The sequence below is a fragment of the Diadema antillarum genome, unplaced genomic scaffold (assembly GCF_040938485.1).
Source record: "Diadema antillarum isolate AM-2024a unplaced genomic scaffold, OU_Dant_1.0 scf00000017, whole genome shotgun sequence".
In the NCBI taxonomy this organism is placed as follows: Eukaryota; Metazoa; Echinodermata; class Echinoidea; order Diadematoida; family Diadematidae; genus Diadema; species Diadema antillarum.
This window is the reverse complement of record NW_027270906.1, coordinates 2,796,522-3,073,488: the sequence shown is the minus strand read 5'-3', so window position 1 is coordinate 3,073,488 and position 276,967 is coordinate 2,796,522. Positions and strand designations below refer to the sequence as shown.

Here is a 276,967-nt window from a genome sequence, read left to right as displayed (position 1 = left end):
ATCTTTCGAAATTGAAGATATATGGATTTCTTTTGCTTCTTTGAGTGGTCTAAAAATCAATCAAACATTGCTGTGCCTGTGCGTGGAATCCAGTGTTTGTCTGTTTGCTTGTTTGTTCTTTCCCTGAAAGTCAACCATCTATTTCATATTTTGCATTAATTCCACAGTTCTCGTCATACGTCTTGACACTTCGTTCGTACATTTATTTCTACTGTTTACATGGATTTGTCTTGTTTTCAGAGTGAAATACACTAAGCAAAGCTGTTGTGAAAGAATTGTTTGAACTATATAAATTTGTGTCATTTTTCATATTCAATAATGAAATGAAGTCATGGGGTTCTAAACTACATTCCCCTTAGACGGATATCGCTGAAAAACTTTACTGAGGGTTCATTTACAGCCCTATCCTTGTCATTGATTACTCGCAGCCTTAAATTGCTGACTCTAAATAAATTATTTGGTTCATCTCATCAACTTTGCAGGCTTTCCGACTGAATTGCTACAATTGCCCCCCCCCCCCAAAAAAAAAAAAAAAAAAATCACAAAACGTTTTATCTTAGTGTGCAGTTGGGCGATGTTCGTTATTCCGAATGTTCGTATTCGAAACAGTCGTTATTCCGAAATACACAAAGTCTCCACACGTTGACGGTTATAATTCGAAAACGAAAAGAAGGTGCTTACTGATGAATCTCCGGAATCACAAACCTACATTGGCTTTCGGATCAACGAACCTTCGGAATAATGAACCCTCGGAAGAACGAACCCTCGAAAAAACGAACCTTATTTCATTTTCGGATTAATGAACCTTCGGAATGACGGACCTTTTGGTTAACAAACTAATGTAGCCGTGCAGTCAACAGTATGCAGTAATTACGAGCGCATGAAAGGAAAATGTAGACGTAACTGAAAATTCTACCTTTACAGTATCACATACGTTTGAAATCTTTACCAATGTGTAGCTGTGTGGCAAAACCATGTTTTAAACATTACACTAAGATTATTTGAAACATTACAGTCATTGAAAAAGCTTAAGTTTTATAGGGATCATTCAGTTGTAAATCATACAAACCTTTCTGCGGACACAGTTGGCTAGAAAAAACAAACAAATGGCGCTTTATGAATATTATGTTGAAAAAAAAGAGGAGTACACAATGTATGCGTGGAAGCAGTATATACTATGATATTTTGTAAACACAAAACAAAACAAAACAAAAACAGACAACAGAATCCGTCAAAACAAAGTATGCCAGCGCACAAGCTTAACATGGAACATCTCAGTATGAGTTGCATTTGATAATATCTAAAATATATTTGGTGATTTTGTTTTAGTATTAGTATTGGCTGGGTCAAATTATCTCCAATAGGGTCCATTTTTTAATCAATTACGCAACAAGAGCAACATATGGGTTGCATGTTTCTTGGATATGTTTCGCAAATGATAATCCAGTGTAAGTTTGGGATTGCCAATACGTATAAGAGGTATGGAAAGGATGCGCCCCTTGAACGGCCTATTCCCTTTGTACAGTCAGAGAGAATATCGTGCGTCCTCTTAAGGACAGCTTGAAGACAGACACCAACTTCTCTACGTCATTACTGAAAACAGCCAACTTCCTACGACGTCATCACTTCCTGTTACCCGTCAATCTTCAGATCTAAGTTAAAGGTGGTATCTATCTGTTACGTGTCTCACCAATTAACCCGTTCCATACTGAATTCTGAAATCCCCATAAACTTAATACACAGGCCACCAGGTTCCTGTATGGAACGGGTTAACAATACAAAATGTAGTTTCAAACTTCTATATAGGAGAGATGACGTTTAAAGGTATTTACCTTTGGGAGCAGTGATTAAAAAAAATGAGTTATCACATTTGATGCATAATATATGTAGGTCAGTTGTATCAAAAAACATCCTACCATATAGAAAATTTCGCAAAAACCCTTAAACATAAAATATAAGGAGATATCACTATTTTTCTTACTAAACCATAACTGTAGACGGTTTAGTACAGAAACAATTTTATTATAACTATTGTTTACATTTTGTATATTTAACAATACTTAAATTATAATATTCAGAACTTTTACATTGGTTGTTTCTATCCCTTACTCACATTTTAGAAGTATTTTGAAGCACTAAAGCTGGGTTTTTGTTTCATCTGCAAATGGTAAATAATGCCTTTAATGTTAAGGGAACGTGTGTCATGTAATAGCTCATTACGATATGATCACCGTGCTAGGGAAGTGATAGATTAGACGGTGTCTTCGATGCGTCCAAGGATACTATAAAACAGATGTAATGAATATAGCGCTAGTGCGAAAGATGTCATGTGGCAGTATATTTTTCATCCTTTTCAGCTAAGTAACGTATTCTATTGAGAGTTTCTACTTAAAAAAAAAATGGCTCTAGCAAAGATTCGCTGTTTTCTCATCTACTTCATTACACTTTGCCTGTGGCAAATATCATATTCCAAAGATGTATATATTTCTGGTTTTTTTTTAAATTAAATTTTTTAACTACATTTAGGTACTGTTCGTGTAGTTTGAATGATTGCATTATATCTATATTCACATTTACTACAGTTCGCGTAGATATCTTCAAAGCTGGCAGACCTTTAATCGTAATGCTTACTCACGGTGTAATCAAGGTTTATAGACAGTTTGTGCGACAAAAGTATTCTGGCTTGATTTAGTCACACAACGCTCCTTAGCACACACGACTATAAGTCACTTGTGCGTCTTACTGGTTTAATGACTAGACGGATAATGCGCAGTGACGGTTATTTGTGAAGTTCTGGTGCCGATTCGACTCGATTCATTTGAGACAAAATCGCGACCTGTGGGAGGACCTCCAACTTGTACGCCCTCTGCCGCTTCAGTGTGATCTACCGGTGAATGACTGTTTGGCGGCGACGAAGGTCGTTTAGTAACAAAACGAATGATAGTTGTGGATACGATTAAACCCGACGGAACGCAGTGCTTTGGGGTTCGGCGGGAGTGCGCACTGAACGTCACGTTTGCGTCACACCCTGTGCTACCTACCCGTCTGCTGCAGTCTGCCGCTTTCTATCTTTTCAAACACATCTCTCAACGCGGTAGTCCCGGACCACATGGCTCTTAATGCCATGCCTCGTTAAGGAGAAGAAGAAAGAGGAGTATCTTAAAGTTAATTCAATTATCACGTGTACTTCTCATCTCCCACGGGGTCAAAGATTGCTTGACTACAAACTATGGGACACTGCGAATAGCAACCGGCATGATTAGGACAAACCAAATCGATAACTAAGAGCAAAAAGAGTCTTTTAAAAGTAGGTTCTTCCCATTGCTGCTGAAGACACCGCTGAAACCAGGTCGTCTGCTAACTGCGTTCACTGCGAGTCATCGTAAAGGCTCCTCTCTGCGGTAGTCGGTTCCGACAACGATCGTCGACAATCACCAGCACAGAGACCATGGCGGTTGATAAGAAATGGGTAATTTGCGTCGCCTTTACATCCGTGATAGTCGGTGAGTACATTTTAACTGCCACAATCTCGTCATTTTCTATGTATATTTCATATGCTTTAGTTTACAGAGATTAAAAAACCAGAGAAGTAATGCTTTTGTCATGTTTGCACAATGTTTTGTCTTAACCCTGTAATCATTTTTCCATCGAGGTCATTACATTTAGGAGGCAAAATTCACATCTTTGATGCATTTTGTTTCGAGAAACTGGCGTTGACCTTTTTTCTCCAAGAATACTAGTAAACAGTCACTAGCCTGGTGTGAACCAATTTTTTTAATTTATCCTAAATGAATGTGTGCCTCATAATCACATTTGGGGAATAACTCGATTAATAGGAAAGAGGTTGATGGGAAATTGAATCATCAAATAAGAGCTGAATAAAGATAAGTCATCAGCCATTGTCCTCGTCTTCCCTCCCCCCTCTTTTTTTTAATCGGCCACGTGTGGTCAGAGTCTGTCAACCTTTCAGCTCTCAAACCATGTAGAGGAGCACACTGTACTGTAGCTCTCCGAGACCAAAAATTCACCGTCAAGACACAGTATAAATTGAAGAGCGTAAAGGGGTGATACAACATGTATTGACATTACTTTGGTGTGTCATCCAAAATATTCGTCTATCGTGACCGATATCACTGCAATCGTAATGTCATCACCAGGGTTGTTACTGTTGTTATTGTTATGGTTGCCCTTGTCATGACAACCGCATCAGAAATACTTTCTAGCCCGTCTCGACACACACCCACAAACACACATACACTCACCTAGCGTCTCCATACGAGTGCAGTACGAGTTAATTGCTGTATAATCCCTCATTAACGCTTGTTTCCGCAAGACCGCAACTCAAACGGTATATCGTGTAGGAACCTTGAAGTGTTTGATTCACCGTTCACTGTACAAACTCTTAACAACATTAAGTTAAAGTTCCCTAGAAAAGCTTTCAACTTCTCAATGATGTTCTTGTAGCCCCTTCTCCACTTTACTCACTAACAATCATGATGTATCACGCTGGTAAACGCAAAGTTAGAAAAGTTTTTTAAAAAGGTTTACAAAAGTTCAAAGTTGCATTTTCAAGTTTCAACAAACCCATGGATAGGGATTTGTTTCGTTTGTCACCACCTTCATCTTATTGTTTAACAACCAACGGAGAATATAATTATATATATTGTGGAAATCCCGTCGATGCAATCAATAGGTGTGGCTATTTGAAAGCCAACTTATGGTGTTGATCTGCATTGCAATGAACGGTTAGTATTGTCCCGTATGTTTGAGTATTGCGTGTCTATATCCACAAATTTATGGACGTGTTGTCTATACTGAACTAGACACAGCGTACAATGTCGAGATAAAAGTAAGCTTGACTGTACAAGCATGTGGACAGTGTGCAGGTCCACTACCTATACGTGTTTTTTCCCCCTTTTACGTCAAAATATTAGATTTTGAATGAAATTGTGAAGATTGATTTGATCATTTGAATATTTCCTTCCTTTATCCTGTCCTCTTGTAATATCATGTGTTTATTAAGACATTATCATGAAAAAAGATATCTTCCACAAATATAAATATATATGTCTCAAGCTATAAAAAGGTTTCAACTCTGTTTCATTTTGAAGTAAAAGTACTCATTTACTCGCTTTAAATCTACGAGCAGTTGGCGATCGTCATTGGTCCTTTTCCAACAATCTTTCGTTGCCAAACTATACGTACTTATTTCAGCGCTGCCTACCTGATAAGTTTTGAGATTAGCCGTACCTCAGATTATTTTTAGTCGCTGCTTCTATACATGTATAAGTAAAGTAGTGCTAGGTTTAGTGGGCCTCTCAAACTTCTTCCCCTCTCAGGGAAAAAAATGGAGATCAGGTAAATGTCGATGACTCACTTATTTTTCAGCTCGTCTCGAATTAAAAGCACAGCAACGATGGGTGATGTTCGTTATTCGGAAACACACAAAATTCCGTACACCTAGATATTCATTGGTCCGAAAGTGAAAAGGGGTTCGTTAATCTATGGAGGTACAAAGAACATTTTGTGGCGTTATTCCGAATTAGTTATTCCGAAGGTTCGTAAAAAAATCAAAAGAATGTGCGTACTTCCGAACGTTCGGAATCACGAACCTTATTTCGTTTAAGGATTGACGAATCTTCAAAATAGGGAACTTTACTTCGTTCTCGGAATTACGAACCTACAGAATAACGAACCTTATCTCTTGGAGAACAATGAACCTTCTGAATAACGAACTGTAACCACATCATTCACCTTCTGTAATTGTTCAATGGAATGAAATGTGACGTCATCGTGTATTCTTATCAAATTCATGGGAAATACTTTTGTTGTAATTTCATTGGAAAGAAAAAATAGTCTTTGATTGAAAGTTTGCGTTTTGACCTCTCAAAAAAGAGATCTTTTTAGACAACCAGATACAGACTCTGGCTATACAAGAGAAATATTACCTGAATTCTCTATACACTTGATCAATTCTTAGTTTAATGTACACTAGACAATGTTAGATCAACGGTTGACCTAAAAAGTGTCAGGCATTAGGCGTGAAGCCTCATTGGGTTTCTAACAACCAAAAAGTCACATTTTGGTACAATCTTTGGTTTATCGGAAGAATTAAAAACATTACAATTAGTATTTATCAGATCTCATTATTCACAGCTTAAAGGCATAATTTACCATTTGCAGAAGAAACAAAAATCCAGCATTAGTGTTTTAAAATAGTTCTAAAATGTGAGTTAGAGATAGAAACAACCACTGTAAATATTTGAATCCGTATAATCGATGCTAAGTATTGTTAAATACACAAAATGTGAACGATAGTTACAATAAAAATGTTTCCAGACTAAACCGTCTACAGTTATGGTTTAATGAGAAAAATACTGATATCCCAAACATTTTATATGGTAGGATGTTATGTGAGTCAACAGACCTACAAATATGCATCAAGTGTGATACCTTGAACATTTTTTTCTTTAAATCACTGCTCCAAAAGGTAAACAGGACCTTTAAAATGTTAAAGTTCCTTAAAGTGGGAGGGAACATCACCTTGTTACATCCTCCCCGACGACACTTTCCCCTGTTAGGACGCTTCTCTTCCTCTGGAGGTGCAAATGTCACGCCTAGCTGGTCTCTGACATCGGAATCTTTGTTACTTTGACAACAGTTTCGGTTTTTTCAGGCGTTACTTTGCGTGAGTGTCTCACATGAAGGCGAAGATTCATAAAATATATTCATTATGGAACATTACTTTCACTTTTCTGGTGTTGGAATTTCTGCAAACGAAAAAAAACCGCAAAATATCTACTAACAAACAAAGGAAGAAAATACCCCCCCCCCCAACAAAACAAAAAAATAGAACAACAACATCAACAACGACGACGACAACAACAGCAACATCAAAGTATTATTACATTGTTACATTATTACAGATTAATTAATGTGTACAAAATTTGACTCTCAAAACAAGACATTAGACAAACATTAAATGGTATGAGCCATAATGAGGGAAGTCATTGCATGCAGTGGGTGTGAAAGGGGAGAGCCATGGTAATTGAAGAGTGAAATATATCAGATGTTGTGGTAACCCCCCCCCACACACACACACACACACACACACACAAAGTAGGACAGACAAGAAAGTATGGTCTGACGACAAATCTCTGTAGTGCAAAGACTTATGCTAGAAAGGAATATACAATCACCATATTGGCGTTACACATTAGGGCCTATCTGGTATATATGCAAACTCCAGTGATAATTGGGTCAACTTCACGTTACCATGACAACTGAATTTAAGTAACTTACTATTGCTATTGATATCAAGCAACTTCCATCCGCTCCATTTTCGTCGTAAGGTATTAATAAGAGAAATATCTGTCTAAAAATGTTTTAAGGTACAAGGCATACTTGCACGCCTTTGTGTCATCAGCAATTTTGCCAAGTATAGATTAGCGAAAAATGTGTCATTTAATCCCATTTCCCCCCTCTCCTTACCTTTCTGTCTTATTTTCCAGTTATGGCAGTGACTGTCCCACTCATTGTTATGACTGGCACGGCGCCACGGAACAGCGCCGCTAACGTCCAGAACGTCGAAGAGTCAGCACAGGGATCGAGACAAGGTTCATCCGGTGAGATTTAGAGTCACGTGATTGTTAATGAGCATTTTTGTAATCTGCAACAAATATGGTTGAATCAAGCAAAGAATACATCAAAAGTTTCCTTTAAAGCTAACGATGATGTCAAGAAATTTATAGTGAAAGTCATATGGTCTTCTTTATTGAGGGTAGCCTCTTCAGTGTTGCCACTGCTCTACCAGAGAGCCCTACCATTATCATTACCACAGCGTTGCCAGGTATTCATTTATACACCTGGGTTGAGAGGGACATCATGGGTAAAACATCCTGTCTAAGGACGTAAGCACTGGGCAGGATTCGAATTCGAGACCTCCGTTTCAAAGTCAAGAGTTTTATCCACTATATACCAGAGTATACCCTCATAACGGCATGCAAACATTCCATAATATATGTTTGAATGAAAGTGATTTTGGTCATGGTCACATTCGCTATCAGATGATGTGACGTCATCATCTCACAAACCTCTTCATAGCTTGAAAACAAACATGCTCGAAATTGATATTCTTACAACCTATTAACCAAGACGTATTGTATGAATTAAGGAACACATATGTTTCAGTTTTTTTCGGAGGACGCTCTTGGTATGATCACGTATATTCGCTTTGACAAGAAATTGAAGACACAACAAAACAAGCCAAACAAACAAAGGAAAGAAGAGAAAGGTTTTTGAAAATATGCATAAGAGAATTGAAAAAAAAATATGTTTCACTTTTTCCTCTTAGTTCCATGGCCTATATTGATATTTTTTTAATACTTTTGACAATGCCTGTAGGCAATTAAAGATTCATTGCAAAAAAAAAGAAGAAGTAAAAATTGCCTTGATGGTGGGGCTTGTGTGAGTCTCACAAAAGATGATTGATAATTTAAATGAGTATAAAAGTGCGTTGGAGGAATAAGCTAACAGTGTTGGGTCTAATGCGGGTATTTCAAAATCTGAAACTGTACGAGCTATGCTTCTAGTCGCCGGCATTCAAGTTTGAAGAGACCTAAAATTGTTCCCGTGTTTGTTTCATGTCGAGCTCAAATAATAAACCTCATCTCAAAGGTAATTCGAAGTTACGTGACAATACGTCTGAGGACTGTCATGTGAATTATAGAAATGTCATTGTTTACCGTCAGTCACTTCCCTAGCATTCTCAATCAAGCGCGGTAAGCGTTTTAGTGCTGCGTGACGTAACTATAGGTAACGTCTTCATCTGAACTGGATTCAAGGCTCTCCAGTTGTTCATGTCAATCACGTGAAAAGGGGAATAACCTTTTCAGTTGTCATCACACTTATCTCCCACTTTGTTTCATCGACTTCTTCAGATTTCTAGCGTCACATTATTTTATTTTTTAAACATGTGACTTGACTGCCGAGTTTGATCGGAAGATTAGCACCTCAACAAACAATAAATAGGGCAAATCATTCTTCTTTTCTAATGTTTTGTCATTACAGGAAAATGTCCCGTACATTTTTTTTTTTACTTTTTTTCCTCCTCCTCCTCCTCCTGTGTTTTTCCTTAAAACGTGGTGCTTGCCTTTTTTGGTTGCTAGTGAAGATGTGGATATATCTGCTTTGACATGGGTGAAGTGTAAGTAATACCATCAAGTCCATCAGGTGAATTCGTGTGTTCCCTTTTGTTTACATAATTTGATGTTAATGTTATTTTAACTCACGAGTCTCCGAATTTTAATCGAGAAACAATTGTGACCAGCACACAGAGGCAACGCTCACCAATATAAATGGCGTATCTTATACCTAAACTGACTTGTTACAAGTGAAAATATCTATGACAGCTGTTAAAGCAATATTTCAATCATGATAAGTATTAAACATGGCCTATGTCTTGAAGACCAAATGGGTTCAACTTTGAACCTTAACCAATGCCACATTGGGAGCACCTATACGGGTGCAACTTTGCACCTTTCAGACAGGTGTCACAGTGGGAGCACCTTTAGGTGCAGCTTTTTGGTATGAAAGGTGCAAAGTTGCACCCGTAAAGAAGGTGCTCACAGTGTGACATTGGTCTGCACCCTTAAAGGTGAAGACCAGTGTCATAATCGGGGCACCTGCAAGATACAACTTTCTGGTCTAAGGGTGCAAATTTGCACCCTTAGATAAGGTGCTCCCAGTGTGACATTGGTCTGCACCTTTAAAGGTGGAGACCAGTTGTTATGAATGGGAGCACCTTTACAGGTGCAGCTTTCTGGTCTGAAAGGTGCAAAGTTGCACCATTAGATAAGGTGCGCCCAGTGTTATGGGTATGCACCTTTAAGGGTGCAAAGTTGTGCTTATTTTTCTTAGTGTGAAGATTAAAGATCCCAAGACCTTTTTTCTATTTTTAACTCAGGTGTCCATGGTAACCCCATCCCCCTAAAAAAAGACTCACATCCTTTTGTTTCTTCCTACACGCATGAGGATGTCGATAATAAATCGTTCGAGATGCGGTGATACAGTGTACGGATGTACGTAAGGGCTGGACGCAAAAATACGCAAAGGGTTGCAATACTCGTCAAGAGAGGGAGCACTGGTTTTAGAGTTTCATTGACCCGACATTGAACTCTCCATGGCCGAGTTCATCCCAGCACGCCATGCCGGACCAAAAACGGGACTATGACTCAAGTCATCTTTCCAATATTGCCGGCTGCTAGTCTTTCCATAGTCACTTTAATACATCCCGGCTTTTAAAAACACGTTATGTGCCTTATTAAGTTGTCCTTCAAAGTATAAGTAGGCCTATCAAAACTGCATGAATTTCATAACGCAATAACGTCAGAACTGAACGAAAATTAATACGATTTCGTCAAGCAAAGGAATCATTGATCCTAAATTGTATATGTTTCGGGTTGTTTTGGGTTTTCTTTTGCAATAAAGTCACACACACACAGACACAACTAAACTAACGTCTTATCAAGTGAATGTATTGGTAGAAACAATCAGTTTTGAATTCATGTGTTTTTATAATTATTCTGTTTTACATATTATCAGAACATGAACAGAGGCCATTTTCATGGAAATGATATGTGATTGTAATTCAGCACTTGACTGAATATCAAACGAACTCAGTAATTACGAAGGACACAGAACCCCGATACTGTATATCATTGTCAAAATTCCCCTCTTTGGTTCGTTAATGTTGCAAAGACTTTTGATGATTAGAAACAAACTGGATTTTATAGTGAGGACCATGGGCTAGAGCCAAGAATACGGACACACCAACACCAAAGAATCCCATGCCATGAATAGTTCACCAGGAATTCAATGGTCACAAGCTTTCCTTCAAGTCCTATTCCTGGTTTCAAATCATGACAGGACGCCCCCTGGAGATGTTAGGCGCATTTCCTCGTCACCATGACAACCAGGGTGGTTGATACAGTTTGCGCGCATCCCTTGACGGACGTGCACGTGCTCGTCAGAAACTTTCAAACGCCAGTTTGTTGCTGTAGTTGCTGTATTTTCAGCAGATATCGCCATATTTGGCTTTGTATTTTGTTTTTATGGCATGTCCCGACAAAGTTCAAGCACATGATGTGTTTTTGTTTTTGTTTCTTATGTAACTGTTAAGTGTCGATATCAAGTGTGACTTTTACATTACAGTCAAACCCATTTGTTTTTATTTTCCTTGTCGCAATGTGTTGATTATATTCACACACGTCGACGTTACACTTTACAGTGATAGGCAAAAGTAATACAACTTTCCCTTTCAACGATGAAACTAATACTATAGAAAAAGAATCCTTTGTATCAAGAGTAGAACAAAGCAAACAACCACAAAATGAGAAATGCACACAAGACATACCAAATAAAGACCAAAACATAAAGCCATTAACATATCGTTCGTTTTTGCCTGCAGCTATTTGATAAGCAGACAACAGCATTCGTTTGTTTTGTTTCGATTTCGACTCGTTCTCGTTCTCGTTATCTGCAACTGATCGTAAGTCCAGCCTCAGTGCCAGGACAGAGAATGACATCAAACGTAAGATACTGCACGGTGACGAAAGATGATAATCCGAGTACTAGTTATCTTGTCATCAGAGCAGTCCATGCAGTCGTAGTTTTGTAAGTTGGACATGAAACTCGAACAATCAGTCGACACGGACAACCAAATTGAACTATATCCGCTTAACTCTCTCCGATCATTTCCAATCACGTGGAGCATTGTTTGACGTGCCCCACCTTCGTTCTCCGTTTCCATGGCTACAAAGGTATAACACTGTGACGTCAAGCCGTTGATTCGATCTCTTCCCCATCGGCTGATTTGGATCGCCTGGATCCGTAAAAGGAGGTTGCCTTTGTAAAGGTTATCACGCCCAAAATAATGTTAGCTGATCTTTCGCAATGACATCTCCGAGGTTAACGAAAAGCTGTCTGTCCACATCTTCCTATTCATAAAAAGAGAAAAAAGTGCGAGGCGTTGTCGTAGCCAAGAGTTCAATGTGAACATTCTATTAATAGTGAAAACATTAACACTTGCAAAAGAGACAAGCCTCTAAGTGCAGTGTGACTTGTACCGTAAGGCGAGGAAAGGCACATTATGAGTTCGTGTATGAAGATGATTTGTGATCGCAATGAAACATAAATTACCGCGAATCAATCTTAATCATGTTTACAACCCAAAGTTCTAGAAACTGGGTGCATTTCATGAAGCGCTTTGTCCGACAAGACAAATTTGCTCTAGCCAATTAGATGCACTGATTTCAGAAGCTTATGACTGTTTGCCAGAAAAAAAAATGACAAAACACTTCATGAAATCCCCCCCCCCCCTATCTCAAGTATAGGTATCTAACTATACAAAAGTGATTACATTTTAAAGAAGAGTTTATTCCGTATCTTGACGCTGTTGACAACCTCCGGCAGCCTCACGTGAGCAAGGATGTGTTCATTGTGTTCAACAGGTGTCTTGTGCAAGAAATGAATTGAAAAGGGGTCCCCAAAGCAGTGGTACTTGTATATCATGTGAACATACACTATCGTCAGTCACAGCGTACACGGATCATGCGGATTCAGCTCTGTCCTGCAAAATACATTTCGACTTTCGACGTCTAGTAGATGATGTTCGATGATAAAAGCCTTTCAGGGGACGACAACAAACGATAAATGTACTAGTTTCTGTTCTTGAAAAGAACTTTCTCAAACTCAACAAGACAATTAAGACAAGGAAATATTTCAAATTATTCCCAAAGGACCTGAACGTGCACAGACCTTCTAAGTGTTGCTTCTGGCAATCATTGACTGCCAGCTCGTAAACGTCTGGTTGAATGAGAGAACGTTAATTATTATGTCGTCATGGAATCACAAAGAATACCACTCCTACTGCAAAGAGCCTTACTTAATACATTGATCACCACATGCTCAAAAGACGACATAAACAAATGTTCTGGTATTTGCACCTCGACATTTTTAATTAAACTGGTTGATTATTATCATCAAAGTCTGATATTTTCATAATCATTTTTATAATTAGATTGTCCTGTACTCTTCTATCATTAATATCCGTTAAAACTGCCCCTGACATCGAAAGTGATCACGTGGATTCATTTCTTTCTCTTGTAACTTTTCGCTGTCTGCAGGACACGCCCAAATGGTAGCCGAGCATGGGAGAGGAGGCGGAGTCGAGGCAGCAGTGGCCGCCGGACCGGACGGGGGAGCCATGGCTCCCAGCAACATGGTGGTGCAATTTGGCGGCATGATTGACTGCTTGGTGAGGAGAGGGTCTCTGGCATACAACGGCTACGGCTGCTACTGTGGTCTGGGTGGTAGTGGGAAACCCTTGGACGCAACTGATAGGTACGTGTTTATACCCAAGACCTTCCTTTTTGGCGAAAATGGGCGTGGCCCCATGTTATATGACACTGAAGCAAACCATCTGAAGGTAACTTCCTGTACTGCTTTCAACAAAGAGTACTTTCTGAAAGCATAAAGATGATGAAGGCAACAATATTTATCAAGCCTTGTCTTGTATCTCCCGTTTAATGAGTAAGCCTATAACGGAAACTCACAAGCGGAGAAACTGTCAAGCATTACAGTATATATTTCCACCCTACAGCAGCTATGACCATTCAGCTCTTAAGATGTTGTCACGTTACCATGGCAATGGAATAATTATAACCCATTATTTGATTATCAGTTTCATCAAAAAATCAAAGAGATTACAGCTGATATGTTTCTTGGCAGTTTGATACTCTGTGAGTTTTCATAGGGTTGCTCATTAATCGGGAGATACAAGACAAGGCAAACGAGCTAATAGACATTGAACGAAATGATTCATTTACAGCATTATGGGTCCTATCTACACTGACCTACTGATTCATTTTGACATCGCAATATTACTGTTGAGATCAGAAGAATCAGTGCAATCACTAAAATACTATACTACCTACACTATATTGACGGATGCATTAGAGGTCGAGTATATACACATTGTCTTGCTAAATATCTCTGCCCATCATCAGTGTTTGCGTGTCGGCTACCTCCTGCCCAATATCTTGTGCAACGCAATAAATATATGTAGTTCAGGGTAACGTACCATGAAAGTTGTCAGCCTTGACAAGTTGTCAATCTCTGACAATAACCATAGTAAGTCAGTGATCAGAGCTTCTCAGTCAATCAAAACCAATGATTTTACTGAAATTGTCAGAGACTGACAACTTGTCAGGGCTGGCAACTTTCATGAAACGGCGCCCAGAGGTTTTCATCCTCTGTATGGGGAGTATAGTCTCACGGAAATTACATCTGGGGGGTGTTTCATCAATTAAGTCAGCGCTGCCAAGTTGTCAGCGCTGACAATTTCAGCAAAATCCTTGGTTTTGATTGGCTGGGATGCTCTGGTCACTGACTTTTACCATGGTCATTTTCAGAGACTGACAACTTGCCAGCGCTGACAACTTTCATGAAACGGTACCCAGATATGACTAAACCTTGTTCCTCAGCACGGAAGTAAGAAATGAATGAAATGGATAAAATATCTCCATAGATCTCCTCTTTCGTGTTGTGATCTCTCCGACTATAATAATCTGTATACTTTCATAAGAAGCCGGGTTGTGTACCGTCAAGCTGGTCCTGCACGGTCTTCTTTGGTCCATGTCTCAGATCCATTAACGAGTATAAAGCTTAATTCAACACCAGCTTAAAAAAGGCAAGTTTAATAGTCCTTGAAATATTTGACTGCTATAGATAGGATAAGGTCTGCAACATTGTATTCAAAGCTTGTGCTTTGCGAGTCAATAAAATCGCTAACATAATAAGACAAAAATAAATCGCTGTAAACAATGATCGATAGTCACCTGCTCGCCAAAATATCCATTTGCCGGCATTGATTAAAAATAACACACCAGCAACATCCGATAGGCACATAACTAGAACATTGACCTGCAAATGCACCAACACTAGAATCCCTGTAGTATACTGTGTCCTTAATTTGTCCTGCATACACGCTCGATTCCACGTGCAACGAATTACATGATTAATGTGTCGGAAGAGGAGGTTCAACATTCGACATGATAATTATCGTTTTAGCTGTCTGTAAAGTTTAAGCTGGGGAAAATGTCGAGGTATAGCTAGTATTACATGACTTGCTTGATACTGGTATGCAGCTCTCTCCGTGAGGACATTGACGTGAAGGGAATTCACTAAAATAAATTTGGGATGAGTTGTAACAATGGTCAAAATACTATTTTAGGACTTAGATAACATTTTAACCATGACGTCTTACTGCAACACATGTACGCATCACGCGCTATTTATGTCAAAGTCCGAAGAGTATCGTCATCGTTCAAAATGAAGCAGTTACGTTTTCGGACTGCTTGGAAATATACAACTAGTAGAAAAAGTGCTATAAAAGTATGTTTCTTTCATCTGCTGTTATAGATCTCTGTATGGTTGGTGTGTTTATTTTAGTCATAGCATGTATGACGCTAAGTTCGTGTCATGTCCAATGAGTGCCAAGTTAAAATTGAGTAATTATGGGTAGATCATCTTTGGCCTACCTGGCCAGGATTCAAATGAAAATGAAGGCCCTGTGGTGATATGGCTGCATAATCAAATTATGTTTCCAGTAGAAACAGAACGAACAATGTATTCCTGTTCCTATATCGTGTATATAACTAGGCAAGGCAAGGTTCCGCATGTAATAATATCAGAAGATTTAGGCAAATGGTTAGTCAATCATTTCTGAGTACGTCAACGAGTTATGTTATCCAGAGGGAATAGGGACATGATTTACTTTACTTATCAGGCATTCCATAATTCCCTTTATCTGACAATAATCGTCCATCGGTGAATTTTGCCTCACACGGCATGCCATAAATATACGAGTGTCATCCGAGAAACGCCATGCCTATCTTGGCATGAACGCTATACTTCGTCCTACATCTGAATCTCGTAATTAAGTTAAAACTATATTCGTTGGACCTTGGTCATTGGCTGAAGGAAGGGGAGAGGAAAGGGGGAGGGCTAGAGGGCAGGGAATTTTGTTAGTCCAATTAGGGTCTCATAGGACCAGATATAGGAAGGAAAATGAAGTCTCCATTGGCGCATGCGCGGGTCGAAATTGTTTCCGGATATTGGTCAATTAGATATTTTGCCTTACACTGCGTTTAGGAGACAAGGAGAGTGTTAAGACTCATTGGAACATCAGAAAGTGTTAACCCGTTCTGTGCCAATGAATCAAAAGTTTAATGTGCACAGATTTCACCTACAACCTTATGTGGACAGGAAATCAATGTTGCATGCAGAGAGTTACATTGAGAATCCATAACTCACTCAAAATGATCCAACCAATATTACTCGAGGGAATGAGGACATAGATTTCAACAGTGATGAATAGCATTAGAATAGAATAGAATAGAATAGAATAGAATAGAATAGAATAGAATAGAATAGAATGGATTAGAATAGAATAGAATAGAGTAGAATAGAATGGATTAGAATAGAATAGAATAGAATAAAGTAGAATAGAATGGATTGGAAGAGAATAGAATAGAATAGAATAGAATGGATTAGAATAGAATAAAATAGAATAAAATAGAATAGATTAGAATAGAATAGAATGGATTAGAATAGGATAGAATAGAATAGAATGGAATAGAATAGAATGGATTAGAATAGAATAGATAGAATAGAATAGAATAGAATAGAATGGATTAGAATAGAATAGAATAGAATAGAATAGAATAGAATAGAATGGATTAGATTAGAATAGAATAGAATAGAATAGAATAGAATAGAATAGAATAGATTAGAACAGAATAGAATAGAATAGAATAGGATGGATAAGAATAGAATAGAATAGAATAGAATGGATTAGAATAGAATAGAATAGAATGGACTAGAATAGAATAGAATAGAATGAATTAGAATAGAATAGAATAGAATAGCATAGAATGGATTAGAATAGAATAGAATGGAATAGAATAGAATAGAATAGATAGAATATAATCAATGTTTGTTTGTCAGTTTGTTTACACTGTTGCTGCTTTGAAGATTTCTTCCGATTAAAATCATAATCATTTTATTTTCACTAGTCAAACCTTCTTCAATGTGGGTTGGGCTATCAACTGCCTGTGTAACACAAGGCGGATTGTTGCCCAACCGATTACCAAAAATGGTAGTCCTGAGTTCTCTTCACGACCTTTCAGGGAGATCCCGAGGCAAAAGACATTTTTAGATGTCCCCTTCTGTCGCGAGGACTTTAGTGAAGTACGTCACGTGGACTTTCACGTGTAGCGAAGTGAGTTTAGCCTCAATTATCTTAACATCGTGTAGAAGACAGAGGTTCTCTTTCGACACCGCCCAAAGCAATTCCGCCGCAGTTTAACCCTTCAGCACCTTATAATGCTTTCTAGTGATGACAACCTCCGCTCACGGAATGAAGTATCGAATTTCTCACTGTAATGAATTAGTCAGACAAATCGATCATGTTATAACTGGTGGAGTTAAATTGCAGATTCGGGAGGAAATGAAGGTGGCCAAGAAAAAAAAAAACCAAGCAAAAACAAGCAAGCAAGCAAACAAACAAACAAACAAAAACCAAGAACAACAACAAACAAAAAACAAGACACATACACATTTTTTTTTTTTACACAGCGCTTCTTACACACCGATTGGCCATACCTTTTTTTTCAAATTTACGATACATGTATTCTTTTTATTTGAAATTCGTTCGACATCAGCATCGTATCCCAGTGAAACGGATATAAACAATACTAAGCAGCTATGATTATTCCTATATCGTGTGCTGCTAAATCACATCTTTTTTTACACACACACACACACACACACAACAATTCTTTTCGAGAGGAGTGGACAGTATAGAATTAAAATATCAACGATAATTGCAAGACCCATTGATGGAATTGCTATTCTATCAAAGAAACCCCTGCTAGATAATTCTAGTAAATATCAAACATGTTAAAGGTAGGGCATTTTATATTAACCATAGCATTATCATCATAATGATGCTACCAGTTACTCGTTACTGTTATAATCATCAATTTTATTTGGTACAATTAATATTGTAATCATAATTGTGACTTTTTTTACCATTTGTAGCGAAGATTGGCCAATTGAACATTGTTTAATGACGTCAAATGCTTTCCTGTTATTATCTGAACATCCATGGCTTCTCGTTTGTCTCCACAGATGTTGCCGGCAACACGACGAGTGTTACAGCAGACTGAAGCGCCAAGGAATCTGTAAGGGGGATAAGTCAGTCTACATCACGTGGTACAAGGTGGACATGACGCAGTGTGACACGCCCAACGCCAAGATTACCTGTTGTACGTATACCAAGAGCATTGACCAATAATAATGATAATGATAATAATAACAACAACAATAATAGTAATAATGATAATAATAATAATAATAATAATAATAATAATAATGATAATATAAAATGTTTATAGGGCCTATAGCGCTTAATACAAACATGTTTCGAAGCGCTTTACAATTGTCAAAAACAATGAAACAAACATATAAATCAACTACGAATACAAACAATCAACTATACATTATTGGGTCTTTTTTAAGCATTTTACTGTTACTATCAATAATCTGAAGAAAATCAAAGTGATTACAAAATTAGGACCTAATTTCAATGAAGGATAGAATCGAGTGAAAGTTGACAATCAGAGATGAATCCCAAAATGTGTTATCGAGAGTGCGTATTTGCAAAAGAATTATGACATTTTACTAATCCAGATCTTGCCTTGCCTCAAGGAAATATCAGGTCGGTTTTTGTTTGAGACAAGGCAACTTCAAAGTTAATCATCAATGCTTATGTAGTTCTGTGAGATCACTTTATAGGTCTTAAAGATACTTAAGAGTCATTTTATACTGAATAGCATTATGAACCCTGACCTTAAATGACAATCAGTGTATTACCAGTCATTCCATTCAGGAACCGAACTGTGCGCTGACGTTTGCAGACATAACACTGTCATTAGACGTGTTAGAAAGGAGTCTCTTCAAAATTGTCAACTTTGGCTGCACCCCGCACTTAAATAGTTGGATAGCTGCCAGATATATACAAAGAAGAAAGTCTAAAGTTAAGCTTCATAGTGCATTGAGATAAAAAAAAAATCGGTAATTGTAATAACGTTATCATCATATTTTATTCCAACCACAGCACACCACCATCAGTACTCGTTCTTCGACAGTCTTTTAGCGGGACGGCAGGCCCGATGTGCCATGGCCCTCTGCCACTGCGATCGAACGTCTGCTTTCTGTTTTGCCCGCCACAGTGCCTCATACAACCTCGACTATGCTGCTTACCAAGGGAAGAAATTGTGCTAGGAATCCAGAGTTTTCTGCTGGTTTCCTGAGGGAAGTTTGCATTAAATGCCCCATGAAGAGACTCGACTACCATTGAGGTAGCATTCTAACCGAGTGTGAATAACCGGGTCGTTTTCACGCAGCCCCGGAATGAGTACACGAGACCGTAAACAGCGTCAGTTGGGCTTCGAAAACTAAAAGTTTGTAAAGAGTTTAAAGAGTATCATCCACTCACGTCGCTTCCAAAGCACCGTCTCACGGGAAATCGTCTACCGTCTCTTCGTTTATGAACGATCAGTGAAGTAATGACATGGTTTAATCAGGGAGGTGTCTCTTCCCACCTCCCTGGTTTAATCAGGAATGTGGGAGCTTTCCCATCTCCCCTCCCTGGTTTAATAGTATTATGAGCAGTGCAATCTCATGCCCATAAGATGTGGCAATCATTGATGTGAACAAGGGGTGAAGTAACAGTGTGAGTAGGACAATTTGAAGTGAACCAGTTGCCAAAGTTGATATAGTCTTGTCTATACAGCCTGTAAACATGATGTTGACGAACTAGTATTACAGTCATGGTCGATAAACGAAGTGTTGGGAGGCTAGATGGTATTTCATCATTAATGAGAGAAGATGTAATAGAGGGTATTGAGTGGTTGGCTGAGATACTCTCACTATTCAATATGCAGCTGTCTTTTTGTCTTCCTTCTACCATTGTGACGTTTGATTGTATCATTGTGTACGTCACTGACTCGTAGACTTGTCACTAAGAGTGGTGCATCGGACAATAAGTTATAAACAGAACTTGACTCTATAGAGTTTTTATCTAGTGACCCATACGGGCCACTAAAATTGTTGAATTCTAAATATTGATGGCAAAAAAAAAAAGAGAGAGAAAAAAGTGAAGTGCCACTAAATGAAAAGAAACATAGCAATTTATTTTGAATCTTAGTTTTCCAGTCGGACCACCAAAAGCTGGTTAATATTTTGGTGGCCCGACATCAATTTATAGTGGCCCTAGGCCATCTGCAAGCAGGCCACCGCCAATGTCGAGCCCTGTTATAAGTCCTGTGTTATCATTCACTGAGCGCGCTTATCTCTTCACAACAGGTAATGGCCTGATTGTATTCATTACGTGTGACAGATTTATGTCGATGTCATTCCTGATGCCATGTTAATTAACTCTCTTATAAAAGTGAGAAGTCAATGTAAGTTTTTGAGGGATAGTTTTACTTTAAATCAATGCTTATAATGGAACCAACTTTGCCATAATTATTGTGTATAAAGCATTAGGATAGGATTACATCTTTCGTTGGCAAGGGGTCTTTTTGTATTCTATAGGCTTGGTATGTAGAAAGTCACCTTTCAAAGAATTGGCCTCAAACGTATTTCTGCTTATTTTACTGTCAGTTCAGAATCTGCGTACAACAATGCCCGTCCGTACGACTGCCACAATGTTATCCATCTTGTAAAGATGAAACATTCTGGTTTTGTTACTGGTTTGGTTCCACAAGATATTGTCACCCAAGTGGAATGAGCACCCAAGGTTGCCAACGTTACATTCCAGAACGCTTTGTAAATTAAAGGATTGGGTTCACGATGTATCGAAAATATTCTCTCATCGTGCAAGGACATTGATGTTGTTAAAGCTACTTTGGCGTCCGGCGTCCGGCGTCCGGCGTCCGGCGTCGACCTGGATATCCAGTAGGCATGAAACGTTATATTTTTTAAAGTAACATTGAGTTTTAACTGTGATTCACTTACAACTGTAAAATGATTGAGTTTACATCTTCTATGTTGAATGAATTAGAAATGAGGGAGATCATGGAAGTGAAAGAAACTTTTTTTTAAAGATTAAGATGATAGTAATATTGAATTTTCTTTCTGTTTAATGATGGAAAGAGAAAATGTGACAATTATGATTACCATCATATTTGTGATAACTAAACAGTTCGGAGAGAAATTTGCCAAATTATTGATCCTTTTATTTGCTGAGATATCCTCAATATTATATTTTGACACTCATTGAATACAGAGTAAATGATTGTTAAAATGCCCGCTGCTTGTTTTTGATGTCAAAATGTTTTAAAGTTCGAGTTTGTTGAAACGCTGTCCACCCAAGGATACCGATGTAATCGCATCCTTTGTAAATATCTACCGTCCATGAATGTTAGCATATATCTGTTGCTGAATAAAACTAAAGCAACAAGTCCGGGTATTCAATTGTTTCCCCGGCATTTGAGATGTACACAATTGTTCTGAAAGACAAATAATTGAATAAAAAATAAAATCTCCGAATATTTCTGGTTCACTGTCGTTTCTGCCTCACGACCTCCGTAGCCCAACTTTGATGAATGGCGCCATCTATTGACAAAGTATTGTAGTAAAGATTGTCATGTTGGCATCGTTTACAAGGGGCGGAATAATAACGAAATTGAATATTGATAAGCCATATGGAACGCCATTAAGGAAACAATACAAAATTCATTTCACTCCAGCCAATATTCATTTCACTTTTAACAAATACATTTCACTCACAAACATTGATTTTACTTTTTATAAAAATACATGTCACTTTTCACAATAATACATTTCACTTTTAAATTAAAATTCATTTCACTTTTCACAAAAATACATTTCACTTTTCAATTAAACTTCATCTCACTTTTCACAAAAATACATTTCACTTTTGAATTAAAATTCATTTCACTTTTCACAATAATACATTTCACTTTTACATAAAGATTCATTTCACTTTTCACAAAAATACATTTCACTTTTACATAAAGATTCATTTCACTTTTCACAAAAATACATTTCACTTTTAAATACACATTCATTTCACTCTTCACAAAAATACATTTCACTCTGGCGTACCATATCACTCAGACGAAACCATTTCACTGCGCTAAAACCATTTCACTCTGATAAATCCATTTCACTCCGATAAAAAAAAATACGTTCCTCTTTTTTCTCGGCCAAAAGGTGGCGCCAGTCTGAGAGGAGTCACAGTGCCATGGCACTTAGCACTGAACTGAGCTGAGGTGAGTGGCCGGCCAGCTGGCCGGCTGGCTATGCAGTACCTAGATTTAGCGCGCTACGCTGGCGCGGAAGCGACGCGAGGCGAGCTAGCAGTCGACGGTCCTCGTCTCGGCCTCACTCGTACTCACATGCACGCTCGTTCCGTTACATGCATACTACATCGAGAATTGAATCTACGCCTGACGACTTGCTGAATGATTAACGTGTGTTTTACAACGCTTTTCAACAGCGATGTTGTGGGGTAAGTTTGATGTCTGACTTCTTGTGATCGACATGCTATTTTTTCCGGTTCAAAATGAGTATTTTTTTGCCGTTTAAATAGTATCTCGAAGTTGACATAGTATTTTTCCTCTTTCAAAACATTCCCGTGTTTATAGCTGGCTGCTGACCCATCTAAAAAGGGGATTGATGTGACTTTTTGTTCATCAGGTCGGCAATACTTCGTGCTTTACGCAGATACCAAGATCGACGGTGCCCTAGAAGCATAACTTGTTAAAAATTAGGCCTGAAGATTGCATTCTTAGAGGCCAAATAATTTATTCTAGTCCTCCGGAAGGTCACGTGATCGCATCTAGTGCGGAAGGGGACTTTTTCGGACCGTAAATGCACCGTTAACGATCTCTGCGGAGGTGCAGGGTCAGTCCCATATATTGAAATTAGCGCTGTTCATTCGCTCAATTGGAACTTCGTGATATCGTGTGTTGTGTACACTTCTACTTCTACGAAGATACTCAGCAGGATCCATAAGTCAGGATGTAGTGCTAAGGAGTTGAACTTAGATGCTCATTTGCAGTGCATGCTTGTTGGTGCATTAAAAATATATGGTGCGAGTAAAAATCTAGTTCCTCAGTCTAGATGCTGAGTGGAAGAGCTCCCTTAAAGGCCTCCAATGAAGTGGCTTCAAGGGCGTTTTTAGGAAGCCCATTCCAAGCAGTTACTGTACGTGGAAAAAATGAGTTCCGATAGAGTTGGGTTCGGGTAGGAATTGCCAGCAACTTGTTTGGATGGTACTGTCGTGTGTTGCTAACAATCATGGGTGATGTGTAGTGCTGTGCATTGATGGCTGCCATGTTGTGCTGAATCTTGTACATGAGGAAGAGGCTAGCAGCATTTCTTCTCCTCTCCAGACTTTCCCATTTAAGTTGTTCAATCATGGCAGAGACACTGTCTGGACGGTAATACCTCTGGAGGGTGAATCTTGCTGCTCGCCTTTGGATGGCTTCTATTTGGGAAATGTGTTTGTTTGTATGTGGGTTCCAGACTGAGCTGCAGTATTCTAGGTGTGGTCTCACTAGGGAGAAGTATGCTTGTTGGCGGATCCTTTGCGAGGTCTTTCGTAGGTTTCTGCTGACTAGTCCTAGCATCCGATTGGCCCGGGATGTGATGTTGTTGATGTGACTTTGCCAGGATAGGTTGGATGAAAAAGTGAACCCTAGATACCGGAGATCTGATACAGATGCAAGGGGAGTGTCTCCCAGGGTGTATGTATTTCTGATGGCTTTGTGTCCAGTGTACAGTGAGTCAGTGTAGGCCGGTGGCGGTAGGCCTACAATTGTATGTGGCGATGGCAATTTGTAAATTTGAATTTACAACTTATTCACAAAAATTGTACAGTGTACAATGTGTATGCTGTCTATAATAAACAGGGTCTTAGTCTTCATCTCTTAGTAGTTAATTATTATATGATTTAGGCACCTACTCATCACTTAATACAAACAAGAACAGTATAGATTCAATATTATTATTATTATTAGTTTTTTTCTTTCGCATGGAGAAAGAAGGCACAAGAGCGATTCTAGTATTTGATGTAAACATAATTTTCATGACATGTTTAAGAGTTGACCCGGCTGCAATGTTAACACTAATAGAGTACCAGGCTATTTGTATTTTTCAAGTTGGTATACAGGTTGTCAGTAAATATAGAGATGTATTATTAGTCTTCCGCATCTACAATTTGTAACAATAAAGTTTACGAGGATGTCTGAATGAATGCAATTATTCTCAGAATAATATGAAGAGTTTGTTCGCAAAAACCGATAAGTCCATATTTGCCAAATGGAGATATTTGCGATTAAAGGTCAGGAAAAATAAAGAGAATACTAAGAAAATTTTTGCTTCTTTTGACCATAACTTCAAAAATGCCCTTTTATATTTAGTGACCAATATCTCATTTAAAAGGTGTTATTTTGTACTTTATGACAGAGACCGTACTTGAAAATCTTCAAAAATGGACTTATCGGTTTTTGCGAACAGACTCTTCATATGTTTACCATAGTACAGTGCATGTCTGTAGTTTCTCTCTGCTTGAATTGGGGTTTACTCCAACATAATGTTTTCGGACATGTTATTGTGAATAATGGTTTATAATATCATCTATGATTAATTTTCTCTATTTGTGTCACATTGTATATGTAGGTATCCCCAGTACCTGACATCACACCGATGGAACATGCATATTTAAGGTGATTCTCTTCTCTGTGGCCTCCAGGAAAATCTGCATGACATAAACGAGAAGATCTACACTGTCAGTTCTATAGTGTATTTTGTTTTCTTGGATGCACACGTACCATTCAATCTCTGACAGATTTTTATCAAGGAGAGCACTGCTGTTTTGCAAGCGCTGAGTGACTTCCTCACAAGAATAGAAACAACTGATTAGTACACTTGTCAACTTTTTCATTTCATTGAAAAACCTAGAGCAGTATGTGATCATGATAACCTACCTCAGAAAGGTGCTAGATATGTGATATGATACAATAGGAAGAATGAAGTTGATATACAATTGTAACATATTACAGTATGTTACTGTATATCAACTTCATTCATCTTTACGGTAACATTTTTAGTAAAGAGGATGTACATGTATATTCTTTGAAAAGCACGGTTGTTGTAGTAAATGTGAAGTTCGACCATTACAGATACATCAATGTGTGGAACTATGCAAGATAGTATATGTTAAATTATGTGCATTTAAATTACTTTGGAGTTTGTACAGATGGCAGAATTATGAGCCCTGATTAAACTAAATATTATCCTTCATGATATTCTTGATAAATGTTATGGAAGCAAGTACATTGTACAGTATGAAGTAGTATCTGGACGTACAGCCATTACTCGACAGGGGCATGTCTTGTTGCTGAAGGTATGAATTTAATTTGTACATCATCACTGAAGCACTATAAGAGGTTTAGTTAGTACATGTATGCATGTTTTATTGCTAATATTTTGGTTGTGACCCATTTCAGAAGAGGTTTCAAAGATATAAGAATTCTGTTCGATCAGGAAGATACACAAGGTATGTCACCAAAAGGAATTGAACGGTCAAGAAGGGATATTAAAAGGAAGATGAAGATTTTGACACAACAGTTAGATAGATGATACATTACATTAGTACTTCTTCCAAATCAACCAAAATTTTGAACATGTTCGCATTGAACGGGCATGCTCTTATTAGATACCTATAAAGAAAAATTGTGGACCTTGTGAAAGGTAAGATGAGCAGATTTTTATAACACCTGGGGGGTTTCATGTTGGCCTGTAGTCTACCCCAGGGTTGTCGAGTGTTGTTACTGGTAAGGGGTTCGAATACACATTTGTATCATTCACTCAGTCATAACCATGAAGAGAGTGACACACAGATATTTTAAATGTGTATGATACTGCTTGTGTACATGTACTGATACATGTGTATTCAGTTGACAGAGATGTTGGGATGATTAGTTTGCCTTTTGACATTTCAGATAAGATTATATACAGTCAATGCTAAAGTTGGGAATGAAAGATTTCTTCACATAGATGTTTTGCAAGATGCTATAAGGCCAAATCTAATCTGTCTGCTTCGATTTCCAGTAATATTGATGTTTTAAAGTTACTTTAAAGGTAGGGAATCCCATTTGCATGCCTTAAATGAAGAGTTGTATAAATACAGTGGTATGTTGAAGAGAGTATCATTTTAGAAACTCCCATAAAGTATTGGAAGTGGAAGGTAACATTTAGTACATTTTTATTGATCGTTAGATTTTGAATTGAATTCTTTTCGGGGCTCACCGTAAATTCCAGTACATTACTAGGCTACCTTTGCAGACCCATGCACTGCATGTGTGTCCATCATGTATATTTTGTGAAGAAAGTTCATCAAAACTTACAAACATTTGTATATATATACATTCTTGCCACACACTCTATATGCTATTACATCAGCTCTTATACTTTTAGATTTGTGTTTATAGATTAAAAAATACAGAAGACTGCAACAAAAAGGCTTAAGTGTGGCTGACACACAGAACTACTGAGTAGTTGAGTTTTGTGCATTATTCAAATTGTAGATAACTGTTGACTTCAAAATTTCTCAGCAGTTACCTAAACAAGTCCCCTGAGGTTCATATTTAATGTTTTGCTGCATTTTGGGAGGTCTGTAAAAGGTATCCCCTACCTTTAAATTTTTTATCTGTTTAGTTTCCAGTAAGTGTACTTCATACATTGGCGGATCCAGTTAGGACCGCAACTGGCGCACGCCCCCCTTTATTTTTTGTTTAAACAAAAGAAATTAAAAGAAAAAAATGGGGGGAGGGGTGCATGCACCCCCCTTTAATTTTGTAAATGCGTCCCCTCTTTACAGAATTCCTGGATCCGCCCCTGCTTCATATGTAGTATGTACACTTCTGAATTGTTGATGCAGCTGCCAGTTCATGTGTTTGAAACATTGGCAGTGTGACCAATAGATACATTGTACTTGCCTTCAAAGTATTTAAGGGCATATGTACACCTTCAAAACATTCTCTGCTGTTTGGACTGTCGATGAAGTTTATATATTTTGTACATGTTTCATTTTGTTTCCAGTAAGTACACTTCATATGTATACATGTACACCTTCAAATTGCTCATGCAGCTGCCAGTTTACTGTCACCCTCTATTCATGTGTGTGAAACCTTGGCGATGTGAATACTATAGTAGATACACGTATGTGTACCTGCCTTCAGAGTACTCAAGGGCATTTGTACACCCTCAAACATTCATGCAGTTTGAACTATTAATGAAGTTATCTCTGTACATGTATCATTTGAGTGAAACCTTGCCAAAAGTGTAGATGGCATGTAATTTACAGAGTATTGCCTCAAAACATTTGTGGTATTCTTGCTTGATTTTATTCACTTACATAACATTCAAGCCATATTCACAACTGTTTCATGTTTGTGCAACATCGGTATCAGTATAGTTTGTTTATTGCCAGTGTCAAAATTTGCCGGCATTTTATTTGTACAGATCTGCTCCATACAATGTAGCTCTGCAATTGTTCAAACTACCTGGTACATTCATTTGCTCTTGTCTTATTACTGAGCTTCACCAGAAGAATTTTTTTTTTGAAATGTTCACTGTACATCACTGTTGTAGTCAAGACAGACTGATCCTACTCGCGTTCCTACATGTACTCACAAGACCGCTGACAGTTGTACCTTTTGCAGGTCTCTTACATGCCACTTGGCTGGAGACTGAGTCCAATACCACCACCAAAAAATAAATTAAAAATAATTAATAAATGGATGAATAAATAAATGAGTTATAAATAAAAAAAATAAAATGATCTAAAACTGCATTTGACTATACTGCTAAAAAGTAGATAAAACCGTAGACTGCTTATGCAGCTCTTACTTTAGGTATTATTTTTTTTTTTTGTTATGTGTGTGATACATTGTCATGAAGATTGGTGGATACCTTGAAACTTAACTGCGATGTAGTTCTTTCAACACTTACATGTAATAAATATATATATATATATATATATATATATATATGGAGATGTATATACATTTATAAAGAAAAATAACTTGTGGATTGTGCTCCTTTCTCTGTTGTTATTAATGAAAAAAAAAAGGTATTTTATTAATTGATGAGAATGGCACGTGCAATAATGTATGTAAATTTCTCTGCCTAGTTAGGTAGGCCTATAGTAATAGAGTGAAGTAATGTAGTGAAGTCCTTGGGATCAACAGCTTTCTTTTGTTATATCAAAATGTTGTTAGAACCAAGCATGTAAAAAAAAAAAAAGTGGATAATGTAAGCGGAATTTCGATATAATGTAACTGTGTTCACTTTAGCGGAGTGAACGGTATAAGTAGTGGTTATAATGTATTTGAGTGGATGCTTAGGATGCTTTGAATTGAGAGAGAGTGATGTGAATGATTGATGGCAGAATGAAACTGAGAATCAGACACTTCCTGTTGACGAAATCAGAAGGGTGGACAAAAGCAAACAAAACAAACATACATTGTATTATGAATAACAAGAACAAGACATATAATCAAAAAAAGAGAGGGAGAGAGAGAGAGAGGGAGGCCCAGCAAGAGGCTGTAGACTATTAGTACGTAATGTCTAATGACAGACACAAGTACAGTGTATCACAGCTAGACGCTCGAAACTGACCACGTGTATTTACGCTGGGGTCGCTCATACAGTTAGACACACACGTACAAAGGCATCGAGGACACACGTCAATTTCTATATGTGGGACAGTACAGTACTTCGCGATTTCGTGCCGAGAAAAAAAGGAATGACATCCCTATGATATCAGCTGGCTGCTGACCCATCTACAAATCATCACATTACACTTTTAGGTATCATCTTAAAGCTGAATAAATTTCCTTTTACATGATATAACTTTTGTTGGTGCGCCACGATGAAAAAGAAGACTTTTAGGAGAATTTTAGAAGAATATCTGTATCCATTATTTCCGGAACATCTGCAATTAGTTAGCCACGAAGTTGATAATCTTTCATGTCGTTCTTGGAAAAATCAACAAGATAGCATCCAAGTTTTAACCTTTACCTATCAAATAAAAGAAAAATCATGTGAAAACGTAAGTCAGTGACCAAGATATGAGCATTTCAAAACGATTCTCCAATCGCGCTCTCTATGACTTGCGGGGTCAACTCGCGTGCGAGGACTTGGATATTCTAGACGGGTTTTTTCGGGCTTGCCGACTGACTGGCTACTCAGTAAATCTAGGTACTGCATGCATAGCCAGCCGGCCAGCTGGCCGGCTACTCACCTCAGCTCAGCGCTAACAAAGTGCCATGGCACTGTGACTCCTCTCAGACTGGCGCCACCTTTTGGCCGGGAAAAAAGAGGAACGTATTTTTTTTGTATCAGAGTGAAATGGTTTTATCAGAGTGAAATGGTTTTAGCGCAGTGAAATGGTTTCGTCTGAGTGATATGGTACGCCAAAGTGAAATGTATTTTTGTGAAGAGTGAAATGAATTTGTATCTAAAAGTGAAATGTATTTTTATGAAAAGTGAAATGAATCTTTATGTAAAAATGAAATGTATTTTTGTGAAAAGTGAAATGAATTTTAATTCAAAAGTGAAATGTATTTTTGTGAAAAGTGAGATGAAGTTTAATGCAAAAGTGAAATGTATTTTTGTGAAAAGTGAAATGAATTTTAATTTAAAAGTGAAATGTATTACTGTGAAAAGTGAAATGTATTTTTATAAAAAGTAAAATCAATGTTTGTGAGTGAAATGTATTTGTTAAAAGTGAAATGAATATTGGCTGGAGTGAAATGAATTTTGTATTGTTTCCTTAATGGCGTTCCATAAAGCCACATACATACGCACACATACACTCAAAGAGAGCGAGAAAGGGGAGGGGGAGAGCTGCTATGTGCCCCCAACAATGCACATGGAAAAAAAACCTTGCATTATTGTCCTCTCTGAATGGACATAGAGTAGTCATAAAGGTTTAATGCAGCATAAAAATCTGTCGAGTTTTTGTTACAAAATTATGAAATCATTTGTTAGGATATTCCTCTTGAAATCATTAAGTCAATTTTCCGCAGTAAAACAAGATGAAAACGAAAAAGATAGGCCTAATCATATTTTGTAGAGCGCTCGAATGGAGAGCACAGACAAAAATAATACCGGTATGCGGCTGAGTGACTCAGAACTCAGGGCATGAACGTCACTGTCTAAGGAACATAAACAGCGCCACCTCTTGTTACTATATCAACGTGATGCTTTTAGCCGCCATAGTTATAGCCGAGTACAGTGCACAGAACTCAGAGTTCTGTGGTACAGTGTACAATAAACTATTATTAGTACCCGTTGAAGAGGAGACAGGTCACAATGTTATGATATAATTATGTATGAATAGGCCATATGATGTGTATATATATATATATATATATATATATTTTTTTTTTTTTTTTTTTTTTTGGGGGGGGGGAGATGTCAACTCTAACTATCGAAAATGGGAAAGGAGGGGGTAACTGTAAGCAAAATCCGTCGACAGTGTACAGCTGCTTATGACACTATGAATTCGTTTTATGCACATAATACACATTGATAAGGATGCTTAGGAAACAAGAACACGATTCAATATTGAAGATAATGGTCTTATAACTCGAGCTTCCCGAAATCAGTGCTTCCAAGCACTAATTGACACCAAATTGGGTTGGCGAAGGACTCCCCTTCGGGGGCATCACTCGGCAAATTCCTAATGACAGTCACGCTCGCCCAAGAGGTGTTAAAAGCCTGTTAGCACAGAACAGACTCAATCTCACTTCAATCTGCGGACTTAAAGGGAAAATCCGGTCCAAATATAAGTTAGTCTGATAACAAAAGAATAAAATCTTACGAGTTCAACTGTAAAACTTTGACTGAAATCGGATGAAAAATAAGGAAGTTATGACATTTTTCGGTTGAAGTTTTGCTAATTTGTTGAAGTTTTGCTAATTTCTGCAAAACAGTTCTTGTACGGAGAATATGAATATGCAAATGAGTGAGCTACCCATGTCATAACCTCACAATTTTCCATTGATCGTGTACAAAAAATGACAAAAATTCAATGTTTCTGTCATTGAAGTCTGAAACATGATGTTATTCCTGGTTGAATAACTTCAGAATAGTGATCAGTTAGATATAACAGGATTTAAGCCTCGGACATAATTGCGTTTGAATGAAAAACTGGAAATTTCAAAATTTTATGTACAAACTATATGGCGAGTTGTGAGGGGATGACATGCTCACTTTGTCATTTGCATATTCATATCATTGACTGTTCAAGAACTGTTTCCTGAAAAATAGCGAAACTTCAAAATGTACGTCCTTATTTTTCACCCGATTTCAATCAAAATTCTAATGTTAAACTCGTAATATTTTACTCTTTCTTTTCAGACTAACTTATATTTGGACAGGATTTCCCCTTCAACGATGCAAGGGATTCGACAAAGTATTCCAAAACAACTCTTATACTCGGTAATGCTCCTCTACAAAAAAGAGACATTTAGACTTTAGTAAATTAAACAAATCAATCCCTTACAACGCTTGCAAAATTTGAGAGAAATTGAAAAGCTTTAGATAGAAAACCATAGCTAATGAAGTGTCTGCTCATACTGTGTCTAATACTATCATGGTAGATACAATAAGGGCATAGCTAGCTTTGATCATGTGATTGTGACGTTATTATGACCAATAATCCGCTCAAAATGTGTTCATGTAATTCTTAAATTCTTATATTGTTTCATTTCACATTTTCTCTGCGCAAACTCTCTGAATAAATTAGAGTTTCAGCGCAAAATGAGCTAAGTAAGTCCATTATCAGATGGAACAAAATAAAACTTTTCCAATGATACCTCACTTGTAACATAGCAAGGAATATCTTGAAGTTATGATTACCAATATCCCATATTTTTCTTATTATTTTCGTTGTTTTGTTAGCACCTTTGCTTGCAAGTATCTCAATTTGACGAGAATGGAGTTAAGTCGTTTTGCCATCAAACTCTTATATACTACGGTACATCAGGATCATCAAGGAAATGGCGGAACCTCTATAAAGAGTTCCACACAATGCGTTTGTGTGTGTGTGTGTGTGTGTGTGTGTGTGTCTTTCTATCTTTCTGTCTGTGTTTAGTTGCAGACAGGGGAGACGTCAAATTCAAGAGACCATGCAACACGACCATTTTGGGGAATGCCCAGGGGAGGTCACGTCAGGTGACTTACCGATGATCAAATTATTACAGCTTTCTAATTTTTTGACCGATCTCGCTTAGATTCTGCTGGTCGGTGCCCTCACTATTTTTTTTTCTCTTATCTCCACATATCCATCTCCTTATCTTTATGTATCTTTTTGCTGCCATGGTCATGCAATAATTCTGGCAAACCAGTGCAAAGGGCTGGTATCACATGTGAAGTATATGTGTCTTTTTCGGGGGGGGGGGGGTAAGTCATATCACAATTGACATGATTGATTGCAGCTGACTGACAAATTGCCCTACATGGACGTAAATAAGCACTGAATTGATCAGTGTTTTAGTAGTAGCCATGATAAAAGAAATCCATACTCGAGCAGGGTTCGAACCTACGACCTTCTGATCTCCGGACAGGCGTCATTTCAACTAGACCACCGAGCTTCCGCCTGACAGCAATTGTTGGTTGTTTACGTCGTTGTAGAACAATTTGTCAATCAGTTGTAATGAAAACACCTCGACGGAAGAATTTTATGAATTTGAATAACTTGATTGATGTCGCTTTGTGTAATACAATGTATTCCCGTTGTTATCACCGGCGACACAACTAATAGGTCAGTTTCATTTTCAGCGTTTTCCAGGGTGTGTGTTTGTAGTGTCTGTCCGTCTGTATGATAATAAATATGTACGTGTGAATGTATGTGAATATGTATGTATGCATGTATGTATGCATGTATGTATGTGCATCATGTGTGTGTGTGTGTGTCTGTCTGTGTGTGTGTGTGTCTGTCTCTGTGTGTGTGACTGATTACTTCATTAATTTTGTGTCATTTTCCTCAGGTGAAATAAAGCATGTGTATCTTTTACTTCCTTGGATTGTAACTCTCTCACGCAGGAGGCTAGACTTAAATCTTAATGTCTTTTCGCCTGGGTGAAGTTGTTTGCATCCTCACAGACAAATCGGTTAATGGGGTGATCAACATCACTCAATTGGCAATGACTGGATTCAGTACGATTCGAACCCGAAACCTTTTGATAAGATGGACACTCTACTGACTGCAGATCCAGCCATTTCAACGTCCCATCAGTAAGGCGCTGAGAAATCATAATCTTCTCGATGTTAGCAACTCTTCTCACAAATGATAATAACGATTAAAAAAAAAAAAATCCGTTCATCTTGGTAAATTCTCATGTACACTCGATTTAGTTATAAAGAAAATGAAATATGTTGACCAATTCGTCAGGTACCATGCTCCGTTTCGAAAGCAGCAAATACTCGGGGTAAAATTACTTCTTTTCAACGATCATATTGTCTTATGTCTTTAAAAAGAAATCTATCTATGACGTACTTAGCATCTTAAAACCTGTCACATAATGCGTCCCAAAAGCCACAGTCATACCGACCACTTTGAGTTAGGAGGTTTGAGGATGACCTGAATAATATTAATTGATGCAAACATCTATCAGGAAGACTGATGAAGTCTACACATTAATGAATGATAGAAGTCATTTTACAATGGTTGCAGAAAAAAAAACCCAAGCGATCTATAAGGGCAAACGTCCAGTGTTTATTTTGATACGCATTCAATATCATTTGTCGCTCTGAATTTCGAATGATTACACAATGCCATGTTGACGAACGTTAGTTTCTTGATGGACCCTGTAAATCAAGTATATACGGATTGATGTACATTACTGTAACACGAGGTAGTAAACAAGCATCAGGGGGATGAAGAGTCGTTCCTCGAAACGAATTTTCTCCGAAAGGAAATTGACGAGATTGGAAGAGAGCAAAACATACGAATCAAACATTCTAGTGACTAATGTAGGTTGAAATCCGCGCAGGGAAACATATCAAAGGGTTGTAATTGATCTCCCTCCTGATAAATTAAACTCGAATGTCTGCAGCCGGCTAACAAGAGTTTTCTGACCGTAATTGAGCGCGCTAAATGTCACGCGTGATTGAATACAGGCTACTTTATATACGAGGTGGAATCGTGCCTCGGTTCTGGATTAATTATCACAGCACTCCAATTGGTACTTCAGGAGCGGAGGGCTTGACGTTGGACGGTAGAGCGGCTGTTAATCTGACTCTTGGAAATCTCCGGAAGTGTGTCTTTGGAGTAAACATTCAGCCATCTTAATGACTGGTGTATTAGTTTATAACATCACTTTGTAATAACATTTACGCTCAATTTTCATCCGGTATCTCAGGATAAATTCAAAGTGAAGATCAGAAAGTGAGAACTCGGGGAAACAAAAAAAAAACACACGCAAAGTGATTGATGCTGATTATAATAGGTATGTGTGTGTTTGTGTGTGTGTGTGTGTGTGTGTGTGTGTGTGTGTGTGTGTTCGTGTGCGTGTGTGTTCATATTATAATGAATATGTCTGAGTGCTCTATACCAGAACATGGAGAATGTATAGATATAACAGTTCAGTTTGGATGATACCGCATTGATGAGGATATTATGACAACGTATACCGTACAGTAACCTATGCTTTATGGGACTGTACATTCAGTGTAGGGGCAGGACGTGTGTAATAGGAATGGCAGGTTCGGGAATTATGATTATAATGAAGGCGGCTGAGAATTGGAAGACGTGTCTCTGTGATTAAGGATAAAACCTCCAGGGTTCACATTAATGTGTCGGGTCTCGTTATCGTCTGCTAATGGTATCCAGCATCGCCATTACACCTTCCACCCTGCGCTCTAGGAAACTTGGGTTATTATGTTGAGCTGGTGGGTCTGGGAATTTGCAAAATTATCATTTGTACACCAGCAATCTGTGCATTAAGGTCGCTCAGCATAATTGATTCCACATACGATGACATGTATTACTTATATCCAACGGTAATGACAGCTAAAAAGACAGATCTTTAATAGTTCCGTTGATGTACACAGGACACCATTCACGAGGCTCTTTACAGCAGTAATTGTTTGTAAGTTACAATGATTCCATGCAGTTTCTATGGCACCATCCAGGCAGCAACCAATCAGATGTGAGTATTCGAGTCATTGCCATGGTAGCTACACTTACAGTAATTCTCAATCATATCGAACCCCTTTGTGACATGAGCAGCAGATGTATATCATCATGGATGTAGTGGCCCAGATATTCCTTTCTCCGCGCACTCTCCCTTTAAAATCTTCTCGCTGGACATGGAAACTTTAGTGCACTTGACCAACTAAGACCGTCTGCATACCTGGAATACCAAAAAAGTGACCTCTTCACAGATTGATTGACAAAAAGGTCATCCGGCCATTGCTTTATAGACCTGTCAATGCTGTGCTCAGTGTGCGATTTCTCATTTTATATTTCAGGGGCAATAACAACGTTTTTCCAGGTGTATAGGTTGTTTGCAAAAAAAAAAAAAAAAATGGTAGAGGGTTCTGACCATCACCAATTAATTGCATTCGGCAGCTAAGTCTAAGAACATAACGGTGCATAATTATAACATTCTATTTTTCATCATTGTTCCCAAATAATACGCTGCTTCGAAATCACAGCCCTAAAGAGTAATATGCCATTTATAAAGCATACTTATCGATAAACATACTTTACTCTATTACGTAAAAACTTAACGTGATTTAAAGTTTACGCTCGAAAAGTGATGAACACATTGTATTAATACAACAATTGGTAACCTAGTATCATGAAACAAAGCTATCAAGTATCTATACCGGAAGGCTCGGGAGGTGATTTGTAGGCAAGCACAGCAAAAAAGCTGTTCGCACGATGGCCCCGCGCTCTGTATTGACGACGCCAAAATGACGCCAAAAATACCTCACTTTAGTTTATACCTCAAAAAGTGGCGTAATTTGAGCTTTACACTCGTAGCGCGATGCGAAAGGAGCCGAGAGTAACTCTCTAAAAACAAGTTGTTAATGTTACATATTTATATCAAGCATCTACAGGAAGGCTTGGGGAGGTGTTTAATAGGTAGGGCCTAAAAGCAAAGAATATCTAAAAGCTGTTCTCAATGGTGTGACCCGGCGTTCTGCGTAGACGACGCCAAAACGGTAGCAAGCATACATCACTCTGGTTTACCTCAAAAGGTGGCGTGATTTAAAGTTTATGCTCTAAGCGCGGCGGGAAAGGAGACGGGAATAACTCTCTAATACAAGTTGACGATATTGATAAAGAAAAAAGAACAGGGTACGTCCTCTTTTGAGAGTGTTATCGTTAGAAAGGAGCTCCTGGAGATGAACTGTGCAAAGGTGTACTGTTGGAGGCGCAGAAGAGTCCTTGAAGGGGAAATCCAGTCCAAATATAAGTTAGTCTGATAAAAAAGAGTAAAATCCTACGAATTCTACGGTAAAAATTTGATCGAAATCGCATGAAAAATTAAGGAAGTTATGACATTTTGAAGTTTTGCTAATTTCTGCAAAACAGTTCTTGTAAAGTGGATATGAATATGCAAATGAGTGAGCCAACATATCATACCCTCACAATTTTCCATTGATCGTGTAAAAAAAAATGACGAAAATTTAATGTTTCTGTCATTGAAGTCTGAAACATGATGTTATTCCTGGTTGAATAACTTCAGAATAGTGATCAGTTAGATATACCAGGATTTAAGCCTCGGGCATAATTGCGTTTGAATGAAAAACTGAAATTTCAAAATTGTATGTACAAACTATATGGCAAGTTGTGAGGAAATGACATGGTCACTTTGCCATTTGCATATTCATATTGACTGTTCAAGAACTGTTTCCTGAAAAAAATGCGTAACTTCAAAATGTCTTAACTTCCTTATTTTTCATCCGATTTCGATCAAAATTGAACTCATAATATTTACTCTTTCTTATCAGACTTATTTACATTTGGACTGGATTTCTCCTTTACAAGGCATTTAGGAATAACAATTTCGGCGGAATGAAATACCGAGTGTGTTGTGGGGAAGAATTATTATAGTAAAAATTGGTTTCATGTTACTATACTTCACTTTCCATAACCTGATCCATTTACATTGATCCATAGACTGGCCGTATGGTTTTGATGAGTGCTTACATAATTCATGCACATCTATAACACAAACATAAATAAAACACCAACAATGATGTCCTCACGATGTTACAGTAAAACAATATACGTTATGGGAATAATAATGTCTATAAGCAACGCTTCATAACTTTTTGAACCTCATTCAAACAGCCTGCTGGTACCAACCGGTTCACTGTTCTCATTTAACGAGGATAAATCTTTTTCATTCAATAACAATCTCTCTCTTTTCGAGTGATATATCTGTTTTCAGCAAAAGTCATATTCATGCAAAATGCAAGCCCTTCCATAATAGAGTCGCAAACGGTTTCTGGTGGTATAAATTGAAGCGTCAGGAAGATTGGCAGATGGATTGCTCACAATGGACCGATTCCTTGCAATAAAAAACAGCTGGATGAAAATTGTGTTTCTTTTCGCGCGAAAATTCGTTGGGTAAGGCTTCATAGTCAGAGATAGTTAGAGAAAAGGAAAAAACACAAATACAATTGCAATACCACCTACATTATACATAAACACACTCACATCATACACATAATCATTCTCACACAGACACCTTTTCCTAGGATACACACACTCACACACACACATACACACACATACACGCACATACACACAAATATATACACACAGAAACACACAATGATATACATATACATACAAACATACATAGGCCCTACATAGACACACAAACACACACAAAATAGACGCAGTTGTTTACTACCCTTTTCTCTAATAAACACTGATTAAGAATTCATTGTAACAACTGCTTTAAAGCCTCCCCCCTCCCCCCCCCCCCCCCCCCCCTCGATAAAGGCCATGATAATGTCCTTCTTTTATACGGATTGTTTTTGTCATCAATAATATCGATATCATTTTTTTTTTAAGTCTGGACATCACTCATAAAAAATGTTAAGATGGACAGGCCTGAAGGTCACCTACAGCAGCCAATCGAGTGGTCACGTGGTCCGCCCACTCGGTGCGAATGCGATCGTCGACCCGCTGAATGATGTTGGGCACTGCGGCAATCGCTTGCCTGAATGACGATAACAAATACATCGACCGCGGTGTGTGCAGGGAGGTGGCGGTGGTGGTGTGTGTGTTTGTATGTGAGTAAGCCGGAGTGCTTTCAAGGTGCAATTTGGCGGACCGATTTCTTATACGTGCGACGCAGTTTATACGCTCCATTAACAGTGATTAGGGCCCCGGTTTTGTACAGACAACTTTACGACTTTCCATCGACAGTATACTAAGGCTGTGATATGCTGTGATTAATACTGCTTCGAACATTTTGAATTTTACATAGTTAAAAAACTAAAATATGAAATCATTGCTCAAATCAAGAATCCCGAGGCTCTTAGATTTTATATTTTGTTTGTTTGTTTGTTTGTAACCGTTTTCCAGTAGAATTGTATAGTATGATTTTTTTTTTCATCGTCATTATTGTGTCATTCATTTTCATGTGCATCTTACTTCATAACTCATTTTTCCTACTGCGCCTTGAGCACGTTATTTATGTGGAATTGGCGCATTATAAGTACCCTGTATTATTATTATAGGCTAATTCATTTTACCGCATCAAAGAAACGAGAAAGATCCATTGGGTCTTTAACAGGCGGTCGATGGGTGAAATATTATACTCTAGGTACCTAAATCCCTCAAGGCAAATCATTTTTATGTTTGTCCTTGTCTGGAAAAATGAGGCAATCTAGTGACAAAATTGTTGTTTTCGTTAAAGAGCAGGATATACAGTGTACGTTGATATGGATTCAGTGTGATAAAGTCTTTGGTTATCTCACAGTAGAATATGAAGTTTCTGAAAAGAAAAAAAATGATCTCGACGTAGAAACATGCCAGCTGACTACTGGTATAATATTTTAAAAAATGGCAACAACTTAGATAAAAGACAATTGAGCATTTATTTCAATTTGTAAAAAATGGACAGAATATAAAATGCCTGTCAGCTTTCCTCCGTATTTGGATAATCCGTCTGCGCCCCCTATCGCCCAGGGAGCAGACAGCCATTAAACTAGATTTTTTTTTTTTTTTTGTCGTGACAGAAATGTGAATCGTTATGATTGAGTGCATCAATACTTTTCGTTGGAATGGAAATCCCCGCCAGAAAATGACTTCAATTTTGAAGCGAGATTAAGGAATAGTAGTTCAATCTCTCTCTCTCTTACATCTTGATTCCTCCCCTTATAATGTTCTCTGGATTCATGGATACTATATCACTCTCGTCAATCTCTCTATATACTTTCTGCATCCATTTCAAGACTCCAATTATGATGCTTTTCTCAAAGACAGTATAATATTGATCCGGGTGTTCTCGTCTCCGCAGTGATCTATTTCTCCATTCGTGTTTTCAATCTTATTCTTATTATGGACAAAAAGGCATTAGCTATACTCGCACACACAAACACACACAGCCTCCACACACACACACACACACCCTCCATACACATACTCATACTTGTGTTGTTGGTTTTTTTTTGCACACACACACATAAACACTCACACATGCACACATGCACACACTCACGCTTCTATAAACAAAACATTGTACACATCGCACATTACCATTGAGAACGTTTGCCATACCTTCTCGTAATTATTCTGCCTTTCTCTCTCTCCTTCCCTCCCTTTCCAACACGCACACTCTCTCCTTCTCTCTCTTACACGCACACCACACACACACATACACACACACACATACACACTCTCTCTCTCTCCCTCTCCATCACATTTCTCTTTCTCACTCTCATCTCTACTGTGCGCTATGACCACACGTCACTCAAACTGGACATGACTACACGAGGCTAACTCCATCTCATATCTCACGCCACATCTCAGCGGTACGCCCACCAATTCTGATTTGAATCAATGGCATCCAGTCTGCATACCAATGTAACTTGAAGAAGACGGGTTGAATTATGCTATCTCTCCTAAGATATCATTCTCTTGAAGGTCTCTTCAAGGTATATAGGCCTACTCTCTGACAATGTCACGCCCTGCAGTAAGAATGATTCTTATCAGCTATAGCACCTTGCACTAAGTCGCCATCTCAATAGAGCTGAAGAGCGCCAAAATACATAATGTAGGAGAACAAAATTAAACAAATAGCCGGGATAGACTTTGATCTCTTGATTGTTGAAGAACAATGTCAACTTAGAATTGAAGTATTTACATTAAGATATACATAGAAACAGAATGAAAGGATGACAAACATATCAAATGATGAATTTGCCGCTCAGAGATGTTTAATTATCATTGTCTGATAGAAATCTTTTTACTGCTTAACTATATAGGATTGTAGTTATTTTCCTTTCCCTGATTCGGTATTTTCACCTTGAACGCAAATTAAGTTTCGAAGTCAGAGACGGGACTATTTTCGCAGTATAAACCAGGAAGGACGTTTGAAGCAAACAGTCACTCATAAAAAGTAACTGTGCATTGGATCAAAATATTCCCTCCCGACAAACGATTGAAAACGTGATGAATAAACCGACATGCAAAGTTAGACACGTTGTATAGAAAGAGGGCCTGTTTCCATCTTTTCCGGAAATCAGACCCATCTTGACATATTGTTTGGATCCGATTGTATAAACCCGGATCGTTTTACTCATCCGACAGCCTCCTACGTCATTTTCTGAGCTGGAATGGTTTTACAGGTGTCTCGTGCGAGATGCACACTGCAGCCCTCGGGGCACTGTATTGTGTGGTTTGACCTCAACATAGGGTGACACAGCTCACCCAGTCATGCGCTCATCTAGCGGCAAAGTTTATGCCAAGGCAGCTAAGATGTAGGTCAATTTTCTTCTTCTTTGCATCTCTGCTTCTCTTGCCATGCAAATGTAAAATCATAGTCATAATGATATGATGTTCATATTACTCTCATCTTTTCTATATAGAACGCAGCAGAGCATGATTTAATCATGACCAGTTAACTCTGTCAAAAAAGCCAAAGAAAGAAAAATACGATTGTTTAGTAATTTCGCCTTGAGTAGAATGACAGAAATAATCCTAACAGAAGACGAACGGGAGAAATGTACTATTTTCAGTTCAGTTCAGTTTGAGTAAGTTTTATTTCTCCACTTGTATAAAGCACAAATAAGAATGACAATATCAAACATAATAACTATACACAAATCATGGACATATAATCAGGAGTTCTCAGTACATAATCACGTGAATAATACATGTTATATTCCATGACAAATCTTTAAGGATACGGGTGGAGAAGACCGTTGTCAATAAGCAAACCGCTTGACTTGGACAACGACCACTAAATATTACGGCTTTGGAACAATCATATATAACTGTGCATTGACAATTACATTATAATGACATTTTACTATCAGCTGTCACTATAAATGTGTGTGTGTGTGTGTATGTGTGTGTGTGTGTGTTGTGTGTGTGTGTTTTTTTTTGTGTGTTTTGTGTGTGTGTGTGTGTGTGTGTGTGTGTGTGTGTGTGTGTGTGTGTGTGTGTGTGTGTGTGTGTGTGTTTGTCGGGTTTCAACCCTATATCAATTTCGGCATCGAATTCATTGTCCCCTTCTTCCTTTGCTAGGTTTCTTAATCGTTGTAGCATTGCTTGTGTCGTCTCTAAAGCTGGTGAGTGAAGGGGGGGGGGTGGAGAAGGAGAGAGAGGGGGAGGGAAGGGGGACAGGAGAAATGAGAGAGCGGGAGGCAGAGAGGGGATAGATAGAGTTAATGTGGTAATCGTTATCACACGTTTCCAGCCAGAGTGCTTGATCGTCTGTAGGCCGCATGACGATTTCCCGCCTTCTGAAAGGATTTATCACTACCCCTAATCATTAGTGATGAGAGGCCTTCTTCTCGGATCCATTAAGTACCGTCAATTTGATTTTTTTTTTTTAAACTTTGCTAACATTCCAAGCAAAACTTTGCCTATTTCCTGAACATTACTTGAATGGCAGAAGAATTATTGAACAATATATGATTTACTTACAATATCAATCTTGAGATATATTTGTATGATATGCATATGATTAGGCCTATGTATCCCTGGCAATGCTTGGGTGATGATATTGGAAATGCCTTCTGGAAGAACAATCGAATAATACAGGACTAAAGAGGTTATACCATGGGTAAAAAGACCATTATAATAATTATGTCTATGATGTCAATGCTGTTTTCTTATCGATATGAGGACACGTTATATAAGGATAATTTGGTTGTTATTTTTCTGTCTCATGCATATATTAATGTTTTATCTTTTACTTCTGGAAATGTCTACTGAATAACGTTTACAGTGACCAACTACAGAAATTATTAGTGTAGTCTGTAGTGTTAATAACCATCACGGAAATGTGTGTTCCTCTATGCAACCTTCATTCAACACGGTGAAGTGTCCCTGTACACTTAACACTCCGGACATTGCAAATAAAGATCGCATGTGACCATGAAAACGCATCATCGGGTCACGTGGGTAAGTCCATATCTTCAGCAGATGAGAGTTGTTGTTTCGTTTTCTGGCAGATCATAACTGTGATATGCTAACTGTGTGCCAACGCGATTCAATTTCAAGGTAACAATCCGTGTAAAATACCAATACAGGCCTAATGTATATTGATATTGTTGAAATCACTACGCCAGTAAGTCTCATGGGATGTGTTGGTTATTACGATAGAGGGCTCCCTTTAAATTACAAACCATGCACATGAAAACAACAACAACAGCCTCGAGCTATTTGCCTCAATCTTGCCACACGTTACCCCAGCGAGCAGTTCCCCATCTTAGGTAGAAGAAAAAAACATGTTGTGTCATTATGTGTCAACTTGTGATTACGATGGATTTTCCTCGTTCGTGTGGGGGTGTTGATGGCTTCGCCGAAAAACAGTGGCCCCCTCGCTGGCGTGCGCTTCTCGAAGGTGGCAGCTGTTTGTGCACAATCCTGTCAAAAGAGATACTAGTCTTTCTATGACTCGACTCTCGATTAATCATGCTCTGAATTTTGGATTCTATGACAAGATCTCAACAAAGGAGGGGGAAGGGTTAATATCTGATAATGGTGTATCATCTGTGCAGCTGCAGGTGCCCCTTTTGTAGCCTTGTAATTCTTTGAATGTGTGTGTGTGTGTGTGTGTGTGTGTGTGTGTGTGTGTGTGTGTGTGTGTGTGTGGAGACACATGCATTGTAACCATGGGGCTTCGTGAATGAAAAATGTTTACATTGTGCATCATAACTGTGTTGGTATTTTGTGAGAGTTCTCGAACAAGGTATCTGAACAGCACTTTTGAATTCCTGTGTGGAAGGGACATAGCTGATTTAAAAAAAAAACCATATATAATTATATAAAATTATATATATATATATATATATATATATATATAATTATAGTTCATGATTAATCAAGGAGTTGTTCTGTTTTTTGTTTTGTTTTCATAGGTAAGGTTTTGTTCTTGTGCTCAGTTATTATGGACATCAAGCCTTGTATTTATAAGCACTAAGATGTGAATAGCGATGATTTTGAATGAATCACACACTTATATAGAATCGGATGTGTATAGTTTTACTAAGTAAGATGTGAAGCATTATCTATTTTGTCAAATCGGACATTAATTCAGCCTTTGATACAAACCTGCACATGAACAGCATAAACCATCACGTTTTTGTTTTATTTTGTTTTGCTGTTTTTTTGGTTTTTTTTAATACTACGATTTTTTATGGCGGCCTGTCTACATGTCTACGGAATGTGAGCCTGGTAGCTTTACGGGCGGAACCGGAGGTACTACTCTGTATGGGGATCACCGTGCTCAGTTCACGTGGGCGACACATACATCGCAGGATTACACGCCCACTCGCTCGAGGTAAGCCAATAACACGGATGTCGTTTGGACAAATTAGTGGGAAGCGAGGCTGCGCTACAGAACTCGGCTGCGCTCGTAAACAGGAGGGAAGAAGAAGAGGGAGAAAACTATGTGCGTGTGTGTAAAAAGGAATTAGTTGAATTACTGTGTGTGTGTGTGTGTGTGTGTGTGTGTGTGAGGGTGTATGTGTGTATATGTTTGTGTGCGTCTACATTAAAGAGTTGAAATGCAAACAAAGCAATTTCCATCAATTTGAGATATTTTGGATTATACAAAGCTGCTGAGAGTAATTAGATTAGGGCCTATATCAATAATGAAAAAAAAAATGATGGCATCTTCAAAGAATCTCTTGTTAGGTATGTAGTGCAGCATCAATATTGGGATTTCTTTTTCTCACTTTTTGATACCCTTATTTTAATGAATTTGAAATCCGTTTTCGCTTTCAAAATCTTGTTTTTTTGCCAAATTGGGTCTGTTTATATCAGCAACCATAACATGTTCAAAAGATCACATTTGTTACAGATATCTTCGCAACTTCATACAACAAAGTGATACATGAACATATCTTTTTTCTTCGAATTAATATATCAAACGAATAGTGAAGTTTTCTGTGCACGTTAGAATGACACACGTTTGATAACTAACTGACTCTTTTATTCCGTTACTATTATTCTATTTTTCCTCTTTTGCCTTGATCATTATTTTTGTCTATCTAGTTGCAATTAGAGGGGACTAATTGTTACATCATTACTGTTTCTCATCTAAGCATGCAAAGCCGTCAGATGACATGACTGTCTTTTGCTTTGTATCTATAATATACATGGAATCTTCGCTGGATATTTTGATCTAATTTCGCTCAAATTAGACAGGGAGTATAGCCGGGTCGATGGATAGGTATAATTCCTCGATTTCATTGATTTCAAATTCCTCATCACAACCCCATTATTACGGTCAACTGCAAAGATAATTATCTTTGGGTGATGCAATACATGCTAAACGAGGTAGACTTAAACAGCGTATACACAGGTCAAGGACGAAGGTGTCTGCTTTAAGTTGCTAGGACCGTACAACACCTGGGCCCCATGCATTTCATAAAGAGTTGATATGATAGCAACTCTTGCTGAAATGACAATTGTCATGGTAACGACAAGAATCCAGCTTCCTGATTGGCTGTTGCTATTGGAAGTTGTCATTCCAGCAAGAGTTGCCATCCTAACTTCCTTTATGAGATGGGGCCCTGGTCCAATGGAGGAACCAACGTTGTATAGGGGAAATCCGCTATAACTTATCAATTATAGTTAGATTAAACAGCACACCGTGAAAGCATTTTATCACAATCGGGTCTCTCAAAAATATGTGATTTTTGTGGAATCCAAAATAAGTTTCACATGGTTTCCATAGAGCACTGATTTTCGTTAGGTCACAATCATAATATCTATTATGTTTGAAATAAGGTGATGATGTTACAGGCGAAGACAAGTCTTCACTAAATTCTTCATTTCCTTCCCGACACCTTGCCTGACATGACTTTACAGCATTTTAATACAGCATTTTTGTTATTCAAACACTGCGAGATTTGTATGCAGTCTGGTTTGTGCGATATCTATGTGGTTCATTAGTTTATTACTCATCTATTTTTTTTGTACTGGTGTAATTTTAGTTGGTCAAGACAAACATATCCGTTCTCCGTGTAAAATTATATGCCTATGAACTCGGAAACCTACAGTTTTACAAGCTTTAAAGCTTTTATGTAGGCCCCATCATATTTCTTATACTTACCAGTGACATTTTCATACGATGTGACCATGTACATTTGTGTCAAGTATATTTTCTTTTTCTTTTTCTTCTACAATCAAAAGACATGATTATATATATTTTGTACTCTTGTTTTGTTGTCAATAATTTTGTAATGTCATCATTGAGAATATGGAAATATGAAATAAATTTGAACTGAACTGAACTGAACTTTAAAAAGAAGAATAAGTAAAGTTCATCGAATCAAGTTTTATCGACTTGAAGAATTAGCAGTGATGTCTTGATAAAATGGGGTTGCTAGGGATTGTTACCTAATCAATATGATGATTTTAATGTTATTCTTATCCAAACTAATGAAAATGTTAGGTGGTTTTGTCATCGTCTCCTCATGTAATTTGCATATCGGAATACTACCGATATTAGAGATTCGAGAAAACATGTGAAATATGAAAATTTCCATGATATTTCCTATTATTATAGTAAAATTTTTACGAAGTTTTTTCCCTTTGCTAGACTCGATTCTCCTCACCTACGTAAACTTGAACTCTTTTGTTATACCCACTGCTTTAGTTTTTCGCGGAACCGCATCGCTTGTTTTTCCCGTTCATATCGAATGTTACTTCTCCTGGGAGCTACCATGGTATTAATAATATGCCCTGGGCAAGATGATTTTGACGCCCTTGCCCTTATACATTGTTCCCAGGGTGGGGTACAATGCCAATCTTGTATGTACGTGTATGTGTGTGTGTGTGTGTGTGTGTGTGTGTGTGTGTGTGCGTGCGTGCGTGCGTGTGTTTGTGTATTCGTTTTTGTGGGGTTTTTTTCACACATAGCAGCAGGTCGATTAGCATAATAGGAAACTGAAACGTTACCTGTACAGAGACTGACGAGAAAACCACGGATCAAGCCTTTGACCGAGGAAAAAGTAATAACAAACTCCAAAAACAAAACAGCTAAAAAAAAATGAATAAATAAATAACAAACAACCAACTAAACAAAAAACAAAACAAAACGAAACAAAACAAAATTATGTCACAGATGTATGTGTAATCAAAATTGTTGAAAATGTACAAACTAGCTATAATGAGTATCATATTTGTATATAATACTACGTTTGATTATATTGATGAAAAAGGTGAATGCCATACAGGGAATAAATAAATCAAATCAAATCAAATCAAATCAAATCAAAACGAACAATCCACAAGAAAACATATAACTTTCCCAGGGTTCCATCCCAAGATTCGGGGGGGGGGGGGGGGGGGGGGGGTTGGTGAGAGCTATGGGAATGGCCAATTGCCCTTTGACAGTAGTACGAGCACTACCCCTTATTTACACCCCCTCCACACACACACACACACACACACACACACACACACACACACACACACACACACACACACACACACACACACACACACACACACACACACACAAACACTAAAAGAGTTGCGGGGCTATGATAAAACGAGATTGTTGTAAATCATTGAATTGAAGACACTGCGTTCCTCCCCAAACGGCATTAAATCTGCACTGGCGCCCTCAATCACGCGAATGCAAAATAACCGCTTGTCGAGTGTCCACACGTAACAATGCAAACATTGATTGCCAACTTTTAGAAAGAAATACATCAAGAAAGAATTCGTCGTAAATGAATATGTTCATTTTTACCACATTATGATACCAACTCAACTGCCATTTTGTTTGTGGTTATCAATAAATCGAAATCCACATCCTGCGATACCGGCATTTATTCGCACTGTTCAAGTTCTTACACGTTGAGCTGCTTACTGCACTTAATCATTATAAGTGAAGTAATTATCAGCTCATTTTCTAAATTTCGTTTTGTGGTCTTGGGGCTTCTAAGTTGGCAGTGATTACTTTTAGTGGTGGAAACGTGTCTATACATAGCTTCATTTTCACTTTCATTTTTTTTTCTATACCATAAAAGAGTCATGACAATTTCTATTATAAATGCATAATAAATGTGTACTTACTTTGAATCGACACGTAGCCACCGAGGAAGGAAATATCTCATTCATGTTGAATGAGTTTTAACGATTCCAGAAGAACACTTTAATGTCACTATAGAATGGTTAGACTGAATGTAATATTGGAAAGTAGGACAAGTGCATTGAATGTACAAGTATTTTGAGTTTACGAGGAAAGTCGATAGCATTTCAAAAACCTTCAGGACAATTCAAAGTTGTAAATGTGAACCATTATCATAATGGTATTCATAATCATAGCACGTCATGCGTGGTGTGATATGCCTATCGTACGTAACTATACGACATTCATATTAGTGTATTAACGTAGTAATCTACACAATTTATAATATACCATTATGCACCTTTGTTTTGGTTTATGATATCATATATATATATATATATATATATATATATATATATATATATTGAAACAAGGAAGGAAAAACTGACCAGAAATAATTGTAATAATAAATAGCGAAAACTTTGAGCAAAGTTTTCGCTATATATATATATATATATATATATATAAACATACATTTATAATTATGCATATCATGTTTATATTGTGTACATATGTATATTCATAAATTTATGATATACTAGTACCATTATGCACGTTTAAGATATCCAAATCGTTATGTATAGTAAATATACTGTACATGCATTTTAGTTGTCCTTTATACCTTCCAATATTATATTCAATCTAACCATTCTATGGTGATTATAAGCGTTCTTCTGGAAGCGTTAAAACTCAATCAACATGCATGGATTTGATATTCATTCCACCCTAGACTTCAGAAATGGCTACGTGCGAATTGACTTGCCTACGCATATCTTTCATTATGCATAAAAAAGCAAGTTGTCATGACTCTTTTCTGGTTAAAAAAAAATGAAAGTGAAAATGAAGGTATGTAGACACGTTTCCGCCACTAACATGACTAAAAGTAATCACTGCCAACTATAAAGCCCCGAGACCACAAAACGAAATAAGAAACTGAGCTGACAATACTCCACTGGTGATTAAGTGGTAGTTAAGCAATTCAATGTAAAAGAGCTTGAACAGTACGAAATGATAGTATCGCAGGATGTGCATTCCGATTAATGACCACTAACAAAATGGCAATTGAGTTGGTATCATAATGCCGTAGTAATGGGCATAATTATCATCACATATTCCAGCCTTTCTGTAAAGGGCATATAGTTAAAATGACTATGACATAATGAGTATAATTATGATACATGCATACACGCTTATATATATATATATATATATATATATATATATATATATATTTATATATTATACTTACATGTATATTTTGTATTTCATCACTCCATTGCATAACATATTACATAATAATGTATATACAAATATATATAATTACAGATAGGTATATGATATATGGACATGTTATTATTTCTTATTTAGCAAAATAAACACATACATACATAATACATTGTACATTCATGAAAAAAAATTGCAATAACTTCTCACCTGAGACGGGGCTATTCCTTCTCCAATTCCGATAATAATGATAACATAAAAACAGATTATAGTCCTCTGTGAGGCCAAGGTATAAGACCGACTCTCTGAAATCAATGGTAAGCCGAGAAAGGGTACCGTGCACTTGTCTCTTGACATAAATCGCCAGCGAAAGGGACTGACTGTGAGGCTAAAAAAAGAAAAAGGAAAAGAGCAAGCAGTCAACCTTGAAATTCACTGTTCTATTCTTGCCATCTCGGGCGGCTGATTTTTCCAGCCTGAGCACGTACCACACGGAATGCACGTTTTGCTCGTGTGTATTGGGCTTGTTTTTGTTTTTGTTTTTCTTCCTTTTTTCTTAAGATGGGTGTTTTCCGTGGCTACTGTGGCGGATTTGATTTTATATTACGGTTTCATAGATGCTTTCGCCCGCGGTATATTAAGAGAGCTTTTTATGAATGACATAATTGAATACCGTAAATGACGCGAAATGCAAATTTATGCATCATAGAGGAACTGTTTTATGAAGCTATATAGATCTGATATTTCCCATCAAACTAATGTACAATTATAGACAGGATATTTGAGTGAAAGTACAATAAAGGTCTGTAGCCTATCCTTGAGGGTTTATTTTTATTCTTTCCTCGTGTGTTTGTGTCTTTTTTTTTTTATTTTCCTGAAGTTTTACAGCTTTACAGCTTCCTTTAACATTATGTTTTTCTTACCGTCTCAGAGACTGAGCAGTCTGAGTTGCCCTAATGACACACTAATCACCTATAATGCCGCTCAGACCGTGGCCAAATCGTGACTAATGATTATGACAAGTCAGTGCCACTGTGAAATGGATATGTCAGACGTGTACGACATTACCAAGGGACGAATGCTCTATGACTATAACATAATGGGTCACATTGCAAAATCTCATGTCTGTGCATGGCTCTTCTCAAACACGCTGCTATATATTTTTGTGTGCTATGTTCTCATGATATTGTGTACTTCGTTTCTGAGAGTGTTGGCATATTGGAGTAACCGCATTTACGGAGCTGCAGCCGAATTTAAGCAGCAGCCGAAATGCTCCGAGCTGATTAGCAATTGTGTTTTTTTAGGCTGCTGCGTGGTGATTGTGTTGCTGAATGCATGCAGTGGGGAGGGGCTAATTACAGTGTGCCGCCTTTGTCATTTTTATTTTGTCTGTTGGCCTCTTCCTCAGTAATCGTCTCTATGAATATCAGCGGAAAGTATAAAATACCCTCTATTTGATTTTATTTAGTTTATTCATTAATTTTATATTCATGTTATAATTTCTGATTTATTCTGTGCTATGTTTTGCTTAAAAAAAATGAAAATAAATCAATTGAATTGAATTTATTACTTATCTATTTGTTGTGTGTTCTTTTTTATACTGTGGAATATTACAAAGCTACACGAAATCGACGTTCATACAATAAACGTTTGACATCGTGAAGACAACAAATAACAACAGATAAACAAAAACAACATATAACAAAAAAAAGTAAATTGTATAAGAAACGCAAACACTATTTCCTATAATAATGATTATGTCATGATGAGGAAAAATACACCTGAAGATCTTCGCTTATAAAAACAACATATTCGTCACCGGAATCTAAAACATTCAGTAAAAATTGAGTTCTTTACTAAAAAAAGAGTCTTCCTCATAGAATATCCTGTGACCAATGAGGACATGATGGTATCGAAGTTGTAATAATATGCAAATGAAGAGTACTCCTAGGCCTATAGTAATTACCACATATATATTCTATGACAACCATCACGAATCTGATACCCACAAGAAGAGTTGAAATAAACTTAAAGCATTGTAACAATTTATAGAATTTTCAAACTTCTCATTATATGAAAGTTACTTAAATTATAGTATACATTATACCTTTGATGGAGGGGGTCATTCAATTTACAAGTTGGGAGATGTCTGTGTCAAAACATTAAAGGCATTATCCCATTTGCAGATTCATTTGCACACTCTTTGGGCCACATCACACACAGCACAGTATACTCACATTCATTAAATGTGTGAAACACACGCACTCAACACGCAGGAAAAAACACAGAACGTGTATCTACATCTCTTTTGCACACACTAATTCTTTCTTCTGCCTAACTTTCCCCCTCTCTCATCTCCCTTTCTTACCTTCCCGATTCACTCCCCCTTTCCTGGAGAAAATAAAAATACTGCTTACACACACTATCAAACGTGTATTTATATCTTATGAGTGTGTGTATGCTCACACAGAACATAAATACGTCTGTCCTCTCTCTTCCACCCTTTTCTCACACTCCCTCCCTTATCCCTCCTCTCTCTTTGAGACACACTCTTGCACGAATGCGCGTGGACACACTCACGCACTACACATGCATACACGAATGCCCGCTGATCTGAGAGCTCAAGAACTCTCTCCTCAAGTACTAGTAGTGTGTAGTAGTGGTAGAGATCAGTGGCAATGCCATCAAATAATCCCCCCCCCCCAATTCTCTCAGGATGATCGTGGTCTCTGAGTCAATACGCGTGATGATGCGTGGACCTTGAGTGTTTGATCATCCTAGATTACGTGAAACATCGCAGAGGAGAGCCGTTAATCCAAAATCCCCAGGGCAGCTATTCCTCACTTCTCATCCGTCCAGGGAACATTTTGATAATTTCGACACATTTCCTGATGGCGGTCCATCCGAAACCCATGTGACTTTTTCTTCCCTTATTTTCTTGTCGACTTGCCTCATTTCATACATGCTTCTCTGAAAAAGTCCAGTCGTTTTTCGTAATCGCAATTTCGACTTTCATGAAATACAATTCATTCTTTATAAAATATTGTCTAAATAGGGCAATTTGGGTAGATAGAAGCGGGTGAAAAAAAGTAAAAGATTGAATAAAACGCTAAAGCATTATAAATATGTCTAATAACTGACATGAACAACATGACTGATTAAAGAAGAGGAATGATAAAATGACGATGAAAAGTGAGAATGTTAACGTCCTCATAATAAATGATGATGAGGACATACAGGTTAGTATCAATAGTAATCGTAGTAATAACATCGGTGGTGTTGATGATATCAAATCGGATGATACGCGTAGATTATGTTTGAAAACTTGTAGGACTTATCTATAGATTAATTCGCATCGTTTTTGGCGTTGTTGCACATGCGATTAATGAGGATCAAAATATAGCAGTTTTTAATTGATTTTTCATGAATGCAAAGTCAATTGAACAAACTAACTGAGTGCAATATTATTTGAATTTAAAAGTTTTAAAATGTGATTAATTCAAATATACGACATCATTCAATGATCATGCAATTGAAATGCATCGAAATACAATGATTTTTTTTTAAAGATTGAAACCTCAAAACCATGCACATAGATGACTATTCTTCAAACTGAGCTAGAATGATGGACTTTTTATTGACTGAGGTAGAGTCCATCTATACCAAATGTATCATGCCCCTCCCGTTACGGTTTCAGGATCTTTTGATCAAATAGTATTGTTGTTGTTGTTTTTTTAAATTGTTAAACATTACTGGTTGGATGAAATTATATCAGGGAAATCGAGGTCATTATTAATACCAATAATAGGCCCCTCATTTTCCAGATACACTCTTTGCTTTTCCTTGAATCAGGCACTAAATACATTGTACTACTATACTTCAATTAAGTTTGTCGATCTGAAATAGACTCTTTAACTCAGAAATCATTGGACGACATAAATTACCGCAGGCAGAGTAATGTAAACTCTACTTGAGTACCTCTATCAACCGTTGTCATGTTACACATGCGTCTTGTTTAGAGCTCACTACTAAATATAAATGTAATTTACGATGAAAGGAAATATACGCCGCAATCACATCCCGGTGAAATGAATCCATCTCCTTCAACACTCGTGTGTGTGTGTGTGTGTGTGTGTGTGTGTGTGTGTGTGTGTGTGTGTGTGCGTGTGTGTATGTGTGTGTGTGAGTGTACGCATGGGGAATGACATTAATGAGAGTGTGTAAAGAATGACATGTATGCTCTTCCATTTCGTAGAATATTGGTTTCAGAATAAACACATACAGTAGAAAGCGCACCTAGCATGCTTTCAGGGCCTCATATTACTTGTAAATATATACAATGGGCATTCTCCAGACCCATCACTTTCTCACATCAAAGATACCAAAACATTAAATCGAGAAAATGCATAAAAAGACACTTTTCCTGTATGAGGAAAATTAAGTAGCTGTGGTTGATGTAAGGATGGATATCTTTCTACAGTATACACTTCTTGGAAACTCGACACCCTTTTGTTTAAATTCAGAATATTATTTTATGCTTTGGCGTGGATTCGGAAAACACGAATAATTGCTGAAGTAGCAGTCCTCGGTAGAAAAGTTCTCTTGAAGAAGTCTAAGGCGATAAACTTCCTTCGCAGATTTTCAGGGCTGAATTGAATCAAGACGGTTGACCTTATACGAAACAAATGTCGTGTCACCATTATTTTCATCAGGAGTTTTGTGCTGAAAGACATGATATTCTGCATATTTGACAATGTGCTTTATCATGCTAGAAGTGTTATGTGTCAAGATGATATGATTTTCCATTCCTTTCCTCCTCCTTTTCTTTCTCCATTCTTCCCTGCGTGCTCCTCTTTCCTCGTTCTTCGTTGTCCAGTAACTGATGTGTGTGTGCATTTTCTTCATTTCTGCTATTTCTGTGTTTTGATGTTGTTGTTATTGTTTTGTGTGGCCGCGTGTATATTTTCTCTTTCGGTCACATTTTCCTGGTATGCACGGCCAAATAGTGTCTGTGCCAAATTTTGCTATGATATTTGTTTTGTATTTGTTATGATGAATTTTCTATATATGCATTCTAAAATCAAAGTAAGTATTGTTTATAGTATGCTTGTATTATCACCATCAAATATCAATGAGCAAATGTACGACGGTATATGGAGGAATTTTATTGGTATATTGGTGCTGTCGTTGTTTTCATTTCAGTGTTCCACGTCTTACAAGCTTGGCTTTTTAGTGGAACACTCTTTTCCGTCGTTATGATTATTTACTTTTTTTTTGTTACCATGATAAAGTGTGCATTGTTTCTTCAAAAAAAAAAAATCATTCGTACATATACTTTATATTGTATTCAACGAACTGTCCTTATCAGATGAATGAAAGTCAACTTGACAACTTGTAGCCTACCGCTATGAATCATGTTTTCTTTTTCTTCCTTGATGGATATAAGCTATTGAATTGAATTGAATTGAGATGTTCGTACCATCCAGACACTAAAGGCATGTAAACGGTGTTTACACGAGGTCTTTCACTGAACATGAGAAATTGGTTTATTTCACAGAGAAAACGAGTACATTGTACGTACGTTCTTGACCTTGTTTTGAGGTCAGTAAACGTAGTCCTGTCTATCCGAATGGGTAAGCTCCAGCTGCATGTGTGAAGTGTATTGCTCCCGGGGTCTCTATAGACGCTTTCATGTGCACGTATGCTGTGAGTTGGCTTGATGCCAAGATGGCCGTCAAAACTTGACTGTTTGCTTGTCTGGGTCCTGGTGACTTCCTCGAACGAGATAAAAACCATTTATTGACATCCACGTGTCAAGCGCGAGATTCAATATCTTTGTTTACCCTTCCTTAGCTACTAGTATCCATATCGGAACTATCTTACTGCAAGAGTGCTCTGATTCCCATAGTGTCAAGGTCCCAGGCGTTATTTTACCTGGTTGAGGGCAACGTGCAAGAAGGCATGTTCAAAACATCGCAGGGGTCTTCGGGGAGCGCGTTTCATTCAATAGTGATTGACAGCTATTGTGAGGAACGATACTTTCATTAACCACTGCAACGTTAAACTGCTCGTTGCTGATGAGTGGTTGCCAAGCGCCGCTATGCCATGGTAACTGCAATTATTTAATTCTCCCTTTTTATGTATCCAATGTACCCAATTTTGATACATTGTAGCTCTTTATCATAATATACAACACGAGAGCTTCCGATAGCAATTACAATATACGTTTACCAAGAAAGCTAAACAATACTTTGAACACTAGCAGTTTTCACCTATGAGTGATTGCCAAATGTCAAAATGATGATAGAAGAAAATAAAAGCTACGTAAAAATAAGTAATTTCTAATTCTATACCAGGTTGTTTATTTATTTATTTATTTATTTATTTATTTATTTATTTATTTATTCATTTTTCTCAATTTCTTTTAACAGGGTAGCCCGTTTACCTCATTCACAGCTGCGCTAAGGGGCCCTGCAAGACAATTAACAAACTACAATTTGAGTTAAAAAAAAATGAACATGCTTTGATGCGGACATGGTGAAAACACAAAATAATATAATTCACATACAAAATCTATGATACAAGAGAACTAAACGGTCGTACACAAGCCACTTATTCTTGGATATGACACAATCTGGTCGTATTGCAGTGTTTGTCTAGACGGATTATTTCTCGAAGTAGGTGGGCTCATAAAAACTGGGGCAATCAACGTAACTGGCGTTTTGCCAAGATCCACGAACCGGTCAGAACAGGGGGCGCTGTACGAATCAGCTGCAAGCACGCCGTTGTTACACGTGCGCTCTCAAAAATAATTTTTAGTCACATTCGATGATATGATCCCCGTGACCCCGATCTTTGATGGGACGGGACGAACAGTATCCTATTCAGACATTGTAGAACATACATATGTTCCATATATATATATATATATATATATATATATATATATGTATATATAATATATATACATATGTATATATATATATGTATATATATATATAATATATATATATATCATACATTATGTTCCACATGTATATCATGATCTTACAATGTTGTATTGTTTAGACAATCATTTCTGAGGCCATTGTCCTCGTCAAGCGTTTGCTTATGATGATGGTCTCCTGAATTTTTGTACATCAAGGGTTGCCTAATTTGTCTTTGAACAATAGATATACTGTATAATGTTTGCATAAATGTATGCACAAAATAGTTTGTTTATTTTCATTTTGCATTATGTCAGGAAAAAAAGTTGGATATTTGAATTAATCATTTATTTGTTTGAACTGTCAGATTCAAATCATCCTGTGCTGAATTAGTTCGTTCAATTGACTCTGTATTTCATTAATGAACAAAAAACAAATTCAGGAATAAAATCAAAATCAAAATCAAATCAAACATCCGGTTTCATGCTGATGAATAAGAAAAAAAAATCAGAAATAAAATCAAAATCAAAATCAAATCAAACAACCGGTTTCATGTTTGATGAATAAGAAAAAGAAATTAGAAAGTTGATCATAATGACAAGATCATAATGTTTTTCAGTTTGAAGATCGTCGTGATGCCTCCTCAGTGGTAAAAAGCCCACCAGCAACGGGAATACGGTTGGTTTTGTTAAAATGATATCAAGATCCTGTCAGAAATGGGTTGATTAGGAAGAAACTAGAATCAGGTTTCATTGTTTCGTCCACTTTTAAAAAAAATAATATCGTCAGACACCCATGAATAATGAACACAAGCTCTAGGTCCAAACAAGCGTTAGTGATCATTAACCAATATCAAATCCCTTATCCCACCTGCAAGACAAGAAGAGCCGAACATTCTAAAGATCGTCCGATATCAGATATCGATTGACACGTCGATATGACGATACGATAATTATGATGAATACACACCTCATGAGACTAATGGACTTGTCGCTCTTCTCATCAACAGACATCATACGATAGTGATCGATAAGTTGTATATCATATGCCATACGAATCTTTTTTTATCAAGATGGACGAATTTAATATAGCAGTCAATGCCTGAAGAGGAGCCATGTCTTTTGGAACTTTGTCGAAAATTTCATTGAGAAAGCCGGCTTACACGAATGTTAATCGGATGGGATTTATCTACTTGGCCCTATATGCCTACAGTGTTTCCGGGTTAAAACAAAACAAAACTAAACTAAACTAAACTAAAAATCAGTTACGCAATATCCGGATCGTCACATCAGTCACGTGCTTATCAGTGTGAAACTACTCTCTGTACAGAATTAATAGCTGGCAAGTAAAAGGACAATCGGAGTCTGAATACTATTCGACTGTAATGCAACTATATTTATCCAGCTCAAAATGAATCAACGAACACTTCACCAATTGTGTCTACACCAGAATTCTTTCAATGCATTTAATCGTCTGCTTGCAAAGAATGCCAAATGCAAATCTGACGTCACAAAGTTAATACTGCACAGCTTGCGTATATCGTATACCATTTTTTTAGCTCCTAATAAATCAAATTTGAATCCATGCTCTTGCTAAATGATGTCAAAGTGTGTCCCAAGTTTCTAAATATCGAAATAAATCAGCGGCACCGCATGATCACACCCACGGCGTGAATGAGAATATGATATGCCAGAGAGGGAGGAAGGATATATTTAAGTCTGCTTGGTGCGAAGAGAGAGTCAAACGGAGTTACGATCAACAATCACAGGTCAGACGGCGGCCTGACATTAAAACTTTGGCAGGCGACGTGGGACGACCGAGCAAGGTAGTATGTATATACTATATGCCAGTATAGTATACTGTATGCCAGCATGCAGGTCTGTCTATATAACAAGGCTGATAATGATTTAATGCAATGGTTGACGGGGGACCACTCTACTCTGTCTGGGAATGCGAAGGAATTTGAGACAGTTTGTCGGACTAAACAGCTAAAGAGGAAAACTCCTGGAAGAATTAATTCTATGACGCCAGCGATTTGACACCATATACATGCTAATTTGGATTGCATTGATCAATGAGACAATACAACATGATAATGTGTTGTATTCCTCCATTCTTTAGTGTGTGTGCATATCAAGATGTAGATTACATTTCACCAAGATCGAATATTTAATAATCAAAGGATAGTTTCAAGAATTTTGTAATGGAATCATGATGATGTTTGAAAATTATCGCAATGTTTTTTTAATCATACAAAAATGTGTGAAAACACGACGATTCAAGGATTGGATTTGATTAAGCATATATACATCCAACGCAAACGGTGCCTGTAATGGTGAGCAAGTACACAAAGTACATGAGATGAACAGCTCAACTAGACAAAGGGAAATGTTAAGGTATCATTTTAATGTAATCTGAAGTCCTTCTTATGTCTGGCTCAGCCGTTGGTGGATTTGGTTGCGCTCATATTATTTCACAGCTAGATCGAGGGAAACATAATCCCGGGGCATTGGAAGAGTCGGTCACACACAAAAGGCCTCAAGAGCAGATGTCTGCGGATCATTAATCGCGTTTCCAATGGCAGCTTGGAGATGGCGGGAGGGGAGGGGTGCGGAAGACTGCAAAGAGGGGAGACAGTACCCGGCTTTTAGGTGTTGAACATGGCGTCCGAACGGAGAGGTGTGCATGCAAGTTGAAGGGGGAGGGGAGGTGGGCGTGGCACTATTATGCGGAATGGACGTGCATGGCAGGTGAGCACACGGCGGGTATACTCGGGTGGGGTCAGGGTGGAGATCTAGAACTCGATGAGCAGCTGATGAGGGTATATTAGGTCGGAGACGGAAGGATGAGAAAGTAGATCGCTGGGGGACTCGAAGGAGTCCATTACAGGTCATGATGGATGATAAGAAAATGACTAAGTATATATATGGGAGAAGGTACACCTGAGGAGGGGTATAAATTGGAAGGAATCTTAGAACACAATATTGGATGAAGAAGGCACCGCATGGCGAGAGGTCAAAGGTGGGAGTGGCGGGAGGGGATGGGACGGGGTGGGGGGGGGGGGGGCTGGGACGGGATGACGGGAAGGGGTGGGACAGGGGGAATCCTCTGGACAAGGAATTGTGCTCTGATACACTCCCTACATACTTCTTCTGTGAGAGCAGGTTGATCGCACAGTTCGTTCTGCAAAAGAAAGCATGATGAATGGTTATGACTTAAACATGGTGTCACGTCTTCACATATTATGTCATGCACAAATCATCATGATGGCACAAATCGTATCAAATCGCTGGTTGAACAATTTTAACTTTGCTATTTGCAAGAGTGCGTTTATAGTTCCTTTAGCCTGCGGATGGTATCATATTCAAGCTATATGAAGGGTTATACCGCTGAACAAGTTACTTGTCAATTTGATGATTTGGTGCTGTAAAATAAGACCATGGAACGTGAGGACATCTTTTTGCCATAGCGTGTCACCATGGAATCGAAATCTCTTTTTTTTAACCTTCAGAACTCTTGACTTGACTAAATAACACCCACAAAAAGAAGGAGATAAAACAAGAAGAATTTAGAGCCTGCTTTAATATGTTTTCCCTTGAAACAGGCCATGCAGATGGAGCTGGCAGCATGGCCCTCCGACTTCTTAAAACCTGAAGAATGTCTTTATGACAATATAAACACAAACTCATAAAAGATTCAAGGGAAGACACAAGTAATGGATAACTACATGTACTTTTTTTAACGAGAAAATTCAAGAGTTCAGTTATCTCAATTTCTTCGCGCAAAGCACATCACTGGTGTGATTGTTATACCATCTGCTCTATTGCAATTCATATATTTTGCTTTGATTGCATTTTGGGAGTGAAGATTGTGGAAGAAGAAACTTGAAACATGCATGAGATAGGAGAATGACACATCTCACATTAAAATTGACACATCTTAATATGTGTCAACTCATGTTTCCTTTTTTTTTTCGCCCTGATCCTTTTACATCCTCAACCCCTGGAACGATTCAATTACCCATGAACGTGTCTATGTTATGGCCCAACGATCACCGGTTCACCGCTGTCTCGCCGTCTGGCGTCCACGCCTGCTAATCAGTGCACAGGCGAGAAGTGAATGTGCATGCTGCTGTGAGGCTGCATGGATCATAGAAAACCTTAGCTGGTGATGATGCCAGCTGAAAAATACAGCCGTACTCTGTCTCGTTTCCGGTCGCCTACATTATACAGCATGAGATGATTTGTATTAAAGTTGTACTTATCTGCCCGCGGCTTATATTTAGCTCATATATATATATATATATATATATATATATATATCACCACCACAAAACTTTATGTTTTGAGTCTAAGCTTTTCCAGAGCATATCATTCACATGTTGATATATATATATATATACATATATGTATATATATATATATATATATATATATATATATATATATATTATATATATATATAATATATAAATATATATCTATATATATATATATGTAATATATATATATTATATATATATATAATATATATTATATATATTATATATATATATATTATATATATAATATATATATTATATATATATAATATATACATATATATATATAATATATATATATTATATATGTATACCTGTAAATATTTATAATCTTTACTATCAAACAAACACGCGCAAACACACAATCAGAGTACATCCCATGCTGCCTGAGGATGTCACCATGGATGTCACCATGGAGACGACCCCATTTCTCTCTCCTACTCCTCTCTTCCTTATTCTTATTCCCTCCCACTGATTATATCATGACTCAGTTTTGTAGTAAAATAATCTTAATTTGTTCAGCCATAATTATACATTCTATTCCTATATATTATTATTAGTAAGTTTCTTATTTCTGTCCTGTCTATCATCATGATCATTTATATAAGTTTGGTTGTTCATTTACTTAATATATATATATATATATATATATATATAACACCTGTATATTTAACAATCGCTTGTCTTCTTGTGAGTGTAGTCAGAAATTAAACATTCGATGGCTTTTATGTGCAAGTGATTATCCTATAAGATTGGGAGCAATTTTGAAGAGGTTGGTTAAACCTCTTAGTGAGTTGAGTTGTGAAAATGCCACCAATCACAATCATGTTAATTTAGACATGATTGAAACAGACGAAGTAGTATCAAATTTTATTTGACAAAGGCTTGATTTATCTATCGAGCAGTATGTTTTCCGTTCTTATATGCATAAGAGATCAGTCAAACGTTTTGAGAGAAATTCGCTTTTTTGCTAATGAATCAGAATGAAATAACCCATTTTCAGTTCAGACAGGGGGAAAAACTTTGGACAGCCCGAGCCGCCGCCATCTGGAATACACCTATCACTGTAATATTTTTGGAGATAAATAGATTTAGGTTGGCCTCACATATTCAAGCCTAACCCTGAAACTTGTATTCATCTTTACAACGTCACAAAGATAAGAAATAATAACAGACACACAGGTGTGTATGATAGTCATCATAAAAAAGTAAACATTTCGGAGATGCTGCAAATGTACACGTATACTGTAAAATGTTTGGATAGTTTAATAATCGCACCTAATGCATTCCATAAACGCTGAACTTATTACGTGTCAATAGTGTTTGCCAAGAAGTCTGACTTTGTACTTGTATATCACGTGAGGAATACTCGAGTCAAGCTGACCTTATGTGACCTTCGTGATTTGTAGGTAAATGCAATTTCCAAATCTTGTTTTACAAGAATATTGTGAGACAAATACACTATTTTAAGTAGATGAGCTATCTCGTCTTTTCCATTTTAAATGAGGCAAAATACATGCAGAACGAAGAATAATAATGCAAGTATTGTATGTCATTTAATTCTCTGCAGTGAATAAGTAAAATGTAAATGAAGTGATTAGATATTGTCCCAAATCCTTACAATAAAGAAACATTTTCTGCAGATAAGGATTATGGAGTGAACGATTCCTCGTGTTTGCTTCCAGTCTTCCGGGATTTCAGAATCTATATTAAATCAGATCTTACACCCTTTCTCTTCAAAAAGTCTAAAAAATATAAACAAAAAGACCGGTATAGACATTTCGTCACACTCGGACGTGGGATAAGAAACTTGTGCCAATTCAGGTGTCACATGTTCGTCTTTGTTTTTCTTTTTTTTCCCCTTACTGTTATTTTGTTTTGGATTGTCGTTACGTTGTTTTCTAGATTTCTTATAGCACCAGTGCGATTAGAAACACCCGTATAAAGCGCCATGTGGATGCATTATTGTTGTTATTATTATTATCATTATTATCATAATTATTATTATTAGGCCTATTAATCAATTACATGTATAATAGAGAGTTGTGAGGCGTTGATATAGTTATGATGTTGATGTAACCACAATGCACCTCATCTACAGCCGCATATTCCAAGCTATTATACCCTTCTTTGTAATCAATGAAATAGAGTAAACAGGTCATGGTCTCTTCATAGTTTATGTGGTTACGAGGGATATCATGCACGTTCTCGTGGAAAGAAAAAAAATGTGCGATTTTAGATGCCTTTTTATTCTTCCGTCAAAATTTCAAGAGCTTCTATCCATCACAATATTTGATTTTGCTCAGTTCATCGAAGGGAGCTAACCACAGCAGGCATTCAGGAGGAACATTTCACTATTACAAGAAGACATGGAAGAGTAGTAGTATCCTCCAATACTCAACTGCCATCTGATTTCATGAATAATAAAAGATTCCCCTTCCAAAATTTCCGCTGTGGCAGAGTTTTTGTTGTCATCAGTACGGGTATACTCAGAGAAAAAATTGTATGAGATGGAGTTATTTCTCATCTCTCTCTCTCTTTTTGCCACTAAATCTTAAAATTTTTATGTCAGTCCGCCATCTTGTACATTACGGATGTGCGATGAAGTACTCCTCACAGGTCAAAGGTCAGAGGATGGTACGTGAACCGTCTCGATTTCGACGGCGAGGTTTGTCTGTCGTCAGTGGATGGATTCAAGTGTGATACTATGCACTGTTTACAGAAACTATGGCTCCAAGTCTAAAAATGAATTATAGGACAATCAATTCGTGTCAAACGCAGTTTGTCTTCAGCAATGCATAAAAAACTTTGATGTCTTGAAACATTTGTCTGTTTATATTAATTTGTTTGTGTATATTAGATTTGTAGATGTGAGTGTGTATGTGCCCTGTACATGTATGATCATGTATGCTGTTTGCTATATACATGTGTGTGTGTGTGTGTGTGTGTGTGTGTGTGTGTGCGTGTGTGTGTGTGTGAGCGCGCGCGCGCCAGTGTGAAATGTATGTGCTTCCTTCCTTTACAATAAGAAAGGAGATTTTTTTTTTTGGTGGAGAACATCGGTCTGCTGACGTAGGTTAATAACAATCATGTCTCGCAGTCACTATACGAACATAATAATGATTGTGATTGTCTGGCAGAAAATGACTCTTGCGGTAATTTATGACATGGCATGAAAGAAGCAATGTTCCCAACCACTCCTGGTTGACGTAGCCAGCCAATTATTGTGTATTGCATGGTAACAGGGGGACAGCTGACTTTATATGAATCAACAGAGAAATGCAACTTGTCAGAGTCTGTAGCTCGAAGTGAAATATCGTGTATAAAATGACGAGTGCAAAAACTTTGACCCTCTGCTATCAATGACTAACAAAGTTGTTCGTTATTCACGGGGCATCTCCCCAGACAACCAAAGACAGATGTGAAGCACAACAGTCTGTATGAATGCTCAGTTTATCATATCTTTCGAAACTTGCGATTTAAGGGGAATTTATACATAAAAATTATTGTGTGGATTCCGTGAACGTATGAGACATATTAGAAGAACATTCAATAATGAAGTTTGAGGATAATATCGGACAATATCAGTTCAAAAGTTGTAAGGTTAATCTTTATGAATTTTGCTGTCATCGCTGCTATGGATAAGAAAGTTATAATATACAACAAGTGATTTCATAGTACGAAAACGATACAAGAAATATAAAGAGAATTCCAATACATTTCAGTTTGTATGAAGCATATTCATACATACAATGCCTCGACTTGCTGACTGCTTTTGTTACTGGTAATATATTCCCCTGCATACAGTACTTTGTGAAGGAGGTATATAGTCATGAGCTCTTTCATTATGTTACAAAAATGAAAACATATAAACTCTCATAGAGTTCTCTTTATATTTTCTTTATATCGTTCCCACAACGACGTCACGTTTCTTTGTGTACTTGTATAGCCTGTCTTCATATCCGGCGATGACGGAACATAATTTTAACATAAAACTATAAAAAATTCATAACTTTGAACGGATCGTGAGAGTTTTCTCAAACTTATCTGATGTATGGATTATATGTACTTATATTCCTGTATTCATTGAACCACATAATCATTGTAATAATGATATTGATGATAATAATAATGCCGATGATAATAACATCAATAATAAAATAATAATAATAATAATAATAATGATAATAATAATAATAATATATATATATATATATATATATATATATATATATTGGAGTATAAGTTCTCCTTTAAGAGAGGTGATGTCAGTCGAAGTGAGAGGATCTTGACTGTAAATCTTGAGAAATGAATATCATAAATGGGCACGACTTGAATGGTTTGCCATCAAACCTTATACTCATCAGTAGCTTTTACAGTGAACATACACAATAATAAAACGTATTAAAAACTCGACATAATATAGCACACAAACACACACACAGACATGAGGGTAAGATTTGCTACACAACATAATAAACCTGAACAACAGGGAGCTTTAGATTTTATAGACGCGCGGACATTCAAAGGGGAAAAAAAAAAATGTTCTGAGCGTGCGCAGAAGCACGGGTCAAGTTGACGCACGCTTCTGCGCACGCTCAGAACATGTTTTTTTTCCCCTCTGAACGTCCGCGCGTCTAAAATCTAAAGCTCCCTAACATGAAACCAGGATGAGACTTGACGTTCATGTTATTTGGCACTCTGTTTGATACCGCTGCCGTGGCTGTGAGCGCTGCTTTTATTGAGACAAACTCTTCCACTCAACTTGACTCACCTTTCGGTGACCAATCGTCAAATCAATCTCTTTACAATACAAATAAAAATCTACAAACTCAATGGGGGGTACAATATATACACATAGAAATAAATAATAGACGAACTATCGTATTATATAGTCAAGCGTACACTCAGCTGGTATCGTACTGATACGTTAATCAAACTGTCTACAAATCTCAAAAAACCCTAAATGTACATAATAAATTCAATCCGCCTCTATCCTCACCACGTCGTGGTAAAGGATATGGAGTGTATATCTAGAGTCCAGTAAACGCATAAATCACGTGATGCTATGAATACAAATTTATTATAAAAAATTCAGAAAACCACATTCATGAGTTTACATAACTATAACTTTCCTTTCTATAATTATCATCATTAGTATGTGTGCCCTCTCTGCGTAAATCATACATTGGTATAAATGCCAAATATAGCAAAATGATTAAAAACGAGAAATAATTATAAATTCTCTCAGTCTTCTCAGTGACCTTTAGCACTTCTGTTTCATTTCCATGGTAACAATACGTCGGTCACAATCATGACACAGAGACTTAAACTCGCAGCAGTACAGTTTGTTTCCATCCATCATGGATATAGCGAGACAACAACATTTTGACAATGTCCACATTGATATAACTTTGTATAATGACTCTACGAATTCAAAAGCACTGTGTATTGCCTCGGGTAAATACAATTCACTGATAGGCAGGGAAAACGCAAGAACTCCTTTCCCAACCGGACTAACAACACTGCATTCATAATACACTGAGGGCGATATTAAAAGTATATTACATCAGGGGATCGCAAATGCACCATTTAACCAAGGAGGTTCGAGAGATGGAGTTACAACTGACTATAATTATTCAATCAGCTGTCAGTTTTCTATGGATGGACAAAAGAATTCCACAGGTGCAATTGTGCATTTGATGTTCGATGCTTGAAGCCGCCATCTTTCTGAGCAATCTGAAGATTCATTTTTAACGCTAACATAATATCGGGTATGCTGCTCGTTTATATATCAAATGCAATGAAATTTCACCTAATGATATAAAGCATATAAAACAAAAGTCAATTCCGTTCGATAATGTGTGCAAAAGTGTAAATCTGAGCTGTATTTTGTGAAAGTGTTTGAAATTTTACCCTCATGGAAAGCCAGTTTTATCACTTTTCCCTTATTTCCGCCAAATGAAACTAATATGGTATCATCTTCAAGTATTGTTCTTTATAAATTAATATGTCAGATTAGCGTACAGACACATACAGTCGAGTAATTTTGATATCTATTTCAGCAATATTTGAGCAATTTCTATTCGCGCACCCCCGTGCCTTTACCATTGTCTACCGCCCATCGTTTGTAAGTAGGGATAGCGAAAAGTAATTACCATCACAAAGACATATCTTCCTTGGAAAGTGGCTGGTGATTATGCAATGAGACACGAGTCAATTGTCTTCGCATCTGAGCGGCAGATCCAGTTTGACACGTTATACTTCAAATATTTTTGAGTGGCGGCTTCGAGCATGGGATCAAAGCGAATAAAACTGTTGTGACTCCATTTCTCGAACCTCCTTGATTTAACAGAGAAGACTGAGAGTACATACACGCACGCTGTATTGATCAACCGTGCAGCGAATGCCTCAAACAAAAAGTGTCATCAGCATGATGAACATTTAGCTTTGTGTGTTATTTCTTTTCGTTCGTGTTTTTTTTTTTTTTTTTTTTTGGTCAAAAGTTGAGTAGGTTTGATCTCGGCAATTACTACTTTTGACAAATTTTATGTGAAGGAGAACATAATTCTTTTCATCAAAATCAAATAACAAAAGCAAAATAATGTGAGATTTCGAAACAAAGCAAACAAACAAAAAACAAGGCTTGAAATAAAAAAAAATGAGCTGAAAGTAATAAAAAAAAAATGCATAAACACAAACATTGTGCGTGGTGCATCATACATTGTACACAAAAATTCCGAAATAATGTGGCTGTTAACACACACATGCAGCGAGAACGTTTTCCTGTCCACTAAAAATAGACATTCTAAAACCCCTTTCATAATAGATTCAATGCACGGATTGTATCCGCAATACTTGGTCGTCCACATCGGAGCTTGACCTGACTAATCCACACGACACTGTACAGTGTATATACTTCAACACCGCTAGTATATCCTCATTATATCTGCATCGCGATCAGATTTAGAGTAAAATGTGAACGCACTTCCAAAATAACGCGGATTAAAAGGTCGCCTTCCCCTCTCACGCATCATTGGAGCTCTTAGTGCGTGCATGTGCAGTTACACAAGTACCATGACGATTATCCGTTTTTCCAGGCCTTGTATTTTTTTTTTTTAACAGGCGCTCGTAAAAAAGGAAAAAGTGAAGATTATCATCAGATTTGGTGAACGCAATCTTTAACAAATTGTCCACGATATTTGCGGAAAGGGTACGAGAATATAAATGAGATTCTGCCAATTTAAGACCATGAACGAGTGTGATGTTGCACAGACAGCATGATTCAACCCAATGGTGTATGAAAGGTTCTGCAGAAATCATCATTCTCTCCTCTCTAAATTGGCAACTCAGAATTTAAAAAAGATCAGATAGAACTTGTTTAATACATTAAATCTGCACAAAATCAGAAAGAAATTTGCCAATTTAAGAGAGAAAACGACCTTTAATCTTCTTAAATCAATGTACCTGTACGAATAAGCAGCAAATTTGGCAACTAACACGCTTTAGAAATACATTCTGCAATCTGAAAAAGTATAAACAAACAAACAAAAGACAAACGAATCAAATTTATACTGTACGTTATGACAAGCAAACTATGAATAGTACAAAGTGATTGTATATAAAAAAAGAATACAGCACCAAACTACACATTAATGTGATGGGCTCATAGTGTAAATTGCTCATGTTGGATTTATACGGTTGTGCATGGTATACATACGTAAAAGTGGCGTCAGCTGAATTTGTGTATACGTCCACTGCTAACGCAACACACACACATACACACAAACACACACACAAACACACACACACATTGGTTTCTCAAAGGATATGTTTGCAAACAGACAAAATGCATAGTTTTTCATGCTTCATGCTAACACATTACAGTACACTGTATACACCCAACACCATGTCATTCTTGTAACACCTATAATACATGTGTACAGTACACATCTAAAGAAGGCAGGTTAGGGGAAGGCATAACATTGCACTTGGAGTGTATAACCGTTCACTTATATTGAACACTCAAGTTAGACACACAATTATGCAACATTGCTGTTTTATAGTAAACAATGAATGGAATTCAAAGACTGGAACATGTAGTTACAGCAATCATTGGCTTACTTATCACACTGATATCCTACAAAAGTGAAACATTCAGAGCAAAATCACTGACATGTTGATATCAACCTTTTGTTTTAACTATTTTTGTTTATTAGTGGAAAATTGAGCAAAGAAAATGGGATGCCATCGGGATTCGACCGTTGGTAATCCAGAGGTCTCGGGTTCGAATCCCGATGGAATCCCATTTTCTTTGCTCAATTTTCCACTAATAAATAATATTCATTCTGGTCAGTTTTTCTGTTGCGTTTGTTTTTGTATATATTACACCAGTCATCTGGACAGTATTATGGTCGCTATATATAGTTCACTGACTTAAGACAACACTTTATAAACATCTCATGTTTGGAATATCTTATTTGATACATTGTTGCATCGCTGGAAACCCACAACAATGCCACGTGCCAACAAGCTGGATCGACTTTGTGATGCCCTCAAAAAAGAATATAAAGAAAAGAGAAAAAGGGAGATATTCTCTCAGAATCATGCGCTCATTGTGTATCTTGTAGCCTGACTTTCAGACTGTGACCTATATTCTTATCTCCCTTTTGTCCTCTGTCCAATAAAAGAAACTCAGTTGACCCTACAGATACAGAACGGCGGATGATGATGATACAACGATGCAAGTTTCTGTTAAACAAGATTTAAATCAATTTTCCTACAGGATATGGCCCGGGGATATGGCCATTAAAAACAACAACATAAAACAAAAGAAAAATTACAAACAAACTTAAAGAGATGGTACAGTATTGGTGGACATGAGAATTGGACTTTTAACTTTTTGCGAGATACCAAGAAAACACTTATGATATAGAACAGAACATACCATTTTAAGAGGAATTCAAAGTTTATTTGAAGAAAATCGGGTTTGGAATGACTGAAACATCCAAAAACAAAGTAAAACAAAGTGATCGTAATAAAGTGTGGGTCCCACACTTTATTAGAATCGTCTTTTTTGGATATCTCAGCCATTTCAAAACCAATTTTCATCAAATAAACGTTGAATTTCTCGTAGAATTACATGCTCTTTCATATTTCATAAGAGGTTTCTCATTATCTTACCCAAAAATGTTAGAAACCTGAAATTAGGTCTCAACCAAAACTATACGATCCCTTTAAACTTATATATAGGTTATATGGATTATACAACAAACTTTATCTGAGGTACTTTTGCCACCAGTCCAGTGTGGTAACTGAGACTCGATTACAAAGCAATGTACTGTAGATGTATGTATCTGCACATGATGTACACATCTCTTGACTCCATAAATATCTCCTGCTACAAGACAATATGTATGTATTAAGGATTTAAAGGAAACCCAAACCCAAAGAGAAATGTGGATTTTGTGAAAGCAGCAACATTAGTAGAACACATTAGTGAAAGTTTGAGGAAAATCGGACAATCGATGTTAAAGTTATGAATTTGTAAAGGTTTGGTGTTGGAACTGATGGATGAGGAGACTACTAAACGTTATGACGTCATTGTGGACAAAGATTACAAAGAAAATATAAAGGGAAATATACAAAAATTCATTTTTCATGGAAATTACACATTCCACCAATTTGTTGACATATATGAAGGGTAGTAATCATTTCCCCTGTTTTCTGAAAGCGGTGCTCTTTCATCAAGCTAGAAAAGTGAAAGTACAGATTGTATGTTGAATTTTCTTTATATTTTCCACATAATTGCTGTCCACACATATGTCATAAACTTAAGTAGTCTCCTCATCCAGTGGTTCCAACACCAAAACTTTAAAAATTCATAACTTTTGCATCGATTGTCCTATTTTTCATCAAACTTTCACTGATGTGTTCTACTAATGTTGCTGCTTTCACTCAATCCACATTTCTCTTTGAATTTGGGTTCTCTTTAAATGTGAAAAAGGGGCTAAGGCCAAGGTGAGCTAGTCTTCCTCCCAGGCTGATTACTATATCCATGAATGCTTATGCAATCTTGGCATTCAGACTAATGTTCACCTCCCAGCCAGTCTGACACAGCTAGAAACTTATGCATACCTTGGCAAATGTTACAGACTATTTCACGTCAGTCTTGTCAACATAACAATAAAACCCTAACATCTAGATTCAATCATGTAAAAGTCAATCAATCACAAACACTTTATCTTATTCCAAATGCTTTTTCTTTTCTATTTCTGTGGCACAGATTATGAATTGCTAACTGCATTACAGCAAATAGAGAAAACAGAAATAGCCATCCCAGCATGGGATGCATTAAGACACATATCAAATCCATCGTCTGTGGCCTTTGCATCAGCTCTTAAAAGTTTAATGGAGCCAGACATACCCTTTGATTGAGCAAATGTCATAATTAGTGAACAATCTTTGTGTCTGATGGGTCACCTGACCTCTATCAACCCCACCCCCAGCACTGGGAGGGTACGACAGACAGACCCTGGTGTCTGGAGCCCTTTCAACCTACACCTAATGATGGCTTGACTTCACTGGTATTTCTCCTCCTGCTGTCTCATTTAAAGGCACACATCAACCTTGTGATGAAGATACTGTATTTGCACCTGTAATACAAATCTATACTCTCCAAAGCATGACTGGGTGATTTATGACAAATGTAAAACTTTATATTCACTCAAGCTGCAAGCAAACCATACAACAATAAGAAGTCTTACTTTGGCACAGAATATATCATGCAAAATTTTAAAAAGCACACTAGATTGAGGAATTTTGCATTGAGCCAAACAGTTACACTAACACAATGCACACAAACAAATTCTAAATGAGATGATCACTATAAAGTACTGATTAAAACTTGAGAAATTAATAATCTGTCCAGCTGTTAATAGATGATCTGTGAAACCAAAATGCCATTATTTTGTAATCCTATCAATTGTGAGTCGTACAATATGGAAACTTCTTTAAACCCATATATACAGACCATTACTTGAAAAAAATATATCATGAATAGTGCAGAATATTTGATAGTTCTAGGTAGCAGGAGATAAACCTGCCCCCCCCCCCAAAAAAATAATAAAATGAATAAAAAAAATCTGTTACATATCATCGTGCTTACAGCTTTAAGAGTTGCTCCATGCAAAAGGATATCACCCTACAGTACCATGTATGAGGTTTGGCTTCACTGCTAAGAAATGTCGAGTTGAGTCTGGATACCAAATGACATGTGACCCAAATATGAACACCAAACTCCTGAGGTTTGTTCACTGAAAGTGCATTCAACCTGCAATTAATCTACACTGATTTTGTGGAAAGCATTTGCCACAAACTCAATACTTATAATACTTCACTAAGAAGTAGAATGGCTACGGTTGTTTTCCATGCACACTGTCTTTGAATTCAATTACTGCAATGTCTCTTTAAATGCTCTCATTTATATAAGCAATGAAATGCTTGTGCTGAATGTTCAATACCCTTTGTGCCAGCAGCACACGATGTTACATCACGAAGGTTCTGGAAGACATACTAACAGTTACACAGTGTAATAAATGAAACTTCCTAGTGGTGGTAATAGGGACATCATACTCAAAACAGCACACAACACCCTATACAGTATTCAGAATCATGAAGAACAGGGAACTTCGGTAAAAATAGTCACATAAGATATTTGATATGTGGCATGCTTTGTAAGCATTGTGACTCTCGTTCAAGTTATTACTACACTCTGTGTGCAAAATCATAATTGCATGATCATGCATGCATTTGGAATTTCAGCCCATTCCTACATAGTTAGTAAACTTTTGGTACCGGTACTCCATACAAGTTGCAACAATACTGTTTCATAAAACTTTATCAGTGCATACCAGAGTTTACTCAGTGGAACACTGCTCAAACTGTCCTACATGAAAAACTGACATACAAGAAGTCCACAATCTGAATGCAAAGACCATGTAATCTAATTGATGTTGTTTGAGGGAGGTTTTTCGTTCAGTAAAGCTACTAGAAAGGAGAAAAGATCATTGGTGCAAGATCCAATGCAAGCTCGTTTAAAAGAACGTACGAAGAAAACAACCCCCAGATTATATGCTTTACACAATATCTACATACTACAGAAATATTTTTGAAGAAAGCTACTGTGGTATGCCTGGAAGAGGAAATCAGCAAAAACAGATAATCTACAATCATTAAACCTAAACACCAACTCCTTCCACAACCTACGTAACTGACAAACAAACAAAATCTTTAAAAACAGCATCAATGTACGTTTATTTTTATCAATACTACTAAAACAGGTACAATGTATTAGGTAAGCAAAATGCTATGACAAATATTTCTGAGTACATTATCTTATGTTATTATTCTCAAATTTTCTAGCTCGGATTTCAGTGGGCACCATACTGGTTTTCCTGTGGAAAGACACAATTGAACATTCATGCATGCATGTGGAAAAAGACTATAATTTTGTATTTGAGATAGCTGACTATGTAAAACCACAAATAGTTAAGGTTGACCCAGTTTTAAAATTCAATTAAGTTAGAGCATGGATACATGCTTGGTGTCATTTTATGTATCTATATGTACATATTGGCACACAATTTTCCATTACTTGCAGTGCACAGATGTAGCTTCCATTACACTGTACAATGCATACCTTATCTCCCATCAAATCATAGCAAAAAAAAAAAAAAAAGGCTTCATCTTGAACATAAAGACTAAGCTACTTTGGTAGTGGCACACTCACACGGATTCCCATTCTCTCATATCCTGAATACAACTGTATTTCATCTTTTAACCCACTGAAGAAAAGCTGATTTGCTTGAACATGCATTCCCCATATACACCTGCCCAATATATTCAGGACTAGTCTTTACAGGGTTAATGGGAATTCTGAACATATTCTGTTCATATTTTTCTACTGTACTAAGCAAATGATTAAAACTCAGTAAATCAGTCATGAAAATGAGTGATACATGTGCAATTATTCAATATAACATGATATCAAATGTGCAGATCTTCTGCACAAGATAACATCATACATTGTATTTCATGCAAAAGTATATCCAGCAAGTATGACCTTAGAGCTTGCAACAATTTGGATCAAAATAGAGTCCAATGACAAATGTTTAGCACCATTACGCTTCCAAATAGAATTCCAATTGGCCTTCAAAGGTCGCAAATACTCGTGGCATTATGATTGAAATTTTACCCCATTCTGGGTCATGAGTAATAAATTATACAAATGTAGTACACACCAGACCAACTATATGACAAATATACTGTGCTATATCAATGTTATGAGCAAAGATAATTAATCTGACAATCATTCCTACTGTGCAACATCTTTGTTACTTGAAAGGAAAGTTTGAATTGTTTTTCTTTCTATGAATACTAAAAATAATGCACAAACAACTGTATCAAATGGAAAGGTAATTCAGTTAGATACTACAGTGACAAATAATAGTACAGCAAATCTACAAAGCTACCAAATCTCTTAGTACATTTAGATTTTTAAAGAAGAAAGTACTGTTTTCCCTTCCTGATGACGTTGTTAATGATCGCCATCCACTGTGATGTTAGCTGTCAATATGTCCTGGCTCTTTAAATCCCAGCGGTTCTCATCTTTTGGAACTTTCTTTCTTGACCACCTCACAGACCAACGAATAATTCTGACCGTTGTTATTATCCCAGAATATTTTCCCTGCCACCTTGTAGTAGACGGCAAAACTCAGAATCCCCCCAGGGACCAGGCTCCTCGGCGCAGACAATCCGAACGAGAACCGATCCGTGGGACCATCGCAAGACCCCTGGACATACATCCCCATTACATCCACGTAGCTATTCCAGTTGTCAGACGAGTGTCGAATTCGGACGTTTTTCTCAAAGCCAAGGTTGCGCACCTTGATAGTCCCAATCAGAGTGAATTCGTGGACAACCAAGTTCTCCAGGCAAACATTGAGATTGTAGAGGCGGGAAATGAAATCTGCTCTCCCCCCAGGCTGTTGGAAGCACATTGTCAGAGACTTGACAGTAATCGTCTGTTTCTCTTCATCTACATGAACATTTAATCCAGGTAAATCTGGCGGGGATTCCGTCCTAAGGATGGTCTTGACAGTTTCCAGGTCTAGTCCAAGTGCGTCAGCAAAGCGGACTGACTTGCGGTGGGGGGTCCCCGGCGGTGTTTTGGGCCGGTGAGGGTCCCGTAGAGACGATTTTAGGGCTAGTCCGTCAGGGCTGCAGCTGCCGGGACTCACGGGAGATGTGGGAGATGTCGGTGATAAGAAGCCGTCTACCATTACGGGCATGACATTATCTAGCCCTGGCTCATCGACGCTGTCGGCTCCTAGTTTGAAATCGGTGTGCGGACATGACATTGAGCTAGTTTTTACTTCTGTACTTACAAGCCGGCCGTTCCCTGTACTACGACTACTGGCTTCGGAATTCTCGCAAGAAGTGGTTACCTGACCGGCATCTCCAGCGGCTTGCACCCCGGAGTCTCCAGTTTTGCGATCGCCGGTCTGGCCCGTGTGGCAGCCCACGAGAGGATCAAGGTGTTTTCCCTTTTCCGCCAAGGTTCTCCCCGATTTTGACTTCGAATGAGCCATTTTTGATATGCTGTCATCACAGTCACTGGCTGGAGCTGCCGCCATTGTCACAACTGTCTCACGTGTTTCGTTTCCGTCGATGAATTAAGACGAGATGCAAAATTTCGCATATCTGTATGCCGGCGATTCTCTACACAGTGCCGTGTTACCTAGCCTTATGACATTTGTATATTATACGCTCAAAGTCATTGATCCGAACGTCTAGCTAGCCATTGCATGCAGTCAGTGCAGTGCATCCAGGGATGGTGTGTGCGTGCGTACGTACGAGCGACCGGTCGCTCCTCGATCCTCCGCACAGGGGAAACACTTCCGCGATCATTCCATGCATGCAGATTGGATTGAGATAAGGAAGTGGGGGACTCGTAGTGTTGACTTGGCACGACGAAAAGAGGCCGAAGAAGTCTATGTGTCTGTCTCACATAGTTGCATAAAGAGTCACTTTCATTGCAGTGGGTTTGCTCAGGGGGAACATAGTCTTTCAACAATTCCCACACAGCACAGCAAACAGTTGTTCCGTCGCTAGAGCGGGCGCGATGTTGTGGTACATGGTACAGTGATGGTACATGGACTGTATATGTTCCGTATCACATGTGACTTTGGGTGAATGCACTCATAGTTCTATCTGCATGTTTTTGTTGCGAACCTACAGTGACGTAGGCATACCTTGCATTCCAAATTTGCATCGGCTGGTCCAGCCGCCGCAGAGGTTGGATGCCGTCAAAACATGCGCATTCGGAAACTATGACGTCATGGGGCAAAGTTCGTAGACAGGGGCCAACCGGTGAAGGAGTCTCTCGCGAGATAGGAAGCGAGATAGGAGAAAATATTATAAAAATGTTCTTGAGGAGAATGCACCGGGGTATACTGAAGTTCATCTAATAAAACAAAATGATATAGTGTTCTCGCTTTAGATCATGGGACCTGCGCTTCGTTTTTGTTTCTTTTTCCTTGAGATCCTGGCTGTGATTTTGTAATGCAAACATTTAAATATGCCACGATAAACATAAATGTTGTAGTTCTTTTCTTTCTTGCGTGAAAAAAAAGAAACAACATTACTATTGAGCATTGATTATAAACATAAACATTAAGGTACATTAAGGTTTACATTATTCACAACGTATGAGCTCCCTGGCTATTATTTTGTATAATGCAAATATTATGCCACGTTAAACATAATTTGATTATGAATGTTGTAGTTCTCTTCTTTCTTTTGTGAAAAAAAAATACTTTTGAGCATTGATTTACATGGACATTAAAGGGATCGTATAGTATTGGTTGAGACCTACATAACTTCAGGTTTCCGACAATTTTTGGTGAGATAATGAGAAACCTCTTATGAATATGAAATAACATGTAATTCCAAGAGGGATTCAAAGTTTATTTGATGAACATTGATTTTGAAATGTCTGAGATATCTAAACCGGAGTGATAAACTTATTAGGAACGCTTTGTTTTACTTCGAATTGTTTTTGCATATCTCAGCCACGCCAAAACCGATTTTCATTGAATAAGTTTTGAATTCCTCTTAGAATGGTATGCTTTGTACTATTCCATAAGTGGTTTCTTGATATCTTGCAAAAAATTAAAAGTCCAATCTTCATCTCTACCAATACTTTACCATCCCTTTAAGGTAGGCCTATGGTTTACATATTTACAACGTAACTTCACAAAACAGAAATACAACAGCAACGAAACACCAAAATAAGAAGAAGCCACTCACAAACAAAGCAGTGTGGGATCATGATATTTTAATCACAATCATAAATTCACAGTGGGCAAAAAAATATATAATAAAATAATGCACTGCAAACTAAGATGGTGATAATTATGTTTGTGGTATAAATACAACCACTTAAAGACAAAAAGATGTGTCTTGAGCCAGAGTTGGAAAATGTTCGAGAGGTTGACTTTCATGTCTCTGTTATATATTTCTACTATGGTAGACCTACATTATAATTTTTAGCGTTTATGTGCATATTGAACCCCACCAAAACACACACACACACACACACACACACACACACACACACACACACAAATCATCTAAATAATGAATCTACAATGGACAGTCCATCCATTTTGTGATCTTTCTTTGATTCATGTAAAGAAAATGTATTGTTCTGATTTTTTTTTTGACTAGTAAAGAACCAAGGGTGAGTAAAAGGGAATTGCTTCGAATGGTGCGGTGCAATGATCTATCAAACCAGTAAAATTTCTGTTAATTTATAATCGCTCTCTGCCTATTCACATTCTGTTAAAGAAATAGATTCATGATTTCATTAATAATGCTTCGAATGTTTGCCTGAGAGTTCATGATTTCTAATACAGTTTAGAATCGACCGACTAGTTTGTGTGAATGGGAACTGTGATTGTGTCGGTTTTAATTATTGTAACTATACTTTTCTTCCCTTATAAATACAGTAAATGAGTGAACAGTATACCCTCGGGCAAAAGTTCACGCGCCCATAATCAACATTTTTGTTTTTCAATTTATATGTATACGCTCAATATTCTGTTTCAAATATTTGTGACAGACGTGATATGAAAATCCCCGTTGGTGTATGAGTCTATAATCATACATGACAATACTAAAAGCAACTGATACGAAAGTTGTTAGAATTAGCAGATATTAACCCCAGTGATTCTCAAGTTTCCACATAAGAATTAGCTTTATATAGGGTAGTATCATTTTTCATTGTTTGAGCTGTCTTGTTATTATACCACCACTACAACTTGAACAGAATTCGACGTATATCTTTTACTGGTCAAACAGGGAAGAGAATAGTCCAAAATAACAAGTATACTGTATAGCTCTTCTATCTAGAATAAAAGTTAATGCAAATCTTGACGATGGTTATAATCATTGCACAATATTGGTTACATCTAATTGGTGCCAGTGTATTATACAGTCATAATGCATGCACCAAGCGCATTCCACGACACATTCTTCGTTTAGCCCGTTTCGGAAGTGATAGGCACAAACTTTTTGTGGGGGAAACCTTTTTATTTTTCTGGTCTGAATGTAAGTTATTATAAAGTGCAAATTCGTTTAAGAGCTCCCTTCAGGAGAGTTTGTCACGAACATACAGTGGTGTTTAGAGGACAGCAAACATCACGGTTTCTGTGATTTAATTCCAAAAATGCATAATCACCGGGGTTGATTCAGTGCATGAACAAACTGAATAAACACAAGCATGCAGAATACTATAGTACGCTGCTCATGACTTCGCAATAAAAATGTTTGCTTGCGATATACGCCTCACTGCGCAAGAAGCTCTTCCTACAGAAGTCCATGCACATATAACATTCTTGTTCTTCAATCTTGATAACAATTTATTGTCTCATTGCAGGCATATTTAGCAAGGAAGTGATAAGGTTATAAGCATGTGCAATGATTGAATGCTTAGAGTGTCAGACACGTATTGTGAGTTATGCATGTGGCGTTAAGAGTCGACTGTAGACTCCTTCGTATCTCGATGCACCAATCATTGCCAATACTGCTCAATATTGCTTGCTCGAAGAGGATGATGATGGTGTAAGATCTGGCGCAGGAAATGATTATAGACCATGCAGGCTGCTGGGGCATTTTTAAATTGTATGTTATACACATTCTTTTAAGTTTAAATGCACAATGCAGTTATCACAATGCAATGCAAGTGCATGTTGACTTGTGATGATTTATGATACCCTGACCACCACTAAAGGTGGCCATGAATATCAAAAATTATTATGTGCAGCATGTTTTCACAACAATTTTTCTATTTTTCTTCAGATTAGTCGGATACGCCCACAAGCGGCTTCCAATCCAGATTATGCAGATTACAGCATTCTGCCAATCACTGCTAAATCGTATATTGATAAAATTAACAAGTTTACGCACCTTCCCCAAACTAAGCTTAGGCCTATAATTTGCACGTATAATTTCACGTTTATGTCAATCATAACAAGTTATCTCCTATATGAACATATACGCTGAGGAACGTATCATTGTCATGTCCGTTTCAATACTTGTATTTTGAAACAATGTTGTAATATTTCTGTGATAAGTCATCATGATTATGAACCATATGGATGGTCTGACCTATTTCGAGATTAATTTTGTGGTCGATCCGGTCATGCAGCGACCAGTGCGAAAATAATATGCTCTCATACAATGCCATGTGCGTTGAAATCATAATCGCTGCTAAACCGACCAGACTTTGAATTCTAACTTACATTCGCCAAATACCTTGCACTGGACAATAAGGATAATGGAAGGCTCTACTGGGTAAGGTATGAAAACACTTTTATACGAACATATTTAAGAGGGACATATCAACAAATACACGGGGATACCCACAAATCGTCTTATCACGCTCATGAATGCATCAAAGTACACGCGAATAGACAAGCACACTATAACACCATAGGTATGATTGTTCAGTTGTACAAATTGTATAGTCAACTTTAGGCTATCTACGTGCATATCACACACACACAAATAAAGACACACTATTATAGGTTTGTACACAATTATTCGAAATCAACTAACCAGCAAAAATCAAACACATCACATTGTTCCAGGTCTTTAGTTTGCGATATTTATTGGTTTTATGATCCAGGATACACCTCCATTGAGTTGAATTCGGATACGACTGCGTCACAATAAGGACAATTAGGTGAAAAAAAAACAGAAGTTTGTATCCATATTATGACATTATACACTTTCATAGCTTCATTAACAAAAATGTATTCAAAATACTTCTCTCGATACTTACAGGGCTGAGCCCGAGGTAAAGGATACAACAACAAATTTCATATACAAAAATCTCAATAAACGACTATTTTGGGGTTTCAAGCATGCTGCTATCTGCCTGCATGCTTACTGTCTACAAAACTGTGTTCCAAAGTGACGTTTGGCATTGAAAACGCGAAGTGAATTCGTTTTTTTTTTCTCTCTGTGTCTGGCTATTCTCTGTGGATTGGCGAGGTGTGATGAAAGGGAACCATTTTATCAGTGATAAATTTGTCCGCGTTCCGCTTCGCTCCATTTCCTTTTGTAGGTTATCTGGTTCTCTTTCAATTCATTATTGTAGCACGATTCCCATGCACCATGATAACAATATTTGATTCACAGCAAGCGGTACACCTGTCTTCACTGTAGACAGTTCTGCTTTATAGGAAATATTTGGATTTGACCTTTTCTACATTATGCCTGTCGAAACGAATCCAGAAGTTACAAAATAAAGTACACAATTAAATTTTAAACTTTGATGACACCAGCATGCATTCTTTATTGATAATATAACACTACTTTACAATAATTGATGGTTTGTGTTCGATACATGACTAATTGTATCCATGTGAAAACAGCCACGATTTCCAACTCCATTTTGTTTCAGAGTGACATTTGCTTGGCATAATTTATAGTGACTTATCGGCATAATCTACAGTACAATATAGGATCTGAATAATCAAGTTCAAATGAAATTACTAACTTCATCAAAATTCTTTCATTTCCATTCGACGATTAAGGTGTCTCGACAAACGCCTGTTCAAATTACATGGTAATCAAAACATCAACAAGAAGAATGAGTTACAACATTTAAATCAAGGTGAGACAGAATCTACTTCAAAATGGCCGCTCCCTTTGACATTTCACTTTCTTCCAGTGATAAACCAACAGCTTAACTCCACGGGTGTACTAAAGCAGTTTTGGTAATGTATTCCTATACATTAGTTCACAAAAAGTTGCACTTAACAACCACAGAGTTTGACGGAGGTTGCCCGACATAGCAAAAAACAAAACAAAACAAAACAAAACAAAACAAAAAACTAACTGAATTCCTGTCCCAAGAAACTAATTGGAGGGAGCAGTTGAATGAAGTGACTCGTATGCAATCCATAGAAAAGGACACACCTTGATCATTACTAACCTATACAGGAGCGGTCTGTTCAGCTTTGAGATTTGAGAGCCAATTCAGTTAGACATGTATTATTACGCCAGAGCTGTATAAGGGTAAAATAGCGTGTTTTTATAATACTGGCTTGTTGTTGTTTTTTTTTCTTCAAAAATAAAACCCTATTTGTATTCATAAATATACCTTCATACCGCGTTCACCATTCTGTCAACAGTGAAAATGACATGAATAGATGGGATTCTTGCCATTCTAGATTTCATAAGATCTTCATCAATAGCAAGATGCCCGATGTCTGAATAAATAATAGTCCTCATATTCGAGCTTTGCACTGCACTGTCTGACACCGCGATAACACCTGCTCGGGAATAGACCGATAACATATTAATTCAAATTCAATGCGAATGCCATGAATATAACGGTTGTTCCTGACAACCTGAAAGTTCGCCTGGTCTTGCCCGACATAACAATTTCATGTATGCACATCAAATCTGAAGCAGTGAAACGGACATGAATAATAGGTACAATTGCACGGAAGTGATAGTTTTGCTATAGGTCCCAACTTTAAAACAGACATCCATAAATCAGAACACTTTCGTGAATCAGCCTTCTTCGTTAACAACGCTATCATTCAAAACTCACAGAATTGAAATACGACATTGACTACTATATAGGTTCCTATATGCTGGGGTGATGTATTATACGGAGATAAAAAAGATATCGGATAGAATTGTGCCAACGAACTATGACCCATTATTATGGAACACACCGAAAGTAATTACAAGACGTAACTGTACGGATCCTCCAAGCGAATTAAGAGATCTGCACAGTTGGCTTTACTTTGCGGGTACCAACAATGATGTGAATATATGGGACTACATGATGATAGTCGACAGTCCAAATCTTGATGACAATGGTCGACGGGTAATACTGAAAGTCATATTTACATAGCCAATATGTAGCAATACACCAACATTACATTGAACAACGCATGACTTTCTCAGCGTTCTTACTGATTGAAGAGAGGTGATCGACATAAAGCGTGGACCACGTACACTTGAAGATTAAAGATGGCTGACCAGAAAGTCATGAAGATCACACATGAAGGTTGGAGTGATTACGAGTATTAAATGATTTCATTAGTAACCACACGATAAGCTCTGCTTAACCATCGACTAATCTCATGGATTGACGGGTTTAAGCTATTTATCCTTTCCAGCAGGTTGCGCAGTTTTAAGGCAAAGGTGGTGCCGCGGCGTGACATTGATGGGATAAAGCCGCTATACCCGCACGATTGACAAAGTCACTTCTTTATACCTCAACTTACAAGCTTCAATTATAATCTAAACCGAAACATCTAATGCGATGAACCTTAAATCTTGGAGGCTTTTTTTTTTGCGTGTTTATATATATATATATATATATATATATATATATATATAATATATATATACATAGTATATAAGCTCTCCCTTTTTAACTCAGACATATACTTTTTTTCATGTCTATGTCTATATCAAGGAAAATTATGATATCGATGTTCCTTATTTCGAAAGATAAAGTAAAAGAAGAAACGAAATATTGCTATACCACCAATGCACTCAAATCCTGGCGTGGGAACTATCAATACACTATTAATAAGACGTTTACTTGATTCAAATCAATGGTTAAAATATTTCAGAATGGCAAAAGCAAGCACTCCATAATCTACTGTGCACACGTCACAACATATCCTGCACAGCCTGAGTTAACGTACATAATTTTATACTTTGTCTTTATAGATATCGCCCAAACATGACGATTAATTCGTTTGGAAACATGTTGCATAACTCTTTTCTCATCACCGCACTCTAAAACAAGTCAAACTGATTATCGTCTATCAAAGGAATTACACAATATTCATCCGTGCCCCATAATACAGCGGCAGAACAACCATAAAGCATCATTCAATTATCATGAACAATCACTGCAAAATGTCTATAACGTACTACACTTTTGGGAAGACATTTGTGCATGGTTCATTGCAAAATAGATCTATTCATACTCTTGTTTAGTTTCTCTGTAGTATATAACAATATTTTTTTTTCTCCCAAACACCAAATATACAGATTCAACACAATTTATTTTGCACAGCATGGCACTGCGACAGAAATAACTTAATACATGTATATAATTCTTAAATAGTTTCCACCAAATTTTATTGAAATTTCATAAAGGGTGGACCACATCTTTGGAATCATTGCTATAAAGTTCACCTTTGGAATAACATATATGACCTTAACTGATGCCGGCAGAATATTTTTTGAAAGCTTATTCATTGCATACATTGCAATCTACCTTATCAGTACAAGACAAGAAAACGAATATTCAGCCATCATTCTGAGTGTATGGGCATTAAAATGTGTTTATAGCCGCTATACGTGGCATAAACCAATGATGAAGACATTCTTTCAAAAGGAAAAAAAAGACATATATCCGCATCTAAATTACATCTAGTTATTGCGCAATACTTGCTTTCTTCTTTGCAAAGAATGGCAAAATTAGACATGAAATATATTACATGTGCATTAGGCCTATGTCGTAAAGACCGTCTTACAACGCTGCATATCTTATAATTATATACACAGAAAAAACTGACATGCACAAAATTCATTGTCGAGCTCTAATCATCACAATAAGTAATCATGGAGTTATCCAAAGTTTTCACAAAGAAAATTGCCAGTCACCACAGCCCTGATTTTTTTCAAATCTCTTTGTAGTTGACAACAGTGTCATTGTTAATGGGTGGGAGGAGTATTCTATTATAATATAATCGCGCTTCGCTCGTGGACAAATTCTTTCCACGACGAACAGTAAGTTTTGAAAGGGAATATCATCCTGCTATTATATTGCCATGTATAAGAAAAGAGAAGAAAAGTGAAAATGTGGGCAAATAATTCAGACACAAAAAAAGTTTTGAACTGTAAAAGTTTAGAGTGTATCAGACAAATATTGGCAACTCTGTGTGATGTATACGTGTTGGGCAGCTCTCCACTCAGTGCAGACAAGGTCCATCCATTTTCATTTTTCTATTGTTGGTATATAATAAGAGTGACAGGTTTTTTGAATATCCTCCTTAGAGGATAAGTTCTGTCTATGCCCAATCATTTCAGAAAATGAAAATTAGCGAAATTTTGCGTACACATACATACAAACCTAATAGCGAACTGCTCACTTTACCTGCATCAAAAGGGTTATCAATTAATCTTTCTCTCTAAAATTTTATGATTCATAACTATTGTCCCAGTTTCCCCACATTTCCATCATTGATAAACTTTTCTGACTTTTCTGTTTTCATAGAAAGCAGCATATCAGGATGGAATTTCCCTTCATATACATTATGACAGGTTCCGAATCAGATTAATTTGCGAGAAAGCAGATCACATTGTATCATATTCAAGCGTATCATAGTATACTTTGTTAGAAGTATTTGTATCAAAACTTGAATAATTGTATTTGCTGTCGCATGAACTGACTGGGAATGCAAAGAACAATATTGCAACGTCATTCACTCGTGAAATGGAAAAATATTGTTATGCACTTTACAAGCGCTTACACACACAAACACGTTGTTAGGAAGTGCATTGGCATACAATGTCGCTCTGCGAATTAAGAACTTGATTTTTGATGTCTTCTACGATCTACGTCATTCACACAATGATAATCGAGATATGGTCCACCAGCACAGATAAAATTACGGTAAATTATCTAAGAGTTTATGATGTAAAAGCTTATTGGTACGAGCATCATTCTATGCTTCAGATACTAAACATAATGTTCTTTTTTGTAAACTATTTTCCTCACATTTAAAACAAAAAATAGACTAAAGGCTGGGATGAGATAAGCAATAATGATCAGAAAAAGACACCATGGAACTTTGGGATATGGAAGAAAAAAAAAAAGTTTTGCTCTCTTTTTTGAAAGAAAACATCGTCTGTTTAAAGCAAATAGGTTAAGGTCTGATGGAATATGAAATTACGTGCAATACGCGAACAGACCGAAATAAAATGACCGATGAAAAGTGATTTAAGGCTTTAATTGCCTTTTTCTTGGACGATATGCAAGGAGGTCTCCTGTGAAAGCAGTCCAAACTGTCACGTGGGAAAATGTGACAACACTGACTTATACAACAAACAAAATACACCAAGTAGGGCCTACATAATAGCACACTCTAAAGGAAAACAGAGTTAGTCAAGCTAACATAATATTCTTTTTATTGGGTGTTGGCGAGATGCAATAATCAATAATTGTTGCACTTATGCTCAAAACTACTCTGTGTCTTCTTTTCTTTTTTTAGATTTTAGTATGAATATCACATGGGTGTCTGCATTACCACCTGGGCACCATGGTGCAAAAAATAGCATGGTCACGCATGATTGAGTCTTTTCAGCCACTGGCAACACGAAGTTATATTTCTGTAGTTCTGTCTATATGCTGGTGTAAAATCGGGTATACTTTGCAATATTGATGCATGCATGCATGCGGAAGAGTGGCGCATGCGCAAATAAAAACATTATGTCGGCAGGCCAACACATTCGTACCACTAAGCTACGACTTTGCATACTTCCCAATCCATCCAATCTATACGCGAAATTGATGTGATACTCATCTCATAACGCCAAATGTTTATAAAAGTCAGGCAAAACAATAACAAAATGGGGATGAGCTGTATATGACGACTGATAAACTATGAGACGTCCTTTGGACGTCGTAGTGTTGGCAAAATCTGATTTACAAATAAATATATTTTCATGATGACATCATGCACACAAACGGCTTACTAAAATGCTAGAAAAGCAAAGCTCAAAAGAGTTCAGCTATCGCGATGTGGAAATGAGTGATCATCAGAACAACAAAAACGCTTCATAAATTAGGCAAGCAGCACTTCAAAATAACCGATGAGGGTATACTGTAGAAGCACATAGGCCCTCTGTTATCTCGATCTACATTGTTGCAATATCTCATTCTCACATGGCAGCTGTAACTTGCAGCTAAACTCACCTGCAGTTAAATCGACGAAAAAAAAAATAATCAAGTGCCCTCAAATCACAGTACTACTACTAGTACATAAAACACATCCGAAAAATATACTATGAAATATATATCATTTCTGACTTGGCAGTTACAAGCTATATAATTATTATGTAAAAGGCGATATTTTACCAGCACTTCAATCGTCTATCTGGCAACAGGAGCTTCATCAACGAGCAGAAAGTAATTATTGCCATGGTTACTATCCCAGTATTCCTGGCCGTCGACACGGTAAAAGACTGCAAAGAACACCTTATCTCCCACACCTGTGTGACGAGCTGGGACGGAGAAGCCAAAGGAGAATCGATCGGTCGGACCGTCACAGGAGCCCTGGACGTACAGAGCCATGATGTTGACGTGACTGCTCCAGTCGTCGTAGCTGTAGCGGACTCGGACCTCCTTGTGGAAGGACATGTTCCTGACCTTGATGGTGCCCAGGACGGTCATATCGGAGACAACCACGTTCTCCAGACATACCATCTGCTCGTAGAGTCGCCTAAGGAAGTCTGGGCGACCCCCTGGCTGCTCGAAGCACATGCGCAGGATGGGCTTGGTGAGTAGTCTTTGGTCGCTAAGGTCGAAGGATGGGGGTGGAGAAGTGACGCAGGGTTCCATCTCCAGGATGTCACGAACGGTTTCAAGGGAGAGACCAAGAGCATCGGCGAAGCGAACCGTCTTCTTATTGGGCGTTCCTGGAGGTGTCTTTGGTCTCTTTGGATCCCTTAAGGATGATCTCCTGGGTTTCGAGGAGGTATCACTATCTGGTTCACTGACCACTGACTCAGAATCTTGACTGGACAGTACATCATCACTAGTATCGCTGTGTGCTATTGGGTTATCAAATACATCGAATAAATCACTACTGCTGCTATTACAGTCAGTCAGACTTTCTTCAGTCTCCCCGTGTCTGTATCCCATGCTGAACTTTTCATTGAAACAGGACATGTATTCACCACTTGCTAACATGTGGTCCTGACATTGTCCAACTGCACGGTACTCCGCCAGAGCAAACAGTTCATCCCACTCCGAGTACGGGCTAGATACGGGTGAGAATCCATTAGTGTTGAAAACAGGGGTTAAGCTTGTAGAGGAGTTACCCATCTCACATGGAAGTGAAGCTCCGTTATTCAATGGATTACCGTTCGGGAATTCCTCGACACAGGGCAGTCTCTTGCCACAGCTGCAGCGGGAATCCAAACCAACTTTCGGGACTTCGACGGTACACACCTCCGACTCGGAGCTCGACGCCCCTGAGGCCGGAGAGCACTCCGCCATGAACAGGGGCGACCGCGGACGGTCCATGGTACTGCGAAGCACATCAAACTCTACACCGTGCGAACTGTTCAGCTCACCTGCCACTTCCTGCATCGTCGAAGGAATGCTTTCTTCCTCCTCGTTACTGACTCCGGCGCATCCAGTCGCCATTGTACGGTCATAGTCATTCGCACATAACATTTAAACGGATATCACCTGAACACACAAGACAGCGTTTCATCTCCGGTTGTCTCGGCTTAAAATCCACTGCTCTTACTTAGCTGGCTACAATGTATCTGTGCTTTGAGCAGACACCGGCTTCTCTGCACTGCGGCGAATCATATGTGTGATATCACCACGGCCTACATGCCTGGCCCACTCTCCGAACAGCTGATCTTAGCCTTATTATGTATGCTCTACTGCACCACGCTAATGCACCGCCGAGGTCGGGTCTTTGTGTCGTCTGCTGCGATTTGACCTGCATTACGAAAACAAAACGAAAGCTATGCATAAGTTTTACAGGATATGCCACACACTTCCTCGTCGTTTGTGTACGTTTGTCATGGATGGCTGGTAGCACGAGAATATGAAAGTATGCAAGTCTAAATTAGATGAGAGAATACCGGATATGATACATGCATGGGGATTTTAAATTCTTGTTACAGCGAATTGATAACATGAAAGTTCTTTCTGATGTAAACAATCTACAAATGAAAATAGAGCAACCAATCTAACCACTTACTGTTTGATATAAAAGCTCCGTCGTTGAATTTCCACGCTGTGTCCATGTCTTGTGCTTATCGTGGGCATACGCAATGGTCCAGCTTTACAATTCATGTACGACTGAATATTAAATTATCATGGTGTTACTTTGGGAATGAAGAATAGTCACGGCGGAATGTCTACCACGTGCAATCTGAAAACATGTTTATATACCCCAATGCCGGTCAAAACATGATGCGGCGGTGCCACATCTTTTTTTTTTTCTCTCTCTCTCTCTCCCTCTCGTGCACGTCACCGGTTACTAGTGCATTATTCATAATCACTCTAGAACGTTCGCATTCAAGTCCGAGGTTCCAAAAAGGGGGCGGAGACTCACGCAGACTGCAAAACCCCGCCTTCTCCGAAGCTTGAGGTCGGCATGGTTATCATTATCATTTATGTATTCATAATTTACTCCGGCGCGCGGCGGCGTGTACCGGTATGCTCCACAAAGCGTAAGCGGCCTTTGATGTTTTTGGTGTCATTGGATTAGACGTATACCAGTAAATAATTAATATCGCACTGTTATTTAACACCTTTATGATAATGTGTTCACCCCAAACCCCCAACTTATGGTAATCCAGACTTTAGACACAGAAATATGTCAGGGTTCATCGTTAGGCTGACGTTTAGTAGGCCGATAACCGTCTCTTTTTATAACGTGCAAATTCTAAGAAATAATTACATTCCACACGGAATTTCGCTGAAAGATAATTGATGATTAATCCATTGCTTTTATCGAAAATTACTTGACAAGAAATGAAATGTGAACGGCATCAAGCTCAAACATACGATGAAGTTAGAAACATCTTGTTTCTACTGCCATGCGCGCGTCTAAATGAAAGGACGCTGAATATATAATCAGTTAAATTAATGTTTGATAACGGGACTCTTTACCCACCCTGGATTTGCCGAGATGGGGAAGGTTTTCCGTATAGGCATATAGCATTCACAGCATTGCGATGGGGCATCCGTTATTCAGATAGGAATTCACATTTATGGCATGAATGAGATAGATATATATAGGCTTACAATTTCACATGTTATACGACTTGGACTGTAACACAACCATGATACCGAGCGCAGCCTAAAAATGAAAAACAAGTGAAATGGAACTACACGTATTATCATCCTTCTACTTTGGAGACAGTGATGATCATTGTTCATTATTTTGTACCACTGTTTTATTTAGGCATATTACATAAAATGTCTCACGTGTAAATGCCTATATACTATATATATATATATATATATATATATATATATATATATAATATATATATATATATATATGTGTGTGTGTGTGTGTGTGTGTGTGTGTGTATGCACACATACACAATATATACACACATATATTTGTATTATTATTATGACTGTATGTGTTTGTATATCACACAATTTATCATTATATCGCAAAAATATCTCCCATAAAAATCCAATTTGCAGCAAGTTTGCAATCACTGTGAACTCGATCTGCCTTAATGACGTCCACAATAACAGAGTACGAATATACAATCAAAACAAATGTTGCTCTTGCTGTCAAAATTATTACCATTATCATTACTGTTATTATCATTATCAATAGTATCATTTTATTGTTATTATCATTATCAACGTCACTAATATTGATTTAATCATAAATGACATTTTTGCTACTATTATCATTGAAAGTCGTATAGGCCCTATAGTATAGTAGTACTACTACTAGTAGTAGTACTAGTAGTTGTAGTAGTAGTAGTAGTAGTAGTAGTAGTAGTAGTATTAGTAGTAATAGTAGTATTTTATTATGATGCCCGTAGTCGAGTAGCGGAATATCATCATAATTATTACATTTCATGTCTTGTAGATCTTTCGAAGGGAAATTTGCACGGTTGCAGAAAGAGAACAGTGAAATCTTGTTCCCTCCCACAATAATTATATCTTATATTCGGATATATGATATATTCATCTCGCATGAATTATGCGCTTACTCGTATCATTCTTCGTATCACAGGCAAACATCATCGCCAGTGCAGTGAATGTACTGTAGTACAGTGCCATGCAGAAAATTGTGTCAGTATTATTAAAGAAGACGATGGATAGAGTTGGCTTCTGTAAATAAATGCGAAAAACGTGCAAAATTTGTTGTTATCATGAAGGGGGAAAAAACCCTGCACGTGCGATGGACTTATCTTCCATATTAGTATTCATATGGACTTATCTCCCATATGAATATTCATGAGATCAGGCTCCAGTGGGCAAAATTGTGGAGTTTGATGTCCTCCGCAGGGCAGGAAAAGCGGTCACTGTGCCGACGCTGTGTTTTTTCGCACGTAGGCCAGTATTAGTCTTCATGCACAGACCTTTAACCCTGTTGTGTTTTCAGTGTTGTGCGGAGAAAGGAAATAATATGTGATTTTTTAGCCTGATCGAGTGATTGTAAACAATTGTTGAAATTGTGCTAGAAAGAGGATACAAGTATCATCCATAACATAAATTAGTGGCATCTGTTTGAAACATACTCTCACATGACATAACTGAAATTGAAATATAATCATATTGTATGGTGTTATAATCTATTATGTTTGTATTGTTATTGTATGTGCGTGGGTATATGTATATATCGGTGCTTGCACAATAGTGAAATAAGGTAATAATGTTAAATGATTGCATGGATTGAAAAATTTGATTTTATTACATTTGAATAGAAATATAAGATGGTAAAGATATATTCATTACATAATATTATGTTTACACATCTCATTCCCAGTATTCCTTTCTATCTCTTCCTATCTCTTTCCCCCTTGTTTCAGTCAAAACATAATTTGAAAGTCTTAATGGGAAATTACAACAATTTGTTTATATTTTGTTTATAAGTTTGTGTGTGTGTGAGTACCGTAAATGGATATGATTGTGAAATGACAACCATGTTTAATTTGCCTGTATAGTTGTTGCTTTAATGTATGTATAAGTTTAATTGATTAATCTTTAAATTTTGTTCACTGAGTCATTCTGTTGTTGCTTTAATGATTGTATAGTTTTACATTTTGATGTATGATTCTGTATGTTATTAGCCAGTGGGAATGTACAAAATTCTGCAGTTTAGTCATATGTATGGCTGTAAATGAATTTTTAATAAACCATTACTACTCAGTGCTGCTATACCTACTACTACTACTACTACTATACTACTACTACATTGTACTACGTGACATCATTCTGTCATAGCCTATGATATTGTATTTAAAATTGTCTTAACACAGGCAGTGCACTTGAGTCCTTGACACAAAAAGTAGATTGAATAGCCATACATTAACAGTAGGCCTATCATCATTAATATTGCAATTATCATTATCATTTAGGGCCACTTCATTCGTTTTCAGAGCGACATAATGCATAAGCTTTACGTAACAATTCATGGGATTCATCAATCCTGTTCAAACAAAGAATGAACTTGCGTAGACCAGATGACCAGAATGATCCGTCCTAACACCTGTGAAAGCATCCATTCAATTATTTGGCATTGAATGTATTAACACTCTCTTTCTTTTGATATTGTCAAATACCACTTTTGCTGTCAGGTGGATGTGCTGGCAAGCAACATTTATAAGGATTACGTGAATAATCATTACATCACATATGCTTATCCCAGTAAATTTAAAAACCCACATGCCTGTTGGTATTATTAACCTTTTTTCTGCTCATGCGCAAAATGGAACTGCGAACTGGCTTAAATCATTCGCCGCAAAAGATATTTCAGTGGATTTTGTCTGAATAAGATTTAAAAAACGAGAAAACACCTTCTCCCTTTGATCTCTTTGGGTAATGTATGCGTTTTGAGCATTATGACAGAGTGGATTACTTTAGTGCCACAAATTCATATTATCATCATTATATTATTATTATCATCATTATCTTCTTGGATTATAATGCCTAGAGTCTCTGTATTACGAGATTTAGAGTCTGCGATGCAGACTAGAATGATACACAGCGTGAAGGTGCAGACACATACACGTGCTTCCATGAAATTTACGTAGTAGCGAGTGTGTGTGTGTGTGTGTGTCTGTGTGTGTGTGTCTGTGTGTGTGTGTCTGTGTCTGTGTTCACTGTGACAACATACACGGTACTCTTTCTCGAGGGCAAGGACGCTTATCACGTGACGTCTCTCCATCTCTCTCTCTCTCTCTATTATATATATGTATATATATATACATATATATATGTATATATGAATTATATATATATATATATATATATATATATATATATATATATATATATATATATAAATTATATGCTTTTATAGCAATTATGCTCCCTTTGGTAGGCCGGTTTACAAAATTTATTCGAATCTATACATTTGCCCTTGGGAATATTACTTGCTATACAACTTAATACCAAGTCCTACAAAAAAAAAAAAAGAGTTAAAGGAAACCAAAAGCCAAATAAAACTGCGGGTTGAGTGAGAGCAGCAATAGAACACATCAGTGTCAACCCTGGATAAGGAGACAACCACACTTCATGACGTGTTTGTGGCTAAAAATAGTAAAGAAAATATAAAGATGATTCAACATTATTCTAGTATTTTCTAGCATTATGAAATCTCACTTCACTTAGCTCTTTCAGAAAGCAAGGGGAATAATGATACCCGTATTGTCAGTATAACAAGTCAATGAAATGTGTGCCTTTCATGAAAAATGAAATTTTGTGGAATTCTCCTCATATTATGTTCTTTATATTGCTGCCCATAGTGACGTCATGAAGTGTAGTAGGCTCCTTATAACACCGAAAATTTGAAAAGTCATATACCTTTAATTTTGAATGGATTGGCCGATTTTCCTCAAAACCTTCATTGATTTCTTCTACAAAAATGTTGCTGTTTTCATTCAATCCACATCTTATATTCGAACTTTGATTTCCTTCAAATGCAGTGAGATTGTTAGTTGGATTTCCTGTAAATTGTTATGCCTGCTAAGCTCTGTGTTTCTGGTTGTCAGAAGCAGCACTGTGATGGAGGGATATCATGAAATTGGAATTAGAAAGTGATTATTAATATTGGTCTGTTAACAATACCAGACCCTATCATATTCTAGGTGGAACACTCCATTTCAAGTTCATATAGACGTCCCTGGCCTTCGTTCATGTTTGTGATGAGTTCGGTAGAGTCACGTTACTACTTTATTTCTATTTTCCTCAGTGACGTCCACAGATAACCTTGACAACCTGAAATTTATAACCCAAACCACCGAGGTGTTGCGCTTTAGATTTATATAGAGGGCGGCCAACACTCAAATTCGATGAATAAATTCTCACGAATCACCGTGGCCTTTTGGATATAAAATTAATGAACTAAATTGAATTTGGTAGTCATTGTCCTTTAAATGAAATAGGGCCTACCTTTTCCACTGTAGAACAGATTCACATCATACATGTCAATAAGTTAACATAGTAAACCAAAGGGATGTGGTAATTTGTCCAGCATATATAAATTACAACATAAAAGAAATATGTACATAAGCTGTACATAATACATATAAATAATTCGTGTATCAATATTTCAATATACAAATTTATTCCAAGATTTCGAAATAATGTTAAAGTGCAGAACGTGTACCTTCTATGGTTTACCGGTGTCTAAGGTGATCCGTGTTTCACTCTGTACATTACTAGTTGTGTGTGAGTGTGTGTGTGCGCGCGCTGCACTTAAAGGACAAGTCCACCTTCGTCATGTTCGTATACATAAGGATTGAGAGAATGCAGCAATATTAGTAGAATATATCAATGAAAGTTTGAGGAAAATTGGACCATCCGTTCAAAAGTTACGAATATTTTAAGTATCTGCGCAGTCACTGATGGAAGAGAAGACTACTCCAGTGTATAGATGTCACATGCGTACAACTATATAAGGAAAATAAAAAGAGAATTTCACAAAACTTTACTTTTCGAATAAAGTGCACATTTCTTCAACTTGCTACTGACGTATGTTATGGGTAATATTATTCCCCCTGCCTTCTGAAAGAGAGAAGTCGAGTGTTCTTTTGTTATGCAAGAAAAATGGAAATATGTTGAATTTTGCTTATTCTTTCTTTATATCGTTGTACTCATGTGACATCACAAGCTGTAGTAGTCTTTTCATCCAGCCATGACTGAGCAGAAACTTCAAAAATTCATAACTTTTTAACGGATTGTCCGATTTTGCTCAAATTCTCACTGATGTGTTCTACTAATATTGCTGCATTCACTCAACCGACATGTCTATGAAGGTGAACTTGTCCTTTAATAGGGTCTTTCTGTTTTACTACACAATCATGTATGATTATAACAATGATTTCCAAAATCATGACGATGAACATGGTGCTGCCATCGTTTGACTCTTATCCTGATTCTCTATGATTGATAGGCATACTACATTGTTCTACTGTTATCATTGTTAGAGTTTTTTTATTATCATAACCAATAAAACGTAATCTTTACGGTGAAATCTAGTTCAGTCTGTTTGTAGAATCAAAAGCGTTTGGTTAAAAGTCCTGTTTATCTTTGGGAGCAGTGACTTAAAAATGTTCAAGATATCAAATTAATTAATGCATATGTGTAGGTCAGTTGTATCACAAAACATCCTATGGTATTAGATTTTCGCAATAAAGCCTAACGTATAAGGAGATATCACTATTTTTCTCAATAAACCATAACTGTAGATGGTATAGGCCTATTGTGGAAACATTTTTTATCATAACTACTGTTCACATTTTGTATATTTAACAATGCTTAGCATCGATTATACTGATTCAGTTTTTTCAATTGGTTGTTTCTATCCCTAGCTCACATTTTAGAACTATTTTGAAGCACTAATGTTGGGTTTTTGATTTATCTGCAAATGGTAAATTATGCCTTTAAGTTTACTAGTTGTGGTAAATGTATAGGGCCCAAGTGGTAGCTGTGGTACATGATATACACATTACATTGTAGTTGAAAAGCTTTAATAGTCATTTTTTATTCGACTGAATTCATTTACTAGATGTTTCCATGCCATCCTAACATACGCATACAGGGTGTCCCAAATAAAACGGGTGCACGTCACGAGACCGACACCCACGAGTCATTACAGCCCACGAACCATAGAGCTCACGAGTCATATCCAACAGCCCATGAGTTATATAGCTGAGGGGGGCGTTTCATCAACGACTTCGTCGGAGGTTTTCACTGACAAATTTGCTATCAGCCAATCAGACGCAAGGATTTCAGTAGCTTTTAACAGTTGTCAGTGTAAATCACTGACAAAAAGTTTCATGAAACGGCCCCCAGGAGTCATACAGCCCATGAGTTCGACACTAAGCTAACAAGGCCCACGAGACCGACATATTAAAGTCCCGTGTTGTATCTGTCGAACTCGTGGGCTGTTTTTTTACCTAGTGGTGGGCTACTGTCTACTCATGGGCTGTATGACTCGTGAGCTGTTTGACTCATGGACCCTTTTTTTTTTCATCGTCGAACTCGTGGGCTGCATGACTCGTGGGTGTCGGTCTTGTGGGATGACCCCAATAAAACAATAAACTTTCTCTTTGAATTTCTTAGGACTGGAGATCAATGGATTGTTACCATTGGGGAACCAACCCAGAATGTAAACTTAAAAAAAGAAAGAAAAAGATTGACTAAGCAATGACAATTGTTTCGAAAACAATAGGCTATTGTGCGAAGACCATACCCGAGATAGGCCTATACTATGAGGAATAACCAGAATAAAGGGGATTTGTTTCACAGGGAGAGCTACCGAAGCTTTTCTTTTCTTGCTCTATAAACTCTAATAGAAAACCTCCATAAGGGTTTCAATTAATGTAGATATTCTTGCAATGTAATCTTAATATTATCTATATGACAAATCACAAATAGAATATTGTACGGTACATGACTTGTAATGAATAGGCACTACATAGTTTTTGTAGTGGCCCGTATCCTGGCCCGTAGGCCCTATCGCTCAATTATCACGAAAAATGATGTATAATTAGTTGTATAATGTTGTCATGTTCAAAATCACGATGTTGATAATGATACCCGTCAAGCTATCATTTTCATGGGTATTATTTTGTTTGAATGGTTGAATACACAGATCCTCAGGATGATGATGTAAAGTGTCATTCACATGGACTTCTTTCGTAATCATGGTAATACCTAACCCCGTCGCGGGGCGCTGTAACACAGTAACAGCCCTTTACGGTACGTATTTGTCCGTATGGGGTCGCTGCTGCGGTTAGGTAATTAATACCTAACCGGCGTTGCATAATATCCACAGCCTCATGTGCAGCAGTGCACCGCCGGCGGGCGGGCTGATCGGAGTGTACAATATATACAGGCTAGAAGAAGGAAGTTGCCATCTCACGAAGGTAAGATAATCAGTGTAGCATATTTGTTTTCACTATAATAGACCTTACAATGTTGCAGAAAAGTAGGGCGCTGTATTCACAGTTGGTATTTAGAATTTTTGAGGAGTGGTCACGGTTCAAATGGCATGAAAGGCTTATAGTGGTCGACTGCACAAACAGTAAGCGAAGCTAGCTACCTTGGCGGGCGTGACGTTGTACACATCCCGCCAGCCCGCCGACCGAACGCGAACGGGCTAGAGAGTGATGCGTTGTCTGTGCACCGCTGCAGAGTGTGGTCCGTTTTCGCTCCGGTCCCACGTGCTTATATATACGTAAGTGAACCGAAATGGAAAATTTCTGTCCTGAAAATGGTCCATTTCTTGTTCTCACCTTTCACTAAGAGAATAATAAATTCCACTTTCTAGTAAATTATTGCCCTTATCTGTAAAACTAGTTAAAATCAGACCTCAAAATGTTTTATTTGGTTCATGTCGTGTGTGTTTTACGAATTGTCATCCATTGCATTGGCATATGAGCGCATGCTGCGTGACTTGTTATGACGTAAATCTAGACGTTGTTGTTTCACAATCTACTTCAGCTTGATGCATGATCATGATGCATCATAGTCCCATGCATGTTGTCGAGAAGGAACTGTAGCACCACAGCTAAACTACTTAAAACGGAAGTGACTATGATATGGCAACTTGGTTTAAATAATTCATTTCATTCTTCCATGATCCTATTCCATCAAGAACAGAAACTTACCAGTTACAGAGGGATTGATTCAGAGCTCTAGATACATAGTGTATTTTCACATTACGCATCATATGAAACAGCCTACAGGCGCAGGCATCAATGTAGAATAAAGCTCATGTGTTGCTTCCCTGTTCATATTTTTTTGTGTGTATGTTATACCCTACATCAACTTTGCCATTTCCACGAAATGTATGTTTTGTACCTAGATTCTATGTCCTAACTGTTGTTGTCATTTTCATTTGGCTGAAAAAATAATAAATGATGATTATGCTGATAATAATGATGATAATAACAATTTCATAATAGTATTGATACTATGATAGTCATCATCATCATCATCATCAATTTTAGGACCTCTGCTGTAAGTATGCTGGTTATAAGATATACCAGTATTTAAGTAATATGTTGGCCCATTTTTTTTTTTTTTTCGTCTATCAAATTATATTTTTTCTTTGATTATTCATTCATCTTATACATCTAGAATTCAGCAATCGTTTGACTGACTGAAGTAAAGAGATCTTGATCCATGGCTGTGCGGATCTGGTTCCATCATCCTCACATCAGCAGTTCAGTAAATCCGGAGTAGCTGAGGGAATACTTACTTCCAGTGTGCATTTCAAGCAATTAAAAGTTATTTCACAGCCCTGCGTTGTAAGAAAAAGAACATCATGGAGAAATTCAGGATTTTTGGAAGCCTTGCAAGGACTAATTTGATATCTCACAAAACAAATTATGTCAACTGTAGGACATTTAAAACTTTGACTTTGCCGAGTAGAATAGGAGCTAGCGTCCACCATGGACTGACTCGTGGGGCCTTGTTTAGCAGTTCACCTTCTACTGCAGTGGTGAGACCCAAACGACGTCTCTTCAGAAAGATTTTTGGAGGATTGCTTGGGGTGACAGTGCTGGGAGGGGCTGGGGCGTATGCCTCCATGGACAGTGCAGCTAGGAGAAGAACCTACGTCACAGCAGAAGGTTTTGTCAGATTCTTCAGGTAAGAATAAGAGATTCCTGTGAAGAAAAACAAACAGAGAAAGGAAGGAAGGCAGAAAGAAAGAAAGAACAACAACAAACCTGATATTGAGCAATACTAGTCAAAATCAGCTAGATAAATTTTGGAAAAATATTTAGGGAATAATTAATGCCTGCAAGCCAGCCAGCAAGTCAGCCAACAGTTAAAGCAAGACTAGTGTGTCCAAGTTCCTAGGATGCTTACTTTTTGTTTTCTTGCGCTTTGCCTATGATATAACTTAGGAAATGTGATGATAAAGGGGTTACAGTCATCCACACAGTGTGCAATTATTCTCTATCATACGCAGAAATGTATTTGACAGCTGCATAGTTTTTACATGAATGGGAAGTGGAACAGAGCCTGTGTGGAAAACAATCGTAAGCATTGAAAAATTAGTGTAATATTATTCCTCTACTGATTATTCAGATGGTGCTTGATGCTCTACTACCAACGCCACAGTGTACATGTTTAATATCATCAATTATCATGCAATTTCACCCCTGCCAGGACATTTTACGTGGGCACCCTGGTATCACTAGACTACAAGTGGAGTCTATGGAATGTGGACAATGAGAGTGAGGAATACAAAGAAGCCATCCGGGCGTGTCACAGGAGGACCGCCGATCGCCTCCTGCAGGTGGGTCTGTGTTGATTTGGACCCTGTTTACAGTGAGTGAAGGGGCCGGGCTCGGCCACAGCCGAGCCCGGCCTTCATTTCACTGTAAACGCGCAAAAGGCCAAATGCGGTACCAAAATCGGCCGCACATTTGGCCAAGCTCTGGAGGTAGTCTCGGCCGCGGCTTGGCCCGGCCTTTTCTCATTGTAAACGCAAACTGGGCCAAATGCGGTACCAAATTGCGACCGGCGCACTCCCAGTAATAATCGTTTGTTTACAAGCAGAGCACCACTACGACAAAATATTGAAAGGTTTGAATTAAAAGCGCGGGCCGAGCCCTCCACTATAAACGGACAGAATTGTGGGGCCTAGTACCGCAATTGAGGCCGGGCTCGGCCCAGCCCTGCACTGTAAACGGGGTCTTGGAGAATGTGTGACAAGCTGTGGGTGGAGCAATGAGGCCAAAGTATGTTTGAAGGAGAAAGAGAAGAAACTGAAGAAAAGAAAAGGAAGGGGAAATTGTCTGCTGATGAGACAGTGATGACGATGATATTACTATTTGTGTTACTTCTGGTGATGATTATGAAGTTCATGAAGTTGATGATGATAGTTGATAATAATGAAATGGTAATATGATATATTGATAAGAGCGGCAATTATAAACATGATATGATAACATTAAATAATAGTAGTAGAAGTAACAGTGATATCAATGATTATATCTTTACACTATGCAATAATAATATTTCAGTTATAATGTTTCTTGTGTGATAATATGAAGCCTTAAAAAGATCTCGTAATTAAAAAGAAAAGAGAAAAAGAAACAAATTACTTACTGTTGATCGATTTCACTCGTGCATTCTTACTGTGATTCTAGCATCAATGTCACATGAGTTATGTAGCGATGTATAATATTGAAATCGCAAGTTCCATATTTTGTGTGTGTGTGTGTGTGCGTGTGTATGTGTGTGTGCACTGCTCAGATAATACTTGAGCATTATATATTTAGACATTCCCATTAATTTGTACAATGGATGCCTCAAACATTGATTTTTCTTGTCCCTGCAGTCTCTTTCCAGTCATCAAATTCAAAATACTGTAAGCATCTGTACATAAGGACTTTCCAGTTTCTACAACACAGTAAATTTTATTTTGCGGCAACCAGGGACAGCCTGGTGGTAGTGTCGCTGCTCGGAAATTTTATTTTGCAACTTCTGTACCACATACCAGGTAATTGTTGCCCATGAGTATGTTGGAGACTATTAAATTTATATATATTATTTTTTTAGACCAAATTGTTATTCAAAATAGAAAGGTTTTCATTTGAAGCAGTCTGTTTTCCTCTAAGTTATGTATACATATCTGTAGCATATTTTAGTTGACATAAATTGCTATGGTCTCAAAATCCACTCGAAGATATCTACCTTAAAGATATCTGCCATTAATGTGACATGAGACATTACACTTGATTATTCAATATTGTTTGCATGGATCTAAAGTTGTGCTTGCAGACTTGAATCATGAAATTACATATTTGCATAGCTCTCTCTGACTTCTCATAATGACAGGGTTGTCTGAAGAATGGTGGGCTTTATGTAAAGCTTGGTCAGTACATGGTGACTGCTAATTACATCCTACCCAAGGACATTCTACAGAAACTGGCTACTCTACAGGACAGAGCTCTGGCCAGAGAATACAAGGAGGTCAGTGTTCATTTCTTCTTCTGAAATATTGACTTAGCATCTATTGCAAATAGAACCAGCATGACTCCTAACTTGAGAACATTAAACTCTTTCTTAGGACCAACATCATGAAATGTTCAATTTTCCATGCAGTGAATTTCCAAGTGATATTGATAGAATTAAATAGTTTGAGGCATGTGAAACTCCACTTAAATTCTGTCACTGATTTCCTTATCACAGCACTTACTGATTTTGCATTACGAAGACTAAGGTAAGCAACAAGGACAATGAAAAGTTTTAGTCCTAGTTACTGCTAGGTTAATTGCAATTCTGGAATCTCTGTATTTGGTCCCAAATGTAACAGAGAGCCTGGGTGGTTTCTGTTTTCAGTAAGATGGCAGAAAAAAAAAGGAAGGGGCATTATTCCACAAATTGTATGGCATGCTGGTCCAAATCTTGCTTAAGAAAAAAAAACCCAAACATCTTTGACATGTAGTGACATCAGTTATAGCCAATTTTGGGTCCATCTAAGATGAGTTATGCAGCAGAGCCATATTAGGAACTCTGATGTTTTGTAAACTTTGTAGACTGAACAAACTCCTGTCTTGTTTATGTTAATCCTTTACAAGTAGCATTCTGAAAGGATGCTGCTGGATAGTTTTCAAAGTTTGTGACTGGAAACTGAAATACGTTTTAAAGTAAGAAAATGCTGGAATCTAGCATGGCATGATGCATGTCGAACTTTTCTTAATTCTACCCATGACTTCAAAGCTGGACAGATTATTCCTGGAGGAATTTGGGAAGACCCCAGACCAGCTGTTTGCTAAGTTTGATGTGGAGCCAGTGGCAGCGGCTAGCCTGGCCCAGGTACACAAGGCTACTACACATGATGGAGATGAGGTGGCAGTCAAGGTATGTGACTGTATCCCTGTCCATAGCAATTCATTTTGAACCCTCTTGGGATGAAACACATCACGTACTGTAAACACCATTTCGCAAATTTTGCAAGTTACTGTAAAATGAGGAATGTTCGCGTGCATTTCAATTTCGCAAATTTTGCAAGAGCTAAGATTCGCGAAATCAAAATGCACATGAAAGTTCTTGTCTACACTGTACGCATTGAAAGCCAGTGGCAATTCGCGAAAACTTCATGCCGCAAAAAAAAGACCATCAGCTCCAATTCACAAAAATTTCATGCCATGAATATATCATGTTTTACAGTAGGTGCCATTCGCGAATTTAACAACACATTATGAAAATGGTAAGTCTTATCCCCACATGAATGTGTCATACATGTGTACATTTTTATATTTGTTTACTGTACTCCATGGTCGCAAATTTAATCACTCTTGAAATTGTTAGGAAGTTCTAATTGGCAGAACAATAAGACTCGCTAAATGTGTTGTGTATACAGAATAATACAATTCTGTTTTATCAAATGTAACATATGGTGGTGGTTTCTAATGTGCAGATATACATACATGCCTGTGAAAATGTATTACCAAAATGTGTGACATAGAATAATTGGTAATGCTTGTGTTGATAAAGATTATGATAATAATAATTGAATGATTATCAATCAAATGAAATTATCATTATCAGGATTGTGTTACCATTCATGCATTGTAGATAGTCTGCTTAAGACTCCAAGAACACACACTGATTTTAACCTTTGATTTATGGCTCCCCAATTGGATGATTAAAATGCTGTAACAAAAGATATCTACCAGCATTGTGCTGTAATTACCAAACAGATGTTCTATAGATTATACGTATATATTCCTCCCAAATTTTGTTACGGTTTATGTTCAATCAAAAATAGTGAACTGAATCCTTAGTAGGAGGTAATTTCAATGACAAAATATCCCTGAAATCGTTTCATATAACTTCATGCTTGGAAATAGGTGAAAAAAATTGTGAAGCTGTTTAGTTTGGGAAAGTTGATTCAACCTTTCATTTTGATATTTTTCTTTGACAGGTTCAGTACATCAATCTAAGAGACCAGTACAAAGGTGACCTCCGAACCATTGGGATCCTTCTTGGCATTGTCCACTGGATGCACCCAAAGACGATCAACTTTAAACAGATGCTGAAGGTATTAAAACAGAAGGAAAGAAATATTTCACGACAATGGATGGGACCCTTTTTTTCCTGCACCTTTGATGATTGTTGATTTATTTGTTTGTTAGTGTGTTTATTAGCAGATGATGTTGGCAAATATGCATTGCATTTTCTGTGTGGTAGCCTGGGAAATGGTAATTTCATGTGCCAAAGTATGTGGCCATATCCCGCCTTGGTGTTTCTTCAGCATTTGTTAACTTCTTCCCAAATCTGGCAGCAATAAGTGCTGGCAAAAATCAACATGGGACTAAAAAATGTGATAGTCCCTTATATGGGCCACTTTCCCAAACTGAATGTAGTGAGTAGGATTACATGTTCCCTCATTCACTGGCGACTCATTTCTAAGACATGTGGGCCCCATTTCATAAAAAATGTTGGGTAACAATTCTTGGTACTATGACAACTCCTTGTGGCAACAGCCAACAGGAAGCAGGATTCATCTTGTTACTGTTTTTATGACACTTACCATTGCAGCAAGAGTTGCTATCATATATGTTATATTATTAGTTGTTTATTATTGTTATTATTTTTATCATTATTATTATTATTATTATTGTTATTATTATTATCTCTATCTTCACAAGATATCTCTTGGAGATTAATATCACGTCAAGTTCCATCCTGGAACCTTAGACTTCCAGTACTTTTCTCAGGATTCGTGCCGTCCCCAGCAATGCTGCTTTTTGGAGCGTTTGCACTCGATCTGGCACACCAACGTCGTCCAAGTGCCGTCGCAGCTGCTTTGGCGTTGTTCCGAGTGCTCCAACGACAATAGGGATCACCTTCATTCTCATATTCCACAGGCGGCGAAGCTCTCTGGCAAGGTCTTGATACTTCTCTATCTTTTCCTTCTCCTTCTCGGCTACTCTGCTGTCTCCCGGTACCGCGACATCGACGATTGTGCACATTTGTCGAGCCCTTTCTACGACGATGATATCCGGACGCCTGTGCTGGATGACATTGTCAGTTTGAACATCGAAATCCCACAGGATTTTAGCTTGATCATTTTCAGAAACTTTCTGTGGTTCGTGCATATACCATTTGCTCTCACATGGTATTTCATGTTTTCTGCAAAGCTCCCAGTGAAGGACTTGTGCCAGTTTGTCATGTCGTCTTTTGTACTCCTTTTGCGCCAATTTACTACAGCCACATACAATATGTTGCACTGTCTTGTCTCTTTCTCGGCATATCCTGCATGCGGCATCCACATCTCTCTTCCTTATCTTGGCTTTCAGAGCATTTGTTGACAGTGCTTGCTCTTGGGCAGCGATGATCAGTCCTTCTGTCTCCTTCTTCAGTTCTCCTTTCTTCAGCCATAACCATGTGTCATTACTGCTGATGTTCTCCGTCTCTCTGCAAAACTGCCCGTGCAGCTGCTTTTCTCTCCACTTTGCGGATCTTTCTGTTCGTTTCTGGCTTTTGAAAGTAAGTGGATCAATGACATCCTCGTGTTGATCATGGTCAGTGTTTTGTTTATGTCCAGGAGACGCCTGACCATCCACGTCTCTCCTGACGAGTGAGAGACGGTTCATAGAACCAGACTCATATCCACCGTTAGATGAATTATCTTTTACAGTCTTTATATCCATCACTGTTATCGAATGAGATTAAATAGGTGTGTTATTATTATTATTATTATTATTATTATTATTATTATTATTATTATTATTATTATTATTATTATTATCATTATTATTATTATTACTTTTACTATTACTAAATGGGGCCCTAGATCTGCTTAAAAAGCAAAGAGGCTGCTCGTTGCTCTCACCCAATCAGTGAACAAGCACCGAGTGAATTTGCTGAATCTTTACTTTTCTCAGGACATGGAAGGTCCCCTGGAGAAGGAATTAGACTTTGAGAATGAAGGGAGGAATTCAGAGAAGTGTGCGAAACAGCTGCAGCATCTAGACTACATCTACGTCCCCAAGGTACATTGGAACTACACAAACAAGGTAAATTAATAACGTTCAGTGACTTTCAGTTAGTACCTACCATGGTGTCATCCTCTGAGAACCAAATATTCTGTTTCAATCATTAGATGACTACTAGTAGGTTACTTTTAGAACTAACGTTCTTCAAAAGAGGAAATATCAGTACACGGTGGGCCCAAAAATAGGCCAGGGTCTCTCATTATACCGGAGATGCAAACTGTTTCCTTTTTCCCCCCGTATTTTGTACTGTTTTGTTTGTTTGTTTTTTCCCCAAAATAGGCCTTCTGCAGGCTTCATGAAAAATGCAGCTTTTTCCTCAAATAGTATACTGCCAGAGACTCTAACTCTCCCGTTTTCGACGGGAGATCTCCCGCCGAAAACCCATATTTGCAAAATCTCCCATTCTCCCGTTTGAGATTTAATTTCTCCCGCCCTGGCTCTTTGTCTCCCGTTGGAAAGGATTTCTTACTTATTTCTATCGTATGTTGAAAAAGTATGCCTTAGATAGCACCAGAGAGCATCTAGAACCCTGGGAATTTCGCGCTTCGCACACATCAAGTTGGAGTCTCTCGTTTGCTAAGGGTTTCAGGCGGGAGAATCTCCAGATCAGAAGGTGCTTGGGGTTGGAGTCTCTGTACTGCCTATGTCTATTGTGGGAAAGAAAAGCATAATTCTGCCAAAAAGTGCCTTTTCAGCCCTCAGAAAACTGCAATACCTTAGTTACAAGGTTTCCATCCCCGCTATGCAGAGTATCTGAGACCATTAAGCTAACCGTGATGTCAGCCTCTCTCAAAAGGACTGTGTTTGTAGTATACTGGGGTGGCAGGAGGAATTTATCATTTCAACCCACACATATTCATTATTTCAAATTTGATTTTCATAAGATGATAAATTATGTACATACATTGATGAAAATAAATCATACAGAAGCATGAGTTGTTTTGATTGAAACAGAAAGGGGCATTAGAATCCTTGCAAAGTTGTTGCAGAGTTTCACATTGTTACTGATAACTCCTGTAATAATAATGCATACTGTGAAAGTGAAATATCATTGAAGCAGGCCATACAGTGTTTGTTCTCCTGAATTGCTCAATGAGATCAATTTTTGTGCCATCTTTCAAAACAGTCAAGGATTATATATAGAACTACATAGGCTTTGAACCCAACCCAATGATTTCCCCTGTTAGGGGCTCAAGGAAAATAGTAGTGTTGGAGGCAGAAGCTGCGACCGTGCAGTTTATAACCTCATTGGTGGATCGATAGAGTACAGGAAATTACCTTTAGCAATGAATGGAAAAGTGGAAATTTGAGAAAATCATTGAATGTTTCTGAATGCACGAATCTTTATTGTTCAGATTTGACATAATATTATACCATCTCGAATAGCTGTTCACAGACATTGTGAAAGAATCACTCACAGTTTGTAATGTGATGCCGGTGCTCCAAATAGAGATGGCTATTGTTTCAACAGCAGCAACAACAAAAATATTCAATTGAGCATCAAACAGGAATGGCCACATGGGTAATAGGAATATTGGAATAACTAATGTCAAAATACATTCCCTCTTTAGGTTCACTTTTATTTCTTTGTCACCATATTGTCATATGTTGTTTTGTTCGTTTCTGTATTTTCTCTGATTTAAAAAAAAAATTAAATGTATGTATCTTGAGTTATTTCAACTGAAAAGAAGCCAGATAAAAATGAGAACAGAACGTTCACTGTCCTGAGTTGACGATATTTGGAAATGTTACGAAAGCAGTTTTCATACAAATTAATCTCTATTTCTTTGCCTGGAGTGGTACCAGCGTATATTCATTTTCAGTGGAAATATTTTAATGTTTGACAGTTCTGATGAGAGTATTATGATTGATATGATTGCCTCAACTGTATCGTATGGCCAGAGGATTCTGACGATGGAGTTCGTCAACGGATGCAAAGTGTCGGAGAAGGAACAGATGCAGGAGCTTGGCTTCAATTTAGCTGATGTAAGATTCTTTGGGGGAATGCAGACCAGACATAGTTATTAACTGCGTGATGTAAGCATTTCACCTTGTGAAGAGATAGGCCAAACGTTGTTCTTGACAGTGAAAGTAAGTCAGGTGGGTGCTTACCCAGCTACAGCATTTTGTGTTTGCCAAGCTATCTTTTATTCTGTTTCGTCCGTTTAGTTTATTTAGAGCATTCAGTTGACAATGATTAGACTGCACTTCGTTGATGGCTTATGTGCTGATTCTTGAAACAAATAAGTGAGAATATGGGCAAAAGAAGACTGCTATTTGTCTGTTTTTTACTTATAAGACACACTTCCATGAAGTATTAATTGCCTGGCTGTGATTTCTGTTAAGAAAAAAAAAAACGAGAAATGATAAATTGTGTTACCAAATTTATGGAGTCATAAAGATTAACATGTGACTTCCGTCTCTTTGCATGTTTTGATACTAGTAATATGCTTACGTTTGTGCTTGTAAAATATTTAGTCGACTGGGTGAATGCAGGGGCCAGTAATATGTCGCTCTATATAACATAGACTGCATCAAGTGATAGAATGTTATTGAACCTCAACCTGGCCAAAAAATTCCACCAATAGGGTCCCGTTGCATAAAACTTTTTTAGCAACCTTAAAAAATTTAGGTTGGGATTTGCCCAACCTGAAATTTTTAAGGTTGCTTATCTAAGAATGTAAAATCCGTTGCATAAAAACTCTGGTTGGGAGCTTCCAACCGGAATTTTGTGATTTCAACCGCAAAAAAATCCGGTTGGAGTTTTATGCAACGGGCCCCTGGTAGTTTGGTGGAGTTGATAGGAATTTTTGAGCTGAAAATAGTTGTGAAATAACTATGGTTAGAGGTGGTGTATCTGTCATGTAGCAAAAACAAGGTCCTTACCTTGCCGTGCCCTCCAAACACACTGTTACCAAGATATGATAATGCCCTATGGATTTGATACTTGTCAAAATTCTCAGAAAGTAACTAGGTTCATGTCTACCTATTGGGAGAAAAATGAAGGCTGTTAGTAGTAATTGTAGGATCTGTACAAGTTGAAGCTCCTTTTTTTTTCTTCTCATAACGAAACGTTCAATTCTCAGCTTGAAATTTGAGAGGAGTGCATGCTATCTGAGAGCGGCAATGTTCTGGAGGAAACATTAGATACTAGCATACCAGACATTAGGAAATTAATCTTGTGTTCGCAGAATGTTATTTTATCTAGGTGTCAAGTCCAAACTGTCAAAAGTACTGGTAGGATTACAAGGATGTCTTTTACTGCCAGGATGTGGTCATAAAGTTATCATGTGCGGTAAGGCAACATACCATATTCCGCCGTCACATCCTGTTATCACCAGTGTTAATTTTTGCATCGGTTTGAAAGCTAGTAAGTCTCTCTTCCAAATCACATCCTGGTGCATTGAACTGGGCAGGCCTACAGACACTCTGAATAAAACCTCATCATGCAATTAATGTTGCAAATTTGAAGTTACAGTCACATCTGGGCCCTATTTTAATGAAAGATGTTGGGATACAAACTCTCGGTAGAATAGCAACTTCCTGTAGTAACAGCCAATCAGGAAGCTGGATTCTTGTTGTTACCATGACACTTGCCATTCCAGCAAGAGTTGCTATCATAACAACTTTTTTTTAATGAAATGGGGCCATGATGAGTAGAGTCTTAGACAGCATTGCAACTGGACGCTGCCTTAAGCTTTCACAGTATTTGATAGAATATCTATGGAATACCTTTGGTCTGCATAACCATTTGAGATTTCAGTATGAATTGTAATTCTGGCTGGCGTGTCTTTTTGATAGCCATGATTTCTTTAAACTTTTGAAATACATGTATGAAAGTTCTATGAGAGGGACACATATATTCACGGAGCCAAAGATTCTTCAATGTATTTCCTCAACGATCCTTTTTCTCTTTCTTCTATCAGTTCAAAGATAGACCTTATTTTTTTTTAACATTCAAAGCTTTGCCTGCATTTGTTTGTGTGTTCCTCTATATTTACTCATAATTCTTTTCATTCATTCATTCATTCATTCATTCATTCATTCATTCATTCATTCATTCATTCATTCATTCATTCATTTATCCATCCATTCATTCATTCATTCATTCATTCATTTATTCATTTGTTGTTTTTTGTGTATTACTTTATTTATTTCTGTGATATTTTTTTTTCTGTAGGTTGATGGAAAACTTATCAAAGTCTTTGGAGAACAAATCTTCCACACTGGCTTTGTGCATGCAGATCCTCACCCTGGAAATGGTAAATATGAATGCAATTGGCGTAGAATTTCAGAATCTTGAAATCTCTCAGCAATGGCAAAAACAAGCTGTGAGTGAGCAAAGCAAACAAAAGAATTGAAGATGTTCTTAGTCAATATCATCTTGTCATAAAAGCTAATTGTCCACCCATTTTTGTGATGAAGAACTTAAGTGTCAGCAGGAGGAGGTTCTTCCCGTCATGAGCTGCCCATTTGTATTACTTAGCACAATTGACAGACTCACAGTCTTACGAACTTTTAGTTGTGATGAAGTCCTGTTCAAGTAGCAGGGAATAATTTTCCCGGTATCGCATCGCAATTTGCTACACATTTTTACACCACTGCTACACAAACTAACTTGAGGCAATTTTCTTCCATAGAAGTAAGTGTACAGGATACCATTTTAAATATTGTTCATTGGCTGAAATTGCTAATCAAGTTTGAATTGAAAAATTATTCCCTGATTATATTCAACTGATGAGCTGGATGTAAGGAGTTCCATGGAAATTTGTACCTGGTAGTTGAAAGGAACTGTACAGATAGGCAAGTGTAACAATCTTACAAATTGTTTAACAGTTATATATGTTTTTTTGGCATGATAATTCTCTGCAGTGCTGGTTCGGAAGAATCCTCGAGGCAAAGCAGAGCTGGTAGTCTTAGACCATGGCCTGTATGAGGAGGTTCCATCAAAGTGAGTCATGGTGTATAGAGCTTGGGAATAAACTGGAAATGTGCGTAGCTCAGGTCCTGCCCAAAGGACTTGTAATTCAAGAACTTTGGAATCGAGAGGGGCACCATGTAAATGTTGTGTAAAATGAGTTTTGACTTGAGAGTTTAGGGAAGTCATAACTCAGGGCGTTGAAGTCTAGATCATTTGACACTAAATTTATCTGAAAGACAGTGTCAAGCACCCCTGTGGCATTTACTTTAACTTGTCATGAAATATCCATAGATTTTGTACAGGCTAAGCTAGGTTCCCATGTTCGATAGGTTCGTTGACTTGTTCGTTTTGTTTTGTTTTGTTTTTGTCTGGTTTTATATCAGACATGAAATATAAAAGTATATTTAGTTGTACAAAAGTGCCTCTGCCCAATCTTTTGCAAGAAATGCCCATGCGGCATGCATCCTGTTTGCTGTATCATAAATGTGTCGAAAGCACTTCACCGTTGTTGTTGTTGTTGTTGTTGTTGTTGTTTTTCCATATTTGTTCAAATTAAAGGGTGTGTACAGTTCTGGTCGAGGTGAGGATTTAGCTTTTAAAATTTTGCGAGATATTCATAAACCACTCTATGAGATGTCAAAGAGCATGCAATTCTAAGGGGTATCAAAAGTTTATTTGATGAAAATCGGTTTTGAAGTGGCCTAGATATCCAAAAACAAGGTGAAACAAAGAGATCCTAATAAAGTTGTGGCCTGTAGTCCTTTATTATCATCACTTTTCAGGATATCTCAGCCATTTGAAAACCAATTTTCATCAAATAAACGTTGAATCCTTCTTAAAATTACATGCTCTTTCATATTTCATGAGAGGTTTCTCATTATCTCATTTAGGAATGTAAAAAACATGAATCCCCACCTCAACCAGTACTGTACAGCATTTTTAAAGCTCTCAATCTGCAGTTGCTTCTTTAATGTACATTTGATAACTAAGTTCTGTTTCTCATCTTATGTGACTCTCAGTATCCGAGTGGCCTTTGGTCAGTTCTGGAGGGCTGTCATCCTGAAGGACGAGCCTGCCATGATCCAACATGCAAACGAGATGGGTGTCCCAGGTATGGACACCTGACTGACCAATGGTCAGCTAACTTGCTGCAGTGGTCAGGGAACTTGCTTCAGTTATTAAAAGACTTGCATGGTAGATTCCACAGCATCTTGTATGAAGATGATGACATCTTCATTTCTTATTCATCCTGACGGGACATATATTGCAAATATGGTTACTTTGTTAGAATTGATAGAATATGTTCTCAGCTTACATAAAAGTGCAGTTTATGGACCTGTGCAGAATGATGCAGCTAAATTTCAGTACTATACAGAGATTGGTGGATATGGCTTTCTTCCAGAGAAATATATCAGATGGTGTTACTTTAGCAACCGATTGTGCAACCACCCATGATTTCAGATTTGTCAGTGAAATCCCTCCAAAAATGTTCTCTGCTGATTTCTAGATTTTAAGTTCATCTGCCCAATAAATTTCTGTGTAGTCTGGTATTACAAAATCACTTTGCAGAGATGCCAATTGGTACTTTTTTTTGCAGTATTTTACACAGTCGGTTTGTTTATTTGTTTGTTTGTTTTTTGCCAGAAATACTGCAGAGTTCATGAAAAATATTGTCTTTCCAAGATCGTATGACTACACATGTCTATTGCAGAAAATGTAAACACATTGGCCTGAATTCACGAAGGTACCAAGGTGGTACAATTGAAACCTTGGTTTAAACCATGGTTTATGCAAATTTCTCCTGCGTAAATACGATTGACAAATTGCATATACAACAGACGTCCAGTAGCGAACGCGCTTTGATAGGCGCATGTCAAAGGTATGCCTGTTTTATGCTTATTTTAGACCATGGTCTAAATTTGTACCATGGTCTAAGTTTAAACCACCTTTGTGAATTCGGGCCATTGTTTTTCCACCAAAAATACAGCTTCTCAGCCCTCAGAATATCGCAGTGCTGTTTACAAGGTTGGTATCTGTGACTTTCAGCATTTTTTCTGTTCGCCACCCAGAATACTTGATACTGGGCATGATGCTGACACAGCGCCCTCTGAACATGAAGGCGAGGAGAGGGCTCCACATGTCGTTTGCTCTCTCCAACGCGGAGCTTCGCAAGATGAGCAGGGAGGTCCACAATGAGATGCACCGGATGCAAGACAAGATGGAAGAATTTCAGGAGCGCCTCAACGACTTCATGAAGACCTTCCCTAAATGCCTCTACCTAATCATGAGGTAAGTCATCTTTACTCAGCCATGCTAGCTTGTGAGACGTGGTTCCATTATACAAATATTGAATGGCCATGAATGCGATGATACTAGATTTCGCACAAAGTGAAAGATAGAGATGCTCTATTCAACGAGGTGGTTGAATATTTTGCCTCATCTTTCACAGAGTGTGAAATCTTGTTCCTTTGCAGAAGTAAAGACCATACACTATGTTTTATTCAACACCTCAGATGTCAACAGATGTGGTCCACTATTTTTGTATTGTGGCAATATTTTTTGCGAAAGAGGAATGATTAGCACAGTCACAGTCAGTCCAAGTAGTTGTATGTAATGTTCGTTGTACACGTATGTGAAACTGATCAGTTGAAGTCGTATACAGTTACTTTGGAAACTTAAGAATTCAGGAAAGTTTGCTTAACAAGTGATATCAGTGCGAAAGGAAATGCTGCCATGTATGGCATGAATGCTTTATGCTAAAAGAAAATTAATGATAAAATTCATTAGAATATTTTTTGATTTCATTGTGATGTCACGGGATAAAAGTGGTTTTGACTACTACATATACATTTTCTCATCATTGTTTTTCATACTCTCAGGAACATGAATACGGTGAGGTACATTGATAGAGCTTTAGACCAACCAGTGAACTACTTGGTCACTATGGGAAGATGGTAAGTTAAATTTCTTCTTACCCACAGATATTCTATTGATGGATTTAGGGACTTCTTGGCTGAAAATGAACTAGAGAAGGATGCAGAAAACATAGATAGTGCTTGATAGAAACCCTTTGTCTTATCTTCAATAATTGTAACTAATATAATCTGTCCAATGAGTAGATAGGAGGGGAAAAATATTTTTTGGTTCTCAGCTGCCCAAAGAGCTGTAGTAATTGTCATAAATGACAGTGCGTCTGTAAGGCTTCTACAACTTTATGATGATTTAATACTATTACCCCGTTGAGGACGAGCCCCAAGTGTACTTTGGCAGGGGTCTATGGCAAATGCGTGTTGTTGCAAAATCAGCCCATCCTCAACGGGTTGAAGTGTAGTACCATGGTGTAGAGAATCAGCTACTGCATAAAAAACAATTAATTTTATACATTGATTTTGATGAACCATGCTTCCAGTTTTGTGATATGAACCTGTCAGAGAGAAACCACTTGCAGTGTTTGCTTAGGGTTTTCTTTTCTCCTCGTCATGATGATGGTAATGTTTTACTTCTTGTTCAGTGCTGCTGGCAGCTCGGAGTTCCTGCCTCAGGAGAGGTCAATCAGAGGTCAACTGAACGCTCTCTGGCAAAGATTCATCTATGACTTCATTCTTAGGTGAGATAGTGACACGACAATTAACAATCAACCCAAACATTTCGTTTTGTGTGTGCTACCTTGTAAATTAGAAATATTATATCTGTCTCTTTCCTTTCTCTTCAGTCTGTGTAAGATCATTTTTTACTGACACTGCCTCATAATTCATTCATTCATTCATTCTCCAAGTTCATTGGGAGAACATGAGCACTGTAAGCAACTGCTATCCTGACTTTGTTGCCATCAGAGCCCTCATGCAATTTTGTCAGCTACGAGCAGAAAATTGTTTTTCTTTTTTATGTACCCACAGGTATAGGTTTGGGTAATTAGCAAGTATTCTCCAAGTGGTCTTGTTTTTTCAGGGAAGATTGCTATGGAACTGCAATCTATTGTCTTTTTTCGTAGACAAGATTAAAGTGATGTTTTAAACATAAATGGAATGATTTGGTATACTTACTGGAGCTTTTATCTGTCTGATCTCAGACACAGTGTAATCTCTTTGAGACTCGGTAGAATACATGTTGAAACTGCTTCACAATCTTGTGTTAAATTCTGGGTGATATTTGTCAATTACTCAGAAAGCTGAGCATTAATCTCTCGTTTGTATTAATTTTGATCTTTTAATCTCTGCACCTGTTGCTCTACAGGTCAGATGAATTCGTCAACAAGCTCAGCATGATGGTATTTGCTGTCATGGCACGCCTGGGCTGGTTCTCTTCTAAGAAGCCATCACAGACTGCAGATGTTGGTAGCTTCTTTGACAGCTTGCTACCTCCAAAGACGGCCAACTCTTGAACTTCCATGCTTTTACAGTTGGTATGCAGTCGCAGTCATTTCTTATTACTGTACTATAGAATAAAAAGATACCTTGCAGTTTATTTGTCTCACTGGCTGTAGGGGTACTTGTCTTTCTGTATTTGTTGGTGTATATGTTTGTTTTTTTATTCGATGTGGGAAGTGAGCAGATTGGTATGTACGATTGCTAAACTTTTTCATAATAGTCTTTCATATGTGTGAACTCACTACTAGGGAAACAAGACTGATTATTCTTCTGTATGCACTGTATTCAGAAAATGGAAATATGTATCACTAGCATTTGTTTAAATTCATATAAACAGTGAAATTCACAGATTTCTACTTTGTATACTCTCTACACTTCCAAACATAATTTGTATTCTTCATTTGATCCCCTGGAGTTGACCAATCAGAGCTAAAATTCATCAGATGGGGAAAAGTGACTGAAAATTGTTTCTATATTGATTTGTGGAAAACAGAATCAAGAAGCATCTAAACTCTTTCTGATTTTTATATGATGGTACCCGCAGCAAGTGCCTTGATGCTATAATTAAAAGCACAAATAGATACACAGTATTTTTTGCTATCGTTGGTACTGTTATTATTAATTTCATCATTATTATCATCATAATCATCATTATTGTTATTATGATTGTTAAAGGTTTCAGTAGAAGTAGTTGTCATAATATGTGGTATTAGCAGTAGCATTACAAATGAAAGCTATGTCTTGATATAAAGTGTACACCTCGTGAGAAGACCTTCCACATGTCTGTTTCTTCACTCTATCTTATGGAGGTGAATAAATCCTCACACCAGGGTTGCTTTTTCCCCTCTCATATTCAGCAACTCGTTCTATGTCTTGTTTGATTGTCATTATGTAGCTTTGATGTGAACATTATGTATCTAAGAACATTTTGCCTTGATGAATTTAGCATTTTTACAATATTTTGTTGTGTAGAGAATTCTGAAATATTTTGCCATTTATGTTGCCTTTTATGTTGATATTGTTTCTTTAATTTCATGGCCGATGAATATCAAAGTGAGATGATTTTGTAATTTGTGCAAAACTACTAATGGCAAAATGCAGCGCTGCACACTGGCACTGGTCCGACGGTCCCTGACCAGTAAAAATCACTGTCGGACCAGTAACTTTTTTTCAGGAATGGACCAGTAATGAATGGAAAAACTAGGCACCTACTGGTCTGACAGACAGGTTGGACCAGTAGAAAAAATGGGTTAGTGTGCAGCCCTGCAAAATGGTATTTCACACAGATTTGCAAACATGGAAATAGGGTATGGCATAGTTAAATGTAGTAATAGTTCACACTATGCATCTTTTTTTTTTTTTTTACATTCTCATCTTGTTTAACTCTGTGATGTGAAGAGGAAGTTTGGATTCAAGATGTTCTCTCTCTTGACATTCCTTCAAATTTGATGTTTCTGCTCACATTTAACACACTATGTTTCAGTTGAGGATACCCCACCTGCTGTGTGTTGTTGCTGTAGATAGGTTTAATTCACGTGCTGAAACCTTTAAAGATGCAGTACTTTGGATGAGAGGTACAGTAATATATTTGTACATCATTCATGACTGTCATTCAGCCAGTCATTGTTCAATATATGAACGAGTTGTACACTTCTTGAAGAAGTGCAAATATTTGTGCAAAATTTTGAAAATTTCATTAACAAACATAGTACTTGTGTCGTTATGTATATCGAGTGGGAACGAGAAAGGCATGATTTTACAGGTAGACAGTGTTTCCCATCAACAGGGGCATGTGTGTGTGCTCCAAGTCTTCTTCCCTAAACCTTTCGAGTAGGATTTAAGTCTCTTCAAAATCTCTGCATACTTGGAGTGTCTGTGTGGGAGTGATAGCAATGAAGGCGAGAGAGGAAGACATCCTTGTCAACAGAAGTATGTTCCAATCTGCTATTGAAGGCAAATATCCCTCCCCTTTAAACCTCTCTATGCCAGGGACTTTGGACAGTGCGTACAGTGCTACATGAGGTTTTCTGTGCCAATCAGCACTCATGAGTACACAAAGGCTTAAAAGGGTGTGTACAGTTCTGGTTGAGATGAGGATTTAGCTTTTAACATTTTGCGAGATATTCAGAACCACTCTTGGAGATATCAAAGAACATGCAATTCTATCAAGGGGTATCTGAAAGTTTATTTGATGAAAATCGGTTTTGAAATGGCTAAGATATCGAAAAATAAGGTGAAACAAAGAGATCCTAATAAAAGGCGTGGCCTGTCGCCTTTTATTATTATCACTTTCTTGGATATCTCAGCCGTTTGAAAACCAATTTTCATCAAATAAACGTTGAATCCTTCTTAAAATTACATGCTCTTTTATATTTCATAAGAAGTTTCTCATTCTCTCACTTAGGAATGTTCAAAACATGAATCCCCACTTCAACCAGTACTGTACAGTCCCTTTAATACCTACTTGAGTGGATTGATCAGGCACATGTCTCTTAGAAGCTCTGGGTTAACATTGGCTTGTCTTGGAAATAGCAAAATAGCAGCTCTGAAGCAAAGGTTACTGTGTTATTTCTTACTTATTTTACCTGATTGATATTATGCTTGTTTCTGTGAATGGGCAATTGATCAGGATGTGAAGTATGCCCCCCCTGCATGGATGATTAAGAGACATTTGCAGAGACTGAACATTTATACCTCGGTGAAAATACATACATAGACTGACAGGTGTATAGTTCATTGGGATATCTGATAAAGTAGTCTGCCATGTATGTATTCACAATTTTTGTTGGTGCTATCTGACAAGAAGAGACGTGTAGTGTTAGTTGCATAACACACTGTTTTATCTGCTTCATATTTCTTTTTTCAATCTATGAGGGTATGTGTAGTATGATGACTTGCCCAGAAATGTCCACAGTGTATTCCCTTTGCTCAAACTATCATGGGTTTGTTTTGTTTTGTATTGTCTCCTCTTGGTGTATGATACCTCAAAGAACACAGTATCTTCGTTTAATAACCAGAGGGTACCTTCTGTATAAGACTACTAGTATAACATTGGTTAGTTGTACTATGAATTCAATGAAAATATGTGTATTGATGTAGAGGGCGTAATCATTGTTTTACATATTCTTTGATTTTTGTGTTCGCAACCTTGACTATGTGTCTTACTTAGCCTCTGTTTTTATAAGATGCAATCATGTACGCTTTTCTCATACATCTCAATAATGACCCCTGTGTAATAGAATGCCCTCATGGCCATTAAGCCTATCGTAATGAATGCATTGTAACTTGATGGTAACTTGATGCTGTGTTGGCGAATGCAGTCACGGCCCCTGTCTTTGTATAGAGTGCAATCAAGTGACCTTGTTCACGTAGATGGCAATCACGTTTCCCGCCTTATAGAATGCCCTAATTGATGGCTCATAATAGTTTATACTAAAAAAAATGCCATTATTGATTCTTCTGTCGTAAAGAATGCAGTAACAAAGTGAAGTTTGAGCCCATTTCTTATAGAACGCAATCATGTACCTTGTTTTCTGTAATCATGAACCCAGTCGCGTGTATAGGTTGTAATAACTGACAATGTCATAAAGTCATCGACCCCGTCTTGTAGAATGCAATCATTGTACCATGTCTTCATAGAAAACATGCATATCCCCTGTCTTTTGAATTATGCATTCATCGCCCTATAAGGGAGAGACGTTGCCCCACGCACAACTAATTGTCGCAATTTATCATGATGTAGGTTATTGAATATGTTGTCGTATGTGGTCACATCAGTGTCTTCTGTGACATAGATTTTTTTTTTTTATCACATGTAAATGAAGGTTTTATCCTATATGATTTATTCCAAGTGTGAAAATCGTATCTATCTCTGTATGCAGCGCGGATGCTAAGCAAAGAAATTATATTGTACTTCTTTTTTTCAAAGCGTTTGTATCTCGCTAAATGTGTGGGACTAGTGTACCTCGTTATAGCACAGAGTAGCCTTATAAATTGCCGCCGTTTACAAGTGTCGTGTGATAAAACTTTTCTAACATCTTTTCAGCCTATGGAGTACTGTTTTCATGGTTTTACGTGTTTATACAGCGCATTATGTAAAAAATTAAACTGATACATTATATACCTCACCATCATAAATCATAATTTCTCCCTGTAAAGTTCGAAAATCATGTTTTTAATGATATATTCAATGTCTGAATGGAATCACAAAAATGAGCGGCAATGTCAAGTAATCGATGTGAATAATAAGAAGAGTTTTGCTCTGTTGTTAAAAAAAGTCTTGAACATAATTGTGAAACTAGTACAACATGCAGGTCTAAAGGAGATATGAAAATAGTTGTATATACGATGTATGCTAAACTAAAAGATAATCAAAGATGATAAATGATAAAGACAAGGAAGATGACGAATGCAGATTAATTATAATTTTCTTTATCATATCGTAAATGTTACTACTTATATAGTGTACATATTGTTTTGATTTTTAGAAATATCTTTATTTGCCAAGAAGATAATTACAAGCTCTGATTAAAACTGGAATGTAGATCTTGGAATTTGTCTTTAGGTCATTATAAGAGCTGTCTTTCCGTCGGTTAGAATGACATTGTGTAATGAAACTTGGTAAACCCGAGAGGGACCATGCGAATGAGATAAACTGGATGAAGATTGGGAGGTCAAAGGTCAGAGGTCAGACCCATTTAAAGGCTCGAATGCAGTAGCCACGATTTTACATTTCAAGCCACTTTTCAGAGCGTGTGATATTCCCGTCAAACTTCTTCAACCGGACCGGACATGTAGATCCCGAAAGTCATATTGATAAATGTATCTTCAAGTTTAGGATGGATCTAATGAAGGTCATAGGTCAAGATCAAGATCTTTTATTTAATACAAGTTTTGCTGTATCTCAAATATCTTTAGAAATGCGCACAAAGTATACCATTATTTACCTTTAAAAGGCATCTTTGAACAGTCACGGCAGTATGATCTACTGTAGATTTAACTGAAGAACTCTGAGAGAAGTCATCATGTACAAAGGTCATAGGTCAACATGAATAAGAAATGTTTTCAACACGATTACTGACAGACTGTACGTAGATTAGTATTCTGAGACAGTGCTATGTGCTGTTCATTTGATTATTATTACGTTGCATTTTGTTTAGACTATAGCATCGCGGCTTTGAAGTATGGGTTGACACGGCATTGAAATATTAAACGAAATGAAAAATAGTTTTTGGTAATGTGCATCAGTGATAAATTAATACGATTCTCAGTGGGTGGTAGCGTATGTATGATTAAGTCCGTGTGTGTGTGTGTGTGTGTGTTGTTTAATAATGTGTCTACGATGGCGTATGTGTGTGTGAGGGTGAACATGTATGTCTGTATGCAGGGCTGCACACTAACCCATTTTTCTGCCGGTCCAACCTGTCTCTGTCGGACCGGTAAATGCCCCGTTTTACAATTTTTTACCGGTCCGAACAGAAAATTTACCGGTCAACAACGACAACCTAAAAAACATTAAATGACTTGCAAACTTATTTTGTTGTTTTTTATGGACGTACCCCCCCCCCCACCCATGTACATTTTACAGAGTAATATTTGTTTCGTAAAACTTGCATTATTTATAGCACAAGAAATAAAAAAAAAGATAGGAAAAAATAGAATGTTTGTTTGTGAATTACAGTGTAAAATGATAATGAACAAAATCAGATTGTATCAAATGCGTTTGTGACTTTTTCTAAACATCGGCGCACGAACTTGCTGCGTAACCTGCTCTTGGTGGTCAGTTGGATTGCGACGATTTAATGAATTATTTTAGCTGTGATATTTTCTGATGCACGCGCTACAAGGGGTTCTTTATTTTTCTCCCGATAATCTATTCACATTTGTGCATGCGTTCTTGAAAGGTACACGACATGCAGGGCCGAATTCGCAATCCTTTTTGCGCCCATTTCCATCTCAAATATTAGCGGGATTGTGACGATTTGATAAATTACTTAGGCTGTAATATTTTCTGATGCACGCGCCAAAAGGGGTTGAAAATTTGTCCTTTATGTTTTCCCGGTAAACTCTTCGAATTTCGTTAGTGCGTTCTTAAAAGATGCACCACATAGCCGAATTCATGATACTTTTTGCGCCTATTTCTACCTCAAATATCAGCGGGATTGTGACGATTTCATAAATTACTTCGGCTGTAATCTTTTATGATGCACGCGCCAAAAGGGGTTGAAAATAATTCTATGTCCTTTATTTTTTCCCGATAAACTCTTCGAATTTCATAAGTGCGTTCTTAAAAGATGTTTCACACGGCCGAATTCATGATTCTTTTGCGCCTATTTCTACCTCAAATATCAGCGGAATTGTGGCGATGTCATGAATTACTTCGGATGTAACTTTTTGTGATGCACGCACCGGCTAGAATGGTTGATAATGCGTTCTTTATTTTTCTCCCCATAATCTCTTCGCATTCCGTACACGGCCGAATTCACGATCCTTTTTGCGCCTTTTTCTACCTCAAATATCAGCCGGATTGCGATGATTTTATGAATTACTTCGGCTGTAATCTTTAATGATACACGCCCCAAAAGGGGTTGAAAGTGTCCTTTATTTTTCCCAGATAAACTCTTCGCATTTCGTAAATGCGTTCTTAATAGATATACGACACGCCCAAAAATCATGATTCTTTTTGCACCTATTGTTTCCTCAAACTTCAACGGGGTTGCGATGATTTCATGAATTATTATTCGGCTGTAATCTTTATGATGCACGGGCCAAAAGAGGTTGAAAATGTGTCCAGTATTTTTCTCCCTATAATCTCTTCGCATTTCGTGTATGCGTATACGACACGGCCGAATTCACGATCCTTTTAGCGCCTATTTCTACATCAAATATCAGCCGAATTGTGGCGATTTCATGAATTACTTCGGATGTAATCTTTTGTGATGCACGCACCAGCTATACTGGTCGAAAATGCGCTCTTTATTTCTCTCCCCATAATCTCTTCGCATTCCGTACATACGTTCTTGAAAGGTATACGACACGGCCGAATTCACGATCCTTTTTGCGCCTATTTCTACCTCAAATATCAGCGGGATTACGATGATTTTATGTATGACTTCGGATGTAATCTTTTATGATACACGCGCCAAAAGGGGTTGAAAATGTGTCCTTTATTTTTCCCAGATAAACTCTTCGCATTTCGTAAATGCGTTCTTAAAAGATACACGACAAGGCCAAAAATCATGATTCTTTTGCGCCTATCGTTTCCTCAAACTTCAACGGGATTGTGATGATTTCATGAATTATCATTCGGCTGTAATCTTTATGATGCACGGGCCAAAAGGGGTTGAAAATGTGTCCTGTATTTTTCTCCCTATAATCTCTTCGCATTTCGTGTATGCGTATACGACACGGCCGAATTCACGATCCTTTTAGCGCCTATTTCTACATCAAATATCAGCGGGATTGCGATATTTCATTAATTATTTCGGCTGTAATCTTTTGTGAAACATGCACCAGAAGGGTTGAAAATGCGTTCTTTATTTTTCTCCTGATAACTTCTTCGCATTTGTGCATGCGTTTTCAAAATTATTCACTGCATGCAGGGCCGAATTTGAGATTCTTTTTGCGCCTATTTCCAACGGGATTGCGACATTTTCATGAATTACTATTCGGCTGTAATCTATATGTTGCAAGCGCCAAAAGGGGTGAAAATGTGTCCTTTGTTTCTCCCGCTAATCTTTTCCCATTTCGTACATGCGTTCTTAAAAGGTATACGACACGGCCGAATTCACGATCCTTTTTGCGCCTATTTCTACCTCAAATATCAGCGGGATTATGGCGATTTCATGAATTACTTCAGATGTAATTTTTTGTAATGCACGCACCAGAAGGGTAAAAATGTGTTTTTTATTTTTCTCCCGATAATTTAATTGTCGCATTTGCGCATTCGTTTTTGATTAAGACCAACACGGCATGCAGGACTGAATTCAAGATCCTTTTTGCGCCTATTATTTCCTCAAATTTCAACGGGATTGCGTCGATTTCATGAATTGTTATTCGGCTGTAATCTTTTATGATGCACTCACCAAATGTGTCCTTTATTTTTTTTCCTCCTCTATAATCTCTTCGCATTTCGTACATAAGCTTTTGAAAGATACGACGCGGCCGGTCGAATTCATGATCCTTTTCTGGACGATTTCTACCTCAAATATGTAAGCGGGACTGCGAGGATTTCATTATTTTTTTTTTCTCCCTAGTGTATCATCTCTTCACATTTTGTGCATGCGTTCTTAAAAAGTACACGGAAGGGCCGATTTCGTGATCATTTTTGCGCCTATCTTCATTATGAGACCATTCTGAACGAATGAAAATATTCATCTGTGAAATGACTGTGTAAAATGAAAATAAACGCAATCAGATCCATTTACTGTATCGCTGAATATCGAATGTCTTTTTACTTTTTCTAAAAATCAACACAAGTAAATTAGTTCTAACATAACTGCCACGCTGCTGCGAAGCCGGGATCGGATTGATCTTGCGTTAAAAAATCATGAGTAAAATGACCCAGAAATGCGCGCGCTTCTATCAATGCTTCTTGTCTGGCATGACCGCCGATCGCAAGCAAACGAAAAGCAGTTACACTGTACATGCTTTGCATGTATAGCATTGCATGGCAGTGCGTGAGCAGCGCCAAATGCGCAAGCGAGCGCGAATGTTACTGGTCGACTGCTAGTGCTCAAAACTACTGTACAAATTGCTCCGGTATAAAAAACAAAACAAAAACGAAAACTTGCGTAAAACGTGTTGAACAGTGCGATATCTTGCATTCTGTTTCTCCCTGATCGGGGCTGCTCTTTTTCTTTCTACTGACCCCACCAATGCTTTTTTTTTACTGGTCATGTCGGACCGGTAACTTGTGGATTTCCTGAAAAGTTACCGGTCCGACAGTGACTTTTACCGGTCTTTGACCGTCGGACCGGCGCCAGTGTGCAGCCCTGCTGTATGTGTGTGTGTGCATGTATGTGGGTGGATGTGTGTTTGCGTTTGTTTAGTAGAAGAGAAAAAGTTGAAATGGGTATTTTCTCTCTCGCTGTTGGATATCCAGTCTGTGTCACGTATGTAATAATTCATCAAAATGAATTCATATGACATTTCTATTTCAAAAAGGACACCTTGGAACATACGACGGATTGTAAACAAAGCAATCGTTACATAACAACATAATAAAAACACATTTTAAAAAATGACTGAGCAGACACCACTCTTTCCGAAACGCTTGAAAATCACAATTATGTCGTGTAATAAATTTGTCGTTGAAATAATCCCTCATGGTATCCTTAAATGAGTGAACACGTGGCAATATTTCCCTTAATTCACAACCAAATATGTTCTTTCTTCTTAACTTATTACATGCACAATACCGAATTATAACGCCCGTATTCCAAATAATGTGTTTTCCTGTCTTAGATATCTATAACTCGAAGAATATTCATTTCCCACTACTAAGTATACAGTCCGTAATACATCATCACACGCTTAGATATTGTTTCCATTTTTCCACTAAGTAATAATAAACGAATAGATGAATTAATTGATAATCATTATTTTCGTTTGTTGCTGCTGTTGTTGCTGTTTTGTTTTGTTTTGTTTTGTTTGTTTTGGTTTGTTTTGGTTTGTTTTTGTTCTTATCAGACCTAGAAAGAGTGTTTGCCTTGCCCGGAACATCGATCCCGAACAGATACAAACATTGCGTCTATGCGGAGGCTCAGAATTAAAACTCTCACTCCGGTGAACGGTTCATAATAATCACATCCCATGTACACTAATAATAGTGGCTAGGCATACAGGTCCACCTTTGGGCGCTTAAAAAAAAAACAGAAAATCATCAGATGATCCCTACATGGTAGTAAAGGAGAACTTCATAAATATGTGGATTCGAATAAGAAGAAACGGACAAAAATAAGCTTGTGCGTCTCTACCAGTGAATATTTTAGTTAATGATGGTTCATGGTGTTCAAGTCGTACCACAAACCTCAAAGATATCGTTCAATACCTCTGTGAGCACTTGGACAACAGCGCCATCACAATGGAAATGCCATAAAGATGGCTATTTTCTCGAAAGTAAGACTGTGTGCGCTTTGGAAGGGTACCACGTACTACCGTTTTTGTCTTTCATGTAAGTAGGCTTGTAATGGCTCGACTAAACGTGTATTACTATAAATATTTTCATGAACGATAGCGGGATGTACACCTGCATGGATACGATGATGGAGCGACACTTCGATTGTGAGAGTGTTAGGTGAACTGGACAATCTATATCGCATTGTTGATCACTCATTTCTTAATTCGAGCATGTTCGAAAGATTAATTTTGTTTTCATAATTATGAAAGTTGAAAATATGTCCTAAAACAAAAACATAAACAAAAACAAACAAACAAGCACCCCAACAACAACAGCAGCACCAGCAGCAGCAGCAGCAGCAGCAACAACAACAACGACAACAACAACAACAACAACAACAACAACAACAACAACAGCAACAACAACAACAACAACAAAACTGAACAGAAACAAAGCGCATAATAATAATAATAATAATAATAATAATGGTCTTCAAGAAGACAGGAAGAGTAAGACCGGTGAGTCATCATCTTGTTTTCCACACGTCTGACCTATAGCTCGATGATTGATATTATTCGTGACGAGGACCATCCCTTGATACTGCGACCAATCCTTGGTAGTACAGAACCATGGATCTTCACTGTGTTGTATACAGCTCCATGATAGAACAGGACTCTGCCTTTTTAATAATGCATCACCTTAAATCGTTCAAAATAATATTATGATTCAGTAGATATTTTTAGTTTTCTGTAGTGTACTTTCCTTTTCTCCCGTTTCGATTCCGTCTCATTCTCCTAATCGTCTCTTTCGTCCCTTTCCTCCCCCACCACTCTCAGTTCAGCTTAAGTTCAGTTCAGATCAGTTCAGATCAGTTCATTTCAGTTCAGTTCAGTTCAGTTCAGTTCAGTTCAGTTCAGTTCAGTTCAGTTCAGTTCAGTTCATTATTTTATCACGGAATCTGCCTTATAGCCAATGGCTATTCTTCAACTGATCCGTGCAGATTAAAAAAAAAGCGACAACAACAACAACAACAACAACAACAACAACAACAACAACAACAACAACAACAACACATATACATCAATAAATGCAAGAACATTGCTTGTTGAGTCTCTCCTGATCTTTCTTTTATTTCTTTTTTTTTCTTGTGCTGCTTCTCTCCTCCTCTCCTCATTCTACTTATTCTCTTTTCCCTCTTTCTGCACTCCTTCTATTTAATATTGTTCTATAATCTTTCTCATATTTTTTTTTCAGTACTGATCTCAACACACCCTGATATTTCATCTCCATTCGTCCTAACGGGACGTTTGTTTTCTTATACCAAACAGACTGTGATGATACTTTTAAAGCACGCGCACAACACCGAGTGACCCCCCTCACAATGCCCCCCATCCCAAGTTGATGACAATTTTCGCCTGGCTTACGCCCTCCTCCCAGAATGTCATTGCTGCCGATCGTCCCCTCATTATCTTGCCCCCTTCTCTCTCATCGATCCACGCACATGCCTTAGTCATGTCGTCAACGATGTAGCCATATGTTTAGCTGGAGATGATGCTAAAATCAGGTCTGTCGGCAGGATCTGCGGAATTACTTTCATCTAATGATAAAGCGACCCCTATCGGCAGTGATACTGGATACGTGTTTTTTCCCGCCCTGTTATTATCATAAATGAATTAGGACAATGAGTGCTTCATTATGACAGTTTGCCAGAGTAATTTTTACCTCCTTCCCGATGATTTGTCGCGTGGGTGTTTTTAAAGCACTGTTAGCGAAATACAGGAGCATGACGAATAATAATTATGTTTATATCAATGCAATTGACTTTCTCTCTGTGCTTTGAATATGCAGGCACAAAATGAGGCTAAACTTACACTTGAATATCATTTTAAAGTGATTAATATAATCGCTTTGCTGTTGCTGTTGATACCTCTCAGTTGGCAGTTTCATTATATTTTATTACTTGGCAGTTTCATTATATTCTATCATTAGGCCCTACGTTTTTATCATAAATATCTAAGTAGCTGATAATAACATTGCTGTTTTTATTAAATCCGATATGATTTTAGAATGGTTGCAATGATTTTTTGCTATCATTGTTTGCACAAACTGATGACGGACGATTTTTCTCATCTTGAGCATCGTTCCGTCACCTTTCGTTGTTCAGTTTTTGCAAATTTGTGGCTTGACGTTTCTCTAATGTTTTACACATTTTCTATATAGTTGCTGTTTGATAAAACCTCTGGCAAATCCTCCTTCATTAGACGAAGCTGACCTTATCCGAATATCACCTGAGGCCTCGCACTGCGGTTTCTGGCTGCCAGACGAGCTGCGTTCTTATTTCACCCGGGAATGTTAATAGGAAAGTTGAGGAGCACCATGCCTTACTGGCCTCAAATGCAATGTCAAACAAAGTCAAGAACTAAGTTAGGAAATTAAAGATACATGTATTTGTCTTTCAAACCTATTTTGGTGTTCTGTTCGTAATCAAAGCAATAGGGGCCTATCCATTCAAAAGCAACCCCGCTTTTTACGTCGAGATATTCAGCCAGTATACATAGTAACACATGGATACATAGTTATAATAATTATTATAGTCGAACATCAAAGATCATTTTCTTTATTCATCCGTAGTTGAATATAGTTATGAATGACAACCAATAAAGGGAAAGACCTCAATCGACATTTTCACCTGAACGTGTGCCAATATCAGCATTATTTTGAATAATTCTTATTGTGGAAAAAAGATAAATGTGAGGCGATGTGTTGCGGTTCAGTGGATAAGACTATGTAGTGTCAATCCCTGGTTTGAGTCCCTTTAGCAGCAGGGGTTGCACCCCTAGGAATGCTAGGCAAGGCACTTTATTCTCATCTCCTATATTCCCTCTGACAGTAATGTCTGAGGGGACTTACAGCCGTCGGTCCCAGCCTCCCAGGGGTGCTTTATTTACGAGAACTAATCAAAATTCAAATAAATCAACAATCTATATACTTTAAAACTGTCACATGCACGATATTTGCATAAAGTAACACTTTCAGAAATTGATTTGTTTCGAATGACATCTTTTTCCTTGTCTAGCGTAGTATAAATACTTTGACTCCTTGTGTGAGATAGGTTGTGTATTGTTAAAAAGTACGTAGGGCTGCAAAAAAAGAGAGAGAAGGAAAGATATAAAAGGGAATGTTAAAAATGATCAAAAATTTATCATCCTTTATCATTATCTCTCTCTGACTGCATGCGCGCGCGCACGCACACACACACACACACACTCACACACAGACAGACAGACACACACACATAATAATAACACTGTCACACACTACATTATTATTCGTACATTCTTCTATTCATAATGTGTAAATGTATATTATGTTTATTTGTACAATTATTTTAAGGTGATGCGCATGTGATCTTTGGACATCCCGGGTGTTTTGATTGAATTTTCTCTCGCTTGCCGTTACAGAGCGGAATTCACCCACCAGTATACCCATTAGCTTTGAGAGATGCTCAATATTGAACTGGTTCATTCAAGGACAAACAACACGAGAAAAACAGTACAGAACGCAATCACACGCAGACCGGTTGAAATCAGAACGAGGGAGGTGATCCCCTGGTAAAACACAGTCAATCGCGAAAGGCTTCAAGTACAGTGAACTGCACAAAGTCAATGACCTGATACTGCGATACGTTGTATGAAATATATTTCGCATTATTATCTGGTTTGCAACGCGTATATTATCTAATATGTTCATAATTTATATGGTTTTTTTAACAAGAATTATGTTTTGTGTGTATTCATGCCTACTACATAATAATGGTTTATAGCAGGGAATTACAAGGTAGACAAAAAGAGCGATAGTTTATGAGAGGAAGACAATGAGAGAGGTTGAGGTTAGAAGAGGAAACTCACCATTACAATCGCATTCAGATATTAGGATTCTCTCTCTCTGAGTGATGTACAGATTAGGCCTGGACTTACATAATTTCTTCATTCATTCACTATCCACTCCCTTATAGTTATCCTTAATCAGTCTATTATCAATTGACAAACTTCCTTTCATTTTTGCATCCCAAGTGGAACATTGTGTGGAATGAGATAAAAGCTGGCAACCATCGGAGAGGATGAAAGTGAGTAATTATATACAATGATGAATAAAGAGGCAAGGCTGTGTCTGTAGGTATACCCCCTGATAAAGGGGGAAAGATGTGTCTGCTTCCCCGTTTCATAACTATCATATGAACTGACGTCACAGTCAAGTTCATAACTCCGCGTACACGGCTGCTTTCCAAGAGTGCGATGACAGCCGAGCAAGGCAGAGCCTAATACCAATTTCCCTTCTAATATTCCCCAGGATGACGCCTGGCAGCCCCTCTTGCTCCGCTCGCCAAAACAAGCAGACTCGAGAGGCGAGTTATTGAAAGTGAAGGGTGTCTCTCGTGAAGAGTCTCACTCCCTTCATATCACCCGTGTGGTGATGACACTATATACAGGAAGATTGCCTCATTGTGGAATAATAACACGTGTAGCTGATTGCAATCTTCTCTGGGATATCAAATTTTGCTGCAAACCGAACGATTTTTGTCGAACAAACGACAAATTGTACAAACCATTTTAAACGCCAGTTTCCATGTTAAGAGATCGAGTTAGAATCGTCGTGTGAAATAACAACAAATATCATATTTCCCTTCTTCTTTTAGCAGCTTGGTGGCGTTGAACTTCCTGTAGTGAAAGCATCTTAGAGTTTACAATTTTGCTTGATATCATCTACCGAGTCACGTGGCTATATTTAGCACGTGTGGGAATACCACCTCGAATAACACCAGCAGAACTGCTGCCAAGAAATCCTCTATTACCCAATGCCCGTGGTGTGAGCAGATAACTCGTATGAGACCGCTAAAACGGCGCTTCTTGTTTCTGCTAATGCCATCGGGGAGTGCATAATGATATAGACACAGTCTTTCGAACCGTTGGCAAGATTCGCTGCATTCGGAAGGTTTCGGTGAAGCCGGATATAAATTGAAACTATCCCTGTCTTACACTCGCAGCTGAATCTATGTGTGATTTGTCTTAACACTGACAAAATTCGCGTGATATTAGTGACCACTCAGAATTTGATGTTGCATTCCTCGCTGGTGTGGAACATTTCCGCTCTTCACTCAGTCCATTTCCCGCCAAGGATTCAAGCTTTATTCCCAGACGACAAGAGGATTGGCAGTACAAGCATAACTCGAATTCCCCGCCGGAGTTTAAAGGGAGCTGAGTGTAGAATCCAGGAACGTATTCAGTCGGCTATACACGCATCCATACATGTAAGTATCCAGGTAATGAGGCGACATTTAGTGATGCACTTATTAATGCCTATATATCAAATTGCATTGAAGGGATCCATCACGCCACTTTTGAAGTCATGTCAAGGCGATCGAATTCGAGCAAAGATGCTGCTCGCCATATTTATCAGCAGCTACCCATAGGAATGTCACGTGCATTTTAACTCTCGGAGAAAATATTGGCTCTGCGTTATTTTATACTGTAGCGGGTTGATAATCATGCAGAGATACGTGTACCGGATCCCCGCAGATACACGTACAAAATATAGATACACATTCATATACCCTTCATATCCCACTCAGTACAAGGCGGCGCTCATCATAATATTTTATGTTTCCGTCAGATTAGCTGGACTTCTTCTATCCCTCTGCTCATTACACACAGTAATCTGTATACCGCCATGTAATTTCACGTTTAGATTTATACATAAGGTTATAAACTCTATGAACGCCATGTGCATTTTGGCTCTACTGGATTTGGGTGAAAAACAAACAGAATGGTATATGATAATATAAATGGTTCATCAAAATCTGACCTAAGCATGGAATTATAGTTTCACATGTTTCGCGAAACAGCGCTTGTTATAGTAGAAACATGCATGTGAACATATTAAAGATGAGGTCATTATGACATCATGGCCTCATACGTCATGTTGCACTGGCGTACACACACATTTTCACAGCATTACATTTTTTTTTTAAAAATATGAAATAAAAACAAAACAAAATAAGTATGGATGATAGTATGTATATTGTATCGTAAAATCTTTGTTGAGAGGTTGCGATATCAACCTAGCATCGACGGCATACGAGGGGTTGAAGTTTTATAATTGCTTCATTTTCGACACAACAAGTAACTTTTATATAGCGGTGCAGCAAGCCTAATTTAATAGGTTGTTCAAGTTGAGAGTTGTGATATCCTGACATCACGATTTCGGGTGATTTGCATATCCTTACATGTATATTTTGATGTGATTACAACCATGTTGGCCTATCACCATTCTACCTATGCTGATGTGAAACTTTAGGATTCTATAATCTCCTTATTGTAATTCTGATTTTGATGAAAGTCATACGACTCTGATGTATCTTCAATTCAATTCAATTCATTTATTTTCATTCTTTTTTTCCAGCAAAGCATTACACAGGATAAATCAGGAATTATAACATATAGGCATGTATTCAACGTACTTTACATGATAGATGTAATAGGACCTACTGGTTAACATGATAGATAATGGCTGTCTTATTCTACTCTACCGAGTACATGTAATTAAAGAGCAAGGTGGCGTAGAAGTCAATACCCTTTAATGACAATATTAATACCTTGGTATACAGACATCGAGCGCACCATCTGAACTGATGGACTAAAGATACTGCAAATGAAAGTAAAAGACACACATCTTCATCATTAATTTACAATCATGTTCTTGTGTGGGCAACATGCCAGAGAGTGACATGTCTCTTTCATGTTAATTATAGCGAGCAGAGAGTTCAGTTCATGGTATAGCTAACACACTGTATAAATAATACACAGTAATGAAATAATACAATGCGCTGGAAGTCATGGTACGCCATTGAGGCTTCTGCGGTTTACTATGCGCATTGTATCCTATACACGTTTATTTCACTTTCGATAGTGACTTTGAGGCGGATATATTACGCCACCATTCTAAATCAGCAACCGGAGAAGTTAAGATATCTACATCACTATGAGTACGCCTTTTGATTGCTTCAGAATGCCGTACCAATTAACCCGACGAAAGCAGTCTTCATGCATAATAATCAAAGCAACGCATATTGTAAATGCTCAAAGGAAGGGTAAAGAGGCACCCTGCAGGCAAGAATATACGGAATATGATATATGTAACACAGATAGAGGAATTACATGCACTAAAATAGAACACAAGCAGCATTACTGCCGCTCATTACATTTCTCTGTCGTTGTGTGTGGTAGATTTGTAGCTTAAAACATTTCTATTTTCTGTTTTGTCGTGTTGATTATACGAACAGCTGACGAAAGCTTTTCCGCTTCTCGGAATAAACAATCGAGATTGAACTAAAATCATATTAACCGTATTCATAAAAATATCCCAACATTATACACATATAGATTAGAATTAAACTTGAAGCGGAAATGAAAACTAGTCAATGGAAGATCATGAACGCAGGTTTTAAAGGCGAGACAGATCATTGTGTATTGAGAAGATCTGAATTGTCTTTGAATATTGTTCAAGGATATCAGATAAACATGGTTTATTATCAAGGAGACAGACAAACAAGCCCAGTGAGATAAACAGACACAAGCACTTTAATACTTTCGCTTTTCAAAGTCTTAAAGGCTCATATAGTAGGCTCTATAGCCTGCACTGCTATCTGTACAGGCACATGTTGTACATCTTTATTTCCCTTTTTTGTGTGTTATATAGAGAGGCTCTCTCATGATCAATTGTGAACTATTATTACTGGTGAGATCCTAGACTGACAATAAGTGATACATTTTTTTTTTCCTTCTAGCTTCATGAAAGTAAAAACCTGTTTCTCTTAATAATTGCTCTCCAAATTCTGTAGTGTTTTACATCACAACGAAGTACAATAGTCTAAAGAATGATAATAATGATCACGAAAATAATGCGCACTCGTATCTATACTGTGAAAGATGTGTTTTCTATAGGTGTATAGACTTGAAGTCAGAAAATTTCGTGAGCAATGATTAATGATCAAAGCGCAGCGTCGTACCGTCAGTCATTACAACATGCATGACATGAGTAATGCGCCATATAAGGTTGATGTAAATGGCTGGCCTGAATTTGGAATTTGTAAAGTAATTATCATGGTGGACACAGGAAAGTTAACCGTCTGCTTCTAGTATGATCTTATACCGGAGTGAAGCGGACTTTCTCTGTCAGGAATAGGTCGTATCGTATACCTCGCTTATTTTATAAATTTATCTCCTTATTGTTTACAAATCGGACTGATTCGGTACACGCGCATGAAAGGGCATCTAGAGGGAATAATCGTGACCTCAATCTTGGCTCTATCTGTTTGTTTGTTTGTTTGTCTGTTCCTCTCTTTCTCTCTTTGTATGCTGTGTGATAATCTGCATGTATATATATTGTGTAATTGTGATTTCGCAGATTTTCTGCCACAACCAATAGATTCATCCTTATTTTTAAACCCAACTGATTTTATTGAAATATTAAGAATTGTCTGTGCTTTTAAAGATAGATATTCTGTCAGTCATGATGAAATCAGCACCAATTTACTTAAGCAGATTATAGGTAGTATTTTGTCTCCCTTAGTCCATATCTTTAATCTATCTCTTTCTTCTGGTATTTTTCCAAGTTCCTTCAAAAGTGCTAAAGTAACACCGATTTATAAAAAAGATGATCCCACGTGTGTAACTAATTACCGTCCCATTTCTATTCTCTCTAGTTTCTCCAAAATACTCGAGAGAATTGTGTATAATAGGTTGTATGGATTTTTGTGTCAGAATGATTTCTTCAATCCTGATCAATTCGGTTTCCGAACCAATCATTCTTCTGATCACGCGCTAATGCAGTTATTTGATAGAGTATCGAGTGCCTTGGCAGATCGCAAACATGTAATTGGTATATTTATGGATCTGAGCAAGGCATTCGATACTCTTGACCACAAAATATTATTATATAAGCTACGACATTACGGGGTTCGGGGTACTGCACTTACATGGTTTGAAAACTATTTGTTATGTAGAAAACAATTTGTTTCCTTTGATTCAGTATCCTCCAATACACTACCTGTAACATGTGGAGTTCCCCAGGGTTCGATCATGGAGCTACTAACAGAGCTCCATGGTTCGATCTTAGGGCCGTTATTGTTTTTAATTTACATTAATGATATTTCAAACGCATCATCTATGTTACAGTATATATCATTTGCCGATGATACAAATGTATTTTACTCACATGCTGACCTAAACCACCTAGTTGCTATTTTGAACAATGAATTACCGAAATTATCTACATGGTTTAAAAGTAATATACTGGCACTTAATTCAAGCAAAACTAATTTCATTCATTTTAAATGTAAAAAAGCTGATTTACCAGAATATGAATTGTATATTGATGGTATATCTCTTGAAAGGAAAATATTCAATAAATTTCCTGGTGTGTATATAAATGAAAACCTAAAATGGGATGATCATGTAAAACACATCATTTTGCCTATATCCCGAAACGTTGGCCTGTTAACTAAGCTTCAGTATTTTTTACCAACTCGTGTATTGTTTACCCTGTATAATGCCTTAATCTTACCATATATATCGTATTGCAACATTATCTGGGCAACCCACAAATGTAACACAGACCGTATACTTCTCCTACAGAAAAAAGCAATACGAGTGTGCAGTCGAGCACGCTCTCGTGATCACACCGACCCATTGTTTTTCCAGCTTAAATCCCTTAAGATAAATGATATAAATTTTCTCCAAAAAGCTGTATTTATGTTTTGTCTCAAGTCAAACCTCTTGCCTCCAATATTTAACATAATATTTCGGTCAAATTCAGAGATTCACTCTTATCCAACCAGACAATCCACAAATTTACATTTATTTAACCCCAAAACCGCACTCGCGCATCATTCTATCAGACACTCCGGCCCTGACACTTGGAATTCCCTTCCCATCGAAATTAAAAACATGACCGCTATGTATTCATTTAAGAAGGCTGTAAAACTTCACCTCCTTAAGCAGTATTCCCCAGGATAACATTCTGATTCCTTTATTGTATTATAATCAAATGTATATGAATATGTACGTGATACATAATGCATGGATGTGTGCATACACATATCGATTTATTTATCTATCCATATTATGAATATGAGTATGTATATGTATGTATAGGATAGGTACATCATGTATATTATATGAGCATGTATGTGTACGATGTGCCTTACCATTACTGCGTACATAAAACAAACACGATATATTTTGTTCAATGTCAGATAACAATATGTATAAGATATTTTGTATTCACACATTATTATTTTCATAGTGCATATTTGGTCATTACTCCGGCAAAGGCAACTGAACGTGTTAACTTTAATATCATTATCATACTGTATTTATCATCATTACTATCATTGTAAAGTAGTTGGAGTGGTACCCATACACTCTGTAACTTTCCCTTTTTCCCCTATACCCTTCCCTATTTCTCTCTTTCTCTATTCCCTATTCTATTCAGAGTAGGTAAGCATATAGTCTCCATACCGTCAAGCCTCGGCTTATTTTGGAGACCCTTCTGTTTAAGTTCCATTATAGTATATTTGTATTTGTCTTGTATAATTGTACTAAAAACTATGTGTCGATATACTGTTTGTTATAAATGACATGTACATGATCCTATCTGATGTAACGGAATCAAGCAGAAATAAATCAAATCAAATCAAATATATTGTGATTATGTTGTATGTGTGAGTGTGTGATTGTGTGTGTGGTGTGTGTGTGTGTGTGTGTGTGTGTGTGTGTGTGTGTGTGTGTGTGTGTGTGTGTGTGCTGTATGTATGCCTAGCTATGTGTGAGTATATAAGCAGTGCTGTGAGTGTATGAGTATGTATATTTGAATGTCTTCTATCATCACGTTTGCCATTTCCCCTGCAATGATGGAACATCACCGAGCCGCTCCATTACATCGGAACCAGATAGCGGAAGACTGGAATATCCATATTTAGACAAATAGTATTTTTATTCCTTCGCAAGGCGGCTCGCTGGCTTTCTATGGAGGAAATCTCTCCCCAGTGATATCCTGTACTTCATTATACTTCAGACGCCGCTATCCATGTAAACACTCAAGAGCTTTAAAGGGCCACATCAGCTATCTATTTTAAAGAGGAGTGACCAGGATGTATTACTCTGTCGTTTCATGTTATCACTATTGCAAGAATGTATATTATTCATATCAATCTGGTCGTTCGTAAATCGACGGAGTACAAAGAGATATAACGTATTTTATTGTTGAAAATTGTTCTTATACATAAATCCTGCATATCATATGGGGCATCTTATCTCGTATTAACAAGTCAGCGCATATAGCACATCGCATACATGGTAAGAGATAAACGTTGGTATAAGCCTTAGGGTTCATCTGACTTTTAGGCAGGAGGAAAAGGATAGACGGAGATTTATACTTTTGCATCTTTTTTGGTGTTTGCCAAGTCATGGACCTAAAAGAGAGATGATCATATCAATATCATTAAGAAAGTAAGACTTCTGTGCTAGTTGTGGACCGTGTTTGTTGTGCCGCGACTATAATGGGGTATAACTCGATGTCAAACAAAACATTTCGGCGCACTCTAATTCAATTCAATTCATTTATTTTCATTCTTCTTTGCCCAACAAAACATAACGCAGAATAAATCAGGAATTATATCATAAACAAATATTCGACCTTGCAAAGGATAAATGATACAGATAATCATATTAGAATGCATAATTACTTTGGTAATAGAAATGTAAGTGTATTCACTCGGTCTATTCTACCAGTATATCTTCTGAAGGTCTTTTCGAGGAACTACCCGTATTAAATGTATATGTCATTGACATAGATTTGGCTCGAAATAGGATTTATGCTAAGTCCCTAGATACACCCTTGAATTTATTTGTCACTAATAAAGAAACCGAGGATTTGTACTGCTGTATACGTGTAAACAAATATTGTTGTTATTCTTGTTTCGATACCACCACCTCCCCTCCTCCTAAAAAGATATAGAATGAAAAGTACTGCCATCCAGAACCGCATTAAGCATTATTCATGACACGAGTCGTCTCGTAATATACCGGAAAAAAGATCCCAGGTCCTTAAAACAGAGAAGCAATCCCAGCCAACGTGTTATTGCCAGCGTGGAACCATGGACTAATACCGCATCTCTTTTTATGCAATTTCCGTCTTTGGCTGTTCGTACGGAGTCAAAGGGCAATGCCTTCTGAAGCTCAAAGCTAGTGAAGCATTTCCCCCTCAGTTATCTACAGACGAAAAATCTCATTTTAGAGAACATAACCAATCCTGAAAAAATCAGATGCGGACATTCATTTACGTCTGGGAAGGCAAGTGAAGAGTTGCGTTTACAATCGTTATACCACAAATGTCCGTCGAATTGTAATTAAGAGCTATACAGGGAAACAGTAATGCCAAAGATGAAAGAGCGCCCCGCCTGCTCTATTATCTTCGGTAATGCCTTACATTACGAAAATAACAACCAAAAGTTGTCTTTGCTTTTGAGATATAAATCGTGATACATCGGCATGGAAATGCGAGAGAAAGAGACATGAGCTTAATATTTTCCTGGTTATGATGTGAACTTGAGATTCAGGATCCTGATCGTTCTCTTATCGCCCAAGAAGATATACATAGTGATTTAGTGCCTACATGCCGATGGAAATTCAAATTCAACCCTATGTTTACGTCGACAAATCGAATACCCTTGCATATCTATTCTACATTATAGCATCTTAATGGATGTCTAATTCAAGGAGAGAGAGAGAGAGAGAGAGAAAGAAAGAAAGAAGGAAAGATGGGAAAAGGGGGCTGGCAGGCAGAGAAATCATCGGGACTTAAAGGGATGGCATAGTTTTGTTTGAGATGAGGAATTCAGATTTTAACTTTTGTGGAGATAATAAGAAACCACTTATAAACTAAAGGCACACAATTCTAAGAGGAATTCAAAGTTAATTTGATTTAAAAAAAAAAATCGGTTTTGAAATGGCTGATATATATATATGTATATATACTTATATATATATATATATATATATATATATATATATATATATATTAAACAAGTAGAACAAAGTGGTCCTGATAAAGAATGGGTCTCTCACCTTTTATCATGACCTTTTTGTTCATGGATATCTCAGTCATCCAATTTTCATCTAATAAACTTTGAATTCGCGGTGGACAAATATACAGTTACTTCCGTACGGCAAGCACGTTTTCTGAGAGCATGAACATTGTTAACGTTGCTGTTGTATAGAGACATCATAATGTTTTAAAGAAAAATTGCAATGTATACAGAGGTTATCAATACCAGTTGTCGCCTGCTATAATTTTCTCCGCCCATTATGTTGTTCTTACAGCAGACCCAAGATGTCGGCCGAAGTGAGCGGGGAGAAGTCGGAGAAGTTGACGCTGAATCAGCTGTTCCAGAAATACGCGGCCTTTGGTCGGCCTGGACAGACGAAAGACATCACGAGTAAGAACTTCTCCAAGATGATGAAGGAATGTGGCGTGATGGACAAGAAGGTCAACCAAACGGAAGTGGACATCATCTTCACCAGGTAAGGATGGATGAATCACCGCTGGACAAGGAGACGGTCAACTATCTCGGGTTTTTTTTTTTTAGACATGACAGAGATATGATCTTGTAGACCGATTGGTCGATGAGAGATGGTTTGTTTTCAAAGACACGGATACTGAACGAATGTAAACAAAAAGTTACGATATAGTGTTGAGTGAATAAAGTATATCGTACATGAGTAGACAGAGGCCATCAGGTAGAGCAATAGGCCTACATTAAAAGATTACATGAAATATTATCAGAAAACATGACATCTCGTTGAAGAATTCGCGTACAAATCGAGCTCCGTCTTTTAACTTAGATCGAGCTACAAGCTTACAGTTTTTCGTAGATTCGTTTGTTTCTTTCTCTGTCCTTTCACATCTATATCTTTAATTTGAGTATTTTACGACATTTGTTGCATATTTCTTTTGTAAAATCTGAAAATTTCGTCTTGTCTTTGCATGTAATGTATTTTGTGTTACCACAATGCACTTGTTGATAACTGAGAAATATAGAAATAAACTAAGACTAAACTGAAACTAAACATGTTTTGTTGAAGAGTGCAATGTACATATTTCCTTGTTATCGCTTACTCAACAATGTCATGTATCTCTTTCATGTGCATGTTACAGATATCATACGTAGGCTCTACATGACTAACGGTATAAAGACTGGATTTCACGCAGTTGTTCATTCTCTGCAGTAGTTTTATTAAACAGAAAGTATAGTGACTCAGATTTCTAGGGAATGTGTTTTGCTGTTGCATTGCGTCAGCATGGTCAAAGTAGATACAACTTTTCTTAAAATATATTCAGTTTTGAGTATCGGCGTATAGATAAGACGTTTTGTTATAATATTACAATTTTCTTCTTTCGTTGTATAACGTAGAGAAGTAGAGAAATCTATAAAATAATCTAACAATATTCTAACATGCTTTGCTCAGATAGAAAGAATGATATTTCTGTATGTACAGAACATTATTATCATTTTCCGGATATTTCACGTGAGCAGGGGTATAGATAAAAACTAAGCCTATAAGATTCCTAGGTTTATTTTCATAATTATTCTCTTCTTCCAAACAAACAGAGCTAAGGCTGACCCTAAGGTGAAGGTGCTGAACTACGAAAAGTTTCTCGTGAGTCTGAAGATGATCGCCAAGTCAAAATACGGCACCGACGACGACGCGAATGTCCAAAAAATCAAGAGTCTCTTGAGCAGCTCGACGGGGCCGAGCACGGCGGGCACCACGGTGAGTAATTACGTGTATACCGAAGGAGCTGTTTGCACACGTATTCAAAGTCTTCTACTTGCGACGGAATTTCGATTCACTTGTCTTTTCCCTCACTTTTTTTCCTTCAAAATGTGTCTGCATGGTCTCCTGACTGAAAAGTAAAGTAAAACAAAACCTTAGCAATACAGAACGGATTCCGAATAGTAGTAACCGATGACAATTGTGTGAACATCTCCTCATCTTCAAAGCAAGAAATCCAGCTCCATTGAGACCAAAATAATGAGGAGCACAGTGAAGTCAGCATCTTATTCAGGGTGATCGTTATAGCCTTCATCAGTGTTGCTAAGACTTAAAAAAATATTTTAATACATAGGCCTCACACTTTCCGCCTGCTACAATGATTCGTATACATTTCTTTGGTCCCTAAAACCTTTCTCCGCGTCAAGTCCCCTCTGTCTTGAGAAATGGCCCTCTTCGCTTTCTCTTTAATGATAATTATGCCCCATCAGCATGGTTATACATAGAGAGACCGTTTTGCAACGTTCCTTGTCATGACATCTTAAGATGGAAACTGCTCTTTCAAGAAAAGAAATTCATCAGCACAGTTTGAAAGCCGCATATCTCATGCCTGGTATCTATATCCCCCGTCTTTTTGTTAGAGGTCAAAAGCATAAAAGTTGTGAAGGAATGTCATGAATGCATACTAAGTGATTTTGTATAGTGATCATTGGATTGTTATTTTATAATAAACAGCAGGGTAAACATCATTACTGTCGTGACTGTAAGATGACAATCCCTAAACGAAGATACAGGCAAACTGTATGTTGATATTTTGTGAGAGAATTATTGTCTGTAGCGGCGTCCTTCCATTTCTGAAATATTCTGTCTTCCCTTTTTGTGTCTTCCCTGCAGAAGCAGTCCGTTAAAGGGAATGTCGACCACTTTACGGACGTGTCGAAATACACGGGACTGCACCGGGAGCGTTTCGACAAGGACGGGTCGGGAAAGGGGCGTGCTGGACGGGAATACCTGGTGGAGAAGACGGGATACGTGCATGGCTACAAGGGGAAGGATTCCTATACCGACAAGCAGTAACTTGGAAGCCTTCTCGAATAATCTTTTGGAAAAGATAGAGTCACTGATCAAAACTTTTTAAGTCGGACCAGAACCATAGTACATGTACGGACCAAATGAGGCAGATTCGACATACTACGTGTGTATATTAGTCTAACACGAAGTTCTGTTAGAACATTTTAGAAGACATGGACAGAGTGATCATGAAGTCGAATACTATATTGGACAATGTGAAAATCTCCTAATTGGCGGTCAATCACTGCAAGGACTTTGTCTGCCAAGGTGATGTATCCTTGGGCCAACCTTCAAAGTTGCATGACATTTTCCGTCGTCATGGTGATGAGCAATGTCAGCAGGAAGGACCCTGGGATACTATACGTAATGATATAACGGATATGACGTAGTGACGTAATGATGGAAAAAAAATTAAAAAGCTGTGGGCATGTTGTCTGAGGCAAATTACGTGCCCATGATCGCCTATCAGCAGAAGAATTCGAGTATGCATGCTGCAATCAATTAGTCACTGTGTCATTGAAAACATGAACAAAGAATAGTATATGTGTAACATTTCACCAAGATATCTATCACTTGGTCTACTCTAACTTGTGATTCCCGTAACGAACACAAGCACCATCCCAATTGCTCATGTCATGATTGCATGGAAAGAGAACGTCTCTGAGAGTTCTGTAGTCTGTTGAGTCAACACGGATGAGATTCTTTTAATGAAAAGCATTGTAGTCAGTTTTTGGCACCAGCAAAGTATATTTTGATGATCTCCACGCAAAGCCTTATGAGTGGTTAGAAGTTATAAAAAGTGTGGGGATTCGTACATGTATTACAAATTGTAGTTTTCGCCAAGATAATTAAGAGCTACAGCATCAACACCTTCTACGCAGGGTCACGGTCTATCAATATTCTGATCGTTCAGAGTGTCGTTGGTCGAATCACTTTAAATCGCCAAAAAGGTCTTCCAAAAGAAATATTAAATGTAGAGCACTCAGGAATTTCATACGGTTTTCTTATATCGGACGTGGATGGAAAAAAAAATGTTATCAAGTTGTAAAAAAGAAAACAACAACCGTGAGCTCAGATATTGTTCTCGATTTTGCGTCATGAAAAAACGAAGAAGTAAGAATGGTGCTACGCGAGAAAGTATACCCTACGTGCAGACAGACGTTCAATTTCGTGGAACAAGGGTGAATTAGGCGTTGTTTACATAAACGTTTACATTTGAGAATATAGATTTGGTATTCAGGTAAAGCCTTGATCGTTATTACGAAATGATTATTATGAAATATAGATGGTAGATGCCTGTAATTTTAGAAACAATGGATGTAACAATGACTTTCATGCATGTATATTTTCAGTGAGCTGTGCTATTTTCCTATTCAAATGAAAATGCTGTGCCGCTAACTACGTATGTGCCATTACTCAGATTTCATTGAACCTTAATTCAAATAACGGATTTTAGACGCTTTTTCTCTAAAACAATAAACAAAATATGGTGTTTCAAAAGTCAAAATAATACTTGATACACTCGCGACAACAAAAGTACCCACTAGTTGTAGGAATACTAGTAAGTGGTAACAACCTTACGCTTACGTAACCTAGTCTTTGTACAGTATAAAAGCAAAGTTTATTTTGTGTTAAAACGCGTACATGTGGCCGTTTGTGTAAGCGTATAAAGAATCATTATTGCTTGTTAAGCAATATTGGACCATTTAGCGTCTTTCATACTATTTTCCTTGCATTATCATAACAAGTTTGATACATTGCTAAGAGATATAGGTGTTAGACGCTATAAAAAGTTTTATGCAGCGATCAATTAGCATGCCAAATATTCTATGATTTTGATCCAGTAAGAAAGCAAATACAAACATTCATTGTTTGAAAGTAAGAAACAGAGCACTTGTAATGATAGAAAGAGTATCGCTAAGCCTACCTGCGCATTGTGATTAATGTACTCTTTGCTAGGCGCGCAACAAACTTTAAAACTTTACCTGTGTGTAGTCACGTGACGAAGTATAGTTCGTTAGTGTATCACAGTTGTGGCTTCCGAATAGTGGCTCTACTTTGGATGCATAGAGCTCGTTTAGTATACAATGCTGTAATAAGCGATACTTAAAGGAAATGGGGAATGTAGTTGACCAATATGGGGGGAGGGGGTTCAGGGGTATTCTGGTGATATCACCGCCATTGGTTTGTTGATTTTTTAAGGCTTCTGACATATTACATAGTTTTACGTCCAACACTTTCTACGATATAGAAAATATAATCACGAATTTGTGTACGGTTATGGGAATATTAGCTGATCAACAGAAGTAATATACAAAAAAAAAAAAAAAAAATCACAGTGAATAGTGCATGTTATGTTCCTAACGTCAGGACAGCGTCCGGTTATATCCTAATCCTAACCGGAATGATATACAACAATTTAACTCTGTATACACAGATGGCTGGAATCACAAATAGAATACATCCACAATGGTTAACTGGTAGGATTACATTTTTTTTAACGCACGTGAGTTAGGGCATTTTCCACAACCCGATACCGCTTCCATGAAAACTGAAATAATTTCAAAGACGTTTAGGCTTGAAATGCAGCTTAGAGTCGCATATACCTTGAAGATATTATCTAAATAGCAATTTAAAACAAATTGATTGAAGCTGATCTAACCTCTTCTTTTCTTCGAGGGCTGATGTCATATTGTTTGAAAAAGATCGTCGTATATTCGAGAGCATCCATACTGAAAACTGGGGCTCTTTCTCAGGGCCATATCATAAGACATTGTCTTTTTAGCGGTGTAATGTAATATTTGACATCCCAGCTGGGATAATACCCCCCCCCCCCGAGATTATAGGGAAAACATGATTGTCTAGAAAGGAAATGTAACTCCCAAGGGACCGTCACATGTTAATATTCTTGTACTATGGTTTATACGACATTGTATACATGTACGTGTACACATCACTTATTTTAGCCAGTCGGCAGCTACTAGTACATGTAGTCAAATTCTGGAATTTTATTACGTGTACCTGACGTGATGTCAGTGCTCGCAATATAACAATTTCAATCCTGGCTGCATAAGTCACGTGATTGCATTATGACCAATCACTGACCAGTATTTACTAGAGCATTAAACAATATAAGAATCTATCGCCCCTACTATCTTGCCGCACGAGTCGAAGGCTAGTGCAATATATTAATGGAGATAATACTATGATGACCCGACAGGTGACTGACCTTTGCGTCATATTTTGTTTGTGAATCGTGAGTAGATAGTACACAACAATGTGGTCTATTTTAGCAGAATGAGGGATTGTTTGTTACGGAGAATAACGAAGTAAACACTGTATTTTATAGCAATAAAGTCAAAGAAAAAAAACCCTTCAAATTGTAGTGTCATTAATGTACCAATTTACGTGCACACCAATTCTGTTTCTCTCTCACTCTGCGTGAAGCCGTGGACATATTACTAAAGGAGAAGTTCACCTTCATATACGTGTAGATTAAGTAAATGTAGCAATATTATCAGAACACATTAGTGAAAGTTTAGGGAAAATTGGACAGTCCCTTCAAAAGTTACGAATTCTTAAATCATCTGTGCAGTCACTGCTGGATGAGAAGACTACTACAGTGTATGATGTCACATGCAGTGCATGCATACAATGATATAAGGAAAATATAAAATACAATTTTTTTTTTTAAAGTGCACATTTCCTCAACCTGTCACTGATGTATGTTAAAGGTAATATCATTCCCCCTGCTTTCTGAAAGAGACCAAGTCAAGCATTCTTTTATTATGTAAGAAAAGTGAAAATATGTTGAATTTTCTTTGTTTTCTTTATATCATTGTACACATGTTTCATCACAAGCTGTGTAGTCTTCTCATCCAGCAGTGACTGAGCAGAAACTTCAACAATTCAAGACTTTTGAATGGATTGTCCAACTTTCCTCAAACTCTCACTGGTGTTATACTTATATCACTGCATTCACTCAATCCACATGTCTATGAAAGTGGACTTGACCTTTACAGAATATCTTGCACATTGTTGCACAGTTGTGGAGTTTTCATCAAAATCGACATAACAAAGGAAGTCAAGCTACCTTCGACTTTCATGTATCATGTCATTGTTCCATAGTAGATTTAAGAAAAAAGGTTCTAAAGAACAGAAAAAACTGTCGCGTGATCAAACCATCAAAAGTTTACTAGCGCCACTCTCATTCTCTGTCAAAAAGAAGGGATGACACAACTCTTACTTATGTTTTCATATCATTTTTTCTTTAATTTCTACAGTCTTCCAAAACCCAGTGATGGCAAAAACAAGTGACTTAACACGACACTCGGTGTTATATATATTGACTGAATGGACGGCACATAGTATTCCTATTACAGATGTATTACACAATGTACATTGGAGATTACAGGCTTACTAGGCTACAGGAATGATTGCTCCATGGACCCACTTTCCTGGTATATATGTCTTCACAATATCACACAAGATGGTAAAATATTGCCCTCAACATCAAACCTAATAATAGAATTTAAAAAACGAACAAACAAACAAACAAACAAACAAATTTCTCAGCTTTTTTTTTTTTTTCAAATCTTATAAAGAAATAATGATTTGTGATGACAGGACTTTTCGAGGAGATGTGAAGTGCAGCATAAATCAACAGCACACGAGTGGAATGTGGTAATAATACTGAATACAAAGACAGGCAAATTTCTACATTTGATCCTAGGTTAATTACCGACAGATTTGGGGATAATGCTGTACTTTTAAAACCTCAATTACACAGGACTCAATGCTGCACATTTTTTATTCTCAGAAACTGTAATGACAATCACTGTTTGTGTCACAATGCAATTTCTATTGAGACAACTGTTAAAAGGGGCAGTGGAAGGATTGTGAATTCCTGGAGGGACTCTGACTACACATGATACAATAAATATCAGCGATGAACAGCTTCACTACAACTGCAGATGAATGGAATATTTTCAAATTTAGTTATGTAATTGGTGTTAGACATTTTATGTAAATTATCATGAGATACATGTATTAGTGTTTTTATAGTCTTCCTTTCTCCCTATGTGACTATAACCTATGGCACATCAATCAATGGCTGCAACACTATGGTATAATATGAAACAGAAAACCATACTACCCTTCATAATTCATTGCATATTTTTAGACTACCAGTACCACCAGATATATGAGTATGAGACAGGAGGTAAGACTGTCCTTAGCATGTAAAAAATATTTCATGCATTATACTGTATACGCTATATATTTCGCGGGGGTTTTATTTTCGCGAATTTCGCGAGTCGGGAGCTATTCGCGAAATTAACAACACGCGAAAATATTACCTTCCAAAATGAATCCCTTGCCTTGATGATACGAACATTTTCAGTACTTAGTATACCATGTCATGGCTTACCGAACAGATTATACTGGCTAAGCTTGTTTACGCACGTCCACGTCTACTTACGAGAGAGCCAATCCATTATCGCAAGGGGACCACTCGTCAGAAATCTAGCGCGATGGACTTAACCACTTCAAAAATGTTGAATTCTAACTTAATAGTTCGCATAGTTTGGTAAGTTTTTTTTTCATGCAGTGTATAACTAGTATCATTCTTATTTGCTAGTAAGTTGAAAATTCACACTTTCTTTGCCACTTCATATTTTCTCTGGTCCCCCAATCGCGAATTTAACCACTCGCGAAAATGTGTGACAGCGGCAATTCGCGAAAATTTATGTACGCGAAAATTACAGCGTATACAGTAATCTTCACACCCTTGATGAACACCTACAGGGTTCTCAGTTTGCAAGCTCCATCTGACCAACGTTAATTTATGTCTGCCATTTGTCTACCTGTTTTCACATAGATTACTACCTGCACATTTGACAATGATGATCTCCCATGAAACATATTACGCTGAAGCTTCACACCACCCACCAATAGCCTCTGCACACTTGGACGACTATTCCACCAAACCCAGTCAATTACAACAAATCCTGTCTGAATGGAAAAGGAAATGTTTGGATATTAATCAATGTGGTACACGTATCTCACTTGATATAGCATTACAAAAAGTAGAATTATGCTATGACTTGTGGTACAGTACATTCTCTGAACAAGTTTTACAAGGGCTGAAGGACTTAAATAATTGTTTGTACTTAAACATTAAAATAATATACATGTACTGTACAAGAGTACAAAGTACACCTTCCCTGGTATATCTCAATGTTGCTACTCTTGAACTAAATGTAATGAATTTAACATTACAGAGCAACAATCATTTCATCACTATCAGCATCCCTGTGAAGTGCTTACTTTAAAGTTTTTTGTTGACTGCATTCACTACAAGGTAGTGAAAAGATGCCTTGTGACTCTTTCAATTTCATCACCATGTATTCAGCTCATTGAATATGAGGCATCATGTGTTTTGTATCTATCAGTTCTTTCATTACCAATTTCCTGCTTGACATTGCGCTGTCCCTCAAAATAGTGAATGAATCTTTGGAGAAATTCAAGAAAAAATGCCTTGTGTCATCAAATTGGCAGCTGGGTGACAATCTCAAGTACAGTCAGACACTTAAGTGATATGCACCATGTCAGGGGAGAGCATTTCTTCAGTTATGAAGTTATCAAACACATGTTGCAGCAACTGCTCCCGCATACAACTGTCAACAATGGCAACATATCAAAGATGACAGGACTGGGGAAGAGGGACACGTCCTGGCTCACAACAGCCTTTCTTCTAGTCTGTCATTCATTGTTTGATCAGCAAGGACAACCTTAAAGAGATAGTGCATAGTATTTTATAATTTTTACTTTGTACTTTCGACACAGAAAACAAACCCCAAGGGTAGGGTGGAATCAAACCCGCTGAAACCAGGCGCATCATCTTACAAGTGTCTTTAAGAAACACATGGTGTCTGGGAAAATCACTATTTCATAATTAGCTGATAATTGATTTGAAACTATGCAAAATACACACGAGAAACGAGACTCATTTGCAGGTGGGCAAGGATTTAAAAGGATGGTGTAGTTTAGGTCAAGATGGGGCTTCAGATTTTTATTTTCTTTTTGGTAAAATAATGAGAAACTACTTACTCAGTGGGACTTCTCTCCTGTCCATGCAAAGCAAGTCGGGTACGAGGACAAACTTTGGAGGGGAGAGTGATCTTGGGCTGTAACTGACAGCACCCTGCTGCGTTCATCAAATGTGCGCATGCACAAAGTCTCATGTCAAGTGGCAGGGCTTGCCCCAAGGCCCGATTGTCACAAAGGCCTGGGGACAGCCGAGATAGTAATGTGGAAGGTCAGTTGTAAAAATGATAAGATCTCTCCTGACTACCCTTGTGACACGGGACCTAGTGTGAACATGGGGAAAATCAACTTCCTGATTGCCTGGGGCAACCACATCCATTGTTGGGCTAATAAAATACAGTGTACAATGTGGGCATTTTCCTGTCTAATACATTTCATGACTATCAAAATGTCCATTTAATGGAGTAGGGATTAATAGCTATTGCAATGTCCGGCTAATGCCTCTTGCAATTGTCTGTTTACATATGTGACACCTCTTTTAAGGTCGAGATGACTTTCTATGCAGCAGATGATTAATGTTTCATCTCAACTAGGATGACAGATCTGACAAATATTCTTATATCTCACACTAAAATTCCTAAAGCATGACATATGGTACAAATGTGGGGGAAATTATATCTGAACATTCATGAAAACAGATTTTGTTCAAAACTTCTGAGAAGGCAGAGCCCGAGTCCACCTTGTTAGCTTGCCTGTCAAACACACACAAAAATGTTTATACTGCAAGCATCGTGCAGTGGAACCAGCTATGACATATTCCTTAAAAATCTAATGGTTTCAGCCCTCCCAGAATAGCTGGTTTGGGTTATCTGTACACCTTCTTTCAGAAACAAAAACCAAACATAAAACACTAATATGTACATGCCTCACACCACTTCAAACACTAATCCTTTTCACACACAACATCATATACAAGGCATCCTATGCATATCATAATACTGCTTCATCTGAAACTATTTACATTAATGCGTAATTCTTGAGATTGCATACATTTCCTGTGCCAATCAACACAACAGCAGACTTACAAAAGATAGAGTACACACATTCTACTTTAACACTGCACATAACAGACATAGATTCCTGCCCTTAAGATAATTATACAAATGTACAAATTTTACTGTTTGAATACATCATCTGAAGACATACATATATTCTTTTTCGCAACATCAATGAACTTCTCACTATCCAGTTCTTCATTCATGTCTACTGGTCACTACAAATCTTCAAACGAGCCTCTAAAAGCTACATCATGATGTCCACTTCAGCCTAAGAACACTTGTTCTTGTGAGTCAATGGCAGTCAACTCCTAGTACAACTCTACCTACGTCTCGCTAGAATACAAACACGGATGGGTATCGACCACAGCTCCTGACACTGACATTACACAACCTGGGAGTTTTACAGATCACATAAACATACAAACACTGACAGCGAGGGGGACATAAATACAGGCAAGAGAGATCCCACAGGGCCTTAATTTGGTGTGTTAGTGATTTACAGTATACTGTATACGCCCAATATTTCATGAGGTTTTTATTTTCGCAAATTTCGCGAGTCAGGTGCTATTGGTGAAATTAAAGACACATGAAAATATTGACTCTGATCAAGCTATGAGTGTGACGGACGCGTATACATTTCTCCATTCGGTCCAGGACTCCATGATCGCAAATTTAACCACTTGCGAAATCGCCGGGAAGTTCCGATTTGTGAAAATTTAGACTCGCAAAATATATGGCATATACAGTATCATAACTCCAGTTTTCATTCTAGTGTCTGTGAATCATGGCACGGTCAATCCTGAATTGACAGGATTTGATTAAGCTTATACACACCTGTTGGAAATATTCACATAGATAATCTGATTTCCTTTGGCAACATCAAACAAAACATACGTGACCAATTGACAGTTTGCTGTTTGGAGAAATCCCCTCCCCCCCAAAAAAAAACCAAAAAACCAAAAAAACAAACAAACAAACAAACAAACTTGACAAATATCTCAACTAACTCATTCTGAATGGCTTGGCAACAACAGTAGAAGATGGGATAAGACTACAATGGCCTCTCAATCTAACATATAAGTCCCCTGGATCAATGACATTAGTCCCTCATCATTATGGCTTTAGAAAAGAAAATGCAGATATCACATAAGAAGCAAATTCAAATCTTCAAGGAAGGAAAAAACAAGTGACACTTCAATGAGAGTTTGATAAAATATTTTGTGTGTTCTAAAGATTGAATCCACAGCATTTCGTATTAAATGCAGGTCCTTACCTTGGAAATAACATTCACAATCAGATAGGGTATCAGTGCCCATGTTTAATTTGTTCAATTCATTCAACACTCCTTCACATTGTACCATTGCTGTAACTGAAGCCCCTAACCTTCTTGCCGGGCGAGTAGCCGCCCCCCGGGGGACTTCCCTCACTACTGGCGGAGTGGGCGTTGGCCCTGACTGGGGTGTGGGATGGGGTATGGAGGGAGGAGATGTCAACGGTCTGTTTGAGCTGGGAGTAGGACCAATGGAGCTGCTTAACCTCCTCCAGGTGGCGCTGTTTGGTTTCCTCCAGCTCCTTCAGGAGATGGTCATTGGTCGTCACCAGGGACCTGGGAAAGGGAGGCAGGGGAGAATAAGAGGGAGGAGGGATGAGAGGGGGGTAAGGGGGAGAGGAATGGAGGGGCGGGGGGGGGGGGGGGGTGGGGGTGAGAGGGAGGAGGGATGAGAGGGAGGTGTGAGAGGGAGGTAAGGGGTGAGTGGGAGGTAAGGGGGGATAGGAAAGAAGGAGGGGTTATGAGAAAGTGATAGAGATTGGGAATGAGAAAAGGAAGGGGTAAAGGGAAAGGAGGAAAGTGGGTCAGGTTGGGGGTTGGGTAGAAGATGAGGAGAAAGGGGGTATAGAGAGTAAGAGATAGGAGTAAGTTTTGGTGATAGGAATTGAGCTCCTACACTTATTACTTTCTCATTCTCTGCACAATTAAAATGTCTTTACTAGGTACTGTGCTTTTTTTTATCATGGACACTGAAACAGTGTTCCAGTACAAACTATTCAAATCTGATGATTGAATATCTTTTCAGGAAAATGTACAACATTTCCTGTCAAATCAGATTCATATCCAAATTTACCCTTTTAAAATCAACAGAATGGGTGTTGTTACTGCTCATTTAGAAAATATTCATTGGCAACTCACAAATATGCACTTTCCTTTGAGGCTAATTGTTAACACACGTTTGATTGCCATAGGTGCACCCAACTAACTGTTTAAATTTAAAGGAAACCAAAACCCAAAGAGCAATGTGGATTGAGTGAAAGCAGCAACATTAGTAGAACACATCAGTGAAAGTTTGAGGAAAATCAGGCAATCGATGCAAAAATTATTAATTTTTGAAGGACTGAGTGCGAAATCATGTACCATTGCACGAATAAAGACCATACACTATTTGTTTTATACAATACCTCGGACATCAACAGATGTGGTCCACACAGATTCTTGAATTTAGCACAGAAGTGGCAACCATTTTCCGTGAAAGGTGAGTGAGAAGCTGCACAGTCACAGTCACTTGTGTGTACGCACGTACGTACGTGAAACCGATAGGTTGAAGTTGTTTACAAAAATGAGTGACAAAAGTACGCACTTTTAAGCACGCTTGTAATTGCTGAGTGTGTGCAGCAAATGTTTGCTTATTGTGACATCAGAGCAATGTGATGGAACAAAAACTTGGGGGTCAAACGTGAGTTTAACATGGGAGTCAATGGAAATTGGTGACGTCAGCCATGCGCTATCCATTTTTGCTCAACAAAATTGCACGGCTGACAGCCACAGCGTGCGATGGAACCTTCAACTGAATGTCACGTGATGGGCAATCCACCAATTGGATAGCTACATTCTTTTTAGGTGTTGTATAATATGTGACATCCTATGGCAAACTACGATGCTATTTTGAATGATAAAGTGAGAAATGTTCTGCTCTGCTTGATCCTCAAGGTATGGTGTGATAAGAAACAGACTTACTTATGGCTCTCCTGTAGCATCGTGGCCAGCTCCTGGAGCTGGGTGAAATGTTTGAGCTGCAGCTTCAGCTTGTCATTCTCCACCTTCAGCTTCTCTCCCTCTCCTGACACGTCACCTGGAGGAAAGGATCATATGGAAGACAAATAATGACTAAAGTCTGGATGACTGAAGTGATGAGTGACTGTACAATAAAATCTAGGACCAAAATAAAATCCAGGAAAAGATGTTTCAAAGTTATTAACCCTATTCTAACTGGGCTATTTGAGACCAAGTTTTTACTGGGGGGGTCAATTTGACCCCCCCCCCCCCCCCCCCCCCCCTTCAGATCTCGGCCGCCGATCGCGCGATCGCCGCAAAATTTTGCCTGATTATAGAGCCGGATGTCAACTACAAGATTACATGGTCATATAAAAGAAAAATTTTGATTTTCTATTTTTAGTAAATTAATCATGCAAATTTACGCATGAAATCATATTTTCACCTATAACTCCATTAAAAAGACTGAATGATTGCTAAATTTTTGTGTAAGAGTTCCTCAAGACACATTGAACAATTTTCTTGTAAAAAATGGCACAATCAACATCAGTTTCTTTTGTTTTTTATTGTTTTGTTAATTTCTTATGTATTTCATTGACCTTTTGTTTTCTATTTTTTTGGCCAAAATTTGTTGCAGGCACTTTTTCAAGCTTATCTATATTAAAATTGATTAATTTCAATGGTTAAAAGTTGAAATAATCTAATTTATATCAATTTAACCAAAAAACACAATTTGCATTGGATTTGCACACGATTTCATGAATTTGAGCCATTTTCGGGTTGACATGCATACGCAAAACATTACGTAACTTCAGAACGGTGTACCCGGACATCGCAAATTTGGTCTCAAAATATGCGGGAGACTTCAAAGAAAAAAGTCATGAAACGACGCGGCAAAATCTTTGCATGTTGCGGAATCGCGACGCGAAATGTCGAGGGGGGGTCAAATTGACCCCCCTCCCCAGTTAGAATAGGGTTAATGCAATGTTCCAAATGAAATGGAATTTTGAGATGCCTAGTTACAAATGAAAAGGTACATTCAAGTGAGAATGAAAGAGTAAAAAATCTTCTTCCAGCAAGAACTGCATTCATGCAGCACTTTGCCTGAACATAGTGGTAACATTCTAGGCACTATTTAAGGAGTCACTATTGTAATGTTCACTACTACAAATTTTCATGTAACAGCTTCGCAGTGTGTAAGAAATTGAGGAGATACTGTGCTTATAGCAAATGAAACACAAACACTACGTCTGATTTTGTAATCATGGTCACACTTGCAAGTGCAACATCCTACCACAGAAATCAATCTAACATGCTGGGGATCTTTCCCATGGAATACGTGTATTTAATCATTTATAAGAACAACAATGCTATTCTCTCTACTCTAAGTGCTGCAACACTGGAAATACTCTGTTTGGCTATCAATGATAAAGTGCTGTATGCTAAAAAACAAAGGAAATTTTGTTTCTGCTACCGGCACAGTTATTGAAATTCAGGAACCTGGGGTTCATTGCACATAGAATCTTAAAGGGAAGGTATAGTTTTCGTTGAGATAGGGTTTCAGGTTTACAATGTTTTCTGATAATGACTTTTTGAGATAATGTCATGAGAAACCTCTTATGAAATATTGAAGAGCATATAATTCTAAGGGGATTGAAAGTTTATATGATGAAAATTGGTTTTAAAATAGCTGAGACATCCGAATCAGAGCGATCCTAATAAGAGGTGGGACTCACCTTTCATTAGGATCGCTTTGTCTTACTTTGTTTTTGGATATCTCAGCCATTTGAAAACCGACTTTCATGGAATAAACTCTAAATTATTCTTAGAATCATATGCTCTTTGACATTTTATGAAGTGGTTTCTAAGTATTGCACAAAAAGCTTAAAACTGAATCCTCATCTCAATCAATATGATACCATCCCTTTAAAGTCATAATGATTGGAGTCATCAAAAAACTTGCGAAAAGGTTCACAAATGATTGGTTGCTGCTGCCAAGCTGCTGCTTTGCCAGCTGCAGCTATTAACTGCTCAATGATTTGGATCTTTTCTCTCCACGCAACCCACCTCTGGTCTCTGTGTGGGAGAGATTTCTGAGTTCCGAGGACCTGGTCCTAGACTCAACCAGCTGTGACTGAAGGTCCCTGTTCTGGGCCATGGTGTCCTGGAGCTCTCGACGCAACAACTCCTGCAACAACAGAGAGACGGACAGACAGACAGACAGTCATCAAGCATGTTTCTGACAGATATACCGATACTAGCACGCAGTGACATCGGCAATACAATGGACAATCCCTTCACAGTCAAACATGTAATGTAGGAGCACACACTGTAAGCATACACTGTAAGCTCATATTGGGGCAATCTTCTCCTACATTGTACAATGCGCCAACTTGAAGTTAACTCACTAATTTGAAGACTATCTGTGAATAAACCACCCTACTCCATGAAACACAATGAAAATCGTTAATAACTTCATCTGCTATTTCAAACACTGTAAAAGCATGTTTTACTACTACAACTTTTCAGCATTCAAATTCATTGGAGTCATGTCACATATAAATTTACTTGACAAATTCTGGTCATAAGAGCAAAATTTCAGCAAAAAAAGTGCTACATGTTCCTTCAATTATCCAGACAAAAAAAGAAAAAATAATCAAGATAAAGATGTAATGTTCTTTGTGTCCAAAAGTGAAGTAACTTGAGTTGAATGCAATCAAGCATCTGTTGTCACCACAGATATTCAGATGTAGCACCTTCTCAAACCACAATAGTCAAACCTTTCATGAGACTGGTACCAGTGACTAATGGTTGCCATGACAACAGTTTCTGCGGTACATCAATCACACGCATCACATCTCTTGGCACAGCAAGTGCCAGTTAGCTTACACAATGGATATTGTCCCCCCAGATAAGTGGATGGTGCCAATACATCACTCAAACAAATGACACATCTTTCAGTGATGTCAGTGTAACCTTGCAGTGTATGTCAATGTTCATGTTAGGACAGTGCCATATTGAGGGGTGCCAACCTTGCGAATAATATGGCAGTACTCTGAGGACTAAACAGGCATAGTTTTGGTTGGAAAATAGTATTTTTCATGAAACCTGCAATATTTTTGGCCAAAAACAAAAACAAAAACACCCCAGCATTACATACTGCAAATACGTAACAGTCAGAACATTTGCATTGTGGATCATTAGAGATATTCTTCCATGATCAAATACTTTTGTGTAAACTGATGTTCACAAAGAAAGCAGTGTGGCATAAAACTGCAGAATAGTATTTTGGTACACAATGTGCACATAGCTGTGCGCAGCTTGCTAGCTGCAGGCTTTTTGGTGATGCTGCAAAAATGGTTACAATGACAAAAAGATTTTTTTTTTTCACACAAATCTTAAAACATGTAAGTATGCATTAATCTCAAAATAAGTCTGCAAACTGTAAAATATAACAGATTTAGACTTTTGTCTTTGAAAACATGCAGAATCTCCAAACTTCAATATTTGAAGTACTAATTTGGAGAGGTTATGAATCTCTTGCCTTAGCTTAAAGACCTATAACTTCACATAACATCATTTCAAATCCTTCGGACAGAACATTCCATATATTCTTTGTCACGTCAGTCGGTATCTTTACATTGCTTGTCACTGCTATCTGGGAGGAAGATCCACTACATTTATGACACTAACCACTTCTTTCTGTGCCTTGTCCAGGGCAGTCTGCAAATCAGCTCCTCCAAAGGCCTGTGAGGGCGCCCTCCCTGCCGGACCAAGTTTGCTCCTCAGTGCAACGTTCTCCTGGGCATAGCGGGCCACGTCTAGCTGCAACCGATCCAGCTGCTCCTGACTCGTGGTGCTGACCTCTGCCAGTAACTTCTCCAGGAGTCCATGGGCTTGGGCTGGTGGATGATGACAACAACAAAACATCACACAAACAAATAAGATACTAGATTGTATTCTTCTACAAGACCAAAAAAATCAATGTGGAAGGAACAATATACCTCTTCTAAATCACCGTCAATTACTGCTGGAATTTCACAGGGCAATATTCTGTATAGCAGCAAGTAGTTTTATGAGAGATTCTATTTAAAGTTGGGAGACAGAGGAAAAAAAGCAACAGCACAGAGTACAAGCAATATCATACATCAGATGCATTTCATCACATCTGCACTTTGGTATCCGAAATTGCTGACAAAAAGAAAAAACAACAATGACATAACTGAACAGGCACTTGAAGAAAACCTATGAATAATCACGAATATAGGATTAACAGCTAATTCAGTTGGCTAGGCTACATTTAAAAGCACATGTCATTGATTATGGAGTACATTTTTGTGAGCATTACACCAAGTAATTTAAATAACTTTATTACCCAGACAATACTCGCTACAATAACTACACAGGGTGGCCATAAATGTTCAAACGAAGAAATCATTGTAGCAACAGCATGTTATAGGACTCATGTAACATACCTTGAAACTTTGAGTGTGCATGCAGTGACTTGCTTCCATTCCAGTACCTGTCTACCAACCCAAGGAGACTGTCCATGAAGGTACTCTGAGCAGGCCCTGGAGCAGAGGTTGCATTCTGCTGTATGAAGGGACAATGGAAGCGAGGTTGGTCACAGATGGTAACAATCGCTCAATGGCTCATGTCTTTCTCTATTTACATGAGCATTGCCATTTGAACAACTGTCAACTAGCTGTTTGTCCTGTAGTATATCGACTATCAAAAAGAGTGGCATGCATATAATTTTATATAGATCTATTAGTCATCTATTGTTTCTTTGTAAACTCAGGTCTGCAAAATTCTTTCAATTTGATAAGCTATCTGTCCTCCAGGACCTCTCCCCTGTGACTCACACATGACAGATATTACTCATGTAATTATAAACATATGAGAATATGAAAAATAGTAAAATTCATTTGAATTTCACCTTGTTACGGTAACTTTCCCAAGTTATATGAATCTTTTGATGGTAAAGGCACCACAGTCTCTTAAAGGCATAATTTACCATTTGCAGAAGAAACAAAAACCCAGCATTGGTGTTTTAAAATAGTTCTAAAATGTGAGTTAGGGATAGAAACAACCACTGTAAAAATTTGAATCCGTATAAGCGATGCTAGGTATTGTTAAATGCACAAAATGTGAACAACAGTTATAATAAAACTGTTTCCAGACTAACCCGTCTACAGTTATGATTTAATGAGAAAGATACTGATATCTCCTTATATTTTAGGCTTTATTGCAAAAATTTTATATGGTTAGATGTTTTGTGATACAACTGACCTACACATATGCATCAAATGTGATATCTTGAACATTTTTTTAATCACTGCTTCCAAAGGTAAACAGGACCTTTAAAGCAATTTAATAAACGCAAACATGAACTGGCCCCAACTTTCTGGTGGTACGCAGCATAACCAGTACTGCTTTCAAAAAGGTAAAACAAATCTATATGCCTGTTGATTTTTGCTCTAAAATGAACTCACATACATGTATGCATAAGAAATGGAAAATAATGCTGTGGTAACATGATTTCAGTTTGGTAATGATGAAAATGTGAAATACTAAACATAATGGTACGCTGACAGTATTGCAATGTAAAAACATAATCTAATTGCAGTTGCTACATAATATTTCTTATTGACTATCAATAATCAACAAATCGGGCCATAGCAGTATCCATTGATCTTCCACAAAAGAGTGAATAGCATGCAGTTTGCTGAGAAATATGATTGCTAAGGCACAATCATTCATCATGTAATGTTCTACCCACTTGCTTTTGAATGGAGAGGGCTCTTCAGGAATAAAAGTTGGGTACACTGACTTTTATCATCCTAGTCCTTTCATCTCAAAATACTCCAAACAGCTCATCATCCAGGCAAATCACATCATCAGCCAGACAAGTTTCTTGGTGGACCCTTCTGATGCATTGCAAGCAAATTCCAAAATGGTGGAAGATGGAAATTTGAGCCCTTCTGAGAAATACATTTCAGCTTTAACAACTACAAAGCTGCATTGTACGATTAGTAATGCCCACACCAAGGAAGAAGATGAGAGATGGTAGCATACCTTTGTGGAGACTCTCTGAACTGGAGGTGGCTCACTATACGTGTCACCTGATCGGTCACCTGACCCACTGGATGGATGCATGTCATAGGAGGATGAAGACAAGGTCTCTGCTCTTTCACCTGGAGAGATTAAAACCAATTTAGATTCAAGAGGCTATATATAACATAAGTATCTCAAAACATAAGAGAGTGATGCCTCACGTAACAGAAACCTACAACACAGCAAAATCAAACATACAAACAAACAAACAACAAACACAAAAATCACATTAAAACCAACGACCCAATACTCATACCTTGACAGTGTTTCTACCACCATAACTTTGTGTCATTCTTGTTTCATGCATACATTAATTTGTAAGCAACTGTGGAGAAATTGATAGCTGGATAAGATCCAAATTAAGAATTCCGTAAAGCCACCATTTACTCTTGAGTTGTGCAAACAAGTCAAACTTCAGTCTAACTAGTGTGGTGACATATTCTCCTTTACTTCTGCTTATTAAGTTTTGAAAAAAACTTCTGTTACAGAAATGAGAATACATAATACAAATGAGATCTTAAAAAGGTTTAAAGTCTGTTGACTTTTTGAAGTGCATTTAAGCCTAAGGGCTAATAATGCTGATAATGCTTGAAAAAAAAAAAAAAAAAAAGAGAAAAAGCTCACAGTAAAGGTACTGAATTCTCTGCTCAAAAAAGAATTAAATCTTACTTGATTTGGGGTTTGGAGTGAAGTTCACTTTGGAAGAGAAGGCAGTGTAGGCATCGTCCTCATCTGTGAATCTCAGATTGGGGTCGACTCTTCCTCGGCTATCCACCTCGACCCTTGACCTCTGATGACCTTGCTGCCGCTGTGACCTCTCCGCATCTGGTAAATGTTGGGATGGTTCTGGGGACGGGGTTAATAGGTGATGAACGTGATGAAGTGAGGTGTCTGACATGGCGACGGGGTGTGGTGCGGCCCTGCCCGCTCCAGGTGAGTCTGGTATGGGAGGCTGGTCCACTAGGGGATTCCCCCTCACTGTTGCCGACGGGCGGCTAGTGTTAGTAGCTGAAGAGGCAGTGGTGATGTCAGTGAGGGTGGGTGAGACTGAGACAGTGGCTGAAAGGGAAAGGGAAGAGGGATGAGTGGGGCGAGGAGGGGAGGCATGCAGGTTACTCTTGGAGGAGTGCAGGGGTCTGATAAGGGTGTGAGGAGAAACACGCAAGGGGGTGGTAGTAGCACAAGAGGTTGGCAAGGAACTATCATCATGCAACGAGAAACTGTACGAAGCCGCTGTGTTTCTATTTTCAGCTTTAGGATCAGTCAGCTTTGCTAGTGCATCTGTCTTTAGGTCCTTTCCCTGAGTCTCACTAAGTATTGAACTTTTCTTAAGCGGTGTAGTAGAAGGGGTATGTGTTCTAGTGTCATCAGTGAAAAGCTGCTTGCCCAACCTCCTCCCAGTCCCAATGACCAGACCAGAGTATCTGTCCTCTTGAGGAGTTGATATTAAGGCTGATGTGTGAATCAAATCAATCTCATTAGATCTAGAGGAATTAAAGTACTTTGATGGGCTACCCATGCTTACATTCGAGTTTGAAAGCTCTGTTTTTAATGTACCCGTCTTGCTTGGTGGTTCCAGCATGCTCTTCTCTGATGTCAAATCAAGCAACTTCTCTAACTTATCAAGAGATGAATTCAATTTATCTGATTCTGGGTCTCTGGTGTCTGCAACATCCCCAAGCAAAAAGCTTACAGATTTTTTGGATTCTTTTGCAAGAGGAGAAGAATTTGTGTTAGTACCTTGCCCGTCAGGGGATGATGTTAGTACAGTGGTCTGGCTAAGTGCTTTGGCCCTGCTGAGAGTTTGCAGGCGAATTGATGAGTAGATGTCGCCAGCCTTAATAGGACCTTTCTCCCTCTGAGAAGCTGGGATGCGGGGGAGTTCAGCATAATCCACGTCACTCAATTCAGAAAGGGAGAAGTCACTTCTAAAGGTTGATACGCTATGAGGGGGAGACACTTGACCTATTGAGCCTACACCACTGGGGCTTGTTACTGTCTCTTTTGAGGTAGCAGTGTTCGGAGAGTCACCAGCAAAGTCCAATTTCCTCCTGCCCTCCAAGGGAGAGAAGGACAGCCTCGCATTTCCAAAGTCGGTGATGCCATCCCCCATGAGGCTAATAGTGTCAGAGGGTGAGAGAAGGTCTCGATGCTCAACCTCAAAGGCCTTCCTGTCCTTGAGCAGGGAGTCTGAGGGTTGCCAAGTTTGTGAAATGCTCCTAGTGATCTCCTCGACCAGAGTGTTAGTGTCTGTTGGGGATGGTGGGTCATCGTGCAGGGTGGTGAGGGGGTCTCTGACTGCGAGAGGAGGGGAGGATTTTGGAGGGGAGGGTTTTGCAGGGGACAGGTGGGTGCTGTGGAAGGAGTCACCAAGGGGGTCCAAGGGGTCCATGTCTAGGAGACTTCCTGTGGAATCACTGGCAAGTGAGGTGTTGGCTGCCTGAACAGTGCCTAACGCTATGTCTTCAGTATAGGCAATGCACATTCATGGGCAAGGGGAGATTCACAAGCACCAAAGCACCAGCAGAAGCAGGTTTTGAAAAGGAACACGGCAGGCACACATGGCAGAATTTAGAGGCACACAGAAGCAGTGGTAAAAGTCGCAATCCAGCATAACATCAAGTGAACAAAAGATGCCAATTTTTGTTATAGTAGTTCAATATTTCGCCAGTTACACAGCCAGCAGTTTAATTGTTGCAATGTTTTACACCAGTTTGCCAGAGTTGGACCGAACGTCAGCAATTACACCAAATTTTCCATCATGTTGGGAGTCAGAGAGACAAAAGAAAAATTAGAGGCACGATGTGAATTATCAGCATTTTGATTGGGCAAATTGAAAGTCAGTGACACAAATACAGACAGAATGGATCAGTGCACAGAGAAATGGGTAAAAGAAAAGGAAAATGCAGTGAAAATGTTGAGTGGGCCTTAGAGTCCCACAGACTTTGATGATTCATATATAATTGATGTGATTGGTTGGTAAGAATACAAAAATAATAGTGCAATGTATGAGGATTAGAATAACTCCACAGAATAACCTATCAATCAATAATGTCATCAAGTGTAAATATAGTGTGCAAAAATCCACTTGTTCAATTATGAGCTCTTGATGCAAAGTGCCAATGATGAATTTGAATTGAAATTTTGCCAGTAGCATGAAGTGAAACTAAGGGTAGAGTGTACCAGAATGCAAGTTCAAATACTACTCCATAACCTGAAGACCAGTAGAAGATTCATTGGAATTACAAAAATTGGGTTATGGGATTCTAGAGTTTCTCTTGTTCTCATAAAACAGTGATGCATTATGCAAATTAGATGAAATGAGGGTGTTACTGCCTCACAGCTCTGCGATTGGTTTGTTCAATCTAAATATTATAGTGCCTAAAAAACACACACACCATACTCTGGGATGATAATTTAGCACTTTAAGCCCCTCCCTCTTTAACACACCAGAGCTAAGTTTTACAACAATACAGTAATTTAATTCTACAGAAATCATTGATTGCAATTTACAATGAATCACATTGCAATGTAAGTGACTATTTGTGTGCTGATCTGTAGAACACTTATTCGGGCATAATATCACCAACCTCCCTAATTTGTATATGAGGTTTTGGACTAACACTACTGTTTCTTGAAAGCATGTGAAACTTCAACATGAAATCAATATCTCTCTTATGCCTGACTATGGGACTCCTACTGTCCTCTTTGATCTATTTTTAAAAATATCATTATTATCATATTCTTCTCATTAGGGTCAATTTGAAATTTAGGTAGCTCATTTATCAACAAATAAGATTTTCAACATTATGAATTACAACCATTGAAGTACATTGAATCTTACTACATTGTACATAAAGACCATAGCGTAAATTCTGTGTGCAGGAGAGTGAATATGAAGAGTTAAATGCAATAAGCATGGATATTAGAGCCAATGATTAGAAAGTAACCATTCAGTATGCATGCTACTCTATGAAAGAATGAATATCTGGGCCCCAATTCATAAAACTTGTTATCAATAACAAGTTACAATAGTTGTTATAAGCTACAGAAATCCTTGCACCTGATTGGCTGAGAGCAAACTTGTCATAGATATGTGGCAGTTGTTTCTGATAACGAGTTTTATGAAATGGGACCTGGGTCTGTTCGATGTATGAGTAAATCTAGTAGGTGACTATGATTAGATACGCTTGAATAATGGTACAAAATAAAAATGGTGGTTTCTCACTGTAGTATACCCTCATGACCAAGGAATAATGTGAGGACATTCAAATCTATAATACTATTGTGAAACTACATGCAATGCTACATTTGAACTCCTACAGCATAAAGCTATTTTGACCATCTATGTCCAGTCCAGATTTCCTCTTGAGTGTGTGAAAGAAATGCTATTGATTGGGACATTGTATTATTAATTGCAATCTATGATCTTAAAAAAAAAAAAAAACACTCACACAAAAAAAGTTGTATGAGTAAGTGAAACAGGTAGAAAAGTCTCTCTCCAAATCCAAAAGAAAAAAAAGAAAGAAAAAAGAAACACACCACAGTACAAACAGCCATGAATAATATCCCACAAAAATTCAGGATCATTGTATCTTGTTGTGATATTACAAATGAAGGTGAAAACCACTTTCATCACCAGCACAATGATCTTTGCCGTTCTAGAATTTGCTATTGTAAGGTTGCCAACATTCACAAATCAAAATCAGCCTTGCCATTCCAAAGAGCTATGAGATGCTTGTGTGGTACATGCATCTCATTAGGTGGAAATAATTTCAGAAATCTCAGAGGATTTTACATTCTCTTGACAGGATGAGAAGAAAATGGTTGCTCGTTTAGGGAGCCTTCTGCAGAATAAGTGATTATAATGGACTGAAATTAACAATTGATGATACATGATGACATAAATGGTATCCCGGGGTACCAAATAAAAATCAGCCATTTTGTGGAATTATTTATCTCTTTAAAAAGGTTGTACCCTGGGTGCCAAAAGGAGGAAATTATTTTGGTGCTGGAGCTAGCGCGCGCTAGCCACTGCACTGCACTGCACTGAAGCACACGCTAGTTGTAGCACAGCGTGCCATGTGGCATGGGAATGACTATGTACACGCACACACAGTGCATGCATTTTTCTCTGGCTGTCCTCGAGTGGACGTGAGGTGGCGCTACAAAACACGGTAACCCAGGGTACTACGGTACCCCGGGGTAACGCGTGATGCATCATATGGTGAAATTTACACTCAGCAGACTATGACTGTTAAATCAAATATTGAATGTACAACTTTTTATTTAAGTTCAGTAGATAAGGATGGTTTAGGGGGGGGGGGGGAACCTCATAAGCCTTTGCATTATCAAGGTATGAGCATGAATATTGACAAGCTACCGGTAAATGCTAACATGGTTCACTTTGCAAATTTGAGGTGAGAGCAAAGATGACCATGGATGACTCACCTGTATGGTATGAGCCACGGTCCCTCTCAGTAAACTGACCGGAGGGTGCTTGATGACCAATACTCCTGTGGGGTGGGGTTCTCTGGCTGTACAGTCTTGGGTAGTCTGTTTACAACAATCAATAAATGGGATTGTTACTACAGTGCACTCCCGTTATAACGAACACAGTTACAACGAAATTCCTGTTATAACGAAGTAAAAATTCAAGCCGCAACATTATCCACTCTATGTATTTTTATTGCTTGTTTGTTCGCTAATAACGAAATTTCAATATAACGAAAGAAAACTGCCAGTCCCGAGGACTTCATTAAAACGGTAGTCCACTGTACTCCAACTATCAAATGTTCTTCACACTGGACTATTATGAATGCATATTGAAGAAACCTGGTATCATATCAAAGCCCTCTACAAATATTTGTTAATTGAAAGAATGAAAGGTGTGCTATGATAAAACACAAAACAAAACAAACAATAGCGATGGCTTTAAAGACAAAAGAAAGGCTGGGGGAAGGAATGGAACAGTTTACATTTTATTTTAAAATTTTGGAAGAAGGAATAGTCTGCAAAGTCTGTTGAGCTTGAGAATTACCAGGTTGTTTAATGAAGAGGGAATACAACAAAAATGCAATCCATCCAATACTAGGAGAAACAAACTGACATGGAAGGAAGATATTTTGTAGAGACATGAGAAATACAAAATTCTCCATACACTTTAAAGATGATCATGCAGATGAGATGGCACTATTTGGGGGCATATTCTTATTGAACCATATAACAACTGAAATGACAAAGTTTACAGGGTGTGTACAGTTCTGGTCGAGGTGAAGATTTAGCTTTTAAAGTTTTGTGAGATATTCAGAAATCGCTCTATGAGATGTCAAAGAGCATGCAATTCTAAGGGGTATCAAAAGTTTATTCAATGAAAATCGGTTTTGAAATGGCTGAGATATCCCAAAACAAGGTGAAACAAAGAGACACTAATAAAGTTGGGGCATGTCGCCTTTTATTATTAGCACTTATTTTGACATCTCAGCCATTTGAAAACCAATTTTCATCAAATTAACGTTGAATCCTTCTTAAAATTACATGCTCTTTCATATTTTATAAGAGGCTTTTCATCACCTCACTTAGGAATGTTCAAAACATGAATCCCCAGCTCAACCAGTACTGTACAGTCCCTTTAAACCCCCCACTGATGTACATCAAAAGCAAAGAATACTGGTGCCAGTATACCAATTCTTTGGCCAGTATGCATGGCATCATTGTCTCATGATTCATCATGATTGTGCCAGGGATTGTGACAAAACCTACATTGGACAAACTGGATGGTCGCTCAACAACAGATCACATGAACACAAAGGGGCATGTAGACTAAATTATCCAGGCCATTCAGCCATTGCAATGCTTGCCATTGACACTAGCCATAACATTGGGTGGGATGATGCCCACATAATTGACTCTGAAGCCTACTTATGGCCAAGGCAAGTCAAAGAAGGGATCTGGATCAGGCAGACTAATCCTGCTGTGAATAGGGACCCTGGAGACACATTGTTACCTACTGTATCTACCATGGTATGCTCCAGTGATCCCAAAGCATCACCACACAGACAACAAAGGGATCACTTGGATTGTGATGGAATTACTTGGATTGAGAAAGTCTTCAGCAGTGGACTGAAGCTCATCAGCCAAATATAAAGGTTGGTTGAAGCTCAAAAATTTGTCATTATACATCTTTTCCTAACCAATAAAAGTTTTCTGTATCGTAATATGATTAAGTAAAGCACTTTAGTCCATCAGCATTCCCACAGCTAACAACTAAGTAATAGTACAATCACTATGACATTAACATTCCCTTGAGTGGAGGCGGCATATAGGAAGTAGACATTTGCACTTGAAACACATGAATTAGTTTGATAGATTGGTTCATACGTGTTCTCCTAAACGAGCACACTCTATTTGTTTTGGTTTAAATTTAAAGGGGCATTCCAGGCCATTCTCATAATTTCACTTCATATAAGAACATAAATCGACAGCTCCATATATTGATTTGTGGAATTTATTGTGGTCCTTGAGCAGAGAAACCAATACTCTGAAAAATCTTCAACAAATTACACTGAACAGTGTTGATGACATAAGAGACTCACATATTTCGGAAATGTAGAAGTGTAATTCAATTACAATGGATACTGCTTGCTGAACAAGTTCAACTGTGTGAAATCTATGCATGCCTTTTCCTTTTGTTCTGCTTCCTTGAGCCTCAACTCATGCATTCTTATGGTGAGGCTGCCACATCATCATCTTTTTTCATTGCAATTTGTTATGAATTTTGACAACATTCTTGTTCCTCACCCCAATCACTATAAATTCTGACACCCTGTACTCAGTATAACTAATTCACAGTTGTTCAAATGTAAAAATCTCAAAATCATCCTTTAAAAGAACCAGGGAAAAAGAGGAGAAAAAATGGTCTCAGCATCAATCCAAGAGATGGTTGCTACCTTGACTGGACTGTACATCCACTGATGGAAGTCCCGATGCAGAGCCTGTGATTGGCCGCGGCTTGGACAAATCTCCGTCAGTCCTAGCCAAAAGGTCAAGGAGGTCACTGTCATCATCCTCTATGACTGAGTGGATTAGAAAAGAAAAGACAAGAAAATGACAAAATTGAACAAATCACTCATGATGTGCAATGCAAAAGATCTACCAGTCTGGATAGACGTCTGACTTGAAGACTGTCAGGAAACGGATTGTACTCCTGAGGTTTTCATTTTCTTCAGTTTGTCTCCCTCTGACAAATCATGAAAATTGTAAGATCGCAACTGCTGATCTGTAATTTAACAAACATGTCGGAAAAAGGAACCCCGCGACTTGAACCTGTCATCTACTGCTGTACTACTGAACTTTGTCATCAAACCTCAACCTTCACCCCTCTACTTAATATTCTCTTGCAGATTGTACTCCTGTCTGGGTTTCGTAACCTTCTATAAGTCTACAAGTGAAGAGGCATGCCATGTATCTGTAGTGACAGTTGCACTTGGTGTCAGTATGACCTGCTTACCTGATCTCCCTACGAGTCCTCTGACGTGTTTGGTCCTGGGCAGTTCACTTCTTCGCGTCTCTCTGGCTGGAGAGGGGGCGTGCTCCGTCATACTGGTTGCCTGCAACAAAAGACAAACCAACAGAAACACAGTAGAACATACTTCACACACAAACTAAACAAAAATGGCTAAAGGGGCATTCAGCCCACATGAATCTAAAAACATCTTTCACACACTTTCTTCCACTGGTGATCAACTCTGCTAAAAACAAATTAATGAACAAAAGAGCTATATCTCACCTGATCAGTATCAAAATGGAGTAGAGCTGACTTTCTCTCTGATTCTCTGACCGAACGGTCATCTGAAAGAAAATGACAAATTATGATAATTGGTACCATACACTGGTATTCTGCAAAATCTACACACACACACCTTTCACTGGACTAAAGACAGAAATAAAACTCGTGAATATTGGTCTTGACAAAGTGTTTGCGCACTATCATATTCATTAAACAAGCATTCGAACAACCATAACAAATCCTATGGGTTATTTGATTGCTTGTTTCAGACTTTTTTACCTTACAAAGAAAAAAGGGGGAAATAATCCTTATCACTGACAGAGACATATTAATACAATTGTACTATCAGTTATCACAAACATAGGTTGATGGCTGTTTAACAGTGCATTGCCTACTTGCAGCATTAGACTGCTAGTATCTGATTTATCCATTTCCAATATCTGCCCCTAAAATAAAATTTTAACAAAAAGCAAAAAAAAAACAAACAAACAAACAAACAAAACAGAACAGAACAGAGAGAGAGAGAGAGAGAGGGCATGTGATTGGTCTCCACCTGTCACTTATATGCTCCCAACTGAGAGACAAATGAGTCTTCCACACATGCCACTGACCCATCCTTACCAAGCTTCCTCAGGTTGGGTAGCATGTGGACGAGGTACAGCCTGTAGTCTGGCTCATTCTTGGTGACCGGGTTGAGCCTCAGGTCCAGTTCTTGCAGACTGGTGTTGTGTCGCAGCCTACTCAGCTCTTGCAGGGTGCTTACATTGTTGTAGTACCTGTGTCACTCAAAGGTCAAGGGTCATTCAAGGGATACTGGAATTGAGGAGTGACTTGATCTACTAATTGAAGCATTTTCTCAGCTCAGAGATGAAATTAACTCTATACAACATCACATTTACCAATGCAGCTGATCAATTAGTGTCATCATGTGTGACTTGTGTAACAGTGAAATGCAGATAAAATTTTTCATAGGGTATGCATGATCATAAGATCATAGTGGCAGTTAGAGTTGCCTGGTTATAATATATCATCTACCTCATCAGAAAATATCCAGAACTGCAGCTAGCAATATTTTTGCCTACAAGAGAAGATGATTAAACATTCAACAGCCGCCAGTTTCTCAACTTCTAAGCAGTCATTTGTCTTTATTGTGACAAATTGGCTTTTTGCTTGTATCAAGCCCTTACACTGTATGTCCAACACATGGTAATTCCCTTAAGAGTCAATACATGAAACATATTTCCCATACACATTGGGATAATACAGAATCGTCTACATCTGCATCAACAATAACAATGACAACAATAACAATGACAACAGCAACAACAGAACCAAGTACTAAGTATTGACCGATTCTGTGACGCGCTATGTGTATTTTTGGCATGGGCAGTGCCATACTGGGTGTATCATCCGACCCCCCTCCGCACTCCCCCACCCCTCTCCCTACATTAGCACGCGCGCAGAATGAAAAACTGCTTTAGCCAATGGGCGTCTCGTACTGAGTGCGCGAATGCTTGCTAGTGCGCGAACCTTTGTTACAAGTGCGTGATAAACACGTTGCCCGGGGGTGGGGGGAGAGCAGGGGGGTCGGCTGATACACACCGATACACCCACTATGGCTGCGCCCTGTGACGTAAAATGTCTGCTGCCCTCAACGAACCCGAATCGGTCAATAGCAAGGATACAGGTTAAGCTTCTCCAGGAGTGTGAGAAACTGCAAGCCCTGAAGACTTTGGAGAGCATTGCGGGACAGGTCCAGCTGTTTCAGGCGGGAGAAACTGGCAAGAGCATTACCAAGGTTGGCAATTTTCTCCTGGTAGGTTCCTGGGAGAGACAGCGACCTCACATCCTCTGCAATTTGAAATGAAGCAAGCCAGAAATAATACGGGAAGGGTTGGCTTGCCAAAAGGCAAGGTTTTTGTTTATTTGTTTGTTTTTCCATTTATAATACATATTCACGATGAGGCAATTCACACATCTTCAACCTGAGCAACTAGATTCTAGTCAATCGTGAATAACACACCACTCCTGCACAGAATCAAGCTCAAAGAGTTGATAGTAATTGGTATGATTTCAGCCTCCTTAGGATTCTAGTCTTCTTGTCTTGTCCCGAGTCTTCTTTGATAATTTCTCACTTGCTTGGCCTACTTGGAAGGCCGAGTAGCCATCATGATGGTAGGAATACTTGGATTCAGTCACTCATCATGTTCAATTGAAGAACAGTATGACAAACCTAGGGCTGTTAGTGCTAGGTTACAGTGAGAGTCTGCAAACTGTAGTGTATATAGGGATTTCTTGTGGTATACACCACACACGGCTGTCTGAAAGAAATGCAATGTACAAATTAGATTTAGGAAGCACGCTTTTATTTCTGAAGCCAGATTACAAAGAATATCAAACAAAATATCTCATAATATAGATCTAGTCTCCAGTACATGTATATCTAGAAAACATCTACATTGTATAATTATTCTTACAATGATAAAAAAAAAAGAATCTGTTTATCCAGAGGATTTTCTTTTTAAAATCATTTTTTGACTCTGAGGATTCAATGTAGCCATACGTGGCGTGCGGAAAATATCCCCAATGACATGGACAAATTAAAAGTAAAAACACTCCAATTGAGGCCATGAGGCAGGCTTTGTAAAGGGTGCCAATTTGCAGGAGGGGCCGTTTTATTCATTGATGAAAAGGCCTGATCAGGTGTAGACAGAAAGATCCATCTGTCCATAGAAATCTTTTATTAGACGCAGTCTCCAAGGAACATATCCCCGACGGCCAGATAAGTATCTTTATGTCAAAATAAGGTGTCACTGACACTGACATTTAAAGGGGATGGCTAGTAACTGATCAGTGGGAATCAGTGGGAATGCTGAGGGATGATTGTTCCAATCCTTGTGGGATTCATTTAAGAGTTCATTATATATCTATTCTTGTGTGAAAAGTATTTGCTTCAGAATGGTCTCATATTCAAGTAATGTGCAGTTTAATGTTTCCAGGTAAGCGTCCCTGGTCAGTGACGGGGCATTAATCTGCACATTACTTGAATATGAGACCGTTCTGAAGCAAATAATTTTCACACAACAGTAGATATATAATGTACTCTTAAATGAATCCCACAAGGATTGGAACAATCATCCTTCAGCATTCCCACTGATCGGTTACTAGCCGTGCATGATTGAAGGATTAAGGAATAACACTTGCTAATTCTCCTGCTTGTGTTCTGAAGTGGGACTAAGCACAAATGAGATTATTTATCTGTTTTTTAGTGTTTTACCTCCGATCCCTGTTTAGCTGTATTATTGATGTCATTGATGACTGAAAGTGCCCCTGCCGCAAACATGCAGAGTTGTTTAGATCTACTCGAGACAAAATACACCACAGACTGATCTTTGCCTTTGCTGGGCTGTGTATAGTTATGTCATTCTGCTGCTGTGACTCTGTATAGTCTACTGCATTGGGGATTACTGCACTACTGCATCTGCATTTAGACCCCTAACGTTACTGAGGATTTAATCAAAACATCACTGACACTGTGACTACACAATCAATGGGTGCTGTAAATTTACTTTTGCTGTGCTTTGCGATGCGACGAACATGTATATCATATAAATTAGATCTAACGTTATCGTTAGATCTAGTCGTAGCTCGGTTGCGTAGCTCCACTCTTTTGCACTCTGCGCAAAAAGGGCAGCTGGCACTAAATTTACACTGCACTGGCAGCTGCGCTAGCTTGGCAAAGTGAGCGAAGTATATTTTCAGTATCATCTAGCTTTCAAATGATCACTTATTTCACACGTATAAACTGCTACTTACCCAGGTTATCATGAGTCAGCTGGACCCTTTCTCGGATCCAAGCCTCTGTTAGAGTGAGCGACATCTTCGAATTTACCGCTTCGCGACTGTTCAAACGCCACCTATTATACTATGGGACTAACGAGCAAGTCAAAAAGTCAACGAATACAAACGTCAGTCACAGCTTGGACTTTCTCGCACGATCGACTGTCAATCTCGTGCCAATGTTAGTCTACTATAGACTAGAATTATTGTTTTTTTACATGAAATATTATTACAATGTTGTGTTTCTAAACATCTACAAGAACTACATTATCAAAAAAATGGTTCATTGTGCTATTTAAATTTTGTCATATCACTGAATATCATAAATATAATCAGTTTTCTGCGGTTAAATCATTCGTCAGATCTCAAATCGATATGAAGGGGCTTAGAAATAAGACTATCTAGACGGCCGTTGGTGCATGCCGGTGGTGCTTTGTGATGAGAGGAGCGACTGGTACTGGTTTCGTCTCACCGCCCTGGGAGAAGGGGGGGGGGGGGGGGGCGGTGGGGGCGCGGTGGGAGGGTAGGGGAGGGTAGGGGAGGGGGATGGGCGGGGAATGCAAGTTCGTGCTGACAGAGCGAGGATATAATACAGCTGTATAAGGATCTACAATGTATTTTCTTGTGATCTTCTCTTCTTCCAAGTCCACATCGCTTTCCACTTTTCTTCCTTGTTAACTAGGGCCTATCCCTTCATCCCTCCCCTTTCTTTTTGTGCAAAATTTTACACATAATGATGCAGACTGTTATGACAATTTAATGAACATGATTAATCTATACTTTGAATAGTAATTATTAATGTTTTCTTATTTATCTCTTTAGAGATATAATTTAGGGTAAATTATTGCTTTGAGAAGCGAGAAGAGTTAACCAGGTATTTTGTTCCTTAATTTTAATGATTAGTCTGTATGTTGGTCTACGTTTCTGGTATTATGTCATCTTGGTTGTGATATTGATTGTGTGAAAATTTGCCTTCCTACAACAAGCTGGCCTACATAAAGTAATAAGTGAAGATGTTTGACAACATGCATGCAATGGTCTCAAGGAAAATCTCTGTTCCACATCATTCTTTAGCAAATTTTGGAGCTTGGCATACTATTATCAAGGATCATGTTGTAGGCCCTACGGTTTAATTCTTTCATTTAAGTTACTTCATAAGTTCCTTACTTAAAGGGAAGTGGGAAATCTTGATCCCTGTTTTAGTCTTGTAGGCATCTACACATTGCCTAGTGAGCAATCAAATTTTGAAGATAAACTTTTTGTTCTAATGCCTTTTCCTTTTCTTAAGTTTTAAGCCTTTCTGTTAATAACTCGTCACTATATTCTCTCTGAACAGCCATCCTTTTTGGCAGTCATCAATCATCACCAATTGCACAACATACACCGAAAAAGCACATACATAACAACCATTGCATCACATACAGACACAGACAGACAGACAGGCGATACATACAAACATACACACTAATACACATTGAAAAAGGACAACTATAATGTAGACTGCAATTTGTTAAAAGACAAACAATGCTTTAAAAAAAAGGCTCTTTATTTCTACTGTATAAAGGCAGTCTCTGTGGACCAATTCAAGTCAATTGTCTTAAAACCCACCTTTTTAATACTAGTACTTAATGAGTAATTTACACATGCAAATGGTGACATATAGTGATTTTTACATAAATGCTTCAATGCCGACATCCAAATGCACCTCTTTCATATTTTTTCTCTTTATCTACCACTTCATCGCTCACTCTCATTACTCGCTTGCTCCACTGGAAATAAAATCAGTGGTGATTTACTGTCAATATTTAAATATTGATTGTAACTGGTTTTCCAAAATTGAATTATTTTGCATGTTTTCTCTTGTCATTCGCTCCTGTCCATTTTTCTTGCTCCTTTCTCTTTCTCTATTTACAACGCATAAAGGGATCACACAGTCCTGTGGTGATATGCACTATAGAAATGTGGTTTGTTAATTATCATAATCATATCTGAATATTAACAGTCATTCTTTCTCTCATAATCTTTTAATTCGCATGAGCCAAATTCATGAGTAGTTGTGAGCCAAATTCATGAGTGGTCGTTCCATGGAGCTACAACACACCGGGCATCTCCTCACATCCGGATTTGCATGTACTTCGACAAAGAGAGACTATGAAGAGATGCCTTCAGAATTCCTTTGGATTATTTTTATTGTGCCTCCTGCACATTTTAATAGAAGTAGGCCCTATAGCTGTAGGACATCATCTTTTCTTTTCAGAGAAGACAAACTTCTTCTCTCAAGAAGGCTAGGATGGACATATCATAAACACTAACCACAACTACAGTTATCTGTAGAATAAGCATAAACACATTAAATGATTTTAATAAAAAAATAGTTCAAGGCAGTACTGTTGCATCCATACATCTTGGAACAGTCCGTTTCAGCAAGTCATATCTGTGTTTTTTTCCCCTGAAGTAGACACCAGCACATATACAAACACCAAAAATAAATACCATGCCATAATATTTTTTAAGGTTGTCCCTAATTTTGCAATGTAGCCTACAGTCAACTCCATATAAGTTAATATTGACAGGATTGAGGAAAATGCATCCACATAGAGGTAAAATTCGATTTTTGAATGTACAGTGCAGAGGTATACACATGTCAGGCTATAAATGTACATGTACTAGTAAATTGGGACTTTTTATTTTCAACTTCATCAATTATTTGTCATATGCGCTGCAGAGTTCACAGTACAACGCTGTAACCAATAATGTATTTTTCAGCTGAGCATGTATACTATGTTTCAAGAATTAGTGCATACATTCCAAGATAATGGTAATTTTTGTCAAATCCATGAATTTTCTTTCATCCAGTAAGACCAGTGCAGTTTCAGTAATTCAATATGACAATTACTATTGTCTGATGTAAGCTAGCATGCATTGTCATCAATTATAGATCCCAATTCTTATTGTACATGGTCTCTGGATAATGGGAATTAGTATTATTTACAGAAAAATTGACCAACAATCAGCTTTCATGTGTTATGATAATCATTTATGTTAGTCATAGACATATACATCATACAATGGAGTTAAATACGAGCAAATTTAGCACATATAACAGTACAGTAGTTCCTTTCACAAATACCAGCAGTCTATGTGTTCAATGCATGTTAAATGAAAGCCTATTTGTCTCTGCTATAAATAAAATGATTGCCACTTACTATCACTTTCCATATCTCATCTGACCCCAAAAACAAGCACACAAAAAAGAATGATTACTTGGCACATACACAGTTGAGTAATCAAAATGCTACAGCCAAAGAATGCATCTGATAATTATAATCTACTTGAGAGAAGTGGGGCAAGTTTCTTAGAAATTGTCATCAACTGAAAGCAAATGCCAGTACATTTATGACTCTGTCAACTGGCTACATGGGGGAAAAAAATTGTGAACATTATGAAAGACGATGCATGCTAGAAGACATCAAAATGGCTAATGTCAAACAAATATCGTTGGATAACAAGCCAAACAGGATAATCATATGAGGAAAGAGGAACAACTTATTTCTTTTCTTTTTCTTTTCCTGGTGGAATAAGATTACTTTACACAGGTTTGAATATATGAACAAATTAAGTGTAATCTTGAAAGCAAATGTTGCAAGTACAACTTCAATACAAACTATATACACATATTACAAAATCCTTGTATAAGAAATTCCCTGAGTTAGTTTTGCTTATTCAAAGAATGAATAAGTTTGTGCACTTCTGAAAACAGACAAAGAGATAAAAATCTGCAGCAAGGAATTCCCACAAAGAGAGTAAATTGATAAAATATTTAGCACTGGTTCATCATAGAGATAAGTGTCTGTGTCAGTGTAATGAGTGAAACAGTCAAATAAGAATCACATTCATTACTCCTTTACTGTACCATCATAGCTACCCAAGATGTCTACAAGTCTTCTAAAATATATGCTTGTGACAGAGAATCATACACTTAGCTCAATCTAATTTACATCTTATACTTCTTTATCAGAGAAGAGTAGTCCATTCTTACAGTATAACTAATAGCTGAAGTACATTAAACATATAAAAGAACATGCGGTATATATAGGTACTTTCTTAACATTGGCACCTTTGCAGTCATAACAGAAGTACAAAAAATATTGTGACTGAGCAAAGTACCAATTCCATTATCATCACAGATAAAGACAAAATCATCATACATGTATAACCAAAAATGTACTACATCCAACACTGAAATATGTACAGATGAGTTGATCTTGTTGTTCTCTTTTCTTTCTTAACAGAATTATTGCATATTTGCATGTTATACCACTGAAAGAGAAAGTACTGCCACTACATACATTATTATTGAGGCATCAATAAACGAATCTGAAAATGACGATTTTAAATTCAGACTGAAATAGTATCAAATTGAAAACAAAATCATAGATAGGCAAGCAGTATAACAACAAAAACAAGAGACCCGCGGGTCTAGCGCTCACCTGAGTATCGCAAGTTCACCTTTCACGCAGTCACTAATCTAAATTATTCACAGCTCTACCAAAATTTGACGAGGCATTCTCAAGTGGAAGATGAAAATGTACAATAAGGGCCCAATTTTTTCAAGATTCCTTAATTTGGGGGAATTGGGGCCCCCTGGGGCCCTCTGGGTGGGGCATGGTGCCCAGTTTGATAAATTGAGATCCTGACCACCTAGGGATGCTACCTGCCAAGTTTGACAAAAATCCATCATGAGGTTTTCAGGAAGAAGATGAAAATGTACAATTCAGGCCCCCATTTGGACCCTTCCAACCACCCCCCTCCCCCCTACCCCCAAGAGGGGCACCCCTGGATCTCCTATGAACAAACTTGAAACTACAGTCATTAATGTACTCACTCATAGTATTATCTCAGCTCTATGACTTCTGATTCTAGAGAAGATTTTTAAAGATTCCTTCATTTGGGGGGTTTGGGCCCCCTGGGGGCCCCCTGGGCGGGGCATGGTGCCCATTTTAACAAATTGAGATCCTAACCCCCTAGGAATGCTACCTGCCAAGTTTGGTGAAAATGGGTCATGGGGTTCTCAAGAAGAAGATAAAAATGTACAATTTAGGCCCCATTAGGACCCTTCCTCACCCCCATCCCCACCCCCCCCCCCCCCTGGGTCCCAAGGGGGGCACCCCTGATTCTGCCATGAACAAACTTGAAACTACAGTCATCAATGTGCTAACTCATAGTATTAACCTAGCTCTATCACTTCTGGTTCTAGAGAAGAAGGTTTTTGCGGATTCCTTAATTTTGGGGGGTTTGGGCCCCCCTGGGGGCCCCCTGGGTGGGTCATGGTGCCCATTTTAACAAATGGAGTTCCTAACCCCCTAGGGATGCTACCTGCCAAGTTTGGTGAAAATGGGTCATGGAGTTCTCAAGAAGAAGATGAAAATGTACAATTTAGGCCCCATTAGAACCCTTCCCCACCCCCCCTCCCCTGGGTCCCAAGGGGGGCACCCCTGATTCTGCCATGAACAAACTTGAAACTACAGTCATCAATGTACTAACTCATAGTATTAACTTCGCTCTATCACTTCTGGTTCTAGAGAAGAAGATTTTTACAGATTCCTTAATTTTGGGGGGTTTGGGCCCCCCTGGGGGCCCCCTGGGTGGGGCATGGTGCCCATTTTAACAAATTGAGTTCCTAACCCCCTAGGGATGCTACCTGCCAAGTTTGATGAAAATCGGTCATGGGGTTTTCAAGAAGAAGATGAAAATGTAAAAAGTTTACGCACGACGCACGACGCACGACGCACGACGGACGACGGACGACGGACGACGCACGACGCACGACGCACGACGCACGACGGACGCCGGACGAAGGGCGATCGCAATAGCTCACTTGAGCCTTTGGCTCAGGTGAGCTAAAAAGTCAGGTTGCGATATACCAAGGTAATACAGAAGTTGCATGATGAGAAATCAAGCATGCTAACATACTACATGCTTACACAAATTTGTAGTGGTATCGAAATCTTAATTGCTGTAGGAAAAGAGATGTCGTCCAGGCAGTTCCTCCTTTATACCTTGTACTGTATTGAGTATCAAAAACATCAAGCACAGTTGAACCTCATTACAGAGAGGTTGGATATAAACCCTCTTATAACATGGTGATTTTGTAAGGCACAACTCTTTAAATCTCTTTATTCTTTATCCTGATATAGTGATAAACCTGACATATTTGTCTAATAAGGTCATTGTATCCCCCGGCATATATGCTGGAAGATACTTTGGATTCAGTAGCGTTACGCCCCCGCCATCCCCTCTGCCGCCACTGCCACATCCCATTCTTGTGTGCACTCTAGCGGTCACAAACCTTGACGGATTTCTTTGAAATTTCGTATGGAGGTTCATATTGGTAATATCTCCACACCTATAACTTTGGGTGATGCTGCCCCCAGTGTTACGTCTTTTATTGGGTAAAATGCCATATTTTTGTGCATAGTTTGTGTGCGCTCTAGAGGTCACAAAGAGGCAGCAAACCACTTGATTAGCCTATTTTGGAGTTCTCCCATGCAGGCCCGGGACACCTGAAATAGGGTAGCTGTTGTTTACTTTGGCACAATACTGTATATACAACATTAAAAAAAATAATAGAAATGTTCACTTGTTTGTGCAATTGCCCAACTCTTAAGCATTTGTGCGGACAAGTTCATGTGTTTTTTATGCCATACTTTATGTTGTACTCACAGATTCGTAATGTTTCTTGCAGAAATCACTATGCGGAAGAAGACATTGGTTCCATTTGATATCTTAGTCAAGTGTTTAATTAATTGCTTGCCCAAAGGTTGACATTTTGGATGCTTGTGGATATAGGGTGGAGGATGGAGCTTGGGGGATATTGCAACATCCTTGAATATCAAAAATACAATTGACAACAGAAAATGGCTTTACAGTCAATGGCGTTGTGACAGGCAGGCATTGCGCACTACAGTGATAGCATGGAGGAAGTCCAGAAAGAAGTCAAATGCCAAATTGTATTGTGTTTGTCGTCAGCCAAATGATGGACAACGTACCTTATGTACAATGTGACTCTTGCCGTGGCTGGTTTCACTTCGTCTGCGTGGGCTAGAATGAACAAGATGGAGACTCTCCTTATGCTTGCCCAACTTGCCTTCCTGAGTCAAATAGAACCAGCAGAACACATCAGCCACAGCAAAGCAAGAAAAAGCAGGAGAAAACATCCATTAACAACTCGAGTGACGAACGGAACAACTCTTATACTTGTGAGGGTGCAGACTTGAACAACATAGATGCTGGCTCTGACTCTGAAGAAGTAAATGATGTTCATCCTGAAAAACAATGCAAGTTACCTGCAGATCTGCCTTAATTCCCACTCAAATCATACAGATGTGTATCAAGAAAACGAAAATCTACCAGATATGTCTCCAAATGTCAACAACATGCATCATGGGAAATTGATAAGTGACTCTTCTTATGCAGAAGATCTGTCAGCTGTGTCTGATTGCCATGATGATATGTACAAAGATCAAGGGCCCAATAACAATGCATATCTTTTTTCTGGTATCGATCAAGAAAGCATTCCATGCAAAACTGATAGAAACAAGCATGCAAACAAACCCTCTGAATCAAAAAATTCAAAACAAGTGACTTCCGAGAATGAAAATGGATCATCAAAGAAGCAACCTACAAGAAACTTTCAGGACTTGAGGGGAGACTCGTCTGATCATGAAACTGAAGATCCATCGACTGCTTTACATGGAGAATCTGTTCCTGAGATATTCTGGGTACAGTTATCGCATGAAGAGTGGGCAAATATCAAACCAAGGGAGAATAAGAACAAGCTAACACATGAGTGGACTGTTGTATGTGTTCACTAGTAACGTTATAATAGTTACGCCATCTAGTGTTTGAAAACAACACATGTGTAGCATAGATGTTCAATCATACACCGTCAGAACGGAACATGGGCAACAGTATCGCAGAAATCGAAAACATCTCCGCAAAACAAGTGAAGTCTTCAACCACAAAGCAAAGCTGTTTCCTGATATGTGCATCAATCGCGATGGTGCGCAGAGTAGCGGGAGTTCTGGGATGCAGCTTCTGAGTAGAGATGCAAGAAACGCTAATAGCAAAACAGACGCAAATCGCGAACCAAGAGTTTTGGGAAATGTGAATCGCGAAGCAACTGCAAATCGCGAAGCGAGAGGCACAGATAATTGTGCGAGAGCACCTCCACAACCAATTCGACGTACTTCGAGGCTTCGACGACCGCCATCGTACATGAAAGATTTTCTTATGTAAAAGTGAAGACTCTTTTGATACACTTTTAGATGTCAAGGGATTCATTTGCTGGTTCATGATGCTCTCCGTGGATATAACAGTTAAAAACTGGTTCAAGCAAATATGGTTTGAATGGTGATATTTACAGAATTTGTTATACAAGCTTATGATACGGCTTCTCAGTTTCATAATACCCCAATGTTTAACGAACATGTTATTTGTTTGTATACAATGACACAATACCCAAGTATATTACACACCAGGATACATTAATAAGTATGTTAATTAATGTGGCATATTGTCACTCAATGTGCTAGGTTCAATGTTATTAGCACACATGTTACAATGTTGGATTGTATGGACAATTCTTTATAAAGAATTTGACAGAGTAAATGTATATCATGTATGAGGAAGCACAGCGAACAAAAGGGAACATTTGGTAGTTGGAAAGCTGAAAACAGAAAAACTGTTATATTATGTAGGCTTCAAGATTATGAAGAAATTGGTTAGTTGGAAATATTGATGTTATAAGCTCATACAAGTTAATATTAATTTGGTACAAGTATATTTGTATGTATGGCATTAAGAGTTCAAGTTTAAGTTGATTTGTTCCATTGAAGAAGGAAGGGTGTTGTATGTGTTCACTAGTAACGTTATAATAGTTACGCCATCTAGTGTTTGAAAACAACACATGTGTATAGATGTTCGATGTATGTAAGATTCGGGCACTCTGATATGTTTGCGAGGGAAGGAATAAACAAGCATGAACCGGTAGACAACTGGTGTAGACAACTAGTTTCATTTAAGTGTGTTCTTTGTTCCATAATTGATGGACATGAAACAACATGGACCAACATCATGTACACTAAATTTCATGCCGTAAATAAGAAATGTGAGCTGGCATTCACATACAATCGCACAAAAAATGCCTGGAAGTAGAAAAGTGAACTGCCAATACCTGCGAATTAAAGCTAGATGCAAAATGGAAGGATGCTGTACGTACATGTATACGCCTTTACAGTTGCAAAGAAACCCAAAGACGACAAGAAAGTCAGGGTGAGGGTCGTATGCAAAGGAAAGATATCACACAAACACAGCTAAAAGAGTGAGAAACGATTCATGGAGGGGGAGCTGAGACGTGATACTGCGAAAGAGTTGTAGATGTCTGGTGTGAGCAATTGGTACTACGTGTACAATGCATCTCGTAAGATGAGCGAGCATGAAATAGATGCAGGCAATATTACCGCTTGCTCAACGTCCGATGTTCTCAGGAAGATTTTGTCTGAAGAAAGAGGACTGACAAATTTGAACGATTGTGTGTTGCAGGAGGTACGGATTTAATCCAAGAAGTGTACATGCAAAGAGATTCATCCTGTAGACACATTCACTGATGGTGGATTTATTCAGTATATGTCAGCGTATCCCTTTAAGGTCCACCTGTATTTTGATGAACAAGTACGGATGTATTGCAAGAACGTCGAAAGGGACCTGTAGTTCTTCATCTAGATGCCACAGGCTCTGTGGTCAATAAAGTTCCAGGTCATAAGAAGCATGTTTTCTACTATGCACTTTTGCTGCCTAATCCCTGCAGAGGTAGAGCAAGCATTCCAATCGCAGAGATGCTATCCAATGACAACCATGCTTCCAAAATTGAGCACTTTCTTGACAGGTTCCTCAATGTCATCTCGACGAATCGGAACAAACTGTCCGTACTACCACAAACAGTGGTTACTGACTTTTAATGGACCCTCTTGCGGTCCGTTCTCATTGCTTTCAATTCTGAAGACTGTAAGGTATATCTGACCAGGGCATAGAAGATTGTGTCAGGGCACATGTTACACAGTCAGCTCAAGGTAACAAAGAAGAAGATAGAAGAAGGGTTACACTTACCAACACATATGTGCAGCACATATGTTGAAGGATGTTTCAAGGAAAGTCGCTGCTCTGACATCCGACAAGGGAGGAAAGCAGTTTTTTTTCTCCACTGCTTCAGCATGCTGCAAACTGCATCTTCCTTTGAAGATGCCAAGATGATCTTTCGCCACATGTGCATTGTGCTTAACTCCAAGAAGGAAACTGAACATGTGTGCGCATCACTTAAGGCCCTAAAAAGCCTTATCAAGACAATAAATGTGAAAGAAGAAGTACATAATGTCGAAGATCTTGGCAGCTACCCATGTCTTTCACAATCTGGAGAAGATGATCACACTTTTGATCATTTAAAGACAATCCGGGATTCATCGCCGTGGCATTCAGCACTTGCCAAAATTTCTGCTGAAGTGGAGGAAGCTGTCAACAGTGAAGGAACAAAAGCTGAGGACACCGAAGAGAATCCCTACTACATCCCTGGAACATGCTCCTTCAAAACTTCATGCATGTTTATCCGCTTTGGAGTGCTCTTATGCTTAGTGACTTACATTGCTATAGCAAAGATGGCCAGCGTTCACAGACCCACCTGCAAACTTCAAACTGATTAACAAACGCTCGAGTTGAAAATTGGTTCAAAGTGTGCAAAAGCTCCTTCTTTCATGGCACCTACCGAGAGCAAGACTTGCAAGCTGGGGAATTTGTGAGGAAATCCTATGTCAATCTGAAAGGCCGCATCGCAGAAACCAAACTGAAGCCTCACAATCCCCTCGAGACTGAGACAAATGACAAATGGAAAAGTGGGAAGTACTTTTCTACTCCTACCCAGATGCCAAAGCCTAAAGCCAAGTGTATGATGACACAGACCAAAGCTGTTGAAGATGACCCCAATCCACAAGAAGCATGGAAAAAACATGGAGGCACCCCAAACAACAGCAGCCCAAAATTACCAACCAATGTGTGGATTTGAGCACAGAGCAGCAGAGGAACAGATGTCAAAGGACAGGCAAACTGCCCAGTCTCCCAAAGTGGGGTGGCAAAGCTATACACAAAGGGAAAAAATCACCCTCACAAACACCTGCCCCATTGACAATCTGCTCTTGGTCTTGACAAGGATGAGAGAGGAATTCCCCAAAGTGCCAAAACTTCCTTCATCGGAGAGGCGAGAAAGTTGTCAATGGATTGATCATGTATTAGATCTCTTCTCACAAGGACATTGGATGGAAGGAAAGGTTGTCTGAATGGCTCCACAAGATCTGCCGGTTTGAATTGCAGAACTCACATACTCAAACATGGGATGTGTTTGGGTCAGAGTGCCACATGTTTGTTGCCAAGCTGTCTCCCATTCAGGAAAATGAAGAAACAAGGAAGAACTATTATTCCAATACCAGCTGTCCAAATTCAAATCAACGTATCATCCACAGTATTGACATACAACTCTATCTTTGGGGTATGTGTTTTTTAAACAGTTATGATGAAGTAGATTGTCACCACTGTAGTTTCTGCATTGACCAACCGCAATTCCATTGTGCTAATTTTTATCTGCCTTTCATATTCTTGGCAAGATTGCTTCTGTAAATGCTCTGCCAGGTAAGGTGTCTTGTAGGTTAATTCATGCTTAACTACAGTAAGTAGCATGACCCATCAGTTCTAGCACTATAGACACTATACAATCTGTTATAAATTATTTCATCAATAATATCTGTATCATTGTTGCCATTTTTCTTGCTACTTGTGAAATTTCACATACAAGGTTTAGTATAAATTTGTTGATCAAACATCATGCAGGTGCTGGCACTAGCCCTGCAGCCCACACACTTAGGGCCTTCATGACAAGATATAATGCTTAAAGGAAACAAAAGCCCAAATTGTCTAAAGTTTGCTAGTTCAGTCGTATGTTTTCATGTGAGTAATTTTTCGCACTCTACTGAGTACAAGATGAATTTAATGTGTTTCTGATTTCGCGCAATTTCAAGTTTACAAAGTGGTAGGCCCTATATACATTGTATAGCGAAGCAAAAATATTTGTTTGCTTTTATTTTTGTGCTAGTTTCTGGTTATGCAAAATATACAAAATAATCCACACCGTGAAAATTTTCATTTTTACACTAGTTATTTTTTCTTAAGAGTCTGTAAAATATGGCCTTTGCTCTATACCATCCTCCTTCATCTACAACAATTTTGATTTGTATTGCCACAAAAGTCATATTTATTGTATGTCAGTTGACAGTCTTTCCCTCATCGTAATGTATTCATTTTGTGTAATATGTGTACCTAGATGTCTTTTTGCAATTGAATTTTTGTTTGTTGGAAGTGATATGAATAAATTGAAATGAAACTACATATAGATGTGGGAAGGGTTCACATTGTGCCATGAAACAATGCCTATAGGGAAAAATCACTATGCCAAATGTTCACAGCTCATGATGCAATTTCATTTTTAAACATAGGAATAGATTGCTCTGAAATTTTGTATATTATTTTAAAACTCTCTAGGTGTTCCCTTAATCCAATCAATTTGGATTGATTAGAAAAACTGCCTCTAAACAGATTTTTTTTTTCTTTTTTGTATCAAAACTAGTGTTGTCCCTGTTGACCCCGACTTTGGGGTCAACTGAGGACAATGCCATTTTATTTTTTTTTAAAATGATTATCCCCCTAATATTTACTTTTTTCACAATACCAAATTAAAGGTATTTTAGGTGGACATAAAATCCCAACATAAGATTGAGTCTTTGGGCTGCATGAAGAAAAAAAAAACAGTCATGAGAACATTTAAATTGTCCCTATTCACCCCGTTTTACGGTAATCTTTATATATAAATATCGTTTTTGTGAAGCTGCGCCTGGTCTTCACAATATTCACCTTTATGTTTGAAGGGGAGGGGATCTTTGTTCCTCACTCAAATGTGAAGATGAAGGAAAAGCTGTTGCTAGTGCCGGGGGATTCAATCGCAATGGACATTTCTAGTTGTCATAGTTTTGAGGTCCTTGCTATGACAAGGTTCCCTTGTACCATAATCATCGCATTGTGGACAATACTGCCACATAGTATCCCATTCAAATAATTAGTACTTGACTAAGCATTAAGACAACATATCACTCTATAATACAGTCAAGCTTGCTTGAGTTGACCTTGCATAAGTCAAATAATTGCCTACGTCAAAGGTCTTTTCAAGTCCTCTTCTCTTTATATTCTATTGTTTTTAATCCCTCATAAGTCAAATTTTCTCTTTTAAAGTTGAAGCTATTTCTTCAGTTCAAATAGATTTGACAAAGGAAAGGTTGACTGTATTTATGCAATGGGATACAGAAGGCAGTATCAATGTAACAACATATCGCTCAAAGTGTAGGAAGAATGATTCAGCACCAGTTACCATGGCGATATTCTGACCCAACCTGTCTTCTTATCGATGCAATTCTCTAGCATCGAGGAGAGGACCACTCATTAGGCTCTGGCAATTCCTGTGGATTCATCTACGGGAGGAGGTTGCGCCTCGCCTCCTCCGGCTTCAGAGATGTGGTTGTAGAAGGGAAACTCGCAGCAGAAGAGACATTTGATGGCAGACGGTAGGCCTTTGTAGAGGCGTGGCCAAATCAGGAAGAGGGGACTCACGGATTGTTTGTATACCTGGTAGGAATCTAGCCTGGAGTTGGAAGAGAGGAGTTTACGACAGGTTGTAGGAAACTGCATTTTAGTGAATCCTGCCAATTTCGCTTTGCAGAGTACTTGTAAAATCAGAAACCTGCACGACATGAAACTATCACCAATTTGAGCTAATGGCCCCTTTCGTAGCATGAATGCTTTGCAAATTGCCCCTGACATTCGATGCATTGTGTTGACAAAACCTTGAATGCACATTTGAATTTCTCAAATCTTGGCTCCTTGCAAAATTTGTGAATGTTTCATGAATGCAAAAATTTCTTACTTTACTGTAGTTTAGGATCATTGTATTTGTAGAGAAACCAGAAAGTGAAGGAGCCCCTTGATTGCAGTACTAGTAAGAGATACCCAAAATCACGACATGCCCCTACCCACCTCCGATTGATATGGAAATACATATAATGTATTCATCTCTATAATAGATAACTTACAAATCCTATTAAATATTTTTGAAGTGTGACACTCATGCAGAAATTCCTAAACTCTACTTCAATAAAAATGATGAAGCTTGCAATTCCTGACCATAGAAACAATGGTATCATACATCCACATATAAACAAGGATGGAGACAATCTAAAATCAACACTTCTTAAAGGTCCTGTTTACTATTGGGAGCAGTGATTTCAAAAAATGTTCAAGATATCACATTTGATGCACATGTGCAGGTCTGTTGTATCACAAAACATCCTACCATATAAAATGTTCGCAATTTTGAAAGCCTAAAACATAAGGAGATATCAGTATTTTTCTCATTAAACCGTAACTGTAAACGGTTTAGTCTGGAAACATTTCTATCATAACTATTGTTCACATTTTGTGCATTAAACAATCAATTATACGGATTCAAATTTTTACAGTGGTTGTTTCTATCCCTAACTCACATTTTAGAACTATTTTAAAGCACTAAGGCTGGGTTTTTGTTTCTCCTGCAAATGGTAAATTATGCCTTTAATAAGGCATAGAAATGTAAGCCATGGTGAGTGACATATTTTACTTGTGTGCACATAGTTACATTATATATGAATATAAATATTAATAAATGATATACATCGTGTATATACATAAAAATATAATATTTGCATTTGAAATATTGGTGGCCCAAAAAGAAATATAGCGACCCAAAATAAAAGGAAATATAAAGATTCATTTTGAGTTTTAGCTGCCCAATTGGTCCACCAAAAGATAGCCATTTTGGAAATTTGGTGGCCTGACATAGAAGTTTGGTGGCCCTGGGCCACTGGGCCACCTCTAATGTTGAACCCTGTTTTGTATACTCACTCTCCATATTTCTTGTCAGAACTCTCTTCCAAGAGGGGGATACCACTGAGAAAGAGGAGGATAGTGGTGATGAAGAGTGGACTGACCACTGCTGCCCACTCTGGACCGGTCAGCACACTGCAGCTCATGATGAACATTCCCCACCAGAGCATGATCTCACCGAAGTAGTTGGGATGCCTGGACCAACTCCATAGCCCTGGTAGAGGGCGACAAACAATCAAAGTCATAAGAAACAGACAATAACAACAGTGAATGGTGATTAGTGAGTCAGATGTGTGTAGATCACAATTACACTAGACTTCATTGAAACTCTGCAGACCTTGCTGGTTAGATATTGTCAGGTTTACAAACAAAAGTTAGTGGTACTGTATACAATTGCTAAAAATGAGGATGTATCTGGTGAAAACATTACAAATAAATCCTCGTATTTAAGTCACATATTCATATCTTTAGCTAAAATATATATGTTGTATTCAATGGCAACTGTACCTTTTTGGGCAGTGTTAGGTGGAAAATAAAAGATAATTTGTACTGATATTGCTACACACAGATGTTCTGGATTTTATACGCATGCTTGTTTGCTGGATTTTCATCTACAGAAATCATAGTTGTTATGATGCTCCTGAATAACATGTTTATCAAGAAGGAAAGTGATGCAGAGCCAAGTTAAAGTAGCCCCTATGAAAACATTTCTTGCTCACAGCAATTTTCAGAAAAACTTTTCAATAGTGATTTCATAAAATGTGTGGGTCTGTTCCAATTGGTGAATGGTTATGATTTGGTTTGAATTACTGTTCTATTTAGGAACTGTTTTTTGAAACCCAAACAAAATCATACATGATAAAACATGACATATATTTGATACATTTTCTAATACAAGGCACAAAACACAATATAATACACTGAGTGTCACTACAGCTATGCATAGTGAGGTACTAATAATGTCAAATGTTTCTCTAATGTTGCAAGCCATAAGACTAACTGAGAACTAGAAATGTCGCTATGGCGACTGGTATGCCTCCGCCATAATGCATGGTTCCCCGAATAGGTCTATAGCACAATGTCTTAACAATGTAAGATGACAGTTTCACATAACTGGCAAAATATTAAAATGACAGGTTTGTCACAAATGCATTGATTGAAACTTTCCTTGAACTAGGTTTATTTGGATGAATGGCTATACTGTCTGATAAGAGTGCAGGTATTTGGGGGTTTGTACCGAACTTTTGACCCTTTCATAAGTTTAAAGAAGAAGTGACATTTAGCACTTTCCCTTGACCTTTTGGCCTTTGACCTTTTGACAAGAAACTTCCAAGAGAATCTGTATTGGGTAATAGATGCATACACCAAGTTTCAAGAAAAAAAAAATCCTGCAGGCATTGCACAGATAAGAGGGAAATAATGTCATTTTGATGAGTTGAACTCTACCTTTGACCCCTGACCTTTGACTCATGACCCCTTAATTCCCTACATGATAACTGCCAGTCAGTACATGCATATATACTAAGTTCCATGAAGATGCCTTGAAATATTTGTGAGATATGGAGAAAAAAGTGATATTTTAACATTTTCACTTGACCTTTGACCCTTGACCTTTGACCTCATGACCCAAAACTCCCTCTGGGGAATCTTTATTTGGTAGTTCATGTATACACCAAGTTTCAAGAAAATACCTCCAGGCATTGCAGAGATATAGGGGAAATAGTGAAATTTTGAGCATTTGACCTTGACCTTTGACCTTGAGCATGTGCACCTAAAAGCTGATAGGCACAACTTCGCACACTCATACATATACATGCCAAGTTTCATTAGGATACCTCTAACGGTTTTTTAGATACGCTGTCCACAAAATTGATTACGGACGGAAGGACGGACGGACGGACAGACGGACAATCCGAAAACATAATGCCTCCGGCGCCACTTCGTGGCGGAGGCATAAAAACAGGTCTGAATTAGCCAGCCTAGGCAAACCCAAGGACCAGATACAAGACCCCTCCATTCCCAGCTATTATAAACATTCAACAATAACCCCAATGTGGTTGGTATTTGGTAAGGAGCCCTCTTTTTGTGCACATCTGTACAGAGAAAGGTAATGGAGCAGAGAATCACACTACAATAAACAAAGCTGTTAAAGGGATGGAATAGTTTTGGTTGTGGTCTTAATAAAAGGTGGGTCCCACCTTTTATTAGGACCACTTCATTTTGGATATCTCGGCTATTTCTAAACCAATTTTCATCAAATAAAATTTGAATTCCTCTTGATATTGTACCCTCTTTCATATTGTATAAGTGGTTTTCAATATCTGTTTTTGAAACGGCTGAGATATCCAAAAACAAGCGGTACTAAGGTGGATCCCACCTTTTCTTATGACCACAACCAAAACTATACCATCCCTTTAAATGCTCCACAATAATCCTCTCATTTCAACTTGGTGAAGAAGGTACTATGTAACAACTTGTATCATAAGTGGGTTTCCACCAGGTTTCCCTGACTACCTGTAATGTAGGTGTTAGCATTTCAGTGGGATATAGCCTAGCACCTTCCATTCAACTCCAGTCACAACTTACCTACTTGACACCATTTCCCTCTATTCTCTGGATTGTTGCGGAAGTTGAATTTCTGCTGGTCTGCAACTGCCTCAATCAGCAGGCCCAGGGCAAAGAGAACCGTGCCCACGTAGTCCAGGGCCTCAAACTGTAAGTCTTCATCATTCTTTGGAGCATTGATGAATATGACAGGTAAGCTGACTGTGAAGACCCACACAGCCTGCAATATCAGTACAAAATTTGAGAAAGTTTACAGTTGGTATCCATATGCTATCGACAATTTCAATAAAAACATAGTACAGTATTCATCGCATAATCGGGACAGGTTGGGAGTAGCAAACACGGCCCCTTTAAGCAAGGTGCCCGATTTCGCAATGAGTACTCACCATACACTAACGGCATACGACATGTACATGTAGTGCACACACACACACACACACACACACATGCATACTGACGTACTGTACATGTACATGAATACACAACACGCTACCCCTCGGCGCGACCCTCCAGCTCTCCCTGCATTCTCGCAATGATGTAGAGTAATCGCAACCGGGTTAAATTCTTCTGTCAAACACGCGTGTACACGTAATCAATGTCAGCTCATAGTCTAGATTCATAAAACGTTACGTATTCGCACATACATTGAACCCTTCTCATCTTTCACGCTCTCCCTCCCACTCTCTCCCCCATCTCACTGAATACGTAACTGTTCATAGCCCTCATTTCAATCACGTAACTTTTGCCCAGTCACAACTGAGGAAGATTGTGACGTACACACAGATCACAGTGTACAGCTGTATTGAAAGTTGAAACCAAAGACAGTAGATAACAAGATACGAAGGCGCGCGATAACAATGGACTTTGCCCTCAGAGTGTATGACTGAGACGCACACAGCCTAGGCTGTATGAGCGAGGCATGTTTTTTATTGGATGTGAGTCGAGTAGGAATTGCAAGCGAGCACATGGCTTTGCTTATGTAGGGGAGAAGAATGTTCGCGAAGGCATGTGCTTTGCAATGGCATGGATACTTATACACGGCGCTTTCGTGGCTATGCATGTACATGTACTGGATGGACGGAGGTCAAAACACACCAATCCGAAGCTTGCTTTGTAAGTTTGTTGTAAACGACAACTGATACGGAATCTTTGAAATATTGTTGTGGTATTTTGGTAGATTTTTTGTGTAAAATATTAACAAAATCAAAGATCGCTTGAAGAAAAATTGTCCCGTTTATCAGAGGTCCCCGCCCGATTATCCAGTGAAAATAACGTGCGTTGGAAATGTTTCTGGGAAGCGTATATCATTTAAGCGAGGATCCCGATTATCAGATGCCCGATTATGCGATGAATACTGTACTGTCAATTATGACTGAAGGAAACTCTCTCATGCATGATTGAAGCATAGACACAGGTGAGAGTTTATAATAATAGAGTTAAGGGTCATGGGAGAGAAGATCTTTAATTTGCATAATATATCATCTTATTCTTCCAACATAGCATTAAACTCTTGCATTACGTACAAGTTTGTCCACAGCACAAATGATTTCTAAAAATATATGTGGCTTTAACAGACTAAAAACCAAAAGGTCAGCAGTATGTGTGGGGGTGTCTTTATCACTGAATTCTGAAATACAGTTTGATTAAAATCTATGATACACTTTTAAAATCATGGTTTCAAAGTGAAATGCACATAACAGACAAGCTTCACACAATGCCCCATGAACAAAAAATATGGAGAGGTTTCAAATGTTGGGTTTAAAGAATTCTGCTTAATCTGGGTAAAAACAGTGAAGACAAAAACCACTCATAACCCGAAAATTGTAATGTTTATACGTACCTGAAAAATCCAAAATATGGCAAACCTGAGGCAGTTTTCCCTCCTTTCATCGAATCTTTTGTCCTCGCCAATTTTGATAATCCTGTAGAGAAGGTAGCCAGACAAACGAATGCCCCACAAAACCACCAAGACAGTGGCCACAATTTGTCGCACTCCATATGTCTGTAGGAAAGAGGGTACAGTATGTCAAAATATTGATGAAAGATAAAGTGTTTTCATTGAGGGAAAAATGGACTTGATATAGCATTTGCCCTTTTATCTTAATGAGATAAACTTTCAAGGCTTTCATTGTCTAAAACATGGAAAGGTGAAAACAAGAATCAAGAAAGAAGCAGCACTCTCAAGTTAAAAGTTACCAATTTCAAGTTGTCCTTGATCGAATCAAATAGAAGAGGAACAGTAGAATGGAGATCCAAGTTGGTCTGACAATGAGATGGCCTACTTGATGTTTCAAATGTTTTCAGAAAACAATATAACATCAGTCACAGCCATCAAATGAGATATGAACTAGTACTAATATGAACCATATCTGCACACAATTCTATTGGTTTTTAAATATTGAAATATAGATATCAACATTCATATTCAAAGTCAATGAATGATTTTGACAGAATGCAGTTTAAATTACATCTAAAATGTATATCTCACAACAATCCTTTCAAAAGTCTCAACACACATTTGGGAAATCATCTTAGCTAACATACATACACCTCGTGCAAAATGAAATCACACATACCCTGGCCAAAAAGAATGTCAGGACAGCAAGAACAACAAAGTTGGTGCCCCCTGCAAAGTCTGTGACCTTGTCAAATTTGCATGTTGCCGCGATGACGAAGAAAGAGAGTTGCATACCGATGGTGACAAATCCACATAGTGCGAGATTGTAGTCATCAATGATCAAAGTGCTGTTCGCAACCATGTTGCTGGTTCCACCTCCTGACGATTAGCTCTGCCAAGATGAAATATAAAATCTAAGTCATGACAATATTTATAAGTAATAATTTGGTAAACTGATAACATCAGCACAAACATCTGTTACAAAGGTACTATGGTCCATCTAAATACAGTAGTCAACCTTGCCTAGGTCGAATCCATTTGGACTGAAGAAATAGCTTCGACTTATATGAAGGATTAATCAATAGAATATAAAGAGAATACTGCATGAATTGGCATATTTACTGTATTTATTCAAGGAAACATAAATTTTAACAAAATATGATATTACATTCAACTTTTCCCCTCCTTGTTATTCATCATTACATCATCACATATACCATACTCCAAAGAATGCGCCCTTGTATTGGGAAGGGAAGACCTAATCCCATGGCCATACTTTGATGGTTTTGGTTGTGCATTTTTAATTTAATATAAATCATGTTCTGGGCCCCACCCAAATTTTCAGTAAAAAAATATTGTATGATTGTTTTATATACTGGTTGGGGTTACATCATAGGCCTACACTCAGTGTAAGACTGGATCATTCCTGTGGCTGTAGTATCATCAGTAGTACATGTATCACCGGCCATCATATCATGCATGCACATGGCAGGGTGAAAAAAAAAAACAACCCGGCATATGATAAAACTTTGATTAGTAAACAAGCCACGGCTGACAAACTTTGGGGCAGTGCATGGCCCCATGGGGAAAAAAGACAAGTGTGGTGTGGTAGGACAAGACTCAGAGCAGCAGCAATCTCTTATCGGATAGAAGAACAAAAACAAAGAGGAAATCAGAACACTATCTTTACCATAGATTGCATTTTAGCTGTAGCCTACATGCTGAATCAGTGAAGATCACAGCACAGACACAAAAACCTCACCCTGCACGATCCGCTGCTCGCAGCAGAGGTCTAACTTAGCACAGATGATAGCATTTATAACGTTCGTTAGCATCATCATCAAGAAAGAGTAAACTTAGCAGACAGACGATGATATCAATTACACTATTAACCTTAGACATGACGACAGCGAGAGCACTCACCATATGCACCACTCAAGACTATAGCGAGCAAAGATGAATGAACTGATGAACTGCAACCACTTCGGAAATGTCTGCAATGATCTCCTCTCAAGTTGGTCACGGGTGTGGTTCGGTTCGGCGTTACGTTCAGCTTGCAAATGTCTCTTTGAACAGCCACACATGTACCTACACTACTCAACAGGCGCAGTCGACAGTCGGTACCTCCAACTGCATACTGAGTAATTATTCTGTGTGTGCTGTGTTCCGGTTCTGTAAACAGAAGTTGCATAAGCGATAATTTTGCAGGGTCACTTGCGATACAATGAATATTCAGCAGACTGACGTAAAGTACAGCAGGTCAGCGGGAACTCTGGGCAGTACGATACTACAGGCCGGGTCAGTGAGGTACTGCATAGTCCTAAAAAGTGATGTCAAAAATCAGAAGAGGCTCAGGTACTAGTGTGAGAGAGATCGCGTGGTAGCCCGTGTGAGCTGCTGAGAACAAAGAGATTATAACACAAGAGGGCGTAGTCCAGTGGGGAGGCAGCCGCGCGAGGTAGCTGCCATCGCTTCCCGTTGGCGATTTTTTTTTCCGTAACCCTAACGCGTCGAAAGTGCCAATTGTGTCACTTGAGCAAAGACTATCAGTGTACAAGTTGGTTTTTGTACGCATGTGCGTGGACTCTGCATGACTTGGGCAGTTAGGCGTTGAGTTTGTACTGTTATACACAGTACCATTGGCATGGTCGTCTGCTAACCACAGAATCAGATTACATAAATGTGAGAATGAGACGCCGTCCTTCAAACAGAAACATAACGGGTTTGTGTGTATGGGTATGTGTATGCGTGTGTGTAAGCGTGTGTGTGTGTGTGTGTATGTGTGTGTGTGTGTGTGTGTTTCCACTTCACATGTCATCGGCATCGCGTTCGCCTTTGCCTTATAGGTGTGGTTTTGTTCGCCGTCTGGTGACACTTTTCCTATGTCTCGCAAGACTTGCGTTACTGGGCTCACACGGGTAAATAATTCCCCTTAGAAACGTGTGTTAAAATTCAAATTTCAAAAAATTCCGTAAATAGCTGGGAGAAATGAGATGTTTCATCTTCACTAACCTGGATAAGTGAGATATACCCTTTCATCCATCAAATTTCCCAGGTGGGTTCTTCGGCTCAAATTCTGTCCAAGGGTCCGCAAAGCCAAACTACGAGTTCTCTTCACTAAAAAAATCACCTCTTTTCTTTACATGCAGCCAATGAAATAAAGTCCCCTCAAATTCAATCAGAAAAGCTTTCATCTTCCAACCAAAATGCAGTTTGTAGAAGAATTCATACTCAATATTTACAGCTATTCAGTTTTTGCCAAACTACATCATTGATTCTAAATTAATTTTTTTCTTCATTTATTTTGGTATCTTTGGTACGAATTTGTGAAGGGGTCTGGGACATTCCATTTTATTTGTACAGGTGTGAGCCCTACTAGGATGCATGCAAACTCGACGTCGTCATCAATATCTTGCAAAAAGTAAATTGGAAATCTAATTGAAGCTTGGAATAAATTATAATCAAAGTATTATATATTTAGGTCTACAGTTGCAGCGATTGCTATTGTTATCAACATTGATCATGTTTATTAACCCCCACAAAATCAGATTCGAAATGGGCATTGGGTCTTGGGTAACATGGATGAACTACTGGGTTAAAGGGACTGTACAGTACTGGTTGAGGTAAGGGATTCATGTTTTGAACATTTCTAAGTGAGATAATAAGAAACCTCTTATGAAATATGAAAGACCATGTAATTTTAAGAAGGATTCAACGTTTATTTGATGAAAATTGGTTTTGAAATGGCTGAAATATCCCAAAAAGTGAAAATAATAAAAGGCGACATGCCACAACTTTATTAGGATCTCTTTGTTTCACATTGTTTTTGGATATCTCAGCCATTTCAAAACCGATTTTCATCAAATAAACTTTTGATACCCTTTAGAATTGCATGCTCTTTGGCATTTCATAGAGTGGGTTCTGAATATCTCACAAAATGTTAAAAGCTAAATCCTCACCTCGACCAGAACTGTACACACCCTTTAACTTGGGTTTATCCTCCAACTTCACGATGATTCAGAAAGGCGTAGTATAGGCTCCTTAGTTCAGGTTCATGTATATCAAGATATATGATTACATTCTCAAGGAATAACATCCAAGATGAAGATGGGGGAGGGAAGAGAAACTGGGGTAGAGCTAGTAATCATCGATTTTGATCGATAAAATCTCTCTATAAATAGTTTAATTCAATCAGCTTTAAAAAGGCATTTTGGATCGGCATTCAAAAATCAAAAGATGTGCTATGTCCAACAAAATCAAATCATTTTCCCAGTCCATACATGTACAAAATTGCTCTAGTATCACGGTTTGAATTGCTCTATCAACAATTTTTTGATGTTCACTTTATCATTGCCAACCCTATAGTCCGAAGTTCTCGTCACGTACCATCGTCGCCTCTACCACCACGACCATCATTGAAGGAAACCAAAATCCACAAAGAAATATGGATTGAGTGAAAGCAGCAACATTAGTAGAACACATCACTGAAAGTTTAAGGAAAATCGGGCAATCAACGCAAAAGTTATGAATTTTTAACGTTTTGATGTTGGAACCACTGGTTGCATGACATCATGTGCGGGCAACAACATAAAGAAAATAAAAGAAAACAAACATTTTTTCACTTTTCTTGAGTAATGGAAGAGCATTTGATTAACCACTTTCAGAAAGTAGGGGGAATGATTACTACCCTTAGCATAAATTATGTCAGTATCAATTAAGTTGCGGGAATGTGTAATTTTATTGATTTTTTTGTGGAATTCTCTTTATAGTTTCTTTACATTGTTGTCCACTGAAGACGTCATGGTCTCTAGTAATCTCTGTTTTTCAGTGATTACAACACCAAAAATATAAAATCGAATAACCTTTGCATTGATTGTCCGATTTTTCCTCAAACTTTCACCGATGTGTAATGCTAATATTGCTGCTGTCACTCAATCCATATTGTTCTTTGGGTTTTGGTTTCCTTTAATATCAACCATCATCACTTATACCATCATTGCTTTCATTAGATTACCATGCACGTCCATAAACATCATTACTATCATTTCACAACTGGATATCATCTTATCATCATCACCACGGTTATCACTCGTATTACCATCGTATACATATCACCACAAGCAATAAATCTTACACCACTATCAATACTTTTTTTTTCATGTCATCAATCCATCAACAACAACTTCACGAAATCTCTTTCAAAGTTTTCAGCATCATCATCATTATCCTCAGTCTAAATAAGCATTGCGACTGGCAATATATTCCTACTCGATCCCTCCCTCCAATGCCCACATGGCCTAGCACCCTTAATTGAATTGATGAAGAGAAACGATTGAATATTAAAACACTGATTTTTGTTTGTTTGTTTGTTTGTTTGTTTGTTTTTTGTTTGTTTGTAAGAACACTAGCCGCATTCACACGTACAAAGTGGTTACCGAGCGCGCTCCAAAAGTCGAGTTCTTGTTATACTCGCAACTTTTTATAAACTTCATGATCGATATATTATTGAAACAAATACCTGGCTTTAACTGGTATCAGATTCCCAGATGGGTTCATGACTTTAAATGTGTATAAACCATTTGTTGTCGACTGACACCCAAAAAGGGAAGCCATGCGTGATTTGTTGTCTCGAAGTCGCATGCAGTATCGTACATATAAAAAGTGATGAGATATTAGAGCTGTGATAGAAGTTTACCAGTATAAAGTTTATCAATATATAACCATATGTCTACTATGTGAGAGAGAGAGAAAAAAAAATCCAATCCACCAGCCCCGATTCTCAAGTAAAACACATTTGTAGAAGAGATTTGAAACGATCGTTTTATAATGTGTTATTTGGCACAAAATAATTTCCCTTATTTTTAATAATGGTAATCGATATCCAAATGAAAATCAATTTGTCATGCAGATATTAGCCAAATTTAAGATCTTTTCATTAAGTTGGCGCAACGAGCATCAGTTCAGAGTCACAGGGGCTACTTTCGAGTTTTTATGAAATACATTCATAGGAAACTGATAACTACAAGTTTGAACAATGATAGCACCCATTATTATGGTTACAGTTCGTTATTTAGAAGGTTCGTTATTCAGAAGATTCTTTTTTCCGAAAGTTCGTTATTCCGAAGGTTCGTTATTCCGAAGTTTCGCTTTCCAAAGGTTCGTTAATCCGAAAATGAAACAAAGCTCGTTATTCCGAAGGTTCGTTACGGACCCAATTTCATTGTCGGATCAACGAACCTTCGGAATAACGAACCCTATTTTATTTTCGGATTAGCGAACCTTCCGAATAACGAACCGTATTTTATTTTCGAATAAACGAGCCTTATCGGAAAGCGAACCCTAGTTTTTTCGGATAAACGAACCTTCGGAATAACTAACCTGCGGAATAACGCCACAAATATTCGGACTAAAGTACCCTTCTTGATTTTCGGATTAACGAACCTTCGGAATAACGAATATCCGAAACACACAGATCCCCTATACCTAGAGGTTTGTTAACCCGAAAATCAAGAAAGGTTCGTTGATCCGGACATTTGTGACGTTATTCCGAAAGTTCGTTATTCCCAAGGTTCGTTAGTCTGAAAATGAAATAGGGTTCGCTTTTCCGAAGGCTCGTTTATTCGAAAATGAACTAGGGTTCGTTATTCCGAAGGTTCGTTAATCCAAAAATCAAACAGGGTTCTGGAACGGGTCATAAGACTTTGTGAACGTTGTTAAAACGTTTTTAAACGTTGTAGAGGGTTTATAAAAGTTTTCTGGATGTCCATAACGTCCAAACGTTTTTCTGTCGGTCCTTAAAAATTTAGAAAGGTTTTTTAGTGTTATTTTAACGTTTAAAAGAAGTATTTATAACGTCCAATTGAAACGTTTTAAATACGTCGAAAACCTTCCACAAGAAGACGTTCTGAAAAAGTTTTGATAAAACGTCCAAATAACGAACTTGGAATGTTTCAAGAACGTTTAGAAAACGTCTTTGTGTTAGCTGGGTAAAGACGTAAAATTCAAGTCAGTTTTGTGACGTATTATCCACTTCGTATTTACGACGTATTAGTGAAAAAAAAATACATTGCTTTGCAACCTATTTACCACGTCATATTAATGACGTGACGTTAGATTTACGTCAGTTTTGCGACGTCTTTGTGACTTCATATAATTAAGGCCTACGAATTATAGATTTATAGAGTTATATCAGTTTGCGACATACTGTCGTCAGAACGACGACAGTTTCACGTCAGTCAACTGTCAAAAATAAGATTGTTTTTTGCTCAAATGGAACACATAGAGAGAATTCATTATCTAGACTTCAGAAAGGCGTAATGATTGTCGTTTGTTTGACGTAAATAAGCAAAGAAAACAGACGCTATTTAGACGTCTCAACCTGACGCCAAAAAGTCGTATTGGCGTTTGAAGACATCTAAAAGACGTCATATTTGTGACGTCTTTCTGATGCCTTGTTGGTTATACAAAGATGTCGTAAAGACGTGTAAATTACTAATTTAATGTCTTATAAACGAAAATAACAGGCAGATACTTGCATCATATAAACGTGTCAAACTGACGTGAATATGTCGTATTTTTCAAACTGACGTCAATATGTCGTATTTTTGCTCAAATGGAAGTTGTCCCAAAGATGTCATTGGTGGTCATTAGAGTCGTCTTAATGACGTGTAAAATACAATTCTAAAGACAAGATGTACGTCAGAATAACGTCATGAGCACGTCGTCTCACGTCAATTCATGCCTTTTTGATGTATATTGGTAAAGAAAACAAGAAAAATGTCTGAAAGACGCCTTTTTCACGAAAACTAAACAAGGAAAATGGACGTGATTTTGACGTCATGTTTAGATCTTGGCCGGTTAAGGTCTAATAAAGTGCATGTGAGCACCTTAAGATACAACCATGATACTAATCTGGTTCCTAGCTAACATTTGGACGTTTTCTAAACGTTCTTGAAACGTTCCAAGTTCGTTATTTGGACGTTTTGTCAAAACGTTTTCAGAACGTCATTTTTCTGGAAGGTTTTTCGACGTATTTAAAACGTTTCAATTGGACGTTATAAAAACGTTTCATAAACGTTAAAATAACAATTAAAAACCTTTCTGTACATGATTTTTAAGGACGACAGAAAAACGTTTGGACGTTATAGACATTTAGACAACTTTTGAAAGCCCTCTAGAACGTTTAAAAACGTTTTAAGAACGTTCAAACAGTCTTGTGACCCGTTCGAGAACCCTGTTTGATTTTTGGATTAACGAACCTTCGGAATAATGGGTTTGATTTTTGGATTAACGAACCCATTTCATTTTCGAATAAACGAGCCTTTGGAATAGCAAACCCTATTTTATTTTCGGACTAACCAACCTTCGGAATAACGTCACAAATGTCCGGATTAACGAACCTCTCTTGATTTTCGGGTTAACAAACCTCTATAATAGGTATAGGGAATTTGTGTGTTTCGGATATTCGTTATTCCGAAGGTTCCTAAAATTCTAAAATCAAAAACGGTAGGCCTAGCTTAATCCGAACATTTGTGGCGCTATTCCGCAGGTTCGTTATTCTGAAGATTCGTTCATCCGAAAAAATATAGGGTTCGCTTTCCGAAGGCTCGTTTATTCGAAACTGAAATAGGGTTCGTTATTCCGGAGGTTCGCTAATCCGGAAATAAAATAGGGTTCGTTATTCCAAAGGTTCGTTGATCCGACAATGAAAAAGGGTCTGTAACGAACCTTCGGAATAACGAGCTTTGTTTTATTTTCGGATTAACGAACCTTCGGAATAACGAATCTTCGGAATAACGAACCTTCGGAATAACGAATCTTCGGAACAACGAACCTTCGGAATACTCACCTTCTGAATAACGAACCTTCTCAATAACGATCTGTAACCATAATAATGGGTGCTATCATCGTTCAATTAAACTTGTAGTTATCAGTTTCCTATGAATGCATTTTATAAAAACTCGAAAGTAGCCTCTGTGACTCTGAACTGATACTCGTTGCTCCAACTTAATGAAAAGATCTTAAATCTGGCTAATATCTGGCAAATTGATTTTCATTTGGTTATCGATTACCATTATTAAAAATAAGTGCAATTATTTTGTGCCAAATAACACATTACAAAACGATCGTTTCAAATCTCTTCTACAAATGTGTTTTAATTGAGAATCGGAGGTGGTGGGTTGGATTATTTCTCTCTCTCTCTCACATGGTAGACATAAATGGTTATGCTGATATTGATAAACTTCATACTGGTAAACTTCTATCACAGCTCTAATATCTCATCACTTTTTATGTGTACGATACTGCACGACTTCGAAACAACAAATCACTCATGGCTTCCCTTTTTTGGGTGTCGGTCGACAACAAATGGTTTATACACATTTAAAGTCATGAACCCACCTGGGAATCTGATACCAGTTAAAGCCAGGTGTTTGTTTCTATAATATATCGATCATGAAGTTTATAAAAAGTTGCGAGTATAACAAGAACTCGACTTTTGGAGCGCGCTCGGTAACCAGCTATTTTGTACGTGTGAATGCGGCTAGTGTTCTTACAAACAAAAAACAAACAAACAAACAAACAAACAAACAAAAATCAGTGTTTTAATATTCAATCATTTCTCTTCATCAATTCAATTAAGGGTGCTAGGCCATGTGGGCATTGGAGGGAGGGATCGAGTAGGAATATATTGCCAATCGCAATGCTTATTCAGACTGAGAATAATGATGATGATGCTGAAAACTTTGAAAGAGATTTCGTGAAGTTGTTGTTGATGGATTGATGACATGAACAAAAAAGTATTGATAGTGGTGGAAGATTTATTGCTTGTGGTGATATGTATACGATGGTAATACAAGTGATAATCGTGGTGATGATGATAAGATGATATCCAGTTGTGAAATGATAGTAATGATGTTTATGGTCGTGCATGGTAATCTAATAAGAGCAATGATGGTAGTAATGATTGGTTGATATATCAAGTGGCACCGTTGTACACATTGAGACTTGAACTGGTATCAACTGGGAACTTCAACTCGTATTAACTTATAGACCAGTAGCCTTCAATTGGTATCAACTGGTACAAAATGACACTTGAACTGGTATCAACTAGTACCAGTAAGACTTCAACCGACAGAAACTGTTACCAACTGGTACAGTGATACTTGAACTGTTATTACAACTGGCCATCAGTAGACTTTTACTGGTTTCAACTGGTAAGCAGTGCAACTTCAACTGGTATAAACTCGTACCAGTATGTTTAAACTGGTATCAGCTGGTACCAGTACGTCTTCAACTGGTTTCAATTAGAATTGCTCATTTTGTTACTGGAAAGTTGGAGTTACCTTGCTGGTTTCAACTGGAACCAGTTGAAACCTGTTAAGACCAGTTAAGACCAGTTAAAACCAGTAACGACCAGTGAAAAATGCTTACTGGTTTCTACTGGTTTCTACTGTTTTTTTTTTTTTACCTGGGAAAGGAAACCAAAACCCAAAGAACAATATGAATTGAGTGAACGCAGCAACATTAGCAGTACACATCAGTGAAAGTTTGAGGAAAAATCGGACAATCAAAAGTTATTCGTTTTTATATTTTGGTGTTGTAATCACTTAATAAAGAGACTACTATAGATACCATGAAGTCTTTAGTGGACAACAATGTGAAGAAAATATGAAAAGAATTCCACCAAAAAAAAAATCACTAAAATTACACATTCCCTCAACTTAATTGATACTGACATAATTTATGTTAAGGGTAGTAATCATTCCCCCTACTTTCTGAAAGTGGTTAATCAAATTCTCTTCCATTACTCAAGAAAAGTGAAAACATGTTTGTTTTCTTTATATTTTCTTTATGTTGTTGCCCACACATGATGTCATGCAGCCAGTGGTTCCAACATCAAAACGTTAAAAATTCATAACTTTTGCATCGATTGCCCAATTTTCCTTAAACTTTCACTGATGTTTTCTACCAATGTTGCTGCTTTCACTCAATCCACATTTCTTTTTGGGTTTTGGTTTCCTTCAATGATGGTCGTGGTGGTAGAGATTACGATGGTACGTGATGAAAAGTACTATAGGGTTGGCAATGATAAAGTGAAAATAAAAAAAAATATTGATAGAGCAATTCAAACCGTGATATTAGAGCAATTTTGTACATGTATGGACTGGGAAAATGAATAGAATTTGTTGGAAATAGCACATCTTTTGATTTTTGGCCGATCCAAAATGCCCTCAAAAGCTGATTAAATTAAACTATTTATAGAGAGATTATGGATCAAAATCGATGATTACTATAGCTCTCCCCCCCCCCCCCCACAGTTTCTCTTCCCTCCCCCATCTTCATCTTGGATGTTATTCCTTGAGAATGTAATCATATATCTTGATATACATGAACGTGAACTAAGGAGCCTATACTACGCCTTTCTGAATCATCGTGAAGTTGGAGGATAAACCCAAGTTAACCCAGTAGTTCATCCATGTTACCCAAGACCCAATGCCCACTTCGAATCTGATTTTGTGGGGCTTAATAAACATGATCAATGTTAATAACAATAGCAATCGCTGCAGCTGTTAGCCTAAATATATAATACTCTGATTATAATTTATTCCAAGCTTCAATTAGATTTCCAATTTACTTTTTGCAAGATATTGATGACGACGTCGAGTTTGCATGCATCCTAGAAACGAAAGTCTTGCGAGACACAGGAAAAGTGTCAGCAGACGGCGAACAAAACCACAGAAATACCACCTATAAGCTAAGGCAAAGGCGAACGCGATGCCGATGACATGTGAAGTGTAAACCACACACACACACACACACACACACACACGCACACACACACACACACAAACACACGCATACACATACCCATATACACATAAACCCGTTGTTATGTTTCTGTTTGAAGGACGGCGTCCCATTCTCACATTGTAATCGGATTCTGTAGTTAGCAGACGACCATGCCAATGGTACTGTGTATATACAGTACAAACTCAACGCCTAACTGCCCAAGTCATGCAGAGTCCACGCACATGCGTACAAAAACCAACTTGTACACTGATAGTCTTTGCTCAAGTGACACAATTGGCACTTTCGACGCGTTAGGGTTACGGAAAAAAAAATCGCTTCCCGGCCCGCTGTTTCCCCAGCACACAGAATGATAATCGCTCGCCGCTTAGCTTCATTCTGGACTAGGGACACTTTCTCCAAAGTGATTCCATCGTGGAACTGCAGAAAGGCGCTGTTATCCCGATCTTTAGTTAGTAATATAACTAGCAGCAGGGTAGGTTTTAGGGCATATTCAGTTTCTTCGATGGAGTCACCTGCGAATGCCAACAACACCGGCAGCGGAGCGGGAGGAGGAGGCGTTGGAGAGGGGAAATCTGACGATGACTTACGCAGTGTGCTCGTGAGCACGGTTCTTGATCTTGAGGAGCTGGACCCCTACTTGTTTAGGTATAAAATGGCGGCCTTATCATGTTAATTGTAGAATGCATTATGTTTGTAAACTTCGAGATATGTTGATCCTTGATTTTAGCTGAACTGTGTGACGTGACTGGGCCGGACGAATGACCCTGCTTCTGCCCACAATTTATTGCGCGGATGGTCATACCATTGGCCTTGTTGGAACGCACACGCGAAACCCCTGGGCCAAGCTCAATGACAATGTCATTCAATGACAACGACCATACCCCAACTCATTACGGTCTGCGTACGCATGTCTGATCGACACTGATGTTACTAAAGTTAGTGTAAACTAGAAACCATAAAGACGTTTTGCGTAGAATTTCATTAGATAAAGTAGTAGACGTCTATGCCAATCAGTATTGCATCAGAAAAGCTCTAGATTCTATAGACTATATGCATGACCCCTGACCTGTTGGGCCAGATACCAACATTATTAAATTATAAATGCTGTGAAAACAAAAAGTAAAATTAAGAAAGATTAAGAAACAAAATTGTCATTCTGATGCTCTTCACTCTTACAAAGTTACACCTTTATATAGACCCTCTTCATTCAAATCTTGCATCTGTAGGTCAGTTTGTAGCTCATGTTTGATTTGTATGAATGACCTTTTTTTCAGGTGGTTAGGTATACTCGTTTTTAAAGTACCGTAACATAGTCTCATTCTAAAAAGTTTGTCTGACTCTGATATTCAACAATTTATTGCATTCATTTTACAAAGAAAGAACGAACTTGCACAGATCAGGTGACTAGAATCGTCCATCAAAAACTTGTAGAGAAGCATCCATTTCATTGTCCTGCATCAATTGTTTTCTATCAATATTGCCAAATACTGGGCTTTGTAATTAATGATTTGTTCCTGTCAGGTGGACGTGCAGGCAAGCATCATGTATAACTTAAGGATATAATTATATCATGGCTCGACACTAACTTTTTTGTTTGGTGGCCCGATGGGGCCACCAAAATCCTAAATTTCAAATTTTTGGTGGCCCGAGAGAAAAATGTGGTGTCCCGACAAAAAACAACAATGAAAAACATTAAAAGTCCTTTTTTTTTTTTATGAGTCAAATATTTAAGATTTATGATAGTAAGAATTAGAAGTTGGACATATCTACTCATAAATAAACTTCAACAAACTTGCAACACTCACTCTCAGGCATTCATTCAGTCCTTTTCATCCATCCTTTGAACAAATTTAACTGCTAATTTCCAGCGCAAAAAGTTACGAATTTATTGACATACTTTTCAAAAAATTTTGGTGGCCCGAGGCGGGCCACCAAATTTGCCCTTTTTTTAAATTTGGTGGCCCGACTTTCATTTTTGGTGGCCCCGGGCCACAGGGCCACCGTAAGTGTCGAGCCCTGATTATATAATGATTAGGGCCTACATCACCAGGGGCGGATCCAGGACTCCTGTGAAGAGGGGGCGCCTACACAAATGGGGGGGGGGGGGGGGGGGGGGGGGGACGCATGCACCCCACCCCCATTTTTTCTATTTATTTCTTTTGTTTTAACAATGAATAAAGGGGGACGCGCGCCTGGTGCACCCCTGCCTGGATCTGCCAATTAATCACAGATGCTTATCTCTGTGAATGAATAAAACAACAGACTTAAGACCAAAAAAACTATAAAGAATTGATTTACATTCATTTTTATTTTTCAGCTGTAAAGTAGCCAACTGGAAGAAACTTCTCTGTGAAAATGAATTGTATCCTCCATGTATGAATTATTTTTGAGTGCTGTTCGTTCTGAGCAGGTACTAGGTAGGGCAGATACGACCCAACTCTCATTAGCAAGTACAACATATTCAATGAAAACAGATGTGGTACATACGACCACATACATCCTGTTTTGCCAAACAGCACTTCACAATCCTTCTGTTTATACAATACCTCATCAGTTGTCATTAGTCTGCCATTGTATCTTCTGAGCTCCGGTTGTGGACAGTATTTTCTGTCTAATTTAAATGCTATTTTAAGACTCTATGCAACAATGCAAGTTTGCTCAACCAAATTTCAAAATGTTTGCATCTAAGAAGGGCCAGCTAATTTAGTACAGCTGCATCTTGGTGGTGTTATGATGCACATACACCAATTTAAATGCCTTCACTAGCCTCTTGCATTTTTTCTTCCACATTTTTAGACATGTATGCTAAATACCTATCAATGGCTATACCTGTATCTATGTGTGAATATGATGTTTTGACAAATAGATTCAAAGATGTTATTAAAAATTTGCTGACAAACCCTACCAAGTACTTCAGCACTCCCATTTTTTTCTTCATTTTCTTCTTTTCCTGCTTTTCCTGTTTTGTTACCTCAGAGCTTCTCATATGTGGCACTCATGGCCAGGGACAAGCCGTCTCTTTGGAGGTCAGATCATTGGTCAGGCAATGGTGGCTGCAGGAAAGACCGTAGCCAAAGACCTCACCATTCACTCTCTCCATTCTTACTTTGTGAGAGCAGGTAAAGACTAAAAAAAAAAAGCTTTTCAAACCTTACAAAAGCTCATGTTCTCAAAGCATCTGTTTGACATCTGAAGTGTTTTTAATTGTTCAAACATTATGCTGCATATGTTCATATGACATTATAAGATTGGCTTTCGAATCTCTGCAATCTGATTGGTCACTTGTCATGCATCGATTTTTACTGATCCACACTGAGCCATGCGTCCGGTAAAATCGGAACGCATGGCTCAAGTCTTGTATAGTGTTGTAGGTGTATGGGATGCATGATGTGGAAAATGGTTGTATTTCATGAATTTACAGGCCCATTTTATAGCACAAATGATGCACAGGCCTATTTCGTGGATTGGTGAGAATTGGATGCTCTCGTTTAACTTTGGGACAGTCTAAAACCCATTCGCTGCCCTCACGTTTAAACAGTTCCAACGTTAAACTCGCACATCCAATTCTCACTGATCCATTCAGTCCTGTGCATCATTTGTATACTACTCAACCTCAAACACTTTGCTACGTACTGTATCAGTGAAATGCATTTTGTAAGTAGTTATTGTCCTATGTCATTTTTAAAACATTTTTTTAGAATATGAACATTTTTGAGTTCCTCTAAATGATAGCCTGGTATAGAACAGATGAAGTTCTTTGGGAAAAGAACTGAGTTTTTCTTCCATCTGAACAGTGCAAGGGATTGGAGGAGGATTTCTAATATTTTTGTTTCTTGAAAGATCGATACATTTCAAGTAAACTGAGTGTTATGGAATATAATGTTTAGAGCAAACTTAATGCTATTATGCTACTAGATGATTCAGCATCGGCCACAAAAAAAAAGAAAAAAGAAGAGGACACTTCTCTGTCCATGATGCACATTTTCACTATAGACTTTGTATCAAGGGAGCCATTTTATGGAGGGTTTTGTCAGATATGAGGCCCTATATATATATATATATATATATATATATATATATATATATATATACGTATTAATATTTTTTATTTCTGACAAAGTTATAGCTACTGAAATCCTTGCATGTGATTGGCTGAGAGCAAATTTATCCACCAAATTTATCAGACAAAACACTTCATGAAATGCCCCCAGATGTTGAAAAGTCTAGAATTTAACTGATTATTGATCTCTGGTTGAGCATTGTCACCTGTTGATAAAGGAGAAATTGATTTTGTTGTGGTCTACCAGTCATAATGTGGGAGTTTCTGTGTTTACTACCAGGGGATTCCAGCCTACCGGTCCTCTACCGTGTCCACAACCAACGTGATGGAGGTAGCTTCAGCACACGCACTGTGGAGGCAACCCAAAAAGGGCGTACCATCCTCACCATGATGGCATCATACCAGCGCTATGAGGAATCCCCGTTCCAGCATCAGTACAGCATGCCGTCCGTCCCAGATCCTGATACCATGATGACAGACATAGAAGAGCTCAAGAAATATGTAAAGTAGGTGCCTCGGGGCACATTTCCCTTTGCAAAATCCCTTTTCTATGTCGCTTTCCTTACATGTTTGTATGCACTTTCAAAAGCTCAAATGATGCCTCATTTGGAAAGACTTTTCTGTTGCCATATGAAAGACCTATGGTTCATGTTAATTGAATTGACGTTATGATTCAAAGAAATTCTAAATATCCCTTTCTGTTATTTCAGATGTATATTGCAGCTCTTTTTTTTCTGCCCTATGTCACATAGTTGCCAAACTCTCTACATTTGAAATAATGAAACAATCCTATAGTTGCAGATGCTAACATAAAACAGATAATTTTGAGCATTGGATTGCAATTCTTCCGAAATACAGGAATCAGGATCTAGGGGATGGGGGATGGAGGATGGGGATGGGACTACCTTTTGTGACTGATACGCTTCAGTGAATTAGAATCTGATTTGAAAGTTTTTGAATTGTACAGCTTTTAAACTGTCTTTAAGAAAATTCCTCATTAGAATGTGGCCTTATGATGTAAATGAACCAATATTGATTGAATTTTCTGTCCTTAGAAATCCTGATCTCCCAGAAAAAGCAAGAAAATGGGCGCAGAAGCAGATAGCTCAGGAAATCCCATTTGAATCCAAGAGGATTGGCAGAGAAGAACTTCTGGATCTCTCAAGATGTGAACCTGCTGACCCTGTCCTACTCACCTGGGTGAAGGTCAAAGGTCATATTGGAGAAAACTCAGGTTAGTCATTAACCACCGTTCATTTGAAACTAGTGTGTTCCTTTAGTATGCTGGTTCTTGTAGTTACTCAGGCGTGCCAAGGACTTTAGCAGTATTGTATTTATACCCCCGCCAAACGAAGTTTGAAGGGGGTATATAGGAATCAGCGGACGGTCGGGCGGTCGGTCGGGCGGTGGGGCGGTCGGTCCGTTGCAAATCTTGCGTCGCGAACTACTTCCTCAGTTTTCAACCGATTCCCATAAAACTTGGCACAGATGTGTGGCTTGGGTTGTAGATGTGCAAGACGTATTTTTTGACAGTACCCAAAAGTACGTTGCCATGGTAACGGCATATTATGGGCAAAAATGGGTACAAATCTTGCGTCGCGAACTCCTCCCACAGTTTTTGATCAATTTTTATGAAATTAGGTACAGATGTTCATCTGAATATGTTAATGTGCAAGACACATATTTCCGCAGTGGCAAAAAGTGCGTTGCCATGGTAACGGCATGTTATTGGTAAAATATAGGGCAAAATGCTTCATGGCAAAACTGCTTCATCAGTGTTCTTCCAATTCTCATGGAATTCATATTGAATGTTTGTCTTAGGATATAGGTCAGCATGACACATTTCTTGACAGTGACAAAAAGTATGTTGCCATGGTAACAGCTCACATATTATGAGCCAAAATGATGGAAAATTTTGTGTTGCAAATTACTTCCTCAGTTTTTGCCCAATTTCCATGAAACTTGGTACAGATGTGTGCCTTTGGTTGTAGATGTGCAAGACGCATTTTTTGACAGTACCCGAAAGTACGTTGCCATGGTAACGGCATATTAATGGCAGAAGATCAAGGAAAGATCTTGCGGATTTAACTACTTCCTCAGTTTTTTGACCAAAGCTTATGAAATGTGGCACACACCTTGATCTTGGTGGGAAGATGTGGAAGACATATTTTTCGGACGTGTCGGAAGCTGCGTTGCCATGGTAACGGCATATAAATGGCAGAAGATCAAGGAAAGATCTTGCGGATTGAACTACTGTATTTGACTGAAGCTCATGAAATGTGGCACACACATTGGTCTTGGTGGGAAGATGTGCAAGACATATTTTTTGGACTTGTCGGAAGCTGCGTTGCCATGGTAACGGCATATTAATGGCGGAAGATCAAGGAAAGATCTTGTGGATTGAACTACTTCCTCAGTTTTTGACAAAAGCTTATGAAATGTGGCACACACAATAGTCTTGATGGGAAGATGTGCAAGACATATTTTTCGGACGTGTCGGAAGCTGCGTTGCCATGGTAACGGCATTTAAATGGCAGAAGATCAAGGAAAGATCATTCCTTGGGTAAGACTGTTGTCACGGGGCGGGGGTATTAATCACCTTAAGTGATATTTCTAGTTTATTGCTGAAGCAATTTGTGTGATCTTTCTCAAATATAACATGATTTCAAGCAGCTGTAGACAAATATTTATTTTTTCTGCAGCAGTCTACTTTTGGCAGAATATACTGTAAAACTGCAAACTTTTGCATTAATGTTATTTCATGAGCCAATTTCATTGAACTTTGCTTGTCTTATGTCAGTTTGTGGATTAGGGTAGTTTTGTACAAAATATTAAGTGTCATTCATTTCAGGATAATTCAGTAAATGGTAAGTCCACATCGTATGTTTCATATGTACTGAAGTGATTATGTAACAATAAAGCAGAAGCATTTAGGCTGACTGTGCAGTAGTTACTCGTACTTACAATGAACCTACCCCTGCTTCGTACGTGCTTGTGCAGGGAAACTTACTATGATATTCCATTCATAATTTAGTACATCTGAACAATCAGCTGGATTCAGGATATATTGTGTATATGATATCAGGACAATTAGGTATATTTTTAAAACATATTTCGTGATATAGTATCTTCTCGTAATGATAATGATAAAAAAGAAATGTTTTCTTCTTTCAGTTTACATTGTAGTGTGAGATCAAATGAATGGCAGTTATTTCAGTGAAATCTGCCCAAAGCTGTACTATATCTTATATAAGTATAGACAAATCTCATGGGTATGTATTTTCTTTCTTTGTATCTTTCTTTCTTATGATGAAACATCATAAAACACACACACACACACACACACACACACACACACGTAAAAAAAAAACATATAAACTTCACACTCCAGGTGAGAATGGAATAAATATGCAGCACTGCTGTGTAGCCTACATTTCAGACCTCTTCCTTGCCAGAATTCCCACCATGCCCAACAGGGACAAGGCCCTTGGTATGATCTGCTCTCTGGACCATTCCATGTGGTTTCATGCACCTTTCCGCATCGATGAATGGATGCTGTACGAGTGTGAGAGTCCACAGTCAGGTAATTAAGACACTCCAACAGTAATGCATCATAATTTGACAAAAACAAACAAAACACAATGTAATATTGTATACCAGATACAGAGACTCCAACCCAAAGCACCTTCTGATCGGGAGATTCTCCCGCCTGAAACCCCAAGCAAACAGGAGACTCCAATTTGATGTGCGCAAAGCACGAAGTTCCTTGCGGCCGGGGTCCTGGAAGCTTTAGGGTTCTAGATACTCTCTTGTGCAATCTAAGGCTTATTTTTCAACATACAGTGATATTAAGTAAGGAATAATTTCAAGCGGGAAACACAGAGCCAGGGCGGGAGAAATTAAATCTCAAGCGGGAGAACGGGAGATTTTGCAAAAAAAGAATTTCGGCGGGAGATCTCCCGTCGAAAACGGGAGAGTTTGAGTCTCTGCAGATATGCCACTGATTTGGAGATATGTATTTGCCTGAATCCAATTATAAGTATCTTGGACTAATGTACTTTGGTCATACAATGCACTCCTGTTATAACAAACCCGGTTACAACAAAATTCTGGTTCCAATGAAATAGAAATTTAGGCCGCATCATTAATGACTCTGTTTTTTTTTTTTTTTTATTATTATGACAAAATTTCAATAAAACGAAAGAAAACTGCTGGTCCAAAAATGTTGGAAGCATATCTCACAAATCTGTACATGTGTATGAGATAAATTTCACAAGTGAGTGAATTTGTGACTTTTGAGAACATCTGTGGACTCCTCATTTTCACAAATAGAGACTCGGTCACTATGAAATACATGGAAAATACATAAGATAGTAATGGTTAATTACTCCTATTAGTCAGACCTCATCTTGAAAGACATCCAAGTCGTCAAAATATGGCTGGTCACCATTGCTTTGCATATTCATGTCTCTTACATATTAATGATGACCCTGGTGTTGTACTTGTGTTCGTGCAGTCTATTTGAGTACTGTAAAACATGATATATTGGCGGCATGAAATTTTCGCAAATTGGAGCTGATAGCCTTTTTCGCGGCATGAAATTTTCGTGAATTGCCACTGGCGTTCAATGCATATAGTGTAGACAAAACTTTCGCGTGCATTTTAATTTCGCGAATTTTGGCGCTCGCGAAATTCGCGAAATTAAAATGCACGCGAAAATTTCTCGTTTTGCAGTAATTCCTCAGTCTGCAGCATATTAATCATACATGTACTATGTTTATCTCTTTCTTTTCACAGGTCATGGTCGTGGAATGTCGTTTGGACGATTCTGGAGGCGAGATGGCACTCTGGCTGTGACTGTAGCCCAGGAGTCACTTTTACGACCAAAACTGTGAGAGGAATACATGTATTTACAGTGGATTCTGCTTGTATCCATTTTAGATGAATTGTCTTTTTCTTTCTTTACGCCGAATGTACAAATGAATTATTATTGCATAGTTCCTGCTGTGGACGTTGGCCACATTTTGACAGACATTGATAGTTATGCATAGCTGGCAACATTTGAAATTCAAAATTAGTAACGATCAGATAAAAAACACAGAAATGTGCGCGAAGCGCACATCACGAGCGCGAAGCGCGAAGTCCTTGCGGCCGGGGTCCAGGGCCCGCTTAAGGGCCCTGGAAGCTCTGGGGTTCTAGACACTCTCTGGTGCAATCTGAGCCTTTTTTTGGAGCATTTTAACCTTTCTCCCCATTCCTGGATTACATCAATGCAAAGCCATTTCTTCACATACATAACAATTAACATATAAATCACACAGAGTTGAGATCAGCCATTTGTTAAAAGATGTGATCTCCAGTCTATTATCTACAGGGGTTTTCAGTTGTTTTTAGGGTGAATCTTAGGTTTGAGAAAATTATTGCCCAAAATATTCATAAATCTGAAGATAAATGAATAACACAATAAAATATGATTAAATGGACCATTCAAAATATCATTAATTAAAGTATGCATTTGGATTTTTACTGCCCTTAAGAAAAAAGAAAAAACTTACCACAGGCACAGGTGTTAAGAGCTCTATGTAGCTGATGCTTTAAATTCTTAATTTGTTGAGGTATAATGGTCCTGTCTGCTCTCACTGGAGGAAAAGTAAAGTTGAGTTTATTTCAGTAGCATTGTTCAAACATTTGTTGACTGTCTGAAATCAGTTTCTTTCCTCATGACACATAGATTGTTATTCATTGAGAGCTCTACATGTAGCTGACTTAGCTCTCCTGAGAAATTTGTCATCAAAGTCTCTCAAGTAGCAAGGTCCTGTCTGCTGAGCCTTGGTGATTAGTAAACTTGACAGAGTTTCATCACTCATTGATCCTCTGAAATCAGTTTTGTTCTTGCGTACTTGGCTGAACACCCTTTCACACTCCGCGTTTGTGTGTGGTATTGTCAGGATCCCTAGCATTACTCTTCCAAGTCTATCATAGCTCAGTTCACCTGATGCACCCTTCTGTGTCATCATAACTGCCCATTGCTTGTCAGCTCCTTCCTCTCTTAGCACTGAGTCTGGAATCTGAGCAATTTGATAGCTCACAAACTGGTTTTCCAGTGCATCCATCGCACTATGTCTGTCTTCTCCTTCTTTGACGAGTAACATGCACGGAAACTTGTCAATGAAAAACTTCACAGAGGTGAATTTGACATCCATTCTACATGAAATATCTGCAACCTGTGCATGGATGATGACATTGGATTTCAGTGGAAATTTTGCAACAATGTAGTCACATGCCGTTGAGTAATAAGAGTATACTGCTGCATAAAACTTTTGGCGATCAGCCTTGTCCAATGTGCTCACAGTCTCTCTTGCTTCACTTCCTATGACAATCTCACTTTCTTCTCTAAGATTCTCCTTCTTTTTGTAATCAAGAAGGGTCAGATCAGTGACTGCCATAATGGCTTGTGGAGTGACAAATTTGCTGTACAGATCACGCAGTAGGTTTTCAAGTTCTCTTTTAAGTCTGTGGATAAGAGGACTTCTGGTCTGGAGGATGACACTTTTCCTGTCAAATGAAGTAATACTTTGGCTCAGAAATTGTGCAATGGCCAACTTCAGCTTTGATTTCAGTGTCTTCAGAATTCTCACAGGTCTTGTTTCTTCCTTTTCAGTTACATTGCTGGTACCTTGACTAAGTTTAGTTGAAGTCTCAGGTGTGAGTATGTGTGAGCTTGTTTTCTTAGCAGTAGATTTTCTGGTCACTCCTGTAGTACATTTGCTAGGATGACTTGAAGTTCCAGGCTTCAGCTTCAATGTGCATACTGCCTTAGCAGAAGGTCCTTCTGTACAAGTCTTTTGTTTCTTCTGGTGAGGTACATGCACGTTTACATTATCACCATGCCGTTTCTGTCCAACTGAATCACTTGCTGCAGACACATTTACTCGTTGAGGCTGTGATGATGATGCACTCACCTCCGGCTGAAGCAGTTGAGGTTTGCTTACAGCTACATCTGGTTTTGCATGAATTGCAGATACCTTCTTTGGAATACAAAACTTCTGGAGGCTTGATGTGATCTTAACCTTGCTGGTTTGTGGAGCAAGCTTCTTCTGCTGGGAGACACACGCAGGTTCCTGAGCAGGTTTGCTTTTCAAAGTTGGATTTGCTTTCTTCGGTACAAGGTTGGTCTTGATACTGGGTGTTGTCTTGGTCTCTTTAACAGGCTTCTGCTGCTGAGCCACTTCCTCCTCAAAAAAGAGAATGAGAGCTTCCCACTGCTGGAGAAATCGTGGCAAACACTGTCCCAAGCTCAGCCAGCGTGTACAAGCATGTTTCAAGATTGCTTGCACTTCAGTACCAAGGAGCTTTTGGAACTTTCTGAGATTAAGTTTCCTGTTTACGCTGGCTTCAAGATAATAGAACACATCAATGAGAAGCGAGTCTATTGAGCATGGTAACGCTGATGATCAAACTTTGGCGGCAAGATCAATGAGATGATTTAGGCAACCAAGCACAATGAGCTCTGGCTGACATTTTTTGAGGCATGCTCCCACTCTTTCTTCACACCTGTCATGACCGCTGCATTGTCTGACCCCAATGCTGTACAGTTTTGCCATGGGATACTATGCTTTTGCATTTCTACTATAAGCAGCTGGGCAATGTTTACGCCAGTTCCCGCTTCTTCCAAGTTTTGAAGGGAGAAAATAGAACAAGAAATTTGCTTACCGTCAAAGTAGTTGATAACTATTGGGTACAATTTACTGGTGCTTGTATCACTCCCATCAGTTGATATTGCAAAGGGTCCTGCTTTCATTGCTAAAGCAATCCGTTCTTGTTCATCTTTGGCCATTTCTTTAACTAGACAGGAAGTTTTGGTCCTTGCACTTGAAAATTTCTTAACCTCCTCCGAATTTGGAAAGGCTTTCCGTAACAATGGCCCCATATGACTAGCAGCCGAAAGAGGAATGTTGTGCTCCAAGTAGAATGATGTAAACAAGCACTCAGCTCGTGTAACATTTAAATCCTGCGAAGTTGACATCCATGATGTTATCTTGGGTGTGGATGAAGATTCAGACTCAAAATTACCGATGTGAAGTTTTGATTTCCTAAGCAAAATGATGTCACTGCGGCCGCCATGAGCGATTGAAATATCCCGGCGACATATCTTACAAAATGCATGCTGTTTGCTCTTTCCAGATTTTGTGATGAAGTCGAACTCTGTTTCGTATTTGCTATTGTAACACTGTCCCTTTTTACGATCCATTCTCTATCATTTATTGTCCAAAAGTCAAAACTAGAAAAGAAGAAGTGAGAAGATAGCGTCGAACGTTCGCTAGCAACATCGCAACTGTACTGCATCACACACAATACACATCGGTGCAGCGCACTTGCAATCATCATAAAGCTATACATAGCAGTGTGTATGCACTAACATCAACATGCATGTACTATGAATGGCCTCTTGCCTTCACACGAATGCGCTGTTTTCGTCTACACGTACGAGCGTGGTATAATGGTCCATGCCATGCATGTGCACGTACGTACGTGGATAGAATTGCGCTGACATGTTGTATAACACGTGCGTGAATGGGCATAGTATAATACATGTATAATGGCGCTCATATTCGTAAAATTTAAAGGTGCATTCGTATTTTCGTAGAATAGGTAAAAATTCGTAATATTTACGAATTTTTCGTAATACTTGGCAGCTATGGTTATGTGAAGGCAATTTGTGATCTTGATCCCATAACAGCTCACAGAGGTGCTACAGTTGTACACGAGTTCTTGTTGTGTTGATCAGATCTAGGTAGGAGAGATTCTTCATTACATATATGCCAATATGATGTGCGATTGCATATTCCTATCTCAGCAAAATATGAAGTAAAGTCTGATGTTGTGAACACTAAAAGAAAAAAGGAGGGATTCTTGCAGTTTTATGCCTGGAATGTGATGCTGAAATATAATGCAAAATCATTGTCAAACCAAAATATTTTCTGTCAACAACAGCAACAACTTAGTCTAATACACTAAAGTTGCTGTGCTCTTTCTTAAGATGTAGATTTATCCTAAAGACTCTCAAACTCAACTTCATTGACCCACATTTTTCAGGCCTTGGTACCACATTGCCTACCATGGTGAATGTGATTTTCAGGCATGTTTAAAGAAAAAAAAACGTTACATGTATATTTATATTTGGGCGCTTATATTATTTGCCTTAAAGATGTAGCAAATATAAAGGAATATTGTAATGACCAGGATATTTCAGATGGTACATGTATACAGTATTTCCTCTCACTCTCTGCTTCCATTTCAAGAGTGCTGGATCCATATCGTTCATATCTTGTCTCTCTAGCTGTCCAGCGTGGTTGCAACTGTTTGTCATTATTTGTGAGGATTGTCTTCACATGTATGTGAAACTTTGAACGGCAGTATGTTATGATTGACCAATTTATTAATTACAGTTCTAAGTGCATAGCAATTGTTTATGTTAGATGAAATCAAGTGCGCAGTTTTGGAAAACCTGGTTATGAATTCACAGAATTATTTTTTGCTACAAGTCATTTTTGCTTGTAGGAGTCAGAGCATCAGATCAAAAATTTAAATAATTTTTATCGCCCAACATTACCTTTGAAATGTTGGCTCTGTACTGCAACTGTCAGACTCTATTTGCAAAAATACCCTTTAATGTAAGCTTATACAAAACAACACTTATCTTAAAAATTGTAGATTACCTCAGTAATCCAAGTCAGGCTTCAATATTGCTGTCCAAAAATCCATTAAGATGTGTAAACGTGTAGAAATTGGAAGAAGTAAAGCAGCATTTTACGAAGACCTAAACTGTATCCTCATACGTTTATTGACATATACTGTAATTGATACACCTCATCTGGTAATACGTAGACAGTCTTGTACATACAACATACTTCAATATACAGAGTGCATCAGGATCATCCTCCAAAATTAATTCTGGTTGCCCCCGGCTAATAAAGGCACATTTTTAATCCATCAAACTTTTACGCACAACCTGAGAACAAAAGTTTTCCTTGATAACAATAAAGCTTGTTCAATTTGTATCTGGCCAAAACGAATGATTGCAACATACATGTATGTCACATGACGTATGTCATGCTGAAAGATCCATAAGGGCCACAGGGCAGGTGAAAGAATCACAAAGTATTCAAAAAGAACAAATAGTGACAAGATTTACAATCAATGCAAGTTATGATTACATCTCTTACTTGAGCAAGAATGTGAATGCTCACAGATAATCAGTTCTTACTTTGCTGGTGTAAAGGAAAAGATTATTGTTTTTCTGGGGTCGTGAATGTATCATGCAATAAGAATGTAAAATATATGATAATGACTCCAAAGCAACCATTAAGTAGGTCTCAAAAATTTGTTTGGTGTAGAATTTTAAACCATCAACTCTTCTGTTCTGTAAATACACAAAAGCATAAACCATTCCAGTTTCTTGCAGTATATGTGGCAATGAAATGAATGTGTTACCCCGTGTCTATCAAGCGTGGTGTATTCTTCAGATTCACTACCATGAGTATTAAAGGACAAGTTCACCTTCATAAACATAAGGATTGAGAGAATGCAACAATATTAGTAGAACACATCAGTGAAAGTTTGAGGAAAATTGGACAATCGATGCAAAAGTTATGAATTTTTAAAATTTCTGTTTTGGAACCGCTGGATGAGGAGACTACTACAACTTGTGAGTCATATGCGTACAACAGTATAAAGAAAATATAAAGAAAATTCAACATATTTTCACTTTTTTCGCATAATAAAAGAGCACTTGACTTGCCTCTTTCTAAAGGCAGGGGGAATAATATTACCCATAACATTTGTCGGTAACGAGTCGGGGGAATGTGTACTTTTTTCATAAGATGAAATTTTGTGAAATTCTCTTTATATTTTCCTTATATTGTACGCATGTGACATCTAAGTTTTTCACACACTGCAGTAGTCTTCTCATCCAGCGGTTACTGCACAAAAACTTCAAAAATTCATAACTTTTGAACGGATTGTTCGATTTTCCTCAAACTTTCAATGATGTGTTCTACTGATATTGCTACATTCTCTCAATCCTTATGTTTATGAAGGTGAACTTGTCCTTTAAATTAATACAGCTGTATGCAGTTTCTTACAAACTTTGCATGTTGCCTCGTTACATCCGCTCAAATATGTAGATCTGAAGAATACACATTAAATGGTGTCTTGTTTCATTCAAAAATATTGAACATGTAGATAGGTAATACTTAAGCATGAAGTTAAAAAAAGATGGAAAATGTTATTTTGAGTGTTAGTCTTACCATTCTATTATCTCTTGTCATAATATTGTAACAACACTGAAATATATCTCTTTCTTGTCATGTACACTGTATATGTGTTTTGTACATTTTTGAAGATAGATGCATAACTATATGATACACTGTACACATGTACATTGTATAGTTTTGTTCAAAAGGGTATTAGACTATGAAAAATACCAGTAGGTAATATGAGCATAATGAGCATGCTCAGTATAACAATGATTGACGGTTGTTTTTCTTACATTCAACTCATTTTAAGTGAAGGTGAGACCTGTATTAACCTTCATGTATTGAAAGGTTTATGTCTTTTATTTCTCTGTCTAAGCCCATTGCTCACAAGGCAGTAATTTGCCCTGCAAGTGTTCATATTTTTGTGGGACATACCAACAGTAAGAGAATGACACGGTTTGTAAATGGCAGCTGGATAACTGTGAACTGCACTGTACAATGAGATAAAATGCTGTAATTATGTAAAATACCAAAGAATCTATTGCGGCAGCTGATGAGATCACTGTCAGCTTGAATTTATAAATTGCCAGCTGCTTGGATTAGATAAACATGCTGAGAGTCTATGTACTGGTGTGGCTGTTTAATTGATGTTTGATCTTGTTGCATGTGTGAATAGTGACATATTTTATTGAATAAAACATTTATGATTTACCTCTGCCCAAAAGTATCTTCAGCACGTTCTTGTCTTTTTACTTTACGGGGTGACTTCATTGACCTGAGTTTTATTCATGTGTCTGTCTTTGTGTGTGTGTTTTGTTTGCTTGTTTGTTTGTTTTAAGGGAAATGACGATTGTGCCGACCAGTTATGAATCATTAGCATTTCTATGTAAGGTATACATGTTTCTTACCTTTTTGCATGAATTTGATAAAGTAGCTCCAATGTGCAGATGGCATGCTAGGGCCATTTTCACATTATACTGTACATGTAGTATGAATTTTATACATCAAACAAAATCTTTCTACAACAAGAGGAACAGAATAGATTCATTTAATTAAAACATTAGAGCGCATGGCATCGTTACAATTGTAGTACATGTATCTAGGGCATAAAAACTGAATTACAGTTCATTGTGACTTGGTTTACTCAGTCTTTCTTTGAGAAAGAGCCACATTATTTATGACTTCAAAAATCCTGAATTAAGATTCAACTTTGAATTAGCAGCACTTCCAGCTCATCGAGTCGGCTGATTGTGGGTAGTTGGGCCACTTGGCCCTTGTTGGGTAGAGCTCACAGGGGCATGGCGCGCAACAGGCGGGAGAGGGTAGAGGTCCCCTGGCGGAGGTAGGGCCACGCCCTCTAAAGGCGAGTGAGAGACAGCCACCGGAGGAAGCGGCTGTTGCGGGTGGTGGCCATGGAAACCGGGGTATGTAGCACCAGACTTTCCGCCGTATTGATGCATCCCTGATTCTTCCTGGAAGGTAGGTTGGACGGCAGATTGCACTTGGGATGGGCCAACGAATATGACAGTAGGATCTGCGCCAGGTTGGGGGGAATGTCCAGTCATGTGGGCGCCCACGGTCAGGCCGTGCTGTGTATCCGGCTCTGCCTGCCTCTGACTGGCACCCGTTTGCTGGGAAGCTGCACGCCGGTTGTGGGCTCTCACTATAGTAACGACCGAAATGATGCAGATCACCACGAATAGAACCGGAAGCATGTATAGGATGATGTCTCTTTTGAAGCCTGTGATTCAGGAGACAAATATTAAAAAGACCTTCAATTTATCAGGGTATAATATGACATATCAAAATAACCAAATTTGTTAACGAAGCTCAAACTCCAAAGGATGCTTTCGCAATTGTGAGGGCTGACAGAACAAGCTACATCTCAAATCTGACTGGTTGGACCTTATTGTCACATTGATGGCAGATCGGAGGAGTTCTATATCTGCTAGTACGTGTCATGGAATGCACTCACTGGTGAAGATAAGTGCATCGCATCATTGTTTAAGTGGTATAGAGACTCACGGTTGGAATTTGGGTCTGGTTGTTCCGATTTAGCATGGCACGAGACATAAGCTATCTCTCCGCTCTGACAGCCAATGTCGCGGTTTCCTAATCCCGAGTGGCGACAGTCCACCAGTACTGTTTCCCAGCCATCACATTCTATGTCGTTGACCATGATTCCCCAAAGGCTTGCATCCAGATCTACATTTTCCTGTCAATCCAAATACATTTAATGAACGTAGACGTTTGGATTACATTCCAATTCTAATCAAATCTTATTTTCAACTTTGCATTTTTCTGGTACGATTACGGTGCACTCCCGTTACAGTTTATAACCAAATTCCAGTTACAACGAAGAAAAAAAAATCAGGCCATAATATTAGGTCTATCCGCTCATTTGTTGTTGTTGTTCATTTGCTTGCTTATAACAAATTTCAATATTACGAAAGAAAAGAGCCGGTCTCGAGAACTTCGTTATAACGGGAGTCCACTGTACAAAAAAAAAAAAAAAAAAAAAAAGCAACAATGTGTTTCAAAATTTATAAGTTATAATAAATTATATTCATTTCTGGTTAGTTTGTCTATTTTCGTTTGTTACATACTCAAAAAGCTGTATCACTTCGGTGATCCCTCGCATTTATCCCTAAGTTGAATTATCCTTCGGGTTTATGCCAGGTTCAAGTGTGTACGTGTGAGTCACACACAAACACATTGCTATAGCTTCTGACCATTCGAGCATTGACAATTTAGGGTTTCTGGGACGAACACTGAAATAGGGCTTTCTATAGCTCAGTCGGTAGAGCACCGGGCTAGCATCCGTTGGTCTCGGGTTCGAATCCCGATGGAGTCCCATTTTCTTTGCTCAATTTTCCACTAATAAATTATATTCATTTCTGGTCAGTTTTTCTACTTTCGTTTGCTAAAAATTTATAAACGTACAAGTATGAAACTATTTGTTTAGAGTCACTGTATTATTGTAAAGAGAGGCGCACTCAACAGACAGAACAATTTCGTTTTGAAAGGCAGCTTATAAACATATCATTAAGTATGTATAAACAGATTCAGAACGTAAGTTTTACGATCTTTGTAAATCATCCATTATCCCAAATGTTTTAAAGCCGCACGCTAGCTTCAGAGGTGCCTAGAGACGAGAAGAACTCGTGTGCTATCGCGTACCAAGCAATAGTTTGTGCACTGCGCCGCCAAAGATTTGAAGGGTCAATTATGATGTAGATCGATAGTTTGCAAGGATATTTAACTTTCGCTGAGACTTTGTGATTTATTGTCAAATTGCTACTAGCTAACCTGAACTTCTGTACTTCGATGAGTGCAGAGCCATCTATATGTAGGTATGTATCCACTAGGCGGGTGTTGGTTGCGAGAAGCGCCCTCTCAACCCCGACCACGCGACAACTTTAATGTCCATTATTGTGAAGACATACAAGAATTTTGTTTTTGACGTATGATCACTGAGCATACCGCCATGAGTTGGCGTCTTCAGCTCCCCCCTCCCCCCCCCCCCCCCCCCTAGTTGAGAGAAGGTTTTCGCACGTCCTTATGACCAGTTTCCCGAACATCAGAAGAACTCAAGAAATGACATTGATGAAGCGCTTGAAGCCGTTGTCAGTGATTTCCTTGCGTCCGGCCTATTCGACCAAATGGAAGAAGTATAAAAATGCAGAACTTGTATTTTTTTTTTTCATAATGAGATACGCATCTCATTTTATGAAATGAGGTAAGAACCTGCAGTGCTGTCATGTTGCAACGAGTAGGTCCTATTTATGTTTAAATGTTTGCCAATTACTAAGGATGTTCAAAAGTCTGTACGTAGTTTAACTCTGTCAGTACATAATGATCAAAGGCGTATTACATTTGATGCGTAATTGTTTATTCATAGGCATAGTCACTAAACTTTTACTAGTATTTCAACCCTAAGTTCTGCCCAATGCGGGCATTGCAATAGCCTCGAACTGAAAGAGCAGACTATTCCTTAACCCTATATCTGTCACATACGCCGTAGCCAGACTGCTCAGGCATTTTGCAGTGCACAGACACAAGATTGTTGATGGCCATTTCTGATTATTATTATTGACATTAATGTGTCATGTTATACATCATTTGAAAGCTTATGGTCTAAACTTTCATTTTCCATAATAATCTGAGTGAGGGCGCACTTCAATTTTAAGTAGGACGCCCTCTTATGTCACATAATTATCAATGTAGACTTATTTCTACATGTTACCACCTCATTTTTCCACACAACATGAGCTTGCATCACAAAATGGTCTCATAGACGTTGTAGAGAATTTATTCAGCTTTCAGATGGTATGATTTTTTCATCAATAGCATCAGTACTTTTCATTTTGTGAACAAAAGTCTGTGGCAATTACAACCTAGATTTCACACATTTTGTGTAATTTCTGATTTTGTGAGTGATGTTGGCCTGAAAGTAGACAAAGCGTGTGTGTATCTTGTCAAGCTGAAAATATAAATTGAATTGTGCTTTTTCCTTTCAAATTTATATTAATCTTGTCCTATGATAATGCCATAATGATAAGATAATCTAAGGATAAAAAATGTTATTGAAAATATTCAGACGTTGGAGTGTCCATGCATTCCAGTTGATCATATGCTAGTCTACGACTTTCTGCACTTTCCTTATTGAAACAGAATTAACTATTACAGCAGTCATTTTCTTTATGATAAACCTGCATTGAACTGAAGTTTCGCATAGTGACGGTTTCATCATGTAATAATAATAAACAGTCAAACATACCCCAACATCAAGACTGTACAGCTTCAGGCCGCCAGCAGGAAGCTACTGTAACCCTATTGCTCCTTACACCTGCCCCGCTGGCCCCGGCTAACTAGAGACTCATTGCACTGCTGTTAGTGCTGAGTAAACAGTTGCAACTCCTGCACCGAATGTGCAGTGTTCATCTATTCTTCAGATCATTTATGAGGCCGATATTACTGAAACTATACCCCTTCACAGAATTCAGAGATGTTGAAATCCCTAATCTGAATGTTTTCACTTCATGTTTTACTATTTTGACTTAGATAAAATAGATGAAAATTGACCCACGTGTACGATCTTTTCATCGCTCGCGGCGATCTCTATTACAGTCCCACATATACAGATTCGTGTAAGTTCTCCACACATGGCAAAACTGTACACAATACATTGCAGTCTGAATGCAAATGAACATGGGCGGGGCCACCACAATTTCTTGGACTTTGAGAAAGCTTTCCTGATTGGTTAAAGGTGGGGAAGCTTTTTTGACGCTGGAAATAATTTCCTTACACTGTCAGCCAATCACAAATGAGTTTATAGAGTGGTAGTGTCATAGCCTTTGAAGTAATCTGTCAATCAAAATAGGGCCGATAATATCGGCCGAAGCATTTCTATTGCAGTTTTTGGGCCGATTTAATCGGCCCGTGACAGAGATAGGGTTAAAGGCATAATTTACCATTTGAAGATGAAACAAAAACCCGGTATTAGTGCTTCAAAATGGTTCTAAAATGTGAGTTAGGAATAAAAACAACCAATGCAAAAATTTGAATCAGTGTAATCGATGTTATATATTGTTAAATGTACAAAATGTGAACACAATAGTTATGATAAAAATGTGTCCAGACTAAACCGTCTATAGTTATGATTTATGAAGAAAAATAGTGACATCTCCTTATATTTTAGGCTTTGTTGCTAAATATATATATATATATATATATATATATATATATTTATATATATGATAGGAAGTTTTGTGATACAACTGAACTACACGTCATATGCATCAAATGTGATAACTTGAACATTTTTTTCAAATTACTGCTCCCAAAAGTTAACAAGACCTTTAAAATTAAGAAAGAAACAAAAACACAACTCCCTCATCGTACCGCGTGATCGGCATTTGCGCCACCAAAGTCAAGCTGTCTGCAGGCAACATCGGCGTTTGCCATGGACCATCTATCAGCGCACACCGCTCCCCAAATCTCGGCATATTGCATCAAGATAACGCCATCCTGAGGCTGATCGTACAGAGAACTTCGCCAAAAATACTCCGGCGTTTCCAATCGGATTTCTCCGTCGCCTTCCCGAAGATCTGAGAGTGAAGGTAAGGAAACAAAACAGGAATCGACAACTAATCAGAAAATCAAAAGCAGGTCAATTTTGCTGAATATGTGATGGTTGTGCTAAACATGCTGCATTTCACAAAATATGAGGGCAGATCTATCATAATCTAATAGGTATTTAAATTATGGTGCATATTTGAAATCATTTCAACTCACGAGTGGAACATATCAAAGCGAAAGGCTATCATGAAACATGAAGCAATATTATTCGCCTACCCTCGGTACGTCCCCTGATGAGTTCGTCATGACATGCTACTGTGGCCAACTCGTTGCTGTGGCAGGTGATATCATTTCCGTCTGGAGACCACATGTGCTGGCATTCTAGGAGTCTGGGCTCCCATCCTTCGCACTGGACATCGCTGACAGTGATCGTCCACATGCTAGCGTCGGATTCGATATCGTCCTGGCAGTGTCGCGAAGAAAAAATAATCACCTACGTTAACTTGGATTAACACGTCAGAATCCAGCTTCAAACAGCATCTAATAAAAGGTACAAAATTACGTTCACCACGGTCAACATGTGGTACAGTACATTGGTTAACTCGTTAAACTAAGATGAAGACCAGATTACATGAAACTATTTCTAAATGGACCCAGAAGGGTTTCCCCCCAGTAAAAACGTCTACTACGGAGAAAAAAACGTCTCTTGGAATCAACTTTGGCTAATGGTATTTATAGGGTGAATATTATGAGGGTAGTTGTCTAAAACGCAGGGTAGTTTGTTGTCGTGCATTGTTGACATACGGGAATGAACCCAGAATCAGAGGCGCCATGGAATCCCAGCTCCCTGCAGACGACATCTGAATTCTCCTGCGACCAGGTATCAGAGCAAACCCCGCCCCAAGACGGACCCAAGAATGCAAAGACAGCTCCGGCGTATGGCCGCACCCACTCATATTGCCGGACGGAAGGTAGCAACACTATGTAGCCAATATCTGTATTGCTGTTGGTGACAGTACCTGTTGTGGCGTGAGGGTAAAAAAAAAAGAAGAAGAAACACATGTTTAGGCAAACGGGACACGCGATAATACTGATTTATAATTTAGACGGTTAAAACCGTATGTCAATAATACAGTGTATCTGTGCATTAAGGTTGACTGTATCTCGAAACATACTTTGAATAGATTTCTACTTCACGCTAACTGCGAGAGATTTTCTGCAGCAAAAAGAAAAAAAAAAGATACACACGTCACTTATAACAACATTAATAAGCAATCATGTTAAAATTAAATAGATGTCGTCTTTGGCGTTTCCATGAGTCTGTTCACTGTTGAACTTGAGGTATAAATCGATGGCTTTGGTTGGCATACCTTCTCGTAAACACACGACCCCAGCATCCTCGCTGTGCGAGCAGTCATGGACGAATATTCCGTTGTGGTGGCAATCAAATATGTCTTCATTCGCCTCCACGCAGTATACGTTATCCAAAAGAATCTGGCCCGAGCCGGAACCGAATCGTGCCCAACCCGGTGCTTCCTCCGCACCGGGAAATCCCAGCATGCGGCACACCACGCCGGCATCGACGAGGTCCCATCCGTCATCGCAGATGGTGTTCCACGTGCCGTTATAGTAGAGTTCGACCGTACCCTGATAATCTGAAGAATCACCGCTCAGCCGAACTAAATATAAATGAAATGATATTCTTCTTTCATTGTCGTGTTTGTTTGTTCGTTTAAATATTTTTTTAATGAATGGGAAGAACATGATCTATAGGTGCCTTCATTAATCAAACCCGCACCAATTGAAAATGAATGTTCCAGCGAACTACATAGGTATAGGAAGAGCATATGCTAACTAGATAAATACGTTTCAATGACAACGTAAACTTTGGTTTTGAATTCAAGATTGCTTTGATTAGAAAAGATGCCGATCAAACTTGAATTACCCAATTACATAGATAAAAGATGACTTGCGAAGTAATGAACAATGAACTTATACTGGTCTGTTCCGGTATCTGTCGACAGTGAAAACAATCATCGCGGCAGTGCCCTCCTTTTCTTTGGTAAAAAAATCTTGACAAGATATAATGTATTATATTTTAGGAGAGCAAATGTATAGACTGACTTTTCTGCACATTTACACCCTACCCAGTAACTCTCAGTATTAAGAGGGTTGAGCGAAAGTGTTCTAGAGCCACCAAACCACCAGAATCGTTCTCATTTTGAAACCAGCGAAGGTACCAGTTAAGAGAATAGAACTTGCCTTTCCTCTCACACACAACTGACGCGTCCTCTGAGTGCTGACAGTCATGTTGGTAAAGTCCTGCATGAAAACAGGACAAAAGGGTCGCTTCGGTACCATAACAGCTGATTTCATCGAGTAGGATGTTTCCGGATCCGGGACCAAAGTGTGCGCCTGAGAGCGCCATCTCTGCCCCAGGAAAGCCCAACATCCGGCATACAACGTCGGCGTCGATGTCGTCCCAGCTATCGTCACACACCGTGCTCCACGTGCCGTCGTGGAGGATCTCGACTCGACCTTCGCGGTCACTGCCTCCGTCTGCAAGCCGCACCTCTGGTTCGAGTGCAGGTGGCGTTGTTCCTATCAAAAGTAAAAGAGAGTGGCTATTATCAACAGTCTTGTTATATACTAGGGTTTCAGGTTTGTTGTCATAATTATCAAACTTGGCTAGAAAAATGATACAAATGAAAAAGTGGTGTGTCGTACATATTTTACCATCGGAAGGATTGAAACAAGGTTCATTACGAGGATACCTTTTTTTTCACAAAGAAGTTCTATTCACTTTTCACCATTTAGGTACAAGTCAATGTCGCATTGAATGATACATAAAACAGATACTAGTAGTACAAATTGACAGGCAGCTACACACAATGTAAAAAAATATGAATACGATTACTGTTAATACTGGGTACAAAACCCTTAGTTGTTGTTGTTTTTCCGGAAACACATGTATATCGAGCTAATTTCTTCACTTGCTTTAAAAATTGACAAAAATTGGCAAGAAAAATCTAATGATATCTTCTTTTTTATTTCTGGCAGAAAATATAAGATACTTATGCATACAAATAAATCTCATGATAACACGATATGTTTTTTGTAGAAGCAGGGAGGTGAGATACCTCCCTGGTAGAAGCAAGTATGAAAGTACTTCAGGTAATTGTGAGTTTGATTCTGTCGACGAGGATACCTGTAAATGTACACACGACACCAGCATCTTCGCTGTGTACACAGTTATGGATGTAAAACCCGTTGTGGTAGCAGTCAAAGATATCCTCATCGTATGATAGACAGTCCACGTTATCGAGGAGAATCCGTCCCGATCCATGGCCAAATCGTGCTAGTCCTGGCGCTTCATCGGCACCGGGAAATCCCAGCATGCGACACACCACGTTGGCATCGGCGAGGTCCCAGGAATCATCGCAGACCGAATTCCACTCGCCGTTGTAGTAGAGTTCGACCGTACCCTGATAATATGAACCTCCACTCAGGCGCACTAAGAAGTAGATACAAGAGACGAAACGTCGCGTGCAACTTAATTGGTGCATAGAAATTATGAAGGTATAGTGTACGAAATGCTGAGCATTCTACAAGATTCTCAAGGCTCCGGAAAGCAAGGGTACTGAGACTTTGATAGCTTGTGAAATGTCACAACAAACTCAGAGAGCAGTCTTGCCCGGTTTAACGTATGAACATTTATAAACCTTCATTAGAGTGTTTCTACAAATCCCACGAGCAAAAACCAAAGCTTTCGAACGTACATTGGCATGCTGGATCTGTATGCAACGCTCTACCAAAACAACTCCGCCTATGTGATTCAGAAAAAATGTTTAGAAGGAAACTAAAGACTGAACTGTTTCAATTGTATAATGTTGTTCCTATACTTTGTGAATGTTGTATGTTGATGTATGTACAGCGCTTTGATCAGGTCCTGTAAAAGCGCTCAATAAGAAATAGTTATTATTATTATCATTATTATTCCGTGAAAGTCAATTTGATGGCCTCATGATATTTCCCTTCCCATGAAATCAACAGCATGGGCAAACTTGACTGTGATTCAGCCAGTACATGAGATACTTGAATCATAACCGTTTTTGTATCAGCTTCTGCGCTCTTCACTTCAGTGCACTACCGTTGATAACGAACGCAGTTATAACGAAATTTTTGCTATAACATAGAGTAAAAATTCAGGTCCCGAAATTACCATCAATAAAGTCAGTGACGCAAACTTCGCTGATGATACAGTGAACACGATTACAGCGAAATTCTCGTTTAACGAAGTCAATTCTAATCGACATTGATAATGAAAGACTATGAGAAACGGGTGCTACGGCACAAATTGTCGCCCGGTCACAAATTGTCGCCCCTGCATAAATTGTCCCCTAGCGACAATTTGTGCTGCTTGTGCAGTTCCCAATTTTTCGACCCCGATGGCGACAATTTGTGCTCGCAAAATGGAACGTATAACTGCACAAGTTGTCGTCGACCATTCACTATGAATTGTGTGGCTGGGGTGGTTGCTCCGGTGTTATGCTTGGGTGGGGGGGGGGGGGGGAGGGCTGCATAGTATGTGTTGTGTATGATTTGAAGTAGGTGCGGACCCTAAACAAGCATTCTAATTAAATATTAATCAATCTTTAGTTTGTTTTAGCACAAACGAACAGCCATAGGCACACCGCAAATACATACGTATTTATAAACAAACACTAACAAACAAATCCTCATAATGCATATAAACCACCTCAACACACATGCTTCCATAATATGCAATAACACACACACACACACACACACACACACACGCACGAACGGACATTTAATTATCATGTGCGCGCGCACATACACACTTCCTTGAAACCTCATCGTGACTTTTTACATGGCTTGTTTGCATGGATGTAGCCATATACTGTAAGTTATTTGTTGGTATTTCAATGACTAGGATCTATGTCAAATATGATATTATCCCCAAAATGTGCTTCGAGGGCGGGCAACAATTTGTGCCGTCAGCCCTCAGCACAAATTGTCGCCAGACGACAATATGTGCTAGGGCGCCAATTTGTGCCGTCAGTTCCATGCACAAATTGTCGCTTGTTTCAGGGGTCGACAATTTGTGACGGGACGACAATTTGTGTCGCAACAAACGTGATTCATTATAACGAATTGCGGATCATTTGAAGAAATCGCATAAACGAGCAAACACTTACAGATCCTCTCTTCATGAGAGAACGATTTTTAATTTCAGATTGAATAGAAATCGCCATTTTCGAACTATGATTGGTTAATATGAAGTAAAGTGGCGAGCAGCAAGGAAATACTAGGAAACCAAGGGTACTGTTCGTTATTCCGATAGTTCGAGAGTCCAAAAATGAAATACGGTTCGGTTTTCCGAAGGCTCGTGCTTCCGAAACACAGAAAGTCCATAATAGTATAGATGTCCATTACTGTTGAAATGAAATGAAATAGGTTCATTATTTGAAGTATATGTCTATGGTGTTGTTCCAAAGGTTTGTTAGTCATGAAATGAAATAAGATTCAATATTCAGAAGTATCAAGAGTCCATTACGAAATAAGGTTTGTTAATCCGAAAGTAAAAAAGACACAGATTAAAAACTAACAAACACTTCGAATCTTCGAAAATAATGGAGTATAGAACCTACTTCATTTTCGGATTAATGGTCCATTGAAGTAACGAACCTTATTTAATTAGGAATTACGAACATAATTCAGAGCAAATTCAGAGCAAACCTTTTTTCATTGTCATATAACGATCTTCCGGAATAACGGATGCCATTTGATATTTAAGATAGCGAACTTTTGGAATATTCCTCAACCCTCAATTTTCATACATGCTTTGTCAAACAAAGCACGGAAGCTCAAGTGACCTCTATATGCTCTCGCGAAAATGACTGAAAAAGAAATAAATGAATAAATAAGAAAAATAAAAAAATGAATTTGCAGCAAAAGGAAAAACTACAGAACTGATAAAATGGTACTTATCTAAGTGTCTGGTTTACGTTTACTTGCACAAGAGTATACTGTATTTGTTCGGTTAGAATGAAATCTTGATACAGCGAAAGAAAACTGCCCGTCCTGAGGACTTCATCATAACGGGATTGCACTGATATAAAATGATTAAATCAATCAAAGAAGTAGCAGAATTTATAAATGGCAGAAGTTCATGTAAAAAAGCAAAAAGAAAAAAAAGTTAAAAAAAAAGAAAGAAATGGTCGATTCGGTCTCACCTCTCCTTTGACAGATAACTGACGCGTCGTCTGAGTGGTCACAGTCGTATTGGTGATGTCCTGTATACTCACAGGACAATAGCGTGACTTCATCACCCTGACAACTGACGTCTTCTACAAGGATGTTCCCAGATCCGGGTCCGAAGTAAGCGCCACGGAGAGTCATCACTACCCCTGGGAAGTCTAGCATCCGACATACAACGCCGGCGTCAACGTCGTCCAAGACGTCGTCGCACACTGTGCTCCAAGAGCCGTCGTAGTTGATCTCGACTCGACCTTCGCGGTCACTGCTTCCGTCTGCAAGTCGTACCTCCAACTCGACATCAGCTAGACTAGTATTTCCTTTTAGATTTACGTGACAACAGCACAAAAAAAAAAGAAAAACCGTTTATGTTTAGCATTGAAGAATATCAATAAGGGCATTTTAACATCAGAACATGAGTTCACATGAGCTTCATAAAGGGGGGTTGTTTGAGCAGTTAACATACAAGAGCTTTTACATTTTACAAACTGAAATTCAATGACCTGGTGCACAGTTTTGGTGACATATTTGGAAATATGCAATCAAAAAGTTAAGTGATAATTGTGTTAATTGCCATTTTTTACCTTTTTCAAATGTCAAAAGATGCACTGGATTCTACCGGTATCTATCCCCCTTTTAGGTGTACACATTTAGTAAAATATGTAGGAAAATTTGAATACAAAAACTAAATCATGGTATGTTCCACCACCTGTAACTCTTGTTCAGCGCGTCTGTATCACCCTTTGCCCACCTAATTTTAATACGGAGGTCATTTGGGAGCGAGCGGGTGAGGGTGATATTCCTCTTCCCACTCGAGGGGGCTTTTGCATTTTTAGACTTGAAATTTCACGATATTGTGTACACCTTTACAGGAATATTTTGAAAACTATCACGCAAAAGGTAAAACAACAATGAACATTAAAGGCAATACGAGTGACTAAATACATGCACTTGTATCTGTCACTTTGAGTCTTGTCCCACCAATGCTTCTTCACTGTGTACTACATCTATGGAGGTGGACAGCACTCACCGACAATGACAAAAATGAATGTATGTATTGCGATGTTGTCATGTGTTTCATAAGGAAAACCAGAAGAGAGAAATGCATTTTAGTACAGGAAATAAGCGAAATGAACATTGTTGCCCAACACATTTCATTTCTATTGAATTTTTTAAAATCTCGATAACAAAATGTTTTATCGGATTAAGTGATATTGATTATCATAGGATAGGACCATGAACGCAAGATATTGCTGACGGCTACTCACATACTTACCGGAGCACGTCACACCGGCGCCTCGATCGAAAGAACACTCATCATGTATCAAAAAACCGTTATGTAAGCAGTCTTCGAGACTTTCCTCGCTGCCCAAGCAGTGCACATTGTCCATAATGATGGGACCCTCTCCCTCACCAAACCGGGCCCAATAATGGACCTCCTCTGCCCCTGAGTACCCCAACATCCGACACGCAACCTCACCATCGGCTAGGCCCCACATATCGTCACAGACTGTTCCCCACGTTCCATTGTAGTAAAGTTCGACACGCCCTTCTCTGGCACTGGACCCTCCAACAAGTCGGATTCGGAGAACACTACTCGGCTGTGTTGTGAACGGAAAATCTGCAGAGTGTTAAAATGAATAGGTTGGGCATTTAATAAACCCTTTTAGTAGCTGTTAGCTTTCCCGCTCTTCGGCGTGAGTTTGGATTTTTCCCGCTCTTCCGTGTGAGTTTGAATTTCTCCCAGTCTAGCTATTACAGGGCCTATACTATGTTTGTCGAATCCAGCACTCGGTATTTTCGACAAGGCTAGCACAGAGTTCAAACAGCATCTTTAACCTTGCCCTGCCATAGACCCCTGCCGCAAACAAGGAACGTATTTGCGTTTAATCAGATTCAGAGTCTCACAGTTGGCGGGAGGGGGGGGGGTGGGTCCAGGCTGGAGTTTTAGACCCCTCTAGGCCTATACTATAGTGGTTAAGTTACAAATGGCATTAACTTATCCATTGAAATGATAATGAAAAAGCTCTTACACCTCAATCCCTAATGAAAACGTGATTAGAAATACTACAGTGTACTCCTAAGAATGTAAGATATAGAGTAGACTGTTCTAGACCCTCTATCGATTGTTCGACAGGAGCTTACTTTAGAAATAATGGGAATTCTGCTGAACCAAAATGGACCAAAATCACAGGATATATTTGATAGCTCATTTCCAATCACTGAAGTCGATTTCAACCAAATCGGTCATCGGAAGATGTCGACTTTCATGTCGTCGCTCTAAACAAAATCACTCTTCGTCGGCGATCGCGACTTGTTCCAGTCTACTAACAGTTACGCTGCCTGCACAATCAGAACAATTCAGATCTAGACTTTCTCGTAGACATGAGTATGTGTGTATGTATGTCTGTCTGTCGCTGTCTGTTTGATCTATTAACTGCATAACAGTTAAATGAATGCAACTGATACTTCCACTTAATACTTGATATCGTTATTCAGTCATCCGACTTCAATAAACTTGTCGTATCATTTTGTAAATTATTATTTTTTTCTTGATCCAGGCTACCAGTAGGGCCTACTCGAAAGAGAAGTTGCATAGATCTAGCGTGTTTATAGATCTACTTTTATAGGGTCTAGACCACGCCTTGTCTAACTTCAGTTCAGATTCATGCGGACAACCCGCAATGCTGTACATTGTATCAGTTCACGGGAATCACGGTTTCTAAATTCATGATATTATTCATAAAGACAGCTTACGCCGGCGCCGCGATCGCTCGCGAAGAGCAAACTCGTGAATTCAGCCCCACCGCACCATGTGGCGTTCATCGGTAGATAGATATGGTAAAGCGCAAGCACGGCGGTGCATATAGGTGGGGCTTCCTTCTCATGAATGCGGCCCCACCAAACGGCGTTTACGCGAGATTGATACAGCTGTGGGGCCGATTTCCACAGCATAGCATCTTTCGTCCTCCCTTTCTCCCGTTTTTTTGCTTCGGTCTTCAACTTTTTATTCTCGGCTAATTTAACGGCCAATTTAACCATAAATACAACTCTACCTAACCCTAACCCTAACCCGTAAACCCTATTAAACCCTTTCCTTTACTAGGAGTAGGGGGCCTAGTAGGAAAGGACTTTACCTTGCTTGCTAACGCCAGCTAACGCACGGGTGCACGCGCACTGCGGTGGGGCCTATTTCACGATTTTGCCATATTTTTAATACTAACATTAATGTTAATAACAAAGTATCGGCGTAGACTAGGTATTTCTCTAGGGGTTCTATGCCTAGTAGGGCCTAATACTAATATTCTATGTCTGGCTTTTGCTTGTGACTTGTAAGTTTTGGATGGAAAATTGAAAGTGCACAAACGACAACGTTGTTGGGCATTTATAGATCTAACAACGTTAACATTATTTTTTGTCTTCATTTCTACTCACCAGTTGTCGACTCTGACAAGTAACAGGCGACGAGGAAGAGAAGCAAACGCCAAGGGAACAAAAGGATACTAATACCCATGTTTGTTAACTACGTTTTGTTGAGAAGGTGGAGAAACAGTTGAGTTACAACTAACTTCAGCAGCCTAACGGTTATGGCTATAACAAATAGTGGTGCCGCGGCCCCACTAGCACTCAGGCAAAGTAACCGTATTGATTAGCGTAGCTTACAGTAGCTTCTTGATACTCTTTGCCATACATAGGCGCCTACGTGCACGTATGGAGTATAAGAGCAAAGATCGTACATAGACGAGTGTACGTGTACTCTTTGCTAGTTGAACGTCTGTGCTGTGTATGTAGAGGCCTACGCTACGTACGCACGCACCGCAGGCTGCATACTGTATTTTCAAAGTTTACCACCGGCAAAGAGATTATACCAAAGAGATTATACCTATAGAGTAAGTAGTCACCATACGCGTGCGTACAAATAGTGCGTCCAAAATTGAAGAGGGAGCGCACACTCAGCTCCTGGCAGGTAAGCACTATTTGGGCACCCGTCCCGCTTCATCATGAATATTCATCAGGCAGTAAGATACTGTACTAGTAAATGGCAGAACGCTGGATACGTGCAAAACGTATGGCCGGGAAATGTAAAAATCTCGAAAAATTGCATCAACGGGGAATGTTAAAACGTCTCGCCGGGAGATGGGAAAATGTTCAGTTTTGCCGAGAAATGTAAAAACGCTGCCGGGAAATAGAAAAAATATGTATTTCAACGGTATTACGGATACATGTAGATGATGAATATTCATGATGAAGCGGGACGGGTGCCCAGATAGTGCTTACCCTCCTGGCACTGGATCTAAGTCTACGTTCAAGTCATATCTTCTCATATCATATCTGGAATGATATGTTATTCTTCATTACACATTTTCATTTTCAGAATCACAATGTGGTTAATTGTTTAAATATTAGTTTCTACGATGATATCATATCATTTGAACCATTTGGTAGAGTCCAGACCTCTTTGTTGTTCGCAAAATAAACAATGGGAACTTGGGTGTAGACTAGACAGTACTTGAGCATTATGACGTTTGTTTCGCGTACATTCCCACTCACACCATAAAATCAAACAACATCAGCACCATTATGACGCTTAAACATGACCATTGTGACGTCACAATAAAACAACGCAAAGTCCCTGCGCCGAATATTCAAGTCGAGCGCATTAAACAGTGCGCTGCCACCTACTGATTAATAACTGTACAGGATCCGTGCAATGGCGGCTCCCACAACGCGAAATGGCAGCTCCCTCGCGCGGCTGCCTCCCCACTGGACTACGCCCTCTTGTGGTATAATCTCTTTGACCACCGGGTATAGGCGCGCGCGGCGCGGCGGGCGGCGCAGGTCGACCATGTCGACCACATAATACGAGTACAACCAAAGAGGTTCAACCTCTTTGAGTACAACGTATGACGACCGTCACGGTGCTCGTTTGTAAGTACATGTACGTGCCCGTACGTGTCCGTATAGTGCCACCGTGTACAGTCAAACCTGCCTTAGCGGCCACCTGTCTCTAGCGACCACATAGAGATTGTAATTATACACAGGCACTAAAGATATCTATGAGCGACCACCATCCCCCGAGAGAAAAGCCCTGTTACAGACCCTGTGTATAGCGACCACCAGTCCAACGCGGCCAGCGGCCACAAATTTTGTGTCCCGCGGTAGATGTTAACCTGTCTATAGCGGCCAAAAACCCAATGGAGCCGTAGCCGAGCCGATAATTCAGCGTGTTTTTCTGCTTTGTAGCCGTGCGGACAACGTTCAGTGATCGCCAGCACTGCATTCATCCCTCATTCAGTCATAATAAGGCACTAGTGTTAAGCTTTCTTCACGACAAAACACATACTACTGTGCAACAATTCATATACACCGGCATGGTTAAAATCTTGAAACACACGGTGTGTCCATACGTACACACACACATTTACATGTAAGGATACAACGATGATTGACATGTAAGCAATGCACACAACGTTGGAGTACCTGTCTATAGCGACCACCTGTCTATAACGGCCACTCTTTCCGGTTTCCCTTGGGTGGCCGCTATAGACAGGTTTGACTGTAGTATGCAAAATGTGCTGGTGCCATCATCAATTCACGATCTTTGGTGTGGTGCGTCGTATGCCAGCCACAGAAATTTAGATCTGCGGTGCCATCTCATCACCTGCACATAATATACATTAATTAATTACCCCAAGTTCAATGTTTTGTGTAATTTGATAGTGCACGTATGTATGAATGTAGGCCTATATGGTTATTAAAATGTAATGCAGGAATTGGATCTTCTGTTTTCGTTGTTGTTGTGTCCATTTAATTTAGTTGTCAACCTACTTGGGGGTAACATGTGTAGGCTATACCGGGTAACAAATTGTGTGTGTTGTGTTCAAAGTATCAATTCAAAGAAATGCCTACATGATAAGTTATAATTAGATGAATGTAAGCATTTTCATTAGTTGCTTCAATCACGATAACACTTCATAATGGCCAACATAAAGTTGATATTTCAGATTACTGTATGAAAATTGCTATACCCATGTGATGCTTCGCGTCATCTTATAAAAAAAAACACACACACACACCACAATGTGTATGGCTGGCTAATCCTTTCAGTTGTGATGCATTGTTTAGAAATGAAGCAGCTATTAATGAAATCTGCCCTAAGCCATTAACAAATGTGCCAAAGATGGAAATGAACGCAAGTTTCCATGGCTTCATAATCGCAGGAAGTAATCAAGCAGCTATTTGGGCTTTCGTGTCCACATCGCCTATCATAGCTAGGATCCCACATAGAAATTACACTGAATTCTACAAAACTGACTGACTAGCTACCTCTCAAATTTAGATATCGAGGAGTGAGGTTGATTTTGTGACTAAATTTATTTTAGTCATTAAAATAGTCATTTAGCTATTATCTTTATCATTAAATTCATTTTATGACTATAGATTTCGCGTTGTTTGGGACGAGGTAAACTTGGAAAGTTTCGTGTTCGCATCAGGTAGATACCTATCATTATAGGCCTATTGCTTGCACCAGTTGCCTAATTTCATCGTCAATTTTAGAATATCAATTTGTTCTTAGCGTTTGATAGCAGGAAGGACTGATTTGATACAAAATTCTGTTTCAGATTTTTTTTTTCTCTCTCAAAACGAATACCTATGTGATGTGGATACCGTGTCCTTGATTTCTGCATCACATATACAGGTACATGCTATTTCTACATACACACCTGCAGGTACATATTAAGTTGGATACAAAAAAGTATGGACAAATTATAGAATCTGAGTAGGCCTAATCATTTTTAAGTCATTTCGTAAAGATTGACAGTGAAAGTATCAAAGAATGTTATTTTAGCACAAGAGAATACACACAAACCTCTTTTTAACCAGATTATGATACGTATTTGCTGTACCTATGTGATGCGGACACCGAAAATTCGTGTCCGCATCATATAAGTGCCGTACATTTGCATGTCAGTCATGGCCTGATAACTATACGACAGATGATCTCAACTTGTTTTTTTTTTCCCCCAACATTTGCTAAAGTTTAATGCATTTTATGGACAGAAGAATATTTTTGTAGGCCTCCTTTAGCATCCTTTCATCGGAAAACAGTACCTATGTGATGCAAACACCAAATATGGCATTGATCACTTCACCATTCTGGCAGCCTTGCATTTTAGTTCTATTCATGACTCTTTGCACCATGTCACTTTTATTCAAGTCTTGAAGACTGCATAGCTGCAGGAATAAGACTTTTTGATAAATCGTACCTGTGTGATGCGGACACGGAGTTCGCATCACATAAGTTACCTTCATTACATCCATTACTATAAAAAGGACTCAGGAAACAAAATTCATCTTCATCAAAAACTTGCATAAATGAAATTTGTTCATTCTGGTTCATGCAAGATGTATGTAGAGCAAAATTATATATATACATATATATATATATGTATATATATATATATATTTACATACACTTGGTGATTCTATCATATATATATATATATATATATATATATATATACATATATACAGAAGTATTGGAACAAGTTCACTCGGTTGACAGCAGGTTCATCCGTATTTTATTGCTACTCGGAGTTTCATGCCACCTTCATTTAGGGGCAATCATCAGGCAACTGATTGCCTGAACACCAAATATGGCATTGATCACTTCACCATTCTGGCAGCCTTGCATTTTAGTTCTATTCATGACTCTTTGCACCATGTCACTTTTATTCAAGTCTTGAAGACTGCATAGCTGCAGGAATAAGACTTTTTGATAAATCGTACCTGTGTGATGCGGACACGGAGTTCGCATCACATAAGTTACCTTCATTACATCCATTACTATAAAAAGGACTCAGGAAACAAAATTCATCTTCATCAAAAACTTGCATAAATGAAATTTGTTCATTCTGGTTCATGCAAGATGTATGTAGAGCAAAATTATATATATACATATATATATATATATATATATATATATATATATATATATATATACATACATACACTTGGTGATTCTATCATATATATATATATATATATATATATATATATGTTGATAAGGTAGTCCACGTGTTGGCAAGATAAAAAGATAAGTAACAAAGCTGCAACAAAGTTCATGCTGTATTCACCAACGGTTTATTTCTTCACACAAATTTTCGGGCGTCTCGCCGCCCTTTCTCAAGTGTTGATACTGAGAGAACAATAACAAAATTAAGCCATAACAATATATTGCAACCGTGTTACTAAGGATGCGCGCTTTAACGCATCCATGCTAGGCATCCTAACACCCAGCGCGCATCCTGGCAACAGTACAATGTTACGTCATAATGAAATTACAATGAGTATAAAGCATACATGAAAAAACTTGGCACGACTGATACAGAAGTAATTCCAAATTGAAAGACACGTGAAAGAACTAAAAACAATCATCCGCACACGAAGCTTCCAGGGACAGGGCATGAACATAGATCTATCATGGCTCACGAACTACACTTTTTACAAGTAGGTGCGCCGCTTATTGTTGTATGTTCTCCCGTTTACCCCGCTGCAATAGATCTTATCATTATATTGCTTGAGTGATATAATGCTGACGCTCCTTTTAACCATTTCTTGGAACCAGTCTTTTTTCCACTCCGAGACGTATTGTGACGTATCTATTTAATCAAAAGAAGAAAAATATGATTTTTCACGTATTTCATATTCATGCTATAGTCTCAGATTATTTAAAGACTATCTACTCACCAGAATTTGGAAGTTAATGTATGTGTATGCTGAAGTTTGAAAGGAATGGTAAACTGCTTGCACATATTTTGCATAACCATCAGTGTGACGATTCTGTTTGATTTAAAAAAATCGAATGTTTATATTGATCATGATAATTTCAGATTATGTAAAGATTATCTATACACTAGAATTAAAGTTAATTTATGTGTATGTTGAATTTTGAAAGAAATAATGCACTGCTTTTACATTACCACCGCAGCTGCGTATTCAGAGGAATTACTTCTGTATCAGTCGTGCCAAGTTTTTTCATGTATGCTTTATACTCATTGTAATTTCATTATGACGTAACATTGTACTGTTGCCAGGATGCGCGCTGGGTGTTAGGATGCCTAGCATGGATGCGTTAAAGCGCGCATCCTTAGTAACACGGTTGCAATATATTGTTATGGCTTAATTTTGTTATTGTTCTCTCAGTATCAACACTTGAGAAAGGGCGGCGAGACGCCCGAAAATTTGTGTGAAGAAATAAACCGTTGGTGAATACAGCATGAACTTTGTTGCAGCTTTGTTACTTATATATATATATATATATATATATATATATATATATATATACAGAAGTATTGGAACAAGTTCACTCGGTTGACAGCAGGTTCATCCGTATTTTATTGCTACTCGGAGTTTCATGCCACCTTCATTTAGGGGCAATCATCAGGCAATTGATTGCCTGATGATTGCCCCTAAATGAAGGTGGCATGAAACTCCGAGTAGCAATAAAATACGGATGAACCTGCTGTCAACCGAGTGAACTTGTTCCAATACTTCTGTCTAAAGCTCTTCCTTTGAGGATATCGAGCACTCTTCATAGGATAGAATCACCAAGTATATATATATATATATATATATTTGTTGTTCCTAGTTAAGTTTGATGATTATAGTGAACTTGAAGAGCACTATGTCCTAGTGATACTACGATGACAAATCCATTTCAGTATCTCATGAAAAATAAAGAAGTTGCTCGTGAAAATTACATCTAATGCTACATTTATTAACTTGTATTTCTGATATGGCATAATGTTCTAATCTTTTCATCTGGAATCCTCACCAAATAATCTCTCAAGATGAAAAAAAAAAATAGTGCCCACATAACGTAGGTAGACCTATTCACGACTTCTAATATTCAGCCATAAAAATCTAAAATGAAATTTGTTGTTTAAAGTTCGCTTAAAACTAATGTTTGTAATGACTGCTGGTTCCAAAGACTCAATTTAACTTGAATAAACCGTTGTTGAAATTGTGACCAATATGTTACGTTTCGTGACCCAACCCGGTGTAAAAAAATATATACGGAGAGGCCTCAGTGGCAAGTAATCCCTCTATAGTGGCATTAAAATGTAAATACAGGTCAATTCTTAAGATTCTGGATATACTAACACACGAGTATTTCCGTTTCCATCATTACCAAGTTATATGAAGTATATGCAAGCATTGAAACAGCAATTTTGGGAACGTAGAATTAGGAACGAGTAGAACGGGCTTATAAACTGAATGAAGAAGACCTTTAATATAATGTTTCTCCGTATCTCAAATGTCGAGACACTGCAAGAAGGATGGAGCTGACACTGGTACAGTATTCAATTCAAAAGCAAAATGTCAACAGTTACTGATCATAAGCAATGCTTCGGTCCATGAGGTAAAAAAGACAACAGTTGCCTCAAATTTATTTCAAAGCAAACAGTGATCATCACATAAAATAGAACATATATGTCCATTATTCACAAATTAATTACTGTATACTTCACTGGTAGAAACATAGCTTTTCTCACCTGTATTTGATCCTTTTTGATGAAGAGGAGAAATCCAGGTTGTATTGCATTTTCTAGGTCTACCGTCTTCTCATCGGTTTTTTTTTTTAATGTCACACACATAGATCTGAGTACTCAGTATACGGACACCAGCTTTTCGAATGATTATCCAAAAGAAGGCATCTATCAAGTTGTGCATCATGCACGGAATCAGTGTAGTAATATGATGGCAGGATCAAAGGCACTTTAATGTTATTTCTCTCTCTTTTTTTTTTAATTTTCCACTTGCTTAGTTCCAGTTTCTGATGCGTAAATATATTCTTTGTTCATTTGTTTCACGGGTTTCAACAGTTGCATTGACAGGGGCGGATCCAGGGAGGACCGCAACCGGCGCACGCCCCTCCCCCTTTATTTTTTGTTGAAACAAAAGAAATAAAAAGAAAAAAAAATGGGGGAGGGGTGCGTGCGCCCCCCCTTTAATTTTGTAAAACGCGCCCCCTCTTTACGGAATTCCTGGATCCGCCCCTGATTGATATCGTACTTCATGACTTTTGCAGGGGTTGAGGAAGAGGTACCATGGCACACGTTCATGGTTGTCGTTCACGACGCGTTATATAGATACATGAATTACGAAACCATGAATATTCAATATGTATATGCCAGTGCAATCAAAACACAAATGTTTTTAATATGCTTTACAGGGGCGGCGCTACGTTTTTCAAGGTGAGGGGCCGACTTTATTGGAGCAGGGACTTCGATTCTTTTTTTATGATGGGAAGGGGGGCATTTTGCTGCCACTTGCCTACCAAAATGGGCTGACAAGCAAAAAAAAAAAAAAAAGAAAGGGGGGGGGGGCTCAACATTTTTTGGTGCCATTTCCGGGGTACATCGACTGACAAGCAAGAAAGAAAGAATAAAAGGTCGTTACACTTTTGGGTGACACTTCTTTACTGACATCGCCTGACAAACAGCAAAACAAAGGGGGGGGGAGCAAAAAAAAGGGTGGTATATCTTCTTCAGAAAAAGAAAAACAAATGGGGGGTGTCCCATCCCCGGTTTTGCCAGCCATGCTCTACTTTAAACTACAACATCCTGACACTTCTAATCTTAGATGTTTACATAGTCATAGATTTATAACAGAAATATGTAAAAACTAGAAATTGGCGACTAGCATGCCTCCGCCATAATGCATGGTTCTCCTATTGGTCTATAGTACAATGTCTTGACAATGTGTGATGAAAGTTTCACATAACTGGCAAAAGTTTGTCACAAATGTGTTGAATGTTCACTTTCCTTGAACTAGGTTTGCTATATTGTCTAAGAGTGCAGGTACATGTATTTGGGGATTTGAGGGTTTTTACTTGACTTTTGACCCTTTTATAAGATTATGCATTGAGTAATTTTCAAGGTATGAAAAAAAAAGTGTAATTTCAGTATTAAATAGAAAATAGTTTTGCATTTTAGCCTGGCCTTTGACCCTTGACCTTTGACCATATGACCCTAAAATTCCCAAGAGAATCACTGTCAGGTAGAACATGCATAAATGTGTACTAAGTTTCATGATACCTTGAGTCACTTTCAAGACATGGAGGAAAAAGTGAAATATAGCACTTTCACTTGAGCTTTGACCTTTGACCTTTAGTCAGGAAATTTCCCAGGGAATCTCCATTAGGTAATACATGTATACATTAAGTTTCGAGAAAAATCCAGCAAGCATTGCATAAATATGAGGGAAATAGTGACATTTTGAGGAGTTGACCTTGACGCCTAAATTCTCTATAAAATCCCTGCCAGTCAGTACATGCATATGTACGAAGTTCCATGAAGATATCATGAACCATTTGCGAGATATGAAGAAAAAAGTAACATTTTAACATTTTCACCTGACCTTTGACCTCAAGACCTGAAACTTTCTCTGCAGAATACAATTTTATTATTTGACCTTGACCTTTGACCTCTGGCCGATTTCAAACAAAATATAATCAAGTAATTGCCCCATCATACTTTATACTTGGCCCAAGTATGGTAAAGTTAATTCCACTCAATATTACTCAAGTTATCGCGTAAACAAATGGAGACGGACGGACGTATGGAGTATGGACGTACGGACGGACGGACGGACAACCCGAAAACATAATGCCTCCGGCACCCTTCGGGCGGAGGCATAAAAAAGTTAACACATGTACATCATTGTATATACACCAAATGTTGTGCAAAGCTTGATGAAATATTCCCCAGAGCAGTTTACTGCAGTGAACAATGATAGCAAGTTTAAAACCGTAGCAGCGGCATTAAACATTATAACCAGTCAGACTTAAACCTACACCGTAGTTAGTATAATTACTGTCACTCAAAACTCGCAAATATCGTTCCTACACAAGTCTGAGTAAACGATTTTTTCTCCCTTGACTCGTTTCATTCGTTGACTATTGATTGTAATAGAAGCCACGGGGCCAGACTACCATTGTGTAGTAATAATGAACGTAATCCTTGCACCTTAATTTTTATTTTATTTTTTTTACAAGGTGTAACGCTTTTTGAAACGTATGATAATCTTATGTATTTAGTGTGCAAGTGACTGTCATATAGTCTTGATTAATATCAATACCACTGAATAAAAACTCCAGACAAATTTATACACAAGTAAATGTAAAGACTGACATCATGAGTGCTCAGCCGTAAATTCTGACAGTGCAATTATGTCATGAGGTACTGATGGCAACTCAAATTGTGGCATCATATATTTCGAATTCAATAGTCATGAATATGACACATATCATCTGAAATCTTCAATCGGGAACATATACCACAGTTCCAGGGAACAATTTTCCACCTCGAAATTAAATAGCAATTATTGTTGATGGACATACAGTTTCAACAAAATGGTACACATGTCTATGTAATAAAACTGCTATGCAAATGACATTTTGTATAGCAGTCATAACAAAATGCATAGCAAATTGCTATGCAATACCAGGAAAATTATTCCCTGCAGTTCAGATTGCAGTGGTTGGAAGCTTCAACAGCAATTGCGTCGTAACTTCATAACTTTTCTCCTTTTTTGGGGAAAAAATGTCTCAGAGTTCCAAAAATGGTCCATGATTCGACCGTCGTCGTTTGCTCTGAGTTTGCGTCATTGCGATCTCATGTGGTAGCTAGACCTGCCCCCGGTAGACCTGTTCCTGGTTGTGTGTCCACCCATCCCAAGCTTGGGGAAGCCACAGGATCGGATACCTCGACAGATGTTGGAGGGCCGGTACAGGTCTACTGGAGGATGGTGGGCTACGTTCGTTTTAGCCGAGAAACAGGTACCGGAGGACCGGAGGACTGCTGCGAATGGTCACCGCAAAAACCGTAACCACGGAATACTGGACACAAAGTTTAAATTTACCCGGTAGCTCCAGATTGTTCACTAGTGTAAGACCGTACTTCTAGTGCTTCTTCGGACACGAGTGACAAGGATGACGGAAGTTGACGTGGAGCTACAGTTATGACTTTGGGTTCTGGCGTAGGCTGGTGTGAATGTTGAGATATTGACGAGCTGACAGTGAGATCGTGTTGCATGTCCGGGCCATGTTCTCGACTGCTGGTACCTGTTTGCTGGGAAGCCGCGTAACGACCGTGGGCTCTCACAATTTTATAGACTGACAAAATGAAGATCCCCACGAATATGACTGGGAGTGTGTAGAGGAGGATGTCTTTGTACAAGCCTGGAATTTAGGTAATCAACACAAAACAGGATATGCTTGTGATTGAAGGATTATCTAGGGATTATAGTATACGTGGTATATGCTGTTTTAGCCTTCAGTGTTGTACTCGGTTTGATTAACATAACAATACTGTTTAGATTGGAAGCTCAAACTTCACATTTATCAGCACTGGTTCAAGATGGCACAGCAAAACTTCACCATCTCTGAGTAGGGCCCTATTTCTAATTGACAATGTAATCTGAGGGATTTTTATCGAGAGAATAACGTACATTTAGCTGCTGATAATCATGACTGAATCGTATCATTGCTTAACTTATGACAAAAATACTCACGATTTAAATCCTTTTGGCCTGGGACGTAACACGAGACGACAGCTATCTCTTCGCTCTGACAGTGATTGTCGGGGTTTCCCAGCCCGGAGTGGCGGCAGTCGACCAGTGTCGTTTCCCAACCATCGCATTCGATATTGTTTAGCATGATCCTCCGTGAACCAATGTCTAAATCTATATTACCCTGCCAATCCAAATACATTAGATAAAAGTTGAGTTTCAAGAGTAAATGTAAAGCTTTCATAACTACTGAATACAACGGCACAAAATGACAAAAAAAAAAATGTAGCTGAAATCTGATGAAGCTGGAGAATTCTTGCTCTAAACCGATCTTTGTCATGTTTGTTGCTTATTGGGGACCCTACCGTATATCTCATCTTATCTATTGTAATCTAGGCTATTTTCTTTTTTATTTGAAGTGATTTGTTTTTGTGTGTTTAATCCGTACTTTACCTACTTCCATGCTTCTATATTTGTTGTAATCAACTTAGTCAGTTAGTGCTTGAAACGTGTTTGTAGTAAGGGCCATATAAATTTCATATTATGTGAATACCTTTTGCTATCATTGCATCACATTAAGAGCGCATAAAATCAATGGAAAACAGATTCACCCAAACACTTTTTCTTCATCTATTTATGTGCAGATGAATGTCACTACTCAAGACTCTACATGATTTCTAAACAGGTAGATGTTGCACTCTGATTCTGAATGATAGTCAGAAGAGAAAAGGAGATCATGTAAACATAACTTCACATTTTTTTTTCCAACAATGGAAAGACATCCGAGATACGAGAAAAAGTCAAAACGTTTGAAGTTAAATCCGTTGGTGATGTATTCGTTTGTTTATTCGCAAGGGTGATGTATTAACCTCACGCTTCCTGTGTAGATTACTATAAATACAACACAATTCTATCGTACCGCAGGATTTGCGTTTGCCCCACCGAAGTCCAGCTGTCTGCAGGCGACGTCGGCGTTTGCCTTGGACCAGCTATCAGCGCACACCGCTCCCCAACTCTCGGCATATTGCACCAAGAGCGCGCCTTCGTAAGATGCACCATCCGACAAGCAGTTTGGAATTTCCATTTGCATTTCCCCGTCGCCTTCCCAATGCTCTGAGGATTAGGAGGGAAATGCAGGTGAAACACTTATTTTACCAGTGGGCAAATGATAGTTTCAGAATGACTTAAAACTATAAGTGCAAAACACGTCTAATATCTCGACAAGATGATGATGTGTATGTTCATTATATACGTACATGTAAACGTATCGTTGCTCATACTTAGGAGGAAAAAGGAGACACGCAAGAGAAACATAGGTCGTATCTCAAATATCAGCTTATCACATAGCGGATGTCAAACCTAAAATTATAGTTTCATTATTTTATGATGCTAGTTTTTCTAAACAATCAGTACAAAATTGTTAAGACTTCAAGTCGGTATGCCAGATCGAATGTGACAAGCAAATATTGCAGCCGTATGGACAGATTCCATCTATAAACATTTGAAAGGCTGTCATATAAATGCAAGATTTTCAGTTACATGTGTATTTTGCGAAATCATGTGTGCGCATTATCTTGTTTCAAATTATTGTGTTTAATATGAATTATGACAAAATTGTTGTAAGTTTGATAGGCATAGTATTAAGTAGTCGAAAAAACTAGGAAGAAATCAGTGATTATGACATTTTGTCGGAACGCAATAACGAGAGATCACTAACCTTCGGGAAGTCCCCTGATGAGTTCGTCATGACATGCTATCTTGGCCAACTCGTTGCTGTGGCACGTGATATTTGTTTCCGTCTTGAGACCACGTGTGTCGGCACTCTCTGAGACTGGAATCCCAGCCTCCGCACTGGACATCGCTAATATAGCTCGTCCACAGGCTAGCATCGAATCGATGTCGTCTGATATGTCAGAAAATAACACTCGACTAAACCAATCGGAGGTAAATAATTTGCATTGAGACAAAACGTTGAACACCATTTTAAGTTCAAGCTATATCGATTACAATTGAATTTCCATGTTACCAGTTGGGGTTTCCGGTACACAATAGCCAGTCGCCGCAAGTGATTCGGTTGTTTTTATTTTATGTTAACCCTACAAAGCCCAAGGGGGGGGGGGCACATTGTGCCCCCTACCAGATTTTCATTTGCCACTCCTTTGCCCTTCATCCAATTTCAAGCAAATTTTGTGACTCTTCCTAAGATCTTATTGCAAACATTTTGATATATAATTTAGCTATATTTGATATTGCTGGTTGCCATGGCAACCATAAACTAACAACCATGTCAGTCAGATTTTGCGTCTTTTTTTTCTGTTCCAGTTTCAATAACAGTAAGTAACAATATTACAATGTATGAAATGGGCGTTTCTTGGCTGAAATTTGCTGAAGAAGCAAAATGTGAAAGTAATTATGGTCTTGAAATGTTTTTCTTATTATTTCCTGTTTTTATGTGACAAAGGCATAAGACAATAGATGTAATATGGATAACTGAAAACAACAGTATTTCCAAAGATTACCCTTCTATTTTGTGTCATTTTGATTCCTTCACCCAGGTTATCCCTGTAATATCATTAGTTTATCATATTATCAATCTGCAAACTCAAAATTCTAATATTATGCAAATATGAAATGTAATAACAAAAACATGTACCTATCCAGAAAACATTTCATCACAGGTCTCATAATGTATTTCTTTATGTTATGAATAGCGCCCCCATGTGGTGTACCTTGAGAAATTTCAACCATAGCAAATAATAAGATTACACCTGCTTATCATTTGTGGCAAATATGAAAATGATTGGTCTATAATTAGACATATTTACTGAGGATAAAGACATTTTACAGAAAAATCATGTTTTTAGGATATTTCCTATGTATTTCTCTATATTTTTGTGAATAGCACCCTCCATGGGTGACCTTGAGAAAATTCAAATGTACGGTCATGTAGAGTATGAGCTGCTCTACCCATGTGTCAAATATGACGATGATACATGCAATAATAGAAAAGTTACATGGGCGGCACGTGCCCCCCTTGGGCCTTGGGTCAAACTAGATTGGGCTTAATAGGGTTATTCAAGGTAATCACTGTAACGCACAAGATTTGAAACCTACTCATGTACGGGCTCTGTACATAGATTAGATATACATCAATAACATGTGGCATCAAAATCGATGAAGCTTGGCAACATACAGGTTGAGGTCCCTTCGGAGGCGCCGTGGAATCCAAGCTGCTTGCAGGCGACATCTGAATTCTCCTGCGACCAGGTATCGGCGCAGAACCTGCCCCACGACGACGATGAACCCGAGAATACAAGGACCACGCCTGCGTATGGCCGCGTCCACTGGGACTGGCGGAGGGAGGGAAGCAATTGTAGATCGCCGTCTACGAAATGATCTATGGTGGTTTGAGTGAAGATCAAGAAATTATGAAGCATTAATTCGAACGCAGAGGATTGACTCAAGCGATTCCAGACCGAAGCCGCGGGTAGTAATCACTTCTATAATGTCAAAAAGGTGAAATCGACCGCACAGCACATCTGACGGTTTGAATAACTTACGCATGACGTTAGTTTGGTTGTCATGACATTTCTGACACTTCATAAAGAAAGCAACATAATTTTGTATGCGCCAGGATGAATACTGGGAAAGTGATTGTAGGAGAAATTATTCTTGTCAATCTTCTAGCTGAAGGAGTCTTTACAGCTTTTAAATTTAGCAGGTAAAATAGAATTATTTTCTAGTAGGACATTTAAGTCGGCTTCTCGCGAATTCTCGGAGGAAGACTGGTATCTATAAAGCTGGAAGGGTTATTTTTTCACCAAGGATCGTATCATGGAAACCTTCTATTTCTTCGCCAGAAGACAGCGATGTTACTTTTTTTTTTGTCGGCAAAACTCGTACGTCTAACAATTGTACCGGCTTTTTGATTTAGGAAGCACATGTAACTCTACCGGTCCGTATAACGGACTGACTATACCGGTATGTAAATTATATAGTTTTGACAGGCATACCTTCTTGTGAACAAACCACACCAGCATCCTCGCTGTGCGTGCAGTCATGGATAAACATTCCGTTGTGACGCACTCAAAGATGTCTTCATTCCCCTCCACACATTGAACCTCATCTAAAAGAATCTGGACCGAACCGTTACCAAATTGTGCCAAGTCCGGTGCTTCCTCTACACCAGGAAATCCCAGCATGCGACACACCACGCCGGCATCGACGAGGTCCCATCCGTCATCGCATACTGAATTCCACTCGCCGTCGTAGTAGAGTTCGACCGTACCCTGATAATCCGAAGTACTTCCAACCAGCCGCACTGAATAGAAATAAAACAATGTTTCCTCGTGTTTTTGAGTGTGTGAGTGAAATGAAGAATGTCGAACTAAAGGTATTTTCATTAATATAAACTCACATCAAGGTGAAAAGGAGGGCTAATGTTCCAAATTAATGTTCTGTACGGATTGCCATGACTTAAACTATCAGCGATTCTGTGACAACCTATCATAAAATAAGCTTTGGAATCTCTGCAACCTGATTGGTCAATTTTTATGCACTGATTTTTACTGATCCACACTGAGCCATGCGTCCGGTAAAATCCGAAAGCAAGGCTCAAGTCTTGTATAGTGTAGTGGGTGTACCGGACGCATGATGGGGAAAATTGTTGTACCATTTCATGAATTTACGGGCCCACTTTATAGCACAAATGATGCACAGGCCTATTTCGTGGATCAGTGAGAAATGGATGTTCTCGTTTAACTTTGGAACAGTCTATAAAACCCAGTTTAACTCGCGCATCCAATTCTCACCGATCCACTCTGTCCTGTGCATCATTTGTATACTACCAGTCCATTTACTCTGATGATCACGTATTCCATTTTTTCCTTTAAATGGTGTCTTTGAAAATCATGATTGCGACAAAGGGGAAAATTCCCTAACTGTGACTTCGGCAGCTAGAATGTAGTACTCAAAATGATTAAGTATCAACATTCTTGGAGCCAAACGTTACGTAAATTAATGTAGCAATGAGGATGTGTTGAGCTTACCCCTCCTCGCACAGATGACTGACGCGTCCTCTGAATGGTCACAATCGTTTTGGTAGAGTCCTGAATGCCAGCAGATTAGCAGGTTAGCCTCGTCACCGTAACAACTAACATCATCAAGTAGGATGGTACCGGATCCGGGACCAAAGTGTGCGCCCGAGAGAGCCATCGCTGCGTCCGGGAATCCCAACATCCGACATACAACGCTAGCGGCCCTGTAATCCCAGCCGTCGTCACACACCGTGCTCCACGTGCCGTTGTAGTTGATCTCCACTCGACCTTCCCGGTCACTGCTTCCGTCGGCTAGTCGTACGTCTAGCTCGATCTCAGCTATACCAATTCCTGTTAGATTAATTATACATGCAATGTGCCAGCAGATAGTGTGTCATTCATTTTTGCAGTACGTTAAGCATGTGGACATTCGACAAACATCGCAATGGTTCGAGGTAGTCTACATGCCAGGATTTCTAAACTGGTCTAAATGAGAAGATGCTGAAAAGTACATGAAGGTTTAGAGAAGAAAGAACAGTACTTTCATGGGCGATCTGATTGCATGACTGGGGAGGAGAAGATCTCTTTCAGTAGAATAAGGAGGCTAAATTCCATCTGGAAACAAGAATACTACAGACTTGGATGATTTGTTACTTGCTTTCTTTCACCAAAGAAAAGCAGTGAGAGCTATAGCCCCCCTCATCGAGGTCAATCTCATCTTGAAGTACATGTCTCACTATGAGTTTGAAAAGGTTTCATATGAGGTGCGTATGTTGTAAGACAGAGAAGAAGCCACTACATCGTCGTCATGGTATAACAATTCGTATTGTACATAAAGAGACAGAGTAAAACTGCATGTTTAATTCTAGGCTATGATGTCTACATGGACTTTAGCAATAGTACGTGTACTACGGTCAAACTGATAAGTTGCAACATGGGTTCCATGACATTTGCCCCTGCGACAAATGCTCCCACGAAGTATCTGCACGTTAAGCCAAACATAAAACCTACCCACAAATATAACTCTTACCATAATCCTAATCCTAACATCAAACTAAACCTACAACCCTATCACAACCTTAACCCCTAACCCTAAATCCTTGGAGAAAATAAGACAGGAGCAATTGTCGCAGGAGCGAATGTCGTGTCACCTGCAACATGATCTATAAAATTCAAACACGGTTAATACTTGATGAATGCATCCGGGATATGTCTCTAACTTCCTGCGAGCACACAACACCAGCAATCTTGCGGCGCGCACAGTTATGGCCGAACAACCCGCTATGGGAGCAGTCAAGGATGTCCTCGTCCTCTGGGTCACATTGTATGTGGTCGAGGAGAATCCTGCCTAAGGTGCCCTCCAATCGCTCTAGGCTGATTGCTTCCTCCGCGCCGAGAAAGCCCAACATGCGACACACCACGCCGGCATCGATGATGTCCCAGTCGTCATCGCAGATCGAATTCCACGTGCCGTCGAAGTAGATTTCGACCACTCCCTGGTAGTAAGAATTAACCCTGCTCAGCCGCACTAGGATGGGAGAAAAGGGAGGAAGTGGTCAAAACGAAAGTAGAGGGACCAGAGTATCTACAGGTAGCACAAGTGCTTGTGTTCTCTCAAAGCAGATTCACGAAAATATCACTCTTTTCAAGATATAAATGTCTGCTACTTTATGCACGGGGAAAGAGATTCAGCTCTTGATTGGACGGAGGCGAGCAAATGAATGGTTCCCTCTTCAATAAGAAACTAAGTGGACGATATCGAATTCCATCAAATAATGGGAGAGAAAGAGGGTTAGAGACAGAGATCTTGATCTCAAATAATTAACACATTGCTTCGTACAATGTAGTGTGTATTCAGATACGACGATATCAAAGTCGTCTGAGAGGGTTGACTCATTCTTGCATCTAAACTATGAAGGATTGTACTGTAGCATCATTGTGATAATTTAGTCGTCTAATTTTTTTGTTCTGTTATTTCATCAAGGTGACCTACATGTTCAAGTAATGTCTAGAAAGGTACGTTATACCTTTCCTCGCACAGACAACTGATGCGTCCTCGGAATGATCACAGTCATGTTGGTAGGTTCCCCGATGCCAACAGGACAGCAGGTTAGCCTCACCACCGTAACAACTGACGTCATCAAGTAGGATGGTCCCGAATCCGGGACCAAAGTGTGCGCCCGAGAGAGCCATCGCTGCGTCCGGGAATCCCAACATCCGACATACAACGCGAGCGTCTCTGTAGTCCCAGCCGTCGTCACACACCGTGCACCATGTGCCGTTGTAGTTGACCTCGACCCGACCTTCGCGACCACTTCTTCCGTCTGCAAGTCGTACCTCTACCTCAATCTCAGCTACATCAGTTCCTGTTGGATTTGTGTGATCACAGCGAAGATACATGTCATGTTAAACTTCCAAGAATCCCAGCACTAATGGGAAGGTACATTTATTTCCCTCCTCTGGACAAGACATCAGTTTGATTTATATTCCCTAGACTGCACATCATACAATCACTAATATCCACCTTTGAAAGGGAAGCTAACTGAGCTTTACTTGTCATTATTGTTATCATGATTCCAAAAATTGTGAAAGAAATCAAATAAAATTCACTATCGCAACATACTGTTCAGACAGAGACAGAGTACTTTACTGAAAACGAAGACTTACCCGAACACGTCACACCGGCGTCTTCATTGTGATAACAGTCATGTGTCAAAAAGCCGTTGTGTAAGCAGTCTTCGAGACTTTCCTCGTTGCCCAAACAGTACACATTGTCCATGATGATGGGACCCTCTCCCTCACCAAACTCGGCCCGATCATGGGCCTCCTCTGCCCCTGAATACCCCAGCATCCGACACGCAACCTCAGCCTCGGCTAGGCTCCACCTATCGTCACAGACTGTTCCCCATGTTCCGTTGTAGTAAAGTTCGACACGTCCTTCTCTGACATTGGACCCTCCAACAAGCCGGATTCGGAAAACACTAGGCTGCCTTGTGGACGGAACATCTATAAAGGGTATTTGATTTTGAGTTATTAGTTCTAATGGAAATTCATTACTAGTGTGGTAATTCAACAGGGATGTTAACCTCCTAAACAGCATTGCAGTATTTTCAGGGTCGAAAGAATGCGGCATATTTTCGAGGAAAAGCAGTATGTGAGCTCTCCTTGAATAGGCATGTGTAGTAATATAATATGGTGGAAATAGTATTTTTCATGAAATCTGCAGCATGTTTGGCAAACACACATACACACAAACAGTTCAATTACTGCAACAACAAAAAAAAAAGAAAAAGAAATAATAATTATCTGTGAGTATGGTTGGCATCTCTGTGTTAACCATTAAACTTCAGTGCTTTCCGCTCTACCCACGACAAAGGGACATTGCATGACGCATTAGAGCTCGAAATGCAGGCAGCATTTTATAAGATACTTATAGTAGTGGCTCTATAGTGATCATCCTCCGAAGATAATAATTATTTGTGCTACGAATTCCATCGAAATGGAATATATTCCAATAGGATTCCAAACAGCTGCCATTATAACTGAGGTGATATCAACACGGCATAACGTCTTCACTTGTTCTGTCGAGATTGTCGATGAGATTCTAATATTTCAGTTGCGAAGATATTTGGAGTTGTGTTTCTAAAATTGTCAGAGAATATCGGGTATCAGATGCTAAGTAAGTTGGTCCTATAGTATAATGAACAAAGAACTTCAACGAAAAACACTATCACCGGGTGATGTTTGTTGTGTTTTTTGTAGTTCTGGTGGCTCAGATGATGTCCTATTGGTTATATTGAAACATAATAATGCTGTACGTAGATGCCCTTTGATGTGCTGCATATTAGGCGAATCCAATTATAATTAGTCCTCGGGACAGGCATATTTTTTTTTTTCGCTACATCGAAATTTTGTTATAGCCCAACGTATAAAGTGTACACATGCAGTAATGATGTTTAATTGACTATAAACTTTGGAACTTAAACTTTGACTTCCTTGTATTAAAACGAAATATGTAACAAAAATATATAAAACGACAAATATGAAACGAACAGCTCTATAATAACACATACTACTAGACTCTATAGATATGGTCTACTGTCGACTGTATTCTAAAACTTGGTTGGTTATAGCGGGTGCACAGAAGTCACCAGCAATAGCAGCATCTTAAAAATGACGGATTTGCGTGAAGACCACAGGCAGAGAGTACGAGTATGAAACGATAAGACTAAGGTAAGAGAAAGAGATGATGTGATGAGGAAGAAAATGAAGACAGTGATGGACAAAATGTGTAACGAGAAGTTAAAAAAAAAGAAAAAAAAAGGAAAGAAGGAAAAAAAAAAGAAACTCTATCAAGAGTGAAACTGAACTTATAAGGCCCTGGCCTAGCCTAGCCCTAGCTAGGTCTAATTTGTTTTCTTTTGTTACGCCAACGGTATCTTTTCTTCCCCTGAATCATAAACTGAACACCTTGGCTTTACACCACTGTTGAATTTTCATTTTGAAAATACTTGCCGAGAGTAGATACTAGAACCTAAAAGCGCTGTTGATTTTACATAACTGTTAGCTAGGCGAAGTAGCAACTTATCTAACGGTTAGGGTCTAGATTTCCTACACCAATCTAACGTTAGATTCTAACTAGTGTAGTGGTGGCCGGCCAACTACAAACATTGAGTGAACTAGTTTGCAACAGTTCTTACCTTCGACTGGCGTCTCTCTACTCCAGTAAGGTATGATTCTGGTTGCCCAAGGCCCAAGGAACAGCAGGTATGTCTGGTCTGGTTGGGCTCGTACTGTTCACTGTTTAGACACGGCGGGTTTGCGCCCTCGGAAACCGAGGGCAGTCCGACGGTCGTCGAGTCAGTCCGAGTAAGTCCGAGTCAGTCCGAAGTCGCTCCCCACTACACTCTTCCCCGTCGCATTGAAGCTTCCTGGTGGGGACGCAAGTCCCCCTGGTAAGCTTCACCCCGGTAAATGCGACCAAATTGGGAAGCAATAGGGGGATAGAAAGTCCTGAGGGATATCGTCAATATCCCTCCGTCGGAGTTCCTATGCCGTTCGAACTGAATAAACGGTCCAAAAATATAAAGCTACAAAATATAAATGAGGTAACTGACCCCCCTTAACGGCAGTAATAAAATAATTGTATCCTCACGGAGGATATAAAGACTCCACAATAAATTTCAAAAATCAATAATTGCATAATAAATGCACTTAATACTCCCCTCACTCCCCCCTCCGCCATGCGAAGGGGCTACAGCCTGCACCTGCCCCTCCTTGTAGGGGTGGGGCACCTGGGCCGCTGGGACAGCTGGTATGTGGGCCTCAAGACCCTCTGCTAAACAGCCCGTAAGCAGACAAATTGCCTAACCTAAAGGTTAGCCGGGGCTTTACTGGCCAACCCATGTGCACACACTGAGCTCTTAATGTGTCTCCAGTTCCTCTGCGAATGGTCCCCCTTTGATCATCCCTGATTGACCATGTGGACCAGCCTGTTAACACTCCCTTCCCGATGCCTTCAAAGAGTCTGGGTCCAAACCTGTAGCCCATCTACCAGCCTGTTGGCCAAGTCTTCAGCTCGGCCGAGGACTGATCAGTAACTACTAGGGAAAAGCACATACCTCTACCTTTACGGCTGGTGTGCTGGGACCTTCTTGGGACTGGTGACATCCCAAGTGCAGGATCACTTCTGGCATGGGGGTGACCTCAAATTCTGCACGGTATCAGAACTCCTGTCACACTGGGGGAAACATATCTTTGAATATAACTTCTGCAGGACTTGTACCAATCAAGCAAACCTGCTGAAGCAATAGAGCGAGTCACTGGAGAAGTGGGTGCAGGGTGGCCTGCTGGGTCCCCACCTGTCGATTGGAGGGATGGGACCATACAGATACCCCCGCTAGGGGTGTTTCTGGGCACCTCATAGCCCAGACCCTTTCTGAGGAGGACCCTTTGGGCCTTGATCCTCCCATGCCCCAAGCAGTGTGAAACAGCTTTTGGGGGCCTTACCTGCCTTTATGTCCTTACCATGTCATCGGAGGATGACTCCCCTCCATTGGTCCTTCCCCTGATTGTATTGGGGGTGGTCTTGCTTGACCGAACCTGAAGGGGGACCACATTGTCTACGTCTTCCGCAAAGGATGACCAATTCTGGTGCGCCCTCTGACAATATTGGCAACCCCCACACGGCAAATCCTCAGGGGTTATACCCATGCGGTAATCTTCGCACAGGTTGTATTGCTCCGGGATACGGGAGAGTGCATCCGCATTGACGTGGTGACGTCCTGCTCTGTACTCGATCCGCATATCATATTGGCTAAGTTCTTCCAGCCATCTCGCTAGTTGCCCCTGGGGGTACCTGAACCCCAGGAGCCACCTCAAGCTACTGTGATCTGTACGCACCGTAAAGGAGCGACCCAAAAGATAATGCCGATATTGCCTTGTGAACATGACTACGGCTAGCAGTTCCCGTCTGGTGACACAGTACCGACGTTGAACTGGAGTTAGGGCAATGCTACCATAAGCAATGACCCTCTCCTTGCCCTCCTGTATTTGGCTGAGCTCTGCTCCAATTGCATAATTAGACGCATCTGTGTCTAACATGAACTGGTCCGTTAGGTTGGGCATTGTCAGTACTGGGGCCTGCGTCATTAGATCTTTGATCTTCTGGAAAGCCTGATTCTGTTCTGGTCCCCAGTGGAACTGCTTTTTGCCAGTGATCTCGTAGAGTGGGACCGCCACTGCTGCATAATCCTTGAGGAAAGAGCGGTGGTAATTAACCAAGCCTAGAAACTGCTCGACCTGCTTGGTCGTGGTGGGGACTGGCCACGCTTGAACTGCTTCTACATGGTCAGCTTTGAGGGAGATGTAATTTTCCCCCACTTCCCGCCCCAAGAACTCAACTCTCTTCTGAAAGAGGTCGCATTTCTTGGGCTTCAGTTTCAGCTGGTAGCTCCGAAACCGCTCTAACACATGCGTGAGATTCCGCACATGATCCTCAAAGGAAGTACCAAGCACTATCACATCGTCTAGAAAGGCCAACACTATCTCCCAAGTCAGCCCCCGAAGGATTAAATCCATGGCCCTCGAAAAAGTGGCCGGGGCATTACATAGGCCGAAACCCATGCGGACAAATTCATAGAGGCCATACTTCGTTATGAAAGCGGTCTTATGGCGGTCCTGATCCTGGATGCGCACCTGCCAATAGGCTGAATTTGCATCCAGTTTCGAAAACCACCTGCTGCCGGACAGAGTGTCCAGGCACTCCTCTATGTTTGGGAGTGGATAGGTGTCCTTCCTGGTGACAGCGTTAAGTGCTCGATAATCTATGCACCAACGGACGCCCCCATCTCTCTTGCGAACCAACACTGGAGCCGACGCCCATGCAGACTGGGATGGCTGGATCACTCCAGCACGTTCCATTTTGTCCAAGTGGGCTCTCTCCTCTGCTGCAAAGCTAAGAGGAGTTCTTCGCATACCCTGCTTGATTGGGTTGGCAGCTCCAGTGTCAATTGGGTGCGTGATAGCTGTGAAATTGCCAAGGTCGAATTCGTCCCTGGCAAACACATCGCTGTATGTTATTAGCAAATGCTTAAGCTCCTGTTCCTGGTCCAAAGAGAGGGAACTCGATGAACGTTGGAAAAGGTCTGCAATGTGTTCTGGGAGTTCTAACTGTTCTTCAGATTCCACAGCTTGTAACACACTAATGTTGTCACCTTCTGCTGGTGTAGGTGTCTGAATTTCTAACACCTCGCGTGCCTTTCCGATTACACTATTTCGGGGAATATGCATGCTCCTATCGGTAGGGTTGACCACGTAGGTGCAACACGAAATTCCCCCATCGTGTAGAGTGTATGGGATAAGCGCTGGTAGCCCTGCAGAAGGTTCAACCACGAATGTATTCATCCGCTGGTCAATCACCCCAGTAATTCTTTTCACGGCGTTGGGAGGCACCACTACTCGGTACTGGAGTGTGACTGTGGCCACCCGGTCCTTGTCTGGAGTGATTCCAAACTCAAGTGGGATGGCCTGGTTCTCCATGACGAGCTCCATGTCCTTGATGTGAACATCAATTCGATGGCGTCGGAGAAAGTCTAACCCAAGAAGCATATCATCTTCTATGGGAGCAACGTGGACATCCTCGTCAAAGAAATGCTGGCCCAGCTGGATAGTAACTGGGCCGACCACCAACCCCTTCATGGTGAGGTCGCGGCCTGCATTCCTAAGAGTGACTTCACGGATTGCACATGGCTGTGGGTCCAGTTTTTTATAGACCCTGTCGGAGATCAAAGTGACCTGGGCTGCCGTGTCTACTACCGCTCGTATTAGTCTATTACCGATCTTAAGGCGAACTCTGAGCAGTGAAGTAGAACTCAGCTGGCAGACAATTGCCTGCTCCCCATGGTCCTTGACTTCCTCCTCCGCACCAACCTTCTGGGTGGGAGACACGCCTTCACCTGTGATGTTGGCTGTACCCATGACAGGTTGGGATTCATTGGGATCTCCCAGTCCAAGTATCTCGGGACCGGCAGCGGGCTCTGTTGCATTGTGTGCAGGCGAGTCCAGCTGGTCCACGAAATCAATGAAAGTCCTCACCTGATCATCGGTCAAGGTCTGGTTGCCATCCGAGAGAGGTTCTTGCCCCTCCTGATCTGAAAAGGGGCTCTTAGACGAGGAATTGCCTACTGGTAAAACCCGGCCAGATCTAGGTCGGGCCAGGGGTCGGCCTCCTCCCCTGACCCCTCCTCGTTTAACTCATCCCTTTCATCCTCTGCCACGGCTGACACCGTATCCGCAGCTTGGGGTGTATTACCCTCCTTGCGCGGTGAAGGACAATCCCTCCGGAAATGCCCTTGTCCCCCACAATTGAAACATGCACTTGATGTAGGTGCACGCTGGGCAGGGGTATTGGTACGAGGTGCCGCCCGAGGAGAAGGAATGGGAGAGGAACGAGGTGGAGGACGAGATGGTCCAGGAGATAAAGCGCGCGCCGGGGCACGCCGAGGGGCTGGCGAAGGGGGCCATGCCTGTTGGCACAGCTTCTTCACCATGATGGTAAGCTGCTCCACCTGATTGGTCAATGGAGCAATCTGCGACTGGACCTCTCGTCGCAAGTCTGCCTGAGACTGATCCAGCCTTTTCTTGATCGTGGCTAGGTCCTGTTCGACACGGTATAACCGATCGTCCTGTGTCTCAGGAGACCTGTGGTCTGTGGAATGTGCCTCTACTCTCTGGACCAGATGAGTTGGCTCATCCTCCGAGGCCACAAAGCGCACTTCTTTGCGGTGCTTACCGAAAGCGCGCGCGGTCTGCTGAACCCATTGAGCATGGAGGGTGGCATCCTTGAGGGTAGCAAACCGTTGGTTCAACACTTGTTGACCTACCTCCCGATCAGAGCAACCTTGACAGAAGCGAATGATGATCTGTCGCTCCAGTTGCTCCGTGGGGATACCCAGAAATGCGTCAGACGCTAGCTGGGTGAGGCGGTCAGCCCACTCCAACAATGATTCGGTTGGGCCTTGGCGTGCACCAGTGAACTCCACATGGGCGAATTCAGGTTGCAGTTGCCCGTCAAACCTTTCCTTCATCTGCCGCGCTAGATCGTAAAACTGCGGGGCAGGTTCACGGTGCACAAGTGTTGTATAATAATCTGCAGCTTTACCCTTAAGGCACCAGTAGAGCTGCAAAGTACATTCTTCGGCAGACCAGCCACTTTGAGTGGCAAAGGCCTCGAATTGTCCGAAGAATGTACGCCACGACCGACCAGTCCCATCGTAAGTTATAGACTTGGGAGCATGTCGTGGCGGCCAGGCCATGCAAAAATCCTCTCGCCGACTCAGGCCATTGCGATCATGAGCATATCCTGCTGGTGGATTTCCCACAGGATACGTGTGCCTTGATTCCGAAGAATTGGCAGACGTTGATGGCTGAGGGCAAACAGGCTCTCGCACATCACGATAGGGCTGGTAAGGTGTACTAGAGTAGTTCACACCTGGCCTAGCCTGTGACTGCGAAAAGCGCGACTCCCCTTCAACCGACTGAAATGGTCGGGGAGGAGCTTCCCTTCCTGCCTGGTAATCAGGCTGTGTGGAAATTGGGAAAGCATCACGCCTACTCCCTGCCTGATAAGACTGGGAGGGTGCCTGCTCCCTCTCCACCTGTGCAAACTGTTGCGCAGGCGGTGGGTAGCGATCATGCATATAGACCTGCGGGCCTATTGCGGTACCCCCGGCTACAGGCAGAGGACCGAAAGCGGAACCGCCTGAAGTGGACGGTGAACTTCCGGAAGCAGGACCCCCACCCTGTGTGGGAGTAACCCCACTGGATGGGTCCTTTTCTGCCCTTAGCACGGAAAAGTCTAGGGAGGGGATAATCTCCTGGGGGCATAATATGCCTGCCAGGTCCGCCATGTCTTGAAATGAGCATGGCGTAAACACCCCTACCTGTGCTCTTATGCGTAGGAGCCGCTGGGCCTGTCCCAGGTCGACTCCTGGGAGTGCAGCCAGCTCCGCAGCAGAGCACAAATTAATGTGCACCTTCTCCATGATGTAGCGAAGACAGGTATCCGAAGTATACCCGTCAACACCTCCCAGGGAGAAGGCTGTAATTAATTACTAACAATAACCACTATACCTAAAAACCCTAGTCTAACTTAACCAGAAAAAACATACAATTACACATCAGTGAGAAACAAAACCTCACTTGAAATAACACGAACTAAACCTAACTCTACACCCCTTGTAAAAAAAATAAGAGGTGCAAATCGAAACAATTAACACGGAAATTAAAAGCGATGGCGTTCACCTGGACGCCGATAATCTAACAAGCCTTCTGTACAACACAGAAGATAAAAAAGGAAGTCAATAAATAATTACTCAGTTAAGAGCTCAAATAAACTACACACTTAATCCTGTTGATACAGAAAGTCCACTAAAATATTCACTAATTCAGGCAGAGAAAGAATCTCAGCCTTGTAGGCCTCAATCACTAAAAGCAAAAAATTAAGCTTCCCTATTACTTCAATCTCAAACTGCTCGTCCTCACTGTCCATGAAGACGAACAGAAAAATAACCAAAAATCCAATTCCAATAAAAGTAGACGAGAAGCCTACTGAAATCCACAATACGAAGATAAGAATAAAGAGAATATAAACCTAAATGTCACTATTAATTCGTATAAATCACAAAAACGGCAAATACAATGAACTTCTTACCGTACCTGCTTCTCTACAGCTCACTAGCCTGATAGTGATAGCATATGCGAAGACGATGACAGCTTCACAGCGAATGGCAATGAACGGGCTGTAGCAGCGTTGGCGTCGGGAACGCGAGCGTCGCACAGGCGGCCGTGCTGTACACAAACCGTTGTGCTGGCTCTAGCGTTCTATGCAGCGCACACACGCACGGCGGGCAACGCGGACGTGGTTGGGGGACTCGAAAATACAGAGCGCGTGCGTAGCACAGCACAGATGAGCACCATACAATGCCCAATGCGCCGGCCTCAGCGCTCCGTAGGCCACCCTCCCCCGCACTACCGTGCCGCGAAACACGCGACGGACGTGTGCAATCCCACCGCACACCACTATTAGCGTGATGCGTGGTTTGGGATATAAAGCGCAATTATAAATTGCACCTCGCTGTATGCACCAAGCAGCACGCGCACGCGTAAGCTCTATAGAACAGAACAACCACAAACAAAACGCAAGGAGGACCAGGACCGGCGAACACCAGTCCAGGCACCCCACACACACAACACACGACAATGCAAACCAGGAAGAACACAAACACAAACAACGATAACAACCAACGGACTAGAGACTCGCTCGGGAGAAAGGAAAAGAAGAAACGGATAGAAAAGACAGAGGAAAAAGCAACTTTATTTGATAGCCCGAGCGGCTCCCCTGACGTGAGCAGGGTGGGCACGTCCCTAGACCAGACACGCAATACCAAAAAAACACACGTACACACACACACTCGACAGCACTGTCAACAGACGGCAAAACACACGTGCAATCACAATGCAACTCACTATCACTCACATACGAAACACGCGGACAACGCGAAGGTGCCTAGCATATGTGCTACAGTTCACACTGCAATCGGTGCTAGGACGCCAACGCGATCGACCGAAAACGCGGACAGTGCGAATGTACCTAGCATATGGGCTACAGTTCACACTGCAATCGGTGCTAGGACAGCGCGACTGACCGAAAACACTGTAATAAGAAAATTGGAATAATAACGGGACCAATAAAATATAAACTGTGATTTAATTATATCCTAACCCTAACACTAACTAACCCTACACTACCTTACTAAAATAAGAATTTATTTAGACGCAGCAGTTCGGTAAGCAAAAACGAACACACAACTCACCAACTGACTGAGCGCGGTGGAGAGAAACGGGAAAAAACCACCAGAGAAAGATCGTAAAAAGGAAAATATTACTAGGCAAACCTAGCAAGAAACCGCAAAAAATAAACGCGGCTGGAATAAACTACGGAAAAACAACTACAAAAAATCACCCGATTGGATAAATGATTCGAAAACCCAATGATTGATTCCCATACACGTCACCCCGGGGCAGCTCAACCTCGGCTCCGCAGTGTGGCAGAACACCTGCACTTCACCGCGCCTGTCGGCTTGAAAGCACCGGTCTGACGGAAAATTAAGACACGAATTACGCGATCAAAAGATCGCTTTATCAATCACTTTTGATTCGAGCGGTACGCCGAAGCAGTCGGACAATCGGTCCGCGACGTACCAAACATAAAAGAATTACAAAAGAATGATTGGCACCTAACACTACTGGACTACAAAAATCCTAACCAAAAATTACTGCAAGTGTCACCGACACAGCGTGCCGTGACTTACAGTAAGCCTTACGCTAAAACTAAAACTTCGTAATATGGCCTAGTCCCCGCTTCCCCGTGTGCACGTGCGGCGGCAGTCGTGGCAGCTCACAGCGTGCCCACGCATGCAACGCACGTCATATGGCAGGGAAGCGAAGCGAAGAAAGTGTGGTCCCCCACGTGGAAAATTAAGAGTCGGAAAAAAGTTGAAAAAATTGCCGACTACGCCATTGTAGTGGTGGCCGGCCTACTACAAACATTGAGTGAACTATTGTGCAACGGTTCTTACCTTCGACTGGCGTCTCTCTACTCCAGTAAGGTATGATTCTGGTTGCCCAAGGCCCAAGGAACAGCAGGTATGTCTGGTCTGGTTGGGCTCGTACTGTTCACTGTTTAGACACGGCGGGTTTGCGCCCTCGGAAACCGAGGGCAGTCCGACGGTCGTCGAGTCAGTCCGAGTAAGTCCGAGTCAGTCCGAAGTCGCTCCCCACTACACTAGTATAGCCTAGCATCTAGGCTAACGTTACTTAGACTTAGTAGGTTAGGGCGTCTACACGCAAGGCCAACAACACGCCCATTGTGTATTAAATTGATAGGTAGGCCTAGACGCTAGTTACATTTTCAAGAGATCAAAATTAACTGCTTTGTGATTTGAAAGTCTTCAATGGAGTTCTTATATGAATAACGTTAGTAGTACTGTGGAGCGTGGTAGGGCCTACGTCATTCGTGATAACACAAATCTAAGTCTAAGTTTAGCAATACCGTATTAGGAATAAATAGGCCCTACGACGACGTTAGACCTAAGTTACACTAAACAGTTACACGTTGAATAACGTTAGATTTCTACAGTCTAACGTTACACACTCGTCAACTTATTTCCTGCATGTTAATGTAGAGCACTAGAATCTAGATCTAAAAATCTAGACTCTACATGATTAAAGTAGGTGTAGGCATTCTAGAGTAAAAACCCTCTAATTACCCTTTAACGTTAGCCTAAAAAAAAGCCTAACCCTATAAACCGTTGTTAGACCTGACGTTTAAACGTTTGATATTCCTACACACGTAGGCTACACTAACTTGTTAGGGCCCATGATGGCTAGGGGTCTATAAACTACATGTTACACTGCCACTGGCCCACTGTGTTCTTAAAACCTGACATGATGGAAGAATATCTAATGACAAGTGCAGTTCTCTTTTGAAGTACAAAATAATATAGAAACTCACAAGTATATGATCCTGTCACACTGCATACAATGGCAGGGAGAAGAAGCAAACACCTTAGAAGATGAAGGATATCCATGTTTGTTGAACCCTTCTCTTTCAGCGCAAGACATTTTACGACCACTGATCGACTCGACGGCGACGCGAATAAACACGTCATTGCCATTGCCAGCGTACTAGTAGAATTTGCCTAGCGCCTTAGCCGTAGTAGTGTCAGCTAACTGAATACTGAGTAGCTAGCTAGCCCAATGCATGCACTGTAACAAACTTTGGTTGCATGATCCGATCGATCCCTAGCTCTGACGTTTAAGTACACTAAACTGCCGTGCTATGATGGCACGCGCCATATGCATTGCGCATTGGCATCCGGCCGTGTGTACACGGTCCGTGCTTGTTGGCTAAAAAGTGCTCGTACCGCAGCCCGCAGGTAGGTACGGTAGGTACGAAACACAAACAAATCACAGCGTACAATCAATACGCTAGTAGTCGCAAATAGAAATTTACAGATAATGAACATATTTTGTAAACAAAAGTTTGTCTTAAAAAAATGTCGTGTAGTAAACGTTGATGGACTACTATTATGTCACGTAGGGAAAGAAGTGTACTGCGTTGTTTGAAGATCGTGTGCATTATTATCCATACAGACACTGGCGTAGCCGGGGGGGGGGGGGGGGGGGGGGGGCGATGGGGGCGATCGCCCCCCCCCCCCCCCCCCCCTAAGATTTGGACCGGGGATTTGGGAGGCGGGAAAAAAATGCGTGCTATGCATGCACATGAAGCGGGTCTCCTTTGCAACCTTTCATCAAATAAGTTTTTTTTTTAAATATTTCACTCAAAGTGTGCACCAGATCATTGAATTTCAATTCAAAATATGCAAAATCTCTCGTGCTTGGGAGGGGGATACCCCCTCCCAAACCCTCCCCTCTGTGCCTCTTTCCCTAGCTTAGTACACTTTTTAGATTTACAAAAAAATGATGAATAATTCTGAGTGCACAAGACTTATCGCTTATATTCCGAAAATTCGAGGTTCCCTCATGTATAAGGGGAATTTCCCCTTTTAATCGACCGTTTCCTCCCTCAGTCCCCCCATCAGTTGTGTGTGTGTGTGTGTGTGTGTGTGATTTTCCAAATGTTGATTCCATCAAATGTGCGTAGACGAGATATCTCAATTTCAACCTTAAAAAGGCAAAAGCTCAATCGGAAGGGAAGGGTGGGGATAACACTCGCCCACGCCTTCTCCCCGCTCGCCCGCCCTCCCCCCTTCCGCCATGCATAGAAGTAGACTGTGGCTATACCCAGATCGCTTTATTTCAATTCTAAAAACGCAAAAGCTCCGCGAGGAATCCCCCTTCCCCTAAGCTCTACCTCACTAGACTTTATACATACAGTGTACACACAGATGGTTCACATTCGGAATAAGAGCTAAATTCCGTAATTTTATCACTTCGATGAAAAAGTATTGCACCAAAAATTTGCAACAGATCGCTGAATTTCAGGTCTGAAAATGCAAAATCACCTTCGTGTGGGAGGGGATATTCCCCTATCTACACCCTCGTGTGCATGCTTTTTTTGTTTGACTGCTGAACAGACAGTGTTCATGATATTCAGTGTAAGAATCAATACAAGGAGATTATTTAAATGATACCATTTTATAGGCAAATTGTTCAATAATAATCTACACTAAAATATACTGCAACTTTAAACAAGTGGGACTGTTTCTACTCGTTAAAACACGCAAAAACATGCATCAATTAATTGCACCATTTGCAACATCAAAATGCAAAAAGTTCTCACCGTTCCCAACGCCCTCCCCTCCCCTTCGCTCTTTCGGGTTCAGTCACGTTCATGATATTCAGTGAAAAGGATTAATACAAGAAGCGTATTTAAATGATAGCATTTTATAGGCAAATTGTTCAATGATAATCTACATCAAAATATACTGCTACCTTAACCCTGCTTTTGAGTGGGACTGTTTCACGTCGATAAAACGCGCAAAAACATGCATCAAATTGCACCATTTGCAACATCAAAATGCAAAAAGTTCTCACCGTGGGAGGGGAGACACCCCTCCCCTCCCCCCTCGCTCGCTCCGCTTGCTCGGGTTCAGTCGCATTCATGATATTCAGTGAAAAGAACTAATACAAGAAGTGTATTCAAATTATACCATTAAATAGGCAAATTGTTCAATGATAATCTACATCAAAATATACTGCAACCTTAAACAAGTGGGACTGTTTCAACTCGTTAAAACACGCAAAAGAATGCATCAAATTGCACCATTTGCAACATCAAAATGCAAAAAGTTCTCACCGTGGGAGGGGGGACACCCCCTCCCACACCCTCCCCTCCCCCTTCACTCGCTCCGCTCGCTCGGGTTCAGTCGTGTTCATGATATTCAGTGAAAAAAATTTATACAAGAAGTGTATTTTACTTATACCATTTTATAGGCAAATTGTTCAATACTATAATCTGCACTAAAATATACTGCTACCTTAAACAAGTTGGATTGTTTCACGTCGATAAAACGCGCAAAAACATGCATCTAATTGCACCATTTGCAACATCAAAATGCAAAAAGTTCTTACCGTGGGAGGGGGACACCCCCCCCCCCCCCCCCTCGCTCGCTTCGCTCGGGTTCAGTCGCGTTCATGATATTCAGTGAAAAAAAGTGATACAAGAAGTGTATTTATATTATACCATTATTATAGGAAAATTATTCAATGATAATCTACATCAAAATATACTGCAACCTTAAACAAGTGGGACTGTTTCACGTCGATAAAACGCACAAAAACATGCATCTAATTGCACCATTTACAACATCAAAATGCAAAAAGTTCTTACCCTCCCCCCCCCCCACCCCAAGATCAAATCCTGGCTACGCCGTTGCATACAGAGGATTTTTAGAGCCCGAATACAAGTGTTATTTTGTCGACGCACCTCATAACCTCCGACCCACTTGGAAAGTTTGTTGAACTCGCTAATATTTTTTTGCCGAGGCGACCGATATTTAAAATATTGGACGGCAAGAGGGGGATTCCCCAAAATTTTTATAAACTGCACCGTGATTGGTTGAGATATATACGAGATGACCTGAAATATGCAGTAAAAACGTCTGTGATTGGTCAATCACGAACTAACTAAAATATCGTTTCTTCTAAAATTCTGTGTTTATACGAACAAATTTATAAATCAATTAGTTGAAATTGTTTTTATACAATTTTTTCAAAATATCACTTTCATAACAGGAAATTAAATTTAGGTTTGATGAAAACAAGTTGCATTTGTGTGTGTGTGTGTGTGTGTGTGTGCATGCAGGCGACGATTGATCAGCTCAGCGCTACTGCTAGATAGCCCGCGCGCGATATGCAAATACAATGTAGCCGCCGCCCGGCCGCCGCTTGCATTTGCATGCGCGATATGCATATTACAGTACGTTATGTGTTACTAAGTACAGTTACACTAGGATAAGACAGTACTAGTAATTCGATCTTTCACGATCTACGGTAGATATGACGTGAATTGTTTCTCAGATCTCGGATACAAAATTAATACATCTAATTCTGGCCTAAATTAGCTAGATCTCGGCCTAACAGTAACATGACGGCTACCGTGGTATGGATACATAGATCACTGTTTTATCAGAGACTGAAGTGGATTAACTTGCACTGAAGAGTGTACATGTACCATACCCCATGTCAGGATCAAGTACAGTAGGAGACCATACAGCACTCGGAGACAGAAAGGGTAGGCCTAAGCTAAGTGAAAACATTCTTTGCTAAAATCCTCTGTAGGATAATAATGATGATATTGGATGTCCTATTTTCGGTTAATACAAGGAAATATTGGACTCGCTAAGCAAAATATTGGACTCGTCTTCGACTCGTCCAATATTTGTGCATAATAGCTCGTCCAATATTTCCTTGTATTAATCTCAAGGCCATCCAATATTATATAACTATCTCCACATCTGAGATAGGCCTACAATCGGCTTGAAAGCACCGAGTGTGACAAGTAGGCATTATGTTCCTTTTCCATACAACTTGTATACCGATATCTCACCTTTTAGCACAGATGAACGCTGCCATTCTTTTCTTAAGTGATGATATGTAAGTTTCATATACTCCAAAATTAAGTTCTTTCTCGGATTTTCCATAGTAACGACTGCCCATTAAAACCTACGCATGTACGTATAGAATTGAAGAGATGTTATAGAATTCCTCGTTTTGTTCCCAACAGCGTGTAGGATTGGTTTGCATTGTATGCAGACACCTGCTAGAAAAGGCACGTGTGACAGATAAAAAATGAGATGATTAGGTAAAGTTGACAAGGATGCCTAAATAGTTACTTGGTATCGTCTCTTGATGTTGGGATGGAAGGTTCTTCGAAACTCCCGAGAAAACGTAAATGTTAAATTTTTCTCTCCCCCCACCCCCCCCCCCCCCCCCCCCCCGCAGCTGCCTCCCTATCTGGATATGGGTAGCGGTGGCCTAAAATAGTAGTGGCCCGCTGAGGGCCACCAAAAATGAATGTCGAGCCATAAAATTTCAAGAAAGATCATATCTTTTGGTGTCCCGATTGGTCATAAAATAAATTATTATACAGTGTAGTATATGGACCTACAATAATGACTGTTTACGAGCCACCAGAATTTTAGATTTAAAGAACATAGTTATTGTCGAGCCCTGATACCGCCAATCATAATAGTCATATATATTAGGCCTATGTTCAGTGTAAGTCGCCATCTTACACAGTGTAGTATATTCTCAACATCACAGGAACGCTTAGAAATATAGACAAACACTATTGTACGTTAGGTGCATAGTCGGCGTCGCCAGGTTTATTTTCTATGATATTTAAGTCCTATAAACACATGTTCAATGTACAATTTTACGGACCAAAGAGATCTTTACGAAACACTGAAGTTGTCAGTCAATTCTTTATTATGTGGGCATGGTCCATACCTGACATCTGCTTGGAGTAGACAATCCACAAAGTGTCATCATATTCTCTAAAAAAATCGAGTTAAAATTTTCACTCTTGAAAGAGTGAATAACAGAAAAGAGTGAATTCAGACTGAAAAAGGAGTGAATTTTCAGTGAAAATGTTCATTTTCACTCATTTTGGAGTGACCTCAGGGATCACTCCAAGATGTTGGAGTGATCCCTGAGGTCACTCCAAAACTGGTGAAAATGAACATTTTCACTCAAAATTCAATCCAATTTCACTCTAAATTCACTCTTTTCAAAATTCACTCTTTCAAGAGTGAACATTTTCACTCCATTTTTTTTAGAGAGTAAGTACGTCTAATATCACATTAAAGTCTGAAAGTTGGGTGTCACAAGATTGTTGCCTAACATGCCCAAAGCGTTTGCGATCAGTACACATACCAAATCTACTATCATCTATACCAAAATTGGATAGGGCCTGTGAAAATTTTGATTACTAGTAGATCATGGTGACTCTATTAGCAGCTAAGTGGAAATCATTTCACTACGCAAGGATTCATTTACATTGCATTATGATTGGCTGCTGTTTAAAGCCTCGTCATAGCTCGGAGGTGGAGGCAAGTCGCTCATTGGCTGGTTAACACTCGGTACACCTGGAGAAGGAGGTGGAATCGTCGTTGGCAACCCTGACAGAAATGTGACGTTGGCATTAGGTGGCATACTGGCGACGATTGTAGGTACAGGAAATGTTGGTCGACTGTGAGCACCGTCTGGTGAGTAATACGTTGTCGAATAGGTAAAGTTGTCCCTTTGAGCGGCGTCTGTTGTACCACATTCATCTGTCCCCATCTCGCTTTGTCCCTGGAAGTCGCTCCGCTCAGTCTGTGGCGCGAGATTTTGGTACGGAGGTGGTTTCGGCGATACCACTGGACTGGGGCTGACCGTGAACGGAGTAAGAGATGCCGGATGGAGCGAGGCACCTGCCACAGGAGGAGGTGCAACCTGTCCACCGTCTGCCTGAGCTTGGGGAGTGTGTATCAGCTCTGGATCTGAATGTGATCTACCTGCGCTTTGCTGCTGGAGACGGAAAGTCAAATCGGCATGACGTGCGGCGCGCCACTGCTTAAACCTGTGAGCCCCGACGCCGCAAATTAACAAAATTACTATGGCATAATACCACTCGAAGGAAAACCCGTGGTCTGCAACTTGTTCACGTTTAATTTGTGCGTATATAAGCAGTATTCGTAATTTATCAGTGTAAATGTCACTTATGCAATGATCGATGCATCATCAATTTCGGGCATATAGATGACAAATATGACAGTGTACAGTATGTGTGTTTGTGTATGTGTGATGTGAGAGAGAGGGGGTGGAGAGAGAGGGGGATGGAGAGAGAGAGAGAGAGAGAGAGAGGGGGGGGAGAGATCATTAGCGACATTAATGCACCACAATGACGACGACAAAATAATAGCAGTAATTCGAATCAAACGATTGATTCGGGGCCTATAAAAATGGGAGTTCATGATTAAAACGGTGAATTCCAGAGTATTCATTGCAGGATCTTAAAATGATAGTAATGATAATAATGATAAAATATTATAGTCTTTTGTATAGCGCATTTCCAATGCTGATCAATGCATGCGCTTTACATCTAAATTCGTCCCGATGACAAAATCAAAGGGAATATAACACTAATACTAACTTTGTATTATGACATTGGCACCGATTAGTATAATAATGCCGTACTATACTGTTCATTAGACATGACTTTTTATGACGATGCACTCGAACAGAAAAACTGATGATGGATATAATATTCCCGTACAGATTTTGGCCGTCATACTGTCCTGAGAAAAATATATTTAGCGAATACAATATAAAACATAAAATACTGAAGAAATGTAATACTCAGATTGTTCCGGTAATCAAAATGATGGTGAAAAAATGGGGCATAATAATTTGTTTTTAGGCGTTTCTCCTGCAAGCTTCTTATTTCACGCTCTTTCTTATTTCTCTCACTCTCACCATACACACCCTCTCTACCTCTCTCTCTATTTTGTACTTTCTGTCTCTCTCCGGATCTCTTTCTCTTTCCTCAAAAATAATATATAATCTTATGTATATAAAGGGTTTGCTCACCAAATGGGTTGTTTTAAACATTTTGAGGTATAATAATGTCACCACCATACAGCTGCAAAATAATTTTATCCAATGTTTTCTATTTTCTTCTGGGTTTTTCCAGCAGAAAAAAAAACCCCACCATTTCAAATTCACCCAAAGAATGAGTTTACTCGTTTTGCCAATTTCTTCACACACACACACACACACACACACACACTACACATATATATACATAAAACATACATGTGACATAACGTATAGGGCACAATTATATTTACAATTATCACAATTATTATGTCTATCTATTCATTTAAGTATCACATTAACCATAAATCATTGTATATTATGAGCACGTATATTATGAGCGTAATGATATCATTATGCTCATAACATGACTTTGTCATGACTGTGTGCGTGTCTACCTTTTCACTCACCTTCCGAACCATATCTTTTGCACTTGACTCCAGCTAGCTCCCCGCTCTCACAGACAGTATTGGAGTTCCCAAGACCGGAGTGATGGCAGTCCAGTAGTCTCGACTCCCAGCCCTCACAATAGACGTCATCCAGTAGAATCAGCCAAGGGTTGGCGTCCACGTCGACGCTCTTCTGTCAATGTTGAGGGTATAATGAATTACAGATCGTTAGATACGGGCAGACATCGGGTATTGTCAGCAACGTCTTTTGATCAGTGGAACATGTTGATCTTAATAGTCACCAGAATGAAAGGGAAATGAGACCCAAGTATTTATTATGTGGAGTATATAGGTGAATGCAGTAATATCAGAAGATCACATTAGCTAAAGTTTTGACGAAAATCGGACAATCGTTCAAAAGTTATGAATAAGTTCTGTAATCATGCAATAATGGTTTCGTATACAATACGTGTACAAGTATAGATTCTCGCGGTACCGCTTCGAGTCGAACTAACGGCTCGTTCGAATAAACCATTATTGCATGATTATAAGACATGAGAGCACTTTGGGGTGAGTAAGTCTCACAGTGTTAGTTATATGAAATGTACTTTAACCTGAACCACAAACTAAGACAAGGAAACTCAGGGAAACTTTTGAGGTACCAAAACTTTATATTATCTTTAACACACAGGCTATCATAGACTTATGATAGAAATTAATATAATCAATACATAACTCTTTATAAAACAGGGCCCCGGTCTATAGTAAAGTGCATGCGAAAGCATATGCGAAAGCAGGAATTTAGACATTTCAAGTGTAGAAGTGCGCGGATCCATATCCGAGTTATCCATTCATGTCGAAATGGTAATGGTGATATACGATAAATAAATCCTCTCATACGGCCTAAATGGGAGATATACCGGAGCAGTTTTGGAAGAGGCGCCATCGAACCCCAGCTGCATGCAGACAACATCAGCACTGGTCCAGGACCAGCCATCGCTGCAGACACCAGCCCAGCCCACTCCTCTCTTCAAGATTTGCACAGTGCCAAAGCTGGCTTCACCATTGCCGTTCGGACCAGGATCAAGTCGTATGTCCCCATTTTGATCCCAAAAACCTTCACGGATGAAGGCATAATGGGATTTGTAGAGAATACAACGTGGTAAGAAAACAGACAAACAAAAACATAAACGAAATAAGGCTTGTATTCTGTAATTTCTGTATGCAACTCAAGATAATGAAGATGTGTTATATCATTACTTAGAGCGATAATCGGGCAGCATAATGTGGATCATGATTGTTGAGGATATTTTGCTTGATCTTATTATTTCTGGGTTCCTATCTACTAAGAAAACGGAGATAGTTGGCACTGAAAAAAAACGCATGATAATATAGATTTTAAAGTCTTTCTCGAGATTACTCGCTGTGATCTATATTGCATCACCGATAATGGTGATTTTAATTCCACTAATAAAGCAGAGATTGTAATGAAGTGCCATAAAACCCACATTAAAGACATGAGGATTTGTAAGACCATGAGATAAGTAGTTTAATCCCATCATTATAGTAAGTTACGATATTTTGGTACTTTAGTGTTCAAAAAGAGCTTAATCCATTCGTTGAGTAGATTCCTCGTGGAATTTTGGATGAAGATTGCCATTCGCACAATCGGATTCGGTTTTGACGAATGACTTCACTGAGCCAATCAATATGCCTATACAGTCAAGTTCATCGTGCAAGCTGCTACAGATATTTTTTTCTTTAAAGTTTAAGGTTCAGTAACCATGGAGATGATAACTGATCACTGTTGAGACAATTCGCATTTTGATATCTTGAAGCGAATCGAATATACATCAATTTGACCAAGATTGACTGACATAGGTTGATGTGAGGGTTTACTTTATCAATAATGTCCCCTCTTTCTCATCCTTTATACAAAGGGAATTACGACGTGCAAACGATTGCTGCAACATAATGATTTTGTTTCAGACCACACACTGCTGTATTGTTGATCCACCCTGGCTTCGAAGCAAGTAACCCCTGCAACTTTCCGCGTCTCGCAGTCGGCATTCCGTTGCAAGCTCGAGTGTACGCAGTCGATCAGTTTTGTCTCGTCCCCGTTGCACTGGACGTCCTCAAGGTAAAACGACCAGGAGCTTTGGTCGATGTCATTCTTTCCGTAAATTGAACACAAAATACAAAACACTGAACTAAATATCTTTGACAGCGAAATTATTGGCTACAGTGCATCTTTTTCAATCGCATGCGGCTGCGGAAGAGATTTTTTTTTCCCCGCCAACACTGCTATACATATTTATTATCTGCAATGTTTATCATTCATGGTTATGTTGTGCGTGACTATTTTCACCTGCAGTTAAGATGATTTAATTGTTAATTTTCTTTTATTGGATATTCAGATTATAAAGAAAAGATATTTTTATGTACTTGATACTAGTAGATGACAACAATTGCAATTGACTTATTCATTGATTTATATACCATTGTCATCTGATTTAGCAACGACCGATAGCAACTATTGTTCGAAGGTGACATCAACGACCAAAAATGACCAAGATTTGGAGCGTGATGATTTACCTGAAAAGGGGAAGCCACTTAAAAGTCAGTGGTTGTATGGGCGTGTAATAGAAGTACAGGTACCTACAAGGTGAGTTGATTACGATTTGTATGAGAGAAGATATGGCTGTGTAGCTGTGAAGCACGGTGCTGCAGACTTTGAGCTATAGATCGGACAATCAAGGGCAGGTGCATCTCCGTGGCATATTTATCAACACCCTCTACTCAACAACTATTATACAAGTAATAAGTTCTGGTGTAATACTGTTACTGCATGCGAAGAGTAAGCTTCGCTTCCTACGATTATCAGCTTCGCTGATATGGCATGATGGACACAACATCGAAAAAGAATAATACCAGTGCCGAGGTTGAAGTTGCTTGGCCGTGGTGGAAGCCGAGCTCCTTGCAAGCCACTCGCGCCTCCGTCACAGACCAGTCGTCGCCGCATACCGCCCCCAACGTTCCGTTATATGCAATAAGAACCACCTCCTCCTCCGATGTCGGTGACGAGGAGGGCGTTGGCGAGAACGTTGTGATATCGCCGTCGGTGAGGTTTGTGGTAAATTCTACACAATTAGTAATAGGGAAATCACGGGTATTTTGTCAAGGTGAGAAGTCCATATTGCGCCGCTACGCTATTTCTGTAATTATACGAATGAAGATACAAATGAAGATACTAGTCTGTACGTTATAGCTAGTAATGTCACTCGAACTTAGTTCCCCCTTCTTCTTCTTCTGCCCCCTGTAATCAGTTGAAGATTCTTGCAGACACGTGTTATTCATATCTATTTACAAATATTTACGAGCACATCAGCATAGATAGTAAATATTATGAAGAACAGAGACTATCCAGTCACTGTTATCAACCGCCAGAAATGCCCCGTAGAGAGTTGGCGTTGCAACAATTCCTGGGACAGGGAACTCCAGCTCCTACTGTTCTCGGAGAGAACGAATTCTAGACGATGCGATTCAGTTGTTCGAGTATTCATGGAAGGAACCCCATAAATACGCTCATCATTTCTTATAATCAGTTCAGTATAGACCTACATTTCCTCACTCCTATACAGCCTCCAAAAAAAGGTCCCAATGATTGAATATAAAACATCATCACTTCATTTAAGTTTATTAAAGTTAACAACAAAGAAAATCATAGAAAGATAACAACACAGCATCATTACAATACTCACGGTTGCCGACCAAAGATGTTGTGCTTGTCCCAATCCAAGTCAAAACGAAAAGCCACGTGAATTCGTATTTTCCCCCATTCATCAGCATAGTTGGAGGGCTAGATCACGAATACAACGATGACGTAAACATTACATGAGAATCCTTTTTATCAAACCGCATTTCAAGCTGGAAACAAGCTGTAACTCGACTTCAAGCAAGCCACGCGATGCTTCAAAAGCGGTGGTGGTAAAAGCATCCAGCGCGTGAAGGAATGCTAACACTGCGCACTTTTACTATGATTGTGTGCTGTAGACGCGCTCATCAAAACTTTTGTGACGTCACTAATTGATGCAGACAGGTGATGCACTCACAGCAAGCCATGCATACTACTTCAATAAGTCCACTTCGATCGTCTCCGACCCCCTTTTGCGCGTGTCGATAGGATATGGATATTGTTACGGATTTTGATGACAGACAGTACAATGTATCACCATGGAGCTACAAACGTAGCTCCATGGTATCACAATTAACTCAGTTACTGCGTCTTGTGATTCAGTTTGTAATCAGAGTTATGTAACGCTTTGGAACGCAACGGTCTTGGTCTCGCTTTCCCTTCCCCCATCTGCTATTCCATTTACGTGAGGTCTTCAACAGTCCCTACCAAATTCCTTCGGTCTTCCCGGCTGTCGCTTCTGTTATCTTCTCCTTTGGGACCACTGTCCTTGCTCCACTGAACTGACCTGACCGTGTCCTCAACTTGTCCTCAGCGAATTAGGTCAAGGACGAAGTTCCTAGGTCGAGCCTTGTGGCCAGTTATCTGTACTCTCTTGGGGCCTGGTCGCGTGCCGCCCAAGACAGGCCCAGGGATGCATACCACAAACCCCTGAAGGGTACAAACAGGGAGGTGGGGGAAAAAATCCCACCTCCCTGGTATAAATAATATTGGCTCCTACATGTAGAGATCTAAAGCACTACAAGTCTACAGAGTGACTAGTTTCGGCCCAGAGATTCTGTTCTGAGTTGTAACCCTGCATATTGGGATTAGACAACAAACTTATTCAAATTCATGATTTTTTTAATGACAATTTGTCTATCAGTTGAAATGAAAACATCTCGAAGGTAAAATAATAATAATAATAATGAATTTGAATAATACGCAGTATATACCCGCTATAAAGATTAGAACCAACATCAACTTGCTGTCCGGCGAAAGCTCGGTGGTCTAGTGGAGATGACGCCTGTCCGGTGATCTGGAGGTCGTAGGTTCGAATCCTGCATGCTCGAGTATGTACGCCCATGATTCTTTTATCATGGCTACTACTAAAACACTGATCATTAAAGTGTTTTTTACGTTGGTGTGTAGTATAGGGCAATTTGTCAATTAGTTGTCATGTCTCGCTGTCATGTCCGGAAGACATTGTGTCCCCTCTATTTAAGGCCCTGTCACACTACAGCGAATACCCAACGAATGTTCAATAAATTTGAAAATTTGAAGATAATAGATGTTCACATCCGTTGGTAATACTAGAATAGTTCGTAACATGCTTGGCGTTCTTTGTATTCATTAGCTATTCGTATGGATTCGCAGAGATACGCTGGGGCCGATTTTTTTTAAAAACATGTCCAAAATCTCCAGCGTATCTCTGCAAATCCCTACGAATAGCTAATGAATTCAAAGAACGTCAGACATGCAAACTGTTTTCACAATTTCGAATTCGTTGGGCTTTCACTTGGTATTCGTTGGGCATTCGCTGTAGTGTGACGGGGCCCTTACGTTCTCTCACCTGAGTGTCCGACTGAACTGCGTGGTTAAGGTTTCTTACCTTCCCATTCCCATCAGAAGCAGGATAACCCGTCCCTTTCGTTACAATATAAATCGTATACTTGAGGACCTATACGCCATAATTTCGCGAGTCGATAAATTTTCGCGAATCGGGGCTTCCCGACAATTTCGCGAGTGGTCTAATTCGCGATCGTGGAATCCTGTACTGAACAGAGACAGTATAGGCCTACAGGTAAGTCACATTCATATCGGCGTTAGAGGCAATAATTTTCGCATGTTTTTAATTTCGCGAATAGCAGTTGACTCGCGCGAAAAAAACCCTCGCAAAACAGTATATCGAAGCGATATGGTTTGAGCAGCGTTTGAGTATGGCTTATATCCATGGGATATTATTTCATCAGTGTCTGTGCTTTCATAGTCTCTCATAGCTTTCAACGTTTGCTTTATTATGATTACATTTTGTTTTGATACTCTCGTAGCCATCATTGCTTGCGAGGCATGATTCTTATGTCTGAAAGCGCCCATAAGAGAGATATAGGGCTACTATATAGGCAAATGACGTCACAATGGCGTCACTATCAAGACTGTAGAAATATCCCTTCTTAGGAGCCCAATGATATAGGGCCTAAGGTCGTCTTCCTCTTGCATGTCTTCTGGATAAGTCTATTTCTTTTTATGAAGCAGAAGATTCTCGTAAAATCTGTGTGTGTGACAAGTATGTGTGTGTTACCGCAATTTCCCCCTTTCGAGTACTATTTACGTTATGATAAATTCATTTACAAAATTTGTAAAGTCTACAGAACTTGTAAATATTCTAGCACGCGTACAGCATGAATGACCAACTTGTAGGTCCATGTGCCATTGTTATCAACCGTCAGTCGATTACTTAGTACTATATTACTGTAACACCAGATGGCGCTGCAACAATTTTCGCGGACAGGGTACTGACGAGTACTGTATTCGAGTTCGGTCACTGTTCTCGGAAAGAATCACGAATGTTGATGTATCATGGGCGTCACCAGGGGGGGTGCGCTGGGTGCGAACGCACCCCCCTTCAGAACCTAAAAAAAAAAAAAAAAAAAAAAAAAAAAAAACGCTTCAGTCTGCGAGCGACCTCAACGCCGGACACTAAAAAATTGTTCTTTTTTTCATTTTTCTTCTTATTTTTTTTTCCACCAGGAGGAAAACTAAACAAAACAAAAACAAAACAAAAAACAAAAACAATCGCACCCCGGCTCTGGCAGCACTGATGCTATACATGTACATCACGTGTTTACTATCTATCGCCCGTACTGTATACGTAAGGTATATTTCATTCATTGTGCAACGGATTATCACTTCAGAAAATACAAAAGCTCCGTCGCATGGTAGGGAGATACCACGCCCACCCCCTCCCCGGCGC

At 38.9% G+C, this 276,967-nt stretch overlaps 9 protein-coding genes across 10 annotated transcripts; 4 read left to right on the top strand and 5 right to left on the bottom strand.

The window, feature by feature from the left end:
• Positions 1–3,448: 3,448 nt before the first annotated feature.
• On the top strand, positions 3,449–19,407 carry LOC139725714 (phospholipase A2-like). Its single transcript, XM_071636800.1, has 5 exons — positions 3,449–3,503; positions 7,512–7,625; positions 13,185–13,401; positions 18,253–18,389; positions 19,241–19,407. Exons 1-5 carry the CDS (start codon positions 3,449–3,451, stop codon positions 19,405–19,407), a joined length of 690 nt encoding a protein of 229 aa, XP_071492901.1.
• Positions 19,408–72,315: 52,908 nt separating this feature from the next.
• LOC139726524 (protein phosphatase 1 regulatory subunit 3B-like) lies at positions 72,316–75,265 on the bottom strand. The gene has a single exon (XM_071637509.1). It carries the CDS (start codon positions 75,191–75,193, stop codon positions 74,162–74,164), a length of 1,032 nt encoding a protein of 343 aa, XP_071493610.1. The 5' UTR covers positions 75,194–75,265; the 3' UTR covers positions 72,316–74,161.
• Positions 75,266–86,130: 10,865 nt separating this feature from the next.
• Positions 86,131–87,540, bottom strand: LOC139725704 (uncharacterized). The gene has a single exon (XM_071636789.1). It carries the CDS (start codon positions 87,538–87,540, stop codon positions 86,263–86,265), a length of 1,278 nt encoding a protein of 425 aa, XP_071492890.1. The 3' UTR covers positions 86,131–86,262.
• Positions 87,541–98,071: 10,531 nt separating this feature from the next.
• LOC139725693 (uncharacterized aarF domain-containing protein kinase 5-like) lies at positions 98,072–114,253 on the top strand (the record flags this gene model as incomplete). Its single annotated transcript, XM_071636778.1, has 14 exons — positions 98,072–98,217; positions 98,743–98,872; positions 100,420–100,554; positions 101,305–101,445; positions 102,512–102,628; positions 104,478–104,609; positions 106,491–106,574; positions 108,769–108,850; positions 109,461–109,539; positions 110,529–110,620; positions 111,579–111,798; positions 112,389–112,463; positions 113,021–113,116; positions 113,743–114,253. Coding segments are annotated over 14 exons (1,677 nt in total), but the record flags the coding sequence as incomplete, so codon positions are not given.
• A 14,776-nt stretch (positions 114,254–129,029) lies between these two features.
• LOC139726521 (tubulin polymerization-promoting protein family member 2-like) lies at positions 129,030–140,027 on the top strand. 2 transcript variants are annotated; one of them, XM_071637495.1, is made up of 4 exons: positions 129,030–129,304; positions 137,439–137,636; positions 138,725–138,887; positions 139,782–140,027. In XM_071637495.1, exons 2-4 carry the CDS (start codon positions 137,446–137,448, stop codon positions 139,962–139,964), a joined length of 537 nt encoding a protein of 178 aa, XP_071493596.1. In that variant the 5' UTR covers positions 129,030–129,304; positions 137,439–137,445; the 3' UTR covers positions 139,965–140,027. The 2 variants fall into 2 exon arrangements, with proteins under 2 accessions (XP_071493596.1, XP_071493585.1); XM_071637484.1 differs by having other exon boundaries at positions 137,436–137,636.
• A 9,291-nt stretch (positions 140,028–149,318) lies between these two features.
• On the bottom strand, positions 149,319–169,939 carry LOC139725679 (uncharacterized). Its single transcript, XM_071636769.1, has 14 exons — positions 169,831–169,939; positions 167,700–167,865; positions 166,636–166,790; positions 166,015–166,076; positions 165,736–165,835; positions 165,176–165,301; positions 162,678–162,782; positions 157,896–159,689; positions 157,188–157,297; positions 155,585–155,702; positions 154,803–155,011; positions 153,177–153,297; positions 151,074–151,188; positions 149,319–149,669 (listed from the first exon to the last, which is right to left on the bottom strand). The coding sequence occupies exons 1-14, from the start codon at positions 169,892–169,894 to the stop codon at positions 149,411–149,413; spliced, it is 3,504 nt and encodes a 1,167-aa protein (XP_071492870.1). The 5' UTR covers positions 169,895–169,939; the 3' UTR covers positions 149,319–149,410.
• A 13,505-nt stretch (positions 169,940–183,444) lies between these two features.
• On the bottom strand, positions 183,445–190,256 carry LOC139725668 (uncharacterized). Its single transcript, XM_071636762.1, has 5 exons — positions 190,062–190,256; positions 189,326–189,487; positions 187,507–187,705; positions 184,939–185,134; positions 183,445–183,643 (listed from the first exon to the last, which is right to left on the bottom strand). Exons 1-5 carry the CDS (start codon positions 190,242–190,244, stop codon positions 183,445–183,447), a joined length of 939 nt encoding a protein of 312 aa, XP_071492863.1. The 5' UTR covers positions 190,245–190,256.
• Positions 190,257–201,543: 11,287 nt separating this feature from the next.
• Positions 201,544–210,301, top strand: LOC139726512 (acyl-coenzyme A thioesterase 8-like). Its single transcript, XM_071637472.1, has 6 exons — positions 201,544–201,838; positions 204,170–204,312; positions 205,534–205,759; positions 206,309–206,487; positions 208,645–208,836; positions 210,051–210,301. The coding sequence occupies exons 1-6, from the start codon at positions 201,696–201,698 to the stop codon at positions 210,146–210,148; spliced, it is 981 nt and encodes a 326-aa protein (XP_071493573.1). The 5' UTR covers positions 201,544–201,695; the 3' UTR covers positions 210,149–210,301.
• A 7,442-nt stretch (positions 210,302–217,743) lies between these two features.
• On the bottom strand, positions 217,744–232,388 carry LOC139725658 (scavenger receptor cysteine-rich domain-containing protein DMBT1-like). Its single transcript, XM_071636751.1, has 11 exons — positions 232,310–232,388; positions 230,289–230,495; positions 228,853–229,194; positions 225,801–226,106; positions 224,951–225,193; positions 223,963–224,247; positions 223,397–223,611; positions 222,869–223,055; positions 222,416–222,621; positions 218,537–218,726; positions 217,744–218,252 (listed from the first exon to the last, which is right to left on the bottom strand). Exons 1-11 carry the CDS (start codon positions 232,386–232,388, stop codon positions 217,744–217,746), a joined length of 2,769 nt encoding a protein of 922 aa, XP_071492852.1.
• Positions 232,389–276,967: the final 44,579 nt, after the last annotated feature.

Coding starts and splice junctions, on each gene's coding strand:
- LOC139725714 (XM_071636800.1), top strand. CDS start 3,449: ATGGCGGTTGATAAGAAATGGGTAATTTGCGTCGCCTTTACATCCGTG. Junction 7,626..13,184: donor ATCGAGACAAGGTTCATCCG/GTGAGATTTAGA, acceptor CGCTGTCTGCAG/GACACGCCCAAATGGTAGCC. Junction 13,402..18,252: donor CCCTTGGACGCAACTGATAG/GTACGTGTTTAT, acceptor TTGTCTCCACAG/ATGTTGCCGGCAACACGACG.
- LOC139726524 (XM_071637509.1), bottom strand. CDS start 75,193: ATGGCGGCAGCTCCAGCCAGTGACTGTGATGACAGCATATCAAAAATG.
- LOC139725704 (XM_071636789.1), bottom strand. CDS start 87,540: ATGGCGACTGGATGCGCCGGAGTCAGTAACGAGGAGGAAGAAAGCATT.
- LOC139726521 (XM_071637495.1), top strand. CDS start 137,446: ATGTCGGCCGAAGTGAGCGGGGAGAAGTCGGAGAAGTTGACGCTGAAT. Junction 137,637..138,724: donor GTGGACATCATCTTCACCAG/GTAAGGATGGAT, acceptor CCAAACAAACAG/AGCTAAGGCTGACCCTAAGG. Junction 138,888..139,781: donor CGAGCACGGCGGGCACCACG/GTGAGTAATTAC, acceptor TCTTCCCTGCAG/AAGCAGTCCGTTAAAGGGAA.
- LOC139725679 (XM_071636769.1), bottom strand. CDS start 169,894: ATGTCGCTCACTCTAACAGAGGCTTGGATCCGAGAAAGGGTCCAGCTG. Junction 157,298..157,895: donor CACTCCAAACCCCAAATCAA/GTAAGATTTAAT, acceptor CAGGTGAAAGAG/CAGAGACCTTGTCTTCATCC. Junction 153,298..154,802: donor ACAAGGCACAGAAAGAAGTG/GTTAGTGTCATA, acceptor CTGTTGTTGCAG/GAGTTGTTGCGTCGAGAGCT.
- LOC139725668 (XM_071636762.1), bottom strand. CDS start 190,244: ATGGTTGCGAACAGCACTTTGATCATTGATGACTACAATCTCGCACTA. Junction 189,488..190,061: donor TGACATTCTTTTTGGCCAGG/GTATGTGTGATT, acceptor TCTTTCCTACAG/ACATATGGAGTGCGACAAAT. Junction 183,644..184,938: donor TCTGACAAGAAATATGGAGA/GTGAGTATACAA, acceptor TTCCAACTCCAG/GCTAGATTCCTACCAGGTAT.
- LOC139726512 (XM_071637472.1), top strand. CDS start 201,696: ATGGAGTCACCTGCGAATGCCAACAACACCGGCAGCGGAGCGGGAGGA. Junction 204,313..205,533: donor TTCTTACTTTGTGAGAGCAG/GTAAAGACTAAA, acceptor GTTTACTACCAG/GGGATTCCAGCCTACCGGTC. Junction 206,488..208,644: donor TCATATTGGAGAAAACTCAG/GTTAGTCATTAA, acceptor TTCACACTCCAG/GTGAGAATGGAATAAATATG.
- LOC139725658 (XM_071636751.1), bottom strand. CDS start 232,388: ATGGGTATTAGTATCCTTTTGTTCCCTTGGCGTTTGCTTCTCTTCCTC. Junction 224,248..224,950: donor CGATGAAATCAGCTGTTATG/GTACCGAAGCGA, acceptor GTGATTCTTCAG/ATTATCAGGGTACGGTCGAA. Junction 223,056..223,396: donor CTGATTCTGGGTTCATTCCC/GTATGTCAACAA, acceptor CGACACTGCCAG/GACGATATCGAATCCGACGC.